The sequence below is a fragment of the Ochotona princeps genome, chromosome 29 (assembly GCF_030435755.1).
Source record: "Ochotona princeps isolate mOchPri1 chromosome 29, mOchPri1.hap1, whole genome shotgun sequence".
Taxonomy (NCBI): domain Eukaryota; kingdom Metazoa; phylum Chordata; class Mammalia; order Lagomorpha; family Ochotonidae; genus Ochotona; species Ochotona princeps.
In genome coordinates, this window is record NC_080860.1 from 7,235,498 (window position 1) to 7,523,855 (window position 288,358).

General features: G+C 46.1%; 1 long non-coding RNA gene across 1 annotated transcript; it reads right to left on the reverse strand.

The window, feature by feature from the left end:
- Positions 1–11,179: 11,179 nt before the first annotated feature.
- LOC131478281 (uncharacterized) lies at positions 11,180–233,128 on the reverse strand. Its single transcript, XR_009244397.1, has 3 exons — positions 232,155–233,128; positions 87,019–87,197; positions 11,180–11,298 (listed from the first exon to the last, which is right to left on the reverse strand). It is a non-coding gene; the product is annotated as an uncharacterized LOC131478281 (long non-coding RNA).
- Positions 233,129–288,358: the final 55,230 nt, after the last annotated feature.

A 288,358-nucleotide genomic window follows, 5' to 3' on the forward strand; every position in this document is an offset into this window, starting at 1 on the left:
CACTTAGCCTCAAGGTGGCCACCCCTTTGGGATACTACCATTCAAGTCTGGACAGTCACATCACCTTTGAGTGCCTTTGGCTGTGATCCTGACCTTCTATGGAGCCAGGCGGTGTTCTCATCTGGAAAACATGGTTGCTCATGAAGCCTCACTCTAGAATATGACAGTGCATCTGGAACCCTCTGCATACAGGATGAGTAGCGACCACAGTATCAGTGCTGTCTCTCAGCCAGGGGTTCTGACATATGCAGGATGGGACATCACAGCCTTAAACATCTGGAAAGCCAGACCAGGGTGCTTTCCAAATGCATTGCTTGGCAAGCCAGCAACCCCAGGCACAGATAGCAGAAGATCAGAATGACTGAAAACCTACCATCTTTCCTTTCCTCTAGACGCTACGCCACAGAGTGGCTGAGCCTCAGTGTCATGGTATTCACCACTGAAGACGCCCAGACAAACTCATTATAACGCTCACTATTTTAATCTATATTTCTTTCATTTCCTCTGCTTTTATGCTACTTTCACTTTCTCATATTTTCTTTTTATAACACTTTGATAGATGTCTTTTAATCTGAGCTCATTTTATGGTTCCACAAATTATCTTGGTAATTAAAAGATTTCACACGTAGAGAGGGAGTCAGAAAAGTTTCTCCTCTGCCACATGGAAGGATGTTAGTTCTACGCTTCAGTTTTATTGATCAGAATAGAGGTAAAACTTCAAAATGTTTTACTTATTCAAACAAGACAGACAGACAGACAGAGGAGTCTTATCCACTAGTTCTCTCTCTAAATGCTTGTGACTCAACCCAGGTCTCCCCCATGGGTGGTGGGAACCCAACCACTTAAGCCAACATCGCTGCTTCCCAGTGTCTGCATTAGCAGAAAACAAAACCAGAGCCAGAGCTGGGAGTTAAACCCAGCAGGCAATTTGACTCTGAAGTTAACATGGCTGAGTGTCTCCTTCGGGATGCAAAAATAAACAAGATTCTCTCACCATAGGCAAGACCAGTCAGGTGTCAACTGTGAACTTGAGGCAATAACTGATCTCTGGCCTAGGCATGCATGGTCTGTGGCCACACCATCTGCTAACTTGGTGAGGGGTTTCTCTGGGACGAGTGTCTCTCCTGGCCTAGAGATTAAATCTCAGCCGCAATGCAGGAGATGTGTGGGAGTGAGAAGGCTCCAACAACAGACTAAGACATCCACACTGACTGTAGACAGCCTCACTGAAGAGAAAGGCAGTTTCTGCAACCCAGTGGGGCTGCAGGCCTAAGAAGGACCTGGATTCCATCATAGCCCAATAAAGAAAGAAGTACTGAGTGTGAGATTCACACCTGCCCCAAAGATGATCTCCATATGTGAATAGAACGCAGGAAGGTGATATGTTTTGTCTCAATTTCATTTCCTACTCGGTGCCACTCATCTCCTTCAGAAACTGAGCACCGCATTCTAGCCTCCATTTCAGTTGCAAGGAAAATAAATGCCAGTGAAACTTGGAGAGGCAGAGATCTCCGCAGTAGTGGCTTTCTGCCAGGGCATAATTGGCAAAGTCTGGAGACTCTTTTCATTGGCTAAATTGGAGGCTGCTACTGGCATCTTGTAGGTACAGGCAAGCCAGCTGTCCCCAGACCTCAGCAACACCACTGTTAAGCAGTCCTGGTGTTTGGAGATGTAGGAATCTCACTTTCAGCCTGGCTGAAACTAGTGTCTCATGTTGTACAATGCCACTTGACTGGGAGATGGCAGGGTGGAGTGTCCCAGACTGGCTGAAAGTCAGGTCAAACACCAAAAGAGGCTTCTTCTTCCACAATGCAAGACGGGCTCTGTGAGAACTGCTCCGTCCTACCTGCCTCTCATAGGTGACCATCAAGGCTGTAAGCTGTGAAATCCCAAAACTCATCTTTATGACAGCTACCAGCAAGAAGGAGCTGAGCTATTGGCATAACTGCAGGAAATTTTCCAAATTCTTGCAAGTACTCTAACAGCAGTCCAACCCCTCCAGGCTCCACTGACTTGGAATTGTTTGTGTTATTCATGGTTAGGTTGGTTGCTACAAGAAACAGCACTGAATGTCAGCTGTTCAACACAGTAACACATTAGAGTTCGTTGAGACCACCATCCGACTTGCTAGGACTCAATGACCAGCAACTCAGAGACCCAGGTCCCTTGTTTCCCTCCCTTTCTGGCTTGGTCGTTGAATCAGTTTGCAGAAGTACAGCTTCACATAGAGAAAAATTCAACTCACTGTGTTGAGTTGTTCATGCTACACTGTTGAGTCTTGGGGCTATTACTTGGCACAGTCGTTAAGATGTCACTTTGGATACCCTTATCCCAAATCATGGTTTAAATACCAGTTTCTCCTCTTCTGCATCCTGGGGGCAGCAGGTAATGGCATCACTACTTGAAACCCTGCCACCCATATGGAAAACCTGTCTTGAAGCCCCAGGTTCCTAGTGTCAGCATGAGTCAGTCTCAGCAATTGTTGACATCTAGAGAGTAAAGCAGTGGATGGAAAATTCTCTTTCTTCTCTCTCCCTACCCCCTATCTTTTAAATATTCAAACAAATGAAAATAAATAAATACAAATTTTAAAAAGTCAGTGAACCCCGACTGGCCTACGTTTGAGCTCAATGGGCATTCTTACTTGTATGTGAGGTTACCAAGCTGGATACAGAGCTGCAGATCTCAAATAGACAAGACATGTACTGGTATATTCAGCTTCTACAGTAATAGAGTAAAATCAACATATATTAATGTATTTTTCAATTTTCACCTAGCAGATTATCCATTTTGGGGTCTTTGTTTTACCTGAATTGAAATATCCATATTGTAAGTTATGATAGAATATTGCTCAAATTTTGTCTACCAAAAAAAATCAACTATTTTTAAAAGTCTCAATGCAGTGAATTCTCTGTACGGACTTTGCTTAGGGAAATCACAGAAGAACCCAACATTTTAACTACAAAAGCGTTTGCTGCAGTTACGTCTGGAGTAACAGACACAGAGAAAACCAGGAACGGACCTGCAACATAGCCAGTGAAGCTCTTGCTTGCAGCACTCACATCATTAACAACACTAACTAGTTCCCACTGCTCTGCTTCTGATCCCACCTCCTGCTAACGCGTCTGGGAAGGCAGTAGAAGATCGACCAAGTCCTTGGGTCCATACCACCCATGTGGCAGACGGGATGGAATTCCAGGCTCCTCGCTTCATCCTAGCTCAGCCTTGGCTGTTGAGGACATGCAGGGAGTGACCCAGAGGATGGAAGGTCTCTTTCTCTGTTACTGTGCCTTTCAAATAAAATAAATAAATCCTATTTTAAAAAATGATAAGGGCCATATGTCCAATAGTCAGGAATTATTGGATAAATTATGATGTCTCCAGGAAACGGACTGTTCAACTTTATAAACTGATGCCATTAAAGAGTGTTTAATGGCATGCAGATGTTCATGAAGTATTTCTGAGAGAGAAAATGAAACTGTACACGCTTCGAAAAAAATCATGGGAAATCGCAAAGATAATGGGCATTAAAGTCGGAAGTGCTGTCTTCAAATCATGGACATAAGACTGGTTTGAGCTGTTTTTCTTAAATTAGGTCACACATGATTCTTAACATTCCACTAAACAAAGGAAAATAGATGATCCCTCGTGATATTATTCACTCCTTCAGATGAATAGAGTAAAATACCAACGTTTTATGGGCATTGTTTGAAATAAACAGGATCCTAAAGCACCGGGTAGGCAGTGGTTTTCCACCAGATAAAGCCTCGGTTCTTTGCTTCTTTTGCTGGGTGGAAGTTTGTATACTGTAGAGGTTAAGCAAATGGACTGTTCAGGGATAGAGGTACAGTCAGATCCTGCTACACAGCCATGTGTAAGCTGATCAGAAACCCTTTTACAGGGTCCCTTTTGATTTCAGCTTGATGGGGAAACTGGAGGGTTACAAGAGAACTCCTGTGCCCTGCTTCCATGTGTCAGAGACATCCAAGGATGTTCCTGTTTCCAGGCAGCTTCTGCCTGCTCCCTCTCACATCTGGGGAGGCGCTGCAAGCCGATTCAAGGCAGTGGAATTTTGACCCAGACAAGCCCAGGAGAGCTGCCAGGAGAGGACAGACGTCCCCAAAGGAGGGCATTTATTATTTAAACATTGATTGCTCTGTTTAAATCATGCAGTTGGAAAAGACTTTCCATTTGTAAAAGTCATGTTTTAAAGGCAGATCAAGGCAGGCCAACATTTTGCTGGACCACGCGTCCTTGTGAATGCCAACGAGAGCTGAACCCAGGTCTGCCACAGCAGGACAGGGGAGACAGAATGCAGGATGCTGCTGAGCTCTGCCCAGCCCCTCTGGAAAACGGATCCAATGAGCTTTACCAGTTCCCTGTGCTAGCTAGCATCTTCTCTGGAGAAGGGGGAACCAGTCTTCGTCTTTCCATAAAGACTGGCCTACTCTGGTGGAACGGAAGAGCATGGAAGACAAACAATGGAGAGACAGGAGGTCCTATGCACAGAGCAGGGGGGCCCCAGAGTGGAGCAGGCGGACAGTAACAGGCTTGTATCCCAACCCTGAAGACTCCCAGATCCTCACCAAGGACTATCAGTACGAGCACCGAGGACCACATCCCAACTGCCAAGGAGACCATGGGGAATCGGCGTGCCTTCGGAGGCCGAGAACTCTAAGGTCACCCACTCCCATTGGGATCTACCACATGGGATGGAAGAAGCCCAAATCCTGCCTTGCAGGATCTAAGGCCATCGGAACGACAACCAAGAGCACTGAGCGGTCCGCAGAAACAGAAGAACAGCAAACTTCCTTCGGGACTAGGGAGAGGAGCTTTCTCTGGTCCTTGCCTGCTTCCGACTTTGGGTCCCCACCCTCTCTCGTAATGACCATGAGGATCGCTCCAGAAACCCCTCAAAACAAACAAACAAATAAACAAAAAACTAGAATAGATAGAAAACAACAAGAAAAGCTTAGAATCAGACAGGAAACGGCCAGCGGGGATACACTTATAACTCACTAGGTGGGACACAAAGATTAGTTACTCCTCACTGGGGTATTGAAGATTTCTCTGCACACCCCTCCCAAAACTGTTCACCTAAACTGTTGACATATATCTTGTTAGAGTTATAGAGTTAGACTACCCGAAAAACAGCCAGGTTCAGCAAAATCATGCTTCAACGCTATAAACTGCTAAATACTAAAATTAAAATAGACATGAGACAGCTGAATAGTAATCTATAGCCATTTTAAGGTGTATAGACCCCAGCTGTATATAAACTAATAACTGAAATGTCAATGTAGAAGTCACAGGATGTGGTTCAGAACTTGCATTCTTTTTTCTTTTTTTCTCTTTTAACATATCGGTTACTCAATACCATGTCAACTAATTCCATAACGTTATAAATTGTTACTGATGTAATGTTGGGGCTTTTAATTGATCGGGATGATACTCTGCCGGCTCTACCTTCAGACCAGAGATAGTCTCCCCCAAGAAACCGTTGAACTTATCTGGACAATAAGATGCTGGACTTTATGCTTGGTAGATGCTTGCAGTGAAAGAATCTCAACTGAATTTGAACTGTGGTAATGCAACAAGGTGGAGTAATCCACCCTGGGGGGGGGTTTGAGGAGGGGTGGGGAGAATCCCAGCGCCTATAAAACTGTGTCACATAATGCAATGTAATCAATAAAAAAAAAAGACACTGGAGAGGCAATCCAGAAACCAGCTTCTGCAGTGAGATGCTTAGCATCCTTAGGTGGAAGGACCTGCAAAAGAACATGGACCTAACTGGCAGGAATTAAAACGAATGGCAAAAGTTGTTTGGTAAGAAGACAGACACGTGGTGAGGATAAGTCACAGAAGAGCTCTGGTTTAAAACAAGAATGGAACCCCACCCCTTGGCCTGTGGAGTGCCCTGCGCATGCAAGTAGTCTTTGAAACGTTCATGGAAAATGTACTGTGAAAAAATGACACACAGATTTCTATTTCTAAAGTCAAATCATTTTACCTTGGAAACTGTATTGCCTTGCACATTTCAGATTACTGCATCATCTGCAATGAATTCATGATTTTGACCCCCTATATCATCATGTCACACACCCATTCATCTTGAAAAACACTCCCTGTTTTCAGTTCTGCCTCATCTGATATTTTCTACCACCTGAATGATGTCTTTTCCATCTTTTCATCTATTTTTGATTTTACATATATGGTGCAGCTTTTTCACAAGTAATCCCAATCTGATAATTGACTGTTTTGTTCCCTTACATTCATATTAAGTCTAGGGTTAAATTTGAGTCTCTTATCCTAGTTTCTTTTTTTCAAATAATTTTCCACTTTTCTGTCTTCCTTTGCAGCTTTAATTTTCCCTATTGCCATTCTAGTGCTTTCCTGGATGGTTATAATAAGCATACTTCTCAGAGTGTATGCTGAATGCTTGACTCACTGCCATATAATCTCAGGATTAATTATATTATTCTGGTTTCTCCTCTAGCGTAAGATCCTTATGGCAGCACACCTGTATTTACCTCTTTTCCTGCTCTGTGCTGTCATCTTGCTTTTATAAATATTGTAAATCCTGTAATACACTGTTACTGTGTCTTCTGTCAATAAGAGCCTTTTTAAGGAAATTAAGAAAATGTTGGAGAAGCCATTTACGTTGGTCCGTGTATTTGTATTTCTGGCATGCTTCATCCTTTTGTGAGGACTGGTTTCTGTCTACAGAACTTCCTTTTGCACTGCCTGTGATGAGACTGCTGGCAATGAACTTCCCTGCTTTGTTTACTGTTTGTTTGACTTGTTTTGTCTCTGATATTTTCAACGGATACAGCATTTTAACTTAACTCTTATTTCCTGGATGTAACTTGCTTTTTTTCTAGTTGTTAAATGATAAGATTTTTTTTTCTTTCATTGTATCTGATGTTTATCTATCATGCAACTAGCCATGTTCTCTTTTTGAAAACTAAGCTTTATGTATTTATTTCAAGAGAGGCAGAAAGAGGCAGGCAGGCAGTTTGCAATGACCGGCTCAGTCTCCACGGAGGCCAGGCCAGACTGGGAGCAGGGAGAATAGGTCTGGGTCTTGCACAGGGGGCGGCAGGAAACCAACCATCGAAACCATTGGCTGCTAACTGTCAGGGTCCACTAAAGGAGGAAGCTTGAGTCAGGAGTCAAGCAGGAATTCAAACCCAGCACTTGAGTTCAGGATGTAAGTGTCTGAACCGTCCTCTGCTGCTTTCCCAGGACACAAGCAAGGAACCAGATCAGAAGTGGAGCAGCTGGGAAATGAATCAGCGCCCATATGGCTATGGGGTGGAAGATTAGCGTGCTGTGCCACCACACTGGCCTCGGATGTAGGTGTCTGAATCAGCATTTTAACCAGTAGTGCCAACACTTGCCCTATAGCTAAGTTCCTTCTGTGTTCATCCTTTCTTGGTCTTGATTGAGATGAGAGCATTATTATCTTCAATCAAATTTGTAATATTTTCAGTTGCTATTTTTCCACCATTGCTTCTACCTCAATATCTATGTCTTCTTCTGAGATGCCTATCAGATATACTGGACTGAATTTACCCTTAGGGCTCCAGGATGTGTTAATTTGGTTCAGTTTTTTATGTTTCAGTTTGGATCATTCCTGTCTCCAAAGTTGAAGGATCTTCTGCAGTCTCCAGTTTGACATGAAATCCATTGAGTGAATGCCTAACCCAATGTTGAAACAGCATTTTTCAGTTCTTATTTTCTTTTGATTCTTTTTTTTCCATTTCTCCATTGAGATTTCCCCCAGCTCTTTCTTCACTATTGTATCTATTTCTCCATTTCCTTGAACATATTTATAATAGATGGTTTAAGGTCATGTTACTGATTTCAGCATCTATGTCACCCTCAAATATGTTTCTATCATCTTAATTGTTTGTTTAAATCTTGGTTTGGGATACCCTATCCTGTCTTTCAGGGTTCTACTCATTCTTTTCCATTGTAGTTTAAGAACTACAGGATAGACAACTTGGACATCTGAAGTATTAGTAATGTGTGGTCGTCACCTAGTTCCTGGTGCTTAGGCCCTTGCTAGGAACCTGCCTGGTTTGGTTCCAGCAGGTGAGAAAGAGCCAATTCTTAAGGCTGGAGCAGTTCTACAGTGTTCACTTCCTAGATGTGCCAAATGCCATCTGACCAGAACTCTGACTTCTCCTGACCCTGTGTAACCTATAGAACCACAGCTTAACCCACAGAACTACCTCCCTGGCTCAGTGATTCCTCTCTGCTACATTTCATCTTTTGTTTTACACAAATGTGTTCTCCTCCCACAAATTCTAGCACCAGACTTGGATCTCTGTTTTCTCTACTCAGTGGGACCACTGCTCTCCACTTGGGCTCAAAGGCTCTGTGCTGTGGGTAGAAAACTGGTGTGAATGTGGCCCAAGCCTCCTATGTTCCCTTCTCTCCTGGACCACAGCTCTGCACTGTCCAGTGTCCAGTGACTGAAATCAGTTAATACCTGTTCATGAGGGACAGTGAATCTGGTATCACCACTCTATCATGGTTGGAACCCAAATGATCCAAGCTTTTGAGAAAGAAATGATATGATGTTTATGAAATCTTGGGCATACAGTAAGTATTAACAGATAGTTGCTATTATATTAAGACTTTATTGCACATAATTCTGTTACTAAGCTTCAAATCATGTCTCGTGGGAAATCAAGTCTCATTTTTACGTCTCCTCTGCTAACCACAAAACCTGGCACACACTGATTTGTCGACTAAGTTTTTTGGAACTCAGGTAACCTGAACTGAGAAATGGATGTATAAAATGCACCTCTGAAATTTGAAGATAGAATTCCCAAAGCATAACTCTCAGCAAGCTCTCAGGATCCACTTTGTACCCATCTTGTTATCAAACCCAAACCGACAGATCAGAAATTTTCCATTTACTTATTGCCCCATTTTGGGTGTCTTCAATAGTGTATATGCTCCTCCTCAATCCCATGCCTTTGCCAGGAGTGACGCCAAGAGAAGAAATTAGAGGTTAATTACAATGTTCCTAATGACCTTAACATGTACAAAATAAAATTTAAAAAAAGTCTAGATCAGTCTTTTCAGCAATAAAAGCAAAAAGATCTCACGAGTTTAGTCAATGGGATATAAAGCATACAGACTGAAGTGGGAAGGGAGGGATGCAGGATTATGACTCACTAACTGGGTCAGAAAGTGTTGGGTTCTGATTCACACAAAGGAATTCAGCCACTGTAGAAAATGCAAATAGTGTTTTTGATTTTGATGTTCTCACTCTGTATGTGGTTTTTTTTTTTTTTTTTTTTTTTTTAGCCTGGAAGTACCACCCTAGAAAAATAAGGAAGAGAGTAAGAAAGCTACGGAAGAAGAATCCAGAGTAGAAAAACATGAAGCTCATGTCACCCAAATGCCTACCAATAAATCGATGTGACTCTTGCGTTGGCATCCATTTGTGGTTTCCTATTTTGTCAGTTGTGGACTGCGGGCATCTCTTTCTTTTTTGGGTACCTATCTTGAGTATCACAGAATTCAATAAGGCAAATCTGGTATCTGGAATAATCAGAAACCACCACCTGCCTTTTTTTGTTCCCTTTATCTAGTCAGATTTGCCCTCCTAACGTATACAAGCAAAACAGAGTCCCTTTAATTCCCTGGGGTCTTGACCTTGAACACTTTTCCCTGACCCTCCCTGAATCCCACACCTTGATTTTCTGCTAACTTATAGGACGTCTCTTCTGGTTTTACTTGTTACTGTGGCCTCGCCTGAAAGAGTCCTTCTCAGCTCTGTCTTCCTGCCTCTCTGCAGGTGTCTCCACAGAACTCTTCCTTTTGGTCCTTGACTCTGCTGTCTTGTAGCACAGACCCTCAGAGAGTAGCACTCCCATCCTCCCCATCCCACCTCCACGTTATGTGTAAGTGCCATTAGACCGATTGCCTCCAGGAGAGCAAAGGAAGACTTTGGTTAAACCCATGGATTTCAGAATCAAGCCTGGATTCACAAGCTTGGGATGAGAGCTCTTGTCCAGGCTGCTTCAGTAACGTCAGCGCCTGCATCCCAAAAGTGGAAGGAGCTCCTGAGGGGATTACATAGATAGAGAATGTAAAGCACCTCATACAGAGTTAAACTTTGGTTTTGAAAGTTATTTTGTTTGCCTTTTGGGTATGAAAGTAACATCTTTAGTCGCTTCTCTTTCTTTGGCAGGTTTTGGGCGAGATTAATCAGTGTTTATAAAATCCCAACAGGATGTGCATGTGGGTCCATCTATTGCCTATTCATTTTTCTCCTTTAAGATTGGTGAGACCTCACCCCCTCTCTGTAGGCCTCTATCCCCAGCTGTTTGAAGTCAAAATGAACCACAAAAACAATGAAATCTTTTCCAGGATTGCTCAATGCCATCTGATCACGTCCCGGGGCCCCAGGCAGTGTTGGTGCTGCAGCAGCAAATACACAAAGCGCCTCGACCCTTGGATGATGACTTGTAGGGGCTCTGCAAGATTCTTCTGGATGCCTCGAAAAAAACTGTTTCTTCAACTTACTCTCCTCTGGACCAAGTGCCAATATTTGCAGAACTATCCCCCATCATGAATTTTTCTTTTTAATGCTAGGAAGTTAATTAACTCACTGGGGATCTATTTGGGTTCTGACATTAAAACTAAGCTCCCACTCTGGGAGATGATCTCTTGGAATCTTTCACACTGGTTCCAGGAGGGTTTCCTTAGTTCTATTTTGCAGGCCAGGAAATCGAGGTCCAGGAAATGTAGGATGTGAAGGCAAAGTCAGTAATTGGTAGGTGGAAGAGCCTAGAGTCAACCCAGTTCTGGCTGATTGAAGCAGCCAGCATTATCTCCGTGCAAAGACCTTGAACTTTCAAAGTCTCCATTGTGTTGGGAATTCACCTACCGTGTGATCATATTTTCAGTTTGTAAGCAGCTGGTTTCCATAGCCTCCTCCCCGCTCCCACCTCCCTGCCACATTCATTCTTTTACAGAACATTCGGCGCATGCAGCTTTGAAAGGAAAAACGAACCTGAAAGATCCAGCGAGATGAAAATGCTAAGGCTTCTTGGAAACTGAAGTAGCATTAGGAGCAATTACATTTGTGCAAATGCTGAAATACTTGTTGCTATTTCTGACTCCCCCACACCCCAAGGCAGTGAAGTAGACAGAGGGCTGTTAACTGTTTCACTGCAAGAAGCTGGAGGCAGCAAGGTCCAAGCCTTGTTCTTACCTTCTATTGTCAGTATCAGATGACGGCACCTCTCTGGTCAAAATGGATCCCAAGTTGATCTATGAAAAGAAATTATTTTTAGTTTAAAAGATACAGTGGAGGCAGGGTTAGCTGTTACAAACCTTTGCGATTGAGCCATTCAACATACACACAATGTAGTTTTTAAAGCTAACATGCATAACAGTTTTTATTTCTTGATTTTTCCTGTATTTTTGTTGTTGTTGTTATTTCATGATGGCCTTTGTTGACAGAAATCCAGTGCTGCTATTACAGAAACATAAAAAATTCATGGCCAAAAGATGAGGATGGTCCAAAGCCTTGGAACCCTGCACTCACAGGGCAGACGTGTGAGAACCTCCTGCTTTTGGATTGGCTCAGTTCCTACCCTTGTGGCCATTTGAACCAGCAAATGGAAGAGCTTTCTCTCTGTAAATTTGCCTTTCAAATAAAAAGAAATAATTTTCTTTTTAAAAATGGTAAGAATCGGGCCCAGTGCAGTGGCCTAGCGACTGAAGTGCTCGCCTTGAACATGCTAGGATCCTATATGGGCACTGGTTCTAATCCCGTCAACCCTGCTTCCCATCCAGCTCCCTGCTTGTGGCCTGGGAAAGCAGTCAAGGACGGCCCAAAGCCTTGGGATTCTGCACCCACGTGAGAGACCTAGAAGAGGCTCCCAGCTCCTGGCTTCGGATGGGCTCAGCTCCAGCCATTGCGGCTGCTTGGGGAGTGAATCAATGGATGGAAGATCTTCCTTTCTCTTCTCCTCTCTGTATATCTGACTTTGCAATAAAAATAAGTAAATCTTAAAAAAAAAAGGTAAGAATCAAAGGATACCATCACATATTACGCAGTGTTTTTTCCTCTTCTTTAGAGAAAAATAGCATGCTTGTATTACATATATATATAATATGTTATATATAATATGTACATACCAACTAGATATGGGAAAAAGGGCATCCCCCTATTTAAGATCTTGAATTATTCTCCCCAATAGTTCTTTGATTGGAGCTGGGCTCAGCTCTGCAGTCCTGCTACTCCTCACGGTGTGGCCTGGCTCTGGGCTGTCCAAGGTGAATGGGAAAGCTCTTGTTTTCAGGGTGTGGGCTGGAATGGTTGGATCCATGTGAACTCAGCAGAGCTCTGTCTCTTCTTCCCACATGAATTCCCTGGGCTTTCTCACAGAATGGTTGGCTGTGGGCCATTGGACTTCTTAAATGCGGTGCTGGCCTCAAATAGGCAGGAACTACTAGACCTATTACGTTCTGGGCTCAGCAGTTTCAGGAGGTCTTTTCTACATGCTCTCTCCCTCTTGGCAAGCCCCAGGTTCAAGGCAAGGAAAGCCGAGTCTACTACTTGGACAGCGAGCACAGGGCAAACAGAAATGGGGAGGAATTTCTGGTGGACATCTTTGGAATATTCTAGAGCGATGAAAAGGAGCACCCTGCAGCTGCATTACAAAAGCACAGGCAAATATCTCAAGCATCACAACGACAGGAAGAAGAGACCTAAACTAATGTACGATCCAGGGCCCAGCGTGGTAGCCTGGTGGTTAAAAACCTTGCCTTGCACATGCTGGGATCCTTTATGAATGCCGATTCTGGTCCTGGCGACTCACTTCCCATCCAGCTCCCTGCCTGTGGTCTGGAAAGGCAGTTGAAGACTTGAAAGCCTTGGGACCCTGCACCCACATGGGAAACCCGGAAGAAGCTCCTGTCTCCTGGATTCAGATTGGCTCAGCTCTAGCCACTGCGGCCATTTGGGGAGTGAATCATCAGACGGAAGATCTTTCCTTTCTGTCTCTCCTCCTCTCTGTATATCTGACTTTCCAATTAAAAAGAAAATATTTAAAAAGAAAAGAATGCAGGACCCAATGTACTGATGAAACAATGTTTCAATGAAGCACTAACACATTTTGTGAAGTTGAAAAGCAAGTTGATTATGTTCCTTGCCAATGGGCAGATGGCAAAATTTTTAAAAATTAAGTAAAAACGATTCATATAAACGGCAGTGTAGCAATTGGTTCTGGATAGGGTGCTGGCACATAATAAAGTGACACAGAATCTTCAGAAAGCTGATGATTTTTCTGGAGGGGGGCAGGAAGATGGTTACATATAGGTTTGATTTAATTGACAAGTGTCTCATGCATTTATACATAGATTGTATTTTGTAGTTTTATAGTTTACATTTTTGTATTTTTATTTGTATGCATTTTTAATGTAAAAGGTGTTACTTCTTGGCTAAATGAATACCCCATACTTGTCGTGAGCAGCTCAGAACACACACTGCTATGGTAAGCATAATCCCCTTTTATCTCTGGTTTTGCTTTGTTTTCTGTGGTTTGTTATCCAGGGTCAACCAGATTTCAAATATTTATAGTTGTGTGCAATCAGAGATCCTGAAGGGAGTGGGAGATAAAGAAAGAGAAGAGGGAAAGGGAAGACAGAAGAGCATGTTCACTTTATTTTTACTACAGTGTATTCCTGTAATTGTTTTATTATTAGTTATTGTTGCTAATCTACTTCTGTGACTAATTCATGAACTAAAATTTATTCCAGGTCCACATGTATTTAAAAATATATTATATAAGCAGGGCTCAATACTATGTGTGGTTTCAGGCATTCCGCTCCCATCCCCGGGGGGTGTCTTAGACTGTCACCCAGTACTACTCTAGTGTGTTGAAACAGAAAATGGGGGGTGCCCCTGCTGCTTGCCTAAATCCCAGTTCATCCATGAAAAGAGTAGGTATTGGTTTTTGAGCTGGTGATCACATTCCAGGCGCTCACCAGATGCCTAACACATCACCCTACATAATTCAGAGAAGATGTTAAGAAAGTAGTTATCACTTCTCTCGTCCAGACAGGCGTCAGTACAGCTCCAAGATCACACAACACTGCAAGCCTAACAGTCTGACTCTGAACTACCTCCTGAATAAAAAACTTGGCCTGGAGCTCTTAAACACCCTCAGATTTCACCCATCCTCTGTGTTCTGGCTGGTCAACGCCTGATCAGGTAGCACCCAGGTCACCACCAACACAAAAGCACGATTGTTGGAGCCCTGTTGTCATCAGGGAGGCCGCACGTTGCAAACACCGGCCTTGGCTGAGAGTCAGGCCCTGATGGAAACCTCACCTCTTGGCGGCTGACTGTTGACAGGCTGTGAGTGGCTGCCTCGGCCATGCCAGGATGTAATGAAGCCACCCGGCACCCAGGATCTGCCGACGGAAAGAGTGCAAGGGCAGTGGAAAGAGATGGCCTCCAAATTCCAGGCATCACATGGTGTTTATTCTGAGGCTCGCCTCCCATCACCCACTCCACTGGAAGCTGCTGCTGCTGGAAGCTGCAGAGGCTCCGGCTGGAGAGGCTCCAGATTAAATAATAGCGCAATAAGGAGCACTTTTCTGTTTTGGTTCTTACTGAGTATGCCATTTCAAAGGGACTAGAGCAAAGTCTTGGAGGGCATTTATTAGGGTCTACTGAACCATGGCCTAATTAAATCTCCTGGGGAAAATTGTCTTTTTTTTTTAAAAGGAGGTTTGTATTGTTTCTTTTGAGAAATTACACAGCCTTACCATGGCGTTTATTTTTATGGGTCCTAGAAAACCAGAATGAGCACTATGCTGTCATTAGTGACTTTAAGGGAACCAAGGGGCACCAAAGAGGATGTCCTCAGACACGACAATGTGCTCATTGTCTCACAAGTCTTTCAAGCTCCGTGCTGCGGCTTGGTCTCCCAGCTGCTCCATGAGGCAAGTGGGTCAGGTAGCCTCAGTTTAATTCACAACACATGTCAGTTAGGATGTCCGTCTCCCACACTGGAGTACCTGGGCTCTCTTCCTGGGCTCTGGTCCTGACTCCAGCCTGCTGCTAACACAGACCCTGGGAAGCAGCAGTAATGGCTCAGCTACTTGTGTCCTGTGAGACCTTAACTGATTTCCCACATGCTAGCTTCAGCTCCTCCCTTAGCTGTTGTGGGCACCTGGAGACGTGAATTCAGCAGATAGGAGAACACACACACGCCCTTCTCTTTCCCTGTCTCAAATTAAAATTCTAAATGAAGTCAAGAAATTAAAAAGGCCTTCTTCCCAAATTTGTGCTTTTACTCTTTTCTTTGCATTCCGTCATAAAGAATACAGTTTGGGGGGGATGACAACTGTGTTGGTACTGATACTAATACCACTGATATTGCAATGGAAAAGGAGAAGAAAGAGAGAAGAGGAGGGGAAAAGATGAGCAAAAAGAGGACGAGGTGGAAGAATAAGAGATTGGAGGGAGAGGAGACATCAAGGAGGGAGAAGGAAAGGAGGAAGAAAAAGAAAGAATAGTAGGAAGAGAAGGACGTGAAGAAAGAAGGAAAAGAATGTGGGAGAGAAGTTGCCAGAAAGAAGAGAAAGGAAAAGAGATGGAAGGAAACACACAGGGCAAAAGGCAAAGAAAGGAGGAGCCCTGTGAACAGCACAGGGCTTCCTGAGCTCCCACTCTGTCGAGTGAAAGGTGTGAGGTTCTTCGCAACTGCTCTTCTCTCAGACAACTTGTCCCTCTGCAGTCTCCAAAGGGGTTGACGTATCTTTCAAGTGTGACTGCATGGCGGGCACAGTTGGGCTGATCTGGTGTCTCTGTCCTGGGAATTTGGAATTGGGGTGGGGGGGGCTCTGAAATCCCGACCGGGATCTGATGAGACTTGTGCCCTAATAGGGTGAAACCAAATCCACCATCTGGAGGGAGCATTAATGAAGAGGAGAAGGCCCTTATCAACATGCCAGGTTCTACTACTCAGCAGAATAAGCAACGACAGCAGGTAACACCTCGTTCAGAGTCACGCTCTTAGCACCCCAGAGCATTTGAGATCCCAGGTCTCCTATAGCCTATAGACTGAAAATGATTTGCTACCAAAGGTGGTGGCTGGGGAAATGCAGGCTTGTTTGCACTTATTTTCCTATTGTTTGACCACTTAGCTCATGACTTATTGGTGCAAGCAAACAAAAAAAAAATCCTATTGAAAGTCATGCAAATCTTTTATATAAACTGAAAACATTAATTTGAAGGATATAATTAGCATTGGTCATAAATACATTCATGCTCCTCAGTAACGCCCAGAATCTGCAGCTCTCTCTCCTTCAGCTCGGCAGGAGAAGACAGAGCAGGCAGGCAGTTAGTCTCCTAGTGAGGAGACTGGTTTAAATGCCTATATCCCAAGGCAGAGCACGGGGCTCAGTGTCCGGCTCTGGCTTCTGACTCCAACTTCCTGCTAAAGTAGATCTCTGGAGACAACTCCGATGGCTTCAACGGTTGAGTTTCTGCCATGAAAGTGGGAGACATGGATTGAGTTTCCAGCTCCGGGCCTCAGCTCTGCCTAGTCTGGCATTTGGAGAATGAACCAGCAGATGAAAGTCACTTTCTTATCTCCCGTCTTTCCTCCTCTTCATATATATATTTTAAGTTCACAAGATAATGGAATAAAAAGATAAATTCATTTTGGTGCAGAGAAATTGTGACACCTATGCATATGCAGCTTCTTCTAAAAGTTCTTCGAAAACACATATTGTGGAAAACCAGGATCTGGATTTCAAAACCTTTCTGCATCAAAATGAATGAATGTATCATTTATTACATTTTCCCCACTAACTTTTGAAATCTCCTTGTATTTCCTGTTAGACGGCTCCATTCTGCAACATCCTTGACTCTGTTACATGTATGAGCTTCTGGTTTATCAATTTTGGACACTGAAGGCACTTGGCTCTTTTAATCTCCAAGACATGATTCTCATTGGATTATTGCGAGTCATGTCCATTCCTGAGTCAATCAGTATTCAGAGGAACGCAAGGTTCTAAGGGTCAGATTAGGTCATGCGATTATTTTCAGATCTAGTAGCCAGCCCACATACAACGTGAGACTAGAAGAGAGGGGATAAGCCAATGGGAGCAACAGGTGAGTTTCCCCAGTGATAGCAGAATGGCTAGGAGTACCAAAAGCTTTAGGTATCAAATACACACTTGCTCAATCAGATCCTGTCACTGTCAAATATTTCCCAGAGTCCTCATTTGGGTCAGTGGGCTTGGTGGGGGATTTTAGAAATTAGGTAACTGCAGATGTTTTGAAATCACTGAGCTCATATCCCTCCTCTGATGGCTGAGAAGTGAAGTGACTTGCCTCAGGCACACATCTGTTGAGAAACAAAGGCAGGCTGGCTCGTGGTACTCAGGCCAGGACAGCAGGCTGGTTGTGCCCACTGGAGATTTCCTTCCCAAGGACTGTTTGACTAATCCAGCAACTGAGCATCTGGTGAGTTCACTATTTCTCACCATTTCCCAACAAGACTTCCGGCATTGCCTTAACCAAGAGGTTTATTCCAGACACGGTACCCAGATGATATCAGAGATCCAAATGCAAAACAGGCTTTCCCACAATCCCATTAGCCAAGCATGAGTATATAGTACAAATCTCTTTTTCACATTTATAGACGTGTCAATGTCACAACTGGTCCTCCAGAAAAAAAAAAAAAGCCCACATACTAATAAGACAAAGAACAGACGTGGCATTGACGCAATTGCAGTTTAGGACGCACAAGAAAGAGAAGCAGCCCAGAAGTGTTATCAAGTGAGATCTTGAACTGCTTTCTAAAGGACTTCAAAAAAATCATTACTCACTACTTACTCTGGATGATTGTTTGTAAGCTGTTGTAGAAACTGGTGGACTACTTAGAAGTAACTGGTCAGCAAGGTAAGGCTGAAGGGGACACATCTGGCTCACCACCTCTTGTTTTTCTTTTGTAAATGAAGTCTTGTTGGAACATAGCAGGCACACTTTAAGTGTTGTCTGCAGCTGCTTCAGCACTACAACAGGGCTGAGAAGGTACAACCAAGACCTTATGAGCTCCTGGATCTGAAGTACAGACAATCCAGCCCTGTGTAGAAAGAAAAAAAAATTTGCTGACCTCTGGCTTGGAATAGGAGACTGGAATCATTTAGCATTCATTTCCTCTGGAGGTGTCTCACTAGGACCTATACATAGATTCTAACACATAGATGTTGGGCTTTTATAGGCTAATTTATTCTTTAATTCTAATTGAAGTGACCCAGTGTTTCAACATGGGGGAATGTTGCATCAAACTTCAGATTTCCCGTTCCTCTGAGATTACTCAAAGGTCTAGAGACATGAAACCATGCATGTTTGGCAACAATTGGCACATGTTGGAGAAGTAAGCTTTCTTTTCTGAGAGAGAGGGGAGTTGATGCACTTTTCCAAAGTCTATTTCTCTTACCTTGGCCTCTCCATCAGTGACTCTGGGTCTCAATTGTCAAGTGTCATTGCGTGTATACTCTAAAGGACTGAAGAAATCCACCTATAGGGATATTGCTTCAAATTGTTGAATGGTCTGTGAAAAATGGTAGGCAGCAGGTACCCCCATGGGAAAAAAGTGCCTGTTCTTTTGCATGTAATAGGCAGGTGAATGGCACTTTTGACCCACTACATTTGAAAATTTCAAATCTGTAAAATGGTGACCAACTCCAACTTCGTCACAGTTGAAACAGGAAACCTGAGGCTTAGATAGGCCATGAGACTACACCCAGGTTTCACAGTGAAGCAGAGGACACAAACCCAAACCCTGACTTTCCTAACTCAGTTCTGGGCCACTTCATTATTTGACACTGTTGGCAATCCTCCATGGGTTCTCTATCGTATTAGAATTAATGCCACCTTGTTGCAGCAAATGTTTTGTAATCTTCCTTGAATATGCTGAAATTAACTTCATAAAGAATAAAACCCATACCCAATTTATGCCCACACATTCCTAATTTCAGTATAAATGAGAAATGGAGCAAAAGAGAAGCTGTAGCAAATCACCCCAGTTTGCACTTTCATATGAAGTTGTTATGAATACAGCAGCTCTTGATGCCATATTTGCAACACAGATCTCATTAATGCTACTGTCCTGAGTGACATACTTTTCCCATCATTTCTTGAGCATAATCAAGTCTAATTTTCTCTTGGATTACATGATAGTGGGAAAACCAAGACACAGTAAATGTGAGAAAGATACTGATTCACAGAACAGGGTTAGGTTCAAGGCTTGGATCATAATTAACACGCTTTTTATATTCAGGAAAGTCTTACAGGACCCAGGGCAGTTTTTCACAGCATAGGATTGTCTTGCTTACTACAGGACATGTCACATCACTGGTCCCACGAAATGCCAGGAGAGCCTTCTCTAATCATTGGGACAACAGACAAATATCCCACAAATCTCCAACACGTCCCATAGAAGTTGAAAATCACTGGCTTGTACGGCTCCATTCATGCTGCTTACTGCAGCTGGAGAGATGATCCAAAGAACCACGGAATATTTAGAACCACCGGAAGCAATGCCTTGGGGTTTGCGTGGCCTGCTTACAGGGAGCGTTCTGCAGTGATGACTTGGGAATGGACTGGGGAGCAAATTTTGCAAAGACCTGGGAATAACATTCCCAACGCCCACAAATGTACTCTAAAGCCTAAGAAAGTTTCCAAAGAGAAACAGTATGAATAGAGAACCATCCCCAAACAGCATATAGCACAGAGAGAAAAGATAGCCCTGGAGGGCATATCAGGGCTCCCAAGTTAGGAAAAGTTCATCAGACCTGACCCTTCCTTGGACAACCAGCTGAGAGGGAGAAAGTAAGGCTGGTTGGTTATTGTTATGCAAATGAGATGTAAAAAAAATCCCCAAACTCGGGGCTCTCCCTTGAACAGTGGCTTAAGCATCCTCCAAGATGTTTTTACCACATGTGCAAGAAATTAAAATTAGGCTTAAGCTCATCTGAAGAGTCACACGGACATTGCCATATGGAGGGAGCAAAGCTGCTTTTCGGATTTAGCAAACATCTTAAACTATTTTTCAAATGATTTAGGTTCAGCAAGACCCAAAATGTGTTCTTTTCCCCCCTCTGAGTACCTTTCTCCCCCATCTAAACCCCAGAGTATTCTGAAGGGAATTCAAGCCACATGTTTTTGATTCATTTACACTTAACTCATCAACATTTTGTTTTGCAAGAGCCATTTGATGTCCAAGAAGACTTTCGGAAATATATATTAACTAAATGTCAGTATACACACATTTAGATCTACATGTGCATACCTATACATAAAACGTATGTGTGTGTCTGTGTGTGTGTGTGTGTGTGTGTGTGAAAGAGAGAGAGAGAGAGGAGAGAAGCATGAGCTTTGCAAATATGTGAAAACAAAAGGTTTAGAAGCATGTCTCACGGACATCTATCTTGTTCAGAGAGGGCAGGTTGCTTAGGAAGCTCTGTTTTTGAGGAACATCTATTAGGTTCTTTTGCCTATTTTTAAAACGAGCTGTATGGAGTTCTGTGGTTGAGTTACAGGGAATTTCTTATAGAATTGTGGTATTAACCCTTTCCCAGCCACAAGTTTGCAAATGCTTTCTCCTATCACACAGACTGCCTCTTTCCCCTCGTGGATTGCTGTTTGCAAATCTGCTTTAGTTGCATGCAGAAAACAAACAAATGATATCAGTGATCATTAAGGATCTGCAAAATAAAACAGGTAAAATTTCATTTCACGTGTTAGGTTTGCTACTACCAAAAAAAAAAAAAAAAACAGGATCAGTAGTGTTACATTTTTTCTTTATTATTATTGGAAAGTCAGATATACATAGAGGAGGAGAGACAGAAAGGAAGAACTTCCATCCATTTATTCACTCCCCAAGTGGCTGCAACAACCAGAGCTTAGCCAATCCGAAGCCAGGAGCCAGGAGCCTCTTCCAGGTCTCCCACGTGGGTGCAGGGTCCCAAGGCTTTGGGCCATCTTCAACTGCTTTCCCAGGCCACAAGCAGGGAGGTGGATGGGAAGTGGAGCTACTGGGATTAGAACCGGTGCCCATATGGGATCCCAGTGCATGCAAGGTGAGGACTTTAGCCACTAGGCTACTCCGCTGGGCCCGAGTAGTGTTATCAAGACTACAGAGAAAAAGAAGGCCTTTGTATACTGTCAATGGGCAGGCAGTACACAACAATATAGACACTAAGAAATGCAACATGGAGAATCACCAAAAGTTTAAAAACAGCATTGCACTATGAACTAGCAGTCCTACCGTTAGGGATGCACCTAAGAGAGATAGCTGTAGTGTCCTGGTCATTGTAGCACATTCATGTAACTCACGATAGTGAAGGCAACCAAAACACCCCATGAAGGGGAAAGAATAAAGACAGTGGGGGCCCAGCATGGTAGCCTAGCAGCTGAAGTCCTAGCTTTGCAAGCACTGGGATTCCATACGGGCGCCAGTTCTAATCCTGGTGGCCCCACTTCCCATCCAGCTCCCTACTAGTGGCCTGGAAAAGCAGTGGAGGATGGCCCAAGACCTTGGAACCCTGCACCCACATGGAAGACCTGGAAGAGTCTCCTGGCTTCAGATCGGCTCAGCTCTGGCCATTACAGCTGCTTGGGGATTGAATCAGCAGACAGAAGATCTTCCTCTCTGTATATCTAAATTCCAAAAATTACATCTTCCAAAAACAAGAAGAAGAATTGCAGTGTGGGCATAGCAGGACAGCTCTTAAGTCACTCCGTGGGGCACTCGCATTCTGTATTGGGTGCCTGAGTCAAACCCCAGGTCCGCCACTTCTGATCAAGTTTCACACTGCTGTGCCTAAGAGACAACAGGGGTTGGCCTGAATATTTGGGTTCAGGCCACCCACATGAGAGACCCAGATTGAAGTTCTTTGTTTCTGGCTTTGGTCTGGCACGGCCCGGTCTATTGCAAACATTTGGGGGCATGAACTACTGGGTGGAGGATTCTCTCTTTCTCTCTCTCTCTCTCTCTCTCTTTCTCTCTCTGTTGCTCTGCCTTTCAAATAAATCCTTTTCAAGAAAGAAAACATGGCAAATGTATATAACAGTTTTTAAAGCAGATGGAATTCCTTCCATCAATCGCAGTGTGTGACCCTGGAGGATGTAATGCCAAGTGGGACACAGAGAGGCAAATATTGCATCACCTTGCTTGTGAGGAAGTGGTCGTAGTCAGACTCAAACACACGGAGAGCAGTGATGCTCTCCAGTGACTTTAGGGCTGGAATGGTCAAAAGCAACAAAGTCTTGGGTCTTCAGGTGGCCTCTGCTGATGAGATAGAATTGCTCAAAAGATGTGATCTTTTTGGGATCCTGCTAAGCAACACTGATAAGTAATCGTAAGAGTTCTTTTTTCTATCTTCAAGTCTAGAACACTAAGACTCAAAGTGGTGAGTCACCTACTCAATGTCGGTCAGACAGTGGGCGAATTACAGACGCAAGATTTGAGCGTGTGCCTCAAGATCTCTCAGGATTCACTGAGAGATCCTTAGCATCATCACCATCTCTGTCATCATCTAGCAGACAAACTACTTCTTCAAAAACATGTAAGGAACACCGAGAACGAAAACAGCTAAAATTAATATACAGGATAGAATACAAACTCAAGGCATACATGTGTATACACACTGACACAACCTCAATCAGTGTGAAAACAGGTTGTTGTGATGGACAAAAAAACATGAAATCTGGTGTCATGTGTGACTTCGAGAGACTTGTGCAACTTGCTCAGCCTCTTACTGTCTAGCCCTTAGCTGTCACAACATCAATACACTATGGATTAAAAAACATTTAGTCACTGCAAATGCTGTTGCTTTTAAGATTTTTTATTTTGTTATTTTTTTTATTGGAAAGTCAGATTTATAGAGAGGGGAGGCAGAGAGGAAAGAGCTTCCGTCCACCAATTCGCTCCCCAAGTGGCCAGGAGCCAGGAGCTTCTTCCAGGTCTCCTACATGGGTGCAGGGTCCCAAGGCCCTGGGTCGTCCTGTATTGTTTTCCCAGGCTACAAGCAGGGAGCTGGATAGGAAGTGGAGCAGGCTGGGATTAGAACCGGTGCTCATATGGGATGCTGGCACATGCAAGGCAAGGACTTTAGCCACTAGGCTAAAACGCCAGGCCCAGGCTATTGCTTTTAAAAAAGGACACCTTAGAATCTCAAGATAGTTTTAAATCAACCTGGTCTACATGGTAGCAAGAACAGAAGGAGACATTTATGCTTAGATTAGCATCCCTAAAATATCTATTAATGATCAGGGCAAAACAACGTGTAATAAAACATTATGTCAACATATTAGGGCCAAAGTGCTAGCCACAGAGTACTCTCTACTCCTAAGACAAAAAAAAAAAAAAAAAAATACCCAAAAGAATCTAACAGAATTCAGATAAATTCATGCAAATAATCTATTAGTTAGGAGAAGTTAAAAAACGTTGACTAAAGGAAGCTAAAACAATGCAAGCATTTTGTTTCTCACCTCTTCTTAAGGACAAATGATAAACTTAACCTAACTCTCGCCCTTTACAAAGCCTTGTATCTACTTTTGGCAGAGTGAATAGCTTTTCTAAAACATTCAAAGTGTGGACAGGTTAGATTTCACAAGAGGATGTCCAAGTTGTGAAGATAAAAAAAAATAGAAAGCAAGAAAAATATGATCCTAACTGCCGTCCACCCTCCGCCCCAAAGATCTGTGGAATCTGGCATTTCCAGTATGAATTGCCATTGCCTCCTCTGCTTGACTCAGAGCCTAATGCATGAACCAAACTCAACAGACTCCCTCCGCCTGCACCAACTTCATGCTGAGCCCCTGTTGGTGCTGTGCTGTCCATGGACTATCCTCTCACACTGCCTGAAGTGCTATCCCCATATACATGTCTTAAGAGCCTACTCAACCCTTCACCTTATAGCTAATTCCTACCAGGGTTTCTTCCTAGTAAGCCCCATTGCTGTGGCTGAATGTCTCTGTGTGCTGAAGTCCTAATCCACAGTGCAGTAGTATCAGGACACGTGGCCTTTGGGAGGCCAGGGCGGGGAGCCCCTTCTGAATGGACTGAGTGTTTTTGCAAAGAGACCCGATCTCCCACATTTCCCCACCTCCTTGCTCTGAGAGGTCAAGCGAGAAGACAGGCATGCATGAGGAAGCAGAACTTCACCAGACACAGAATTTCCCAGCACCCTGATCTTGCGCTTCTGACCTCTCAGAACGGTGACAAACAGGTCTCTATTCTTTGTGAGTGTCTGGGTCCATGGCATCTTCTTGTGGCAGTCCAAAACAAATGTAGCAACTATCATAACTATACATCTTAATCTTATCAGTCATGGCCTTCAATGACGTGATGATCTCATGTTTAATCATGCACTGAGCATTTTTTCAAACAGTACATTTACTGTCTGCAACGATCCATTGAGACCACGGCCATGATCACCACCATCACAGTCATGGTCTCCTTCTTCATCTCTTCATCCTTCCTTGCCCATCCCCTTCCCTATTAGTATGCTCGGTTTGTAAGCAAACAGTTTGAGTCTGTCTGCAAGGGCTCCCCTCTGACTTTACCTCAGGGAACTTTAACACCAGGGAAGGAAGTGGGGAAACCGGTTCCCCAGTTCCACTCTGTCCATTTCTCTTTCAGTCATTTTGCCCTGCCAGCCTAAGGCATGACTCCCCATTGCTGTGTTTCACAGCTACTGGTGCGTCTGCCACCTGTCTTGCCAGCTTCTTTGTGTCAGCAGTGTTTTGAGTGGTTATTTGTTTCTTAATCTCCACACTGTTCTAGCACACAGCAGGCCCTTGGCAAATCTCCACACTTACTGTAAGAAGCATCACTATTCTGCCTTTAAAAAGAAGACGCTCCTGTTACTTGGCAAGCGCATGGATGTACCTCATGGACCCCAAAGCTAAGAGAAATAAGCCAGTACAGAAAGACAAATACTGTATGATCTCATTTACATGTGACTGCCCAACAAGGTTAAACCTACAGAAACAGAGTATGGCCATGCCCAGGAATGGGTAGGGGACTGGGGGGATGTTGGGCAAAGGAGACAAGTCAGACAGGAAGCATGAATTCAAAGTATCTGCTATATGGCTGATGACTATACTTGATCACAAAGCATTATATCCTTGAAACTGATTTTGAAAGTTGCTCCTGAATGGACAAACATTCCCACAATGGAAAAATTGCAGTGCAAAAGGAAGACACGGGGAAAACCGCTCCACCCCAACCAGGCACCCAGTCCTATTTTTTTCTGATACAATTGTAAATATTACTTTCTTACTTAACCTTCTGGAACTGTTTTGTGCACATAGAGGGAAATATGCAAATGTATTTTAAAAATCTATACATGGAGGTACAATACAAATAGTGCTTCATCCTTTTGTATAAGCGATCTCTGTTGCTCTCATTTGTTACCCAGCTCAGCCAAAAGAGTGACGGCAAAAGACAAACTAGTTTCCCTTACTTCCATGCTTGGCACAAAAGTTTATTGAAACCTGATTCAAAGTGGAAGAAGTTCATAACCCTCTCCTCTCAGCATCTTCCTATCACTCACCCCTTCCCAAGCAGACAATGGTCTTTACCAGTCCAACCTGTCGTTTGCTTTGTAGTATCCTTCATCCCACCCAGGGTCCACCAGATCTGGCTTAAATTACACAAGGATGGGCTAAGGACCTCACTCTGCTGCTCTGAGCACAGGCTGGCAGGTGGCATTAACCCTGGCCACCTGTGCATTTCAGCCAGTAGGGAAAGGGTCTGGGGAGGGGCAGTGGATGAGGATCTGGAAACCACAGAGGCTCTTGGTCAGTCTTCCCTGCGGCTTTCGGTCTTCATGTGGAATTCGTGCATTCACTTTCTTCGACTTTTCTATAAGCGTTTTCAGGTTCTATTTTGGATAAGAAAGGGCAATTCTGCTTTCTGTTTTAGTTGTTTGGAAGCCTGAAAGAGGGTCTCTGAGCACATGAGTAGCTTGCTGTCCCCAGATGGCTCCATCCAGAACCAACCCAGCAGGTGAGCTGCCAACAGGGGTCCCCAAGATGCTACCACCATTTTCTGCTTCTCTGTTGCTGCTGGTGGCTCGTTAGAGTCCTTTGGAACCAAAGAGGCTTAAAGGAAGCCTAAGTCTCTCGCAAACAGGTCGCTCTTCTTCCACAAAGGGAAGCGTTGCCTTTGGTGGGCTTTCCAACTGGGCTTCCCTCTGTTCTCAAACCTTTTTTTTTCTTTTCTCCTCCAAGTTTTAGACCGCATGCCCCTGATCTACCACCCAGGAAGCCTGGCAATCTACCTGCAGTCTCCGACTCAGGCTTCATTTTTTTCACACTCCTTCTGCCTCTTGAGTCTAGCTGCTTGCCCACACTCCAAACTGATTTTGCCATCAACCGCCTACTCAAGGTTACATTTTCCGGTGCAATTTCCTTTGAATAATCCCTCTCTCCCCTAAGCAATCCTCATGACTGGGGTTTACACCTCTTCTTTTCCCACCCGTGCCCCCAGCGGCCTCCGTCTCCCCGTAACTCCCTATTTCCCTTCCCCGTGGTGATCCTACTTTTCCAATGAGAATTTCCAAAGTACGGTTGCCCGGGAGAGCTAATGACTAAGCTGGTAGCTTCTGTGGAGTAGCTTTCAGGGGCCATTTTTATATGAATCCAGATTGCTGGAACACCCAGCCATGCAGGATTTTATGTACTGTTGGCATGGGCTCATTTGCCAGCCAAGTTTCAAGAAGTTTATAGGTTTGGTAGAGTTACATAGTCAGTCTTGGAAGGCTTGCTCAGAGTTATGTAATTACTGGAAGAAAAAAAAAGAAAACAAAAGGTTGGTGTGGGGTCTCTGTGTATGCGTGTGTTTCCTGCCCTTTTGCTTTTCTTCTTTAAGAAAAAAAAAAGAGTCTTAATACAAAGGAATGTGTGAACGGCACAAATGTAGAAGCTCCAGGGCCTTTGGATGACTACTAAGGAGTAAAAGGCCAAAATATGTTCAGCACAATTGTCTCCGTTCAAGCGCTAACAAGATGGAACAAGTCTTCCACGCTCCCTGGAGATCCTGGCAGAGCAGTGCCCTGGATCATTCCTTTTCCTGAACTTCTTTCTAACATGCATCCCCATCAGTATTAATGAATTAATTGGTCAGTGTGCATTTAATGGTTTCCTTGCCTGCAAAAATAAAAGCCCCATGAAGGTCAGGTGCTCAGAACTGATGCTTCGTCATAACATGCCCAGTCTAGCAGAGCATCCAGGCTGCAGCAGGAGCTTGACAAATACCTCTTAATGAGTGAACAGAACTGAGTTCCTAATTGCAAACCCAGCTTCTAGCATGCCTGGCACACAGAAATAGCCCAATAGGTATTTCTGACTCAGTCTCATTTATGTGCAGTGGAGAGGGTGCATGGGTACATGCATGCATGTTTGTATGGATGGATATATCTATGCATGCACATGCATCTTTTGGACAATTTATATGATTGGATTCAGATGGCCTCAGCTCTTCTTTTGCAGTTAGTCGCCCAACTGACAGCTCCTTCTTTTGTAGCCATCACGAGACTTCTTGGAGTCTACTCTGTGTACGTGTTGATTGGGGATCGGCCAGAGAGGTGGACTGGATTTACACATACAAGCTGGGAAACTCCCTCTCTCTCTCTCTCTCTTTCCTGGCTTAGAGTGGGACAAGTCAGTGTCTGCTCTCAGGCTAGATGCTCTGAGGACAGGATGCACACCTTCGTGGGTCTTTTCTTCTCAGTCTCAGCTGTCTGCTAGAATCTGCTCAGTCACTCCCACAGCTTTCACATACATTTTTTTTTTTACCATTTTAAATGTTTATTTGTATAATTTTATGCTTTGATGCAATAATTCTTAACTAATAATCTTTTCTAAATCTTTAGAATAATAGGCACTGGGATCTCCCTTTTCCCTGTCCATCTTTCTCCCTCCCCTCCCCCCTCCCCTCCAGTCTTACAATGGGTGTCTTCAATGAATTTTCACAAGTCCATCATGTTGCCACTGAGGTGTCTCCCAACAATGTAGATTAATTGCCCTATTGCTGTGAGCCCATCCTTGTACTGCATGCATGAGGACATACTTCTCTGTTTCCACCTATGAACATATTAATTTCTGCTACACTTCCATTATGCAGCCCCTTGAATACAGCCCACTATGGGGAGAAAAAAATAGAAGATAAAAGAAAAAAAAAGAAAAAAATAGTGAACCTTCATCCACATGAAGTTGACAAACATATAACAAAGGTATCAATGTGACACTAGGGTGGTGCGAAAGAGGAATAAATGCCAGCGTGCGTCCCGTGTGGCACTGATGAGAATACGATAAGGACTAGATCATCGTTACTTATGGGCAGCAGCAATAACAGTGACAAAAGGGACATTGACAATCTCAGCTGATTGCAAGCAATCAGTCTTTTAGGGCAAACATATGATATCTGACTTTTTGGGAATGGCTTATTTCCCCTAGCATAATGGTCTCCAGTTTGGTCCATTTGGCTATAAAGAATGGTAGTTCATTTTTTACAATAGCTGAGTAGTATTCCATAGTGTAGACGAACCACAGTTTCTTTATCCAGTCCTCTGTTCATGAGCATTTAGGTTGTTCCTATGCTTTTGCAATTGTTGATTGTGCTGCAGTGAACACAGGGGTGCATGCTGCATGCTCTTGTAACAAGTCTTTTGGATACATTCCTAGGAGTGGTATTGCTGGGTTGTATGGTAGGTAGATTTTCAGTTGCCTAAGTATTCTCCATAATGACTTCCATAGTGGTTGCACCAGCCTGCAATCCCACCAGCAGCGGAGTAGGGTTCCATTTTCCCTGCAACCTCGCCAGCAGGTGTTGCTGGTAATTTTCTGCACGTGGGCCATTCTCACTGGAGTTAAGTGGAACTTCAATGTTGTCTTTATTCGAATTTCCCTTACTGCTAGAAAGCTTGAACATCTTTTCATATGATTGTTACCCATTTGGATTTGTTGCTTTGAAAAGTGCCTACCCATTTTCCTTGCCCATTTCTTGACTGGTTTATTTGTTTTGTTGTTACGGCTATTGTGGAGTTCTTTGTATTTTCTGGAAATCGATCCCTATCTCCTACGTAGTGTGCAAAGATCTTCTCCCATTCTGTTGGTTGCTTTTTTGCCTTGTTGATCATTTCCTGGCTGTTCAGAAGCTTCTTACCTTAAAGCAGTCCCATTTGTTTATTTTGATCTTGACTTCCTTTGCTTTGGATGATTTTTCTAGACAGTCCATGCCTACACTTATATCTTTCAGAGTATTTCCAACTTTTGCTTCCAAAATTTTGAAGGTTTCTGGGTGTAGGTTTAGATCTTTTATTCGTTTAGATTTGATCTTTGTGTGTGGTGAAAGATGAGGGTCTTGCTTCTTACTTCTGCAGGCTGTTCACCAGTTGTCCCGACAGCATTTATTGAAGAGAACTTCCTTTTTCCCTGGATTGTTTTCTTTTTTGTTGTTGAAGATTAGTTGGCTGTGCATATGTGGGTTCCCTTCTGGTGTTTCTATTCTACTTAACTGGTCTTCTTTTCTGTTTCTGTGCCAGTACCAGGCTGTCTGATAACTGCCGCCCTATGATATGTCTGAAGGTCTGTGATCCCTCCCACTAGATTCTTATTCTTCAGGATAGTTCTGGCTATTCATGCCTTTTTGTGTTTCCAGATGAACCTTTGTACCATTTTTTTCCGGCTCTGTGAAGAATTGTTCTTTTTTGATTGGAATCACATTGAATGTGTATATTGTTTTTGGGAATATGGAAATTTTGATGATGTTAACTCTACCCATTCAGGAACATGGTATGTTTCTCCACTTTTTGAACCTTCTATTTCTTAATGTTTCACAGATTTCCTCATAGAGATCTTCCACATCTTTTGTTAGGTTTATTCCCAGGTATTTCATTTTCTTCTCTGTTATTTTGAAGGGTACCATGCTGGTTAGTTCTTTTTCTACCTTGGAGTTGCTTATGTACACTATGGCTGTTGATTCCTGTTCACTTATTTTGTGCCCTGCCACTTTACTGAACTCTCATGTAAGTTCTAGCAGTCTCTTTATTGAATCTTTTGGTTCTCCTATGTATAAAAGCATGTAATCTGCAAACAGAGATAGCTTTACTTCCTCGTTTCCAATTTGAACTCCTCTGATTTCTTTTTCTTGTCTAATAGCATTCACAAGTACTTCCAGTACTATGTTAAATAGCAGTGACAATAGTGGATATCTTTGTCTTGTTCCAGATCTTAGCAGAATGGCTTCTAATCTTCCCCATTCAGTATGATGCTGGCATTGTTTTTTTAAATATATATTGCTTTGATTTTGTTGTGGGTTGTTCCTTCTATGCCAACCTTATCTAGAATTTCTAGCATGAAGTGGTTTTGCATTTTCTCAAAACATTTTTTCTGCCTCTGTTGAAACTATCATGATTCTGGTTCTTCAGTTTTTTTATGTTATATATCATGTTTATAGATTTACGAATGTGGAACCATTCTGGCATGCCCGAAATGAATCCCACCTGGGTCCGGATGAATAATCTGTCTGATGTATGTTTGTATTCTGTTAGCTAGCATCTATATTTATTAGGGATATTGGTCTGTAGTTTTCTTTCTCTGTTGAGTCTCTATCTGGTTTTGGTATTAAGATGAGGTTGGCCTTACAGAATGAGTTCAGAAGACTTGCCTCCCCTTCTACTGTTTTGAAAAGTTTATAGAGGATTGGAGTCAGCTCTGCTTGGAATGCTTTGTAGAATTCAGCAGTGAAACCATCTGAGCCTGGGCTTTTCTTTGGTAGGAGGGTTTTAATTACTGATTCAATCTCTGCCTCCGTTATAAGTTTGTGTAGGTTTTCCGTTGCTTCGTGACTAATTTTGGTAGATGGTGGGAGTCCAGGAACCTATCCATTTCACGGAGATCTTCTGATTTGTTGGCATATAGTTATTTGTAGTAATTTCAAATTATTCTCTGTATGGCTGCGGTGTCTGTTGTCATGTTCCCTTTTTCATCTTTGATACTACTTTTTCTCCTACTTTTTCTTTTTCAGTTGGGCCAGTGAGGTGTCTATTTTGTTTACTTTCACAGAAGTTTTTTAAATTACATTTTGTGCAGGGGTAATATTTTTATCTTTCAGAGAGCATATCAATACACTAATCTATCTATCCATCCAATTAGCATTCTTGGTTGTAAACCACATGCTTTATTTAACCGGTTTAATTATAACATATTCTTGTTAAAATACATGACGTGATTCACAGAACCTCCTGAGGGCCAAATAGTCCAACTCGTGGCCAAGACAACCAAGATTAACATCCAACCCCATCATGGCTACCCCAGCGGGAGCTGCCGTTCCACTTTGGGCACCAACATTGCAGCTTTTGTTGAACATTCTGTGGTTCTCAACAGTGACTGGGGAGCCACAAATACAGCTGCTCCCCTTAAAATCTGCACCGTTTCTGCCTCTATCATCATCCCCAACTTTGCTTCTTTTCTTCTTCTTTTTTTTTAAGTTGGGAGAATCTGATTGGTGGAGTGAAAGCAAAATATTTCAAGAGAGGTTGGAGAAATTTAGCTTACATCATGTCAAGGAAGAGGGAATAACATGAGATTTTTCTCTAAAGAGGTTAAATGGGCAAAATCAAGGGAAAGCATTAGCCACTTGTCTGTTTTTACCCTGCCATTTTCTATTGTTCTATCCACAGATTATCGCATTGCTGAGAAGCAGAAACTCTGCTGCTTTCATGAGTTCATCCTCAGCCTTCGGGCCAGACCCACACAGTTGGTAGCCACTGAGCTGAAATTCAGGAAATGTTTGACTCTTCCCGGCATCAACCACTTCCTTCCTTTCAAGCCTTATCCTGAGTCACAAAACCCTCATCCAAGAAACTTCTCCAGCTCTGGGTTTTACTAACGATCCATCAGAATGTACCTCTCTTTGCCGCCAAATTAATTTGTATCACACTCTAGTCCATCCATCTTTTAGATGAGCTGCATGCAAATCGGACACCTTAACTACATTCTGGTTTTGTGTCTCAATGATTAGAAACTTGTATTTGGGTAAAAATATATGGCTATTAAGGATTTTCACAAAATTCTAACACTGACACTGTGGAATAGGTTTGACTCTCATATCTTTTGTAGGGATCACAGAACTGCTGCCAAAGTTCGCAAGGACAAAAAGAGTGCCAGTTCAGCACTGAGCTGCAAAGCCAGCTTTTCAGTTCTAAAATTTTCCCGGGATGATTTGACAAGTGTCGGTTCTGCTTCTGTATTGAGGCATCCAAAAACATTATACAAATTTCATATCTGGCTCATTTCAGTGGTCAGTTTCTCCCAATGTTCCTGAGGACCCCTTTTGATTTTAGTGATGAAAAGTCCAAAGACTAAGGAACTCTCTGAGTTCCTTGCAAGCCAGGATGGGTTGTCTCTCTGTTCATTCATTAATGATGCAAGTTGATCCACCTTGCACTCTTTGGAAGTTACACATTCTGGAACACATGGCCTCTGAGACAGCAGCAGAAAAAGAGAGGAGAAAAGAGTCCCAGGCAATTCATTGTAGAGGCTAAGTATAGCAGCAGTTTGCATCACGTCTGCTCACCTTCCACTGGCTCAGACCTAACTGAGGAGGAGGCGGGAGGGTTGAGAAACACAGATGTCCTGTGTGTCTAGAAAGAGGAGCCCATCTCTGCTCTCTCAGGCTGGTGCTTCCTTGTCTTAGTCTGTTTAGGCTGCTATCCCAAGACACCTTCAATGGGTGGCTTCTCAACATCAGACATTTACTTCCTACGGTCCAAGATCAAGATAGTAGCAGAAAAAAGTGTCTGCTGAAAGCCTACTTTCTGGGTCATAGGTCACATCTTCTTGCCCTGTCCTCAAATATGGGACAAGGGAGTATTCTGGAATCTCTTCATAAGGCTGGTATGATGGCCCAATTGGCTATTCCTCCTCCTTTCAGTGCTGGCATCCCATACGGATGCTGGTTGTAGTCCTGGCTGCTTCACTTCCAATCCAGCTCCCTGTTTGTGGTCTGGCCAGAGAGGCTCCTGGCTCCCAGCTTCAGATTGGCTCACCTCTGACTAGTGTAGCCATTGGGGAATGAGCCAGTGAATGGAAGATCTTTCTGTTTCCTTCTCTCTGTATATTTTCCTTTCTGATAAAAATAATTTTTTTAAAGAACCTAGTCTTTGTGACTTAATCATGCCACAAAGTCCATATCTCCTAATACCACCACCTTGGGCATCAAGATTTCAACACATGAATTTGGTAGCGGACATAAGCGTTTAGTGTGTAGTATTCCTAAGGGCTCAAGCATGACTTCTTGAATAATCTAGAGGGTAAGACCTGTGCCTATTTAGTAACTTCCACTGTGTTTTGCTCTAATAATGAAGCAATTTAGATTATCCTGGAAAATAGAAGACTAAGATAAGGAAAGAGAATCAAAATCAAAATCAGCCCAAGTGTCAACATTGTTGTGATATATTAATGCCTTATGCATTCTTTTGTCTTTTCTGTAGATGTCGTTATCATTTTTCCCCCAAAGGCATCATAGTATGCTATTTTATGTCTAGCTTCTCCACCATGTATAAGGTTTTATGAATGTTTATATAAACATCTTTTAATAATCTAATAGTGTCCTATGTTATAAATATATCTCAGTTCATTAACAGAGTCATATGTTAAGGGGTAAGTCTTAAGCTGTGGTAAAAAGAATCCCTACTTTGAGCCCATAATCCAATGTCTTATTTTAATTTACTTGCTGGAGAGCAAGAGAGAGAGAGAGAGAGCGAGCGAGCGCCCCCATCTATTTATTTACTTTCCAGATGTCTGTAATGGCCAGGGTTGCATAAGTCGAGTCATTTGAGTTGTCACTGATGCCTCCAAGAGGCTGGAGTATCAAATCCGAAAACTGTGATAGTACCATCTTACCACTACCACACACCCACCCCAGACTGGCAATCGTAAAGCTCACATATGAGCTGTGTGACTTTGGTGAAGCTGCTGAAGTTTTCTGTGCCTCAATTTGAGTGAATCTAAAGTGAAGTAAAGAACAGTATCAACTTCCTAAGTTCATTGTGGGGATGAAATAAGCGAATCCAGGCAAAGCACCTACATGAGCACCATGGATCTTCCTTAAGCTCACGGTAAATGCACTTTAGGAAAAAAAAAAACATGCATGAATTTTAAAAAAAAAGTTTGTGCCATGATTAACTTTTAACTCATTTCACCACAAAACTTTAGAAGTTTCCTTGTCAACAGACAACACAAAATATTTAATATAACTATTATTTCTACTACTGCTGACCACCATTATTATTATTTCCTTCAATAATGGATTGTTTCCAGTCTTTAAAGACCCACACAATCATCCAGTAAGCACCTTTTTAACTGGGGCTCTGTACACATCCATAATTATTTCTTTAGGGAAAAAGCATTTGTTAGACAGGAAACTTTAGGGTCAAAGAGGGTGCACATTTTAAAGTCTTTTGATATGTTAATGAACTACCTCTAGAATTAAATTGGTTGAACATATTATTCATTAGTTCTAATTCCCCGACCATTGAGGGTTTGCACACTAAATGATTGAGATTGTTAGTGACATTGCAAACTTCAACTCTTAGTGGGAGAAAGTAAGCCTGTGAACGAAAAGCTGGATTAACCTGAACAAAAACTAATTAATAGCAGTCTGCTAGCCCAGGAAATTAGAAAAGCACGTAATGAAATCAAATGCAAAGCCTAGAAGTTCTTCAGTCGACTGTTGACTGTGTTCCGTATAGAGGACGTTCTTAAGATCTTTTCCTTTCCTTGGAAAACACTCTGGCTGCAAGGTTTTGTCCCGGCCTTCCCTACCCCCTTCCAGCTCACTTCATTTGCTCTCCTGCACCAGAGTTTTCATCCTCTGACAGAGCTCTGCCTGAATTTCACTCCTCTCTCCCTTGAGAGAACAGCCCCCTTTTCTGACTTACCGTCAGCCCTCGGCAGCTGGGGAGTCAGAGAGGTGGCTGCAGCAGGTGGAGTTTTGTTCAGGTGTTACTTCCTTTTGGAAATGAGCTCTGGGAAGGTGACAGAAGCCCATGAAGTGAGGTTTGGGGTTGAATTACTCCAGAAATCCCAAGGGGACAATATATCTCATGTATTTTCATCTGACTTTTGGGATGTCTAATTTCCACCTGCACCAAATATGGGAAATAGAGAAAACTTAAATAAGGCTAGGCTGTTTGCTCATGTTGTGTCCTTCTCCCATCTGCTCTGTGTGCAAGGAGCTTGCCTGCACGAGATGCTTCAGTGGGTCCCTCTGTCCTCTGGCTTCCATTTGGAGCTAGTCCATGGGAGGCACCTGCTGGACACTGGAGGAAGGGAGAAAATAAATTCGCAATGGTTCCTCATCTTACTTCCTCCGTTAGACGTGGCAGGTTTGTTGTGGCTGCTTTTCTCAAAGGAAGGCCACACCTTTTACCATGGCTGTCCTAGCGGCTCGACTCTCACCAGGTTCTGCTAACCTCACAGGCTTTGGCAGGAGGAGGGTGTGGTGGCAATATGTTGCTAATTTTCCAGAGGGTTATGCACTATTACCAGTCGCTCCTACCTTTGCTCACAAGGCTATAAACAATCTGTCCCTCTTGGAGTGTGCTGGTTTCTTCCATGGAACTGTATGAGAAAGTTCTCCAAATTTGGCCAGATCCCAAAAAAGGGGTCAGCTCGCTGCTTTTGAAGGCATAGACAAAGGGAAACCAAATGCAATGGTTCAGGGTCTGGAGGCAGGAATCCATGCAGCATGGTGAAGTCCTGGTTCCAACACTTCCCAGCTTGTCTTTGTACACATCAGTCTACCTGTGTTACCTGCAGCTTCTTCTGCTCTACAGTGGCACCCATAATAGTAAGGCTGTCCTTGGATTGCTTTGATGAATCAAGTACCCGGCACACAGGAACTTCTGCAAAACAGGTGCACTGCCATTGTTCTCTTCCCCTTGCCTGCTGTGTAACGAATGACCTTACATCTTGGGCAGGTGAGCCTATCTGTGAGCCTTGTTACAGGGAATGAGCCGCTTCTGCTTCCTACATGCTCTGGAGACTCTGCTGGGACGATTCAACAGAACGAGGGTAAGAACAGGCAGAGACACCTGGGTATGTCTTCTGCAGGCTGTAGTGTGTGGTCTCCTTGGCATGCCATGACAGGGTTGCCAGTGAAGGTTCCCAGAAGTCTGAGAGGAAGCCCTAGGCCTCTTCCAATCGAATCCCAATAAATTCCTTTTCTCACAGCCTATTGATATTGGACTATTTTTTTAAAACTGACTTTCTCCTTTGATGCCCGAACATTGAAATAAACAAAACATGCCAGTACCATGGTCCAGGCATACAGAGAGGAGGGCCCGTCCAACCTATGGGAACAAACAAACTGAGGCCACACCAGAAGTTAGGTGAGCCCTTTGAGAAGTGAGGGGTCCTTCAAATACAGAAATCCAGCATTAAAAGTCTGTCTCACCCTGCTGGCCTCTCTACTCAAGATGTATTCTGCCAGGGATTGCTGCATACCAACTTTCTCCTACCTAAGGTATAAAACTTCCCCCACTCCTCCAGCAGACATGTGTGTTAGAGACTCATTTTTCCTGCTGTCTTGCTTGTAATAAAGATTAATAGTAACAATCATAAAGCCTTTCTCTCCTCAAAAGACAGGCCCTATGAGATGTGATCACAAGTTGCGAGCGGCAGCCCAGCGACGCCAGAACAAACTACTCAGTGAGGCCAGCACGGAGTTCTAGTGTAGACCCACCAATTCCACGAACAGCCTCTGACATCCCATCACCATGAGTCACTGAAGGAACCAGTCTGGGTGGTTGGGAAGCCAATGCAAATGACTGTAGCCACAACAGCAGTCACAGTAGATAGCTGGGGGGGGGGGGATTTATTAGGGCCTGTAACTCCAGACTCCTTCAAAGTACAGTTTGATTCAGGACTCAGGACCAGGTCTTCCTTCTTCTCTCCAGTTCTCAACAGACTCCGTGCCCAGCATCATGGCCAACAGAAGCCTACAGTTCACATTCTCTCACCGGAAGTCTCTATGTATCTTAGAGGAAAGTTCTAGGGGAGTTTAGAGAATTTAGCTATCTGTAAGTGGTCAATAGTACAGCGGTAGGAAAAGGGGCAGTTTAAAAACAAAACAGCAAGAGATTTGTTTGTTTATTTGAAATAATTTAGCAGGAGACAGACATCTTTCATTTGCTGGCCCACTCCTCAAATGGCACCAGTGGCTAGGGCTAGATCAGGCTGAAGCCAGGATCCCGGAACTCTATGAAAGCCTCCCAAGTGGGTAGGTGCCAGGGACCCAAGCCCTTAGGTCATCTCTTGGCTGCTTTACCAGCAGCAGGAATGGAAGTGGGGCAGCCAAGACTTGAATCAGTGCTCGTATGGGATAATGGTGTTACAGGTGGCAGCTTAAACCCTCTGTGCCACAACAGAAGCTCCAGATATGGGCCTGTGGCGTCATCCAAATCACACAAAATCGGCTGCTAGCAGAGAAGGAAAGTTCTGAGATCATCAGAAGGGGACTACAGAGCAATGTTGTAAAGAAACAAACATGAGTTTGCCCCATATATTATGGGAGCCTCACAAGCTGATATCATGCAACACAATTCTGAGATGAATCAGAATTTTGTGCAGACCCCACAAGTTAGGGTAAATCCCCCAAATCGAATGTTAGATAAGAATCACCAACTTGGGGGTCCCCAAAGGTATCTGCACTTCTGATCAATTATCTGACATACTCAAATTAAATAGTTTTGCTGGAATAACAGAGAATAGAAGTACTATACTTAGCTGTGGGCACAAGTCAGGAGACCTGCAGGAGGGGCCCTCAGCCCGGGGTCACCATGCCTCTTGCATGCCACTCCTTGCCTGACTCATTAGACGCACCCCCTCCAACACACACACACACTAGGAAGCGGCACTGAGTTTTGCTGTCCACCACACATTGATGAACCCATCAGCCATGTGGCTGACGTGGGTCCTCAGCCTCAGATCACTGCCGACACCTTTGGTCTTCCAGGCTGACCAGCCCCGTTCTAAGTCAGCTCTGTTCTCAGCACAAGCTCAGGTCAGGTCTGAGGGCCCCATCACCACAGAGAGGCTCCACTCACTCTGGGAATTACTAAGATGGGATGTCGCTTGCCCTGGCCAGCCCAATTCTTTACGATGCGGCATCTGTGTTTATGTAAACAAAAATGCGAAATTCCTCTGAGACACACCACTGCATCCAAACATTGTGGATATCCCGAGACCTACTGGATGTCTTTCTGACCCCATGTTTTCAGTTTTTCTTATTATGTTGCAATGTCTACTTCTAATGAGAAAACCCTTTTTCCTCTGTTAGCTGCCTCAGTGGATTCTGTCTTCACCGGCCAGGCTCTCCTGTTCCTACGCTAACAAATCTTCAACTTGAGTGAGGGAATGCAAGTTTTTTTTTTCTCCTTGTAAGAAATTCTGAGAATTAAAAAATATGGGCCAGCGATCTCAGCTTTGTCCATGAGTGCAGTTGGAGAAGTCACCTTGATCCTCTAAACTCAGTTTCTTCAGTTGAACAGCAGAGGCATCTAGCGGAACCACCTTGAAGGGCTGACCAACTCTACGTCTCTGAATGTGCTATTGCTTTACATTCACCGTCCAATGACATAGGATGATGAATATTTTCCATTCGGGAAAATAAGAAGTTCTCTCACGTCATCATCTATTCACAGATAGTCTCTGGGTACCTGTACAAGGCACTCCAAAAAGTTTATGGAGGGCCCGGTGTGATAGCGTAGTGGTTAAAGTCCTTGCCTTGCACAAGCCAGGATCCCATATGGTCGCAGGTTCTAATCCCGGCATCCCCGCTTCCCATCCAGCTCTCTGCTTGTGGCCTGGGAAAGCAGTCAAGGACGGCCCAAAGCCTTGGGACCCTGTACCCACGTGGGAAACCCGGAAGAAGTTCCCGGTCCAGGGCTTCAGATTGGCTCAGCACCGGCCATTGCAGTCACTTGAGGGGTGAACCATCGGACGGAAGATCTTCCTCTCTGTCTCTCCTCCTCTCTGTAGATCTGATTTTCCAATAAAAATAAATAAATCTTTTATAAAAAATCTCATGGAAAATGAAATTAAAAGATCCATTTGGCCCAGGGTTTCAGACACTCCCTGAATTGCCCACATTCCATGCCAGAGTATCTGATTCTAACTTCTTGCTAGTGTTTACTCTGAGAGGTGCTGGATAGGGGTGCCAATGGTCGAGTTTATGAAATAGATGTGAGAGAACTGGACTGCTTTGATGCCAAACCAGCTTTGATGCCTGGTTTGGAGCTCTTCTGGGCATCTGGGGAGTGGAGCAGTTGATGGGGAAAATGTCTCTCTCTTTTTAATCTCTCTCTCTCTCTCTCTTTCTTCCTCTCTTACTACCTCTAAAATAATGTACTAAAATAAATAAAATATAAACTTATTTTGGTTTCAAAATGTTTGAAATCCATGCAGATCAGAGTCTTCCCAAGGTTCAAGTAAAACACCTATTATGAAAAAAAAAAGCTACGTGTGGATTTCAAAATTTGTGCACTTGTCTTTTAATTCCACTTTTTTTTTTGACAAACGTTAAAGATATATTTCATTTGAAAGTGAGACAGAGAGGCAGAGAATACTGCTTTGTCAGTTGGTTTAACTCCCCAAATTGCCACTTTGTCAGGCTGGGCATTGCCACACTACATCTTAGCAGCAGACTGGAATCAGAAGTGCAGCTGGGTCCCAGACTCAGACACCTGCAGTTCGGGGGTGCATGCTAACCATTGTGATGAATGCCCACACCTGCACAAACTCCTGGAAACGCTCTTGCAAAGAAAAAAAGATTGCGTTTTTAAAAATGCTCTTATGTAACAAATATTATGGAAAGGAAACAGATTTGCATCATCCCATTCAGTTTTCAAGCAAACCTTGGATGCTATTGCTATTAATATCATTTTCTTTGAATGAAAGTCCAGAAAGGCTGAGGAACTTGCCCAAGCTTGTCCAGCCAGAAGGGGCAAGGTGTCTAACCTGAGGCCGGCCCTGTTTACTCAATCCTCAAACCAGAGTATTCTCAATCCAACACAGCACATCACTGGAAAAGTGATCATTTGGCTCACGACTAAAGATTTTGAGGATTGATGTCCACTGGCGGTGACCTCTGGCTGGGTCCAGACACAGCCTGGAGCCATGAAGGTGTTTGCCTTGGGTCCTTCCCGGCAGCTCCACCTCCTACAGACAGCCAATTGTCTCACACCCTGCCCTGGCTCCTGGTGGAATGACTTTCACACTACAGGGAGGTGGAGACGGTTCTTATCTTGACACTTCAAAGAACGCTTTCCCCCTTGACATCTTCCTGCCCTAAATGGTGCTGATGTAGAGGCCTGGTGATGAAGGGTTTGCCTGTTCCCTTTGATCCTGGGACAAGCGGGGCAATGCCTGCTATTCCAGGCTTCAGGAGTGCAAGGCCTCCCCTTGCTTCCTGGTTGCTATAGTATTTCCAGCTTCACATGGCTCCTTCATGTATTCAGTGTTATTCAAAGTAAGCTGCCAAGGGAGTATGATCACATGTCAAAAATCCAAAAGAACTCTGTATTGGGCGTGAATGGTTCAGCCAGCTGGGTGGCTCTGATGTTGCTGAATGTTTTGTACTACCTTAGCTATGATCTGGGCACCCAGTATCCTTCTGTGACTCACTGGTGTCAAGGGCCTTTGTTTCACAGATGTGGTTATAGAGTCTGTAGGAAACAGGATGAGCAATGTTCTACAGTGGTTGTAAGAAACTCCCAGAATAGCAAGAGTAGTGGGCATGGTGTCCTACTCTTGACATGCCTCAATTCAGTCAACAAATCTGCAGGATCCCTACTGCTGAAGCCAAGTCAGCACCTCCTCTTTCCTTGGCTTCCTGGATCCATGTGGAGCCCATTTACTTGTGCCATGATTGCAGAAGGGAAGATAAGATGAAAGGAGGAGCCATCCAGGTGAGGAGGAGACAACATTTAGAGGGCCCTGGTCCATCCAGTTCCGCAAAGGTACCGTTTCACAATTCATGTCGCTACCAGACATTTGCTCTGGGCTGCATTTAATTTATGACTTGGAGATGACTGCCTGTGGTATAATTCACACAGGGAAGTAAGGCCTAGGTCAATATAAGTTTAAAAGATTCTGGAAAGTTCCACAGGTACAAGTTGGGAAAGTTGCCTTCTGCTTTCAAGAGAGGAAAGGCTTGAACAAACAGGAATGGGCAGGAAGGGAAGAAAAGAGGTGAGAGTAAGCTGTGCTCAGTCCATACAGCTGTGTCAACCCCAACCTGAGCTCTGTAGCAGGGTGAAAAAGCCAGAGAGAGGCCAATGGCATCAACTCCCAGTTCATCTCCTTGCTTGCTTTCACTTCACTCTTAATTCACTTAGTCTTTTTAATGTGTTTAAACATATATGAGCATAAGTTCACATGCTTAATAATTTTATTCCGTGTTAAGAGAGCAAATCATGATTTTCATATTTAACTGTATATATGAAAGCACATTAAAGGGTTTGTGGAAAAATGGAATTAAAACGTGAGCTTATTCTGGTACAAAATTTTCTGAAACCCAGGTATAGCTTTTCATATCATGTGTCATTCATGAACTGTTTGAATATTCCTTTTATGCATGAATTGACAAGGTCCAAAGTAAGTTCACCTTTTAATTCCAGATTTTTTATTTGCATTATTTTGTTTGGCAGATTCTTAATAGTAAGCTTTTAGAAGAATCTTAGCTAAAAACCTACAGTGTTGACCTGATCACACACACAGCTGCACTTTTGCTAATTTACCAGTTAAGTGTTATGCTGAGAGCTTTATGCACAGCATCTTATCTGATTACTAACAGTCATGTAGAGGGCATAGCGTTAGCCCCCATTTTACAGATGGAGAAAGTACGACTCAGAAAGATCTGTTTTTCTCATTCGATCGTCTGCCTCCTCATTTGTCCGTTCTCATGATAGGTCTCCTCCAGGCATGTGGAAATTCCTCTCTGATTCTTAGCTTTACAGTCTCTGAATGAGAGATTTCAGGGTAGTAGAATGTGATGGATAAATACAGCTCAGCTCTAGATGGAAGTCATCAGTGTGTCATCCTCCCAAGAATGTATGGCACCTGTTCAAGGAACCACACAATGCAACCAAGCATTTGGCTTTGGGGCACTCCCAGAAAGTCGTCCGAGTTTTTAACTTCCCTATAATAGAAGTTAAAAAGTTATCATGTACCTGTTATGTTCCAGGACCATACCAGCCATTTCAACTCCAGTCTAGAGATCCATTTTAAAAAGGTTAATTAGAGAAGTGGTGAGGTAAGGTACTATTACCCCATTTGAGGAAACAATACATTGCCAGAGAAAGACGCCATTATCCTTAAATTAGAAACCAGGACATCTTCCAAGCTGAGCTGTTTAACTTCATTCTGCAGAATCTAGATGTCTTTAATATTTCCAGGTAATTCTAGCATCTTCGATGCTCTTTATCTAGATTCTCTTTCCAGAATTTTCTGAAAAATATCATCTCTCAAATATCATCTTTATCAAATCAAAGTAGTGATTTACATTACAAAGATTTCCTCTCCTAAAAAAAGATTTATGATTGGCAGAGTGATATATGGCAGGGAGAAAAGGGAAAAGGGGGAGGGGAAAGAGAGACAGAGAGAGAAAGAGTGTTTTCCACCTGCTGGGTTACTAACTAAATAGCAAGGCTGGGTCAGGCCAAAGCCAGAGCCAGAGGTTCCATTAGGGTTTCTGTTATGAGTGACAGGGATTCAAGTACCTGAGCCACCATCTGCTGTTCCAAGTGCATAAGCAGGGAGATGGATTGGAAGTAGACTAGCCGGAACTTGAGCAGTAACTTGGATCTGGCATGTGGGCATCCCAATTGGTGAATTAAACCACTATGCCACAATGCCTACCCCTTTTCCTTTCTCAATTCCAATCCATTGTGCTGAACAAATATGGAAAACTGAACCACAGGGTGACTGAGCCATAAGGAAATACTGTTGGTTCTACTTCCACAACAGGAAACAACAAATCAGTGCCAGAGATTAAATTCTGGACGCATTAACTCTTCAAATGGAAGAGGAAAAATAAAGCAGACATTTTTCTGCAATCAAAATTTGAAACCCAGTGTGGCTCATTGCTAGGGTTTTCACATTTAGTAAATGTACATATAAGATGCCAGGAATGTTTAAATAGATAAATGTGACCAGATTTTGGTGTTGGCTGTAACCAATGTAATATTTGGGACTTAATTGTGATAAACATTCATTTGTTATTTAGTTGAAATTCACTTTTGGTTCATTCACAATTTTATCTGGTGGCCCTCAATGTGGATCAACAGCTTGAGAACACTGATATGGATTTAGAATAATAATAAAGAATGGTAGCTTATAAATGATTGGGTAGTATGGCCCTATGCCTATAAAAGCAGCTAAATGCTCGGGTAGGTGTTTAGCCTAGTCATGAAGACACTGGCTAAGGTTTCCCACCCCTAGTCCCTCATTGGAGTATCTGAGTTTGAATCCTATCTCTTTGGTCCCTGATGCCAGTTCTCTGCCAGTGCAGACTCTGGGAAGCAATGATGTTAGCTCAAGTAGTTGGGCCTCTGCTACCCCCATGGAAGAGCTGGCCTGAGTTCCTGGCTTCTGACACTGGCCCAGTTCTAGTTGAACAGTCATCATTTGCAGGGATTTGGGGAGTAAAAGAGCCAATGGGAGTGCTTTGTCCTTCACAAAATCAAATAAATAAAGTATCCAACAGTCACCAGGCATCCTAGACACGAGCGTAGGTGTAGGTGCTCTGTGGCCTCCTTGAGGGAGACACCATGCATACCCCCATTTCATAGAAAGGAAAACAAGAGGTCTGGTTGTCTTGCAGGCAAATTAAGCAGAAGCTGCTGTAGCTGGAGTATTTCTGGGATCCACAAGTTCAGACTCCTTGGCGTGTCTCACAGAGGCTCAGAGGCAGGAGGTGGCTTGCCCTGACTGCCACGTTTGTCCTTGTGCAGAGCTGGGGTTCCAACTGTGAGTCTGCGCATTTTCTCTCTCCTCTCGAATTCCTTCCAAACCATTACCAGTGCTCTGGATACCAGCTTTGATCCAACTCAAGTTCCACTGAGCCAGCTTTAGGGAAATTGAATTTCCTTAATAGGTTTCCCCAGACAAATCACATAAGAACCAAGATAACTCAAAGAGAAAATGAGGTAGGCTTTGGGAGCCCTTGATTCCACTGCTGCCTCTGCTACAAACATGCTATGATGTGAACTGGGTGAACCCACAGGGGGCGGGGTGACACATACAGCCATCCCCAAGTCCCTTCTGTGGTGGTATCCTGAAGTCTAAGACGCCCTGTCTCCTGCGAGCTCCTGTGCCTTGCCCCCACACACCCTGATCCTCGGCTGATACAATAGAGAGCAGACAAATCCCATTACAGACCACTGACTGTTATGTGACCTTAAATATGCAGTCTCTGTTAATCTCCCTGGTCCTGGCCTCCCCTATTAGCAGCTGAAGACAAGGATACTTACCTGTAATAAAGCTCCTTGAGCTCCTCAGATAAAGAGCTTTGCATTAACAAAGCTCAAAGTAGATTTTTTTTTTTAAATAGACCAGCCAGCCAGCTTTGTTTTGAGTTTTTGTATGTCGCTTCCCCTCTTGTCCCCTTTCCTCCCAGTACTCCAAGAAGTGCAGAGTTTTGCTTGCCCTTCCAGTTCTTTCTGGGCTAATTTATTCCTGGATTCAAACAGATTTTTATTTCTTCTAATTTTTTCAGTTTATGGTGATGCTAGTTATCTTAGTAACTTTCTCCTTTTCCACGGGTGAAATCACTAACTCCAAAAAAATACACTCTTTATGCCCTAACAAACAGGAACTATTTTTAAAAAATACACAGAAATGGAAAGAAATATTATTCATACTCACATAAGTGGAATTACATATTAATGGGATGTATGGGCATTGCACAACTTCTCAAAACTTGTAATTCTTGACACCACCTAATTTCCCATTCCACCTTGGTTTTAGTGAGACACATGTATTTTAATAGAGTTACCTCCAAATACTCAACTTTCGGCCTGGCGCAGTAGTCTAGTGGCTAAAATCCTTGCTTTCCATGCACCAGGATCCCATAAAGAAATACATATGGGTGCCAGTTTGTGTTTCGGCGGCCCTGCTTCCCATCCTGCTCCCTGCTGGTGGCCTGGGAAAGCAGTCGAGGATGGCCCAAGGCCTTGGGACCCTGCACCCATGTGGAGACATGGAAAAGGTTCAAGGTTCCTGGCTTCAGATAGGTGCAGCTCTGGCTGTTGTGGTCGCTTGGGGAGTGGATCAGTGGACAGAAGATCTTCCTCCCTGTCTCTCTTCCTCTCTGCATATCTGACTTTCTAATAAAAATAAATAAACTTTCAAAAAAAATCAACTTCTCATCTAAGTGAACGTAGTAGTACAAGGTTCTTCTGTCGCATTCAAGTGAAATCCTATACAATATACATAAAGCAACAATCAGAAGACTTGGAAAGCAAGAGATAAGAAAGTGGACTGCGGGCCTGGCACAGTGGCCTATTGGCTAAAGGATTCCATATGGTCGCTGGTTCTAACCCCGACAGACCTGCTTCCCATCCAGGTCTCTGCCTGTGGCCTGGGAAAGCAGTCGAGAATGGGCCAAAGCCTTGGGACCCTGCACCCACGTGGGAGACCTGGAAGAAGCTCCTGGCTGCTGGCCTCGGATTGGCGCAGCTGCGGCTGTTGCGGTCACTTGGGGAGTGAATCAGTGGACGCAGGGAGCTCTTTCCTCTCTGTATATATCTGACTTTGCAATAAAAATAAATAAATCTTAAAAAAAAAGAAAATGGACTGGTTAGAAACCTCAGCCTTCTGTACAAGAGAGCTTCAGAAACATAATGCATTTTATGAAAAAAAAATAAAAACAATTGTGGATATATTTTCTTTCTTTTGGCATCTAAAAAAACTTCTCTTTTCATTCTATTTTTCCATGAGTCTCTTGGATACTTCCATCCATTTGAGCTTAGATATGAGAATAGCCAATACTAGAAATATTAGAAACATCAATGGGTGCAGATCAAAAACATTCTCCAAGAAAAACCTACTTTCTCCCGTCAAAGGATTCAGGAAAGGTCAGGGCCCTTTGGCCAACCCTGCTCTTCTCTGTGTTAACCCCTTGAAAGAAAACACTCCCCCACCCCTTCCCAGCAGAGGCAACCAAGAGGACAGGGCTGAGCCTGGCTGACCATATCCACCCAACACAGATGGTGAAGTGCTCCTCCTTCTTCCCACCTAGCTGTGATGGTGAAGGTGTGAGCCTTGCTAACTTTCATGCTCTGTGCTAATGCTGGAGGGGACAGCAACTCTCCTACTCTCACTGCAGACTGTGGGATGGAGCCCTGATGTCTATCGCTAATGGATAGTAAGGATGTTGCTCACCCGGCTGTAGCAAAGGGAGAGTGACGAGAGAGGAGAGCAGGGAGAAGTTAAAGAAATGGTCTTAAGTTACTCACTAAATAATTATTAACATAACTAAGTAAATGTCTGAAGTCTTTGGCATGATACCAAAGAATTCACATAAGAACTTAACTATGATCAATAGCAGAAAAAAAAATAATGCCATGAGACCTAAGCAAGATGGGAGAACACCACCCAAGGTTTACATAGGGCTTTAGGTAGCCACTCTGTGGCCCATAATACTACTGCAGAGGATTTGAAGACTAGATTTCTACTTAAAACAAGCCAAGGTGAGCTGCACTATGCATTCTGAACCTCCATAGACTGACTGCTTCTTATATCTTAGGACAAAAGACTTTAGTAGAAACCAGAGTTGGACGATGTAATACACAAATGGTGCAGAGTACAATGCACAGCCAGTTATCATGCCAAGCATCAAAATTAAAAATCTTAAAAAAACAAAGAGAAAAAAACCCAATCAATTGATTCTACAGCAAGATAGCAAAGAGACAGGAATGATACAAGAATGTATGCAGTCACAAAAAAAGTTGTTAGCCACAAGCAATGACAAGGAATTGTGAAGCAAAAACATGGGAAAATCACTGGAATTGTGAACAAAGGGGATAAATCAACAAAAGACTACTAAATTTGAATAAAGAAAAAAAAATACAAACAGGAAAACAAAGGAGAAGAATTACAAGGACCCATGAGTAAATAGCAATGGATCATTTGTCGTTGGTTTTATCAAAATTCAAGAAGAAAGTATAAAGCTAAAAAAATTCTCAATCAGTAAGAAATAAAAAAGTTTCCAATTCTGGTAAAAAGACATAAAGCCACAAATAAAGAAAGTTAAAAAGCAACACAAATTATTCACTGCCTCTCAGAGAACAATGGTTCAAATGGCTTTAGATTTCCTATCAGAAATCTTCAAGCAAAGAAGGAAGAGATTTATAAAGTTTTTTTTTATGTATAAAAAAAGATCCAAAGACATGGTATGTATTTATCCATAGAGCATCCAGTAAGAATTTTACACAGATAAATAGTCACAGACATTACAAATATGCTAAAATGGAATCCAAAGAGTGTTCAGACAATCTACAAGAAGATGAGAAAGGGAAAATGTAGAGGTGAAAAGTAAAATGAACAGAATGTGAGTAATAAGGCAATAGTTTTACATTTTATCATATTAGCACTTGCATTAAATGTAAATGGTCTAAATACACCAAGTAGAAGACAGAGGTTCACTCTAAATACATTGATAGGTTAAAATCACAAGGATGGGGCAAGATATATGAAAAGCACCAATTACAAGAAGGAATGATTATCTTAGTATCAGAGAATGTAGATTTTAGAACAGAATGAATGCAAATACAATTTAATATTGAAAGGGTATACTTTTTTTTGGTAAATGTAGTTCATTTAGTACCTAATAAATTTGAAGTCTTCCTATTTCCCTCAAAACATTAAAGTGTCTAGCACATTTTTATGAATTCTGGGAGTTATTTCAGAGCACCTTGACATTAAATTTGAAAACCACAATTCTAGATTTGAATAAGCTGTAACTGTCTCTCTTTTTATTTTTAAGATTTATTTCTATTTTCTTTGCAAGGCAGTCAGACACACACAAAAGAGACGGATAAAGATCTTCCTTCTTTAGATCACCACCACCCTCCCCCTCCCCCAAATACTAGTTTCAGTTGAGGCTGGGCAAGTTCCTGAAACCAGGTATTGGGAACTGAGTCTGGGTCTCCCATGTGGTTGGTAGGAAGCACTAGATCAGAGCTGGATCAATAAGCTGGATCAGAAGCAGATCTGGGACTTGATCCCAGGCAAAATGATATAGGATGCAGGCACCCCAAGCATGGTTTCTAACCACTGCTAAATGGGTTCCCCAACAGGTTCCTTTCCCCCTCATTCCTGGGAGAAACAGGAGGAAGGGTGCAGAGGGTCGGCCATTGGAGTGTGGCATCTGAGACCCACCAACAGGACATCACAGGTGGCCATTTTCCAGGGCATCTTCTGAACTCATCTCCTTCCCTTCCCATCTCTAACTGATGCTACCCAACCATTCCCCTGGCTAGTTTCACACGTGCCAGCTGTGCTCCCATCTGTTGTTCCTCTGTCTGAAACAATCTTTCCTCAAATATCTGCATGACTTGGGGGCTAGTGCAATAACCTAGTGGCTAAATCCTCACCTTGCAACCACCGGGATCCCATATGGGCACGGTTTGTTTCCTGGCTGCTCTACTTCCCATCAAGCTCCCTGCCTGTGGCCTGGGAAAGTAGTGGAGGATAGCCCAAAGCGTCAGGACATTGCACCTATGTAGGAGAGCCAGACCCTGGATCCTGGCTTACGATAAACTTAGCTCTGGCCATTGTGACCATTTGGAGAGTAAACCAGCAGATGGAAGATCTTCCTCTCTGTCTCTCCGTCTCTGTAAATCTGACTTTCCAATAAAAAGAAATAAATATTTTGAAAATCCTCATGTTTTATTCTTCAACCTCCTTCAGTTTTTTTTTTTACTTAAAATTCACAGTTAATGTGGCCTTATCTGATCACCGTATTTAAAATTGCCACATCTTTTCTCACTCCTTTACTCCATATTGGCTTTCCATGATTTATTTTCCTCTGCAGCACTTAATGCCCTGTGACAAATAATACATTTGCTTGGTTAATGGATTGTTTTGTGTCTCTCCCTCCCAGTAATATCTACAAAAATAGGGACTTCAATTTTTATCTAGTTCACCATTGTATCCCAGCAGGTAAAATAATGCCTGCTACATAATAGGAAGTCAAGAAACACTGGTTTTATAAATGTTAGAAGTGGGGATTGGGCCTCATAAGAAGGTCTACTACTGAAACTGTAATTTCATACTTGGACAGAATACTCAAAAGTGGAGGCTTGTGGGTAAGGAAAAATGAAGCAAAAGTTATTTTCTGTCATAGGATATTTGCTTTGATTATGATGGCTAGTCATCATAACAAGCATGCTTTATGGAGTGCAGCATGAACGCTCAGCATCACCCATACATGATGAGCAATGTGCCTTTTCCCCTGTTCTTTCTACTGTGTGCTCCGACATGATGCCTGACATGTCAAGTAGCAGGTGAATGAATGAATGAAGACTGGTCCCAGTTAACCAGGAAACTGCTCTTACAGAAGCAAAGCATTTTATATAATATAAGTTGTGTTCTTCTAGCATCATTATGTTTAGGAGACACTTTTTTCTATCATCTGCATTTACGTATGGTACTGCTTCAACCTGGGACGTATTTGCTATTGTCAACACATTTCACGGATGAAGACACTGAGACTAAAGAGCATAACTGACTTACTTAAGCTTACATTGCTTCTAAACCATAGAGTCTAGAATTTCTCCAGCAAAATGACTCTTTTTCACAGAAGGTAGGGCACATTTTAAATGTTTACACCCACAAAATTAAAATATTTACACAAAAATGCAACACAGAACAATCATGTTATATACAAGATAATCAATCCTCATGTATGGCAAATGTTTAGAGAAGGTACACCTGTTTAAGGTTATATGAAGTCAGTGCATCCATGTGAGTCTGTGTTGAAACTCATTTGACAATAATATCAAAAGTCTAAATTGGAGCCCTTTTTATTGAAGCTTACTTACGTATATTGCATGTACAGATGCACAGATCTCAAGTTTATAGGCTGATGACTTTTGACAAATGTATACCGCAATATAACCAACATCCTGATCAAGATTTAAATCATCGCCATTACCCTACACAATTCCATCCCCTGTCTCACTCTGGCCACACAACCCTGCCTCCCCAAAGCAATCACTTTTTAGACTCTCTGTCCTGACTGACTAATTTGCTCAGTCTCAAACTTCACAGAGAGATCTCTTACAGCCAACACACACAAAGGGAACAGCACTTTCTGAGTGACTAAACTGTGTCCATGTCTAGGGCTTTCTGGATATTCACTATTTTTCATAGTGAGTCATAGGCTGCTTAATTGAAGATGAATTTGATTCTGGCTGAGAGATCGTGCGATAAACCAGTCACAATTTTCTCATCTGTAAAATGAATTTTATCTCATTAAATCCTTATGGTATGGCTGTGAAAAAAAATACCTTTAAAGATTGGACTCGATGCTTGGCACAGATTAACTGCTTAACACACAGCAGTTCCCATTAGGTTCGGAAGCAGCAGTGGTTAGATTATTGGGATTTAGTTTTTAACCTTAGACCTGGAACCGCCGCAACCACAGAAGGCTCCTTTCTTAGATCCCGCCTCCACTTTTTTTTGGGATGAACTCATAGTGCCCTCCACTGGAAAGTCATGGGGGCACCAAAGAGGAGTGAGTACTCTGATGTCCCCTCAAAGTGTAGACTTCAATACCTTAAACTGGTTACCACCTTAACGTTTAGTATTGACTCTGTAAGCCAAATTTCCCACTCTGCCTACAAGCTGGAAATTCAGCCTCCTTCCTCTCCCTGACTCTCTACTGCATATCTTTGAAGTTAAGTCTTGCTATCTGGAATAATGGACAAGAGTGTGTCTCTAATTTTAGTTCATACACACAATTTCCCCAGAGCACAAGTGTGGACTTTGGAAACACAGAACTATTTTGGAGTCTTCCTCCTTGGAGACCTATGTTAGGACAGAGTGCATATCTACATGTGGTATATACAAAGACTTTGAAGAACTTTCCATTGGGCCACTATTCCCACTACTGGAGCTCCAAATTTCACCCCAGGCTTCCCCACCTTTAAACTATTGGAAGTCCATTCATTTCTTCTCAAAGCTCTACTCCTGTATCTACACTGCTCCCAAGACATATAACCCAGAAACCTGTCCCTCTTATCTGTTGATTGAATCTTCTTCATCCTTCACAACCCTACCTGTCTATAGTTCAGATCATGCTTCTCCCACGACCGCTCTCTTCCACCCCTCACTGCTTCTCTAACTCTTCTGTTGCTTCAGTTACTGAGGGATTTTGTGGTGATGGATCTGTCCTGTCTCTTCACTAATATCAGTAAAATCTAACATTGTGGGTGTAAAATCAGAATTCTTGGCGTCTACACATTGGTAGTGCAGTCAGCTGTACCAAATTATAAAGAAATAAAACAGAATACCCAAATATATTTAAATATTAGGCAGACAAGATTTTTCAGTGTAATTATACCTCTTAAAATCACTGGATATACTAAAAGATAAAAATGTATTTATTGCTTATTGGCTACACAAATTTAACTGGATGTCCTATATTTTGTCTTACAACCCAACACTTGGTATAAGTCTGCTTCCCTGGCTGGAATGTTATTTTCATTGCACACCTGCATTCTGTCAAGTGTCCAGTAACCTTAAATGGTGAGTGTGAATTCATTGCTGTCCTTTTACAGATATTCCTCTAAGTAAAATCTGCCATTTACTGACTTCTTACAATGCACAAATGAGACAGATTTAAAATGGTTGTACATTCTTAGGGGTTTCTTTTATTGAGAGGTGGGGATTGTGTTCCCTCCTGACAAGTGGAGAGAGAGATACGTGATTTTTCTTTGATCAATAAATTATGGGTGAAGGGATTCCTCTTTCTGTCTCCTTGAATGCTCATTTTGCTGAAAGCCAGCCAGCACATAAGTCCAATGACCCTCCACCGCCATGCCTCAAGCCACAAAGGAGGATCTGGACAATGGACTATTGCATAGAGGAAGAGCAGCACATGCCGGAAGGGGATCCTGAAACCTACCTCCCAACTTGCTCACCTGAATCCACAAGAATCACAGCAGAACTACTCAGCTGAGCCTTCCCCAAACTCCTGATCTAGGAACTCACATGCCATGGGAAATGGCTGGCTGGATCCCGCCATGTGCTGAGGTGGTGCACAAAGCACAGTCATCAGTATTCGGACTGAATTCAAGACCTTAGAGTGAGTTCTGACCCCACCACTTTTGATGGTGTTGGTTGGTATTGGCTCTGTACCCTTGTACCTCAATCTCCTTACCTGTAAAATGGGAGATAATCCCCAGATTCATCAAAGAAGAATGCTCAGAAAGGCTTAGCGACTCTCTCAAGCCACACAGGTAGAAAGGAACAGACCCAGGTACATCCTCAGCTGCCTGATTCTGAAGGTCAACTAATATGTTTCTCCATCCCATTGTCACAGTCTTTGAAATCCATGGAACAGGCACAGCACACAGAAAGTGCTTAGCAATAGTGCCTGGCACGTGGCTGCAGCCAGCAAACACTCTTGATTATGTTTATTTTATTATAGGCTGACAGTGAACATCTATCCTCGAGCCTGCTTGCTTTCTCTAACTTGCGGGAAACCTCACTGGGAGGACGTCGTTAACTGAGCAACCCAGAGCACTACCTTTCAATATTTAATGAATTCCGAAGCTCCTGGAGAACAGCGTGAGAACTATCCTGTAAAAATCTATCTGCGTTAATAAAATACTGCCCAACAGGTTGGCCATTAGAAGCAATTAAGACTTTTCAAGCAGCATAAGTAACTGTTTGCAGCGACCTGTACAGCTCCTTTTCCTGCCCACCTTTTCTTGTTTCTCTGAAAGCATCAAATATTTTTCTGTCTAAGGTCTTGGACCCTGGCCCTTCCCCCATCTCACCCCACCCCACTACCCTCCCAAACACTAATGAGGTGTTTGGATTCTCGGCTCATCCATCACAGGTGTGTGGACTCCAAGCTCCAAATGATAGCTGAGAAACTCAAAGGTGGCTACCAATGATGGAGATCCTTTTACAAGGAGCTCCGCCACCCACAGTTTCCAGTATTCTTACAGTCAAGGGGGAGTTGTGAAAATCAAATACAATGATATAAATTTGTAAGTTTTTTGAATACTTCCACTGCATACTGAGTGACTAAAACAGAACAGCTACATGTTTTAGTCCCGTTGACCTGTACAAGGGACTGCACTTTTTAGCTCCTTCGTAATTAAGAAAACCCGAGAAACGTTGTGATCAAAGAAATATTCACAAAAGTGTTGTCTCCCTGGCTGAAATAGTGAACGTTTCCTGCACAAAACCCCACAGCTTATCTTCTACTGCAGAAACCAATGACACACCCTCCCACCCTTCCCGACATGGGAGTGGGCCGGATCTGCCCCAGCTCTGTCTGCTAAGCCTAGTTGGATTTGGTGTATTTTAGGAGAGCCTTGAATGTACTAAAATATGTATCCAGGACTAGCTGTCCTGGGGACTCATACTCCAGCTGGGTACCTTGGGGTTGTCAGTAGACTCACCCTCTGGTCCAGCAACATCCCAAGCAAAACCTTGATGGACCATTCAATGCAAACTGGTCTGTTTCTTAAGTGATAGATATTAGAAAGATGTATTCTTTCTTCCTGAGAAAGACGGAAGACCTGGAGGAAATGAAGGTAGAAAGCCGGGGCTGGAACCTCAGCTCTCAGATGGATCACCAGTGTCACAGGTAGAGGCTTAGCATGCTGAGCCACATGCTGTCTCCTCTTACACTTCTATTGAACAAACATTGATTGAACACCCTGACTGACAATGTCAGCTGAATGTCCTTTCAATCCGCTTCCCTGCTAGTGCACCTGAAAAATCAGTGGAAAATGGTCTGGTGTACTTATGTGCTTATAGGCATTGCTACTTATATGGGAGACCTGGATGAAGCTCCTGCCTCCTGCCTATGGCTTGACCCAGATCTGGCTGTCATGCTCATTTAAGAAATAAGCCAATGAACAAAAGACCTCGCTTTCTTTTTTTCCTCCACTCTACCTTCCAAACAAATAAATATTTTTAAGAGGCTCATCAGAGATGATTTCGAGCCCTTTCCATGTTCCAGGTTTTGTGCTAATAAGTTACCAATTATCTCCCTTAAGACTCAAGAAACGCACCAGAGATGGGCATAATTATGGTTCCTATTTTATAGATGAGCAATTAGAGGAGCAGAGAAACTCCAGTTCAGATAGTATGAAGTGGAGGAAACCAGATGCTAAAACCAAGCCATTAGATCCCAGAGCTTGTCTTCCCAATCAATGGTGAGTAACCACTTCTAACTACTGGCTAGGAACCTCCGCTGGTTAGGATGTGCCAGCCTCGACTATTGCAAGCACAGAAAACAGGAGACCCTTGGCGTCAGTGTCGCCAAAGTAGATCAGTCACAGAAGGATTCAGGGAATGACCATGGTCTTTGAGTTCTGCTTATTCCGAAGGATAAGGAAAAGATCATCCAGCAGATAGGAGAGGCAGTGTATCTCGCCTGAGGACACCTGCTTTGTAAGTATGGGGGTGTTTGCCTTGGCCTTCGCTGCATCTCTGGTGCTTAGAACAGCACCTACCTCGTAGTAGATGCCCATTAACTGCTTGCTCACTGAGAGCACAAATCAAATGAGCTGGGATACAGCATAAGCGCCTCAGTGACCCAGGCTACTACTGTCTGCAAGAGAAAGGAGGAGATGAAATCATCTCTAAGAGGGTGAGCAAGAGGAGATGCTTTCTCCAAGAAGGGGCTTGCAAGAAGTCCTGGCTTGGATTCCGGGTGGGCATACGGAGGCAACCGCATTTCTGGACCGACAGAGTTCGAAGAAACTCCGTGAGCTGGAAGAAGAAAGACAAAGAGTCCCGTGATGGCATCTGGTTCTGAGGACACCCCAGACCAGTGAAGCCCCCAGCTGTCTCTCACCGTGACTGAGTTGTGGGCCTGGCCCGTCAGTGTCCTGTTTTTGGAACACAGGAACAGATGAACAGAGTCTAGAGGATGGACATGAGCACACGCCACGCATGCGAGGTCACTGAGACGGGAGACCCGGATTTTATCTCAGTTAAATCCCACTGAGTTTTCCCGGATTAGAAAAAAAGGCTGCATGCCCCGCCTCTCCCTTGCTCCCGCCAGAGGATTTTTTTTTTCCAAGTTTGCTTTCTCTGTCTGTGAAACTCTATAATAATAGCAATAAAAGGACAAGGGAGGATGGTGACTATCTCCTCTCTCTCTTTTTAAATAAGGTGATTTTATAGCATCTTTAAAAATATGATCAGGTAATTGGGTCACTGGCCTTTGACAGTCTTCCCAGGAAAATCAGTTGTTTTCACGTTGGCAGCTTGGTGCACAATCCTCTCTTGTCAGGTCCTTCATAGATGGTGTAAGAGACAAGAAATGTAGCCAGAACCCACACATGCATTCCTTGGGCTCATGAGTCTTTCACCTCTTCAGCCTTGGAGGATCTAGTCCCAACTGGTTCTTGCCCAATGGCCCACTACCCAAACACTAACCTTTGCTTAAATTGTTCTGTGTATGAATATTCATGTCAGTAGCTATAGGTACCAGCTGACTGTACCATTATCAACCTCTGTGTCACACTCAGCTGCTACCTCCTCTGTGAGGCAGCCTAGGGTCCAGGATGCACTGTCAATAAGATGGCAACAGAACATCGACTTCAAGACCCCAACTTTTCCAACCACTCCACATTTGGGAGGACTAAAAGAGAGTGACACAGAAGCTTAGCAGAAGCTTGAAGCTGGTTATGATTCCATGAGACCAGCTCTCGTCAAGATGTCACTTTGTATGACGTCAGCTGACATGTTGTGACATCATGAGCCCCGAATCTTATGCACTGTTCATGTGATTGACCAAAATAAAGACATTTGGCATCGTATGACCATATCCTAGGTACTGAACCAATTTCAGAATTTTCGTGCTGTTCCAGAGACATGACTATGTCTTTTCATTCTCCAAATCTTCCTAGTTTACAAGATAAATGGCAGATTCGACAGTTCCCTGTTAAGTAGAGCAGCTCCTTCTTATGAGGAGACTGGGGTTCAGAGACGTGCCATGATTTGCCTCACCGGGAGGAAGTAGAGTTATGTGAATCCAGACAAATTTTTACCTAAGTCATAGAAAGCAGAACAAGAGGAAGTACTCTCTACCTCCAAGAATTAAAGACGAGGCAGTGATATGTCATTAAAAGCTGGAAACATTTGAGCAAGCTGATACGGTATTATAGGTTAGTGTGGGGTTGGCTCCATCCTTCCATCCATGTAATAGGTACTTAGTGCGTGTGAGTGTGTGCCAGGCATGCAGGTGCTGGGTGTGCACAGAGTCACAAATCTCTCGCTCTCTCTCACACACACACATGTTTGTTTCCTACCTTCAGGAAATGCGAAGCCTGATGGGAAAACAGATGGGGGATATGACATCAAGCACCATCACCAGAACTTCTTCCTACTCTCAGTTCACTGTATACTATGAAGATTTATTTAGTCGAAAGAGAAGAGAAGAGAGAGAGAGGGGTGTTTTCCTCTTCTGATTCGCTCCTCATATGATGGCAGGCCAGGGATCAAGTGAGATGTGTCACATGGGTGGCAGGGGCCCAGCTTTCCCCATTGTCACGAACAAGGCTCTGGGGACTGCAGCAGGGCTAGGTGTTGAACCCACACACTGTGAGAAGAGGGTGCTTCTCCCGCTAGGCCAAGCACCCACCCTGTGCCCTCTTTAAGTGTGCAATGCACTCTCAAGTTCAAAAGAGGCCCCAGCTGGGCAGCATTAACGACCCACATCACCATCTTGGCTCTCCAGGCATTTGAGTTTATGATTTCCACTTTATATGTTGCATCTTCCTTAACTTTCCCCACAGATGTTTTTTTTTTCCTCTGAGATTTTCAGCATGCTTATTTCCTGAGTTCCCTATTTATTTGTGATGCTTTGAACTGTAGATAATAAACAACAAGAACAACGAGGAAAAGATTTCATGGATGCTGCGACCATCCTAGGTGACATTCAAGGTGGGTTCTGTTATTCAGGAGCTTCCTGCCCACGGATCCTGAAGGTGGCTTTCATTGCTTCCCCACACAGCCACACTCATAACTGGCATATACAACACAACCCAGTTGGTTTCCTTAATTTTTATCTACTTAAACTCCTTAAAGACAAAAGGGAGTATTTTATTCTGATTTACTACGCAGACCTAGTGCTGAGACCTTCCAAATGCAGTAGGGGGTTGGGGATTGGGTTCTCCAGGGTAGACCGTATCTGAGCCCAGCTGTCTTCCCATGGGGGATTCCTGAACTTCTGGAAACGGGACCAAGCCTTGGGAATGGACGTGAAAGGGAAAGCAAAGCTCCAGGAAACAGCACCCCTCTCTCCTGTTTTCTCCTCCAGCTTGCAAAAGGAAAAAAAAATCCAAATCAGTCCAAACTCAGGAATGCACTTGACCTTCCCCAGGAAAATGAATTCCAACTTCACACCTACTGGCTGTGTTGCTCAGCTTTGTGAAAATGCTGGCATCATTAGAGAGGAGATGACATGGCTCCGGGGGACAGAGTCTGCCACCTCCCCACACTGGGCTGAGCCAGCAGGGAGCAGGCAGGACGCCCGCACTGTCAACCTTTCACAGGGGATTAGGCTCCTTCTGCAGGCTCTGGAAATCCTAATCAGTGCCCTGCTGATTCTTACCAGGCTCCCCGACAACACAGGCCTGTAGACAGACGGCCTTGTTGGGGCCTGGCGCTGGAGGGCTGGCAGCCCACGTGCCTGTAAGATGAGGTGCTTGTGGGAATCTCTGTGTCTTCATGCGTTCATGTGGGCCTCTGCTGGAATACGGGCATGTGAGAATCTGGGCATTTGTGAAACGTATGCTGTGTGAAACCGGCCCAGTGCACACACAGGTGTGAAAGAATGTATTAGATGTGTGTGTGTGTATGTGTGTGTGTGTGAATTTGTGAGTAAACATCTCCTAAACATATGTACAAATCATACATGGGGGGCCTAGGAGGATTTGCCTGTATTGCTATTCTGTGCCACCCTGTTCATTTGTAGATGTGTATAGTTAGCCATATGCACATACGTGTGCAGATCACTGTAAGATAATGGAGGTGCCTGTATGTATATTAGCACCTGTGTACCATTGTGCACATGTAATCATGAACATGTGGATGTGTATACATGTGAGGGTGAGTGTATGTTTACATACATTAATGTACACATTAGCATATACACGAATTTGTCCTCAGAGCTCCTTTTATCTGCAAACAAAATCCTCAGTTCTTGCTAGGACACCAGTGAATCAAACACTAATTAAACCCTCTTACCTCCTTCTTTAAAAGAATCTTTTTAAATAGCAAATTAGTTGCCATGACAAAACACAGCACTTTGTGGAATGCTGGACTCATGTTGGTTTTAGATGAGTATTTCAGAGTTTATCAGAATTGGAAGTATCATTGTCATTTCCAAATAACTGAGGCTGGTCTCTGTTTACATGTGGGTAGTAATACCCTATAGAATGGAGTGTGTGTGTGTGTGTGTGTGTGTGTGTGTGTGTGTGTGTGAAAAAGAGAAAGAGAAAGAAAGAGAGGGAAAGGAGAGGGAAAGAGGAGGAAGAAAGGGATGAGGGGGAACAGAGACACACACAATATTTGTGTATTCATACAGAGAGTAACAGCCTTATCTAAAAATAAACATAGGTAGTTCTCAACACATATTCTTGGATTTGTTTTAGTTTGATCTGAAAACTAAAAGTTTCACCTGGACACACACCATTTTAGGTGCTGAGAGAGCGTGTGAGAGATGAGTAAAAGAGATCGTGTTCTTGGAATGGTTTCATCTGATTCACCAACTCTACATAGTAGGAGATAGATCTTCAGGGTTCTGAGGCCACATCCTGGCTCTGCTAGAAGAGGCCATGATGGATTACTGAGTCTGCCGCAGGCACAGGATCCAAGGGGCAAAGGTGTTATTTATTTGCCAGAGTCAAAATATCACTGCCCAAATGTCTCCCTGTGGTCCTGGATTCAGTTTTCTCATTCTACAGCTGAAGAAGGCCAAGAGTGTTCTTTAAAGGCAGGCTGAAAGAGGGGGCAGCTAGGAGTCAGGGGTGCAACATTGAAAGGGGGACCTCATCCTCAGGTTCGTGCAAATGCCAATTCCCATTTTCACCACACTGAGAATTAGTGCCTCCTTAAACCCATCTTAGTCTTGGCTCAAAGTTACTTTTTGAAAACTCTCCCAACACTCTGCTAGGAGGAGGTCGCCCTTTCTCTATGGCAAGTTCAGTGACTGTTCGTGAACACGCTTCTGATTAAAAGCTGTGCCACTCACATGAAGCTTAGGCAGGTGAGCACCAGTGACTCACGGAATCCCAGCAAAGGGATTCCAGGGGGATGAAGAATGGTCTCGGACTGGGCCCCTGCCAGGCATTTTCCGCCACTTCTCACACCTGCCACAGGCTCCGCTCTGGGCTGCATCTCTCTCTCTCTGCTGCACCATTTGTGAATGTTGAGTGGACTATTCCCTCACCTACAAAACAAGACTAGTTCTCACTGTCTTAATGCCTGAACTCATGAAGGTTGTAAGCACCAACGTTCATAAATCGCTCAAGTTGCTGACAGAGTCAGTATTCAATACACCTTGGCCATGTTCCCCACTACTGTTATCATCATCTTCCTCATCACCATCCCCAGCAATACCATCAGCATCATCCTCTCCATCATCACCATAACAGCTACTGCTCTCATCATCGTCAGCATCATTACCATCATTTCACACTTCCAAGTCAGATGGTACCTGAATGCTGTTCCCTAGTGTTCCCAAGCCCTTAAGCTACAGTCCCAAGTTCACAGCCATACTGACTTTCTCCAGCAGAGCCCATCCCCAGATCCTTGGATTGGCACTCTGGCCTGGATTAGGCTAATTTGAATTCAATCCAAGTATGACACTGTTGCCTGGGGGCCTCCTGGGAGCCTATCCCTGTGTACTGGGGACAATTGGTGATTAAGGGAATGAGCAAGGCAGGCATCCCCTACCCAGGAGGTCTCTGATTGCATGCTGTTTCCAGTTCACACATTCACGTATCTGACTCATCCATGACTGGAGTCTAAGACAGGCTCTGAGACCAACTCTCCTCCAGAAGCCGGTCCGCTTCCCAGCATGCAGTAGGTGCTCTGGCACTGATAGCAGAAAAAGTTGCCCTGAGATGGCACGCAAAATGAGGCACAGCTGGGGGCTGGGGGCTGGGGGCTCAGGGGCTGGGAAGACAAGCTCTGACTTCAATAACACTGCCAGTGGACGACCAAGCACATCACAGGTGCCCAGAAGTTTCTGTCTGTCCAACAGACAGAAGAAATGGGGTACAAGGAGGCAAGTGTGGAAGCGGTCAGGTTTGTATGTTTTCTCAGATCTGGTATGGGTTTCGGGGGAGCAGAGGCAGAGCCTGCTTTTATTGGCTGTCGGTTTGGTTTGATTTTCACCATATCGACTTCCCTGGAAAGGAAGGGGGCCCCTCAGGTGAACGGCGAGGAACCCCAGATCAGGCCTGGCTTATATTCTCATAACTTTCTCATATTACCAGCTCTGGATACCACTACACAGGCTGCCTCATTGTGTACAAGTCCCCCAAGGATCCTGCTGGACCCTCTGACCATCCTAACTCCCCCCGTTACAGGACCCCTCCCCAAGCATAACAGCCAGCAACTCCCCAAAGTGAGTGACCCCAAGCACACAAAAGGTGCACAAGGCCCGAAAATAATAGCTTCCCTTCATTTCACCTCACGCCGGCGATGCAACGCCATAAAGCATTTGATTTAGGATATTAAATGCCGCTGGTGATGAGAACGTCATGTAAGATTTGCTTTGCGACTTCTTTCTTCTCACACTGTCATTAAAAATTATTTATAGGTGTGCCCAACTCAGAGAAACAACATGGTTAGAACGGAGGGCTTGGGAAGGGGCTGGAAGAGATCGGGTTTCCAGGGCAGGCTGGGCCGCGGTCCAGTCTGAGGTAGAAGGGGTGCGTGCGAGCTGCGGCGGCTCAGCGTTTCACAGGTGAATGCGCACAGGGAAGAAACACGAGTTCCTCGCTGCTGATGCAAACAATGAGGCCTTGTCAGACATGGAAACCACTGCCTCCGGAGGTGGATTCTGGCGGGCCAGGCCCAGCCAGGCTAGGAAATGCTCTTTTGGCATTGGTTGACCAAAGGGGAAGTTTGTCCAGCATCAGACTTGCCAGATTCAAGGCATACTTGAAACGAAGTCGTGATAGCAGACTTTAAAATCATGGCATAGAAACTGCACCCATATTCTATCTTTATCACATGCTCGGTACTCAGCACAGCAAGCAGTGTCGTGATCATTCATATTTTAGACACCAGGAAACGGGTCTCCAGGAAGCCAGTGTCTTGCTCATGGGATGAAAAGTGTGGGAGCTGTGGCTTTTGGACCCAGGCAATTGGGTTCTTCAGCTCACGGGCGCCTCTTGCAGCCCTACAAGGAATCCTGGCTTCTGACTGGGACTGACTGCACTCACCCCTCCTCGCCACATCGCTCGCATCTGCCTGCACAAAGAAGCTGCCTGAATCAAGTACCTACAACAGGCTACGTCCCTTCAGGGTGCCTGCTCTGGGTCATGCACCCTCCTCATCCATCTCACCGCGAAACTGGGATTATGTTGCCTCCTCATTCAACGGAAATTCAAGCCCAGAGGCCACCCCAGCTGACCAGTGGCTAGGCAAGGGAGTGCAGCCTGGCTTGCCCCGACTCCAAATCAAAACCACTTACAAGGAGGCTGAGTTACGCGAAATGATATGGAAGGTACTCTGAGGGGAGCAAGGGTGGGTAATTCTGACAGTAATCATGATGCTAGGGAGAGTCTTTTGGGTACTATGCAAGGATTTAGGCACGCAGGAGCATAACAAGGGGTATAATTGGGATGTGACAGCTTTGGGGTCTGGAAGGCCAGAGGATAAGCTAGCCGAGGGTGACATCCACTGTTGCTGCTATGCTATGGGGACTTGGTGTGCTTAGTAGCCTCTTTCTCTGATGAAAAAGTGTGTCCAGCCTTTTGCTCAGGTGGGCTGGTAAAAGTTATGATGGAACATTGGGTTTGTATACCTAGGCTTGAAAGGATCAGCAGTATCCAAGAGCCATGGCCTGTTTCGCCGTTGGCTTCCTCACTGGTAAGATACACGGTACTGTGTGTTGGGCTCTGATGAGGTCACATGAAAACATATCTACAGAGCACACAGGCCCCCCTACACATTCCCAACGGCCCATTGAACTTCATTTTGATCCCTCTTACTATCTCAGCCATATTCTATCATCTTCCATAACGAAAAATGATGGCCATGCACCCCACACGCTCATGACCTTCCATTAATAAAAGATAATATTTTCTATCACGCTCGCAATTAGTCAGGTGCTGTTCTACGTTCCGATCTTAATCCGTTCGACGTTGTGTTCTCACAAGGCAGGCAGTAGCTTCAGGCATAGCCTCCACCACAAGGGTGAGCATCATAGCAAATTTATTTCAATTTATCCAAGGAAGGAAATAAAGCAAGATATACGGGGGGGAGGGGAAACGAAAAAGAAAAGGAGAAGTGGGAGGAGGGAAGGAAGATCTGGATCCTTTACCCTAGGTTATGAAATCTTGGCAAAAGTATTTGCAGTCAATTGGTCCAATCTGGTTACCCAGGCCCGATTGGCACAGATTTTAGCCACATAGATATGTGGTGTAGTCCTGTTTGTCTCGCCTGTAAGTTGTATAGGAACAGATATGTCATGCTCCGCGCTGTAGCTCCAGTACCGAGCAAGTAGAAGTCTTGACAAATGTTTGCTGAATGAGTCAAATCAATAAGGAAGATGAAAGAGGGAAATGTTACCGAAAAAGGAAAGGCAAAGAGATGACTCATGTGGGAGATGGTAACTGCAGAATCTGCCTGCTGGCTTCTTTTGCGTCATCTGCATGGTGTTTGTATCAGTCACAAGCTCCCCCTCACGCGGGGGTAACAAACAGCCCCCACCTTTCAGAGACTCTATAGTAAACAAGTGCTTCCTGCTCTGCGGTCCTGGGGCTCCTACTGCTGGAGTCAGGGAGGTGATTTTGGTCGTTGTTATTGTAATGACTCAGCTACCTGGCTGGTGCTTCCAACAGAATGAATGAGAGCCAATGAGGCAATAATAAAAGAGTCTGAGTTTTATAGTTTCCACTTGGAAATCATGGGCACCACCTCTGATGATTTCTTTTTTCTTGGCTAAGGCAAGTTACAGTCATGCCTAACTTCAGGGGGACAATGGTTGTACGATTCTATTGGGCTCCTTGGCAAAGGCAGTTCTGGAAATATCTGGTAAATAGCACCAGTGAAAACCACAGTGTCTAAATATTCTTTTGTGAGTTGGAAATACATTATAAGCAAGTCCTTTACGTAAACATAGACCTCTGGCTGTTATGCACAGACCTGGAATACCTGGCAGCACTGGAGTTTTGGCATCTAAGCAGCAGCTGCCATTCAGAAGTGCACCACTGGTCCCCACCTGGTCCACTTCGTTCAAGTTGGTTTAGTGCCTGGCGCCTGGGACCACTTGAGATGCAGTTTCCTAGTTGAAGCGGATGAACGCAGCCACACTCTGCGCTGCTGGTGCCTTTCATTCCCAACAGCAGATAAACTGACATTCTCTTCCCACCCCGGAAATGAAGCCCATAAGAGTCCCAGATGCACTTTCTTACAGACCAGGCATCGATTTGTTGGCCACCAAGGGACTGCAGAAGCCCAGTGAAGGAAGCATTTATGGGATTCATGAAGTGGAAGAAGGGAGCATGAACATTTTGGAGAAATTGCAGAACCCAGGAGGCCTTCAAGGGACTCCCAGACTACCAGGGGCCCAGTCATGCAGTTACTTCTCCTGAGGAGCCTCCAGTGTCATCTGAGCTGCTGCCCCTGTCTGCTCAACCCTGGAGTCTCAGCATCTCTGCCTAGAAGACATGGGCTGGTGCCTGTGCCACTAGCAGCTTGGGCCGTGAGGAGGTTTTGTTCACAGTAGTTGGCTGAGGCAGTATAGCTGTGGGAGATTGTACAAGGTTAAGAGAGTGTATCAGTCAGCGGTACTTGATTGTGCCATGATAAGGAGCAACCCCAGAATGCCAATCATTTCAAATAGCTAGAGATTGTTCTGGCAGCTCTCACCTGCCTAACATGTCAAGCATGGGTCAATACTACTCCTTGAAGTCCCTTACAACCTGGGATAAAGAATGAGCCCATCTTCAAAATCATCAGGAAGCATCCCAGAACAAGAGAGTGCTGGAAGGCTTCATGCTGCCGATATAATGAACGCTTTTATGCAAGAAATGACACAGCCCTCCCACACTCAAACCATTATCTGAAACCGGTCATATGCCCCACTCAAGCACCAGGTGACCAGGAAGTACAGACAATCCAGAATATCTGCTGGAAAAAAAAAAGAAAAGAAATAAGATAATGAATCATATCACAGTAGTGGGAGAGGAGCCTACTATTTTCGTAAAACTATCCTATAGAGTCAGCCAGGAGCCCCAGGGCTGTACTTCATCAAATGCATCCATCTTCAAGGCCATAGGGCTTTGGGTCTACAGTTCACCTGGGACGCGATTCCCTCTGCTCTTGGGACTTCTTCTGGTAAAAATTATTAATTTTTTTTTATTTGAAAGGGAGAGTTACAGAGGTGGGTAGGTGGAGTGATATCTTCCATCTGCTGGCTCATCGCTCAAATGGTCACAACAGCCGGAGCTGGGTCAGCCAGAAGTCACAAGCCAGGAACTCCATCTATGGCTCCCGTGTAAGTAGCAGAGGCCCAAGCACTTGGGTCATCTTCTGTTGCTTTCTCAGGCATATGAGCAGGAAGCTGGATTACAAGTGGAGCAACTTAGAACTCAAACCAGCACTCATTTTGGGCTGTTGGCATCACAGGCAATGGCTTAACCCTGGCCTCCTTCTTCCTTTTTAAACACTTATTGAGCCAAAACCGCAGAAAGGGAGATATCTTCCAAGTTTTGGCCTATTCCCCAAAGACCTGCCACAGTGAGGGCTGGGCCATGCAGAAGGCAGGAGTCCAAAGGCCAATCCAGGTCACCCACATGGGTGGCTAAGAACCTATTAGTTGCTGTCTCCCAGGATGTGCATTAGATAAGTTGGACAAGAAGTGGAGCCGGGATTCAAAGGCAGAGACTCTAATATGGCTTTCTGACCACCCAAGCAGTACGCCAACCCTTGTGCCTAATGCCTGACCCCTGTAGTTGCCGCCTCTCAGCTTGGCTGTCATCAACACACCAGCATTCCCTGATCGTCTCTAACATGACTCTCACCTCCCCCAGTCAACGTAGAGTGAATAATTTTTGAAAAAATAAGTTTGCTTTTTTATCACTGTGTAGAATGATATATTTTAAAAAATGTACATTTGACTCAGTGACAAAAATGCTAATTGGGTTGACCTGGTTCCATAGCAGAGTACCTGGGTTCAAGCTCCGGCTCTGCTCTCAATTCCAGGATCCTGCTGACACACACCTGGAAGACAGCAGATGACGACTCAGAGCTGTGTCCCTGCCTCCCTTGGGGAAGACCTGCTTGAATGGCCAGCTCCCAGCCCAGTTGTTGCAGACATTCAGAGAGGGAATCAGCAGAAAGGAACTCTCTATCCTTACCTGTTTTCTTACTGCTTGCCTTTCAAATAATGCAACATTTTTTTTTTGCTGTTTACAAATTGTGTATGTCTGTATCATTGTTTTGTAGTCCCCTACACTAGAATGCAGTCAGTATCAGAGCAGGTGCCTTTGATCACCTCCATAGCTATGTCCTCCCCATCATGGATGATTCATCTATGTGAAGCACATATTCCTGCCTTAGCAGAAAGCTGGATTGGAAGTGGAAGAGCCGGGACTAGAATCTGGCATTCCAGTGTAGACAGCAAGTATCCAAGCAGGGACTAAACACTTCTGCCAAACACTTACCCCAATGCATACTTTTCCTATGGGGCTGGAGAGGGAGCTCGGTGATATTTCCTTGGTGTAAGGTTTGGGGCCAAGTGCTCAAGGCATGGAAACAAGTGCTAATCGGGGATTCTAGATGCCTGCTCAAAGAGTCCTATTTCACTTGCCCAGGGTTTCAGTGACTCAGTTTAACATTTGATGGATAGGTAGCAGGTGAGTAGTATTTGCCTCTGCAGTAAATCCATGCCATCTCTTTGGGCACGAGGTCTTTACAGAGAAGAATGCTCTGGGTAACATGAAATGGGTCCTAAACCCAATGGCAGCGTCTTCCAAAAGGGACAGAGGAGAAACAGGGCAAGAGGCTGGAGAGAGCCACATGAGGATGAAGCTAGAGACCAGACTCTAAAACTGGAAGCCAGCGCATGTCTGGAAGAGTCCAGGGGAACTTCTCCCCGGAGCAGTGGAAGGGAGTGGAGCTCTGTGGAGGACTTTGGACTTTTGGACTCCAGACAAAGGATGAAATGGCACACACGGTTGCAGTTCTAAGCCACAAGTTCCCTGCAGAAAACAGCCATGAGAAATTAATACACAGGCCATTTTTACAGTTGCTTATTTTGGATGCTGGATGATATTGATTAGAAACATCACAGTCTGTGTGCCTCGCCTGCCTTCTTAACTGTCCCCCATCACGCTCAGGCATGCCTGATCTCCAGTGTCTCCATACCAGGCTGGAACCTACCAGAAAAACATTTTTCTGACCATGCTTAATGATCTGGACATGTTTCCTCACAGGGTTCATTTTGAGGTTTAGTCCCTTGAATGGCAGTACTGGATAAAAGCAAGTGCAAAGACGTTCTAATTGCCAACTTGCTGCAAATCCCAGCTCTTCCACTCATGGAGCCTTGGTTTCTTGTTCTGTACAATGGGCACTTAGCAAGTTCCGAGGATTGAGGTGAGGCTTACCTGGAAAAGTATAACTCACACACTCGGCAGAGTGCGTGCAATATCTGCTATGAAGGATGGGGTACTATAGAGATTCTTAGAGAAATCTAATTCTTGAAAAGCTACATCAACTTACTCAGTTGAGTTTAGTGAACCATGGATGATGCCACGGGGATGCATAGCTAGGCAGGAAAGTATGTAAGGCTGCAAAAGAAACAGCTAAGACGTTCACCATAAAATGATAGTGATGCCAGGACAGCTATTACTGGTCCATAAACAGTACGAGCTTTGCCAAAATGCCCATATGGTCTGTTTTGTTTGGGGGAGAAGGATCAAGGTTAAAGTCAAGTTCAGTAAAAAAAGAGCCACTTCTTAGACGAAGTCCCATAAGAAGCATAGAGAGGGTGAAAGTGCTTCCATATTTCTCTTCAACAAACCAGATGGGAAGAAATGTAAAATCAAACCTATTACGAGAAGACAGAAGAAACACATTTAAGTGGCTGTTTTCATCTATGTGCAGCATGACATTGATGAAAATGCGAATTATAGTCGCTAAAAGGAGGATCTTTCACCAAGAGACGTCTTTGGTTATACGGTTCAGCATTCTCGTTCGGGTCCAACACCAGAAGGAAGTCCATGAAACACGTTAGTGTCTTGGTCGCTCTTTCAGAGTTTATGCTTGAACTAAAGGCTATCAAAAAGCCTTCTTCTCTGTGTGCCCTTTCATGAAAGTGTATTAACTTGCATATCATGTCCATGTTTGGCATTCTGGCTGCCATCTACCATTCTCCCTTGAAACGAAGATGATCCAGAATGCCCACAATTGTGAGCATCACTGTCCCTTCTCGCTAACATATATGTATATACTTGTCCCTGGTGGGATGTGTCCTGGATGTGTTATAAGGATTGAATGACTTCTCATTAATAAAACCAGCTCTCGCCATGTGGCAGCCTCCACCCCAGCCATCCCACAGCACTCTTCAAAGATGCCTTCCGCTGCAGCCCTCCCCTCCTCCCAACTGGCTCGCAAGTGACCCCCAAACCTAATTAACCTGGATTCCATCTCTTCTCTCCCCAGGGGGAGGAGCGGCACGCCAGCCCCTCATCTTCCCCATCCCTCTTCCTCTCCACAGTCTGGGACAAACTCTCTGGAGAAATCCTCTCCTTGTCTGAGGCTCAGCAATCACCGGTCTCCTCCAGCAGAATTCAGCCTGAAATGATGGGGTGTGTTTTTCATTTGAAACGAGCCCACATCTGGGACTCACTTAACTTGATTTGGGAAGTCCTGTGTTTCTGATCCAAAAAAACAAAACAAAACAAAAAAAAATGGTGAAAATAAGCCTGACTTTTTTTTTTCTTTTGGTGTGGATTGATTTTACTTCCGTTCAACTTAGCTTGCAAAGGAAAAAGAGAGAGAGAAAGACAGCAAGAAAAGACAGGAAACAATGAATACCAAATTGACTTGGCTTCGTGGCCCCTTCCCTTGTTGGATGACTGGGCCGTCCATATGAGAGCTGATTGAATTATTCCACTTCCAGCAAGAGGGAGAAGGCGAGGACGGAATCTCCCTGCTGATTGCTGTCCCCTTGGGTTTCCTGCCCGGGAAAAATGGTGCAGAATGAAGGGGAGGCTGGTAGAAACCACAAAGATGCAAAACCAACCCGTGCATTTGCCGTTGATGTCGGCTGGCTTGAATTACTAGACTAAATAGCTGGAACTTTATTCTGCAATGCTAGAGAGTCCTTGAAGATGTGTAGGGATAGAAGGCATGCCGTGAGTCCTTGTCCCTAAACTCCACTGTTGAGCTGGGATCCATAGGCAGCAGACTTATAATTAGGACACTGAAACACCAAGATCAGATGTGTGAGGGGTGTGGCTGAGGGTGAGATGATTATTGGCATGACTCAAAGCTCCTTTTTTTATTAACAGGAATATTGTAATTTTTTTTCCAAACAGCTAATACCTCTGCTCAAATGACTACTCAACTTACAAAATAAAAGGGGACACATGCTCTTTTCAGATAGTTTTTATAGCTATTTCAAAAGTGTATCTAATTTACCAAAAATGAGTGGTATGTATTTTGCCATAATATTTTACAACTGACGCCGTAACTTGCAATGACACCCAATGTTCCAACAATGGGTGATGCAGATTCTTTTAGCATAGTTTTTTTCTAAACAGCTATACATTCTACTTCATTTTTATTGCTTTTTAAAAATCCTACATTTACCATTGTTTAAGAAATTTACATACAGATGGCTGCACTATTGCGTCAGAAAATTTCAGTCTAACTTGGAAAATTTTTTAAAAAGTCAAAAGAACTAGAGGAACACTCCAAGTCTGAGACTCCCCTGGCCCTCGTTCACACATGCACGCTGTCTCAGATATCACCTGCCTGAACTGTGCAAACCAACCCTTCCCAGAAAATCGCAACACTTTGGTTATGAAGTTTGGGTGTATTACTACCACACATAGTCATTATTTGAATTTTTTTTATTGTTACAGAAAAGGGGAAATGAGAGTTGTAGAGATGATGGTCTTAGCTTGCTCTAAGTTTAAAACACATTATCACCCGTTACTAGCTCTGTGATCTTGGGGGAAAGTTACTTAATCTCATAGCTAATGATAGAGTCTACTTTATAGGGCCCTTTCAAGGATTTAGTGAGCCACGATATACCTGGCACTTGATATGTTTCTGCAAATTACTGCTTCAGAATCAGGATTGCAATTAAACATGATCGAGTAAAATAATGCATTTAAGCATTTAGTAGAATTCCTGGAACTCGATAAACATTCAGTAACTTCTTCAGGGCCCAGCCAAAGACATACTCAACCCAGACCTTGTTAAGTATGTTTAATGGAAAACAAGGGTCATATACCCAGCAACAAGCCTCTAATTAGGACAGGAAATAGCCGAGGTAAAGCCTCTTCACCAAGGGCACTGCCTTTGACTTTTGTGGCAGAACCAAAATTTCAGACTGGGTTAGATCAGCTTTGGGAAGAAAACCAACCAGGCGCTGTGCCACGAGGACTCTTGAAATGCCTTAAATAGTGCTTTTAGCTAATGCCTGCTAGGTCCTTAATGCATGTCAGGCATTGTTCTAAACCCACGAGCTGCATTCACCCAGTTGATGCTCTGGAGAGCTCCAGGAATGAGGGGGGCCTGTGTTGACCCCCCATTTCACAGGCGAAGACAATGAGGCTCAAGGCGGCTCAGCGACTCACCCAGCTGGCAACAGAGCTAGACAAAACCCAGGGGTCTGCACTTAACCATTTCCTTGTCCTTGCTCTCACATAAATGCTGGCCAAAGAAAGCCCTTTACCTGCGGAAACCCTAAAACTGGCATTTGAGGTAATAGGAGGGTGGGAGCAGCCAAGAGAACCCAGACTTGGAGGCCAATGAGGAAGAATAAACAGGAGTGCATCACACCGAATGATGGCAATTGAAAGTGTCCAGTAAGAGGGCTTTGTACTGACTGATGCCAAATGAGTCCAATAGGAGAGATTTCTACTGGATGGGAGGGCTGCATACTGAAGGTGGAACACCCTTTTAGCCCAGTTATCTAAAATGTCTCCAAAAGAAGGCTGCTCACTGGACCATGAGTCACCGTTGGGCATGATGTTGAGTGACTGTCTCCCAGTAAAGCTCCACTAGGACCTACTCTCTGGCAGGTACCAGCTAGGCCTTGGGTGTGAGCAGTGAGCAAGCCCCACAGGGAACTTCCCATCTAGTGAGACAGACATTGGGAAGCATCGTGGGGTTGAATCACGACATGTGCATCTGAGGGAAAAGCCTCAGCTTGACAGAAAATGTATACACTGTCTAGAGGAGACAATATTCAACACACAGAGAGTCCTTGGCTTAGCATGAGGCAAGCTCGTGTTTTTTTGACCCGTGGATGGTGATGTCAACATGCCCTCGATATAAACCATTCTTCGAGGTTTGACTGTAGGTCTTTCTCTAGGCCCATGCTCTAGAGAAAGACGGCTCTCTGACTACTCTTTTGGGACTGTGAGCTACAGATCCAGCAGAAGCCCAGGATCCCTAGGACAACAGCCCACAGTGAGCTGTGTTGTTATGTGAGGGTGTGTGTGCCCGTGTCGCTGTGTGTGTTGGTGGGTTAAAGGCTCTGTACCTTATCATAGATGGACCATGAGGCAGCCCCATCCTAACACCTAGGATGGCTACCAACTCCGTGAATGTGGGGCTACACCCATTCGGGCGGCTGTCTGCATGGGATAGAGGTGGGTGGCAGCGCCCAGAGATGGCTGACTTGAAAGGCAGTGAGTTTTCTTTCTCCTCTAACTCACTGTAGATTCACATACAGTTGTGAAAAGCAATACAGAGGAATCTTGTGTATCTTTCCTCCAGGGTGACATTGCATCAAATTTTCAATACAGATCACATCACGGGACTTGAGTATTTTTAAAAACAAAATTGAAGCAGCTTCCAGAGGGCTATGTTTGTGGCCCAACAGTTAAAATTTTGGGTTCTCATTGTCCCCATTTTTCTTGTCTATGCTTTCTTGAGTACTTTACAGATGTACAAACATTATTATCTGTGTGTTTCCTCCTAATGTAAGTGGCTCTATCTCCGCTATTATGAATTCTGCTTGTTTTAGTTAATATCCTGGGAAGAAATTTTGACTAAGGAGTGAATCTTCCAGAAGAGTTTGCAAAGGCAGAGTAGAAGGGTATTACTGGTAGAAAGAACAGCAGGGATCAGAAGGATTCTGGTCTTCAGGGTCGAAGAAGGAATCCACTGTGCCTAGGAGGGCAGAGCAGGAAGCCTGGTGGCACTGCTTCTCACACCAGTGCCTGAGGACAGGGACCTGGCTCACCTGCTCCTCCTGGGCCCCAGGCCCAGGGCCATCCTGCGTTCTTTCTCCAGCCCCTGGCTGCCTGCAGCCAGCAAAGGCCCTGGAAGCAGAGGGCAGTGGGCGGCAGCGACTCCTGAAAGCGTTTGCTCCAGTTTGCAGTAAGACAGCGAGATGGGGAAAGCAGGCCTCTGATCATGACCCCTGTGTGCTTCCTAAAAGCTTCTTTCTGAACTTTTAAGTCTCCTCAAGTTTCAAACCCTCTTTTTCTACCCCTTGTTCTTTTTCCCCCCCACCTCTATTTAAACTCATCTAAAAAAGCTATAAAAAGCCTCTGACACTATAAACTGCCCTGTAAACCCGGGTTTTATGGGTTTAATTGCCCCTTTTTACAATGCTGCGTGCCTGGGTCTCAAAATGCTTCAGTTTTGCAGGACAAGTTCAAATTCATAGCAAGCTCCGGGCCACCCTCGGATGGGGTTTTGAATTCTAGGAGCCCGGGAGGCACTTGCTTGCAGCCTGGGCTATACTAGTTTTTTTTGTCCCCCTCCTCATGAGGCAGGTCCAGGATTATCCAGGACTGAAATGAACCTTGATCCTAAGTGAGGAAATTGTCACATCTTTGGAGAATCTGAAGTCCCAAATCAGTTTTGGTCGGAGAGAATATATGTAGGAGGCAACATCAACCACTTAGCATTTATGGTAGTTATTCTAGAAGCCATCAAGTAGGAACCAGGCAGAATGAAGTTTGCCCACCGGATCTTCACTAGCCCTGTGGCCTGGGAGCATCACCATCACGTCCAAGACAATGCAAGAAGCTACTGGCCTGAGCCCATACAGCTCGACCAGGACTTTGGAAGTGAGAGCAAGGCCCTCACCTTGAACATGAAATTTAAGGACTTGCCCAATAAGCAAGAGAGATGTCAGATTAAAAGATTATATATCTGTTGTATGTTTTTCATTGGCACTTAGTAATTGGACATGTTTATATGGCAATGCTGTGCTATTCCAATGCACATGCACAATTATCAGGGCAACTGGCTATCACAAGATAAATCACAATTTATGGCCAGAATTTTAACAAAAATCAAACCCACAAAGTATAGCCTGCAGGCTCCTGACTCTACTTCTTAAACAAAGTTTTATTGGAACCAGGGCCAAAAGAGGGTCCGAGGTAATACAGACATGGGGCTGGATCTGATCTTTATTGGAACACTCAGTTTCTTCTTCATCATGAGTTCTCTTGATGATTGGAGATCAACAGACTATTTCAATTATGAAACTTTTTTTTTTGCTTATTTGTTCTTCCACAAATTTTACTTGCAAGGGAAGTACCACTCTAGTCATGCTGAGGAACAATGACTTGAGCATAGCAACCTGCCCATCCTAGCTGACTTCCAAGGTTATTGGATCAAGGACCAAGAAGGCTACATCCGTCCCAAACTCTCAAACCCTACGAGGAGTCAGTGAGCAAAGCAAGTCTCTTCTGTGCATATATCCGGGGACCCAAAAGGGACACTTCCCTGTGTAAAACTGACCTAGGAGTGCTCAGAGGCTTCCCATGGAATTGTCCTGACAGTTCCTGACAACACTGCTTGTCCACACCTGCACTGCCCTGCCCCTCATCTCTGGGGCTTCTGCAGACACTTGGAATCCATTTATTCATTCACCTAACAGACACTTCTGGAAGACCGATGTTTTTCCCCCAAACATTTCTTTAGGTGCTGGAGATAACACTAATGGGGGAGAAAAGCGGATACAAATTGCTGTCCTTGTGCAGCTTAAGTTTAATGATGCTATAAAAAAATACTATGTAGAATGTTACAACTGTAATACATGATACTGAAAAGTAGAATAATGTCTGAGAAGCTGAAAGCTAAAGTGTGGAAGAGGCAACAATTTAAAATAAATGCTCACTGCAGACCTCACATAAAAGGCCAAGATGGAGGACAAAGACCTTCAAGTATGGAGCCCATGGACACCTGGAAGTCAGTTCCAATTGGCATATCCAACCTGCATGAAGGCCCTGGGGAGAGGGCATGCCTGGTGGAGTGCCCGTGTTAGTGCAGGTGAAGCAGGACGAGGAGGGAATGGTGAGCAGGCAGCTCGCATTGCCCACATTCTTCACAAGCAAGGATTGGACTGTTTGAGGACGGGATGGCAGGCGCAAAGTTGCCTTTCAACAGATTCACCTTGAGAATCTCATGGAGAACAGACTCCAGGAGGATGAAGGTGGCAGGAGGGAGATGAGTCAGGAGATTCCCACTGCAGTCCTTCAGATGAGCAATACTAGGATCCAAGCGAGGTGGCTTGGATGCCAAGCAGTTTGTCTAGCGCTTCAGACACCGGCCAAGAGGCCACACTCCCATGAGGACCGGCTGCAGCTGCAGGGTCCAGCTCCTTACTAGCGTGAGCCCTTGGAAGGAGCAGTGATAACATAAGTATTTAACTTCCTGCCATCCATGTGGGATACCTGAATTGGCTCCTGGCTTTGGACTGGCTCTGTAGGAATTTGAGGCGTGAACCAGCCTATTCTCTCTCTCTCTCTCTCTTACTTTCTCTCTCTCTCTCACAAATAAATAATTAAAAAAAAACATGGTGGTGGTTCAAATTTACCCCCAACCTCCTGCTTGTGCAAAATCTCCCCCAGGTTCCCTGGGGTGGGCTAGCTGGTTGGACCACACAGATTGCCACCAATTGAACACCTGCTGAGCAGTGAGGTTTCCAGGCAACAGTGACTTCAGAAGCAGAGTCCCTGACTTCACGTTCTGCCCCTGGTCTGAGGAGCAATGGGACATTCAGGATGGGGCAGGTCACCCCTCAAAGTCTCTCCCTGGACTCAGTCTGGGAAATGGATGAAATATCCACCCTTCAAGGGTTGCTATGATAATCAGGTGAGAACAGGTGCACAGAAGGCACTCAATATGTAATTATCAACAGTGAGAGTAGATTGCTAACTCCTTCTTCCTACCTTTCAAGTTCTGTGCCTGAAAAGCTGGCAGTGAAGGAAGGCCAATTTCCTGGTTACAACACGGATGGTGGAATGCATACATTGACAGTCACTGGAAAAAAAGTTACCATCATTCATTCCACCTTTCCATGAATTACCTTCTTTCTCCCAGCCCTTCCCTCTTCCCAGAATCTAAAGCCAGCTTTCAAACAGGCAGATTGGGGGCCGACAGTATGACCACAATGGGATGACAGTAGGAGACTGTAGGAAGTGAGGCCTCTGGAGGAAAAGGTTCCATGTGGCATGAAGCACCTTCCCACCTGTGCACTGGCAGACGCCACAGTGAGGCAGCACTGGCACTGTTTTCCTGGCACATGGTACAGTCCAGGTGGGAGCCAGGAGCCTTCGAGCCCATCCCGCAACAGCTGCTGGGCCACCACTCGTTGTCAGCTTCTCCCTTCCACCCACACAGAACTGTTTCGGTTCTTCACATGCTGTGCTTCCTCCTGCCTGGAATCGCACAGGGGCATCCTGAGGACCTGGGATGTCCTCCACGCAGCTCACCACCAGCCCTGCAGATGTGTCTCCTCCACCTCAAAAAGCCTGGACTTGACCCTACCTGGACTTCCTCCCCTACTGCCCCATTTGCCTTTAATGTGGATTTGCTTCATTGTATACAATGGTTATATAATGTATATTATATACAATCATTGTATATAATGGTTTGGTTCATGTCTATTTCCTATCACTCATCAGTTTCTTTCTTTTTTTTTTTTAACTTAGTCCATTCATTCATTTTCATTTTAAAGGCAGGGAAACAGAGACGGGAAAAAACTCTTCCAACCACTGATTCCCCTCATTCTATCCCTATGACCCGTCCAATGCCCGTAATAGCTGGGGTTGTACCAGGCTGAAGCCAGGAGCAAAATCTCCATGTTTGTGCCCCGTATGGGTGGCAGTGACCTAATACTTGGACCATCACCACCACCTCCCAGGGCATGCATTAGCAGGGAATTAGAATTAGAAGCAGAGTGGGGGCACAAAACTAGGCATGCCGCTGGAGAGAGCGGGCATCCCAAATGGTGTCTTGACCACTGCACAGAACACCAACGGTCACAAAGTTCTAAGGGGTCACAGGTCATCTTCCCCAGTCATCCACCTGCATAAACATTTGTCAGGTGAACAAGTGACTCTTGGTTTCCAAGAATTGCAGGGGTCCCACATGTAGAATCAATGTAATCTGATTTCAAAGAGCCTCTGTCGTTCTGCTATGATGTTGTGATACAATCTGGGGCCTGGTTCAGGAGGACGCAGTCAATTGGAGCTTGGCCAAGGCCCGGGGGCTCCCATAGCTCCTGCGAGATGAGATGCATTCTTACTGACCACTGAGCCAGAGAAATGGAGACTGGTCTTTTCATCTCAGTTAGGAGATCAGAATCTCCCATGGCACCAGCAATTATCCTCCATTCCTAGTGAGTAGCTGGCCGCAGACGAGGGGGCCGAGAGAACAGCTTGAATATTACACAGATCAGCTAGGCTTCCATGGGAGCCACATTTTGACTCTGGGCCTGGTTCTTCTTTGAGAAAGAGGATGATACCATTGTTAGGAATTAGAGGCATCAAAAGACATTCCCTGACATCCGCTAATGGCCAGAAAAAGAAACACTAAGACTTGTGTGTTTGACATTTCAATATACAGTCCTTGTAGACTGAAATCTCACAATGGCTTACCTACAGACCTTATTTATGAGGACTAGAACATTCTCTTCCATGATAAGCCTGGGTGAGAGGTCTATAGGCTCAGACTGGGTCCCCCACCACTGTCAATTTAGCCCTGTCTGAATGCTGCCAATGTGCTTCTTGGTGTGGGCAGGGAAAGGAGCATGTCATTACCCCAGTGGGAGCCCACATCTTTTTGGAAAGCATTGGCAAAGCCGGCATTGGTTTGTCTTGTTTTGCTTTTTCTGTGTGGCACCATTTATAAAGTGCTCGGGAAGGTGTATAAGGAGAAATTCCGTATCTGTTTTTTAAGCTCAAGGGTGATCGTTCTATTAGGACCCGCTGAGTGGAAGTGTCGTTCTAACTACCCTTTCAGACTCTTTCTCAAGCCAGAACTGACTGGAGTCATTTCTGTTCTTTTTAACATCATCTGAGATCTCTCCATTTGCCCCCAAATGGAACAAAACCAACATGGCAGCCTGGCTTTCCTCTTGCTGAAGTTCGAGGTATGGGCAGCCTTGGGGTTGAGTTCTGATTGGGCTGTGGGTTGACTGAGCAGTGTTAATTTCTGATGTCCCTGAGCTGGCTTCTCTACCTCTCCCACAGGCACCGTGGTGATGACTGCACCTACGTTTTCATATCTGCTGTCAGCACTCAAGGCCAAGTTGTGTGTCATGTTGATCACAGAGCCTGGCCCCAACTCTTAGGATTTTCCACATATATCAGCCTTGGTAATTGCTATTTTCCACTGTCTGGTTCTTATTTTCATGCTTTGCTACTCTTTTCTCCCCTTCCTTTCCTTACTGACCCAGCTGCCCACCCTGTAAACCTTTCTCCCTCGTGCCTGTACTCCCATGCCTGCACACAGTCCTTCCCCAGCAGTGCCGTCCCCTACCCTATAAACCCTTCCTTCCTTCTGAAGGCCCACTTCTGAGGTTGCTGTGAGGAATGGCATTTTTTCAAGCACCTGGCATGTATTAGGAGCTTAATAAATGGTTTGCTGAAACCGTTGACTCTGAAACAAATGCCTTACAAGAAATCTGTAGCTATAAAAGCTTGCATTTCCTGTGTCTTCCCACAGCAGAAACCTCTATTCTGGAAATTCTGCAATTAAGGATTCGTTTCCATAGGGGAAAGAAGTTCAGGGAGAAATGCAAATGTCAGTGAATACTTGGTTACTGATTTTGCAAAATGCATTAGACTGTATTCGCTCCCTTGGACCCTTGTGTGAATGAGCCTCTCAAGTCCTACTTAAGGTTGGCAAGTAACGGAGACTCAACTTTTAAGTTGTGGGATATGTGGTGGGGGAAAATAGGGCAAGAGAGAGCTGAGAAGTTGGTGAGGTGGCAAGGAGGGAAATGGGGAGAAGGCAATGAAAAGCATCAAACGAGGGAGTAGAGAATGCACAGGACACTTTCCTCGTTTTACAACGCGGCTGGGACTTAACCCTGAGTTTGCTGAGTGGATAACTAACTGCTCTCAAACACATCACTGGACTGCTCGCTAGCTTTGAACTTGGTGGTCGGAGTCTCTCATGGACAATGTCAACCTCTGTTTTCCTGCATTTTCTAGACTACAGGTTTCCCAGCAGTGACCAAGTGTCCTCCTTTCCTCACTAGACTCAGAGTGTCACATGGGACCTGACACATTCAAGGGTGTCATCCTCTCAGCATATTTGTTGACTTGAATAATCTGTTTTGCCACCAACTTACGTTGGCATTTTCCGTGCTGAAATGCTGGTTTTCTGCTGAATGCTGTCATACCATCAGATGCTGACAAATCGACTCTCCTGTCTCTGGCATCTCAGGTCTAGATTTTTTGGCTTAAAATGAACAATGCTTTTTACATAGTCTTCTGCCATGTCTTCAAATGCTTCTGCTTACTCTCACGACTATCTCTGAGTTTTACAAAGATTTTCATGAGTCTGGACTCCTTGTGTTAACTCAGATCTTGATCCAACTCGTTCCATGAGCTTATTGTTTATATGGGGTTTGCACCTCATTGCTTTTCTTTCAAGAGTACAGGGAACAGAGAGCTTGAGAGGATGCTGTGTTTAAGCAATTTATTGGGGAATCTTTGCTTTCACTGCCTAGATCTCACCAACCCCTCCCTTTTCTTGTACTTTATAGGAATTCTTTTTCCTGCACAGCTGCAAAGATACCTGATCAGGTAAGGGACAGGACGGGATGGGGTAAAGTTTGACAGAGTTGCTGGCAGGAAACTGGTTTAATGCCAGTTTGGAACTCATTCAGTTCTCCATTCAACCAACATGTAAGAAACATGCCACTCTGGGCTGGGACCTATACAATGAATAGTGGACAAATGACCCTGCCCCAGCCCTGCCACACCCATCTGTCCACATGCCCAATCCAACAGTTCAATGAGCAATGACCGCACAGCATGCATGGGGTGGCAGAGGATCTGAGAAATCATCAGCTATACAGACTGCTTCACAGTTTTGTCTAATTTTAGTTATCTTGTCTGCGAAATGGAGAATCAACATGATGCTTATCTCACAGGGCTGTCAAGAAGATTTGTGCTGTTTATGTAGTTTTCATTTTATTTAAAAGACAAAGACAGAGGGAGGAAGAAAGAGAGAGACAGAGATCTTCTATCCTCTAATTCTATCTCAAATACTTATCTGGGACTCAAACCAGGCCTCCTGTATGGACAGCAGGGGGCCAAGGACTTGAGTCATATTAGTATATGGATCCGTATCAGCAGGCTGCTGGATTGGAAGCAGAGGAGCCGGGACTCAAACCAGGCATTGCAATACTGATTGCAGGCATCCCAAGCAACTAAGTGACCATTGTATTGAGGACCAGACCGTGAAAGAGTTGGAACTGCAAAGCACATCAGTCTACCAGTTCCCCTCATTGATGTGGGACCACTTCTTTTTGATCTCTCCCCCATTGGATAGATAAAAATCCAGAGACTCAGAACATTTAAGTTTCTGGCCTCAAGTCCCAAAGTCCTCGATGAACCTGGAGAAATCTGGGAGACTTCCATGACCTACATTCAGACGACACAAGCCTTCAAACGTCATTAAGCCCACATCTATGCCTTAGGATTGAATCTCCTCAGACCAACTGGGGAAGATTTCTAGAGAACACACTCTTGAGGGCCTGTGTGAGGAAAGTCTAGCGTGGTACATGGGAGAAAGCAACTTAACAGAATTCAAATTCAAGACCTGCTGTGATTTTTGTTTTTGTTTCTGCTTTGTATCCTCCCAAGATCTCTCAACTCCCACAACCTCCAACCCCACCCCCCCAAAAAATCACACCAACTTTCTAATAAAAGACTTTCTTTTGTGATTTCTGGGTTTCAGGTAGGCAAGAAATAGGAGATAAATGAATGATTTAGAATCCTCACCTACAATCCATGTGATCTGTGGTTTGGGGAGAGGATTAAGAATCGTGAGTGACACCTCAGACCCCAGCCAACTCCAAATCCTGCTTGCAATTTGGTGAGCCCACAAAGGAAATTTATCCAAAAATACAGAAGAATCCTCCACTTCCTGCTGCCAGTTGGGACCCCGGTAATGGAAATACTGAGAACTGCTTGGAGCTGCCTGCTCCCCGAATCCCGATGACTGAAGTCCAGTTATTCCTGGTTTTCTTTGACATTTGCTGCCCTCAGAACCACACCAAACCAAAAGGCAAGCTCAAGCAGTCTAAGGATGCAGAAGTTCTGATTTCGAGTTCTGAAATCAAAGAGCTATCTTAGAATTTAGGCTGCTACTGGGAGAAATCTTACAGCCAAGCAATAGAATTTTCAGCAAGTCCTAAACTAACTGCTGTCGTTGGAATATGGCAGGATGGGTACCCCCAAGAGTTCTTGGGTGGGAACCTTGGTCCACAGTGAGGTGATGGGAGAAATCAGGATGGGGATGTGTCATCAGGAACATTGACGTCATCAGGAACTAGTGTTATTCTCAGGGGACCCAGTGAGCAGCCCTGGCTCCTCCTTGTCCTCTAACTTCCCGTCTTATGTGGGATTTCTTCCATCCACACTTCTGCCATGGTATCATCTTCTGTCATAAGGCCCACCCCAGATGTCAAACACATGGGGGCTGCCCAACCGTGGACCTTCAGCCTCCCCGTCAGTGGCCTCCATAGAGGGTTTTCTTGACTAATGACCCAGCTTCAGGTATTTTTGTGACACAGGAAATGACCTCACACAGTAACAGGCAGAATCTTGGATGAATGCAACCCAATAAAGAAAACATATAACCAATGGAGAAGTGCCTGGAAGGAAACATTCAAGGAAAGGGCTGTGGAATGTGTCTTTGGGTGGAACATCCTATTTGGGAATCTGGAAATGACCCGAACGGTGTGCTGTTTCACACCATGTACCTCGGGGGACTGAAGGCTCTGAGAAATCCTGCCCTAAACCTTTGCAGGGTCTTTCTCCTTCTCCTCCTTCTCCTCCTTCTTCCTTTCCTTATATGCTCCTTTGTTTCCTGCCAAATCTCTTATCTTTTGATGGATCTAGAGCTTGAGAGGATAGTGATGAGAAAGAAGCTATCCTTGATTACAAAAATGATCACAGCTCTTCCTTTTTCTTCCCAGGGGGCCTTCTTATAGTGTGAATTACAACTTTTCCTGTCCATTGAATGTAGGCTCGTCTTGTGGTTTGACCCAGCCAACAGGATGGAGTAAAAGCGATGAGTGGCAGTTGTGAGCTTGGCTTCCAGAGGTCTTGAACACTGGCATTTTCTGCTGGAACTATATTGCTGGCAGGGTAAAGACCATGCCATCTGAGGCGCCTCATCTCATTCAGCCCCCAGCCAACCTCACAGCTGGCAGCAGACACACTGGCAAGTCCAGCTAAGACCAAAAGAACCACCCACATGAATATAGCTGAATTTGTTCACTCAGAGAATCACGAATTAAATGAATGCTGACCTTGTTTGCTTCTCAGTTTGGGAGTAGTTAGCCCTACTCTACACACTCTATCCTAGGAATTCGACACATTGTATTTCCATGAAGCATATCCTTTTCAACCTCAGGGTTTCTACCACACATCCAGGTAACTAGCAATCAATGTCTCCAACAATTCTGAGACAAGTACCTGTGTCAGAACAGAGTAGGACCTGTGCAGACCCACTTCTGAGGCAGAGGCCCCAGCACCTGGATCATCTTTCACTGTTCTTCCAGGAGCCTTAGCAGGGACTTGTATTGGAAGTGGAACAGCCAGGACTCGAACCAGCACCCAGAGGGATGGGGTTCATATAGGTAAGGGCTTAACCCAGTACCATAACAGGGTCACCTATATGTCACACACACACACACACATTTTTCAAGAATACAATGAGGTCCTTGGTTCTGTCTTCAGGGTTAGTTTCCCAATACTCATCTAATTCTACATGTCTTTTTACTTCCAGCTTCATGAATTCTTGCTGTCCCTCCCTAGGAGGTAAATCGACATTGCTTCACCCCTCCACCCCTCCCCACCCCCAGCTTCATGAGATGAGGGAAGGGAGCCAGAGCAGATGAAGGTAAGGGTTTGGCAGGGGTAGCAGCTGCTGGTCCTTGGGGTGAGGGCGGTGGGAAGCGAGACTTTCCAGAGCTGTGGGAACCAGCAGTGAGCCAGAAGGAGCCTGCCAAGGCGCAAGTGAGAGATCTGCAAGGAAACCGTGAGAAGGCGGGAGAACTCGTGCACAGCACTGCCTGGCCATGAAGTCAATCTTGCATGCAGCCCTGCCATCTTGTAAAAGGGGTTTTATTTGTCCTTATTTCGTGAGAGTCCTGCTAGGGAACCATTAAAGGCACAGACCCCGGGCACTCAGTGTGGATCTGGGCTGTGCACGCCTGTGTGTGCCTTGGCCTGGCCTCCCTCGGGTCCCCACCCCCACTTTTTACAAGGGCCAACTGGGTTGCAAGGTTAAAGCCAGAGGGGACCAATTGGTGCTGTGGGGCTCTTTTACAAAGTGCAAAGGATCAAAGTAATTAGCACAGGGCGAGAGACCAGGCCTGTTAGAGAAAGAAGCCAGTCCCTGACGCCTTATACACACACACACACTCAGTGCGGCTGGCCTCTGCCAAGTCCAGCATGAATGGCTACATGGGTCGCTGCAGGTTCTGGGGCCTCCAGAGGCTGTGGCTGTGGGGAGCAGGCTGCAGGGTGGGGCTCCTTTGCTCTCATGCAGGGATTCTGGGGAGCTTTGGAGCACATCCCAGCAGTGCAACAAGGAAGCCTAGTGTGCCAGATGGAAACTCTATGGGGAGTCTCTCTGGACTTCTCTTGGTTTCCTTCCTGCTGTGGCTGGAGGTTGGCTGCTGCCTGGCCAGACTCCTATCTCCTCACTCTGGGATGCTTATCAGCTACGATAAGTAGGGCAGGCCTTCTGACCCAGCAAAGCACACTTGCCTGGCCCATAGCCAGGAATTTAAATTAATAAAGAATCACCCAGTGAGCAAATTGGCAGAATTGTTTCATTTCTTCTTCCCTTCCTGGCTTCCTTCCTTCTCCTCTTTCCTTCCCCCCCCCCCTTTTTTTTCTTTCTGGGTCTACCAGAAGGAGGTCTCAAATAATGTACTGCAGTAGGCAGAACACTGGTTCTGTGATGGCCATGTGACACCTCTGAATACCAGGTGGACCTGTTAGCTTTTCCGGCCAAAAGGACCTTGCAGGTTTGCAACTAAGTTCCTTAAATGGGGAGACCAGCCTAACTAATGCAAGTAGGGTTGATCTAGTCACATGAATCCTTGTGCTGGGAGAAGCTATCGAGAATGGGAGAAATGACCCTCTGACTAGTATCCAATAAGAGCAGTTGATTCTAAGAGGAGCAGGCTTTGTGTATGGCACAGAGGGAGGCCTCCTGGGTGGCCCCAGCTGACCACCGGCAAGTCCTACAGCCACGAGGGCCTTCCGAGGCTATGGCAAGTGGATGTTCCTCTTCCGGGGGCCCTTGGTATTAGATCAGTTGCACAAAAATTGGAAGAAAAAGGGTGACCTGGCAGCCGCCGGTCAGGGTGGGCCCTTCAGCATGGGGGGACAACAGCCAGACTTGGAAGTCAAACAGAACCGGTTTTGAAGCTTCCCTCTGCCTCTAAAATGGTGTGACCTTGACCTTGCTGAGGCTCAGTTTGTCTATCCGCAAAAAGGAATCAGTAAGAGCACCAACACAAGGAGGAGCTGGGATGTAGCAAGATTCTGCATGTAAGTGCAGCCTGGTTATTAAGTGTGCTCAGTGGTGGCCAGCCCGCTGGCTGACTGTTGACGGTCTCCGCCTCCAGCCTTGGAGGGCTGCCCTGCAGGGTGTTTTGGGCATGGCTGGGGCAGACAGTCTCCAGGCCTGCCAGGCCTGGGCTGGTCTCTGTCACCCTGACGTGCTGAGCTGAGGGAAGCAAAGAGAAAGGAATCCCACGGAGCCGAAGGAGGCTGGGTGAGGGGGCATAGGGGAAAGAGCCTCACCGCCTGCAGACCCTTGTTCCCCAGCACGTGGAGGGTCTGGACCTTTTCAAGGACAGGAGCTGCTGAGGGGAACGCATCCGTGGCTGGCTGGGAACAGAGAGAGGCGAGGCTTCCCAGCCCTGGCCAGAGAGGGGGGCATGGCTGGAAGCCCGGACTGGCAAGGGGTGGCGGGGGGTAAAGAGGGAGAGGTGGCGGGGCAAAGGCCTGGCCTCTTTCTAACCTTGCCGTGTTGATGCTGCTGAAAAAATGGGGCTCTGTGGATCAGACGGACTCAGGCTGCCCCATCCGTTTCCAGCTGGGGAGCTTTCGACAAGTCACTTCCCCTCTCTGACAATAGCCAGAACTCGCTGCGACTAACCCCGGTCGCTATGCCAGCCACTCTTGCAAACACTTTGTGAGTCTAAATGATTTCATCCTCACTGCAAGCCAGTGAGGGAAAGAGCTTGTTATCTCCACAGGTGAAAAGACAGGCGCATATGGGCTGAATCTGTGGCAGACCCAGGACTTCACCCTGAAGCAGCAGCCCAGCTTTGCTAGCAGGGACTAATTTAATGCATCCACAGCTTTTGTATGTAGGGCCGGTGTGGTGGCACAGCGGGTCAAGTCGCCACTTGGGACATCCACATCCCATTTGCAGTACCTGTGATGGAATCCTGCCTCTGCCTCTGACCCAATCTCCCGCTAACGCACACTCCAGGAGGCGGCAGGTAAAGCTGCTCGCTCCTGGCTTTGGCTTGGCACAGCCACAAGTGTTGCAGGAATTTGGGGAGTGTGTCGAAAGACAAGACCAGTCTCTCTCTCTCTGCATGTGCTTCTCTATTAGTCATCCCTTTGGTTTTTTCCCCTACCTTCCTGGTCCCTGCCTCCAGTTCTCTTCTGTCCCCTCCCTCTCCTCTGCTGTTCATTCAACCAGCGAGCATTTGTTCCCTGCCACCTGTGTATCAGACACTGTGCGGACAGCACGTTCCCTCCCGTTGCACCTTCTTTCCTCTGCTCCATACTTGGACCATTTGCATGTGCTTTGCATCCCTGCCAGCTTTTTTTCAGGTGGCCTTCCAGGCCCTTAAACCTCAGACAAAACCTGCTGCTGGTACAACTGCCCCGCATCACTAGTGACCGTTCTGAGAAAGCCGCAGCCCCTGTCTGAGCCATAGTCCCAGCTTCAGCAGTGGCAGGACCAGCCACTTCAAGATACTTGTAAGACTTGTGGGGTCTTCAGAGTAGAGGTAGCAATAACCAATCCCACGGGGTCATTATCAGGGCTGCTGGGCTTGGATGCTGTCTTAAAACAAATCCAGTATACACAGATGCCAATGAGGAGGTTATAGGGCAGGAGCCAAAAAACCCAGACAGAGGAGAGGCAGCACTCATCACCAAGGAAGCTTTGGCTAATAAACTTCTGATAAGGAAAACAGCCCAGAATTGGGAGCTTCCTAGGCTTAAGACAGTGGCCGCAAGCCCAAGGTAGTCAACAGAGCAGAGTGGTGAAGTGAGCGGCCCATGCTCCTTGGGACGTGCCTCCCTTATGGCCTCTCTGCCGGAGACTTTGACGTGGTGCCCACAGGCCTGCCCTCTGAAGGCGCAGGGTGAGGGACAGCAGCTCAGTGTCTCCATGGCACGGGACACCTGCACCTGCTCCTGTCTGATGCTTCTGGCCTTCACCTCCCACTCTCACCACTTTCCTGCCTCGCACCCGGTTTCCCCAGACCACGTGATCTTCGCATTTCGTTCTCCTTTCTTTCCTCCTTCATTTTTTGATACTTTGCTTCTCCCGCGGTTAGGTCCCTGACTTTTCTGCTTCCTGGTGCCACCAGCATGGAGACATCTCACGACACTTCCTCTCTTTTCTTGTCTGTGCTTAAGCTACCCTTTACACCTGCAATTTGCCTGGTGGCTAACTGCTGCCCATTTCAGTGCCAGCCTCCACTCAGCCTCCAAGGCCTTGATGAAATGATTTTTTTTTTCTTTGGTTCCGACCTCGCTGTGCTTCCAGCACCTTCTCCAGTCCCTAGGAAGAAGTATTCTAAGAAGGCCACCTGCAGTCGGATCCGCCGTTTGACAGCTGCACCTTTCGGGGTTCGTGATCACACATAGGGGCCTGGCTGGGCGACTTCTCTGTTTCCACACCCTCCTATCCTTATCCCTCTCCCTGGCTCTGGATTCAGCCCTGGGAGCAGCTTTGATCGACGAGACAGTAAGTAACTGAATGTGATTTTTGCAACTGGAGAAGACACTTGGGAAACTTATACTTTTTGTTAGCCCCCGTGCCAGCCAGGAGCGCATGCCCAGGTCGGCCCGCTGCAGCAGAAGGTTGGTTTTGCACTCCCCCCTCAGTTATTGCAGCCCAGGCCATTGCAATCCTCCCACAGCAGGCCAGCTAATGGCATGGCCAGCATGAGGGTGAACCGTGGCTGAAATTGCAATAAACATGGCACACACACAGTACAGACCACCACAAACACCCAGGTCACTCCAGGGCTCATGAGCGGAAATGCAAAAGGCTCAGTGCCAGGACTGCTGAGTATAGCAACCCCCGCCTCTTGGGTTATTACTAACTGCTTCCCGTATGTCAGGAAAACCCACTGTAAACACTTCCCAAACCATCCAGGTGTTGGAGTCAGTTTCTCACCATGGTGATGAAACTCCTCACCTGAGATACCTGGGAAGAAGCGGGGGTGGGGGCAATCATTGAGCTTACAGTCCCAAAGGTTCGAGGGCATGAGGGCAGCATTAATCCAGTGCAGGTGAAGACCTCCTGCTGACTGGCACACAGTGTCCATGGCAGGATGGTGGCTGTGGCTTTAACCAGCAGAGTGACAGGAGTGTCTTACTTCCCTTCCATTGTCGCATTTTCTAAGGGCCACCCACGGGACCCCACATTGGAGACCAAGCCTTGCACACATCGTGGACTTGGCAGGACAGCTGCCAGGCTCCTGCCGCCCTTACCTGAGCCATGGTGCTACTCCCATCATGAAGATGCAGCAGCTGAGGCTCCTAGAGCTCGTCCGTTCTCCAAACAACCATGGCCAGGGGGTGGCTCAGGATGCTCCCCGATGGCTCTCCTGCTTGCCAGATGTGTGGCCTCGGACAAGCTTCTTCCAATTCTCACGCCTCGGTTTCCCAATCTGTAAAAACTGATAATGGCTTTTAGGAGTGTGGATTTGTTGTATCGGATGGAGACGAGCTGTGTAAAGTAACAGTGGTGCCTGGCTGTTACAGAGTAAGTGCTCAATAAAATGTCACTTGTTCTGTCTTTCGCTCTCTTCCTTCTTGTTTCCTGCTAACCTGATGCTTCCCTGGTTGTCGTAGTCTCTATGAGCAGGGGCTCCTTAAAGAGTGGGCTCCTGGGCCTGGCACGGTTGTCTAGTAGCTAAAGTCCTCACCTTGCACACTGTGGGATCCCATACGGTGCTGGTTCTAATTCCGGCAGCCTGCTTCCCATCCAGTTCCCTGCTTGTGGTCTGCGGAAACAGTCGAAGATGACCCAAAGCCTTGGGACCCTGCACCCACATGAGAGAACCAGAAGAAGCATGGCTCCTGGCTTCAGACTGGCACAGCTCCAGCTATTGCAGCTTCCTGGGGAGTGAATCACCAGATGGAAGATTTTCCTCTCTGTCTCTCCTTTTCTGTATATCTGATTTTTCCAATTAAAAAAAAAAGAGTGGGTTCCAAGGGAAGCTATTCTGTGCTCCCCCAACCCCAACACACAGCCGTGCCAAGCACAGCTGCTGAGCAAATCTACAAAAGGACCTGTAAAAGTGCATGCAAAATGGCATCAACTTTGCTGTAAAAAGTTTTGAAATTTGTGCACACAAAGGGCATTCCAATACTTCATAGAAGGTGTACACTCAGAAAGAGACTATATATGCATTTTGATATTTGTTTCCACCAAAATAAACAGCTTGAATTCTATTCCCCCCTAGCCCACCCCAGCTTTTGGAAGTCCTGTGTATATGGAAAAGCTGTTTGGATTTGCTCAGTTGGGAAACAAAAGTGAACTCAACGTTCTCAGAAGAGTGAATGTCCTGATAGACACTGGGGAGAATGGCGAGTGGTGGCTGCAGTGAGAAGACAGTAGGTCAGACTTAGGAAAGAACTTACGAGGTTAGAGAAATGGCAGGCGCGGCCTCCCTCAGGCCCCTGTGCGCATGTATCCTGCCCTTCCCTAGGCGTCTCTGGGCAAGTTTCCTCCCTCTCATCTAGGCACAGTTCTAAGGGACTGTGGAGCAGATAGCTGGTGCTGGGAGTGGTGACCCCCGAATGCCCTCTGCCACCTCTTTGAGGCGAGAACAGGCAGCTCCCGCTTGCCTCCTTCCCGTTTCTCTTTGCAGCTGTCTCTGCATTTCAGAGTTCCCATCTCTGCCAGCGACTCTATTTTGGGATTTGTGGGAACAGACTGGTTTTAGCAAATAGGACGTGCTGGAAATCTCAACAAGCCTGTGTCCCCGAGGACATCCAATCCACTCTGCAGGGCCCAGGGTCCAGGGTCCAGGGTCCAGGGGGCAGGTGCAGGCTAGAGGGTGGGGTTCCATTTGCCAGTGGATCCCACACAGCTGGGGGTCACTCAGGTCTTGGATTTGCCCAGGCTCCGCTGACCAGCGCAACTGGGCTGCGGCCACATGACACCTGCAAGTCCACAGATGTGGAGCTGGGCACATGTGAGTGTGACACCCAACTGCCACCATTCGCCAGCCTCTCTCCACTGGGAGAAGCAGAAGATGGAAGTCGAGCTCCGCCATTAACAGGAACATGCAGCAGAGGTCATGTGTGACCATGCACACACATGTAGACAGGCACGATTAGCATCAGACACGTGTTCATGTGAATACCTGAGGATCTGTGTTTGCAGCATGCACTGCCACATATCCTGGTGGCTGTACCTATGTCTTTTTGTGGAGCCAAGGGAGAATCAATCAAGTGATTTGCAAAAGCTTTGTTCGTTGTTTATAAACACTTGAAGCCCAAGAAGTAACATATATACATTACATATGCATAAAAGAACTAGAGAGTAGAGGTGCAACATGCATGAATATTTGCTTACATATAGCACACTAAGTAAAATAATTATTATACTGTAACCATATAAAGCATATTACTTATGCATTGAGGTGTGATTCCAGAGAAGAGCCCTGTTAATATACTGTGCATGATTTTTCTACTCTTGTCTCATTCAAGTAGATAAACCAAAACGCAAGCCCCATGATAGCAAGAATGTCATTATTGGTCACCACTGCATACTCCATTCCAGGTAAACAGAAGTGGTCAGAAATAGCCACTTATGAAAGGCATGTGTGTACTGAATAGATGTCAGGAACACATATTTCAAATGGATAAGTATTTGAATATATTTCAAAATTAACAAAAAGTAAATTTACCAGAGTGGGATTATAAATTGACATGGGGCCAGTGTGTTGGTACTTGGGTTAAAGCTGTAACCTGCAATGGCAAAAGCCCATAATACAGGTGGAGCCCCAGCCACCCCACTTTCAATCCAATTCCCTGCTAATGCACTTGCAAAAACTGCGTAGGATGGCCTGAATGCTTGGGCTCCTGCAGCCACATGGGAAGACTGGGAAGAAGTTCCTGATTCCCAGCTTCAGATCAGTCTAGCTCTGGCCATTGCAGTCATTTAGGGAGTGAACCAGAAGATGGAAGGTCTCACTCTCTTCTCTCTCCCTCATCTCTCTCTCTCTCTCTGTCTCTACTTTTCAAATAAAAAATACATCTTAAAATATTAGAATTGACCAAAATACAAAATTGACCAAGGTAGAGCCACAAAATACACATGGATTTATGGTCTTCTTATTTTTCCTGTCTATTGCAGACCATGATCCTATCTCCAGGTAACCTCTCTGGCATCTCAGGCCACTTAGAAGTGGCCATATCACATCTCAGCTCAAGGTGAGCCCTGATCTAATCCATCATCCATCACGGAAGGTGTTGATTACTTAGGGCCATTCCCAACACACTGCATAGAACTTCTACTTAATCAAAGTTCTGTGCATGCTGCTTGTCATGCAGGAAGAGGAGGAATCCCAAGGGTGTGCACATGGAGTTGGCGTCTGGCTGACAGAAGTGTTTGACACACAGCAGGCACAGGATAAGTTACAGCTGAATGAACAAACAATCCAGCTCTGGAAAGACAGACACCTCAGAGGCAAACTCTCAAACTTCAAAGGCAGCCATGGACTGTAGAAAAGCAGAAAGAGTCCAGAACAATCTGACTCCAGGGACCAGTTCCTACTCATGCTGAGGGTAGAGTCAGTCTCTGAGAAGGGTGCTCCACCCTCTCTGGGTGCCTGCACCTTGGCTATGTCCACGCAGGAGGGACAGCAGGTGGGACAGCAGGTGTGGCATCTTGGCTGCACCACCATCCATCAAAGACTTCTTCATGAGCTAATAGCCCTAATGTGTGAACATTGATTTCTGGGGTGATGGAAAAGCCAAAATGATTTACATTCAATTTCCCATCGACTGTCATTGATCTCCTTGGGTATTAAAATATTTACTAGGGACAGCAGGGCTGCAAGGGCCCTAGCCATGAGAATTGAGCAAGAAACTCTTGGGTGAAGAGTTCAGGTAATGACTCTTGTTTGAGGGCACAAATTACAGGAAGCAGAGCCAGTGCTGTGCTGTAGTGGGTTAAGCAGCTGCCTGTCTGTACTGCTGGCATCCCTTTTGGTAACCAGCTAAGTCCTGATTGCTCTATTTTCAATCCAGCACATTGCTCATGGCCTAGGAAAACCGGAGGAGGATGGCCCAAGTGTTTGAGCCCCTATCCCCTGTGTGGGAGACCCAGATGAAGTTCCTGGCTTTGGACTGGCCCCACCCTAGATGTTGGGAGTGAACCAATAGTGAATGGAAAATCTTTCTGTGTCTCTTTTTCTCTTTCTTCCTATAGTTTTGACTTTCAACCAGGTCTTTATAAAGAAGAAAAAACTGCAGGCAAAACTTAGGGTGACCCTGGTTCATGACAGAGCCTGAAAGCTACACTGGGCTATAGACTAAGAGAGGCCATATGCCAGCAAATGGCTGAGCCTTTCTTCCCACTCTTAAAGGGTGGCATCAAATGGCACCTCTTCAAAGAGGTCTTCCAGGGTCATCCTATCCAAAACAACCCCCAATACCCTGTGTCACATCATGTTTGCTGTGACCTCCCTTTTGAGTCTGTCAAGGTATGGTTTACACCGAGCCACTTCACCAATCTCAAGTTTATCACTGGGAGGATGCTGGTACTGACTATCATGTTATCACAACTAGAAGAGAGGTAGAATAATGCGCTAATCATAAATGCTTGCCTTCCATCTCCCAGCTCCCGGACCCAACAACTGCCTACCGATCTGCTTGTTATGGATGTGGTTTCTCTTTTTTCTAGAATTTTTTTACCAGTGGAATGATACACTGCATTGTCTTTTTTATTACACTGTTTTTTTTTTTCATTTGGCATGGTCTTTTGGATATGTATCCACATGAATATGATTTAGGGTTAGGGTTGAGGTTGGGTTACTGGGTTACTGATCCTTGGTATTCTTTGGTAAGGGCAGTTTGATGGCATGGAGTGGACAGTTCACACACAGAAGAGGGAGCTGGATTTAGTGTTGAGCTCTGTCTAAATCCAAAGTCTGACTCTGATGTCTTTAGGAAACTCCTTGGTTTATGCCAAACAATAGTTCTAAGGAAGAAGAAATGAAAGCAAATGCAGGAGAAAATTCTATTTATTCTAGGCTCTCTTCCATGAGCCCAACAGACACTTCCTGAATGTTCTAGGCATATCCTTTCCCCTGTACATAGTCCCTGCTGAGAGCCTTGTTGCCCTCCCCACAGAGGTGCTTGTCATTTCACAGTGCACTGGCAGTGGGCGCAGTCATTTCCATCCAAAGTATTTGTATGTTTTCCCCGTTGTACACTGTGCTGCCATGGATGTCTTTGGGTACAACTTCAGCAGCATGTGAATGAGAACCAGGTGCCTGTACATCCACATGTATGAGTGCTCATTCATCAGATATGCACGCTTTAGCTTCGCATAACAGTTCTAAATTGCTCTTCCAATTGGGTTGAAATCAACTGATTCTGCTAGAAAGGCTCTGAGATGGACTACCTACTGCTCAATTTATGCGAAGCATGAACTACAGGGGTAAAAAAGATCTCCTTTTGGTTGTAATTTGAGTGTTCCTGATTATTAGTGAGGATGAATAGCTTGCATTTATGAGCCATTGGATTTCCTTTTATTGTGAAATGCCTGTTCTTACCTGTGTTCCATATTTTAAAATTGGATTTATTTATCACTAGAGCTGAGCTCTTGACCGCAGTGTGGGAAAGAAGTACATTTGGAAGGAGAGGCAGAGGACCGGGGCTCCTTCAGCCAAGGGCTGAGAAAGTAGCCCTAATTGACCAGCTTCTATTGCTCATCTGATTAAAGGTCCCACTTACTTCCAAATACTTAGAGCTGGGGCTGGGAGCCATTCATAAAACTCGCATTGAACGATCGGCTTTCACAAAGTTTGCCTTAATGTTTTTGCACGGTATTGATCTATGTGGGCTGGGGGGTGGAAATATAAAAATTGACACCAGAATAAACTTTGAAAGATGCCTCTCACTCAGCTGAACTGGGATCAATGCAAATCGACCAGGGCCTGGAGAGAAGGGAAGCAGCAGACCCTTCTCCATTATCCCATCCCTGCTTGCCCAGCAAGGCTCATCAGAACTGCTGCTGGCCTGCTGCGCCTGGAGCCAGGCGGAAGGGGGAAGTGCTGATGCAGAAGACAGACTGCTTGTCCAGGGAGGAGGGAATTGTAAGTTCTCAGTGATCGGTGCCTGAAACACTTGATTTTCCCTTGGAAGTCTCTCTTGTTGTTGATGTATTGGGGATTTTGTTACTACAATGATCTACCTGAGGCAGGCTAATCCTTGCCAGAGAGAGAGAGAGAGAGAGAGAGAGAGAGAGAGAAAGAGAGAGATTTAGATGCTGAAAGGCCAATGTCAGGTGGTACCATGGACTTGGCAGCAGGTGGGAGCCTTGTAGCAGAGTGTATGTGCCAGTGAGAGATGGCAGCTCACAACAGAAACTGAGAGAACTATCCTGGAGCCTGACTCCCTGTCCTCACAGCCCATGTTGATGAGAAGCAAACCAGGGTCCCTCCTGAGGGCGGAAGCCTTGTGTTCTACGGCTTTAAAGGACCTACCACTTGCCAGTTTCACTCTACTAAGGACCGAGTCGCTAACACACAAAGCCGTGGGAGAAGCCTTTGGAGCATGCTCATCCCATGGCACCCCCATGTGGAAGTGGTTATGAGTGAGAGACCCATGGGAAGAAGAAAGGAATGAAGTACTTGTTGGGCATTTACTATGTCCCAAGTGCTTGCAGGGTACCTCACGAATATTCTCAGAGGGGTGCATAGGGTTGATTCTACTCATGACTAGCTGACACCCCCTGAAAAATGATTCAACCCCCCTGGACTTCTGCTTCCTTCTGGAACATGTGCAACATCACAACCCAAATTGAGCAGAACCGTCTTCCAGTTTCAAGGGCTTAACATCTGCACCTCAAGCAGAGTATGAACCTGGGAGGTGTTTGCATGACCATGGTCAACCCTAACAGCCAGGTTGCGATTCTAAAATGGTCATCTTGCCTTGAGGAAGTAGAGGCTGAAGCTTAGTGAGATTGTGCTGTTTGTTCAGATCACACAGCTCATTAGTCAGACACAGGATTTGAACTCAGTTCTCTGCAAGCTACGTCCCTGCGAGTCTACCACTCATTGTAATTTCTCACTTGTGAGTAAAAAGAAAAAGCAGGGCAGCTTCAGAGCAAAGAAGGAGGAGTCTCTAAGACATGTATGAACTGTGGGTGCCTGAGGTTCCCCTATGCCACAGTAAGATGCTCCTTCCTTCCTGCACCTGTCCCTGTGAGTTGATTCTTGCTGGGCACCCTTAGGTGCATCACCTCTGGGTGACTGCAGGCAAAGCACACTGCCTTGGCAGGTGCCTTCTGACCGATCTAAAGGAGCTGGACCTCACTTGGCTGCAAAGCCAGAGGGGCGCTGCAGGATGAATGGCGCCTGACTCACTGATCCCTTCCAAACGTGTCCACCTAGCTGAGGAAATAATGCTAAACTTTTCTGATGAGATGTGCTGTCTAGACTGAAAGAGAAGGGTAATAATGTAAGGTGAGTGGTGATTGAGGACTGGTGGCCATTCCAAGACACAGGAGAGGATTTCTCAGCCTGGACTTGGAGCACCAGGAGATGGGATGTCTTAGGAGAACTTAGGGTAGCAGAGTCATGCCATCTCCTCTAGCGATATTGGTTTGCTACACAGTGGAGGCCATCCCCAGGTGATACCAGCAGTCAGATCGAATGCCTTCCTGGCCAGGCGACCTCCTTAGCATTGTGCTTCTCAATCCTGGACTGCATCCGAATCACCGGGGACGCTTTAGAGAAAGCCCAATGGCCACTCTCTTCTCCAGACCGCTTGAGCCAGCATCAGTGAGGGGTGGAAGAGTCTTGGTATTAGTATTTTGTGCATATTTCATACAGCACTTGGGGATCACTGCTTTAAGAAGAACATGCACTATTTGGACAAATAACAGTTTGGGAGAATTTCGGCTGCCCTGAACTTTCGGGGTCTGAGTGAGAAGCGTGGCAGCATGCATGAGACCCTTACTGTATACCACCCCTTCTCTACCCAGCAGCTGTCTCCTCTCACTTGTTATTTATAAGTGTCTCCATTCCTGTTTTCCATGTGGGGTTCTTGAGATTCAGAGTCGTTGAGGTAGTGACCCTGGGCCACTCCGCTGGCCAGCAACAGATGCAGATTCCCCACCAATAAAATCCTCCAAATGAGCCTGGACAGGTGTGGTGCCGGAGGCTGGGACAATATCACGACATCAAGGAGCAAGTGGGACAAGGCAATGGCTTCACTGAACCTACTTAAGGGCCACTGGCCAAGCACTGTGATGAATATTTTGTTCCTGAAATACTGGGCGGCTTGGAGGGGGGTGGAGTGGGAGCAGGCTGGGATTCAGCAAGCAGTTTCCTGGGTGCTAATGGAGACCACATGAATCAGAGAAAAAAAAAACCATGATAAAGAGGCATTTATTATCTCCTCATGTCTAATACCAGGAAGTGGAGGAGCCCCTCTGCTTGCAGGACTTCAAAGCCCAGCACAAAAATCCACAGCAGTAACTTCTACATGCTGTTTTCTTGACGCATTGGTTTGTTATTCCTTTCTTTCCCTTTCCTCGTGTGCCTGTGAGATTTGTTGCCTTTCAAACCCCCTCATGTGAGTTACGCTGTTCGAGAGTGAGAGGGAAACCCCCCGTCTTGGGCTGGTTCCGACCGTAAATAACCTCTTTCTGCACCGACCACAAATCACGCCAGGTGTTGTTGGGAGTTAATTCTCCCCTATGGGCACGGGGGTAGGGGTGGATGTGTGTACGTATTCTTAGGCTGTAAAAAGCACCTTCAGCCCCACCCTCTGCTTCTAAACACTCTTTTGAAGGGATTACAGAACCCTTAGTGTGCACCTGAGGCTTTGGAAAGGCCCCGTGGCTCTCAGATTTACTACAAGGTTCCAGGCACCTGAGTGATGCACCCACCTGCTTCTCGTGGCAGAGGAAGGTGGTTTTGCTTGGAGGACAGGAACCTTGACACCCACTTACTCCTCCACACTGCCCACAACCACCTTCCTGTGTTATCCATCTCCAAGGTGTTCCCAGCAGCCTTCTAGTGGCAACTATCAGCCCTTCTGATCAGTGTGGTGGTTTCTCTGTCTCAGATCCAAATCCTTGCTTTTGGTCCTTTACATCTCACAGGGACTCCGTGGTGTGTGTTAGGAGGACCAGAGATGGGGAGTGGGGTGTAAAGGGCTCGCTGGAGAGATGTGCACAGTGAGTAGGAAAGCAAGCAAGGGAAGGGCCGAGAGCGGGCGGCAGGTGCGTTAAGGAATGTGTGCAGATTTCTGGTTGCTGAGGTTCAGGTTCATCTGAGAGCTCAAGAGAGTGAAGAGTACGCCTCATGTCTCCTCCGACTTCTCCCACGGGGGATACAGATAAGAGAGCAAGTATTCCTTGGCCATGGTGGCCCATCCTTACTTGTTCTGTTGTCCCCAGGGTGTAAAAGTCTTTTCTTCTGTATGTGTTGAACAAGCCTTTCACAGCTTTGAGACATGCAAAGCAGAGGGACGAGGCAGCACACGTGGGTGTCGACAGCCATCAGGAGGCAGGACTGTGAGTTCCTCGGCCAACCTACGGCACCTCTAGGAATGGCCATCTTTTCCTCTGCCCTGCTTGCCCACACCGCTCCTGCCATGCCAGCTGTACTGCACTGTCAGATACCCTCAAATGGACCTGGATATGTAGCACTGTCACACCTTCATCCATGTTGTTCCTTCTTTCTGGAATTCCTGTCCCTATAATTTCCACTTTGAAGACAGTTCCACTTGTGCCTAGAAGCCCTTTTTGAAACCCTGTTCTTCTCAGGGACTTAACCCACTATGCACTACTGCTATGTGCATTCTAGCAATGACTCACTTTCAAACACCGATTTTTTTTATTTGCCTCCACCTTGTCCTGTGCTTATTGGCACCAATGGGCCTCATGCCCTGTGGGTTCCAATTAGGTTTAGTAAATAGCACCAGCAGGAAGTTGGACAGAGGAAGCAAGATCAGCTGTGTCTACTGATCAAGGACCATGGCTCTAGCAACCCATTTCCCAGAGCCACACTCCCTGTGTTGGATAGCCTGTTCCTCTTTCTCTCTGGTCCAAGAATGGCAACAGTTCCCACTCTTCTAACCCCAACACATGTAGGCTTTAAGACATTTCTCACCCCTCTGTATGAATTCCTTTCTTCACCTGTGACTAAATTACCTGATGCTCAGGAGCCCGGTGGGTACTCTATGCAGCACCTATGTATTACAGATAATTGGCCTACAAAGATGAATGACAATCACTGCTGGCACCAGGATCGCCACATACATGCAAGCTAACATACTCTAGGGAATGATAATGTCTCCCAGGGAGGAAAGAAAGTACGGGGACAGATCAAGCAAGCGGTAGCTTAGCATTCTATTCAAGAGGGCTTGGGGAGCAGGTGTTGGGTGCAGCGATTAAAATGCATTTGGGGTGCCTGCATCCCACCTCAGAGTGCTTGGCTGGAATTTGAGCTCCTATGCCTCTGCTCCAACTTCTTGTTAATGCACACTTGGGTGCGCAACAGGTGACAGCTCAAGTAGTTGGGTTGTTGCCACCCACCTAGAAGACACGGGTGGAGTGCCCAGCTCCTGGCTTGGATCTAATCCAGTCCTGGCTGTTGTGGGCATCTTAAGAGTGAATGAGCATATGCATGATAGTCTCTCTTTCTCTCCCTTCCTCCCTCCCTCCCTTTCAAATAAAGTTAAAATACATACATAAATTCAAAACACTATGGTTTTGGAATCAGGCACTTCAATTCCCAACTCCATGTCCCGGAGCTGCAGTTCCGCATCCAGGTGGTATAGGTAATGCTTCTCTCCCTTAAAGGATTATGGTGAAGATAAAGGTGTTCAATAGTCATTCAACATGGAACCAGACCATGAAAGGCGTGCACAATGGGATGGATCTTAGGGCAGCACTGTACATGCAATGATCACTTGCTACTCTGTATTTGTTGATCTCTTTGTGGGGCTCAGTCCCCACTCCTTAATTCTACACTCTGTGAGGGTGGGGCTTATGCCTTAGCTGTTTCTATACCCCACCCCAGTGCTAAGCCCAGAGCTGGGCAAATGCAAGACCTTTATGATGGCTGGAAGGGAAAAAGAAGGTACTAAAAACAAACAAACAAACAAACAAACAAACAAAACGGATGTTATTCTCATTGTGAAGATGAAGGGAACAGACGTGTGAGTGGTTAGTTAACTAGACCAGGATCACACAGATTCAGGGCCCGTTTTGAGTTAACTGATCCATGCTTTGAATATACTGAACTATTTGCTTGGTGATGTGATCAGAAGAGAAGATACCAACCCCTGTCAGAACTTGCCTTTAACCAAGTGTTAGGGGTAAAGGTGGTAAGAAGCTGACAAGTGATACAGGTGAGGGTGAAATGAGGAAGAGAAACATACTCTGATAATGAAGACAAGGGCATCAAGAATCAATAAGTGTTTTGATTATAAGCATTGGACACCTGCTCTGGATCTAACAAAAGTCAAAAATGCTTGTAAGGAAAGAATACGAAGTAACGTACAAGATAGAAAAAGCAGATAGGTTTTAGGAGGAACAAGAAGTAGGTAGGATTGGATTGTATGTAGCAGGAAGCACCGGGCACTCCCTTCCATAAACTTTTTTTGTAAAATTAATTGATTTGAAAGGCAGAGTTGGTGGGGGGATAACTTTCATCCACTGGCTCACTCCCCAAATGCCTCCAATAGCTAGAGCCAGTCCAAAGCAAGATCAACAGTCAAAAACTACAACTGGGTCTCTCTCCCACGTGAGTGAAAGGAAGCCAGGTACTTGGGCCATCAACCTGCTGGCCAACCCTCACCCCAAACGCAGTAGATTCTGAGAGATAGCTTGGGTGGCAGGGGTTGATGCGCTGTACCACTGAGGCTGAAGGGACTGACAATGGATATATGTGTTTTAGTTTGGCCAGAACCGCAGAGGGCAGATGCATAGCCGGGGTCAGCTCTTTCGAACACTGGAGACCACTTCCTGAGTTTCCCACATGCTAATCGGCGATGCTATGTACAGTTGTACAGGCTGTGTCCTGCCCAAAGCCACCTAGGAAAGGAGGCAAGGGGGCCCTAAATCCCAGCCCAATCTCTGCCTGCCAAATAGCTGTATCCACCCAGAGGAAGAGATGTCTTCCCTGGTGTGTGAAATGCCATTAGGCACTTGCTATAAATCATTACATGTAATCCTCTCAACAACGCTGAGAGGTAGGTGTGGTAGATTAAAGATGGTCACAGATCCTTTGATTCTCCTCCCATTAAGGAGACAGGCCAATCCCTGGGGGATGGGGCTCAGGGTTTTTATGCTGTTGAGAAGAGCAGTCTAATTTCCCTGCTCCTTGACTCTGGGCTGGCTCAAATGGCTGTGAAAGGTCCCAGAAGTTCCCAGACGGTTCAAGGCCAGGTTCTGAGAAGCGCGGTCACTTTGTTTTGGGTTTCTTGGCACTCTGGGATCCCCAAACCTACTGATGATTCAGAGTTCAGATTCTGGGGAGAGAGCAGAGAAATCAACTCCTCAGGGAAGAGGACCCAACCATTTGTGACAATCTTTGTCTAGCAAGTGGTTGGTCAAATTCTTTCAACCAACATCTGTTTGTTGATCACGTTCTGTGCATCAGACATTGGTTTAGGCCCTGGCAATATTGTTGCAAACAAAATATAAATGTTTTCCACACAACAAGGATTCTGGTGGGAGGAGAGCCATTCTTAGCTTGAATAACTGAATCAATAATTTGGAAAGGAAAATAGAGATTATCTAACATGTAAATTCCAACCTGGCCTGTATGTCTGGTAGCATAATCTCATTGCTTTTTTCCCATTTGTTGGTCTCCAAATTCATTCTCAGGGTAACAGACAAGAAATTCTGAGATAGCAAGAAGATTTTCTTTTACTTTCCATGCTATATCTGGAGTAAAAGTATGGGATTAGCTGTCACCTGACTCTCTTGTAAACGAGCCATTTTCTCTATCGACTCTGACTTCCAGAACTTGACCAGGGCTGACCAAGAAAGAAGAAAGAAGTAGTGTGACAGAGCTGGAGTTGCATCATTATGACTTAGGTCAGCCAGTGTCCATGTTGGCACTGAGTTACCAGCTTCAGGACTGGGATGAGATGGTTACATCGCCTGGGCCACCTGACCAGCAGCAGCCCGAGGACTGGGTTTGGGCAATGCTATGGAATTTCACACATGTCAGTGCCAACCTGGGTCCTGCTCTGGAATAACACATGTGAGCGGCAGGCTAAACTCCTGAGTCATAGAGCTAACCTGGGCACTTAGCAAACGCCTGACTTCAGCATCATCAAAGAGGTTAGACGGCAGAGTCAACAGTTTCACCAGGGAGCAAAGGGCTGAATCACCCAGACCAGTGCCTTCCCTGAGTCAGGAGCAAAGGATTAAGTGTGCTATTTTAGGGAGTTCCTAAGTGCTCCTGGGGAGAGCTTTCAGCAGAGGTGAGTAGGTTTCTATTAACTCTGCCACACACCTTTCGAGCTAGAATCCATTTATTTCTCATTTAGACAATTGGGCAAGCAGCCACTTGCTATGTGTCAGCTCCGCTACCGAGCACCCCCACATATCTTTTACACCAATGTATGTGCTCTACAGAAGAATGATTTTCTAGCATATCTGGTTAGTAACCTGGGCTGGAGAGAAAGGTATACACAAAAATAGATCTTTTTTTTTTTTTCATCATCAAATACAGGACACATTTGGAAAACAGCTAAACTTTCTTCAACAGACTTCTCAATCGAAACTCTTTTCAGAGCCTTAATATGCTAATGCTCACTGTACATCTCTAAAATGAGCTTAGGTTACTGATTTTTCTCAACTTGCCTTGCCCAAGGGATTTCAACCTCCCACTAAAACAAACAAACAAACAAAAAACTATCTGTAGAGAAAACAAATTATTTTTAGGCAAAGATATTTTGAAGAAGCCGTCCTTGCATTATCAATTTAGAACAAGTCTTTTGAGTTGGTGGCACAATTAACCAGGAAATTGCTAAAAACGACAACTTCTAAACCCAAACATGAACATGGAGTTGTGCCTGGGTGAGGCCCAGAAATATTCATGAAGTAAATATTTTAGGGGATTTTGATGTGAGTGGTCCATGGCACCAAGGGCAGGGAATACTTGTTAAGAGATGACTGGGGTTGGAAAGTATAAAAATTTAACTCTTTACCTTACCATCAGGAAACTGAGACACTTAGGTGTGATCTGTTTTTCGGTGAGGAGCTTTTATGATTTTGAAAATAATATTTATGTGCCTACTTATTGGAAAAGCTGAGGGGTGAGGGAGAAAGAATGAGACAGCAAGATAGAAAGAGACACAGAGAGATGTTTCATTCATTGGCTCATTTCCCCAGTGGCTACAGTGGCTGGTGGTTGGTCCAGGCTAAAGCAGGAGCCAGGAACTTAGTCTCACTTATGGGTAGCAGTGACCCAAACACTGAATCATCTTCTGTTTTCCCACGTGCCTTAGCAGGGAACTAAATCGGAAGTGGAGCAGCCAGGACTGAAATTGGTGGTACAATATGGGGTACTGGTATCACGGGAGACGGCTTAGTTTATGATACTACAGTGCCATCCCACCCAGTGAGTTTTTACCAAGCCAAATGTTCGCCTGGATTCCCATTCAAAAAAAAAAGTCTTCTTCAATTATCTAGCAATAGACAGTGTCTCATATAAATCAGGGATTTCTACCAATAATAACAAATTAAGCACTCAAGAGATATTACTGAATTTATGCATGGTGGAACCGAATGAAGAAATAAATAACCATGTCAAGGCAGAGTTCCTAGTCTAATCACTTACACTCAAGTCACTTACACAACCCAGGAGCACATTTGCTTGATAAATTTCATGAATAACAGAATTTAAATCCACAGAAATGAAGTCGTTTGCTCAAGGTCACACAGCAGGTTGACAGTTGTGCTCTAAGTCAATCTTTCCCAATTCAAGATTCAACCCCAATTCCACAGCTAACCTCAGAGTGCAGTGTCCGAGTGTGATGGTCTCTAATCTCGACTACCTACCTGCTCGCTGTGTGACATGAATCAGCTCAAATCATCTCTCTGAGCCTCCTGCGTGTAGTGCAGATGACAACCCACTTCTTTATTTCCCCAAGACGATGAAATTAAAGGAAGAGCACCCTTGGCGAGCAGCCCAACATACAGTGAGCACTTTATGAACTACACTAATAACCATGCCGAGTATCTAAAACAAAACAACAATGCATTCCTTTACTTAAGCACAAATGCAACACACATGCTCGTGGAACTAGGCTTTCTTGGTATGTCCTGGTAGGTCTGACGGCCAGGTTCCAGAGTGGCACAGGTGGCATGGGCTCTAAAGTCCACCTCATCCCATATCCATAACTCCCCCTTGTCACCCCTTGAGAAAGAGCCCAGCGACCCCATCGGCCCTAATGTGCCACACAGCTACGCTGCAGTTCTCAAGAGAGCCTAATCACCTTCTAGATGAGCGGGTCCAACCTTTGATACCACAGCCACCAAAGTGTCACCCAACCGTCACTACTTCCAGAAAGGTTCCTCAAAAATGATAATATTTGCCTTCAGATAAACTTGGGGCAGTGCCACTTCTTCCAGCTTCCCCCGCCTTTGGAGATACATAACATCCGTCACCATGCCAAAGGCTCTGATGGGTCCTGCACGGAGTTAGGGGGAAATGGGAAGAGGAAGAGAGAATGCTGTGCTGAACTCACGGCTCTGTAAACTCACAGGGAAGATCCTTAGAACTGCCAGTCAAAGTTTTATTTCTGTACAGCCACCTTGCAGATTCCTGTTTTTTTTCTTGTGGTAGTTCTTCAGTTTTTGTTTTTTGCTTTTCACCATCATACTGCTATAATCTTTTGTATGCAAAACACCACTGCAGGCCCTTTGGGAAATACAAGTTGCCACCAGTGTTCTTGCGAACAGTGGGCCTGATTTTTTAACAGCTGATGTCCATATTCGTCATGCTGTGCCTGTGCCATATTGGTTGCTACAGACTGTGCCCATGGCTTCTGCCAAGACCCCTGGAGTCCTCAGCCAGCCCGCTCTCGAGGGCCGTTGCGCCACTCTGACTTGCGGATCCATTTCCTGGGGTATATCTCCTCTCTACTAGTCTCCCCTCTACTGATGCCCCTGCCACTCCACTGCCTATCTCCAACCCTGGCTCATTCCTTAATTTACATTTACCACTCACCAAAGATTTTGCCTTTTTCTCTCCAACACCCAAGGACCCTGTCCCCAGAGAATACGCATGAGAAGACAGGTCAGGTTAGGAGTCCCAGCATGGTTGTAAGTGTTTAAAAGTTGCTGTGACCTTGACATTCAAGCTTGTACGCATGCGCGTGTGCACACACACACACACACACACACACACACACACCCTTCCTAGAGTGCTCCATTACAGAAGGCTCTGACTTCCCAGGAGGCAAATGCGGCCAGAGAACTTCCAGAACTCCTTTAGTGAGAAGGGAGGAAGGTTCAAAGCTCATGTGTGGCATTCCTTCTGGCTCTGCTCAGAAGCCAGCCAGGACAGAGGGAGGGAGGTTTCTGATTTCAAAGGGAACCCAGTAAAGCTGCTTTTCTCAGTTCCAGCTCCATTTAGTAGGGAAAGGGAGAGCAGGGTGTCTTTTCCCCCGTCTATTCTGCACGCAAGCAAAGCCATAAATCATGAGCACTTCTCAGGCCCTCTGAGTGGGGGTGGGATTTGTTGGTGTGTCTTTTGGTCTTCATTGCCCTCCCCCCTTCATAAGCATAGTCTTGGAAGTTCTGAGCCCACAGAGGGCACACCCACAGCACGACAATGAAGACAGAGAATGGGAAGCCGCTTGTTCTTCTGGATGGGGAAAGTCATCAGGAACACCAAGCTCAGGTGGGGCTCCAGTCACTCCCTTCCCTTCCCTTCCACAAGGAGAAGGCCCCCCTCTTTGTACACACAGATGTTACCTCCAATCCACCCTCTACCCCCGAGGCAGAAGGTGGCCTTGGCACCCCATCAGGGGAGAGCTTGGCACAAATGCCATTTCTCCTTGATGCAGGTTTTATAGGCCAAGGATAATCAATGAAATGCATTTTTAATAGCCCTTTTCTTGTGAGCAAAATGCCATGTGGCTCAGGGAAGGCAGAAAAGCAGGCTAGGAAAGATTCTGCCCAGTCAACTGCTGGAATCCCAATCCCACATACCCTCCCATGCAAACCTGCAGTGACTCCAGACTGCTCAGGGTGGACTAGACCTTTCAGAACTTGGCTGCAGTTCTAACCCGTCTCTGGCTCTCTCTGAACTCCTCACAACACTCTTGTGATCATGCTGTCCTGTACTTTATCTAACAGGTGCTGCAGATGTGCTATCCTCCGGGTCCCCATCTCCCCAGCACGGCTCAGAGAGGATCCAGCCTGCCTGCTTTCAGTTTAAAGTATCATTTAACATTTACTTGTTTATCTATTTGAAAGCCAGGACTTGAGATAGAGGGAGAAGTGAAAGAGAGGGGGGGGGGGTGGGAAGAGAGAGCTTCCATCTGCTGGTTCACTCCCTAAATGACTGCAACAGCCAGAAACTCCATCCAGTTTTCCCACATTGGCAGAAGGGCCCCAAGAATGTGGGCCATCTTTTGCTGTCCTCCCAGGAACTGTGGCAGGAAGCTGGATGAGAAGCAGAACAGTCAGGACTCAACAGCCAGGATTCTGAAGTCATAAGAAATGGTTTAACCTTCTGAGCTGTAACACCAGACCCTAGAATGTTTTAACAGTAAACAACAGTAACCGGGAGGAAGCATGCACTGGCTCATGTAACTGAGAAGTCCAGATTCCTACTGGCTTCAGGTGAGACTTGACTCAGTAGCTCATACAATGCCGTGGAGGGTTCAGTTTCCTCTGGCTCTCCTGTGCTCTGTTGTGTCAGATACCTCATGGCAACCCCTTCGGAACCGTCCCATCTCCTGGGAGGGCAGCACAGGAGTTCTAGCCTTGTTGGACCTCACATAGTCACTTCACAGCCTCCAGTACAAGAGAGACCCCCTTACAGGACAGACCCCCTTACAGGACAGATCCCCTTACTTAAGAGGTGCTCTGCTTGTACTTGGAGGCTGCTGTACAAGCCACAGACTTCAGTCTTTCAAAGAGACAAGTGAGATACGTGTGCACATCAGAATTTGGGCTGGGGATCCTATCTTTGTTCATGTTATTCCCTCTGCCTGGAATGTTCTTTCTCGAAAAAACCTCCTCTTCCACCCTCCAGATGAGGAGGAAATGCCTTGTAATGCTGGAGGCATCTCATTCTGCTATGACCTCTGCCTAGCAAGTGGAGATTCTTGCTGTGTTCCTGAGGTACTCTGTTCTTCTCCTCTGCGTACACAACAGAATGCCTTGTGGTTGTTGTTATTACTTTTTCGATCTGCAACTTCCTTGCTAGGCTGTGAGTTCTTCTAGGACCACTGACCACGTTGGATTCATCCCAAATGTTGACTCACATACAACCAGACACAGAAAAGGTCTTGAAATATCTGCTGAATGAACACCTGTGCAACGTGTATGGACCGATGCTGTCATCACAACTGGGTTCTGAATCATCAAGAAAGACACAGGCCCATGAACCAAGCATGGAATGGCACTTCCTTGTTGGGCATCACCCCAGTATTACAAAGAAGACTCACAGCTCCCCAGCATCATTTCTAACACACAGTCCCAAAAGAGTAACCCCAGGCTTATTCTAGAAACAGATGGAGGTTTCTAGACTCTCAGCAGCATGCATGTGGTCCATTAAGTTTGGGAAATTTCCCAGGAATACAGGGGACAGGCATTGGGTGTAGTGGTTAAAATACTGCTTTGGACATCTGCATTCCCCATCAGAGTCCCCAGGGTTGAGTTTGGTTTTTCACTTTCAGTTCTAGCTTCCTGCTGAAGCATACTGTGGGAAACAGCAGGTACTACCCCAAGCACCTGCGTCCCTATACCACATATGTAGCAGAGTAGGACAGCAAATCGTCCTGCTATTGCTCAGAAGCAGGGACTTAGTACAAGAGACAAGACACAGGCCAGTGCCCTATCAGGGAGAAAACCTCCTTGCATTGTCCAGGCACCAGTGAACATCAGGAAACAAGAAAGCTGCTGACACAGTCCCCATGGGCCAGCCCCAGGGACACTGCACAAGGATGGAGAGGAACATGAAGGTTGCCCTTCTGGTGAGGGGAGTATGGTCTTGGAATAAGAAGCTATGTTGATCATGCATCACATGGGCTGTTGGTAATCTGCTAACTTGGCCTGATTTCTTCTCTCTGGAAGGGAGATGAGGCTGGACCGGTATAGGTCTTCATGACCCATTTTAGGGACTGATGGGTAGAATTGTTCAAGATCTCTGAACCAACCTGTGGGTTTCCTTGATGGATGAATTAGTCTCACCCAGTTGTGATGCCTAGGGAATTGGAGACAGACATGGAGGTGGGCAGACACCAGAAGCACACAGCTTTACAAGAGGCTTTGGCTTGTGAGTAACGAATTGGGGCAGATTATGGCTGGGCAGTGAAGTGCCGTTTGAAACACCTGCATCGCATGTTAACGTCCTGGGTTTCAGTCCCAGCTCTAATCTCAAGTCCAACTTCCTGCCAAGGCCCATGCTTAGAGGCAGCAGTGATGGCTGAAGCAGCTGGGTAATTACTCCCCACATGGGAATTTTGAGCTCCCAGCTTCAGCTTGTTCATTGTCGCAGTCATTAATTGTCAGACAAATCAGCAAATGGGAGTTGTCTTCCACATTATCTCAAGTCAATAAATACAATTAATAAATAAGAATATTTTTAAAAGTCAGAACATTCCTGTTTTTTTTAAAGATTTATTTATTTTTATTGGAAAGGCAGATATACAGATAGGAAGAGAGACAGAGAGGAAGATCTTCCATCTGATGATTCACTCCCCAAGTGGCCACAACAGCCAGAGCTGAGCTGATCCAAAGCCAGGAACCCGGAGCCTCTTCCAGGTCTCCCAAATGGGTGCAGGGACTCACGTGCTTTGGGCCATCCTCAACTGCTATTCCAGGCTACAATCAGGGAGCTGGATGGGAAGTAGGGCCGCCAGGATTAGAACCGGTGCCCATATGGTATCCTGGCACGTTCAAGGTGAGGACTTTACCCACCAGGCCATGGCACCTGGTTTTTTGAAATCAGAAGAATTGGCTGGCAGTCTCAGTGATACATTAGATTGACAGATGGATGGAAATAATGAACTGAGCTGAGAAGAACATCCTGAGTTAACTGTTGATGCAAAGGCCAAAAGTTAGGGTTGGCTTTTAAGAGAGAAATACAAGTTGGCCAAGGAAAGGAGGCGAGAGATGAGGATAGAACATCGCAGGTGGAGGGTATATCAGGACAGAGAATGCAGGTGCAAAGCAAGAAAGGTTTTAGGAGAGTGGTAGGCACGTTGGGGCTGCTGACAGATACATCAAGAAAGAAGCAGGATATAAAAGGTGAAGCTGAAGAGGTAGTTAGAACTCTGCCCAGACAAAACTCAGTAAACAACATGGAATCCATCTCATATCCAACTGGGATTTACGCAGGGGGATTTAGTAAGAGAGCACATAGAAAGTAATTATTTATTCATTCCTTCATGCACATGTGTATGCATTTTTAATTAAACTGGGAGTAGATTCAGATCGTTTCCTCAATTTTTTATGATGAGAATTTTCAAGCAAACACGGAAGTGATAGAATTGTGCAGTGAAGGTTGGTATGCCCATCATCTAGGGTTGCTATAGTTGACATCCTGCTGTATTTGTTTGATTATCCATCCTTCTCTACTTCTAACCATCCTGCAGTTTAACTCTTTGTGGATACAACTTAATACACATCGAATATGTTGGCATGCTTTGCCCAGAGCTCTTTCACGTATGCTTCAGTTTGAGTCTATAATTTGCTGACCCAGATTCGAAATCACTGCCTATCCCAGCTACTAGAGAACCACAGAGTCTGGTTCCAGAGCCAGAGATCCATCCACCACAACACAGATCCGGGATGGAGCCACTAAAGTACCCTTTGCTTAAGCAAAAGGCTGAGCTAAGAGGTGATAGTTGAATAAAGGGATAGAGACTTCATACAGCAATAAGCAGCTGGGGCAACACCAAGCTGGGGGGAATGAAGACCACGGGCAGAAAACACTCAAGCACGTTTTGGTCACGCGTCAGTCATAATCTGAGCTGAATCATGACATGGGTCTCTGAGTGGCACTGAAGCATATTGAGTTTTGGATGGCGGCAATCTCTTTTACTGTCCTCGGGCCCTTGATTCAGACCAGGGAACTTGCCTTAAGAAAGACTGAAGAGGGGACTGAAGAGGGCTCTGTTCAGTGCTAACTTCCTAAACGTGTTAAAAAAAATCCACTGTGGAGATGTTCCTCTCCGAAATACCGGAAAAACACAGGGGAACCATATGAGCTGTGTTCTTACACTTAGGGTTGCAATTCTGATGCTGTGTGGCTCTGGGGTTCATAGTCCAAAACAACCAGTGTCCTGAGTTTACTTGTCTGTGTACGTTGGGAAAACACTGAGACAATCATTTCCTTCTATGTTGGCTGAGATCTCTTAAGCTATAAGGGACTTTTCTTGGGACATCCAGGAACTTACACTTCACATTAAGATCTCTGAGCAATGAATTTGGCCATCTAGTACATCATCTACCATCAATATATGATTAAGTGGAGACTTAGAGGGATTCCAGTCGATGAATGAAGATCAGCTAATTGGAAAAAAAAGCAATTAGTTAATTCTTGAATTAGTATTCCCTCTACCTATTAACTATCAACTCTGATGTGTTGGGGGTGGTAATGGGAGTTGGCTTTTCTGAGCTAAAATGAAGGCATCATTTCCACAGATAAGTACAGTTGTATATGCATGTTGAAGCATTGCTGTATTTCATAGTAAGGGGCCAGATGCAGGCTCAGTGGAATAATTATAAACCTTTGCCATCAACATGTAAATTCTCACTTAAATGTGGGCAAGATCAGAGAGAAGAATGCTGAGGAAAAATTTCATTAGCGTTCGTCTTAGCTTGGCCCTCTGAGTAGAATGTAATTTGGCTAATGGAGTTTGTGTTTTTCATTAAATTATACAGACATTAAAAAGATCTCTGAAACAATAGAAATGTTCCAGGGGATTAATTACTCTTCAAGTTATTCAGTCACCCTCACTCTATTAAGCTGCATGCCATAGATTCTGTCTGATAGGGATGAGTAAGGTGAAGGGAGCCATTTTTTATCATTGAGTGAGCTACAACTTGAGCCTTGAAACATCCCTGGGGTCTTAGGTTTGGAAGATTCTTCTTTCACGTTTTTTTTTTTTTTTGTCTTAGGGATTTGTCTTAACATAGATATAACAATGTAATTAGATCCCATCTTCCCCATGAACAAGCCCAGATGATCCAGGAAGAAAGAAAACACATCAAAGAAGGCCGACACCAAGCTCCATGATCTGAGTTCTCAAGTGTTTTCTCATTTCTGTACCTTGACAATACTGCTAGTATTTCTGTTTATAGGTAATAACACTACAGTTTGGAGGTTTATTCTCTGTTCAAAGTGGTATGGCTAGGAGGATGGTAAATCCAAAATTCTTACTCAAGCCTTGAAAATCAATGGTGTTGGGCCCGGCGGCGTGGCCTAGCGGCTAAAGTCCTCGCCTTGAAAGCCCCGGGATCCCATATGGGCACCAGTTCTAATCCCGGCAGCTCCACTTCCCATCCAGCTCCCTGCTTGTGGCCTGGGAAAGCAGTCGAGGACGGCCCAAAGCTTTGGGACCCTGCACCCGCGTGGGAGACCCGGAAGAGGTTCCAGGTTCCCGGCTTTGGATTGGCGCGCACCGGCCCGTTGCGGCTCACTTGGGAAGTGAATCATTGGACGGAAGATCTTCCTATCTGTCTCTCCTCCTCTCTGTATATCTGACTTTGTAATAAAATAAATAAATCTTTAAAAAAAAAAAAGAAAATCAATGGTGTTTGCATGCTGGGTTAATCTACAAAAATTATACAACATGGTATGCATCTTCAAGAAGGTACATTGTGTCTGAGTCATCCTGAGGAAGACCTTTCCAACTGTTGAGATCATTTCCCATGAGTGACCTCTGGACCTAGTGTTTATAACATGTCCATCCAAGTTTGCGGTGGTGCCTGGGCTTAGTTCCTGGCTCTGCTTCCTGACTCCAGCTTGCCGTTCACGCAGGCCCTGGGAGACAGCAGTGACAGTTCAAGCCATTGGCTTCTTGCCACCCACATGGGAGACTTGGATTGAGTTGCTGCCTTCTGGCTTTGACCCAGTCAACCACTGAGACATTGTGGGCATTTGAAGAATGAATGGAGTGCTCTCTCCCCTCCACCACAAGCAAATCAATAAAATCTGAAAAAAGGCATATTGACTGCTTTGAGAAGAAAAGTTAAAATTGTGTGGATTATGCTTTGTGTGGGTTTTCACTCCTCTTTTTTTATTTTTAAGATTTATTTATTTTCATTGGAAAGTCAAATATACAGAGAAGAGAAGAGACAGAGAGGGAGATCTCCCATACGATGATTCAATCTCCAAGTGGTCACAACGGCCGGTGCTGAGCAGATCTGAAGCCAGGAGCCTCTTTCAGGTCTCCCATGTGGGTGCGGGGTCCCAAAGCTTTGGCCCATCCTCCAGTACTTTCCTAGGCCACAAGCAGGGAGCTGGAAGGGAAGTGGGGTGCCAAGAGTAGAACCAGCGTCCATATGGGATCCTGGCATATGCAAGGTGAGGACTTAAGCCACTAGGCTATCACATCGGGCCCATCTCCTCCTCTTTGAAAGCAAACTGAAACAGTATTTCCTTTTTGTTTTTTGTTTTTTAAATCGTAGGTTATCTGCTTTCAGCTAACCAACATTGTAACTAAACTGCTATGAATGTGAGCATTTGAGAACTTAACACACACACACACATACACATTACAGTTACTTACTTGAATTTAAAAAACTGGTAATTAGGTATTAAATTGAATGAAAGTTAAAAATAAAACATGCTTCACAATCGACTGCCTGCATGGCATGGTGAGAACTGCCTCTTTCATCCCAAGATCCTAAAACTATGGAAGCACCATTTGGTAGGATGTGGACATTTAAATCATTAGAAATTGGAATCAATAGGAGAGGACACATTTTTTTGGAATCATAGGTTTTAGCTACCTTATTCATTGATTAGCTCATCAAAAATTTTTTTTAAAGGTATATTTATTTATTTGAAAGGCAGAGTGGTAAGAGAGAGAGGGAGACACAGAGAGAAAAGTTTCCATTCTCTAGTTTAGTTCTCTAAAGGTCACAATGGTCAGTGCTGGTTCAGGATGAAGTCAGGGGCCAAGGGTCAGGGGCCGGGAGCTTCTTCTGGGCCTCCTAGCTGGCTGGCACAGGCCCAAGCACTTGGGTCATCTGCTACCCTTCCCAAGCCATTGGCAAGTAGCTGGTACGTAAGTGGAGCAGCCAAGACTCAAGCTGGCACTCACAGAGGATATGGGAGTTGTAGATGATGGCTTAAATTGCTGCTGCACAACACTAGTATTTCTTGAATATCTACTTGCGTCAAGTCTCAGATTATGGGTCTCCATTTTAAAACAAGACAAGTAAGCAAATAAGCAAATCACTGGCAAGTAACAGCAGATCTACAAAGAAAACAAATCATGGAGAGAGCCCAGTGTGGGAAGGCAACCTTCTGATGACAGGATGGTTAAAAAAGGGATTCATGGAAGCAAAGACATTGAACACTGAGCCTTTAATTGAGGGCCAGCCTTGAGAAGACCTAGTGTTGGGGCACCCCTAAAAAAGCGAAGAGATGGATGCAAGGACTGTGATGCAGGACCGACTTGCTGAAGCAACACACCACACATTAGCGAGGTTGGAACTGTGAGAGAGGAACCCTCTCACGTGGCATGAAAAAAAGCCATTTGTACAACAGCAAGAGCATAGGACCATCACATGGAAAGCCAGGTGAGTGCTTTAGAGGTGAAGGGTAGCATTACTCGGGGTAAGTTTTGAGACACTTTCTCTTGTTGGGGTCTCAGCGAAGAATGAATTACACGAGGCCAAGAGCAGAAATGAGGAGACAGTGAGGAGGCTGTTCCAGCCACCCAAGGGGGACTTGACAGTGCAGCTTAGAAGCAATGGTGCCAGAAGGATAGAGCTACGTGAAATATTCAACGTGTGACACATGTAACATATGAGAGGCATAACATGTGAAAGACATAGCACATGAAACACGAAGCACGTGAAATATGACATCTGAAATGTACTATGTGTACAATACTTCCAAATCACAGGTGGATTTGCAATTGACAAGAGAATGCTGAACTCTTTGCCATTGTCCATACCTGCACTTAAGTAGTAGAATGGTGGGCTTACGACTGCTTATGAAGGACTATATTATTGTAATAATATAGGGGAAATCAGCTGGGGGGGCGGGGAGGGAGCTTGGACAGGGGTTCAGGGAAATCCCAGAGCCTATGGAATAGTATCATAAAATAATAAGTAAATAAATAAATAAATAAAATACATACATACATAAATAAAAAGAGTTTGTGTGTTGTGTGAAATATATAGCATGAGAAAGGTGTAAATGTAAACTGTATAAACATTGCAGTTAGAATCAAGAGGATTGGTTGATGAGTTGGCAGAGTTTTGAATAGGCCATTTGGGAAGAAGGAAGTAGGAGAGGATATAAATCCCAAGTTTCTAGATGGATGGGAGTGCTCATTCATTAAGAGACAGGCATGAGCTCTGATGACTATTCGGGTCTATAATTGCTAACCCTCTTGATCTCAGTGCCAAATTATTGCTCCAGAGAGTTGTAAAAATAATTCGGAATAGTCTAATCCAGTGGCATATGAGCCAAAGAGAGTGTACCAAGCTCTTGTGAAGACCATAACTCTAAAAACTGTTGGGAATCCGGAGTCATCGCATCAGTGAGGGAACTTAACACACACATATACACACATATACACACACAATCCTAAAACATCAAGGCTCTGTCAATTACCGATGGTAAACCGCACTCTGGATCTTGACCAATCCCAGGCTCCCACAAAAGCCAACAATTAAAAGGTGTATCCTCAGTGGATGACCAGCCACTCTGGAGACCCTATTGCCCCTGGAGATCCTCTAACAGCTTTCAAGAGTACGTCCCTGCTCTAGCTCCCGAAAACCTGGCCCCAGCCCTAGGAAGTGCTTCAATAATGGATGATCACCAATAAACAGCCAGCAATTTGCTGGAAATTATGAGCAATAAATAATTGAGAGGTAGGGAGCCGGACCAGGAGTACCCCCTTGCCTCCTGCTGATTCCCCTTAATGCATTTCCTTGATGCAACTCCCACGGGGGTAGGGTGCAGACAGCTAAGGTTCTTTGGAAGATGCTGACCAGCAAGCTCCAAGAGCTATAAATATATGAGCCTCTCCACCTCTGACTACACAGGAGCAGCAGGCAGCAACTCAGCAAGGACATGACTTGGCTGCCTCTGTTTAACTCATGTGGACTCAGTTGCCGTTGACCACAATGGTCCCCAGTGGACAACCAACCGATAAGACCTTGAAATAGGTTGCAGGTAGAACACCCAGATGCTTGAGCACTGGCAAGGGTTGAGTCACCCATGAAGATAAATTGAGGGAAGTTTAGAGATCAGATCAGAACTACCTTTTCTTATTAAATGTCAACTGCCTTTCCCTTCTCAATACCCTCAATACCCACACATCCGTCAGCCCAATGTCTTTTTTTTTTTTTTTCGGATCCTCTGCTGCTCTGAGTTGGCAAACACCAATCTCTACCACCTGTGTAATCACAATGATCTCAAACTGCACTTCCCCTCCTTGTCTGTTTTCAAAGAGGCTCTGCAGATGGATAAGTGATGCCTGTTTCCCCTAGCAGCACGGTGCCTTCCAATGGCTTCCATCAGAACCAGAGTGAAACTCAATGTCTCTGGTCAGACTGTACTGCTAGCATCCTGGCATCATCTCTTGCCACTTTCCTTGTCACCACCTCTGTTCTGAACACGCCAGGTTCCCTGCAGTCCTCACACATACCATGCATGCTCTCATTTCAGGGCTGTTTTCCCTTCTGCCCCTTCCTCCTGAAAGTCCCTTCTCCCAGCCGTCTGCAAGATTTTCTACATCACTTTGTTTAGACACCACCTTCTATGGAAGTCTTCCTTGATTACCATCAGTAATACTGTGTCCCCTGCTTGCCTACAGTCTTTATCAGCATCTGCTGCCATAAGGATTGATCCCAACTTTAGCAACTTAACACTGCTTACAGTGTCCTAGATCAGAAGTCCAGTGTCGCGCTCAGTGGCGATGAGATTAAGGCATTGCCAGGGCTGTAAGCTCTACTTGACCCTTTCCAATGATGAAAGAGTCACTCACACTCTCCCTCTTCCCAGCCAACAATGTTGAATGTCTGCGTCTGGAGTCTCCGCTCCTGCCCCTTTCTTCCACTTCCGAGGACCTTCGTGATTAATTAGCTTCACCCAGAAAATCCAGAATAATCTCCCCCACCAGAGCTCAGCTGCTTAGCAAACAACTCCAGCTACAACCTCAATATGTCTTTGCCATATAAGCTAACACTGTCTCAGGTCCCAGGGCCTGGGGCACACACAGCTTTGGAGGTCCTTACTCTGTTTTCTGAACCACCCAATGGTAAACTTTGCCTATTGACTACTTATGCTAGTTCCAGTGCAAGGTGCAAGAGGCCAGGGTGATTTTGTCAAAACAGCGCATTGCTTTCTCTCTCATATCTGCATCAATGCCTGACCCTAGCAGGTGTTCATAACTCACTTGGTTTTGGGGTGAATGCACAGAAACAAGTTGTTCTCAGATCATGCTCCATGCCCCCAGGATCTGCAAGTCAGGTGTCCATCGGCTCCTTTGCCTCCATACATGCTGTTTCCCTTTCTGGAAATTTCTCTCATCTGTCCTGTGCATTTTGAACTTGACCGTTCTGTGAGCCTGACACCTTGACATCTGCTCTGTGAGGCTTCTCTGGTTGTCCCAGGAAGAATGAACAATGTTCACTCCCTTGTGTGCTTCTCATGGCAAGTTTTGCATCCTGAACCATTTCTCTCTGCCTCTGGAATGCTGTGAGAAGATGGTAGCTACACCTTTTGTTATTTCATCCCCGTTTTTGTATATCTAGCATATACCAACAGTTCAAAGATCCTTTCATTGCTTTCATTTTTTTTTGAATGAAGCTAGCCAATGCTTGGGAACACGAGGTTTGGGAATTTAGTAGCAACACAGCATAAAGCTCTAGAGACAGTGTGTATATTATCATTTGGAAAGCAATAATAATAAAATTGCTTTAAGTGCTTACTGCCTGCCAGGAACTGTGTCTAGTATTTTACATGCATTAGCTTATTTGGTTCTTACAAGGAAGCTACTTTGGCACCCCAAGTCCATGCTCTTAACCATGAGTCTGCAATACCTGGAACTGTTAGAATCAGATGTGCTAGGGGTGTGTGTCAGAGAGAGAGGGAGAGAGAGAGAGAGGGAGAGAGAGAGAGAGAAGGAGAATGAACATAATTTAAAAGCCAAAGGGAAACAGAGGAAAGAAAGGTTGAAACGGAAGTGTGGGAAGGTAAGAAGCCACATCTGTGCCAGCTCAGCATGACATCTCAGATGTTCCTTTACTGGGGAGTCTGCCACACATCTTGTACCCCGGTCATTGATTTCTTTGTCTAACCTTCACTGAAGTTAATGAGATTAGAAAAATCTGAGAATTGGGTCTTACAAACTTGACTTCCAAGTCAGGACATGAGGTGAGAATGTCAGATCCACTGGTACATTTAACGGTGGAACTCTCTGCAAGCAAAGGACCCCAATGAATCCTGAGATGACTTCAGGAGGGTTGGCTCACTCTGCTGTGAACTGCTGGACTCTGGAAAGTCTAGCTCCAAGAAACAAGGGAGATGCTCTGGAAGTGGGGATACTGGCTGGCCATTACCATCGAAGCGGAGTGGACCGCTGTATGGGTTCTCTCCATTGATGTTTTGCACGGTATCCTTTGTGAAAGTAAGGTTTGCAGCTGGGACAAAATGATTTGCACGAGCTGTTCATTGACCAGAGCCGGGCACTGTGGTCAGAGAAAACCTGTTAGTGTAAGCCCAGAGGAGCCCCTTGCTGGGTGACCCTCTTGGCATAACGACCTACATCAGGCTTAGTACCAACTCCCTCCTGTGGCCCTTCAAGCCTAAACATGGTCTAGTTGCTTTCTTCCTAAATCCCTGGTGGGGCTCTGCTCTGCCCTTCGGAATCTTCTTTGCCCAAACTTTACAATTTGTCTCTTCATGAAATTGTCCTCAAAGTGCCCTTGACTTCAACACACACCCTGTTTCTTGCCAGAACCCTGGCAGACACTCTGTCACATGGGAGACCTAGGCCTGAAACTGCCCTTGTGGACAGGGGGTCTTCTGGTTCAGCAGGTCTGAGTGGGCACTGCCTCTGTTTCCTAGGGAAGTTATCGGTCCCCTGACATCCGTCAGTCAGCAAGAGAGGCGGTGGAGTCCCATGGGCCATGTTGTAGAGACACACTGTGAGGGGGCATGCTGGAAGAGGAGAATGTGAAGTTCAATTCTCAGGCCTCTCTGCCATCCCCAGCAGGGTTTCATGGAAGGGAGGGAGTCTGAGCTGAAGGTCTTTGGTTTGCCGAGACTGGCTTTAGCATTGCTAGTTGAGCTTTCTGAATCCAGGCGCTTCATCTGTCCAGGCAGAATGATCTCAGGACCTACTGCACATCACTGTGACATAAGCCAAATGCCTGCATCTATTCCATGGCCTTGGGCAGGTGGCTGAATCGTGTTATCCCCTGTTCTCTCCACTGCTGGTGAAGACAGTGGTGGGACTGCACAGGCAGGAAGGAGGAACCAGTCCGTCTCTGGAGCAGGGTCCCCCGGGACGCCCTGCTCCGGGGTCACGGCCTGGGAGCCACATGAACATAGCCCCAGGTGGCGGTGGTTGAGAAAGGGGGGCATGGGCTGAAGTTGAAGGAGATTCATGACCTTGGCTGCCCTCCACAGCCTGATTTATGGGGCAGTGCCGTCTGCTGGAAGAGATGGAGAGATGCGAAAGAAAGAGCTGTAGAAAACCTTAATCCCCAAATGGCAGAAAGAGATACTCTCAGGTCTAGTGTGTGTGTTTGATCAAATCCATCAGGTGGGGCATGACTTTCTTGTCTGGAATCCCATTGGCCGATAAGCCTAAGCTGGCGTTTCTGAACTGGGAATGAAATATTTTCCCCACTTAGCTCACAAAATCCTTAGCGGATATGGCCCTGAAAAAGCATCTGGCCTCGGAGTATCACAGCCATGTCCCAGAGCCAATATATGTGTCTGAGGGCTGAGGGATGCGGGGATAAAGGCAATAAGGAAGGATCCACCACAGAAGAAAACACTCAGTCCCTTGGGCTGGGGCTGTGGCAGAGCCTGGGTGAGACTTGTCTCTTGGGGATCTGGACTCTGTGGTCAAACTGGAGGAGAAGGTCTCTGTTGGTCTCCTTTCCCCAGGAAGGTGACCTGATGTTCTCACGGGTCCTGGTTGCTGTGGGAAGCAGCTTTCCTGGCAGAATCGATTCTGTTCTGTTACTTCCCTGGCTGTGCGCTCCAGGCTGTGTGGGCTGCCAGAAGTGTTCAGCATCCAGGGAAGATAATGGGAATCCCATAAGCAAGCGGTGGCTGGAATTCAAGGCTCTGCTTGACAGAACCACAGCTGGGGGAGAGATTCCAACTTGCTAATTCTCAGACCTGCCCCTGCTCCTCCCAGACTCATACCGAGGTTTCCCTAAAGGCACTGACTGATTCCCCAAGAAATAATTTCTTTTCTCCCAAGGGTCTTCAGGCAATACTCCCTGGGGGTGGGTGGAGAGGGATGGAGAGGACTGTGGACTTGCAGGCTCTGTAAAAAAATGATGTTTTCTCAGCATTTAGCTTCAGGGTCTCTTACTGAACTGAATCTCTGGACTCTAGTACATAGACCCAGCTGCAGTTAGTTTTCCACATGCCACTAGTGTCCCAAATGTGGCTCTGGCTGCTGCAGGTTGCCTGCTCCTGTTTCCTATTTGATGGATACAGGTTCAATCTGAGAGCCAGCTACAACGTTCGCTCCTGCCCGGGAGCTGGAACCTCTTGGAGCCTCCCTTTACTTTAGCTCTAGTGTGTCCTGGGGAACACTAAGCCAGAGGCATGATGGGACTGCTCCAGAAGGAGCCACCCTGCCCTCTTGATCCCAGAATTCCAGCCTTCAGAACCATGTTAGGCCTTCCATCCATGGGATTTTATGATGCTGACCCCAGGCACAGATACTTGCTAGGCACACAAATGAGCTGCTACAGAAGCAGGGAGTGAATGACTGCAGGGTCCTGGACTCCAGGATCCCTGTCCCAAATTCTCTGTTCTGCCTTGGGAACACGAAGGCAGCCATAGAGAACACTCGCTGTGTCCCAAGAAAAGTTTATCTACAAAACAGGCAGTGGGCAGCAGAGGGTAGGGTGGGTGGACTCTTGGGGCTATACTTCAGCAATCCCTGAAGTCCCTTGAGAGCAGAAATTAGGACCACTTGATTGACATTGCATTTCAAAGCCGGACTTGGCATACAGCAGGTGTTTAGTTGATACCCTCTTTTAATCACCTGCTACACTTTTATTTTGAAATAATCACAGAAGTCTCAACATTACAGTAAAGAGTTGCACACACACCTGGCCCAGTTTTCCCTGTGACACCTCCTATGCCCAGGCAGTCCTTGTCCATTGATAGGGAGCTATTAAAGCCAGGGACCTCTGCCATGACATTTTCGCTCTGTGTCCCAGAATCACTTAACACCTTGGGGTCTCAGTTTGCTCACCTGCCAAATGTGTTGATAAAAGTACCTGTCCACTAGGGAGCAAGAGTTTAGATGAGGAAATCCCATGCCAGAAAAAAATCACACTGCCTTTGGTCCTAGTAAGTGCTCAGTAAAGTCCAAGGAAGATATATGTTGGGTAGCTGCACTGTCTTTGTTTGCTTGGTGTTTGTAGACTTCAGTCTTCCTGGGGGCCATGCAGTGATCATGCTAAGATCTCCATTGTCATGGGGAACAGAAGCAAACAGACGAGCACAGATGGACAGAGCTTCCATCCCCTGGTTCACTCTCCAGATGCCTGCAAAGGCAGACTGAACCAGGAGCTTTCAAGAGTTTTCAATTCAGGTCTCCCAAGGGGGTGGCAGGAACTTGTTCCCTCCCAGCACCTGCATTAGCAGGAGGCTGAATTCTGGACCTGGAGCTGGGAATTGAACCTCAGCACTCCGATAAGGGATGTGGGTGTCTTAACTGGCATACTGACCGCCAAGACAAATGCCCCTTCTAACTAGCAGGGATACTGCCCCCACCTGCACCAGGGGTGCCTCAGCTGGAGAGAGCTTCAGTTGTTGCAAACTGAAGTGGGGATGCTCTTGGTATCAACTGGTTATGGGTAAGAAACCTAGAATCTGCTCAGAGTCCTGCAATTTACAGGACGGCCCTCCACCACCATGAATTATCCAGCCCCAATACCAGTAGCGTCAAGTTTAAGAAACCCCATTCTAAAAGCATCTGCTCCCTCATCTACAAATGGAGCTGGAGTCAGTATTCCCCAGAAAGCACGTAATGAGCTATCATGAGGGCAGAGACACAGGGCAGCGGGGGCCATCTTGCAAAACACTGGGGGGGAAAATATCAATATGCGTTTGATTTCTGTTCGGAAAAAAAGCATCATGAGCCTGCAGGCGATACCTGAACAAGGAGCGGGCCTAGTTTGGCAGCCCCTGTCCTGCCTTAGAGGTTGGAGCAAGAGGCCTCAGAGGAAGGGGCAGTGTGTGACTGTCTCTCTTCCAGCTCATCCTCCCCAACGGCCTCCCCCTTTCCTCTCCCTCCCACCCGCAGCCACGCTAGCAGACTGGATGCAAAAGCCATTATTAAAGAACGAACATGAGTTGTTTTTTCCCCCTTTTTGATCAAATAATCCAGTTTGCTGCCTCAGACAAATCATTATTCATGTGGAACCTGCCTGTGCCGCCCCTGGGGAGGAAGGGCAAATTGATTTAGCATCTAATCCAGTTTGGACCTCCTGCTAACCCCAGTGGTGTGCTAACTTCACCCTTGCAGGATGGGAAGGGAGGGGTGGCAGGAAGGAGCAGGGCAGAGAGAGACATAAGGAAATTAACCCAAGGCATAGGTCTAAGCCTGGCTCTCCACAAAAGCAAGATGGAGAACGAGTGTGTGGTTTTGGCACCCAGTCTTCCTTACCCTCATTATCCTAATAACAACGCCATCTACCATCACAGCTGCTAACTCTGCCCTCCTGGAATGTCTTGGCTACACAGGCTTTCTGGTGCCTTCTTATTTGGGGGCCCTGAAGCTCACAGAGGGTGGAGAATGTGGTGCATGGAAGATTTTAGAACCAGGACTCAAAGTCAGTTTTGTCTAGCTCCAAAGCTGTAACCACTACACAAGAAGTCTTGTGGACATTGGGAGGTTTGGGAGAGTTGCCCAGCACTGTCTCTGGGATCCACAGTAGTCCAGATGTGCAGATGGATAGTGTGTCAAGAGACATCACCAGGTAATCATCTCATCTCTCTTCCTTCTCTCCACTACTGAGCCAGTCTGTCCATCCTCTCTCTTTACTGAGGTTTGAATCTGGCTCCTTCTACTGAATAGAAAGGTGGTACCCCAAGGAGCTGGCATAAGCAGGACTAGAGGTCCTAAATCCACCTGCAGGCAGGGTGTGTGTATGTGTGTGTATGTGTATGGTTAGGGTGTGGACAGCACCAGACCGCTTTCTCCTCGACCTTCCATTCTAACAGCTCCAATGTGTGCCTCATCAACACCACAGCTAGCTTCCATCTCAAAAGTAGATGTAGGTACACTGCCTCCCCCCACCCCACACACACTCCTCCTCTGCTTCTCACCCAGATCAGCAAGGGGCTGCAGGGTACAGCCCCAGAGAGGATCCTCTCCTCACAGCCTATGAGCTGGTATCTCCTGGACTGGGAGTAATATCTGCCCAAGTTGCACACGTTTAAGCCTCCTGACTATGCCCAGATCCAGGCCTGCATCCCCTTGTGATATGCTCAGTAATTCATACTGGAACTCACACTCTAACCACAAAAGGGGCAAGGATGAGGGCAAGATGCCCAATGTGAACTGTGTCACTGGGGGCATTGATGAAAGAGCCCCCATCAACCACCCAAGTCTTGCCTAGGATGTCACCAGGCACCTGGGGCAGTGGATGGGCCCTCTGACCCCTGATGCACCCTGAAGCAGAGGACTCAAGGAAGAGCTGAGGAAGCCATCTTGGAACTGGGGCATTTTGAAGGAAACGTGAGAACCTCTTGTATCAAGTCCTTTTTTTCCCTCCATCTGCCTGCTTGGCTTGGGAACAATAAAGACCTATCTCTCCATATTAATTACAGCCACTGTTAACCCTTGCTAGGAAATAGGCTCAAAGTCTCAATTTTCACATGGATTTTATGTGATTGAGATAATTCATTTCAATCTTGTTGGGAAGTCAAACTTTATAAATCATTAGAAATTCCCTCAAGGGAACGAATGAGTGAATGAATGAATTAATGAGATACCTCAATGGTAGATAGGCTGACCTGCTGCATAACTTAGCGGGGATCTGCAAAACTTTTGTGAAAAGGAAATGAACATCTCTAAGAGTCTGAAATACTCAGAAATCTAATTCAAGTAAAGTCTATATAAATATTTCATTAAAAAAAAGCTTTGGAAATCAGCAATAATTTTGGTGCCAAGCTTTTTGGATAAAAGATGTTCAATCTGTAAAGATTTTAGTTTGATTTTAAGTTGCAGAATCAAGATTATGATATATGGATTGATGTCACCAACTTAAGATAAAACTGTATAAAAAAATCAATCTTAGTTTTCTGGCTGTGCAAGCAGAGTCTGGCTCCTGGGCCCCTAATTGACCCACCTTTAACTCCACCTGGAGGCATCTGCAGATGTGCTTGCTGACAGGAAGAAACTCACATGGCATTGGGAAGACAGGTGGATCTTGGATGTCCAGGAAAAGAGAATACACATAAGAATTCATATGCATAATGGATCTTGTCCTCTCACCTCTACCTGGAACTCCCAGTGTAGGTGGAAGGAGCATCCAAGGGTGAGGGGACATGATCAAGGCAGGTTTGAAATCAACACTTTGCACGGCTGCGTGTTGTGGGAGTCACGTTGGGGAGCCTGGGGGGTCCTGGGATCTCCTGTCAAGCTTCTACAAGTGTACCTCCTCCACCCAACCTGGGGAATCTAGTTTCGAATTCAACCCATCAGCAACTGTCTTTGCTGTTGTATTTTTTCTCTCCGTTTTCCCTCTGTGAGAGTTGATGCTCTGGCATTCAGTCAAACTGGGTGGGAGGCATGTACAGATAAAGGAAACAGAAGCCCCAGCTGTGCATGTTCTGTGAATTGCCAGATGATGTGATCCACACTCCTCAGAAAGCCATTTGAACCCCGGAGGCTCCTGAGAACACCCAGTGGGTCAAGTCAGTGAATGACACTCAGCCCTCAGCGGTGCCAAAGGCAGGTGGATGCCCAGTGCAGCTTCTCTGATCTGCCACCTTTAGGAAACCCAGAGCTGGGAACTACATTTCCCGGGTTATTTTGACTCTAAGTGGAGTTTCTGGGTAGATAGACCAATCTTAAACCCAGCAGGACCTGAGTGGGGTGGCCATCTAGAAGAGCAGTATTTTTTCCTCTTTCTTTTGGGAATCACAATAAGTAACTGGGTCAAGCATCTGTAAATCTGGCTCCTGGCCTGATCCCCAACATCAGGTTCCCTTGGGCAAGAACAGACCTCTCGTCCCTCATTCTTCTCATTTGTAAAGTTGGAACAAGCACCACCCCAATTTGGGTGCCATTTTTCAGTTTATAAATCTCATTTTGATTGGCATCATTTATCCACTGAATTTGGGATAGAGATGAGATGACATCCAAAGCTGGTATGATTTAAAACCTGCTAGAATCCTGGCATGGATGGCACGAGACATCTGAATTTTATGGTTCCAGTTCCAATGCCCTTTCCATTGCAAGAACACTTGCCTGCCAAGACTATATGGTGAGTTTAAAAATTGCGTGCCAACAGGTTGGGCAGGGCAGAGCTTGTGGCAAGGCTAACATTTCTGCACTAGACAGAACTGATCAGAGTCAGGAAAGGGATTAAGAGTAGACTGTTACTATACATCCCCTTAAATGAAGAGCCACAAAACAAAATCAGCATCAGGGAGAAAAAAGAAATTAAAACACCAAGAAGTTAAATAACATGCTATCAAATGACTAATGTGTAGCTGAAGAAATGAAAATCAAGTATGTATAGTAGCTGTGTATGGAGACTGCCATATCTAGCAACATGTCATTTAACTTCATGGCAGTGTAAATTTCTATTTTTCTTTCTATTGTTGATTTTGTGTCATGGCTTTTCATTTAAGGGGATGTACAGTAGTAGTGTAATGGAGACTGTCATATCTAGTAGCATGTCATTTAACGTCATGGCTTTATAAATTTCTATTTTTCTTTCTATTGTTGATTTTGTATCATGACTTTTCATTTAAGGGGGTGTACAGTATCTGTGAAATGGAGACTAACATCCAGATGTGAGGATGCAATGTGGTATGCAGTTCTGCTTCTAGACAAGGATGGACTTACAATGAAACTGTTTACTATATCTTGACAATAGGATTCTGGACTCTCTGCAATTGTCCAAGCCCGCAATGATGGACATATGACTGAGTATGAAGAACTATATGTTAGTAATGATATAGAGGAACTTGGTTGGGGGGGAGGGAATTGGGGAGAGGATAAGGGAATATGGAGCTGTATCATAAAATGATAGCAATAATAAAATATTAAAAAAAAAGAGTAGACTGTTGATCCAAATTCAGGATCTCCTAATGACCCTTTCTTTGCATGAAAAGTCTACACTCATAGAAGGGGATGAGTGTAACAGCCCACTCCCTAGGGCTGTGGTAAGGACTGAAAGAATTCACATGTGTGACGCTCACGTCACTCTGAGTATGGTGACTGTTGCCCTTGCTGTTACACTTTATTATTTGACATCCAGCGCAAGTGGTAGCGAGACTCCTGTTTTCCCCTAACTTCCCCCAATCCCCAGAAGACTTATAGCACTTTTATAAGCACAACCATCTCAGCACAAGAAGCCAACAAACTGAAGTCTCTAGACATCACAGAGATACTAACCTGCAATCGACCAAGAGAAGATACACAATGCACTCCCAGCAAACACTGAGCACTATCAAAGAAAGAGATTTTTAAAGAGATTCCCCGCCTGCCCTCCCCCCTCCAACAAGATTGCTCAGCCCAGCTAAGGCTGGTCTTCTTCCATTTGACTCATATTGCAAAAAAACTTGATGACTTAGAGTCTCCAGGTTTCCTGAAAGGAAGAAGGTGGCGGTGGAGAGTATGAGAGAAGAGGTTTCACGCTATATGCACTGGGCTGCCATCACCCAGCCCACACAGGCCAAATACCACACCTTTGGGGAAGAAGGCAATGAATGGGACTTTCTAGCCTAAAAAAGGACAGCAATGCAGTCCCTGCACCTCAGTACCTGCCCATTAGAGCTAATGTAGTCTGCACCATCTGAGCTTAGGCTACAATTTCTGAGCCTGGCTTTTCATCTACTGCCAGTCATTTAATGTACCACATGCTCAATGCCAGGTTGATGATCTTCTGGTGACATCAGGGATGAAGCTGCTTCACAAGGGCTGAGAGAGACGTGTCGTAAAGAGGATGGGCAAGCCAGCCTGGAAATAATCATACTCGACCCAAAGGAACAAAGTAGAAGCAATCTAATGGTCCAAGCACAGGGGATGAGTACACGGGCTCATTTCACGCAGGGTGTTCCGATATGTGCTCTGTGATGACAACATCACATGTTGGTAAATGAGTGAATCACCAATTGGTTGTCCAAATGTGTGTGGGAAATACTTAGACAGATGTCTTGGTTTGGCATTTATCACAAAAGGCATTCATTAGTTGTTTGATCTGCTTCTTTCCAAATCCTTAACTCCTCCTTCCTCTCCCCTTCCTCCTTTCCCCTCCCTTCCTTCACCCAGTTAGTATTGCAAGGAGCTAATCCCTACAAGTCATGTTTCCAAGTCTCTCTTGCTGCCTGGTTCCTAGTTGGTTTCAGCTAGCTAGAGGCACTGCTGAAATGCTAGCGGTTGGGAAGAAGGAAGGATCCCTCTGTGCTTAAGGAGTTGCCTTTGGCAGCAGTTCTGTCTGTCTTACCCATGATTCCAGCTTCTGCAGGATAACTTCCCCCGCTGTGGTTCCAGTTCCCTCCAAACAATCCCTGCTCTGCTTCGGAATTCTGACCCTGGATCACTAAGGCATGATTTGATGCTGGCAATTAAAGCAGAGGTAGGAGAACACAAAACCGTGCGTGGCTTCTGGTGTTAGTGGTTTGCAAGTTGAAGGCAGAAATACAAGGAGTACGTTGACACAGATAGAATATTTACAGTAGCAACTGGACAGTGAAGAGGAGTTTCTGGAACTGTTGCAAAATTCCCTGTGAAATAGGGCCCAAGATTCTAGCACAAGGAGAGAATCTCTTTAGAATCAACATCCGCAGAAAGGAGGGAATGTGGGCAGCACTGGGCAGAGGTCCCAGCTGAGCCCACATGTAGCTCCAGAGCTGGGAATGCTCTTCAGAGTTACCTCGAATAGAAGCAGTGATTCTGTGTTTTTGTACCCCAAATGAATCCGTCACTGGAGGCAGGTTATTCTGGAAGGAAGTTTGACCTTTCTCTTCCTGCCTTTCAAACAAATAAAATCTTTCTTTTTTTTTTAAAATCAACCCTGGACGTTGCTACAGGGTAGTTCTTCTACATCTTCAAAGCCAGAATTTATTTCCAAGCCTACATTAAGGTGCAGAAGTGGCTGGGAAAACACAACACTTATTCTGGGAAGCTCCATGTCTAAATAAAGCTGGGGGAGAAGCTGGAGATGTTGTTGACATCTGGAGACAGCTGCAGATTCTGCTGTCATGCCTGGAGAGCCCCCTGCACGCTGCTCTTCAATCTCCCTTTTGCTCTACGGAGTGTGGTACCCCATCGTAGAGATGCGCACGCTGGATACAGAAGCACCCTGATCCTCCTATTGGTTATCAACAGTGCCAGCTCATTTCCGGCCTCCTTTCTCCAGGTCTCTGTGTGCTGTAGACACCACTTCAGCTCACTGGGGGTTAATTTTCCCTTTCTGTGGGTTAGGCTGGAGAGGCAGCTCCAGCCCCCAGCTGGCCTTCCTCTTTCTCCAGAGCAGCGCTGGCTTTGTCAGGATCCCCATCTCTGTTTGTTTTGCAATTACCATGGGTGAAGGGGCCCTCTGACATGCTCACAGGGGTGGGGGCTGTGCACATATCTGTCCCCCTCGCCTTGATTCTTTGATTGTCATTTCCTCCACCTTTAAAAGAAAATTGCATAATAGCCATTACTTAGGCACCTTTCCAAAGTACTTAAACTACATTAACGCAAAAAGGGCCATGTGAGGAAATAGCCCCAGATGTCATATGCCAAGTTACAAAGAGAAAGAGAGGCGCTGGAGCTCCCTTTATGGAGATCTCCAGGCTGAACGGTGCCACATGGCATGGGAAATGTGCTTACAACCCACTCTCCAGAACCCAGGGCCAACTCAAACACTATCAAAGTCATTACTGCGTCTTAGCCCCATTAGTTCATGTAAACATTTGTAAAAGTCTTCAAAGCCTCTGTGAAAAGCGTGTGTGTGTGTGTGTGTGTGTGTGTGCGTGCGCACTGTGAAAACGTGAGCAACCGGAAGTGAGTAGCCACCCGCACTTACCTATCTGTGGAACTGCTGCTCTGGGGACAGAAACGGCCCCGCCCTTCCTTCCAGATGGAAGCCTATTCATATACATGAGGAGGTAGGGGGTGGCAAAGTCGTGTAACTATTTTTCATTTAAAATTAATTTATTTGACAAAGAGTAGTCCTATCCACAGAATCACCCCCTTCGATGCCCATGAAGGACAGAGTTGGTCCGGGCTGAAATCAGAAGCAATGGACTCCAGCCAGGTCTTCCACATGCATGGCTGGAACCCAGTGTCTGCCGCACAGAGACTGCACCAACGAAAGATGGCATCCTGAACCAAAGGGTGTGGTAGCCCGAGCTGTTACCCTAACAGAATGGCACCTCATTCTTCACTAGGGCCTCCCCCCATCACACCCCACTCCCCTTCTGGGTGGCAGGAGCAAGAGTAATTGTTCACTCTTATGTGGGCTAATTGACATCCTCCACCCCACTGATTCTAGAGCTTGATTCAAGGTAGGGCAGATGGTCCAAGTTAACTCAGTAAGATTCAGTTCAAGGACTGTTGCTGCAAACTGCAGAGGAATGTGAAGCAGATGGCCAGGTGTCTCCCTGGCCTCTCAGTGCTGGCTCCGTGCTTTAGGTGCTGAGAAATCTCCACCTGATGGTTTTCTCTGCTGCTCTGAGCTCTTGCATGGGGCTGCCTGAAGTGTTTTGTAGTGAGTGTGCCTGGAAGCAGCCCATAGTCAGTTATGGATGGGAGATGGAGAAGTAGCTCAGGTCCCCTGTCTCTGGAATGAGGGATGGGTGAGTGGATGGGTATGTGTCTACACAGAAGACTCCAGGAGTGTGGTCTGTGTTGGCCCATATAGGTCCCGGGGGCTTGAACCTTAGTTGTCTACAGCATAAAACAGCTCATTAATGTACCTTCCTTCCTAGCTTACCCATTCCCCTGGAGTCACCTGCATTTGTATCCTTGTTTCAGAACCTGAGACTGAAGAAACACAGATTAAGGGACAGAGCCAGCCCAGGTGGGATGGCTCAATGGCTAAATCCTCACCTGGCCACTGCCAGGATCCCATGTGGGTGCTGGTTAGTGTCCCAGCTCCTCCACTTCCCATTCAGCTTCCTGCTTATGACCTGAGAAAGCAGAGGATGAAGGCCCAAAAGATATATTATATATATAATATATATACTATATATAATATATATATATATAGTATATATATTATATATATGACATCGCCATAGGGACACCACAGGGCAAGAAGCTGCCTAAAGATGCAACAACACAAAGGTGATCCTGCTGCAAAACAGGGACAGTGAGACATCCATTTTCGATGGTGTCAGGTTAGATGGTTGGAACCAGCCGTGTCTGAAGGTGGTATGGTACTTGGACTTGCCCTGAGACAAAGCATGTAACAGCATTGCAGCTCGTTTCCATCCTGCACTTTATGTTCCTTGGTGATCCATATCCACTAGTCTTGCATTAGCTCACACAACCCAATGACAGCAAATTTATTCCAGAGAATACTGGACCTTGCTTTTGCCATGAGAGAGTTAATGCCACCAGGGTGGCACAGTTCACATCCTTCATGGTAATTTCATGTAAATAACCTTCTGGCAGTTTCCTTTTCACTGTTGTGCTCTTGTCTGCCAACGAATCTCAGCCTGGGCATCCCCCAGGAGATGTTAACTCACAGGCCTTATCTGCTTGACTGACTGTCATCTTGACACATCATTGAGCTGGTGATGAAGCCCTTAATTAGTGCATGTCTCCAGGCCCCTCCTCTTGCCACCTCTTCCTCTAGCTGCCCACCCCAGGCTTTCTATCTTCTCTCACCAACTCCAAAAAGAAACAGCCCCCACCCTGTGACTCCATGCTGAACACTCAAATACAGTCCCCTCCTTCCTTCTCTCATGAGCCATCTGAGACGATGATTTCTACTTAGAGGAAAGGAGGATAGAGAAATCAAGTCCTCACTTGCTATTTGCCAGCTGTGTGACCTTGTAGGGATTACTTCACCTTTTTAACTTTCATATTCCTTTGATAGAAAAGTAGAATACTAACTGTATGGGCTTGTGTGGATGACTAAGTGTAATAATTCTTGTATAGCTCTATACTAGCACATAATAGTACACATACTAGTACATTCTCTAAAATACAGGACCTATCTTCAGCACTGCTCATCATCAAATCTGAAAATATTATCGTATGCAGAATATAAATGGTTACCCAAGCACACATTTATTTATTTGGGAAGTAAGAACACTGATTTTTAAAATGACAATAACAGCACATTGCTTTCCCTGCTTTAGAACTCAGAATTTAACATTCTTGACAATATATTGAGAGGGTTCTGTCATTATCTCCATTTTACAGCTAAGGGAATTGGGGCTCAGAGTGATACAGGAATACTGGTGATGGAGTCAGAAATTTAAGTTAGCGTTCTTAACCCTTTTGCTGTCTGGTCAAGAAATGCATCTCCCAGGGACTCAAAAGCAAAACAGTGGCAGAGGTGGTTACAGAACCTAGATTTGCTTAAATGTCGATGTGATGTGTTTTCTACTTCAAATCACAGCCTGTTGTGTTCCTGTGTGTGTGTGTGTGTGTGTGTGTGTGTGTGTGTGTGTTATGTTTACAGATCCACTTTGGAGCATATTACAAAGTTACACTGCAATAGGGACCATTTTTCGTGTCAGCAAAAATTTCTCAAATATTCATCATCAGTAAACAAAACAAGTCTTAGATGAAACAATGTGGCCCTTTCTCTAGGGAAAGGGCCACGAGGACCATGACGTGTGCAGCATCCCTAAGAATTATGGAGTCTATGTGGGAGACACCAGGGTCCACAGTGGCCATGGGGGGAAGAGAAGGTGGAGTTACACACCCTGCCCCTTCTTCTGTCTGTATTGGAGACAGGAAGAAGACAATGTCAGTGGGGAAGCCATTTCCCAGGGCAGCTGGGGTGACCAGCTTAGGGGAAAACAAACAGCCACGAAGCAAGATTCTTGGGGGCCTGGACTCTTTCCATAACTCCTTCCTATGGTAGGAAGTCCATTCTTTCCTGTGCGGGGTCAGTGGTGGAAGTATGGACAGTGAGAAGTGATACAGTCGTGGTCTCATTCAGTTAAAAAACAATCAGTGAGGTCGCCCGTAGAATGACACCAACACAATGTTCACTTACTTTTGCTGTCATAAGTTTTGTTGAATGACTCACACTTCATAAACCGTAAACTAACATTTTAAGCATATTAACAAGTGTCCACTGAGTACCCAGTAAGAACTAAGCATTGAGAATCCCATGCTAAATAAGTTGTACCAGGTGATGTTTACGCTCTAGAGCAGAACTAATCCAATAGACATTGGCGTGGTGATGGAAATGCTGTGTATCTGTACTACACGTACAGTAGCCACAAGCCTACTGTTGTTCAGATTTTTGGGTGATGCAACTTAGGCACTGGATTTAAAAGTTATGTTACATTTTAATGAACATTAGTGACTTACAACTATGCACGCTGGGCCCATGAATACTGTATAGGATAGCGCCGGTCTAGTCAACGGGAAAAGATGCTGATCTGCAAGTTAGAAAGCAACATCTAATGTAGTGACTAATTGATTAATAAAAATCTATTGCATATCAGCAAAGTGTCAAGCAGTGAGGATTCAGTGGGTAAGCTAGCTGAGCAGGGCCCTCTCTGAAGATGAACTATGCGAGTGAAAAGCCAAATGGGATGCTGATGTCTTACAAAGAGCGGGAGGAGATGTATTCCAGGCAGAGGGGTCAGCAACACAATGACAGTGAGGTGTGAAGATGAGTGGGAAGGAAGAGATAGAAATGGCAAGAGACAGGGACCATAGAAAAAAAGAGAGACCAGGAGTATGGCATGCCGCCAGGACGGTCGAGGGAGATCACATGATGATTTCAAATTCTGCTTTGGCTTCATGAGAAACCAGGACAGTGTTCTGTAGAGGGGAGTAATGTGATGAGAATTACAGTTTTTAAAATGACCTGGCTACTTGCAAATGAAGAAACTCTTTCTCAAAGTTACAGTAGATAGAGATCAATGGTTGAGATGAGAGACGATGTATTCTGAGACTGGCATGTTTTTTAAAATAAGCAACATGATGTCTGGTGCACACATAACTGTTCCAAACAACTGCCATTCTTTCAAAGACAGGACACACACACACACACACACACACACATACACACACACACACACAAAAGAGAGAGAGAGAGAGTTACTGCTATATAAACAATGTAAGAAGGTCTCAAGCTAGGTCATGGCCCATGGCTGGATGTCCAGTCCCCTCTGAACTCCCTTGCTCTTGGGAATGAAGCAACTATGGGGCTGTGATGCCACCCATTCGCATGAAGAATGTGCCTCCTGGAAACGCCTGCTGAGCTTTTACCATTTGGAAAGTGTTGATGCAGCTTCCAGGGGAAGCTGAGTCTGAACACACACAGATGGAAACCTAAACCCTGGCCCCACCGTGTCTTCACAGGAAAGAGAGGAGCATGGATGTGTCCCAAATGTGAGGAAAGGAGACTATTTGTGTATGGGAAGTGGGCAGGACTGCTCTGGGAATCAGTGGCTGGGGATCGTTAAACCGTCTTGGAGTCAAGGAGCCATCTGGAGTGTGAATGTCACGTTCTTTCTTGGGAAGGCTAAATGGTTGGGAGTTGCACCCGGCAGCTTACCTCCCACCCTGCTCCTGCCTCTTGGCCACGGCCATCTTAGACCCCACAGCTTCCAGAAGCTAGAAGCCTTCTTCCTTGACACTGGCATTGCAGCCATTTCTACAGTTACGCCATAAACCAGATGCCAAATTCCTAAGGATAAAGAGGAAGCAGAAAGGAAAGAGCCCTCGGATGTTGCCCAAGGAGTTGGAAACATAGACTTCATTACAAACAACCTGCAATGATTATCCTTTTTCCACTCCTTAAAAGAAAAATCACCCCATCTGGCCAGCACCGAGGCATAGTAAGCTAAGCCTCCAACTGATGCATTGGTATCCTATATGGGCAATGGTTTGTGGCCCAGATACTCCATTTCCTATCCAGCTCCCTGCATATGGCCTGGAAAACAGCAGGAAGATAGTTCAAGCCCTTGGGCCCTTGTGCTGACATGGGAGGCCTGGAAGAAGCTTCTGGTTCCTGGCCTCCAACTGGTTCAGCTCCAGCAACTGTGGTCATTGAGGGAGTGAACCAGCAGAGGGGAGGAATCTCTTTCCCCTTTTCTCCATAACTCTGTCTTTCAAATAAAAGTAAGCTTTTTAAAAAATCATCCTGATCATAATGGGAAATGTCCCTTTCACTGAGACAATGGAATTTTAAATCCCAAGTATACCATGTGCCTCCAGGCAACCAAAGTTTAGGATGTCCTGAAGTCTGGTCAGCCTCTCTGGAAAGTAGGGAAAACAACAGCTACATACAGTTGGACAGATCCATGGGAAAATGTAGGTAAGTGCATTGATTGCACTGAGCTGGCATTCAGCGGGAGTCTAGCAACAGTTGGACACTATTTTATTCATGCACATTAAAATATCAAAGGATTGGGCCCAGCTCAGTAACTTAGTGGCTAAATTCCTCTCCTTGCACACACTGGGATCCCATATGGACGCCAATTCTAATCCCAGCGCTCCACTTCCCATCCAGCTCCCTGTCTGTGGCCTGGGAAAGCAGTCGAGGACAGCCCAAAGCCTTGGGACCCTGCACTTACATAGGAGACCTGGAAGAAACTCCTGGCTCCTGGCTTTGGATTGGCTCAGCTCCAGCCATTGCAGCCACTTGGGGAGTGAACCAGCGGATGAAAGATCTTCCTCTCTGTCTCTCCTTTTCTCTGTATATCTGCCTTTCCAATAAAAAAATGAATTTAATTTAGAAAAAGAATATCAAAGGAACAACTACTTGGTCAGTAGCCAGGACAAAGTCCATCATATGCAAGCATGTGGTGCACAGGGCCCTGGAACTGAATGTTTACAGTTGCTCAAAGAACAGCCTTTCAAGAGCAATAGTTCTTCAGATGAGACTTTAAAGGGGGCAATCTCACTTTTTGCAATGCTTTCTGGCTTTTGAGTCACAGATCTAAGGTCCAAACAAACCGCAGCCTGGCAGTTTAGGATATGAAGAACTTAGGGTCCCAGGTTTTACATCACTCTTGTGGCGATGACAATACATCCGATTTCGTAGTATTATCTTACTGTACTACAGTGTACTGTAGTATAACCTTACTCCAGTGCTTTCTAACGTCAACTAGAACAATGGTGGTGGTGAGTGCTGTGACACACCTGCTAAGTCATGACTTTTAACTTAAGATGCCAGCATCCCATACTGGACTGCTGGTTTGAGTCTTAGCTATATTACTTTCATGTCAGCTCTTTCTTAATTAGTGTTTCTTGGAAGGCAGCATTTGACGGTCCAAGTGTTTGAGCCCCTACCACCTACAAGGAGAGATCAGGATGGAACTCTAGGCTCCTGGCTTCTCTGGCTTCTTCCTGCCTATTGACGCCAGTTGGGAAGTAAACCAGTGTCTGGAGACATTCTCTCTCCTCTTTCTCTTTTTCATACACACACACACACACACACACACACACACACACACACACACTATTTGTCACTCTTCCAAATAAATAAAATAAATCTTACATAAAAAGAGCAATGACTGTCATAGTCATTACTGCTAACAGAAATCTATTTTCCAGTAATATGATTTTTAGTGTCAGGAATAATAGCAATGCTAACTTATATATTCAGGGAGCATTTATATAACTTGGTGTAAAGACCTAAATACAAGGAACATTTGCATGAAAGATTACTACCAGTTCTTTGCATTGATCTAGCCCCCACCTATTCCCCTCAGGCATTTGTCTGGAACCTGAGAAGACATAAGTAAATATGATAAGCAAGGTATCTGGCCCTCTGGCCCCGTGGAACCTCATGAGGGGAGAGTTTGGGAAAGCAAGATCAAAAATAGAAAACTAATGAAGGGTATAAACAAACACTGAGTATGTCAGGCAGTCTAAGGAGAACTGCAGAAGGAACGAGAGAGTGATGGGCAAACACGGAAGGTCTTTCAAATAAGATAATTCAGGAGCAACCTGGAGCAATTCAGGAGTGACCATGCATGCACCTAAAGGCGAGGACAGTTCCTGCCAAAGGAAATAAAAAATGCAAGGCCCTCCAGCTACAGAGAAGTAGTGATGCCCACCAGAAGCCTGAGTGTTGTCCAGTGGAAATGAGGACTTCTAGTGCCAGGCCCTCCTGGAGCACAGTGCATACTGAGTTGTACACACATAACTTGTGGTCTTGGAGGTCATTGACACTGTCCATTTGGGTGATGGTGCTGAGAGGACTTGGTTCCCACTTTTAATGATACCAATCAGTGGGTCTTCTAAGTTTCTCTGGCAGCCAAGCCTTCAATGTCTGCTGGAAATGATAACACCAGCCCAGCAGGTACCCAGGGCCTGGCACCAACCCTTACCACACAGCCTGGTGGGGAATCATGTTAGACAGACCCTTGGGAGGGTTCTGCTCCTCAGCATCCCCGGAAGTGGGTAAGTGGAACCTGGGCTAAATTCTTGGGTTGCATCAACAGTGACATACAGGGCCAGAGTACCAGTTAGTAGCCCTCTGCTGCCCAGATGGCTGAGAAGACACAGGAAGATAGAGGGGACGGCATCTTGGGTGGCAGGCATAATAAAGCCATGTCAATCCTTAGAGTGTTTCCATCCTCAGAGCTCCTGGAAGCTTGGAATTCTCTGAGAAGACCACAGATCTGAGATGTGCAGAATGCTAGCGCTAATTTGCATTTACTGACACCCTAAGGGGCCGGGGGCCCAGAAATCAGCTGGAATTATACAAATGAGCTCAACTATATATAGTGTGTGACTCGGTGCCTCCATGCCTGAGTTATGTCCAACCTAGGACTCTCAAGGATACCTTAGTGCCTCACTCACAAAGTACCAGCTGTGGGGTTCACTTCTTCCTGCACAGTTTCCCAACATACTCCTGAGAGCCCCCAAGAAGAGGGGACTAGTATTACAATGCTTCCTTTCCGCAGAGAAAGACACTGAGGTCCGCAGAGGTTAAACCACTGCTGGGATGTCACAAGCTTATTGTGGTAGGATTTGAACTTGAACTCAGGTGGTCTGAATCAAGCACCATAACTATTACACACCTCAATACCCTGCTCCTCACATCCCTCTGCCACTACCAAGGAAACAGGATCTGGCAACCTTTTTGAAAAGGACTCGGTAGTATTTCTGGCTTTGGCAGCTTTGCAGTCTTTATGAAAAAGCAGTGTTTTGTTATTGTGAAAAAACAGCCATACGCAATGATGAGAGTGTGTGGCTGAATTTCAATAAAACTTAATAAAACCAAGAAGTAGCCTGGGCTCTGCCCATTGGTCATAGCTTATCAACTTCTGGTGTCAATCACTACTGCTATGTCTTTCACTGGGCTTCTTCAGATAAACCCTTTCTTCTACTCCATTCAGTTTCCTATGGGTGGGGATTTAGAAGGACTTCTCTTTTCAGTCCTCAAGAAAGACATTTCTGTAAATGAATGAATGGGGGGGGGCAGGGAGGGAGAAAAGCTAAGAGGGAAGCAGAGAAGCAGGGAATAATAGGAGGACCAAATTGAGCCCACAGATTGGTGAGACCAAGTGCTGTGGTTTAGACTTTGTCTTCCAAGAATCAGAGACTGATACAAAGAAGTCAAGGTGAGTTATGTATTTGGAAGGTGGTGCTGGAAGCACTGACTGGGGAGAGAGGTGGTGAGGCAGGGAAGGGAGGATGGCCAGTCCAAGGTGTGCTGTTGGGCAGGTTCCATCTGTGGGAGAGGGAGCTGCATCTCCAAGGGAACTCTGAGAAGTGGCACACAGCCTGCCTCAGAGTTGTGCCAACAGAGGGGCGAGGAGCTGCAGTATCAACCCGCCAACTCCCATCCATAGTCGCCTGAATGCTGCTTGCCTGGGTCTTAACTCCCTAATCCTTCCAATCTCCCCAAGCATGGACAGGCCTGATCCCTAAGCCAGAAACACAAGCTTCACAATACGAAGCTATTGGAGTGCCTAAGAAGGGATCATCCTATTGACTAAAACAAGCCTATCCTTGTAAACCAAGTTTTATTGGAACTCACTGGGCCTGTTGTCTGTGTCTATCTTTGCAATCCAATGGCAGAATTGAGAAGCTGTGTCAGAGAAAATACAAACTGTCAGAAGTATTTACTACCTGTCCCATTACAGAAAGAGGATACTGACCTTTGGTGCAAAATCTATTGGTAAGACACTAACAGCCTCTTGCACATAGTCACTTTGAAAAATTTGATTTAGCTGCCAATATTTGAAAATGGTGAGCTCGTTCTTGGAAATCTCAAATTATGGCCTTCATTGAAGAGATAAAAATGCTTGCCCTTCATTTTCTTTCTTACTTTTTATTACACTGAAAATATGTAACTGGAAATCTACTCTCTTAATTGTGCAGTTTTAACTATGGTATTGTAGAAGAGGTCTCAAGGACCTGCATGATTCCAACTCGGCCCACGTAGCAGCCCATTTCTCCCTCCTCCGTGACCCCACAGTCACTACGCTGATCTCTGCATCGATCATCTTACTTCTTCGATATCTCACATGTGTGGACTTATGCAGCTTTTGTCCTTTGGTGCCTGGCTTGTTTTATTTAGCATAATGTCCTCAAGGCTTATCAGGGGTAGAATGTGTAAGAGTTTCTTTCTCTTTAAGACTGAATAATATTCCATTGTGTGCATGTCTTAATTCATCCATGCCTCCATGGACATTTACATGTTTCTTGTTTAATGACTACTGTTGTAAAATTCCCACATAGCAGTGTCTTCAATAATGCTGGCACAAGCACTCTCGCTTGACAACATGACCAACTGTAGGTAGTTCCTGAACTTACACAGTAGCCCCACAGTGTCACTGGGGACCTAGACTCCTTCTGCCCAGCCACAGAATGTTGTTTCTTTTCACTCTCATACTTGCTGCCTCATGCTCATAATAGGGTTGCAGCCAGCAGCAAGCATAATATCCCTAAACTACATGAAGCAAGGAAGGAAATCCCAACCATCTCACAAGGCCATGCTTTCAATTCTTCAGCTGAATTTAGACTTCTTTAGCGAAGCCTCCCACCTCTTCTTTGATTTTATCTGCTAGTCCTGGATTCTGGGGTTCACATTCCAAATCTATCACAGGTAAATGGAAGGAGGATTGTGTGAGTTGCAGTCTGATAGAAACCTGTTATGCTCATCCCTCAGCCAGCACGGAGTTGGGGTGGGGGGGACCCATGTCCTCTCCAAATGAGAAGTCACCAACCAGTGCAAGACTGGGTTATGCGAGCACAGAGGAACGAGATGGAAGGCTTGCAGACAAATGACAACAATTGGCTGCACTCACTATCGCTTTTAGGAGAGATTCAGAGTGTGAACTGCCAGGGTTCCCCAAACACCTTGGAACTTGTGCTAAGCCTCTGTGGTATGAGGCATGGTGGGAGCCAGGAGCTGAGATCACCACTGGGAACCTGTCACTCAGTCTTCATGCCCAATCTCGGAAAGGGAGGCTCGGCCCCAGCACTGAGGCTGCAAGAGGCCTTACCAAGGAGGAGGTGAGGGGACAGGTGTGAAAGAGAAGAAGCATTTAGCAGACAGGTCTGGCCCCCCTCCCAGGCTCAAGCAGTGGGATTCCTGTGGTTTGAAAAATACTGGAATCTCTCACGCTAAAACCACAGAGGATGGCTGAGGCTTTTCAGGGCTTGCCCTCAAAGCCTTCCTTGGGCACAATTTGCTGGAATCTAAATTGTACCACCACCACTATCACCACCCACATACACACCCCCACACTGGATCTTCTGTTTCCGTAAGTTGAATGTGGAGAAATTCAAAGCTTCTTTAAAAACAAAACACATAATGATGATGATGATGATGATGATGATAAAACCTTTTATTTGAAAGGGAGAGAGAAAGAGAGAAGTCCCCATGTGCTAATTAGCTCCCCAAATGCCCACAAAAACTGGGTCAGGGCCATGCCAAAAGCAGGAATGAAAAACTACATTCAGGTTTCTCACATGGATGGCAGGGATGCAAGCTGAGACACATGTACTGCTGCTAAGAGTCAGCATTAGCAGGAAGCCAGAGACAGGAGCCAGAGCTGGCAATCCACCAAATAGATACATGGACAGATGGATAGATGGATGGATGGGTAGATAGAGAGATAGATAGATAGATAGAGGATGCTGTGTTCTCACACAGTGACTGAACCACTGTCCCAAACGCCCATCCCTCAAAGCATCTCTGAATCAAACTGCATGTAAGGATTGAGCTGAACAGACATCCCTGGACCAAAGCTGCTGAGACAGACTAGGGAGAAAAAGCAATTTGGTGGGCATGCCTTACATGATCTTGTGGTGAAAACTGAAGCCTGCTTCTCTCATGCAGGCTTGTGATCCCCGCCAACCTTTTGAACCACTTTGAGCCCAAATACCAGGACACACGGAGCTCTTAGCACTGATAAAAGTCAGATGTTGAATAAACCATGGTTTCTTGAGGTGGGAGAGGGGAGGTTGGAAGGACAGACCCATGTCTTAGGGTGTGGGAAGCTTACATAGCACATGGGGTGCATTGTGGGTGAATGCTATTTAGGGAGAAAACCAAAACGATGCTGAATAGTCTGGGATGCTGGAACAAGTGAACAGCCCCAGGGCTCAGGGCCTGTGATGCCAGCGCCCCTTCTCTGCAGTCGCAATATTTCTTCTCCATGTCTCCAGGCCACCATCGGCATGGATGTCTGATCATGGGGCTCCCTGTCATCTCCCAGCCTCTCTGGGTGATTTTCCTGACAGTGGGAGATCTACGGGGATTAGGTCACACATCTCACAGCAAGTTGAGATGCTTGGAGAGAGATTGCTGCGAGCCCCGTGTCTGATCTTGGCGTCCGGGCCTCCTCTCTCTGGGCCCTGGAGGACAGCACCTGTGAGCTCCTTGCCACAGCCCTGAGGGTTCTGCCACCCGAGAAAAGACAGGCTTAAAAGAATCAATCCTGAAGGGACAGGACAGGTTAGGGGCTGCCGGGGATGGTAGAGGCTGGATTATTTTTAAAGAGCTTGTTTCAATTGTTGTCGCTATAGCATTTACATTTTTTATCTGTTTAATTTATTTGAAAGAGAAAGAAAGAGTATGAGACAGAGACAAAGAGAGAGTTCCTATCCATTGTTTTAGACCCCACATGCCCACAACAGGCAGTACTGGGCCAGACCAACACCAAAGAGCCAGTGACTCCACCCAAGGCTCCCATAAGTGTTCGTGCCATAGGCTGTTGCCTCCCATGTTGTGTATCTGCAGAAAGCTGGAGCTTGGAGGGGAGATGGGACTAGCATTCAGGTGCTCTGAAATGCTCAGATTCCATCAGCATCAAAGCTACCACACTGTTGCTTTTAGGGACAAGAAAGGTATGTTCCTTTTCAGTTAAATCCTGGGCAATAAGTAAGGTATAGAAAAAAGAAATAGAAGAAAATGTAATAAGCTTTCCACTTTTACTGCAAATAACGAGTAATCATTATATGCACGAATGTTCACTTCTTGGTGTTTTCCTCTTCCTTCCTTCTGTCCTCCCTTCCCATGTCATCCTCACCAATGTCCTGTGGCATCCATTAGGCAGGAGTTGCTGGTTCCATGCCTGAGATGGGATAGTTGTGCTCTACAGGGTTCATGGATCTTTGGGTTGTACACACACAGGGGCAGAGAAGAATTCACATCTGTTAAAGCTTCATGCTATGCATTTTTCTACCAGTGTACAAACAACATGACCGAGTCCCACCTGAAGACAGCAAGTGGCTTATCCGAGATCATCCAACAACAATGATTAGTCTCAATAACAATAGCAACAACATATGAATTTCTGGAGGAGTATAATTGATCCATAACATGTTCCAAAGAAATGTCATAAAATAATCATGTCACAGCATAATGCCAAATGCCAGCATAAACAGAGAAACATCCTCACTTGCCAACGTAGGTGCCTAGGATTGCTTCTGGCACATAGCTTGTGCTAAGCATGTGTTGAATTAATGACTGCACGATAGTAAATGGAGCATAACTGAGACAGAATTCTTTTGTCATATTCTAATTCCATATTGGGCATGCCTAACCCACATAGTTGAGGTGTTCCAAAGTCCAAACCTTTAAAGCACTGACATGACATCACAGGTAGGGAATTCCATACCAGAGGCCACGTGATGAGCAGTGGTCAATACGGAAGTACACTGAAAACAGGATATAAAATTGTCTCCAGGCTGATGTGTGTGGCAAATAGGAAACACAAACATAAAATGGGTTTCATGTTTAGATTTGGCTCCTATCCTCCACAAAACCTCATTATATAAATGTAAATATCACACACACACACACACACACACACACACACACTTCTGGTCTCAAGCATTTTGGATAAGGGATGCACTGCCCACAGCTGCTTACAAAAACTTCTGAGCCTGAGGTTTCTCTTTCCTGAAATAGGGAGATTGCAGGAGCTAGAGAGCTGTTACAGATGTTACACAAACCAAGACTTCTTCCCCCATTCAGTTGGAGGGTCTAAGACAGATAATAAAGAGAATGACTATCTCTTTATGTGCTTCTTCTCACATCCCACTGGTAGTCTGTATTCCATGCTTGAGGAAATACTGGCCTGGCCATAGGACAAAGCTGCACCATCGCTGGAGCACACGAGATCCTACAGAACTCTCCCCAGACCCCCTCCATCCTCACACTCCTCTACTCAGGCAGGTTCGTCCAAAGCCACGCAAGTGTGACACATTGTCCCTGCCTCTCAGTGTTCTTACACAGCTCCTTCACTTCTCTTGGAACATTTGGAACATCTGCCTCGCCACCCTCCCACCTCCCGCCAGCACCAGGTACTCCTCTCCCAACCCTCAGAACTCATTCAAGAATGCCCCTAGGAGACGGTTGCGTGGAAAAAAAAAAGTAGAAGACAGGCTAGGATTTGTGGTACAATTCCATTTTAGTGGAAAAAATACAAAAATTGTCTGGAAACTACATAAAAGAACAGTCTAAAACATAATGGGAATAATGGCAATTTATTTTCTTATTGCTTATCTGTGGTTTCTGGTTTCTTGACAGCCAACATGTATTCTTCTGTAATGGTAATAAAAAGTCACGCTTGATGTTTTTGGAGAGCAAGTGTCTGCGTGTTTTCTTGGGGGAACTCTTTGAATAATACCCTGCTTCCTGAGACCCGCGCACACTCACAGGCACACGCCCCAGGCAAGCAAAGACAATAATGCTGCTTGTGCTAACTTTGCATCTTGCACGTAACTCCACCTTTTTCATTAATCACGCAGCTTCAAGATTATCTATTCATTGATCTTCCCACTCCAGTTTATGAGGTCATATCATTTAGATATGAGAAGCATGGGTATCCAATCCACTCTGTCAGAGGCTGGATCCCAGTGTCCTTCATCCATCAATCATGGTTAAGTTTTTTATTATTATCATTTATTCACCAATCATGCCAGACACTGCACTTGAGCAGCTCAGGGAGCCCTATGTTCTCATCAGGAAACAGAGTCACCCTTCCAATTGGCTGGACCATCAGCTGGTCACCCATAAGTGCACTAATTTAGCAAATTCAGTAGTGCATGAGCTGTGCGGGGGAAAAAAAAGGGACGAAGAAAGAAGAGGACGAGGAGGAAATGGAAGGAGACTAGGAGGAGGAAAGAGAAGGGGAAAAAGAAAAGAAAAAACGAAGAAATGTAGAGCACAGGAAGAGAGAGTGAGCCTGCAAAGGGATGAGAGTGAGAGGAGGAGGAAATGTTACTAGGGTGCAGGTGCTAGAGAGACGAGTCTCTTGAGAAGCTCCATGGAGCTACTAGCAGCGGGACAGTCCATGGTAGGACTGGCTAGCGCAGGTGCATCTATGGTGCAGCTTGGACCAATCTGCAGAAGTGACAGAATCTAGAGCTAAGAGTTTTTATCAGGGTTAATTAAGGGAAAACAAGCTCATGAAAGTTCATTTCCACAGGACCTATGTATGCCTAAGAAGAGGAAGCAGGACTAGGAGTGTGTGAACAGCGGAGAAAGGCCGCATGAGGACACAGCACAACGGCAGTGTCTGCCAGCCGGCAGCACAGTCCTCATCACACATCAGCCCCAGCGGTACCTGGGCATCAGATACCCGGCATCCAGAACCAGAGAGAAGTCTCTGTTGTTTAGGCTTCTGTGGTTTGTTAGGGCTGCCTGAGCTAAACGATACACAGGAAAGGAGCAGAGGGATTGACAGGCTGGGTAGGAAAGGATGAGTTAAAGGAAGCGCCCCTCCAAGGGTGAGGTCAGTGTGGGGGCCGATCCCGTGGGCTGCTACGGGGATTTTGCTTTTACCAAGGGTGTTGGGAGTCACAGCAGAGCTTCGAGCTGAAGAGTGATGCCTTCCCAATTATGCCTCAGCCACATGTCTTGGGTCGCTAAGCTGAGAACAGGCTGGAGGTGAAAAGCAGAGAAGCTGGACATCTCACGGGAGGCTGATGAAATATTTTGTGGGAAGAGGATGGGGGTCTGCAGTGGGGTGGAGAGGAGAGCAGTTGTCAGATTCCGAGGAGAGGCTGAAGGTCAAGGGAACAGAATTTCCTAATGGCTTACGTGTGGGGGTGTGAGAGAAAGAGAGCAGTCACGGATGACTCCCAAGTTTACGAGAAGGACAACTGGAAAGGGGCCCAGGGGACATTAGGCAATGCCTGGAGACGTTTTGGTTGTCACGAATTCAGAGGTGTTAGTGGCATCTCGTGAGCAGAGGCCAGAGATGACAAAAAAAAAAAAAAAATCCCTCAGTGTACAGGACCGGGGTCACAGCGAAGCAGACCCACCCACATGTCAAGAGTGTGGGGTTCAGAAACCCTCCCACAGAGGGCCGAGAGTAAGACGTGTGTCAGTCCTTAGTCAGGACTCCCTCGTGGGCGTGTTCGCGTACTCACTGGCTGCCTGTGCGACCTCCGGGACCTCAATAATAGCGGAGAACACCTGGAGCCATGCCTAGCGGAGTAAACACTCCAGAACCTCGAGCGGGATGACTGAGCACAGGGGTGTGACTTCCTCCTTCCAGCACTAAGAAGGAGGCATGCCCGCTGGTGCTCAGTGACCGGCGGTACCAAGTTGTTCACCGCATTTCAGCCTGACCCTGCGTGGGCTTTCTCTAAACTTCCCCTCAAGCTGGAAGTCCAAGGGGAATGTTCAAAGTCATGTTTCTCGGCCTGTTTTCCTGAAGCATGGGTCAAGAGGGCAAAACAAAACTCAGATTGAAACGCTACAGCAGCAAAGAGGGAGGATGAGGACCAACCTATAATGAGCCCCAAGAGTTGTTCTCCCGAGAGTCTCCCTTGAGCTCTGCCTCAAGTCTGGAATTTTTCTTTCAGTGTAATTTCATTTTTCGACTGTTTTACAGCTTATAATTCATACAGGTTTACATGTCAAATTTTGTCAACGTGTTTGTTAATAGACGAAAATTTTATTAGGTCCAACTAAGAAAGAGATCACACATTCTTTCAGTCGATTTGAAATTTCCATGCAATTTGAAGCTTGGAACTCCTCCGTTGTGTCTTTCCAGAGGCCTGAGGGAGACCCTTGGCCTCCAGTCCCTCTCATTTGGCCAACTTCTAGAGCTGCTGCAAGTAGTTTCACAGGCATCCCGTCTCTCCACTTTGTAAATCACCAGGAGGCTCTTAGAAAAGAAGTCTTCAGAAAAATTAATACAAAATGTGTATATGAAAAAGTATGTCTAGATTTAAAAAAATTATTTTGCCCCCAAAACAAATGTGTAGGGTCTATGTGTTTGGCATAGTGTTTGAGATACTGTTTGCAATGCTTAAAACTCTTACCAGAGTACCTGGCTTTGAATCCTAGCCCCACATTCAATTTCAGCTTCCTGTTAATGCACACACCTAAAGGGAAGAAGATGACAGCAAGAAGCTGGGTCCCTACCACCACAAAGGACACCCGGTCTCCTTGTGTCACCCTAACCCAGCCCTGACTGTTGTGAGCATTTTGATAGAGAGACAGCTGAAGGAAGATCTCTCTTTGTCTCTCTCTCTTTTCCAAATTGTAGCTTCTTTTTCCAACTGCCACACCACAATTACATACGAGTAATTTTAAAATGTGTACGAAATGGAATTAAAGTGTTTATTTGGTGTGCAAAGTCTTAGTAATCTGATGGCAAGGCGGGCGTATGTGGTTCTAGAATCACTGAGCATCTCTGATGAGCTCACAGAGGCACGGACTCCATTTTTGATAACCTTTTTGATGTACTGTTATATATATCCACTCCCCATACACACACACGTGTGTGTACACAGAGAAGTCTGGGATTGTATAGTTCGGAGACATAGCCAGGCCACCTAGGTTTTGCCATAATCCCCTTGAAGATTTTTGGAAGGAAGAACAACTACAACAACAACAAAAACAGGATTCAGGTTGTAGCAGAAGCCACTGTGTACAATGCCAACATCCCATATGGGCACTGGTTCCAGTCCCAGCTGCTCCAGTTCCAATCTAGCTCCCTGAGAAAAGCTGAAGATGATCCAAGTCCTTGGGCCCTTGCACCCCTGTGGGAGATCCAAACGAAGCCCCTGGTTCCTGGCTTCAGCCTGGCCCAACTCCAACCCTTGCAGTCATTTAGTAAGTAAACCAGCAGATGGGGAATCTCTCTCTCTCCGTAATGCTACCTTAAGTAAGCCTTAAAAATATTTTGAGAGACAAAGAGAGGCAGATAGACACACACACACACACACACACACACACACACACACACACACACACAGAGAGAGCTTACATCTGCTGATTCACTCCCCCAAATGCATGCAAAAGGACCAAAGCTGTGAGACAGGAAGGAACCCAGTCCAAGTCTGCTCTGTGGGTCACAAGAGCCCCAATGCTTGAGTCATCACTCTTGCCTCCCAGGGTGTGCATCAGAAGGAAGCTGCAGGCCAAAGCCAGAGCTGGAACTCACAGCCTATCACTCTGATGGTGACAGATCACCCAGGATGTCACCTGTGGGTGATTTTCACACAGCTCCTGTGTGCCAGGCACTGGAAGAAGAAGCCCAGAATGGAACAATAAAGAAAAACCAAACAAACAGAACATGCACAGAAACACAAAATCTCCATTCTGATGAACTCCATGGGGCTCATGTGAGTTCTGTATTGTAAGGGCACATGATTGGGGCTCCATCGGGACTTCCCCAGGAAGCGACAAGGCTGAAGTCTGGAAGAAGGCGAGACATCAGTTTGGCTGTCGTGGGCTGGGTTGGAGCCTGCCTGGATGCCTCATGAGAAACGCTGGCTCAGTTCTCTGGAATTCTGTTAAGTGGTTATTAAGTCCAGTCATTATTCAACATTAAATTACACAAACAGAAAATTCCAAATGGTATGTTAAAAAACAAAGTGATACATGTTCAAAAATCATCACTTCCTAATTATCTTACCGCATTTCACTATTTCTTTTCACACAAGATTATTTATAACTACCATAACTCACAGCACATAGCTATGGTGCTTCTCTTCCCAACTTTGCGCTCATCGATACGATGTTAGTAGCTTGAAATCTGACTGCAGTGGGAGGATTCACATCACAGAAGGCAAGAAGCACAGCAGATCAGGGTTTTGTTTTTAATGTCACATCAGAACGCCAACTGTTAAACATTTACCAACACCCCAGGTATCCTGCACAGAAGGGGCACTTGTGCAAGGGCCCCCTTGGTCCAGAACATATGGAAAATTTGTGACATTTGAATAAAGTCCTACAGAATCATAGAATCTCTACTCTCCATGATTTCATGGACTAGATAGAATGAGTGGGGCTGTGAGACAGCAGCTGGAAGGTATGGGTAAGGAACCCATGGGGCCCACACCACCTGAAATTTTGTTAGAAATGCGACGTCTGAAGTCCAACCCCAGGCCTCCTGGTAGCATTTACATGTTAACAAGTTCTTCAGATATTTATCCCACGAGAACGAAACCTGAGACATTCTTTTAGGGAATTCCGATGAAACATTTAGACTTCCCAAACCTTTGATTCCAGGACTCCTCCCCGAAAATGTGATAACGATGTAAAACCAGAACCTACACAGGCGAACAAACTTTCTGATTCTGGACTGGTCCCCCTTTGGGGCCTCAGAAGGCAACCAGAGCTTGTTTAGAAATCTCCACAGTGGTTACAAGATTACCCAACACCCAGAAACGAAGCCTAAACATCCATCCCTTGATAAACACACTCAGTCCCTTCAAAGTTCAAACGCTGTGTTGGGTCCTGACCTCTGAAATATTTATACACAGTGATGCACCTTCCAGATAACATCGCCTGGAATGTACTCAGCAGCTCGGCTGCCACTGGAAGGCAGTTAATAAACGCTCTCACTGTCTATAATTCAGCAAGAAAGCTATCGTCGATCCCCCAGACACGGCTAAGAATAGACAAGTTCTTTCTCATTGCTGAGAGCTCCAAGATCAAAAATATGTTTCCCACTCCTCTCCTTCCTCTGCGAGAGTACATTCTAGAAGCTCTCAGAGTTGGCGCCATTCTGGCCCATACCCAAGAAATACCCTTGTTCATTGGCATAGATTCAGTGCTTGGCTGATTCCTTCCTTGTACCACTCCTTGCCAGACTAGTTCAATCTTGGGTCAACCCTGTTTGGGTTTCTTGATTAACTCCAAAGTGTCCAGAGAAAGGAAGAGGATAAAGCTTGATTACAACTAACAGGGACCTGGGGTCAGGACAGCCTGGGCTTGTCTCTTTCTTCCAGGTAGACCCTCTCGAAAAATCACCTGCAGCCCTCTCCTGGGAGTTCTCTCCTCTCTGATGTCCAGAACTGGGTTTTCCCATCTGGGCTGCTCCTGAAAAGCAGGAACCCGTGGCTCTACTAGACCGGAGTCAAATCCCTACCTGGCCTCTCAAGAGTGGTGGGACCAGCCACTGGAGACGGGGCCTTCCTGAGCCACCCCATCTCTGTTTGTGATGTGGGGACAGGGCAGTCCACTAATGGCTGACCATACGTGCCAAGAACTCTGCACATCCCAGAATAAACGTCCTGCCAAAGCCACATTTGTGTTTGTGCTGTCTGCCCCTGCACCTCTGGTGCCTGGATCCATGCCTAACTAATGATGTTTCGGTATATCCCTCCAAAAGTGCATGTGCTAGAACCGGAAGCCTCGGGGCATTACTGAAAGGGGGTGGAAGTTGATGTCTGGGTCATGGGGGCAGAGTCCTCAAGAACAGATTCATGCTTTTTTCATGGAGACAGATTTGCTATTACAGGGCATCAGCCTCACTCCTCTCTTTCATGCAAGCAGTCCATGAACTATAGTTATACAAGATACCCCAGAAGCTGAGCAGATCTTAACACCAGACTCTTGGCCTTTCAAGCTTCCAGAACCACAGGGAAGAACAAATCTGTGCTCTTTAGAAACCACTGACTCCAGGTATGCTGTTATAGGAGCTACCGAAAGTAGACCCAGATACTGGCCCACTGAAAAGCTCAGTGTTTCATGGATGACTAACCCTCATAGCAGCCCTGTAGAGCACATCCTTTAACCCTCCCCGTCTTGTAGAAGTTGAAACTGAGGTTCAGAATGGCTAAATCCCATGTCCAGGATCACATAGTCTGTGGAAGACAGAGTCAAGGTTAGGACACAGACCCGTCTGGCTCCGAGACTAGGGTAGCCATCCCAGGAGTTGCAGACATCAATCTGCACGGCATACCCTGAGACCTCTCATACTGTCTCCCCATCCCTCCCTTCTTCCCAGCCTCACCTTTCCCCAGACCCTACTTCCAATTGGAAAGCAACATCATGAATTAAAAAGCTCTGGGTGAGGCCTCTTCGGTGTCCATGGACTGATAGAAAGCAGACCCTCAGATTGACATGAGGGTGAAAAGAGGCATATTCATCTCCACTGACACGGGTATTTCTGCTTGAGACCTCAGCCTCCTTTATTTAACATCTGCTTTTCCATCACAGGTGACTTACGGTCATACGTCATCATGTTATATTGTTTTTAAATTGTGGGCTGTGTGCACTAGCTGCTTGCTAAAATGCAGATTCCTGGGATGACCCCAACCTGACCTGCTGAAACCAAACTTCTAAAGAATAGAACCCTAGAGGGAGAGAGAAAGAAAATCTCCATTCACTGGCTCATTCCCCAAATGCCACAATGGCTTAGACTGGGCTGGGATGAAGCCAGGAGCTGAGAAACCCATCCAGGTCTCCCTCACAGGTGGTTGGATCCCAATGACTTGAGTCATCTCTCAGGGTTTGCCATGAGCAGAAAGCTGGAGTCAGGAGCTGGAGAAGGAACTGAACTTGGACATTCCGATAGGGCATGCGGGCATTCTAACTGACATCTTAGCCACTAGCCCAAACATCCAGCCCTACAATATGTGTTTTTAGTGATCTCTCTGTGTGGTTCTCAGGCACACAGAAGTCTGGGAATTGCTTCACAAGTGGGCAAAGGGAAGACAAGGTCTGCCCCAGCCTGAGCACACATTAGGTTGATCTGGGGAAACAGGCTCTGGGCTAGATGAGGTTACGTGCCAATGATCAGCATGGTCACTGGGATTTTCCTCTCATTTTCCCCTACCGTCAGCATCGAAATTCTCCCTGGCTCCGTCATTGCTGCACTTTTGCCTGTCCCACATCATGTTCAACTCTGTCCCAGTTTTCCCTGAGTATAAATTTGTCTCAGAGAATACAGGACTGCCTCCAGCTTTCCATGAGGAAATAAAATTTCCACTGAGTAGAAGAAATAGGAAGGGGGAAGGCAACATATTAGTCACCAAGATAAATAAACAAATAATGTGTAAAGGAAAGGAAGGGAGGGAGGAGGCAAGAAAAGAGCAAGTCATTCATGGCCCTGAGCATGTCAGGAGGCCCCCGGAGAAGGAAACACACACACACACACGTGTGCACACACATGTGTGCACATGTTCCTGATGCCATTCTGCTGCCTTTCCAAATCCACTTCATCCTAGTTTTCCTTTGTGACTCTGGGCATATGTTCCTGAACCTTCCTGTGCCTCTGGAGTTATAAAATCAGGATAATAACCCTCTTTTATCTGTCCCAAGAGACCATGAGGTCATTAAGGGGCGGTTACTTTCATGGGTTGTTATGATCATTACCAGTTTCCGGGGCCCCCTGATGTACCCACTCCAAAGTGTTCCCAGTCACCCTCATGCATATGCATGAGCTCCTTCTACATAGTGGAGCCAGCTGTCATGGCCTGAGCTCTGGCAAAATGACAGCGTGAACAGCAAAACCTGTTAAGACATCGAAACAGATCCCCGGGACCTGTCGGTGGACTTGGCTCAGTTTTGCGTGTAAGTCAACACATTTCTGAAGAGGCCACCAAGGCAAGTGGGCAGTGCGAGGTCTGGATTTTTGCTTGTGATGGCGCTAAGCACAACTTCCTTTGGGAAGATCCACGGCGGCCTTGAGCAGTAAAAGGACCAAGGGACCAACGACCTGGTCACTGACTCAGAATTCAAGACTGGAAGGTCCCACTGAGTTCTCTACAACTTCCAGCCGAGGTTGCCCGCTTCGTCAGGATTGAGATGATGTCTCTTGCTTTAAATGCTGTATCCCCAGAGCTCTGCCTGGGGACCTGACCTATAGGAGGTACTCCATCTTCAACAGCTGACTGATCAAACCACAGAGTGAATGGGTGCTCTGCAGCGTACCAGATATGCCACAAGTGCTTCACCCACTGGCTCCCTCCCCAAATGCTCCCAGCAGCCAGGGCTTGGCCAGGTCAAAGCCAGGAGCCAGGAACTTCATTCAGGTCTCCTGCATGGGTGATAAGGGCCCAAGCACTTGGGTGATCTTGTGTTGCCTTCTAGATGTGTTAGCAGGAAAGCAAACTAGAAATGGGGGATCTGGGACCAGAACCAAGCCCTCTGACAATGACTCAACCAGCTACTCCACAATGCCTGCTCCTCCTGGTGCGTTCTTAACCCCTCTGTCTCAGTCTCCTCACGTGCAACATGGAGACAAAAGTTGTACTTCCTCTATAGGTTGTTTGTATATTTTATACACTTTAACAGAAAAACAGGGTTTGGAGAAGCACAAGACATTTAGGAAGTACTATATAAGGGTTACCCATGATTGATTTAAATAAAAAGCAAAAACCTGGTTAAATGTGTGAAGGTGATTAAATAAGATGAAGTACATCCAGTGTGAAACATGGAACTCTGGTTTCTGAACAAACACAGTCACTATCTGCCCTGGTCAGGTCATTTCTCATTTTCCAATGAGAACAATCTGAGGACTCCTAGGCATAGTGCTGAAATGGCACGAGGATGTGGCTCCCCACATGTGTCCCCTCACCCCCATCCTGCACCCGACACACCCCATCAGAACTCTCTTGCGCTCTCCCTCCCATCACAGGAAGAATACGATGGCTTTGTGCACACACACCCCATGCCAGCCAAACAGCCTGGCCCCTGCTCTCTGGTTTTCAGATGGTTCTCCTGGTAATGGAAGAACTCTCCTTGGCTCCTGATTTCCTCACCAGAAACCACCTGATTTCTGGTCCCCTCTGCTGCCTCCCACAGTCCTTTTTCCCTTCCCCGAGTCCCAAGTTCTCTGTCAATGTCTGTTAGATTTTCATTGAAGAAAAAAAAATTACTTCCTAAAATGTTCAAAAGTCTTTCCTCAGTTTGTTATTAAAGCAATTATCTAGCATAACACACAGAATTCGCAAAAGGTATTCTAATGGGAAACAAATGCTACAGACAAGTGACCGACCGGACTCAGGACCTTTATTGAAAAATGAGGGGAAAGTGATTAGTGGGGGGAAGGCAGGGGAGGAAAGATTTTCCACCTGGCCTTGGACAGTACATCAAAAGACCCTCAGAAGGATGCTATTTATAATCATTATTGCTCTGTCTGTGGAGCCCTGTGGGTCTGCCTCTGCTGTCCACTCCCCCCGCCACCACTCCTGCCTGCAGCGTGGTTCATGTGGCTGCCACCTTTTAGTGTGGGGCCACAAGGGGCTGTGTCTTGGGGGGAAAGCTTGCATGGGGGAAAACCAGCAAGACTGGTTTGTGTGCATCCTCATGCAGTCCCTAGTAGCCTTACAGCCTCATTCTGTCTTCCCGGTAGGTAACTGTCAACAAGCAAACTCCATGTCTAAAACACACATGCTGAGTTGCAATGGAAACCATGGATTTCTGGGGGCTGTGGCCTTGGGTAAAATGAATCCCACAGGAACAAAGGCCATGCGGCTTCCCTGCATTCCACAAACACTGCCCAGAAGCCTATGCTGCGCATCATTGCTAAGCAGTACCATAAGGAGATAGCAGTGAGTACAAAAGGAGTTTCACCCAGTGTTCTCACAAGTGTGGAAGATGGGTGCGATCTTGTGGCAACTCCCATTGATGGATCAGGGCTGCCCAGAGCTATGACTTTGCAGGGGCCAGGTGAAGCTGCCACCTGTAATTCAGGCACACCATACTGGAGTATAATTCAAGTGACTCTTCTTTGAATTAATATTCCTAATATTCCTAGTATTGTGCCTGGGAAAGCAGTGGATGATGACCAAATCCTTGGGTCCCTGCCAGGCAGAGTTCCTGGCGCCTCGCTTCAGCCTGTCCCAGCTCTGGCTGTTGGGGGCATTTGGGACAGTGAATCAGCAGTGAGAAGATATTTTCTCTCTTTCTGTCTCCTTTTATTTTTTTCTCTCTCCCTCCATTGCTTTATTTTCAAAAATAAATGCATCTTTTTTTTAAAAAAGTTTCTGAGCTCAGAAGAGAACAACTTTATCATTGACTCTCAATGCCTGCCATCAGCACAGTAGGCAAAAATGATAGCCCCTGAAGAGTTAGCAAATTCTAGTCTACCACTGCTTTTCATAAAATCGAATGTGCTTGTTAATTACCTAAGGTGCTGCAATATTACAGATTATGTCACAACAACTTTGAGGTGTGGCCTGAGATTTTGTACTTCTAGGAAGCTTCCAGGTAGGGCCAATGCTATTGTTACACATTTTGAGTAGCAAGTGTTCCATGGAGCCCAGCAGCATTTCCAGATCCATCTCTCCATGGCCAAATCAATGTACCTGAATCACATAGTGGGGGACAGGGATTTCAAGCATACATTTTGAAAGAGCAACTCCAGATCCTGCCTCTGAATTTACCAAAATGGAAGGTCAGGGTCCATTCCACTCAGACCTTGAACAAGTGGCTTTTATGGATTATCTAAGAGCAAGCGAAGGCTCCCAGAGGAAGGCAACCACCTTGACTCCAAGCTCTATCTAGAAGCTCAGCTGTTTTCCAAATCAACCCCAGGACTTCCTCCCCTGTGTTTTGAGGGGCTTCCTGAGCACTCTGTCCAAGGCTCCAGAAAATGACATTTCTGAGGGAGACCTGGGCAACAGCACCCCGTCCTTCACTGAGAAGACCACATCAAAGCCCTCCTTTCTTGTGGTATTTTGGTACCTCTAGCCGTTTCCAGTCACCATCAGAGCAGAAACGCATGAAAGGAAAACATCACTCCCTGACTCCCCCACTCGCACTCAGACAAGCTGGATGAAAGCCTGGTGCCTGGCCCAAGGTTGTTGAATGCAGCTCTAATGAGACCCTCAGAGTCAGCTAACTCTGGGTTTATCTCTCCTTTAGAGTCCTATGAGTCTAGAAGGAGTAGACACCTACCAAATAGCTGCTGTGACATTTTAAAGTACTCAAAGGAAATCCACTAGCCAGGTAGTAGGAAGAGTTGAGACAGTGCCCAGGGGATATGTTCTCCGAGACGAGAGACGTGCCTGTTCTGAGTAAGACCGTGTAGATAAAAGGATTTGAAAATCAAACTTTTGGCTCTGAGATGCTGGTTGTCTCCCTTATTGGTACATCTCTCACTGTCTCCTGTCCATGTGCTATAGTTTAGCTGTATTGTCCATCTTTCTGCTCCCCTAAGCTCATTCCTATGCCAGAACCTTTGTGTTTGCTCTTCCTTCCACTTAGAGAGATCCACCACAAATCTCCATATGGCTTCTCCCTTATCACGTGTGTTGCATGCCATCTACCATCTTATCATACAAGTCCTAACTGATCATACGTGTTAAAGGAGACTTCACAGCCTCAGGCCTTTTTTTTTTTTATAGCACATTGGCTGAATTGCCCTGCTTCGTAGTACACATCTCTATCTGAATTCATAGTTTCAGGTTTATTTGTTTGCATGTTAATTGCCCGGGCTTCTGCTTTAACACAGAAGCTCCAGGAAGGTAGAAAACTGTCTTTGGTTCACTCAGTATACCTTATGCCTTGAAGAATGTCTGACACACAGAGGGAGCTTCATATCTATTTATTATTTATACTGAATGAATGGATTCTTTGATTACACGGTTCATAGATGGTCACTATTCAAACAGAGCCAATCAGAACATTTTTAGGGCTTTTTCTTCTAGTGGAAAGGGCAGTCAGTTCCTACCGACTAACAGGTAAGTGTGTTTGGCTGTTGGAAGGCTTTTGTCCTGTTGGGTGCAAACAGGCGTCCAAGAAGCAGCTTCAGCCCCAATCCTGACAGGTGGGTTGTGCCTGAAACCAGGAAAATCTACCTTTGGTCCTTTCCAGTTGCAGGGACAATCATCAGCCAGTTCCTTCTTCCACCTGTCAACCATCTAGAAGCTGGGTCTCTATCATGAACAATCAATACAGTTCCAGCATTACATGTGTGATTGTGACTAGATATATGTAAAGGAAGTCTTGCATGTACCACTTCCTCACTAGGGTACCCTGTGATGAGTCCAACACTGGGCTCCCTAAAACACACTCACTGAGAATCTATAAATGTGGTCTTTGGAAACAGGATATTTGCAGATAAAGTGAACTGTAGTTAGACCATCCTGACAAGCATTTTTCATAAGAAATAGGCAAAGGCAAAATCTCAGAGGCATCTGCAGACACGGATGTTGGAATGTGGCAGCCACAAACCTAAACACACTCGGGGCCCCCCAAAAGCTGGAACAGCCAAGGAACAAATTCTCCCCTAGAGTCTTTGGAAGACACACAACCCTCTAATGCTGATTTCAGAGTTCAAGTTTAAGAACTGCCAGTTGTGTTAAACCAAGTTCATAGTAAATTGTTACAAAAACCACAGGAAACTTAAACAGACCCTGAAACCCATCTTGGTTTGTTTCTGTTTTTAGTGAAATATGAATTCCTATCTTATTTCCACCAAAGAAGGGATCAAATGAAACCTAACCTGGACCCAAATTCACTCTGTTGCCCACTAGCTGTGTCATTGTGTGACCTCAGCTAGCTCTCACTTGCTCTGGGTTGTAATTTTTTAATTTGTGAAAGTGATGCACCCATAACCCTCTCCCCACTCAAACAGTTGCAAGGATTAAACACATCGGCACTTGTAAAATTCTTTGGACAGTGCTTGGCACACAGTAGGCACTCAGTGAATAAACAGATTGCTTTAGAAGAAAGCACACTTGCACTGGCTTACAGCGGCCCTTAGACGGATTGCCACCAAAGAAAACCTTGAGCAATTGTTTCAGGAGACCTCGCAAAGCACCAGTGAACAGTGTTTTGACATTTTTAGATGGATGATCTTCGAGTGATTGTTGTGGGGGTGTCTGTGTAAGAGCTGTTTGGAAAGATGGGTCAACACTGAGGTAGCTGTATTCCAGTAGATGATCCCTGACACAGAATGAAGGAAGGAGAGCGAAGGAGCTTGATTTTTTTTAAAAAAAGTTTTATTTATTTATTTATTTAAGTGGTTTGTGTGTGTGTGAGAGAGAGAGAGAGAGAGAGAGAGAATTTCCCGTGAGCCAGGAATGAAACCCAGATCTGTCACCACTGCCTCCAAGGGCCTGCATTAACAGGAAGCTACAGCCAGGTTCTGAGTCCAGGGACTCCCATGTGGCATGTGAGCACCTTAACTGCTAAACCAAATGCCCATCCCTGATCCTGCAAGTTCAATCACCAAAGCTACTACTTGTGGGAACCACTCCTGTAGATTGTGAGTTCTGGGATGACTACTTAGAAATCAACCAGCCACGTGAAAGACACAAACCAACCTGCTGAGCATTCCCAGAGACACCCTGCCTGTCTCCTCTCTCATTCCCATCAGCTATGGCCAAGGGCACTGGAAGGATTAGCCAGAGACAGCCTCTCCCTGCGGAGGGTCCCACTGGGGCCATTTTCAGGGAGCCAGTGAGAGTTTCCTCACTCTCACAAACCCTGTGATGTGGTGTTCCCTGTTGGGTGAGGCAGAGGGAACATGTGCGAGGAACAAACACCATAAAGAGCAGTAGGACTCATAAATCTTGGGTGTGTTTTCTTTTTCCTTAATTCCAATTGTGATCAGCACTCAGGATCCGGATCCCAGCCAGATCCCCTGGGACTGCTCCCTTCCCCGCCATCTGCTGTCTGAAGGCCACTTGCTAGTCAGAGGAGCCCCCTGTTTGCAATAACTTCTTGTTTCTAATTTACTATCTTATTTTTAAAAGTGGATGAGGCAGAAACTTAATAAGAGAACTTAGATAAGAGGGTAGCTAACATTCTCCCTATAATCCCAGGAAATACAAGACTTGGGTGATGATGAGCCAGGAGGAGACCCCAACCCAGAGGCAAACTGTTTCACATGGAGGGTGCTTCCTGACTTCAAATTCTGACTCTGCATTGTAGAAGAGCTTTCTCAATGCTAAATTAGGGAGCAGGAAGGACATCTCTTGTACCCATCCCTTTACCTAAAAAAGGCATACCAAAGAAATGAGGGGAATTGAATGTAATGGGTTAAGCCACCATCTGCAAAGTAACATCACATATGTGCACTGGCTCAGTTCCAACTATCCTACTTCTTATCTAGCTCTCAGCTAATGCACCCGGGACAAGGAGTAAAGATGGCCCTTTTCCCATGTTGGAGATCTGGAGGAAGGTCCCAGTTTCAGCCTGGCCCAGTCCCAGCTATTGTGGCCATTTGGGGAGCAAACCAACAGATGGAAGATCTCTTTCTCTCTCTTTTTCTCTGTCTTCCAAATCAACAAATCTTTTTTCTTTTAACAAACACTGAGAATTCCCTCTGTTTCAAGGACAACAGAGAGTTTCCGTACTCTTAGCCTGTGTCATTCATTTGCAAGCCAGATCTTTGGAAGGTTTTAAGTTTATTAAACCTGTTTGACAATGCTCTAGGCAGGGGAGCCTACAGGGACAAAAAGGGCTGGGTTCCAACCCCAACCCCAGGACTAGATTCACTTTGTGGACTCTGGTGTGTGGTTTCATCATCTCTGAGGTATCCATACCCCAGTCTTGTGGTCCATAAAATGGATGTATTTGATACTGCCTCTGACTTTGGATAATTGTGGGTGGTGAAAAGGGCCAGGCTAGGAGTGACTTCCTAGTGTGCGAATTCCAACAGCTCTTTTTTCAGATGTTTTCCAAATTTCTATGGGGCTGATTCTCAGCTGTAGGGTTAACTTTCTGATAACCGAAGTGCACTAAGGCACAGCTGAGGCAGTGCATTTTCTGTGAGTAGCATAGAACGTACGACAACTAACAGCTGCAGCCAAGTCAGGCGCATGCATTCCTGTAAACAGGTAGAAGTTGTACTTGCCAATGCTTCCTGCAAGGAGCAGTAGTTATCACCAAGTAGCCAATGAGTTAAAGAAAAAGGAATGTCCATTATCAAGTAAGACAATTTCATAGGCAATAATGGATGAGCCAGGGCACAAGCATGAGGTGACAGTTAGGGGACATCCACGGAGAACCCTGCATTCCAGAATCTCGACCTCTGTTCTCCAAGCCAGGATGCCATCCTGACAGGCTGCAAGGACACAAGACCATGCTGCTCTCATGGTGCCAGACTGCGATTCATGTTGGGAGGGTCAGTTAGCACCATGTACTCATTCTCTCATAACAGGCTGTCCTCAAGCTTTCTCCGGGTATGATTTAATGCTTCAAGCCTCTGAAATGAGAGCCAAAAATAGATGGAAGGGAACTCAGACACAGAACTAGACACCAGTGATGTGTCTGGAGAACGGGAGCATGTGTTCTTCTCATCTTAAGAGTTCCCGTGGTTTCTACAGGGACCTGGTGTCAACAAGTGGTAGGAAAAAAAATGAAAGCTGCCCCAAGTCTCTGCATTGGAAGGTGCCTGAGTGAGTGCTACTACAAATGGTTCATTTTGCTGTTCAGCATCCTTTTTGAATCAACAGGGAGCCAGCAGTGCATAGAGCAAGCAAAAATGCCCCTGGCTCTTCGTTACTGGCGTTCCAGCGGGGTGGAGGAATTGGGCAAAATAGCCTACGCTATAGCTCCACTGCTTTTTTTCTAGTTGAAGGCTCTAGGTGGAAGTTTTGCTGTTGATTGTGTAAATTATGCATTGCACAACCACAGGGGTGTAAATCTCATTGTTGACTCTGTCAACAGCGCTCCTTGGTATCATTCAGCACCTAACCTGTTTGACCATAAGGTACAGCCCAGAGGCAGGAGGGAGATAGTTAAGGGTTATTCCTAAACAAACACCAAATGTGCCAAGTCGAAACAAAAGATCATGGGCACAACCAAAGATGTGACCTGTGGGCCCCGCTCTTCTGTTTTGGTTGGTCTGGATTTATAACGAATGCAGGAAGAACACTGACTGGGAAATGTTAGGTTTTCAACATGCATCACAGCACTTAGGGTAATACATCCGTTAGGGACATGTCACACTACCTAAAGAAGGAATCCCAACATTTCAGTGGCTCCAAATCACACGAATGAATTTCCTTACAAGAGCCTAATCAAGTAACCCAGGCAGATTTGATCAATTCAGTCTCAATTCAATAATGTGGCTTTACTGGGGCCTCATCACCCCTGATTCCGTCCATCAGACAGAGAAAGAGTAAAGAGACAGAGGCAGATGTTAACAAGAGTGTTGGTCGGCCTGCACCCCACTGGCTAGGACTCAGTCACACGCCCAGTTTCTACTGGAAGGGACGTTGGGAATAGTTGTCTGGCCGTGCCCCAGGAAGAAAAGGAGTCAGATAACTATACCTGCCCTAGCCAACTTTGTTGGTGTTGTTTTACACACCAGAAATTGAGGTTCAGAGATGTCAAGTGTTTTAAGAAGGTTCATACAGATAACAGAAAGTGCACATCATCAAGCTACCCAGAAGACTTTCTTATTAAAACAGAAATCGGGAAAAGCGTTTCTGCTCTTAACTGTACAATGAACTATTTCCTTCCTTCCTTCATCTCCTTCACTCCTCCTTCTCCCAGGTTCAAGAATACCTCAAAGTGCCTCCAAGACTCAGAAGGCTTCTGAACTCATTCAGCTAGGTATCTTTTCTACCTCAGGTGATGCCCTCTGTCTATATCTTAGCTTAAGCTCCCAACAGGATGAAATTGTGGAAAAGGAATAATCTGAAATTGGATTTGCCCATGGGATCCCGAAATCAGAATCTGTTTCCATGTACTTTCTCGCTGCTCCAAGCAGTGCAGCTGTGCTGGGGATTCAACCACGAGGATAGATCTGACTTCTGGAGAAGACAGACTTTCGTGCGTTTGTCTGCTGATATGTCAGGTTCCCCATTGATGATGTGGGTTGATTTCCAGATTCCCACTCACTCTGGGCTCCTCCCGCCCAAAAACCAGGGATCATATTAACCATCAGCTCATGGACTTGAGGAGACAGAAATACATTAACGTCAAGGTCTCCAGGGCACCTCGGAAATAAACATGATTCCCCCCTCCTCACTCCCTACATCATACACTGAGGATGTCCAGTGTCCATTTTTCAGCTGTGCCAGCAGGTTTGATACAGGATACTATGGAAGAAAAGAGATCAGGGCGGCGTGCTGTTTAATGAGATGGGTTTAGGACCCGTCATTCAACAAATAACACATCAACAACTCCTGTATCTTGGGTATTCCCTATGAAAGCCCCATCAGCCTGTTTTAACAGTAAACTTAATTCAACTGTATAAATTCAAGAAGCTCCCATGGCTTAAAAAGGCCTGGGATAGAGCCTCCCATGATTCAGACATTTGGGTGATTTGCAAAGAAAAAAAAACAATTGGTTGTCACCTTGAAAATGAAGTTATCATGTAAGTCAATAGCATATCAGATGTGGGTAGAACTCATAGAATTGAAACCATATTGTGAATGTGTACAGAAGCCTTTCCTTTAATGTGCCGGCTCTTCTCTCATGGGTGATCTAAGCTATAACCCAAGGGAAAGGGCATTGGATTGGCGTTAACCTGTAGGATGTTATTTAATTTGGGAGCCAGTAACTTGTCTTTGGGATTCAGTCTGTCTATCTGGAAGGAGAAATTGCACTATAGCTAAGGGAATACATACGTATTTGACTTACAAGTCATAACTCTCCACTGTCTCACCAGCAGGCGACATTGTTAATAGATCCTTTTATTCCCTGTTGAGTCCTGATGAGATCTCTGAATCCATCTCAGGGTTTAGGATGGGACCACCATTTGATCAATAATCATTAAAAGATAGTAATTCATAAGAACCTTCTCTGTCACTCTGAGAGCAAATGATTCTTGAACATATTTTTTTAAGTATCTGAAGCTTATCTTTTGTTAAATTTATGTGTGTGTTTGTGTGTGAGAGAGAGAGATAGAGACTCCAGCTCACTTGTTTACTTCCCAAATGCCTACAACAGCCAGAGCTGAGGAGCCAGGCTGAAGTCAGGAGGTGAGAATTCAACGTAGACCTTGCACATGGATTACGGTGATTTTACTACTCTGAGCCAACACCTGCTGCCCCTGAAAGGGTGCACTAGCATAAAGCTGGATCAGAAGCAGAGAAGCCAGAACTCAAACCTATATACTCTCACAGAGGACTCAGGCATCCCAAGCGGCATCTTAAGTGCTGTGCCAAACACTCTTGGTATTACCCCAGCACTGTCCTGCAGACAATTGTTCTCATTACCACCACCTTAAATAAGTGTGCAGAGGAGCTTTTTACTTTATACCTTCAGCCAAATCCTGTGAACTACCTTCAGAAGAGTGTAGAGGGGTTGCAATATCCCAATACTAATCTGCACTTAAGAAGCTATTTTATAAACGATTGAATTGCTCATTCCGTAAAAGGGTCAGAAATAGATGCAACTGATATCCCAAGGAGAACTGAGTAGGGTTCACTTCAAACTGATCCAGAGGGCAATTATGAACTGTTGGAAAGACTTGTCCCGCACCCTGAGGCCACAGAGTTGGGATTTCAGAGCAAGGACCCTGGTCATGACAACCATGTTTGAGGTTGGGTGGGGGGAAGTAATTTCAAATTCTGCTTGCTTTTTCTTTTGTATAATGTACACATAAGTCTCAAAGTGATGTTACCTGAGATATTGCACATCAAGCACTTAGCACAGTGTCTGGCAGGTGGAAAGAGCTCAGTAATGGGAGGCCCTGAGTGGGAAATTACAACAGCATCTTAAGCAGGCTCATTGCCTCTAACTTTATCTTCTCTGGTCCTCTCTCTGCTCTAGGCATGACTGATGGTGATGACAATGATGATGATGATGACGACGATGATGATGATGACAAGGTTAGTAATGCTTTTCCTATTATCTATTATCAAGTGCCCGTTGCATGCCAGGAAATGGTTTGACCATCACTTCTTTCAATGCCTTCATTGACCATAAATGTTATTATGCTAACTTTAAAGTTACAGAAAATGAAGCTCAGAGAGGTTTGCTTTATAAAGTCTTATCGCTAATAACTATGGGAGCCAGGATTTGAATTCCATCTTAATCACTTTGTTATTTGTTGTCTCATTCACTGATACTACTTATGGATAGTTTATTATGTTGTGCAGGCACAGGATTCCCAATTTTAATTACACAAAAGGGAGGAAGACAAAAATCCCTGCTTTCACAAAACTGACCTTTGAGCCGAGAATACTCTCAGGCAGCAGTAAGGGCTCTGGTGGAAACAGAAATAGTGTGATACGATAAAGAAAAACAGAGGGAGAACAGAATGAGAGTAATTAAACGGAGTGTAAGGGAGGACCACTCCCTGGAGGATACATTCAGATGTAAGCACAAGAAGTTAAGTTGTTCTCATGCAAGGACCTCTGAGTAAATCAAACGGGATTCATGCAAAGTTCCTGAAGCAGAGGTGGGCATGGTGATGGCGAGGCAAGCTCAAAGCAACTAGGAGACACCTACTGGAGACAACATTCCCTCTTAACTCACAGAGTAGTTTGGACCTGGTATCTGCTTGAGCAGCAGAAAGAACTGTAGCTCACATTCTCAGTGGAGCTCAGCTGAACCCATTCACACACCCAACATGGGCTGAATGCCTATTTGGGAAACTTATTCTTCTCCAAGCCACCAAAACACCTTGTTGCTGTCTCGAAAGTTTGGTTATCCTGTCATTCCCCTCAGGTGAAACCTTCTCCCCAGGTCTCCCAGGCTCAGATGTTGTAAACATGCATGAGCCAGAAGTCTCCAGTAACTAATGCAGTCATTGAGGTCAGTTGGAGAGTTTCCCAGGGTGGCTTTGAATCTTGACTCTGGCCTTTTAGATCTAAATGTTCCTGGCTGAGCTACTTCCCCTCCCTAAGCCTCAATTCCCTCATCTGTATTATGGGAATGATAATCATATCTCATTCCTGTAATGATGCAAGGTCGTCACCTCAAGGCACCCTGCGTTGGCCTCCCATTAATAAGACAGTAGATGGTGTTTATTATCTTCGTCATTCAGATCCGTTTTCCACATTAGGCAGCCTGAAATAACTGTATGTCCTGCAAAGCATAGCCATAGAGTGTTACAATATAGGAAGAACACAGCAATAGGACTCTTGTTCCAACGCTCAAACACTTGTTGGTGATCTTGGGAGATTACCACCCCAGACTGGGCTCTGTGTACCATAGTTTGCCTATCAACTCAGAAATTATCCTACAGCTGCAAGATAATGTCAAATATTGACGCTAAAACCTACATAGTGAACCTGACACCTGGATGTAACATATGTTGTCACACATATTGCTTGCACGTGGTCATGGCAGTGTCAAAACAAGCTGCTGCTGCTTCTCCTCGCAGTCAGCTCCACTTCTGAACATCCAGCAGCTGCTGCCTGAGTCCAGGCCTGAGGAGCAGTGGGAGTGGGAACACAGAGCAGAGCATCCATGCACATTCCATGATGATTACGCCCAGTGATGAATGAAACAGCTCCCTGACAGAGAGGAAGTTCCTCCAGGTTGGGGTGACCTTCCTAGCAATGTGTTTATTCGACAGTCCAAGGCAACATTCACAGACGAGAAGGAAGGGAACAGGAAGGAAAGTGAAAACAAAGGTTATTTAAGATCAAGAGCATCCCTTCTGGCCGCCCCAAAGCCCATAAAACTTCAACAGCAGAGGATCATCTAAACCTAACAAGAAAACGAGAAGGTAATCAGAGACTGGAAAGGTCCTAGAGAGGTATTACAGCCAGGAAACATGTATTTTCTGTATCTTCATACTGGAGTCTATTCATTGTTATTGAATGTATCTGGCACATGATAAATACTGAATATTTGTGAAATGAAGTCATTTTTAATTTGGGCTCACAGCAAAGGTGCCACAGGCTAAAAGGAATGCTGGTAAATGGGTGGGATTCAGATTGCTAGGGAAGGGATTTGGATAGCTCAGGAAGGACACTGACGTTCACAAAGATCGCCATGAGAAAATGAACTTGGCTTGCTGTGTTGGGAGACATGTTAGATGACTCTAGGCTCCACTGCAATCAATCTTCTGGGAATTTTAGTGACTTGGTACAAACATTTGTTGTACATTTGAGAAGCAGGGTGTAGAGATCAGTTCACCTTCCAAATGCCTGTAACAGCTCAGGTGGACCAGGCCAAAGGCAGGAGATGGGGACAGAATCCAGGTCTCCCACACAGATGACAGGGAATTTTTTCCTTGAGTCATCACTACCAGGTTCTATATTAATAGGAAGCTAGAATCAGGAGCTTCAGCCAGAGTTTGTACAAGATTTGAAATCAGGATCTTAAAGAGATTGATGCATTTCCATATTTGTTACAGCAATTTCTCACAGTACACAAGACATGGAAATAGCCCAAATGCCTCTCAACAGATGAGATTCTGAAGAAAGTGTGATGTATATCAACAGTGAAATATGATTAAGCTTTTAAATACATGGTAGAAGTGGTACGTAGTTTAGCAGTTATGCTGCTTAGTTCCTGTCAGAATATCTGGATTAGACACCCAGCTCTGACTCAAACTCCTGACTCCAGCTTAATGTCAGTGCAGATACTGGGAGGCAACAATGATGGCAAGAGAAATTGTCACCCACATAGAAAACCTACATTGAGTTCCTGGCTTCTGACTTTGGCTCAACACAAGTCTGGCTACTGTGAAAATTTAGAAAAGGAACTCATGGATGAAAGTTCTCCAGCTCTGGATGGATGGATGGATGGATGGGAGGAAAGAAGGAAGGAAGAAAGGAAGAAAAGGGTGGAGGGAGAAAGTCAGTCATTTGTGACAACATGTATAACCTTGTAAGACATTATGCTAATTTAAATAGCCAGTCCCAGAAGGCCCAAATATAGAGGTACCCATTTATGCGAGAACTGTAATATAGTCCAATGTAAGCAGAATAGAGTTGGTGGTTGCCAGGGATCATGTGGGAGGCACAAACAGAAAGCTGTTGATCAAATGGCAGTTGCCCAAAGTGAATAAGTACTGGCCATTCAATATACAACAGAGTGTCTACAGCTAACAATATTGTATTGCATACCAAAAAAAGAGGCTAAACTGTAGAGACTATCATCATCATCATCATCATCATCATCAAAGATGATACTTTTGGAGGTTATGGGTACACCTATGGCATATTATGTGGTGACAACTTGACAGTATAGACTTGCTTCCAAACTTGTCATTTAACTACAAATGGCTTTGTATATGTCAATCGCACCTCAACAAATTGTCTGGAACAAACAAGAGTGGTGGGTATTTAGCTAGTCGTCAAGATGCCCATGTCCCTATGGGGACAGTGTTGTGACACAACAGGTGAAGCTGCAACTGGCAATGCTAGCATCCCACATGGGCATCCACTTGAGTTCCAGCTGCTTCACATCTGACCCAGTTCTATACTAACACGCCTGGGAAAGCAGCAGAACATGTTCCAAGTGCTTAGGCTTCTGTCACCCATGAGAGAGATCTGAATGGAGTTCCAGGCTCCTGGATTCAGCCTGGAACAACCCTGGCCTTTGTGGACATTTAAGGAGCAAATCAGCAAATGGAAGCTCTCTCCCCCCTCCTCTCTCTTTCTCTCTCTCTCTCTCTCTGATAATCACGTTCCATTACTATTCAAATCATTCGCTATCCTTGACTTCAGGTCCTAGCCTGTGAGGGAATTACAAATTCCTGTTCCAGTGATGCCAAACTTGGTCATGTCACCTGCTTTGGCCAATGACACCCTGACAGAAGTATCACATGGCATTACTGAACAGCAATTCTAAAGTCTTACAAGAACCATTAAGTGGCTTCATCATATTCTTTTCCCTTCCAAACTGGAAGCCCTTGCTCCCCATATATAAAAGATACCCAACAAATGGAAAATGGACAGTGCCCCATATCAGGGAAAAGTCTCACCAGCCTAAACTGACTGACAAAATGAATCCCACCAAGCACAACAGAAACAACACTAATGTGAATCAGAAGACTCCCTGGAGTTCCTGACTAGGCTGCCTCAATAGTATTGGACTGAGTCTTTGGTTCCTTGTTACCACTCCCAAGTCAGATCCAAACTGAGTTCTAGGAAAAATAGGAAGAATTCCCCTCACACTATACAGTACAATATATCACCACCTGGGACAGATATCAGAATCATCTTGCTTAGTAGATACAAAATCCTACATAATATCAGCTCTGATGGATTTTACCGTCATTGCCTCAGCCCCAAGGAGTTGTTCTAAGAGTCAGCTTTCTGCCATCTTGGCCTTTCTTTTAGTTTTTCATTCTTCTCTGAGATATCAATACTGTTTCCAAAGTTCTTTTTCTCCTATGCACATCAAAATGGGTAAACTCATGGCTATGGGCTGTGGGCCCTATCGCTTTCTAGGGCACACTAAGACAAGATACCTTCTCCTACAAGGACAGTCCATGGTTCTTTTCCCAGATATTGCTGACGAGTAGATCCCTGGATTCTTCTCCCCAGGTTTAGTCAAGGAGGTGGAGATTCCTCCTCCTGCTCCTCGTTAGTAATAACCCTTCTCCCCGCTTCAATCGCTCTCTGCTCTTTCAACTTTCCTCTTAGTTTGTACCATCAGCTGGCACACTATTCATTCCTTTGCACCTTGTATTGCCCAATAGGGTTGGTTTATGTTCGTTTATTGCTCAGTTACTCGCACCTGGCATAAGACTTGGTTCAAGGCATGCATTTAATAAATGTTTATTGCATGAAAGTTACACAAATGTAAAATAATCCTGTTGTATGGAGTTTTGAGCTCTCAAAGTGGATCTCAAGCTAAGACTTTTGGAGAACTAAGGTTTCATGTGGAAACAAAGTTAGTGCTTTCATTTACACATTCAGCAGACCAGCTCTGACTTTATCACCAATTTCAGATAAAATCTGGAGATAATATTTCATTCAGAACACAGATTCAACTTTTAAAAGTTTGGAAATCACTGATTGAGACCAGATTAATTGCTGAATCGAGGCATAAACTGCAGTCAAGCAAAGTGATCACAACTCTAGGCCAGATCATTCAGGCCTAGAACATAGCATGTTCATTGACTCCTTAGCACGACTGGGATCTAAAGATTGATCATGGTGATTTCATCAGATGATGTTTCTTTCATCAACTGTTGTGAAGTTGAGCTTGTTATCAAGAGTAGTTCCTCTGAATAAGTTCTTCCTGATAAAGTGGAAATGCTTTGGATCTGACTTCTGACCACAGCAAAATACCACTGAGCATTGCTTTTGCATCTGTTGTGTGTATTTGTTATTTCTCAGCATCATAGATGGCATAGTCCATTTGACGGTGATCAATTCTTATTAGATAGTCATATGTGACTTGGCTCCGTGAATTAGTGGATGTTCCCTTTGCTACAAGTAACAGTCCTCTAAGGGGTACTGATTGCTGTAAAGAAGAGGGCTATAGAAAGTATAGCCCAGAATTGGAAGGCTCAACTAACAGCACAAAGCTCCAAGATGCATCCCCCTTTCTCTGTAGTCACTTCCCAGCATGTTGCTTGTCTTGGTCTGATTTCCTCTTAGCTTTGTGATGAGCCCCCAGCTCATGAACATGTCAGTCAGCTGGGGTAGAAAGAGAAACATCTCCTCCCCCATGTCATCTATTATAAGCAAGGAGAAGCTACCTAGAGGCTCTCTGTAAGCCTCTCCCCACATGCCCAGACTGGGACCAGTACACATGACTCACCCACCAAAGGGTATGGCGAAGGGGGAGAGTCAACAAAATTGGAATTCTGTTGGTGCAGTGACTGCTAGGCTAGGTGCCAGAACCCAGGTATTCATTTAAGCAGTGACCTGGATGTTGTTGAGAAGGTATTTTTTTAGGTATAGTTAATATTATTGTCATGAGCCTTACGTGAAACAGACTAACCTCGAAAATCTGGGCTGACCTCATCCAAGCCCTCGAGAGTCTTTACGAACAGAAAGCAAAGTCGCCTAGTGAAGAAAAAGTCTACCTCAAGGCAGTAACATCTGCTCTTGTCTTCAATTTTCCAGTCAGCCAGCCTGCCTGAGAGATTCTGATTTTGCCAGCCCATGAATGTATAAGCCAATTCCTTAAAACACACACACACTACACACACACTCTACAATACACACACGTATATACCTGTACTTATATATATGCACATAAATACTTGTATACACATGTGCAAGTGCATTTCAAAAAGTTCGTGGAAAATAGAATAAAAAGGCAAGTTAATTCCATTGCAAAAAATTAAAATCTATATGCAAAATTTCTTAATTTTTTTAAATTACTTTTTAAATTACTTTTTATTTTATGATTTCCATTATCCTCTTCCCAAACTCTCCCACCACACACACACTGATTTTCCCCATTTTTTAACAATAGTCTAGTCATTCATAATCAGCCATAAGTCCATCACTCTGCTATCTGAGTGTATCCTGACATTGTGGGTATGGACAATGGCAGACAGTCTAGCATCCTATTGTCAAGATATATTTAACAGTTTCCTTGGGAATCCATCTTTGGTTTGGAAGTAGAGATACCTGTGTTGTATCTTTATATCTGGATATGATAGTCTCTATTATAGTTACTATACATCCCCTTAAATGAATAGCCATAAAATCTATATGTATAATTTTATAAGGCACATTTTCTTTGAACTCATATATTTATGTATATTGCACATATGTGCAAATGTGTGTGTGTGTAGATAAATGGTGAAAAAATACACACAACAGATTCTGTTTCTCTGGCAGAACCCTGACTAATACAGTGAGCAAGAAATAAATCAGGGACTGGCTATTGGATAGACAATCAACATTCTTTTTTGTTAATCATGAAAGAATTTCCAACATATCACTCATTAATCTATTTATTTGTTTACTCAGTCAATGCTTCTGAGCATTCAATACATTTATTTACCAAATTTCCAGGGTCTTGAGATGCATAACTAAACCAAGTAAATGACTTTTAAAAATCTTGCCCTTTTCTGAATTAGTACTCACTGGCATATGCTTTTATATCATCCTACAATTTCCCTTCATAACACCTGTCACAAGACAGCTATTTTGTGATTTCAAGTGTATAGTTCCACATCTAAATCTCAAACTTTAGTTTGGGAAACAAACATTAAGAGACACTGGGAGAAGGTAACACTGGGTTCATATGATAGTGAAATCTTTTTGAAGTAAGTCATTTATTTTATTTAAAAGGAGAACAAGAAATAGATCACCCATCTGCCAGTTCAGTCCCCAGATGGTCACAACAGCTAGGGTGAGGTTGGGGCAAAGCCAACAGCCGAGAACTCCCATGTAGGTGGCAGGAACCCAGCTATTTGAGCCAGCACCTGATACCTCCCAGGGTGAGCCTCAGCAGGAAGTGTCAATTGAAGTGGAACTAGGACACAAACACAGGTGCTCCAACCTTGGATGTGGCACATGAAGCAGTATCTTCATCACTGTACCCAATGCCCATCCCATGACAGGCATTTCTGGTGCTTACATGTACCTGATATCATTATCTTTCCCGACACCTAGGAGAATCACATTTCCACCCACTGTGACATGAGGGGAGACCTTCATTCTGATCTGGTCCAATGGTCTATTAACGGAAATGATGAGAAACACATTCAGGCTGAGACTTCTAAGAGCTATTTTGAGTTTTCTGTGAATGCCTCTACTGTGTCCATCTAGACAGCTCTGCATCAAATGGTGGGGTAATGGGATGGAAGGAACCTGGATCCCAGAGAATTACAGAGATCAGCTGGCCTGCCAAATGGTCTGCATGGTGTAGGACTTGCATCAGCGAGTGAGGGCTTATTTGTCACTGCAGCAGAGCACAACCTATCCTCATTAATCCATTAGACTTACATGCTCCATACTAGAAATCAATAGGATCATATTGTTTTTATTTGCTAGGTATCCACAGGGCTAGCTCTGGAAGAAAGCAATTTTCTGAGCCTCATCCACTAAAAGTAACTACATGAGAACTTGCCCCTGTATGGGTGAATAATCGGATTTCAAAACAACCTGAAGAAATCGCTGTGTATGAAGACAACAGAGTCCACACAAACATGATTCATCAAACAGAGGCCGTCTTCCTCATTCAAATCCAAATGAATTAAATCCGAACTCAGTACTGCATGGAGACTCCTGAGTCATTTAATTTTTTTTTCTAGTAAGCATAGCTTATTAAAATCAAGTGGCAGAGCTAAGAAAAGAATGCTAAGACTCATCAGAAGAGTTCCATTGTATTTTTATGAAACCCTCCTAATGCCACCCAATGGTATGGAGCAATGAATATTGAGATCCGATGAAGAAGAAGGTGGAGACTCAGGCTGGGCCTCCAGAGCCAGATGGAATTCAAATCAGGAAAGTTGAGATAGAACAGTAGTACAGACAAAGGAACTGGAGGAGAGAGACCTTAGTGTGACAGCCAAAAAAGAGAGAATCGAATCATGACAGTTTGGCTAGATTGAACCAAACTTTTTTTTTAAATAGAGCACTATGTTTTAAAATGTGTACTTATTATTTACCTATTTATCTGAGAACACGGAGAGAAAATTCTTATTCACTGGTATGCCCCACATGCCTGAAACAGCCAAAGCTGGGCCAGGTGGAAGCAAGGAGCTAGAAACGATAACCAAGGTCTTCTAAATGGGTGAAAGGAACATAAGCCATTGAGATATCATCCTTACCTCTCAGGGTGTGACTCAGCAGGGAACTAAAGCCAGGGGTTAGAGTCAGGACCTGAATCCAGCCCTTTGATGGGGATGTGGGCATGTTCACTAACGATCAACCATCTTGATCAACCCCATGAACCAAATTCCACTTCCCTGGTGGACAGGACTTAAAGGTACACTTCAAAAGGAGTGTTGCAAGTTAGGCTCCTTGGGATGCAGATTCTGAAATAGATATTTGTGTCTAGAAACTTTACTGAGAGAGTGTTTTTCCCTTTTCTGTGGCTGATAACACAGTAGCACAACCAGGTAACAACAGAGGCTTATTTCAGCTCATGGTTCTGCCAAGGCTGAGGGATCACACCTGGTGGTGCCTTGTCCCATGATGAGAGACAGGGAGGATTGCATCTTTCACCACTGGAATTCAGTTGTGGAGGCCGCACCCTGATGATGCTAACTAACCCTGCTTCCCTTGCCCAGGGTGGGACTCACAACAGCTCCTGCATAACTGACGCTCTTGCTGCCAGCAGCAATGCCATCATGTCTCCCACCATGTGTCAAGGGTCCCTGGACCTCTGCAAATGCTCTCAGTAAACAATGGCTGATTAAATAAGTGACTGGTACAATGAAACCAGCCCAGGCCCTAGAAAGACGTAGGGAAGGTGTGACCAAAGCATTTGCTCTCCAAACCAGCCAAAGGCTTCACCTGGGAAATTACTAGGAATCAATAACCTCAAGTCTTCCATTCAGACCTGCCAAAGCAGAAATCCTGAGAACAAGATCCAGGAGTGTGTGTTTTTCTAGCCTTTTCTGTAATTCCAATGGCATAACAAGGTTTGAAAGTCACGGCCAAAGTCTTTGCTTCTCGAAGTGTGGTCCCCAGATTAGCAGCACAGTCACTATTCTGGAGCCAACGAGAAATGCATCATCTCAGATCCCCCTAGGATCTATTCCATCAGAATCTTCATTTGACAACATCCCCACCCAGAGGATTCATGTGCAAGTCAAAGTTTGGAAAGTGTTGTTCCAGGCCATTGGGTTTCAAACTTGGCTCCTGGGAATTGCATGAAGGGAACTATGCATAGGGCCCTCCCTCTAAGGAGTCTAGCTTGGTTGGTCTGGGGTGTGGTCAAGATACCAGGACTTCGAGAGCAAAGGCTGAGATTCGTTGGTGTCCAGGTCACTGAGAAGGGTTCCCACAGGAGGTAGCATGGAAGCCCAGCCCTGGCCCCCAAGGTTGGGTGTTTCCTGGGGAGGGACAGAGAGAGTCAGGTTGTTTCTGGTACTGCTGGCTGCCACTGTCTCTACCTGTCTTCAGTCAAAGAGGGAGGCCTCCCAAATCAAGGGCTGTCAATCCACCCCTTGTCAACAGCCTCAAATTCATGAAAATGCTTGGGGCGCGGGTTCAGAGTGAGGGCAGAGCGAGGGAGAGGTTTTATTACATAAAGCCTGCATTCTCCGAGCTGCGGTACTCACTCATTTCAAAGTAGGTTGAGTGACAGGGGAGGGCTGCAGGGTAATAAAAGGGCTTTCAAAAGCCCCTCTTGCTCCTTGGAATGCCTTCTGCTCCAACCCACCTGATGGCAATCAGAGAAAAGCCAGGCTCCAAGAGTCACACCTTTGCTGACGCCAGCCAGCCATACGCCTGGAAGAAGATAAACTCTGCTCTCTTTTGTTCGGAGAAAAAGCAAGCAAGCTCATCAAAGCACACAACTAGGGAGGAGAGGAAACCACGAGGGCCAGAGACGGAGGGGCAGGGCGTTCAGAAGAGAAGGGGCAGAGGTGTTGTGAGAGCGAGGGTGAGAGAGAAGCAACTTCCAGAAATAATGACCCAGGTTCTTGGGAGCTGGCCTCCTCTCCAACACAGGAATCATAACTAGCACATCCCTCTGCCACCTCCTCCTCCCTGGACCATCTCCTGTGACAAGTGATGCTGACCCGCCCCCAACCTGATGCGCAAAAATCTCAGGCAGCTTCAGGGCACGCCTTGCCATGCCCAATGGCAGCAGAGCGTGGCCCCCAACCAATATGTGCTTGATTTTCCTTTTTCCCCTCGAAGGACTCTCTTCTTGATTGCTGATTCTTTGCTGCTTCTTCTCTCACCACCAGCCAAGAGGGAAACAAGGGAATGGTTACAAGATGGGGCAGCTGGAGCCTTTCAGCCACCTTACCTGGAGTAGTTCATCCCATCACGACTTTTCAAGAAAGACCCTTTCAAAGAGTGCTTGCTTAAACAAGTGCCACACCAGCATCCCCAAGTGTCCTTGGAATTGCTTTTCGAACATAGCCTTCAGACAATGTTTATACAAAAATGGAGAAGTGACACACAAAAGGCATCATTTGGTTATTCGTTCTCTTGTTTAAAAAAATACTTGGAGTTCTCTCTAAATTGTTGGACCCCCAAAGAAGCAGAAACAGATGACTCACCTGTTTATTTCCTAAAGCATTGCCCTTTGTGAGACTGCACTCCTCCAAGTTAATTATAAGCTCAAGGTTTGCATATCTGGTGCCCTGCACTGTGGCATAGCAAGTTAAGCTGCCACCTGCACTGCTGGCATCCCATAAGGGCATCAACCGAATCCCAGCTGCTGTTCTTCTGATCAAGCTCTTCTCTTACGCAACTGGGAAAGTAACAAAAAGATGGCTCAGATGTTTGGGGCCCTGAACTCACATGGGAGACCAGCAAGAAGCTCCTGCTTCTTGGCTTTGGGCTTCCCCAGCTCCAGCCATTACAGCTATCTAGGGAGTGAACCAGTAGGTACAAGAAATCTCTCTTTCTCTCTCTCTCTCCCCCTCCCCTCTTCCTTCTTCTTCCCCTCACTTCCTGCATTCATCCCTCCCTCTGTAATTCTGCCTCTCAAATAAATATTTTTTTAAATTAATCAGCTACGTTTGCCAATCCAGCCACCAAAGGAGAGCTTGTTCGAAGCAATCAAGGATCAGAAATGCTCAGAATCGTGACAGGCTCTTAGGCAGCCAGTCTGCAGCCTCTCGGGGAAGCAGTGCCAGACCGGGGAGATCATCGCTAAATCACCAACCGAAACAAGTGTTCAGGGATTCTTAGTCATTGTTAATAAACTCAAATGTACTCCCTCTTTTATCTTTATAATAGTACTTGGGACAATCCCAGCTCTTAGTAACTCAGATTTTCCAGGCGTCTGTCCTGCTCAGGATAAGCAACAAAAGAAACAAGCACACACTTGACTCCATACGATAGGATGTGTTTTTCTTCTGTTTTCATTTTCCTCGCTGACTCCTCTCCTCCCCACCTTGAAAGGAAAGACTACTTTAACACCGAGTTAAATCCATTTAACAAGTAATTTCAGCATGCAAAGTCCTGTTTCACATGGCATGTGGGAATCCCCGGCCACCTACAATACACTTTCTCACTTGTTTTCCAAGGCAGTGTCAGTATGGAGACATGGCTTGGAGCTCCCAGGATGCCGTGCTGAGAAGGACTAATGCCAAGGCTCAGTGGGAAAGCACACATGTGGCTCCTTGACACCTATGTACTAGACACGTATCTGCTGAATGGGTACATGCAAAGGAAAAAGGCAGAAAAAAAGGAAGATGTGGTGAATGAATGAATCCACTAGCAATGAAAACCACCGCTTGGGCAAGAGGAAATGAACCACACCATGAAAATAGGTTTCAAGTGAACTTTGAGAATAATGTTAATCCCAGATGGTTGCCAGAACACAAGGTCTTCCTATTTTCATCCTATTTTAACAGGGAGGAGGGGTCCCCACTGATCTTGCTAATTTTTAACAATAGCAAGGTACTTTAAGTAATTCATGGAAAATAGACAGCACAGGGCAGGCACTGGGCACAGTGGTTAAGTCACTGCTTGAGACATTTGCCTGCCATGTCTGAGTGTCTGATTCAAGCCCCGGGTCCTCATTTCTCATCCAGCTTCTGCCTAATGCACACCTGAGCAGCAGCGGGTGAGGGCTCAGGTGCTTGGGTCCCTAACACCCATGTGGGACACCCAGATTGAGTTCTGGGCTCCTGACTTTGGCTGGCCCAGCCCTGGAGAGTGTAGGCATTTGAGAAGTGAATCAGCAGATGGAAGATGTTCTCTTTCTTTGGCTAGTTGTTTTTTTTCTCTCTCTTTTCTGCCTCCTCCTCCTCTTCAAATAAAATGGAAACAAATGCATAAATTAATTTTAAAAGATCATTCATAAAATACAGTTAATTCCACTTTCCATCAACTTATTAAAGTATCCATGTATGGTGCTCCACTCAGTTGAAACACATTCTCCCCACACAAGTCAGAGACTGAGAACTTGCCAGGCTAAGGGAACCTGAAAGGGCCCCTGAATGAAAATGCAGCACAGGATTCCAAACTGGACCCCTCAGCTAAAGCACCAATGGGTAGGTGGGACTTGAATGGGAGCTGAGAACTATGGTGGCAATGTGTCAGTGCCAGCTTCTTGGTTTGCTGCTTCAAGAGGGGAACTGCCTTCTATTTAGGAAATAAACATTAAGTAAGCAGTCAAGGCTAAAAGAAAAGCCCACCTCGACCACAAGTACAAAAGCACTTCTTCCCTATTAACCTCAGAATGAAGACAGGCCTGAACCTTCACCAGATTCACTCAGACTTTCCCAGCAGGCACTTGCTGCTCTGGAAACATGGCAACCAGAAACATGCAGAAGAGCTCCATTCACACCCAGTGCTGGGTGACATAAGGGAAGCCCAGTTCTCAGGGGTGTGGCCTAAGATGAGACTGTTCTGGGCGCTGCCAGACGGTGGGGGCACGGGACTGGACTTCAGCCTGGGATGAGGTCTCGGGTATCCAGGATATGACGGGTTACCACCTCCTGCAGCACTCCTAGAGATGTCATGATTTTCACCCCAGAAGTGCAAGAATTTCAAGCACATTTCTAAAATAAGATCTTCCCATGGAATATACCTGTAGTGTTCCCGATTCTTCGGGGGGGAAAAAGTGCTTAAAAAAAAAAAAAAAACCACCACTCTGCAGGAAGAAGGGTCTTCAACTTAAGAGTTCTCAGGGTCAGGTTTGGGGAAGGAAGTTTTGGTGAACAAATCACTGAACAGATGCCGGAAAACCCGAGACTTTTGTTTGAGTCAAGGAGAGGGATTTATTAGAACGCTGGATTAAAATTCCTGTATTTAAGACATATTTCACAAACACTTAATGGGGTTTTCCCACCCGTTAACAGCCAACCAAGGGCACGGCGTTCCATTTTAATAGGGGCAGTAACTCAATTTCATTTATAGACTACCCGACAGGAAAACAGAGGAGCACTCAGGCAGTGCTCGTCAGCCAATGTGTGCCTCCGCCTGAGCACTCAGGCCAGGCACTGGCACTGAAGGCCAGTCGGCAGTCGGCCGCCAGGGCAATCTCATTCCACCCTTGTCCCCCCTCTTTGCTTCTATTTTCAGAGCAGTGGCAATTGGGAAGGGAAAAGTCCTGTGGTTGGCATCCAGTGACGTTCAGGGGAAGGCCCTCCGTGTAACCCGGGTGCTCCTTGAGTTATAATTAGAGTACAGCCTATTTGCACCAAGCCGACCAGCAGTTCCCGCCAAGAATCTCAGCTTGTGACAGAGCAGTACTGGCGACTGGCATGAGGCAAACTGTCTTGGGATGGGGCAAAGCTAGCATTAGGAATGAGATCTAGTTTCCAATCCAAGTGACGCTCAGCAAATATATGTAAGTGGGGAGCCAAGGAGACTCTCACCATGCCAAGAATCCCTGAAGAGGAGAGGTACAGCACTTCTTCAGGGAAATGTAGAAAGATTTATACAAACACCTTCAAGAATAACACGATTATCGATACTTTTCCAGTATTTCAAAAGAATACAGATATAATTATAAGGACAGTAGAGCTGCCTGTCTAAAACTTTGAGCATTGTCTAGATAGACATAGAAAAGCATTGAAATATTTCAGAGTAAATCCATACATGGTAAAACACATAGCCTTTGTGAAGAAGGAAGTGTATTTACATGTGTTACTATAATGAGACGTTTCCAATATACCCAGTTTAAAGTGGCAAGATATAAAAATGTAAAATTTCCTTTTATTTTCTATTATGAAAAAAAATGAATGTTTGCAAACATATTCTTCAAGGGTCCAGCTACCACACCGCACTATCAGAAGAGTCATTCTCGGGGCTAGAGCTAATCCAAAATGTCTCCTTGCTGTGAATTCCTCATCTCTACATGGATTGAACATGCAAACAAACATAGCTTATATTACAACTACAAAAGGTTACGGATGTGTTTCCAATAAAGGGGAAGATAGCCTTCTTAGCCTGCCTCTTCTTCCCGAGGGGAGATGTCAGGACACACCTGCCTCCTCCTGGCTCTGTCGCTTCCCAGCTGTCCACACTGGAGGAGCTCCCAGCGCCTCCGAGTCTATCCTCTGCTCCGTCAGAACATTCCTTTCTTCCTCTGCGGAGGAGGTGGCTTACATGAGGTCATGTTTGTACAAGGCCTGGCCTGGTGCCTACATGCATGAGGTATTCAGCTGGAGAGAAAGAAGCCTTGCCTTTTCAGCAGGTGCAATGAACGTGATTGAAACTTGAGCCACGGAAGGCAAATCATGACCAAGGGGGCTGCAGTAGGATGCTTACTGAAGGTCTAACGGACTGCTTGGCACTGTGTAGAACGGAACAAAAGTAGAGAGGGGCCCGGTGCAGTGGCCTAGTGGCTAAAGTCCTCCTCACCTTGAACATGCCAGGATCCCGTATGGGCACCGGTGCTAATCTCTGGCTCTGTTTCCCATCCAGCTCCCTGCTTATGACCTGGGAGAGCAGTCGAAGATGGGCCAAAGTCTTGGGACCCTGCACCTATGAGGGAGACTGGGAAGAGGCTTCTGGCTCCTGACTTTGGATCAGCTCAACTCTGGCTATTGTGACCACTTGGGGAGTGAATTATCAGTCAGAAGATCTTCTCTCTCTCTCTCTCTCTCTCTCTCTCTCTCTCTCTCTCTCTCTCTCTCTCTCTATATATATATATATATATATATATATATATATAGCAATTAAAAAAAGTAGAGAGGACATATTATCTCTACCTAAAGTACTTACTCTCTAAGAGAGAGACTTATAACTGTAATTAGTAGCGTATCTGGAACACCTGCTATGTCATAGAATGCTACTGTGACAACTAATTTAATCATTGCAACTTTCACAGTATATGGGCACTATTATAATTATTCCCCATTGCATAGATAAAGTAACCAAGGTTGAAATAAGTTAAAGGGTTGGAGAACAATGCTGTGGCATAGCAAGCTAGGCCTCTCCCTACAGTGACAGCATCCCGTACGGGTACCAGCACCCCATACGGGTACCAGTTTGAGTACCAGCTGCTCCAGTTCTGATTCAGCTCCTTGCCAATGCATGTGGGAAAACAGAGGAGTGAACCACCATATGGAAGATACTTCTCTCCCTGTCTCTCCTCCTCTCTGTGTAACCCTGTCTTTCAAATAATTAATAAATATTATGCAGCTTGGCCATGGTTACTCAGGTAATTAGGGGTGGATCTGAAACTAAAACCCAGAACTCTGGCTTCTGAGCCTGAGTTGTTAATCACCCAGGCATACCCTGGCCAAATGATTAAGGATGAGACCAAGGTGAGAGGGTGGAATTCTGAGGAGTTTCTTTAAAAGAAAGTGGACCACAAAACAGTGTGACAGGCCTAGAGAGCCCACCTGGAGGGACCGTCAGAAAGCTGTCATTTACTATAACACGGATGGCTGTGCCCTGCCCCCTTAGGTCCAGGGTAATGCCCAGTGAGCTGATTTCCTAATAAGGTCCCTGGAGAAGCTGATGCTTCTGGTCTAGGGACTTTACTGTGGAAACCACAACTCCAGGTCCTCTGGGCAACACACGATTCAGAATGACAAGGAACAAGGGTTGGGTAAGCGGGCACCCAAGCACTACGCTCCCTGCCTATTTCCTGATCACACCATGGCCAGTCTGGTAAGCAAAATGTCAGCTCCTAAGAGTCTTTTTTAAGGGCGTGTAGTGAAAACACCTGCTTATGAACACGATCCCGTTGCCCTTTGATTCCACCTCTGAATGATGTGGCATTCAAGAAGTGTCTTTCAACAGCCAATCAATGAAACAAAAAGAATTTCATTCTTTATCCTAGTTTCTCAAAGGATGACACTAAGGGTCCAACTCATCATTTACCCAGTGTCACTTCCTGTTAACTCTTTACTGCTCTCCATTTTCTTCTACTCACACTCTCAGGGACTTTTCCAGTCGCCTCCTTACCCTGGGAATGGTATGAAACTTGTCACCTTCATAGTACCCCCTCTCAAAATCTGTTCCAGCAGGGGTCCAAGAAGCATCCTCCCTAGAGTTTCTCAGAAAAGCTTGATCATTTTAGGTCTCACCTTTAAGTCTTTAATCCATTTTGAGTTGATTTTCACAGATCATACAGGCATCTGATTTCATTCTTTTACATATGACCATCCTGTTTTCCCAACACCATTTAATGAAGAAGACATGCAATCAGTTGAATGTGTATGTGTGAGCTCATGCTTGGGTTTTCTATTCTACTCCACGGTCTTTAAGCCAATACTACAATTTTTTTGAGACTTATTTATTTATTTTATTGAAAAGTTAGACTTACAGAGAGAAGAAAACACAGAGAGAAAGATATTCCATCCACAGGTTCACTCCCCAAGTGCTCACAATGGCCGGAGTTGAGCTGCTCTGAAGCCAGGAGCCAGGAGCCTCTTTTAGTTTTCCCACATGGGCACAGCGTCCCAAGGCTTTGGCCCATCTTCAACTGCTTTCCCAGGCCACAAGCAGGGAGCTGGATGGGAAGTGCGGCAGCTGGGACATAAATCCATGCCTATATGAGATCCTGGCACATACAAGGTGAGGATTTAACCATTAGGTTATTGCAGCAGCCCAGTACTATAATGTTTTAATCGCTCTAGTCAGTAACAGGTTTTCAAATCAGGAAACGTGATACTTCCCACTTTGTTATTTTCCAAGACTGCTTTGGCTATTGTGGGTCTTTTTGTGGATACACTGAGTTTCAGGAATATTTTTCTATTTCCATAAAAAGATGACTTTTTGTTTTCTTTTTCGTTTCTTCATTGATGCATTTGTCATTCAATAGCATGGCATTTAGCTTCAGAGTGTTGTAAATGTTTTAACTTTATTCCTGCTGTTGATTTTGTTTTATGGCTTTTTATTTAAGGCAATGTGCCGTAACTATGTAATAGAGACTATTATATTTAGATGTGAAGATACAATGCAGTATGTATCTCCACTTCCAAACCAAAGAAGGACTCCCAAGGAAACTGTTAAACATATCTTGACAATAGGATGCTGGGCTGTCTGCTACTGTTCATTCCTGCTGTGTTAGGATATAATTAAACATGACATTAAGATGTTGATATGGACAGCATTGAATCTGTACATCACTTAGAGTAGCATGGACCTTCCAGTTACATTCAGACTTCCAGACCACGAATATAAGCATGTATGGCCACTTATTCACGTCTCCTTTCACTACTTTTATCAGGGTTTTTCAATTTTCAGTGTACCAACTCTTAACCCCCATGATTGCACTTATCCCTAAATATTTGTCTTGATGCTATTCTATGTGTGACAGTTTCCTGGAATTTTTTTTAATAGATTAGTGCTTGTGTATAAAAATGCAATTGATTTTTGAGTGCTGATTTTCTTTTCTGCAACTTTCCTGGGCTTGCTTGTTAGTTGTAACCATTTTGGGTGGAGTCTTCAGCGTTTATTATATAGACTCACACCTGATTATGCCATCTGCAGACACAGTTTTACTCTTCCTATCTGACTTTAATGTCTTGGATACATTTTTCTTGTCGAATTGCTGTGGCTAGGAGTTCCAGTAGCATAGTGAACAGACGGAGCTAGAGTAAGCATCCTTGTTTTGCTTCTAATTTTAGAGGGAAAAGATGCCAGTTTTAAACTGCTAAGTACAATGTTAAGTGCAGGTTTCCCACATACGGGCTTAATTGCTTTGAGGTAGCTTCCTTCTAAAGTTTTTTGAAATTATTATTTTTAAAAATATAATAGTGTGTTGAATTTGTTAAATGCCCCTATGCATCCACTAAGATGCCATTTTACTCTTCATTCTGCTCATATTATTGATTTGCATATGGTGAGTCATCCTTGCATGTCAAGGATAAATTCCACTTGATTATGGTATATTATCCTTTCTATTTGTTAGTGGGCTTTTTAAAAGTTTATTTCTTTTGTTTGAAAGGCATGGTTACAGAAAGACACACACACACACACACACACACACACACAGGAGAGAGATATCTATCTATCTTTCATTCTCTGGTTCATTTCCTAAATGCCACAATGGTCAGGGTTGGGCCAGATTAACTCCTGGAGCCTGAAGCTTAGTCTGGATCTCCCATGTGGGTGACAGGAGCTCCAGCACTTGGATCATCTTCTGTTACTTTCCCAGGCTCAATAGCAGGAAGCTGGATCAGAAACGGAACAATCAGGTCTTAAACCAGTACATACGTGAAATGTTGATGTCAAGGTGACCACTTGACCCACTATACCACAAGGCCAACCCCTATTTTCTGGTGCTTTGGTGAGTATTTTTGCATTTGTATTTATCCAAGAATTTAGTCTGTAATTTTCTTTGGTTTTGGTAGCAGGGTAATTCCACACTCGTTGACTGTTTGGAAGTGTAGAGAGGCCTTACCATTAATTTCGCAGATATCTAGTAGACTGCATGAATGCCATAATCCTGTGCTGAGATTTTCTTTGTTGGGAGGACTTGTTACGTACAATGATTTCTTGAATCGGACACCAAAAGCATAAAGAATGAAAACAAAACTCTAAAGGTAAATGTGCACCGAACTAGAAGATATTAGGCAGCAGAAACTATCAGATGCACGTGGAATGGGAGAAAATATTTGCAAATTGCTTGTCTAATAAGAGGCTAATATCTAAAATATGTAAGAAACGCCCACAGCTCAAAAGCAAAATGACAAATAACTCAATTAGAAAATGAGTAAGGGATGTGAACAGGAATTTCTCCAAATATTTATCAATGGTCAACAGATGTAAGAATAGGGCTTCCAACAGCACAAACCAAAAGGAAAGTAGAAATAAAAATCACAATGGCATATCAGAGCATACCTATTAGGAATGGTTATTTGGGTTTTTAAAATTTATTTATTTAAAGAAAGAAAGTGGGCAAGTGGTTAGCCTAGCAGTTCAGACGCCTGTGCCCCACACTGTAAAGCCTTGGTTTCATTTCCCATCTCTGGTTCCCAGCTACAGCTTCTGGTAACGAGCAGTGATGGCTCAAGTCACTGGGTTCCTGACACCCACACAGGAGGCCTAGACTGGGCTCCTTGACCCTCAACATCAGCCCCAGCCCAGACTGGGCTGTTGTGGGCATTTGGTGGGGAGCTGGGGGTGGGAGTGGAGTGCGGTATGAACCAATGGATGGACCATGTAACCTAGCCATTCCATTTCTGGGTGTATCTCCAAAGAATGGAAAGAATCGCAAAGCGATATTCACACTCGCGCGTTTATGGCAGCTCATTATTCACGGTAGTCAAGACAGGGAAGAACCCCAATGTTCATCCACAGATGAATGCACAAAGAAACTGTGGCACACACACAGAGAAATATTTAGCCTTTAAAAGAAAGAGGAAATTCTGCTGCAATAACATGGAAGAACCTGGAGGCTATTAAGCTAAGTGAAATAAGCCAGAGACACAGAAGGATAAATCCTGCATGGCTCTACTTAATATGGGATATCTAAGAATGTCAATCTCAGAGAACACAGAAGAGAATGGGTACTGGCACGGATCATTGGAAATGAGCAGTAGTTGTTTAGTTTCCATGATTGCAACATGAATTTCAGTTATGCAACCTGAATCAATTTTAGAATCTGCTGTACAAACAGTGCTTATGGCTAATAATACAGCCATACACATCTAAAATGTATTAGAAAGGTAGTTCTCATGCGAAAGTTTTTACTACACACCAAATAAAGAACCCACCAAGGAAGACAAGATGGTATCTGTAGGTGATGGATAAAATTATCACCTTTGTTGTGGGAATGGTTACACAGGCATGTGCACAAGTCCAAACTTGTTAGATTGTATACATTGGCCATGCACACTTTTTTCTTAGTATATACACTATACCTCAATGAATGCTCTTAGTCAATTGTGAACATGTAAGTAAAACTCAAAGACCAAGTTAGTAAGAAAAAAAGATCAAGCAGGAAGTCCCAAATTATGCTATTACTATCACTAAAAATATCACCAATAAGGAAGCCCAGCCAGACCTTTATTCCCTTTTTGACAGTCAGTTCTGCCTGATTATTTTTCCTTAGTTATTTGTTCCTGCAAGAACAAAAATAGTGTACACTGAGTGAATTCTACCAAACCTCTAAATACGTAATTTAATACATATATACACACATTTATACATATCATATGTATCTATACATGAAATGTCCATAGAAATTTAAATGATATAAAAAGATTCTATTAAGGAGGGAAAGGCATTTGGCATAGCAGTTAAGCTGTAAGTTAGGACAGCCACATATCACGCCAAAGTACCTGGATCAACTCCCAGCTATGGGTCCTGATTCCAATTCCTGTTAATGCAGACCATGGGAGGCAGGAGTGATGGTTCAGGTGACTGAGACCCTGCCCACCTACAAGGGAGACCTGGATAGAGTTCCAGGCTCTTGGCTTCAGGCTGGCACAGCTCTGAATGTTGTGAGCATCTGGGGAGAGAACCAGCTGACAGAGCTCTCTCTCTCCCCGCCCCCCTTCTCTCTCATACATACACACATGCAAGTAAAATTTTTTTAAAGAAATAAAAATGCATGTTGAAATGCCAATGCTTAGTCATCTCAATTCATTCCAATTATTACAGTCTGAGGTTTGTTATCATGTTGGAAAAATCTGAAAACTGCTGTCATGTTGTGATATTCTTGGATAATAATATTTTGGAAGGAGGTAGAACAATATTGATTTTACTCATCAAGCTATTTTGGAGGATAAAGGAGCAATCCAGAAAGTAGGTTATGAATTCCCTACTCTTGTTCCCAAATGGTACCTCCACTGCCTCCCAGATCAGTGAGACCACAGCCTCGGCTCGCCCCTGTGCTATCCTTCCTTTCATTCACCCCACATTGGAGGCTGACCATAGGGCTTTCCCTGAGAACAAACTTCTATTGCTAAAAGTAGGTTGAAGTTCACTGAGACCCATCTCAACTGCGAAAACACACATTCCTCTTTATGGGACTCCATGAAAGTATTTTTAAGTTTAGTGGAAATAAAAAACAGACCATGTTGTTATTTTTCCCGAATTATCCCATCTGAAGCAAGAGGGTACTTGTCACCAAGCTAAATAAATCATGATTTGTATCTTCCAGGTTTATAAGGAAATAAGAATTCTCTGTGCTCCTGCCTCCCTGTTGCAACTCCAGGCCGAAAAAAACCTATATATATACATACACACAACAAAAACAGCACATCTGCAGGGATGAAGCTATCAGAAGGATCTGCGTGTCTTCCTTTACGGCAGCTCGGAAGGTCGTAGATGAAGTGCTGGTGTCTGTTGCTCTGCATAGCTCATGACATCAGCATGACGTGGGGATTCACGTCTGCTGCTGGCTCTCGGCCCTCAGTGTGCATTTTGGGAGATTTTCAAAACAACCATGCTTCCTGGTCTGATGACAGAATAACTACATCAGTCTCCCGGGGTAAATGCTGGGGCATATTTAAAGACACAGCACCATGAAGAACATTTTCCCATACTTTATCCTCAAATCTCACCATGGTCAATGTCAAAGGAATGAAAGATTGTGCATCAACCACTTACACAGCAACAAGGCAGGGTACATGAAGGAAGGGGGCGTCAGGGTGGGCACCAGCACGGACCCTGTCTGGGTCAGCACACACCACTAGACACCATGCTGGCATTTACTCTCCAAGTCAAAGCAAGGCCTTGGTTTCCTGAATCAACAGCTCCCAAATGTGCTCATACCCTGCAACGTCCAGTGTAAAACAGAGTTCCACGGTCAGGGTCAGGACACACTGCAGACTCTGACCACCCACTTCAAGAGCCGCCATGGACAGGAGCGCTGAAAAAAAAATCTTGCAGCGTGGACATCCATCCCTTCCACATTCCTCACCTGCCTTTGCCTCTGGTGTCCTCTGCCTACTGATATGCCCCTATCAATACCTAAGGACTACATTCAACACACGCGGAGCCAGCCTGGGGCCGAGCCTGGACCCCCTGGTGTGCACTGCTTAAAGCAGCTGGAGAAGGAGAGGAAGTGAGGCAGAACACAGGCACAGGGAAGACACAGGTTGTCCAAAGGGATTTAGCAGCACGATTGTAATCAGAGAACTTGAGTGCAATTGCCTGTGTTGTTTCTGAAAGCATCTCGGCCAGGCTGGTGGCCCGAGATCCTAATTAGCTAATGGGTACAGGAAGGTTTTACGTGTTTAGACATGAAGGCTTATTGGATCAGCATGCGGAGATACTGACATTTTTTGTAAATTGGCATTTCCCTCCGAGATCCTGATTCGCAATCTTGAGTGTGCGTCAAATCCTCTGGAGAGTTTACCTAAACACAGATTGAAGGTGGGTGTTTAGCCTGATTGTTAAGATGCCAAGGTTGCACACCAGAGTAGCTCAGCTTTGAGTCAGGGCTCTATTTCCTGACGCCAGCTTCCTGTTAAAACACACCCTGGGAGGTGGCAGGTGATGGCTCAAATACTCAGGTTCCTGTTGCCAACATGGGAGACCCTGATGGAGCCTCTGTTTCCTAGCTACAGCCTAGTCCAGACATTTGAAAAATCACTCAGCCACTGAGAGATCTCTCCATCACTGTCACTCTCTCAAGTCACTTGATTACTTTTTGCAATGTCCCACTAACTGTCAGGCTCAGCCTCGAAGGATTAGAAGCAACAGGTCTGGTGTGAGACCCACCTAATGCCCATCTAACACGTTCCCAAGTGTTGCTGCCACCACTCGTCTGGGGACCCCACAGGACAATGACTGGGTGAAGGAACAGTCTGGTGGAGAAAGACAAAGAGAGCAGGAGATAGAGAGAGAATGTAAAAGAGTAGGAAAGTGAGGGAAGATGGTAAGAATGAGAGGTGAGTGAGGGAAAGAGCAGAGCGAGACTGAAGCAGAGAGGAGAGCCAGGAGAAGAGATGACAGCAAAACAAGAATGATGCGTGAATGTGAAGAAGAGAAGGAGTATGGAGACCGAAACAGACTGAGCTGCCGGAGCACTGCACACGGCTGCTGAACACCAGCACTGGCATATAGCACAGAGCCCACCCAAGGTGCACCTCCAGGACCTGAGGCACCACCACATAGACAGGGCAAGGTTTCCCATCCATAGGGCCAGTGACAAGTTTCTCATCCACATTTTTGGATGTGCCTGGGTCTCCAGTTAATCATACCAGTACTCTGGAAATAAATCTGGCTCCTGTTAAAGGACAAGCTCCAGGGAAGGAGGACAGAGTTCTCCAGATGCCTGGTTTACCCACCCTGTCCCTGACCCTGACCTATCCCAGGTCTCATTGGGTCCATGTGATCCAGAAGGAGCCAGATCACCATGCAGACACCGGCTCTCCCACCCCCTCTCTCTCCTCTCTTCTGCCTGCCAGGAGTAGTTCTCCAGCTGTTCTCATACCCCTGCGAGCTCTACCTTGCAGTGCATGCTGGCACTCACACTACAGCAAACAGACAAACAAGATCTTGGGGTTCCGAAGAGGATCCTGGAAGTTCTGTCCCTGGTGCTGCTCACCCATCTAGAACACCACATGAAGCATCAAAACCCAGGGTTACCTCCTCCAGAGGGGATCCTGGTGGGAGGCACGGGGACTTGGCTGTGTCACTTCACTCAGAAGACAGACACACCATGGGCCCGGGTGATGGGCTCTGTTGTAGAAACAGGGAGGGGATAGACAGGCCGGGAGTTGTGGGCTCAGCCTGGAAAGCTAACTGGGATGCCAGGGCCTCTCTCCCCTGGAGGTGTGAGAAATCCTTGCTATAAATCAAGGAAATTAAATAGAGTGCAGGGCTTAGGGATGTGGCTCAAACTCTTAATCCGGATCCCAGGGCTGCTGAAAGGGCTGCCACGCCCAGCCACACAGGAAGGAGTCGCTCTGCCTGGAGCCAGGCCAGGAGGTGGGGCCAAGGGGCTATGACCATGGTTTAACAGGCTTTGTAATCCCAGGACCCAGGAATGTGAGAGCTCAGAGAGGGGCTTAGGGCTTGGCTCCTCCTTCTGCCTCCTGTTTGAGGACAGAGACACAGACCCCACAAGAGGAACTCACACCAAAGTATGGTGGCATCCCTGGTCAATGGAATCCATGGACAAATAAAATGGCAGCTGGCAGCCAGCAATGCGCAGCCAATGACTTGCAGGCAACAAGACAGGAGAGTCATGAGCCTCTGCAGAAGAATGAATGGGGAGACAGGGGCAGCTCCCTCTGAAACACGCTTTTTAAGCAAAGAAGCAAGAACAAATGTGTTTCTTTTCCTATGAGACCACTCAGGCAAGCACATGTATACTTTTGTCATCCAGTGTAGCCAGGCCTTCACAGTTAAAGCAGACAAGGAGCCTGGAGAAGACTCTGAGGTGCAGATAAGGTAAAGTGGCTGTGGCTTGAGCATTTACGATGGGTGGGACATGGGACCAAGCCCTTGACTTGGCCTCCTTGCTTTACCCTCACAAATGCCAGAAGGAACCTTGGTGCAGCCAGCACAGTGAGACACAGAGATGTTAAAACAGATGGCTGCCCAGGACCCCGGTTGTGCTTCTCAACCTTCCCCACCTAAAGTGTCTGGGAGTCACTATGAATGGCTGACTACCTAGTGGCTCAGTGCACACAGCATTGCTGAGGGCAACGACTGTGATCCATCCCCATGGCACAGGTGGGCAAACTTTTCTCCTAAAACCCCAGAGAGTGAGCCAATGGCTCTTTGTTGCCTACAGCTCTGCTGTATCATTGGAACCTCTACAAGCAGCCAGACACAAAACACAGATCAATATGACATCACCCACAAAACAGAGGGTGAGCCTTACCTGACTGTGGACTGTACCAAACGGACCCCTGCCCTATGGTGTTGCGAGCACCTAAGCCCTCTCACATGTTCAACACTCACAGTGGCGGTTACTGACACTATGTTGTGAAGACAGCTTTCATGTTACATGATGATGAACCAACTTAGCTACAGGCCAAAAGACAAAAACAAAACAAACAAACAAAAAAAACCTGCCACTCTCCTGTACATAACAATGCACAGGATAAAGGATTCCATCTCCAGGGAAATGACACTGATGATTGGACTTAGAGCTGAACAATTGGCAGGTGTTTCTTAGCATCTGCAATTTGAACAAGCACCCTTATATAGTCCCCATGTGGGGGGAGAGTGATCACACTCAACAACACTTCACAAATGTGTAGATGACAGGCTGCACAGAAAGGGGAGGTGTCACAGAGTGGGGGATCAGTAGGTATTCGACAGGTGTCCCAACAGGATGACCTTGGGACCCTGTTAGAGTGCCGTGAGAAGGGACAGTGACTGGATAAGCATGAATAAGCGCTGACAACAGCAGGCGTCATTAGGAAGGCAGCCACTATGTGCCTGCTGATGCCGCTGGCGAATTCAACTTTCCCAGGAACTCTTCAATCACTCTCTCCCACGTTAGAATGGGAGAGGAGTAGAGCTGGCCCACTGATGGGCAGGATGCTGACGTGAGGGTGTGTAAGGACGCCACTTAATCCCAGGACACAAAGAGCTGGGAGACTGAAGGACTGGAAAACTGGGACACTTGGGCTACACCAGATTCAGAATAGAAGAAGTTGTGGGTGTTCAAGACTCAAACAGGTCTATACGAAAAAAAGCCAGGGTGCTCAGCAAACTCTGTGTCATGTTGACAACTGGCTGATATCCCAAGAGCCTCAAGGGCAAGTTCTAGGATTTCCCAATCCAGGCCAAGGAGCAATGATTCTTAGAATCAAGGTCATATGACTCACTCTACCCACAATGTGCCTACACTAGGGGCTGGGCTCCTGATGGCTGGTTTTTTACTGTGGCTTTGTAGAGACCCCTGCTACTTCATGCCCCACTGAAGGGCCACCCTGGAGCAGGCAGCTGGCACTTGATATATGCCCACACATTTTGTGTGGTGCCCAAATCATTTTTCTCAGTTGCTTCTGGTAGTTTAGCGCTGAGAGTAATAAAAGCAAAGACTACACATGTGTAGACACTTTCTCCAGGGAAAGAATCTAACCTTCACAGCATCCCCATAAGAACTGTGAGGTAGGGGATGGCATGATAGCTCCACAGGCTACTTCTCCACCTTGCAGCACCAGCATCCCATATGCTGTTGCTTTGTTTCCCAGCTGCTCCGCTTCTGATCCAGCTCCCTGCTTATGGCCTGGGAAAGCAGCAGAGGGTGGCTCACAGCCCTCCAGGCTATGCAGATGCACAGTCGGGGACAAAAACAAGTGTGCAAGGGGTTCTTTGTTTTTCCTGGATGAAGGAAGCAAGGGTCAGAGAAGTAGAGTAGCTGGCCTAAGGATGCACTGACAGAAGGTTAGAGGGCTTGGCTTTGACCTCATTGCTCGTAACGTCCCGACTTCAGAATTACCTGGCAGACACGTTGAAGTGCTGGTTCCCTGACCCTGCCAAGCCCTCCTGACCAAGAGGTCTGTGATCTGTGCTTCAATAGACTTATTCATTTATTTGGAAAGGGATAGAGAGATGAAGAGGACGAGGAGGGGGAGGGATCTTCCATTGCCTGGTTCACTCCCCAAATGTCTGAAACAATGAGGATGGTGCTACATTGGGCCAAGGCCAGGAGCTTGCAACTTGACCCAGCTCTTGCATGTGAGTGGCAGGAAGCCAAGTTCTTGAGCCATGACCAGCTGTCCTCCAGGCACATTAGCAGGAACTGGTTGGAAGGCTGCAGCAGCTGTGACTTGGAACCAGGTTCTCCGATGTGTGATGTGGATTCCCCCTCCCCCATCCCCGCCACCACCTAGCAGCTGTTTAACCTACTGTGCCACAGCACCCACCTTGCAGTTCCCCTTTTTAGCAAACTCCCAGGTGAATCTAGGATCAGAACTCTCACATCCCATCTGGACTTGAACCTCATAGTTCTTTTTTTCTTTCCTTTGCTGTGTCCCTTCCTTCCTCTTTCTACCCCTCCTTTCTTCATTTCCCCCATGCCATTGCCTCTCTCCACAACCACTCAATTGTGTAAACCTAGCTGTGACAGAGAAGCCAGAAAACCTCAGGGTGATCTGCCTGATAACTTACAGTTCTTTAACTATTGAATGAAAAAAAATCACAAGTCATCTACACAAAGGTTTATCGCTTAGTGTTTTAAACACTAATAAAACTTTATAGATTTTTAAAAAGTAAAATCTGTGTTTATTCTGCTTTTCCCTAAAGCCAGGTCACCCCCAACTACTGTTAATAGTTTAGTGTGTAACTTTCCCAACATCTAAAATTCTTATTTAGATACATATAGGCACGTATACACGCTCATGATAATTCAAAACAGAAACATGACTACATTATTCTTATTGCACTGTGACATGGTTCAGATTAAAGGATATTGGGTACATCTCTGCATGTGGTACATATTTTTTCACTGAGTGTAAAAAATACAGCCTATTCTTGAGGCCAGTGTATATGGCACAGCAGATTAAGCCGCTACCATCCAAGTCTTGTCTGCTCCACTTCTCCCAGCTGAGATGCCGGGAAAAGCATGAGAAACTGGCCCCTGGGCTTGGACTTCTGCTACCCCCATGTTAGACTCAGATGGAGTTCCTGGCTCCTTGATCAGAAGTCCTGCTGTCGCAGCTCAGCCCTGGCTCTCTGGGGAGTAAACCAGTGGATGGAAGATCTCCCTCCATCTCTATTTTCTCTTTCTGTACTGTTACCTTTCAAATAAATGAATAAACTTAAAATCTACATGTAGCCTATTTTGCTAATGGTGATCCAGCAACCCAGCTAATGGTCGAAATGCATCTGAACTGGCCGAATGTGGCACCAAGTTGATGGAAACTTGTAGCCTCTGTTCCTCGCTGTTGCAAGCGGCGTGATTCTCAACACGCCAGCTCCTATTCTTTGTCGAACGTGTGGGTTTCTTGAGTGGTGCACTGCCTCCAAGCTATAACCCTGGACACTTCTTTCTATTCATTTGACAACTCTATTCTGTCCTCTTCCAGCTGAATTTTGCTATGCCCAGGAGGAAAACTGACCCAGGGTGACAGCTACTTGTTGTCATGTCTGTTGGTCTTTTGTCACATCTATCTCCGCAGGGTAATGGCAAGTGGAAAAACTGTAAGACTTTGCTCTTTTGCAGTTCTACAGTGGGAATGTGGCTGTGGGTAGCAATGTGAGCCTCAGGCTGGACACAAAGTGAGGAGAGGCACTCCATTCCAAGACAGAGGGGGGGCTGTGTCTGGGTGGAAATCTGACCATTGTCAGTGTCTGGGAAAGCCGGCAAGTTTTCCCTGGCTAAGTGTGAGTTGTGCAGAGGTGGTGTTTGCAGCTCTTTGTCTCTCTGCTCCTTCATGCTGCTCTCTGCGAAGCCCCCAATCCATGTGACTTTTCTCCAGGCACCACTCTGCCACCCACACCCCAACCAGCTCCCCGTGACTCAGTCACACACTCATCCCTGAGTTATTAGAGAATGGAAATCATGAGTAAAGCCTGGCTCGTGCCCAGGGAGGGACAGAGCACGTCCAGAAAATTAGGGATTCCCTATTCTGCCAGGGAGGTACAAGTGGAGACAGCTGATTCTCCATGGTCGGGAGGGAGGGGGTCAAAGCTGTAGGCTGGGGAGCGGTCAGCAGAGTTGTTGGCTGCTTGGGGACATGTGTGTGGCTGCAGTTGTGAGAGAACAGAACTGCCTTTGAGGTAAAAGCTGATAAAAAAGAGCCAGAATGCCCTGTGCAATCATGCAGCACTTTAAGTATTAATTTTGGTTTACTTGTTTATTTAAGGGACAGAGGGAGAAAGAATGGATATCTTTCATTTACTGGCACACTCCTACAAATGCCTGCCACAGCCAAGGGATGGATCAGACTGACCCTGAGGATTGAGAACCTAGAGCAGTTCTCCCGCATGTGTGGCAGAGGTATCACCCACTGCCTACCAAGGGGCACGTCAGAAGGGAGCTGGAACTGGAGACAGAGCTGAGACTTGAACCCATAAACTCCAGCACTGAAAATGGGCACCCTGAAGCAGTGTCTCAACCACTGGGCCACGTGCCTGCTCCCCGCCCCCAGACATTTCAGATTTCATCAAGAATATCATGTTAGTTTAAGTGTTTGAAATCTAATTCTTCCCTTTATGGATGATAATAGCTATATCCGTGCTGTAGCATTTCCTCTTCGGGCACTGCCCTAGTACCCAAGGATGCTTCATCCCATCAGCCCTCAGGGAAACCCTAGAGGGAGACATCATTGCAACCTGCATTGCATATGGAAGAAGCTGAGTCCTGGAGAGCCAGTACTTGGTTACACAGTGAAGGCAGGTGTCTGTGAGACACTGGATGAGCACAGAATCGACAGTCCCAGTGCACACTTGCAACCAATACCGGAAAGCACTAGATGTTGGCACAGTTAACTGCTGCTGTGCTACAAATGTTAGCAAATTAAAGCTACGCATATCTACTTAGCTCACAGCTTCTGAAGGTCAAACGTCAGACCCAGGAGCAGCTTCTCTACAGGGTTTCTAGGCCAGCATCTCCACAAATGGGTCATTGTCAAGTGGTCTGCAAGGGCTGCAACCTCCTCTGTAAGGCTTGACTGGGGGTGTTCGGGGAACCCATTTTTTTATTATGCTCTTTTTTTATTAATTATTTTGCATTATGTGACAGTTTCATAGGCTCTGGGAATCTCCCCACCCCTCCCCCTCCCCTCCCCCCTGGTGGATTCCTCCACCTTGGTGCAGTATTACAGTTCAAATTCAATCAAGATTCTTTCCTTGCAAACGTATACCAAGCATAGAGTCCAGCTACTTATTGTCCAGATGGGTTGAACAGTTTCTTCGGGAGACCATTTCTGGTCCGAAGTTAGAGCTGGTAGAATATCATCCCAGTCAATTAAGAGACCCAATATAACATCAACAGCAATTTGCTACATTATGGAATTGACATGGTTTTGAGTAACCAGTATGTTAAAACAAGAAAGCAAGTTCTTTTTTTTTTTTAAGATTTATTCATTTTATTACAGCCAGATATACACAGAGGAGGAGAGACAGAGAGGAAGATCTTCCATCCGATGATTCACTCCCCAAGTGAGCCGCAACGGGCCGATGCGCGCCAATCCAAAGCCGGGAACCTGGAACCTCTTCCGGGTCTCCCACGCGGGTGCAGTGTCCCAAAGCTTAGGGCCGTCCTCAACTGCTTTCCCAGGCCACAAGCAGGGAGCTGGATGGGAAGTGGAGCTGCCGGGATTAGAACCGGCGCCCATATGGGATCCTGGGGCTTTCAAGGCGAGGACTTTAGCCACTAGGCCACGCCGCCGGGCCCAAGAAAGCAAGTTCTTAACCACAACCTCTGATTAGCTCATTGACATTTCGATTTTAGTTTATATACAGGACCGGCTGCTATATACCTTAAAATGGCTATAAGGTACCATTCAGCTGTCTCGTGTCTATTTCATTTTAGTATTTAGCCACTTGTTGTGTTGAAGTATAATTTTGCTGATCTTGGCAGATTTTAGGATAATTAGACTGGCTTGTAACTCTAACAAGACAGTTGTCGACAATTAAGGTGCAGAACATTTTTTTTGGGGGGGTGGTGTGCAGGAAAATCCTCAACACCATGGTGAGGAGTGACTAATCTTTGTGTCCCACCCAGCGAGGCATGAGCCAATCCACGCCAGCTCTTTCCTGTCAGATTTCAAGCTCTACTTTTTGTTGTTTGTCTATTTATTTTAGGTTTTTTTAGTTTGTATGATTGTTTGTTTGCTATGAAGGGTTTTCGGAGTGATCCCGATGGTCATTGTGAGGGAGAGTGGGGGTCCAGAGGTGGAGCCAGGCTCGGACCAGAGAAAGCTCTCCTCCCTGGTCCCGAAGGACGTTTATTGTTCTTCTGTTTCTGCGGACCGCTCAGGGCTTCTGGTTGTCTTTCCGATGACGTTGGTTTCTGCATAGTAGTGTTGGACTTCTTCCATCCCCTGCGGAAGCTCCGGTTGGGGGTGGATGACCTCAGAGTACTCGGCCTCCGAGGGCATCCAATTCCCTGTGGCCTCCTTGGCCATTGGGATATAGTCCTTGTTGCTCGTATTAATGCTTTGTGATGAAGGTCTGGGAATCTTCATGGTTGGGATCCAAGCTTCCTCCTTACCACCTGCTCCACTCTGGAGTGCCCCCCTGCTCCACGCACATGACCTCCTGTTAAGAGGTTGTCAGGATCGCACCCAATGGGGAACCCATTTTTAAGCTCACTCACATGGCTGTTGGAAGCCTGATTCCCTCACTCTGGGATGCCCTCTGTTGGGTTGCTCAAAAAGTATGCAAATCCTTCAAAAAGTCTGTGGGAAGTAGAATTGAAAGAGCAAACTTATTTTGGTGCAAAAGAAATTATAAAAGTACACAAAATGTTTTCTCATATGTAGAGAATTGAGTTGTCATAGAAGTGATTGTGTATGTCAAATGCACCATCTTGCTGTATGGTTTCCCCTAGAGGAAGAAGAAGGAAGGGGAATGAGAATCAGTTTGTGGTGTTACCCTAATACTCAAAGGCCTATTCCATTATTTTTTACTGTGTACCATTGGTCACACAGCCCACCCCTGGCATAATGTGGGAGGGGACTGTTTAGGGTGGGTTATTTTGGAAAAGGGATGCCCTAAGAATGCATCTTTTAGTAGGAAAACCTTTGAGAGCTTTGTATGATTGAATGCAACAGGGGACAGTATCTCATTTTCTGTGTCCATCCATCACTAAAGGCGAGGGCGGTTCTCACCAAAGCTTGGGGAGCTCTGATCTTGGTATTGCCAAAGACTACCATGCAATAAATTTTACTCTTATCATGAGATTCCTGAACCAACAAGCAGGTGGCATCATCCTGTCCCTCAGCATCTCAAATGCAGAATTCTGGTTATTCTAACTTATCTCGTCCCCGATACTGAAATCAACCCTCCACCCTGCTTTACTAACACTGTGACTCATGCAGAATGTAAGACTTGGGTTTTCCTGCCACTGGCTTTCAGTTGGGTTTGGTCAAAGAGAAGCACCTGCAGGAGACTGGATGATGGCGAGACTCTGGGACTGGGACGGTCATGCCTCCACTGCCTCTCTACTTCAGCATCATTTACTCTCCACATATTTGTGGCCCACAGAGCTCACAGTCTGCTTTCTCCTATGTTCTAGACTTAGCAGCAAAGACCTACTGTTGGAAGCTGCTGGGCTCTTCACTATCCATTTCTGGTTCCCCTGACCCAGCTAACACCTTCAGACATGTCTGTAGGTTGAATCACTTTTACACAACTCTTGTGGTGGGGACCAACTCCACAGAGAATCAAACACGGGCTTATCCCTACACATCTTACTTATTTTCATATTCCTTGAAGTATGTGTAAGTGTGAAGAAAGGCTTAAGGTTTACTTTAGGAAACAAAGAATTTGAGAAAACCCTCAAGATATGTTAAGGGGACAAGTCCTTTGTATTCACATCGCCACGATTGTCACTCAGCCCCCTATAATGTGGTATGTCTGTAATGTGAAATGCACGGTCTTTAGAAGAGCACCCAGGAGTGATGACCTAGAACACCACCACACAATGAGCTCAGGAGAATCTTTTTTCACACTCCAAACCCTATCCCCTTCCAAAATCATGGTTTTCTGCTTGGGTTACATAATGCTAATGTATGCTCTCCTCTTTGTTGCAATTTGCTTATAAGAACCTTCATTGGCTTTTCTTTCCATGGGAAGATGGGAGAGTAGATTTAGATTTTAAAATTTAAGAGTACAATCTTAGGTAATTTAAAAAGCATCCATGCTCAATTGAATGAGGTGTAGTCATCAGGTACTATGAAAGGCATAAGAGGGAGAAGAGTGGGGAACAATCCATTCCTCCACTCACTCGTTCACCCCAAGATCCTGGTTCTGGGGTGCAGACATCAGTTACACGAGGTCTCTTCCCTCCAGAAGCCCTTATGTACAAACCAGAGACAAGCAGCCTAAAGCAAAGTGAGGTATTTTGTGTTCAAGATCTAGACTGCCTTTCTTTCCCTCTGCCTCTCGGGGGCCAGACTGAGGGGACATCCTCCCGAGGGCTGTGTTCCGCACAGGACAGATGAAACAATTAGGATGATCTCATTTTTTGATATTTAAGAAGCCATTTGTCAAGCAGGCTCTTTGAAGGGGGGCAGGGAATAAGGAGAAAAAAGGCCGGAGCAGGGGGTGGGAACCTCCTAATTAAACTCTACCTCCAAGCTAGAGGAAATCTCTGCTCATTTTTTCAATGAAAAGCAGAGTAATCCACTCACTTCTCCAGTTTGACAAATGCTTGCTGAGAAGCACTTTCTGAAGGTGCGACAGCACATGGGACCATTAGTCTGATCAGCAGCTTCCGGCTCAAGCTGGGAACAGAGGAAGGAAGAGTTCTGCCCCCTCCTGGCCCTCACACCTTCAACACAGCCATCCTTACGGATGCATGCAGCATGCTAGAAAGGACTCTCTCAGATGCTTCTAGCTCAAAGCCCACGGAGAGGAGACTCCTTCAGAGTCCATCTCGATTGTGACTTCCTTGCCTGTTGACTCCATTCATTCACTCATACGCTCATTCACTTATTCATCCAACAATTTTCTACCGAGTGCTGACTCACTCTGCAGTAGCTCCAACTACTGCAGAATAGGCAGCAGACAAAATGGACTGTGGTACACTACACCACACAAAATTGCACCATAGCACGTGTAAAAGGGTCAGACACCAACTACAACATGGAAGTAAGCGATGTACTGATGCTTGCTATCAGGGTGCAAGGCAGGATGGGGGTAGACGAGGTGATGGAGTAGCCAAAGTAGGCCTTGCTGAGTGACAGCTGAGCAAACAGCTGGGAGGGACAGAGCATCCCATGCTGCTACCCCAGGAAAAGAGTGTTCTGAGCAGAAGAATGCGCAATGCAAAGGCCCTGGGGTAGGAAATCAAGACTGGTATGTGGGAGGGACAGGAACAAAGGGCAGGGACGGGAAACAGGAGATGAAACCAGACCCACAATGTGGTTAGAGACCGGGGAGGGATGCAGAGACTGGATCATCATAAGCAACATGGGGCTTATACCCCTTAGACCCACAGAAAAGAACATTTCAGCACACCGCTCTAGAAACTCTTCGTGTGCAAAGCAGAAAGGGACAGTCGCAACTTGGTCTTTGAAGAAGCAAGCCTAAAACAATGATGCCGGAGACTGGCGCTGCGGTCTAGCATGTTCAGTCCACTTCCCACCCTGGCGTGCCTGCTTGAGTCCGGCCTTCAGATGCAGCTGGGAATGCAGCAAAAGATGGTCCGAGTGTGTGAGCCCCCGTCATTCACATGGGAGGCCCAGGTTAAGTCCCAGGCTTCCGGCTCTGGGCTGCCCACCTCACTCTGCCTTACAAGCTCCTTTTGTAAAACTACAGGAATCATGATGTAGATAAAGCCAGTAGCCCATTCCAGTCTGATGTGTGTGCACACACAGACACACACTTGAAGTCCTCTCTGAGCAGCAGGAGCGGTATAAACAGAGAAACGGTGGTGAGGGCAGCCCGAAGCCTTGGGCGGATGTTGCATGATGCCACGGCTCTAATGCTAATGAATTCTGATGACTCGGAGCGGTCATTAAACTAATAAGACCATCTCCAAATTAGCACAGCGGTTGCAGCCACTGCACATCCAATCAAGCCTCCTTCATTATTTTAGACACAACGCACTTGACAAAAATGACTGTGGGAGACGGGACTGGGAACCCTCATCTGATAATTTTATCGCCTGCCTGCCGGAGCATGAAGGCATTGGTGTGATACAGTTGCTCTGTTGGTTTTTTCCCTTCCAGAAGGAAATGCCGGCAAAAAGCAAGCTTGTTTTTTTTTTTTTTTTGACTCTAATTACACAGGGCCCGTCTCTAAAAGAAACATAACTTGTGATTCATTCCCTAATTTTTTCTTTGGAATGTAGACCTTCCTTTGCCCATGCCCGTGTGTCCTGAGACAACTATTTCTTCCCTTCCAGAAGTTGGTCCATCCCCTTTCTCAGCAACCCAGCCCTTGTAAACTTCCATCCGGGGAATTCCTTGCAGGAACGGGGACATTCAGGCGCTCCAGGAGCTTCCTGATTCCCTTGTGGGCATGTGCAGCCAGTTTTGTTTTGGTCACCATCTCTCATTCCCACTCCTGAGGCCAGGCTTTTCTATTTATCTGGCACAATCACAGAGGAGTGTGATTGATTCTTCCTGGGATTCCTGGGACATTCCCAGTTTTTCCACTGAAGAGTCCCTTCTCCAGGGATATGGGAATGATTAGTCCCATATCAGGGACTCACCACCATCGCTGCATTATCATGGGCTTCTACATCCCATGTGTATGTTGTTCTTTTTGTTATTCAAGGGAAAGGATGAAATGTTAACCATCCCCCCATACGACACACTCACTGTCTTATCTTGTTCCCCCTCTTTCTTCCTTTTTCTCTCTCCACCCTCCTTTCCTCTGTATTTCTCACCCTCATCTAGAGGATTAAATGGGCTAATACATGATGCCTTGGCAAGGTCCCTAGGACGATTGCATCCAACCCCTTGATTTAAACAAACTCTAGAAATCTTGCCACAATGCATGAGAGGGATCCCAGCTGCGAGCAACTAAATGTGGAAACTGAGGCTTAGGGAAGTTAAATATCACCTGCACGAGGCCCCAGGGCTCATCCTCGGTGGTCCCGAGCCTTGGGCCCAAGCCTGCCCTATTCCAAAGGCTGCCTTCTTAGGCACTATCCTGTAGGGCTTCCTGGGGAGCTGTTTAACTTTGGTTTTCCCTTGTTATAAAAAGTAATAATCCCTGCATTTTCTTTCTCACAAGCAGATTTAGGGTGGAATGAACAAACATACTAGAACATTCTCTGGAGTGGAAGAAAGTGGTGAAGACTCTAATTATCGCTGTGTTTACTCAGGTACTATGCCCCTCAGGTATTTCCTTTTTCCCTGTCTTAGATAAAAATGGAAAGAGAGAGAGAGAGAGACAGAGTGTGTGTGTGTGTGTGTGCATGTGCTCAACAATGTCCCCATAGTTCTCAGAGGAAGTGGCCTTCTATAGACATGAAGAGACGGACCACTGTTCTTACAAAAAGAGAGAGAGAGAGCAAACTAGCAGTTATGCATACCCTTTGCAAACACTTCAGCCAAGCCTGAGGAGTCCTGCTGGTTGGGGGAATCAGAGATTTAGGCCATAAAGTTGCAGAAACAGAGGCAGAAATAAAGTAAATAAACATGTCATTTGGAAGCGATTAAATGGTCGACAGGATCCTCACTGTGGGTGGGTTAACGGATCAATATTTACTATATCCATTTGATGCCATCCTGGGTCTTCAGGAGGTGTCATTCTTGCTGCAGAGGCCATGGAAAAGATCTGTAGACAGCTGGGGCTACAGCACAGGCCCGCGCCAGGGTCTCCTCCCCCTTTGGCAATGCCAGCACCAGCTCAGCCTTTCCGGAAGCACTGTATTAGGACCCAAGCATGGAATGTGCATTATTTCACCTACTTTTGACAAGAACATTAGTGAGGACATGGAGACTCGGAGCAGTGATTCACTTGCTGGTATTTAAGCTTCTGTGCACAAGGCCTTGACCTCTATGTGAAATTGCCTTGCTTCCTTAGAATCACAGTTATGATGCTCTTGGGCAAAAACTCTGTGACCATTGATGTGCCTACTGAAAGGCCTTGTGAAGATACAGAGTGGGTCTGAGAGTGGGATCCGTGATATGGAGTTGGGGCCAGGCAATGCTGCCCTGACAAACACTACCGCCTCATCTTGTTGCTTCTCTGTGTGATGTGCCTCTCACGGGATGACTGCAGGCAGGCTAGATATTCTTTAAGAATAAGGACACAGGCAGATGTTTGACCTTGCAGTCACAATGCCCACATCCCATGCTGAAGCATCTGGATCCCCAGGTCTACTCCTAATTCCACCTTGCTGCCAATATACATCCTGATAGGCACCAAGTAGCTGGATTGTTGACATTCACAGGGAAACCTGGCTCCTGATTTCAGCCTGGCAGAGGACAAGCCATTGCAGATATCTGGCAAGGGAAGTAGCAGGTGAGTACAGTTAGTCCCATGGCCTCTGGTTCTACATTTGCACAGTCAACCAAGACCAAAACTGTTTGGGAAAAATACTGCCTCTGTCCCAAACACATCTTTTTCCATGGTATTATTCTCCAAACAATTCATACAACAGAATTCACACAGGACTTCCACTGCATCGGGCGTCTTCAGTCACAGGGAAGACATGCATGGGTTATATTCAAACGCTGCACCACTTTAAACAAAAGACTTGAGCATCCTTCAAACTTGGGACCTGGAGAAGGTCCTGGAATCAATCTCCCCTAAATATGAGGAAAACCACACCGCCTTGTAGGGACCCACAGAATGTCCCACTCAGGAAGTATGTGATTCACTGGATACAAGAATTGCATGACCCCCACTGATCACCAGGGGGTAACAGATTTCACACCCTTTTTGGGGAAACGAAGAGTCAGAGATCTTTGGTAAGCCTCCTAAGAGCTCTCCCAACCTCCCCACAGATTAATCCACCAAGTGATTCACAAACACTTCTTAAGCAACCAGCTTTGAGCGAGGCCCTGCAGCAGATGTTCACAAAGTCTTTGCTCCGCATGAACTCTGGCCTCTCCACCAATAAAAGGGAAAATGCTCCAATAGCAGCTTGCGCACGCACACAAAGGCACATCAAACGTTTTGCAACTTTAAAACATTCCGTGATTACAAACGAGCTTCTCCGTGGGCAAAATTTGAATTGCACAAGACTTCCTGAAGTAGAAACAATTGCAGACGCTTGGCAGCGTTTTCAAGAAAATCATTTTGGATGCACGGTCTTACAGGCTGGCTGTACCTCTTCCCTTTCTCATTTCAGGCCGACCATCTTCTCCTCGGGTTTCACAGACTGCACCATTTCCTCAGGTTGTACTTTTCCATAATGTATTTAACCAATGACTTTTTTTGTGGAACATTTAGCTTGGTTCTGAGTGTTTCAGTTGTATGTGGTTGTTGACTACGACCATCATGTTGTACAACAGAGCTCCGGGAAGTATCACCCCAACTATCTGAAGCTGTGTACCCTTAGCTCAGCAACCCAAAGAGTCCCCTATTTCCCGGTCCCTGTAATCACCGTTCTCTTGCATTCAATATAGGACTTGAATCACTCAGCCACTGTCTTTCTGTGATTGCTGCATTTTGGTCAATCTAATGTCTTCCAGATTCATCCGTGATGTTGCAAATGGCAATGTCCCTCCTCTCTAAAGGCTGACTAGTATTCCATTGGATGTATCCAACACATTTGGAAAAAAAAAAAAAACTTCTGTTCCTGTATCAGCAGACATTGCTATTACGCATACCATGAACTTGCAAGTACAACAGCTCTTCACCATACTGATGTCACTTCCTTTGGACGTATACCCAGTAATGGGATTTTTTTAATTACACAATAATTAATTTATTTATTTATTTTACTTTGGGAGGAACTGCTATGAAGTTTTCCATAATGACTTAAATAATTTTTTTTCTATTTTTTCACACAGTATAGAGAAAAATCTGGTGATGGAATATTTCTTCATATTATTTCCTTAGAGAAAGTACCGACAGGCATAATTACCCAGTTAAGGGATATAAACTCTTGTGTTTTGATGCATAGATGTCAACAGGCTCCCACAAAGCTTAGAGCAGTTCAGACTCCCACTAACATCCGAGGAGTGCAAGTCTGGTCAGAATCTCCTAAGAGTGCACAAAGATTTGGAGCGTCCATTCGGGAACTGGATGTGTCACTACAGTGGTGGCTTGCATTTTTCAAGTGACTAGAGCATGGTGCAAACATATTTTAAAATACTCATTAGAGAATGTTGAACTTCCTTTTGTTTAGAAGCTCTGTCTTGGGTCCATTTTATTTTCATTTTGAATTTTAGAATTTTGTTTCTCCTACAACCACTTTACCTAAAAGAACATCTTAATCTTTGTGCAGCATAGTTATGTATGCAGCTAAATTTTGGGGGGATGTTTCTCTTACCATCAGCAGAGGCTTGAATTGGTGTAAATTTGATGAGAACAACATAACAAGCATAAGAACTTTTAAAATTTAATATTGCCTGACAAAGCACATCTACTGCTATGAATTTTTTCCTAAGGATATCCACATGAATATGCAAAAAGATTTAGAACCCTTTGCTGTTCATGGCCAGTGTGCAGTGTGGCCAATGACCTATTCTTCCTTCCTCTGTGTTTGTTTCAGTATGTTTGCAGGAACTCCTGACTGCTCCACTATGAGAGAGAAAGAAGTTGTCTTAATATTCTTACCTGTTTTTCCTGTCTTGCTTGATTTAAACTGGATAAGTAAATAGATTGGAAATAGATGATACACGCCATTGGTAGATAGATTACAGATGATAATGGTGACCCATGATAGATAGCTATTATAGGTAGATAGTACGATGGATGGATAATAGCAACGCACAACACACACACACACACACACACACACACACACACACACACTCATGTATCATCGCACCTAGAGCTCTGAGAACTAACACAAGCCTGGGCTCCACCCCCAGAGTGATTCAGTAGGGTTGCATATGGCACAGTGTGGATGAAAGCACTTGAACAAAGGTACTGGGAACAAAAGTTAAGAATCGCAGAAAATAACAAGGGGTACCTGAGTCATCATCAAGGCTGAGCACTGGAGAACAGCATTAGCAAGTTACTGACCAACTAAGAATAAAACCCACACCAAACTGCACGGCCCCAGGAAGGACGCTGTCCAATGCAGCCCTGGGGCACAGCTCACAGCCCCTCCATTGCAAATCCTCGACCTCAGCCCTGGGAGCTCTGCTGGCCTTGTTTTATGCCCCACCATAGCCCTCCATCTCCCCAGTCTGCCAAGCAAGTACCTACCCCAGGACTTTTGTTCTTGGAGCCTGCTCTGCCTGGGCATAAGGCATGGCTCTCTCTCATTTGTGGGTTTCCAGTTCCTCCTAGCCCACCCATGCATTCTCCTATGTTAATAGGGTAGCTGCTTCTTTTTGTTTTTCCTTTTAAAACCAAATGTCCCCCTTTATCACCACCCTATTGGCATATGCCTTGCCAGGCCAGGGTGGGAATACACCATACTTCAAGTGCGAATGCTGCCCTGATTCCTCGGGCACTCAGAGTGAGATCATGCTCCTTGAGATAAAAAAGGACATGCCATATGCCAGGTATTGTAGTGGGTGATGGAGGCAAAGACCCTTTCTCTCCAGTGTGGAGTCTCTCACGTAACTCTCCCTTCAGCCACAGTCCTCACCACTCTACCAATATTATCCTCAGCCTATCCTGTTCACTTCTCATCTCTTTGATGTCATTAAGCCCTGGAGAATCTGGTATTTGTTGAAATTTTTTAGGAGTTTGGAGCAAGTTTATTTTCCGTTGGTTCGTTTCCCAAATGCCACGGCTGGGACAGGGTCACAACCAGGGGCTGACAACATGCTCCAGATATTCAACATGGGAAGCAGGGACTTTTCACTCACACAAAACTAGAATAAGGAGTCCAAGTCAGGAATCAAATTCGGAAGCTCTGAAGCAAGATGCAAGAGTCCCAAACACCTGCCTGTGGAGCAGGTTTTCGGCAGAGCAGTAATAAGATCCAGTTACTATTTATAGAAGAGAGAGTCACGCAAACACAGTTCTAGTTACATAAGCGCTATTGTCTCATTCACCAGTTGATAAGCAGCTGCTCAATGCTGGCCCCATTTAAGTGTTCAGATCTGGGGCTAGAGCCCTGGTATTGCAGGTTAGGCTACCATCCCATATTTCAGCCCTGGCTTGAAACCTGGCTGCTCAGCTTCTGACGCAGCTCCCCACTGACAAACCTGAGAAAGAAAGCAATAGAGAATGGCCCAAGTCCATGTGTTCTTACATCAATGTGGGAGACCCAGCTGGAGTTACTGGCTCCTGGTTTCAACCTAACCTAGCGCTGGTCATTGCAATCATTTGGGCAATGACCAGCAGATGGAAGAGCACTCCATCTCCCTCCTTTTCAAATAAACAAACTAAATAGGAGATAGAATGCTTCTGGAAGGAGAAGCAGAGAACAGAGACCCAAAGGTCACAACATAGAGGAGTGCAGGGCGCTGGCATCATTGAGCACTCAGTGCAGGGGATTACAAGAGTGAGGGACCAGCAAGGTTAAATAAGGGCCCATGGTTCCAAGCAGCAGGTTCTGAGGCCGAGTGTGGCCCTGACACATGTAAGGGCTTTGGGCTCACATAATTTTGAAAATGGCTAACTTTAAAAAAAATTAGAAGGCAGAGTGACAGAGATCATCCTGTGTTAGCTTATCTGCCCAAACCATCCAGCTCTGGGCAAGATCAAAGACAGGGCCCAGAAACTCCATCCGGCTTTGTATGTGGGTAACAAGGGATCCAAGTATGGATGCTGCCATTTGCTGATTTCCTGGGGCATTCTTAGCAGAGACCTGGGGTAAAGCTGGCTCTCACATGGGCTGTGGGGGTGCTGAGCCACAGGCTCATCCTTAGTGTCTGACAACTTGTCGAGCTGGACACCTGCACCTCTTCCCAGCTTGATTCTCTAAGTTGAAGAATCTTTAAAACTCAACCATCATTTTAGAGGTAATGACTGGCTCAGGTCAGTGGCTACTGAAATTATCAGAGTGGAAACAAGCCTTTGCCCAATGTGGAAGGCACGCCTCTGGGCACCTGCACCCTACATTGGAGAACCAGGTTCCAGTGCCAGCTCCACTCCTGACTCTAACTTCCTGTTCCTGGACCCTCAGGGAGGCAGAGAGAGACGCTAAAGAGCCTGCATCCCTGCCACCCATGTGGGAGACCCAGCTTGAGTACTGGGCTCCTGGCTTCAATCTGGTGCAGCACCAGATGTTGCAAGCATTTGAGGAAGGAACAACTGGATGGAAGATCGTCTCTGCCTCTCTCCTCCCCTTCTAAGTAAACAAGAAAAGCATAAACTAATAGTTCACTTTTTTCAACCATGAGTGCAGTTAGGAGATACACCTGCAAGGCTCAGACCTGTGAAGATGTATGGGGATGAGAAGAGTTCTGCAGACACAGAATCCAAGAGAACAAACCACAGGCCTTGAGGGTGCTAGGCACACTCGGAGGAAGGACAGGATTTCAAACGTGACAGATGAGCGGTAAGAACAGCAGCAAACCCCATGGATGCAGCCTGTTTGGAGTGAAGGTTTCCAAGGAATGAGAAGGAACAGGCCAGGCGAGATGCGTACATGAAACATTTACTTTCCAAAGGAAAACTTCCGTGACTCAGAGACACATGTAGTAGGAACGCAGTGCGCAGTGAAAAGCCACCCCCATCCATTTCTTCCCAAGGTGCACCCAGCAGCCCTCTTTCTCCAGGTATCATCTGCTGTGGAGGGCTCCCTGCTTCCTCCTCTTGCCCCCAGCCTCCACGATATCTTTATCAAACTCTTGTTGAAACACGGAAAGGAAAAATATTTCCAGCAGTGAAAGCTTTAACTTGTCGCCGCGTGTTCTTCTCGGATTTCTAAAGCGCAGAAGCCTGGCGAATATGTTTCCAATATCCCCTCGTCTCTCTCTGTTAGCGTTTTCCTCCTAGCTCCACCAAGGAGGTCCTGACCCCTGGCATCTCTTGGGGATAAGCGGTTTGGAGCGGGGGTCAGGCTTGTCAGGGAGGGAGAAGCCACGACTGCCTTGAGCAGCCCACGTCCCCTGGCTCCGTTAATACATTTAACCTGGAAGAGGCATTGCTGCAGCTGAGATTAGATTACGGGGTTGGTGAAGGTGGCCCTAACAAATGGCAAAGTGGGGCTGAGCTAATCTCTGTTGACACGCATCTCATGCAAGGTCCGTGTTGAAGGCAGTGGGGCCCGTCTGCAGCTCATGTTTGCCTTGATGACCGAAGCGGGAGGTGAGGCTCAGGGAGAGCCACTGGGGAGCCTGTCTCTTTCAATCCAGGAGTGTAAGGTGTGTGTGCGACATTCTTTAAAGGTCTCCTGGTACCAGCCAAATGTCCCTGCTCCCTGTGGGCAACGAGGTCGATTTCATCTTATTCCGAGTGTGCTTTTTGCGACGGATTCTCGGAAACGGTCACCTCCCTGGAGGTCTGAACGGCATCATTCTTTCACTTCACAACCTTGAGTGAATGGCTCCCTGTGCAAGATCTCTTTGTGGCAGTCACACAGAAAGGGTATACATCTGACTTGTCCACCCCCTGACTATGGGATGTTACACAGATTCCAACTCCTTCAGCCCCAGTTTTCTACCACTGTGAGTGGTTGTAATGATCCCCTATATCCACTGCAGGGCCCACTCCTAACCGTAAATACTGTAGAGTAAGAACATCTAGAGACAGACATCACTGGGTAGGAATGAAGCAGCGGAGCAGAACTGAGTGCACTGTTCTTATTTTCTTAAAGGAGAGGGACAGAAAGAGTGTATGTAAGAGAGACGGAGAGCCTTCCATCAACTGATTCAATCCACAAACGGCCATAATAGGTAGGGCTGGGTCAGGCTGAAGCCAGGATCCAGGAGCGTGTGTGTATTTCCATGTAGTACAGGGGTCCAAGGACTTGGGCCATCTTCTGCTGCATTCCTGGGCACATTAGCAGGGAGCTGGTTTGAAAGTGGATCAGATGGAACATGAACAGGCACCCGTATGGGATGCTATCACTGCAGCTGGCAAATTTACCCTGTGTGCCACAATGCCAGCCTCTGATGTTGCTAATTTTTAAACAAACAAGCAAACTAAAATCTAGTTGAGAGATGGATAACTGTAAAGAATATTATAAAGGATAAACAGGAGGACTGTGTTTTTAACCAGCTTATGGAGGTAGGACTGACCTATTTAAAAAATAACTAGACATATTGAATGTGTACACAAGGCTTGATGCATTTGGAGAGATAATCGCCAATGTATCGCCCACCAGTTCCTGGCTACATGGCCCTTTACCTCCTAATATTTTCTCCCACCCTCTGACACTACTCTCTCAACCAATCTTTAAGTATATGACACAGCGCTGTACTACTATACAATCATCTCTAGAACTTAGTCACCTTGCATACCTGGAACTCTGTATCCTTCCACCAATACCTTCCTGTTCTCCCTTCCTCCCAGCCCTTGGCAGCTAGCATTCTATGCTACAGTGACAGTCTAAGATTGCTCATGTAAGAGGGGCTTTATACCCCCCAGTGCACTCGTGTTGTCAAGAGGGGTAGGATTTCTGTTTCTTCTGGTTTAGAGCTTTCCCGTTATCTGAACACGTATTTTCTTTTTCCACTCATCCATCAAGGACACTGTGGCTCCCGCTGCAATGAACATAGGAGTGCACATCTCTGATTATAAATGTTGCCAGAAGAGGCATTGCCGGATCACTTTGTCTCTCCTTAATTTTCTAGAGATACTCTATTCTGCTTTCCATACCAATTGCACCAATTTCCAATTTATACCTCAGCCCCCCTCTCCACTTTTATAAAAGGGTTCTCTTTTCTGCCCATCCTCATCAGCATTTGTCACTATTTCAAAAAAATACTGTCCCCAGCAGGTGTGAGAGGACAACTCACTATGTTTTGATTTGCAATTTCCTAATGATTAGTGATACCAAACCCCTTCTCATCTATCTGGGGGTCTTTTGAATATCTTCTTTAGGAAATTTCTATTCAGGTCCTTGGCTCATTCTAAAAATCATTTATTTGTTGTTTTCGCTATTGCCTTCTAGGATTTCCTAGTATGCTGGTTATTAGGCCTTTGCCAGATAGAGTTGATTCAGAAACTTCATGGAAAGTTGGAATTAAAAGATAAGCTTAATTGGAGAGGGAAAAAATGCAAACTATTACAGAGGCCTTCATAAAGTCCATGGAAATGTACCTCATGAAAAAGTTACAAGTAGATTTCCACTTTCATAGTAAAATGACCTTCTATCTTAATTCTATTTTTTACAAATTTTTGTGGAAAAAATATTACTACTAATCTTACGTAAAACAATACATTCAAACGTTGTCACTAATTAAAGTAGTATTTAAAAGAATTCTCTATGCTTAAGGAGAGTTCATGCCAGGCATGCAATATTAAAGTATTTCATTTTTTTTTAAGTTTTGATTATTTTTATTGCAAAGTCAGATAGAGAGGAAGATCTTCTACCTGTTGATTCACTCCCCAAGTAGCTGCAACAGCCAGACCTGTGCCAATCCGAAGCCAGGAGCCAGGAGCTAGTTCTGGCTTTCCCATGCATGAATGCAGGGTCCCAAGGTTCTGGGTCGTCCTCAACTGTTTTCCCAGGCCACAAGCAGGGAGCCAGATGAGAAGCAGGACCACCAAGATATGAACCAGTGCCCATATAGAATCCCAGCATGTGCAAGGTGAGGACTTTAGCCACTAGGCTACCATGCTAGGCCTCAAATAGTTCATTTCTCTACCTCAAAGTGGAAATGTGTATTACAATTATAAAGGCATGTGAAAAAAAATAACCAACATCTACTCATCAAAAATCCTTTCAGAAAACTTTCAATGTAGGAATATGTTTTTAAAGAAGAAAACTCCAGATGTATCAACCTCAAGACAGAGTGACATTTAATGATGTCCTCCTACAAGTATTTTTACTGAAATCAAACAAGACAATGATTTTCACTGTCATCTTTCACATTTAACATTTTTCCTGGAAAGCCTAGTCAATGTAAGAATTCATAAAACAGAAATAAGTAAATAGATAAATGGACGTGAAAGAGAACAAAAAAAATCTCATTTGTGGATGATATAATGTTCTTTCTAGAAAACACAAAGGAAATCATTGCAAAACATCAAAACCCAATAAAGAGTTCAGTAATGTTGCCAGATGCCAAAGAAGACATTCACAAATCAATAGCTTTCTCAAACAGTAAAAATCCAGTGGTTAGAAAATAAAAAGGACCTAGTTTCAATAGCAACAATCTTCATAAAATGCCTAGGAAAACACTTAATACTAAGTATATAATGACCACATGCATGAAATCTAAACATTCCTGAAAGGCATAGAAATGAGATTTGATTAAATGGAGAGAATCAGCATGTCCTCTGCTCCCAATGGTTTGGATGCATTGCAGTTCTAAAATGAAATGCCAGGGATTATTTTTGTGAACTGTGAGTTAAGAGAGGGAGTGTGCCAAAGCAGCTTTCGTTTGGGTAACTAAATGCGTGAGATTAGCCAAAAGTTTCTTCCCAGAGGTGAAAGTATTTGTGTTTCCATATAATAATGGTATTCATCCATAATAATCAAATTGTGCCACATGTGCAGAAGAGCTGACAGGCTTAACATACTTGAAGGGCTGGAAGAATCAACTCAGAAATACGTGTAATGCTTCACTAGGGGGGAAAACCTGGCAGCACTGGTTGCAAGAATGAGCATTGTTCAAAAGCAGACATCTGGAAGTGAACACCTGGTCAAGTGTTAACGCACCACGTGGGACCCCTGCAACCCATATCAGAGTGCCTGGTTCAAGTCCCGGCTCCACTTCTGATTCCAGCTTTCTGTGGACATGCATGCTGGGAAGCAGGATGTGATGGCTCAGGTAGTTGAGTTCCTGCCATCCACATGTGAGACCTAGACTGAGTTCCTGAATCCCATACATTTGGGGAGTAAACCACCAAGTGGGAGAGTGTGTCAGCATCTCCCGCTTCCCACCCCTCAGGGAAATACCACCTGCTCTCCCTGGTTGAAGTCAGAGCACTCGAAGTGGCATATTGGAGCAACGTATGACCTGAGTCCCCGATCATGTGTGTTCCCCTTCATCCACCACCGGCCAGCCAATCCTTCCTACTGGGATGCTTCCTGGTATGAGAGGATCGGCAAGGAAAGAGAAGCAAGGTAGACTGTTTTCTCAAGCTGAGTAAACTAAAGCCCAGATCACCAAGGTGATTCCTTTACTGTCACGGAAAAAGTTTCTAAATCCAGTTAATCTAGCACTTTTCACCCCCATGGCAGCCTGCTCCCAGCCAATCTCTGGAATTCAAGCAGTGATTAGGATTCTAGAGAAGAAAATAGAAAATGAGGGATATCACTGAAAACTCATAAGCAATCAAGAAGACACCAAGGGCAAGGGGGAGGTTAAGCCACTACTTTCAATACCAGCATCCAAGACCTGAGTGCTGGAATGAGTCTCAGCTGCCCCACTTCTCATCCCGCTTCCTGTTAATGTGCCTGAGAAGGCAGAGGAAAGGTTCCTACTGCTTGGGTCTCTGCTGCCCACCCATACGAGAGACCTGGATGGAGGTCCTGGCTCCTGGCTTCAGCCCTGTCCAGCCCTTGTTATAATCAATCGAGGAATGAGCCAACAAATAGAAATCAATTCAATTTCCTCGCCTCTCCTGTTCCTTCCACTACTTTCTTTTCCTTTCCCCTCTCTTCTTTCCTTCCGCTTGTCTTCTTTCAAAGAAATGAACAGTTGAAAAAAAGAAAGAAAAGACTACCTCAAGATTGCAGGGCCAGGAGGCTAGCTTAATGAATAGGATCTTTATATTCCATTCCAGGTTTCCTGAATTCAATGCCCAGGTCTGCCTAGTGACACCCACTTCCCACTAATGCAGACCCTGGAAGGCAGCAGTGATGACTCAAGTGGCTTACTTGGAACACTGGGATTATGCTCCAGGCTCCCAGCTTCAACCCCTGTGTGTGTGTGTGTGTGTGTGTGTGTGTAGCCCTTGGCTTGCTACCCTGACCAATGGAAGTGGAACACAATAGACCCTCTTGGTTTGAGATTTGGGTGGAATCTGGGAGAGCTGGGCAGTCCCTACTGGCTGGTGATGCCAAGCAGATGGAGATATGTTTGCTATGCATTTACCATGTTTAGCCACGTACAGAAGGAGCAACCTTAGGAGTGGAAGGAAGATGTGATGAGAGGATTACAGACAGGAGGAGCGAGGAAAAGAGAGGCTCCATGTACACATTTGTGTGTATAGAAGCAGGTTCAGGAAGGATACACCAAAAATAGCAAGTGTGACGTCTGACGAGTTTGACTACCTTTCATTCTCTTCTTCTTTCTCTGCATTGTCTGCACTTTTTTTTTTTTTTACAGAGGGCACTTATGAATTTTACAATCAGTAGAAATGATGAATCTATCTCCATTTGGAGAAAATTTTCTTTAAAAGGAATGCATCTGGGGACACTAGCATTCCTCCCCCTTGCAAAGCCCGAGGGAGAGACGGAGCCAGTGCCGAGGCCTTTGTAGTAAATATCTCCAGACCACACTAAATCCAATCTTCTCATTTGGGGTTATTTGCTTTCCGGACGGCAAGGCTGTGATGGATCCCAGATTCGGACCTCGTGGCATCTCAATCAGCTGTGTTTAGATGCTGCTGTGACACAAGATTATGACGTTTTGATGGGATTAGGAGATAACTTTGCTTTAATCTATAAAGCCCTGCCTGGCTTGGGATCTGATTACCCTGGCAGTTCCCTTTCTCAGCCCCAGCAATTAAGATTTAGCCAGAATACTCTTGTTAACGATCCCCATATTGAAAGCTCAGGAAATCAGAAATGGGTGGTTTTGTTTGGAGTTGTTTTTTCTGGTTTTGTTCTTCCTTTTCTGCCAAAAGCTCTGGACTCTCTCGAAGGCTCCTGTCTCCATATCTTAGTGGGCCACCGGCTTTGCTTCTGTGTCTGCTCTCTGAAGAAACCATCTTTGGGATGAAGTCTCCCTCTTGTTGCTGTGGAGTGGGTGGAGGGTTTGCTCTCTTTAATCGAATCAGTTGTACTTTGTGCTGGGCACTGCCAGTCCCAGCTACGAGATGAATTTTTCAATCTGGCCAAGAAATGGTCGCGCTTCGATCTGCAAAGACTTTAATGAGACGCCCTCTGCCGAAGGAAGTTTGGTCCACCAGAACCACACTGGTTCTGCGTCATATTTTCCAGAGGACTCTGCTCCCAGAATCCTTAAGCTGCAGGAATTTATGGTCTGTGGTCAAAACGTTGTTAAGTTTGCACATGCTGTTATTTCCACTAAAAAGCAGTTCCATGAATATAATGAAGAAAAAAACAGCAAAGATTACAGAGGGTACAGATTTAATCTGCCGTCATTTGAGTTGGGTGTTTGAGAGGCAACTGGTTGTGGTGCTGCCTATCGAGTTTGTCCTGTCAGGCTGCCTCTGCAACTCAGCTCCTGCCCTGGGAAGCTGACTGGCATGGCCTCTTTCCACAGGATTCATTTGGATCTGACCAAGGAGAGGCAGTCACAGGATGGGGGCAAGAATGAGCACAGGCTCATCATATATTTGTTCTTTCCACTCTCTTCAGGCTGAGCCTGGGTTGGCCGTGACCGAGTTCCTCGCCCATGACCCTGTGCCCTAGCTGAAGGTCCCTTCCTATAGCTGTAGCTTTCCAGTGTCTGGGGAATTGCTTCCCAACCCCTGCCCTTTCCCCATACTAACTTCTTGAGGCCCAGAGTAGGTAACATCAGGTAACTATCAGACCCCGGGCTTCCTTTAATCCTGCTCACGCATTTGCAAATGTTCCCTCAGCTAAATTTTTGTCCATTGCTCCTGCAGAGTGAGCAGTCTGTCTCTCCTTCCAGGACACTGTCCAATACCAGTATTGTGACTACTGACAGTTTGTCTCTGGAATTCAGAAATCTTCAAACTCAGAATTCCATTTCTTCCTGGACATACGGACTTGGTAAATGATGTCATATTCCTGAACCTCAGTTACCTATCTATACAATGGGTATAAAAATAATATCCAAATTATAGGATTGTCATAATGATTAAGCAGAAGGAAAGGAAAAAAGGCTGGCAGCATATGGCAACTATTAGTCACTCAACATATATCAGTTTCCTTCCACTGCCTCCCACATCGAGCACCAATGTCTCATTAAGTCTGTCCCACATTTTTTAAAACTTTCTTTTTTTAGTAACAGTTCTGTCTGCAAAATCTGAAATAATTATTGCTCTATTGAGTATCATATAATGAAAAATAAGGTTTAAAAAAGATGCAAAGCAAGATGGGCCAATTCAAGGATCACTGTTAGTTCTTAGCTTTGACAAGCCAATCAGAATAACCTCAGGATCTGGCCCCCCCCCAAAAAAAAACCCGCTACTCTCAATCAACTGCTTCTTTCCCCACTGGGTTTGTCATTCCTTTGCACTGTACCCACAGCCTTCCACACCGCCACCCTTAGAAACACTTACAGTACTCACTGCGACGTTTGTCTTCTGTTTCAACTACGATCTTTACTAAACTCAGTTAACGTGGCCAAGATTCGTTCTTTCCTGAATATTCACATTTCGTAAAGTTTGTGGACATTCAGAAGCTGTTTATAAAGACTGATAAGGGAAGGAGTGGATGAATGAATGAATGATGGTGAGAAATGCTAGTGGTTGCATGATAATAAGTGTTCCCCAAAGCAACAGCATTCAACATGGGCCTTAAGGAAACTCCAGGCAGAAAACATACAAGCAAGGGTATTAGCAAGTACTGCCTGAACTCTATTGAGCGCCACAGCAATTGTATGTATCAGAATGTAGAGATAAATGATGGGCAACGCTAGCTGCTATAATAAACCCTCAAATTCCACGGGCTCAAAGCAACAAAATCATTGCCAACTCACACAAAGTTCATAGCGACTATTGCCATATTGCCAATCAGCTCTCCCCTGGCTAAGAGATGGTTGTGGAGTCAGAGTTCTTTCATCATGTCAGCTTATGCAGAAATAAAAACAGCATGGCAAATGCTCAGTGACAGTGACAAAAGTCACTTCCACCTATACGGTCAACTCCCAGTAGATCTGGGAGCTAGACCCCAGTCACCCCCAAAGATACCAAAATCCACGGGGAAGACCATCCATGGATTCCCAAGTCCTGCATAAGGTGATATGCTAACTGCATGTGCTGCAAACACACCCTCCTGAATACTGCCATCACTTACAATCCCTGGTACAGTATAAATGCTGTGAAATAGCTGCTATGCTGCACTGCCTAAGGAACAAGAGAAATATGTTTGCATTTAGTACAGATGTAATTTTTGTAATTTAGAAAATATATATATTCAATCCAGGATCCGTTGATTCTGTGAATGTAAGAAACCTTCCCCAACCCTGTAAGGAAGGCCAACCGCATGCCTTCTGTTGTTCAAAACTCAGTCTCCCAACCTCACCTCGTCTAAGGCATGCTGTGAAATGTAGCTTAGTTGGATGACCAGGTGGATTCAGAGGAGAGGTGGCCAAACTCTGCCACAGGCTGGGACGGTTGGCAGAGCCAGAGAGCCTCGAGTGCCAGACTTGACTGTGCATGCTGCCCGAGTGGAGCTCACACACAAACGAGCTCAAGACTGGCACTTACAAGGGATGTTTCAGGAAACAGAGGTGACCCATGAAGACCATCACCAGTGAGTGAGTGTATGGCCAGGAAGGGCTGGAGGTTCTGGAGGTTCTGGAGGTTCCATGCCTGCACAGGAATGAGGCTGCTTCTGCGCAGAGCCATCCAGCTTTCTCCAGAGCCAGGCAGCCTCAGTTTTCAGTCACTCTTGAGCCTCCAACAAAGAGCACTGCTGATCTAACCCTTTTTCTGCAGTAGATCAGCCAAGAAAGGCGACAGGAGCACTGGTTCTGAATGGTGCCCATGATTGAGTGCCAGGGTTGGTCTCACTTCTTCCACCTCTCTAGTCTGTAAATCACCTCTGTTTATCAGAGCCTGAAGGATTTCGGTGGCCTTGGACTTGGTGCGATAGAACTGAGTATGTTCCAGACAAACCAGGACTCCTTGGTTACCATCCCTCTGGCTTTCATCATGGGTTTGATCACAGGTTCAAAGACCAGCTTTGGGGCAAGATGGTTCATCTCTGATAGCTTTGGTTTCATCACCTTGAATGTGGGGACAAGCAAACCACAACCACCTAGGACTGGGGTAAAGACTGAATTAAAACATGCCTGAAAACCACTTGGCAATGCACTTGTTTGATGGCAACAGGTTCACTCAACGTTGCGTGGGGCTCTCTTCCTTGATTTGGGTGAGGCTTGTTGAAAACTGAGCCCTTGAGAGAGGAGGCGCTTCCCAGGTTGACAGGGAGCCAGGACTCATGCTGAGAATGCAAGGTTCACCCTACACCCGGGTGCTGCGGGAAGGCCTGGCAGGTGGTTCTCAGATGCACAGGGCGGTGAAGCTGCACGTGGCTCTCAGCTGCTGGCCAGCAGGAAGTACAGGGCTCAGAGGATGTGCGGGGCAGGCAGCCCGCCCAGGAGCATCTGATCCTCAACTCTCGCCACCAAGGGAGGAAAGGCAGGGGCTGCGAGTGACGTGATAAGAAGACCCCAAGGAGCATTTATTCCGGAGCTTTCAAAGTTCACCCCTTCCTCCTACAGGAACCAAACTTTAATAACCAGAGCCAGGGAGTGAAAGAGAAAGAAACCAGACTAGCAAACCAAAGGCCTTTAAACAGGTCACGTTGTATTCAGAGGGAGGCTTTGAAATTGTGCATGTGTAACCACAGCAGACGTTTTCAGCCCCTCTGATCCTGCCTGAGGCTGAGCCAGACAAACCAAAAGGAGAAATGAAAGGGAAGAAGAAAAGGGAGACACGAAAAGGAAAAGGCTGGGATCAGGAAAAACATGAGAGGGAGAAAAGCCTGACCTTCGCAGGCACAGGGCATAGAGATGAACTGGCCATGGACTCCCTTCTTCAAGGTCAGGGTCTTCCTGGGGGTGTGGACAATGGCGAAGAACACAGTCATGGTCAGCTTCCAGCGTTGGAGAGGAGGACCCTGAGGCTTAGGAGAGGCCAAATCCTTTATCCAAGGACACACCGCCAGCAGGGAATAAAGCCAGAATTTGGGCCCAGTCTGAATGCTGCTCTTTTTCAAATTATTATTATTTTAATGATTTATTTAAAAGGCAGAATGACAGAGGAGAAGGAGAGACAGACAGAACTTTCCCATGAGCTAACTTACTCTCCAAATGGCTACAATGATGGATACTGGGCCAGGCTGAAGCCAGAAGCCTGGAATTCCCTTTGGGTCTCCCACATGGGTAGCAGAGGCCCAAGTGGCTAGGCCATCAGCCACTATCTCAGATGCATAACCATGAAGCTAAAGGGGCTCTAACCAGTGTTTAAATGGGATGTTGGCACCACAGGAGTTAGTTTAATATGCTGTGCCACAATGACAGACTCCCTCCCCGCCTCCCCCACCCCAGTTTGGATTCTAGTCATACTCTAATAACACACCAAAGAAGGACAAGACAGACTGTACCACCTGCAGCAAAGTTGCTCCACCTTGGCACTGCGAACATTTCATCAGATCATTCTTTGTTGTGGGGGTGGGGGAGTGCTTTTTAGGTATCATAGGATGTTTGGCCCGCATCCTCAGGCTCCTCCAGCAGATGCCAGTACTGACTTCCTCCCAACTTGTGACAACCAGGAACGTCTTTAGACAGTGCCAGATGCCTCTCAGAGGCAAAATCACCCCCTGTGGAGAACCACTGATGTAGGAGAGAGCCTAAAACAATAGTAATTACTCTAAGTTGAAAGTGAACTAAAAGCCCTATAGAAGGCCTTTAATCCCATTCAATATCTCATTTCATCCCCCACAAGAGCTCTGTGAGATAGGCATTTCATAGATGAGGCCTTTAAGGATCAGACAGTTGAAATCACAGCTCCACGAAACACAGCCAGGAAGCGACAAAGCTGGGATGTGAACCCAAGCCCATAGACTCATTTGCCAGAGCTCAGAGCAGGAAGCAGACAACAGGAAGGAGAGGAAGCTGAGGAGAGAGACAGAGCAACGCAGTGCACGGGGGTACGCTGCGGGAGCATGGCCATCCTGTGGCCTGGAACTGTTCCACTGAGGCTGGGGCTCTCGCCTCCACCCCTGACCGATCGCGTCCTGTGCAAGCCTCCTGAACGTGACTCCACCCCAGCTCGCCCTGTCTCGTATCTCATAAGGAGAGACGACATATTCCAAACGCTTCATGATTTATGGGGGAAAACCACTTGCCCCGAACATCCATCTCTCTTCACAGGAACACATATGTTTGGGGAGCATCTATCCCAGAAATGACCCGCATTTATTTTCTGCCAGGAGCCAATGGCCTGGGGAATTCAAGAAATGCCCCTAAATTACAAACGAGTCCGGGGGACCTTCCTCTAGAAACCTTTTCCCAGGCCTGAGCCTCGCTATAAATCACCCTGCAAGCATCACACACCGCCGTAAACCACACATGTGCGGGGAAGCGAGGGGAGCGTCCGCCCGCGAGAGGAAGCAACAGTGACTGCAGAACTCGTGGGGAGGGGTCGGGGCTTGGGGAGTGTGCCCCGACCTCCTCCGCTGGCGATTTTAATCATCCTACCCCTACCTTTCCTATGCCCGCAAATTAGACTTTCGAGGGGTGAAGGGTTCCCTTTGAAAATCGGATGAAAGCGATGGGCTCCTCCCTTCATTAAATAAATAAATGATTGTTTACTCGGGTTAGTGCCTTCAGAGGCAGTGAAGACTGCTTTATGACGCCTTAGAAAGATAAAAGACTTTCTCTTCCCCATCATATTTTTTTAAAAGCATTTTTAGTGTATTGACTTTTTAAAATATTTATTGACACGCAACATGCATACAGAAAGGTGTGCTAATCATAAGTATCCAACTTAATGAATTTCTACAAACTGAACAAACCGGTGTAACCTGCACCCGGATCAGGAAAGAACAATTTTGCATCTAGAAACGTGTGCACTTTCTCCTCCAGGCTCCTTCATCTACCCGGGTCAGCCAGGAGCCCAATGCAGTTCTGTAGGAACAGAACTGCTCACTTGGTTCCTTTATGGGCAGCTCCTGTCTGAAACAGTCCAGGGTGAGGTGCACCTATGCTGGGAAGTACAGGCAACACGTGCTCATTCTCGTTGGCGTGCGTTTCTCTGTTGTGTGAGCATCCCATAATTTTGCTCTGTGCTACTGCTGTAACAGGATGCGAAAACTTAAATAATTTTAATTTTTTAAGATTTTAATTTATTCTTATTGGAGAGGTAGATTTACAGAGAGGAAAAAAGACAGAGAGGAAGATCTTCCATCCATTAATTCACACCCCAAGTGGCCACAATGGCTAGAGCTGAGCTGATCCGAAGCCAGGAGCCGGAGCTTCTTGTGGGTCTCCCACAAGGGTGCAGGGTCACAAGTTTTTGGGCTATCCTCAACTGTTTTCCCAGGTCACAATCAGGGAGCTGGATGGGAAGCAGGGCCACCAGGATTAGAATCAGTGCCCATACGGGATCCTGGTGCATGCAAAGTGAGGACTTTAGCTGCTAGGCTACCACACTGGGCCCAAAAATAATTTTTCAGATTTTAATTTATTTTTATTGGAGAGGCAGGTTTACAGAGAGAAGGAGAAACAGAGAGAAAGATCTTCCATCTGAAGATTCACTCCCCAAATGGCCACAACAGCTGGAGCTGCGTCTATACAAAACCACAAACCAGGAGCCAGAAACTTCTTCTCTGGGTCTCCCATGTGGGTGCAAGATCTCAAGATTTTGGGCCATCCTCTATTGCTTTTTCAGGCCACAATCAGGGAGCCACATGGGAAATGAAACAGTCGAGACATGAAGCAGCGTGCCCATATGGGATCTTAGTACTTGCAGAGTGAGAATTTAGTCACTGAGCCAACGCACTGTGCCCAATTCTTAGCGTAAAACACCTACATTAAGGGGAAAAACTGATAATAGAAGTTGTCTTGCTGTTGTTTCTATCTCCCACCCGGATGGGCTCTGTTGTGATCTGTGCGTCTCTCTCCACTGACACAGGCAGTGCCGAAGGATAAGCTTTGGTCTGCTACAGGAATGCAATTGTTATGCAAGTGTTTCCCACTTATCATTATGTCCTGCAAGTCATTTCTTTCAATCGCTGGACATTCTTTCATTCCAGGAGAGCACTGTGATTTATCCAACTGGTCTACCAATGAGGCTCTTCCCAACTGCTGCAAATGAGTCGGCAGCGAGCATCCTTTGATGTATATCCCTCTCGGAGGGAAATGGACAGATGGAATGGGTGGGTGTCTACGCTTGCCTGTAAGCATTTTTTTTATGAACTCAAACAGTTCATTCAAGCTGCTATGAATTCTGGAAAGAGCTTGACATGTGTGAAGGTGTTTGACAGAATGATAGAGGTTCATTTGGGTGTTCAAAGGCTAGACAGACGCCTAGGACTGGGAAGAACACCAGAGGAAGCTCCTGGAGGCTTCACTTGGTGTTGGTTTGCCAGCACCTGGGTCTCCTGGGATGCCAACACCCTCCAGGTATTCCACAAAGGGCAGAAGGCACTGTCGAGCCATGCTAAGGCTGATTGAAAATGTGACATAGGGACAAAAGGAATAATCACAATGATAGCAGAGTGAACACCTGTTGAGTGTTTACCAAGCTTCGACTTTTACCCTACTCTCACGGGGCAAGTGTCACTGGGAGTCCAGTGTTCCTGCTGGACAAAGTGAGGCCCAGCTATGTCACCTGTCCAAAGTCACACCTACCCACCAGGTTCATTACTTCTGGGAGATGATACAATTGAGCATGCCTGACATGGTTCCCACCCATTCCACTCTATCGATGAAATCAGACATAACACCAGCTGCACGAAGACACAGTGTTTTCAAAGAGTTCATGGAAACAGTACAGTAAGGGGGTAGGGGATAATTGTGTATTGATTCTTCTGCATCAAAATAGACTTGGCTATGATTCTCATTTTTCCATGACGTTGTCAAAGTGGTCACAACCACAGCAGTCAGCGCTGCACAGGGGTCTTATTCCAAAGGCAATGATGGAAAGACCACCTGGAGAAAGAGCAGACCCCAAGTGAAGGTGCACTCCCCTGGCTCTCTTGTCCTGCTGTCTGGTATTGGGGGGCAGTGCCTGCAGCCAGGACAAGGTGAATCACCAAGCTTGCCTCCGGCAGCTGCTTGCAGCAGGAGCCGCACTAACCAGCTGACTGCTCCCTTCATCCTTCCAAAGAGTCTTTGGGGAAACTGAGGCACAGAGAGAAATTACTTGAGGGCCTCAGGGAACTCTGTCCTTCTACTCCTCAGACAGTCTCAGGCGAACATTCTTCCAGAAGGACGGGATAGATCTGTGTTGGCTTTGGCGGAGGAGCTGACCAGAACAGGTGTTGTGGTTTAAGCCTCAGGCTCCAGTCCCTCACTGAGCAATCGGCAACAGCAGGCCACACTGATATCGAGTTAAACCAATGCCTTATGGCTGTTTCCTTTCAACGAGTTTCCCCTGGCTTTTGAGGGCAAGAACAATTTATTCTAACTGCCTCGAACGTTTCTCCATGCCAGCTAACCAGGCAATCAGGGATGCTGCCCCAGCGTTATGTGCCTAATTCTGTAGAAACTTGGGCCCAAAGATGAAGCTCCTCCAAAAAATCTGGCCCAGCTTGGGTACCCAGAGGCGGGAGTCAGAGCGGAAGCGAGGATGGGGAGACACCCTTTCATTTTTACCCTTTGGAGACCTCCAAGACTAAACAGTTTAGGCCCCATTTTGAAGCAAATTGCTTTCTCCTTTCACCTTTAAGTGGATTCAGGCACGGTCGGTTGACTGGGGAACGTGTGGAGGTCAGTGCACACACGCCAGGGCGGGGGTGGGGGCGGTCGTGGACAGTGCGGCAGGAGGAGAGCGGCCAAGACAGAAGGGGGAAGATGTGAAAGCTGGGGCCGTCGTGTGTAACCCCTCACATCTGGTACCTGGGGGAGTGCAGCCGAGAAGGAGGCTAGGGCAGAGGAGACCTGTCAAGATTTTAAGTGTGACAAGCAGGCCAGCCAGCCCTTTTACATGTCACGACAGGAAGCAGAGGGGCGGCAGGAAGAGGAAGACTGAGGGAGGCAGAGGTCAGGTCTCTAAGCTCCACAGCTAAAGACACGAATGCTTGTGATGGGAGGGGAAACACAGTGGAAGGCAAACCCACTGGGGCCAGCTGCTGGGAGCTCAGCAGAGAGGGAACTAGGTCTGTGAACACACTGGCCAGCCCACAGCACCACAGGATGCTAAACTCAGAGGAGCTCCCCTATCCATGTTCCAATCTGAAATGTATAATCCCTGGCTAGGTACAATTTTATGAACCCTCTTCCTGCCCTGTGACCAAACCCAGCACCTTCAACTTAGTTCTTGCAAGAAAACATCCAAGAGCCAATGTTCAGGGCCAGGCATCACTTGACCTCATTCTTCGCCAAGATCCCAGGAAAAACTGTTCCTTTCTACCCTGGCCAGGACGAGAACCAGACTTAGTGGCTCTAAAAAGCAACCTCTAAGTTGCTATTATTTAGGAAATTTTAGATTTGGATGTGGTCTGAGCTCTTTGGCTTTCAGTTCCTGTAACCAACATCCAAACTCCCTCTCACTGTGCCCCTGATCTAGTGAAGAGAGTTTGCCTCTGTTCTCCAACTGGCTACCCTACATCTTTCCTTTCTGCATTCCCCTTTCCCCAGGAAGCTTTTGAAGGGTTAAGAATGCACGAACTCCCATCAGCATTGGTCAGAAGGCCTTCGGAGACAGATAAAAGAAAAACCAGCTCGTTGTGGATAAAAATATGAAGATGTTTCATGCGGACAGGTGTGGGTGTCTGTGGTAGTGGGTTTCCAGGCCTGAGGGGCAGCCACCCAGCTCTGAGCCAAAGCAAACTCGGCCCTGCATGTACTGTCCCTACCTCCCACTCAGGCAATGGGGCTCTCCAGACAACAGCCACAGCTCCAGACATCAGGGTCTCAGACAAAGGCAGAACACACAGAAGAGAGGCGAGCACCTGTTCTGGAATTACCTTTCCTCGAAACATCTCCAGAGTCAGCACAGCTTCCATGCAAGTCCCGTTGATTAGAATTGGGCCTCATTCACACTTAAACTCTAGACCACATATCAACACAAGAACGAAATCCATGTGAATGGAGTAAAGGGAATGGCTGTTGGGCAGGGAATCACCGTATCTGCTTCACCTTCTCACCCCTGAACCTTTTCCCTCGGACTTCTCATCTGGCGAACAGTTCAGCCATCCACCTCATCTCCCAAGCCAGATGCAGGGCTCAGTATCATGTAACAATTCAGTCATTCACGCCTTCCCTAGCTCCTGTCATGCACACTCCTCCTCGCCCTTCCAAAACCTCTCGGGCGAGACTGGACACACAGCAGCAACTGGACAAAGACCAAGCTGTATTTTGGTATCTCTGTATCTCTATGCCTTCACACTGCAGCTCCAGGAACACATCGGTAAGGCGGAAAGCTTCCATTGAGCTTTCTGGGCTCTGGTCATGGGGTGGACGCGGCATTGTAGCATCATGGGTAAAACCGAAGCCTGTGACGCTGCTATCCAACATGGGCACCAGTCCCTAACCTGGCTGCTCTACTTCAGATCCAACTCCCTGCTGATGGCACAGGGAAAGCAGCAGAGAAGTGCTTGGGGCCCCGCAGCCAATGTGAAAGACCCAGAAGAAACTCCTGGGTCCTGGCTTTGGTCTGGCTTTAGTCTGACTCTGCCCTGGCCATTGCAGTCAGTAAGGAATGAATGATCAAAAGATGATTTCTGTCTCTTTCTTGTCTTTTTCTATAATGCTTTCAACTAAATCAATAAATATTTAAGGGAAAACAATGGGTTGAATGGTTAAATGACCAGCTATCAGAATCATAGCAACTGGATTCACGTCCAGTGAATTAGCTGTGGTGGGCCTGGGCAACTGGTTAAAACACTTGAAACCTCAGCGTTCTCATCTGTAAAATGGACATACCTGGACTCCTTATTTCCTAGGGACTCTTCGAAGGTTAAGGGTGTTAATGTGCCTGAGCTGTGGGACGCAATGAGCAAACATCTGCTACAGTCACTGTTATTTCCCAAATGCGTGTTCATTGGGGTGCAGCTCTACCTCCTGCCACCCCCAGGGTCACCTGAAGTTCAGGAAGATCTGGGCCATCCTGACTTCCAAGGGTCTTGCCCCCTCAGCCACACCCTGAGGAGACAGGCTGGTCGGGGCTCAGGGATGGAGGCTGACTTCTAGCAAGAGGCCTTGATGGAAACTAGGTCAGAGGGCCCTCGGTGGCTTCTCTCTCATTTATCCATGGCCAAATCAAAGGTGCTGTTGGCAATCCAACCCCATGTCTCAATTTCTTGTTTTTCTTAGGTTAACGTGCTTTCTGGATGCCGTTCATTCCAAATAAGGTATTTAGAGTCTCTTTGGAGGAGGGAGGGAGGAAGCATAGAGAGCACAGCCTGCTTGGGCAGTTTAGTTAGAAACCACCTTCAAGAAGTGTGCGGACAGGCACGGGTCTCTAATGGCCTGCGGTTGCTACCGCTTTTCATAGTGGGCAACAGAGAAACCCTGTCATCATTTCCAAATTCCAGATTCCCAGTGGGCTTCCGGCAACTCCCAGGATGGGCGGGGAGCCCTGGGTTCATGAAATACCACGGTGACCACCTGCGAGAGAACAGTGCCTGGTAAGTGAGTGCATAAGAACCACAGTCAGGGCCACGGGCATCTTGGCTCCCATACTCACTCACTGTGTCACCTCGGGGCCATGTTGCTATCCCTCTCAGTTGCCTCATTTGCAAAAAAAAAAAAAAAAAAAAAAAAGGCAGATGGTAGGGACACCTACCACGTAAAGTGGTTGGCAAGGTGCAGTAAGTGGGAGATCACAAAGTGCTTACTAGGCACAAGGCACAGGATCAGCAAGGGTCAAACAGGTCTAGGAACTATTCTACTGAGTTCAGTCCTTATGATAGTTCTAGACCAAGCTATGCTTGCCATGTCACTCTCACAACAGAGTAGATGGGGAAGCATGGAGACTTGAGCCACATGGCCACTGCAGTTGTGACGGAGCCAGGGGTCCTACCCTGCCTTCTTGGACTCAGGGGCCAAGTTCACCACACCCTGCATCAGCAGCTAGGCAGGATCAGCTGGGCACCCAGAGCAAGACTCCCCTTGCTTGCCTACCTCTTAAGGAGGCTATCCTAACCATGCAAGTGAGCTGGTTTAGGCACATTGTGGCAAAGGCAGGTGACTCATCCATCTCCTTCACCGTGGGACCAGCTCTGGGCCTGTGTCAACGCGAAGTAGGTCAGGCGACAAGCCAAGCCTGCAGGAAGCCCAAGGACTGCCTTGCTGTGCAGTCCAGGAAAACAGAGGGCAACCTATGAGCCCAGGAAAATGTCACCCCGTTGGAACAAACAACCTTTGGGCACACTGCTCATGAAGTTCGAGATTCGACGTCTAAGAAAATGTCAAGGCACCAGGACACTCTACTCCTGTGTACATATCCTTGATGAAAACACAGCCACAGAATGTATTCACCGCTCAACTTCTAGATCATTCCAAAAGCACCACTTCCATTCCCTGCTTTAGTTCAAATCAGACCTTTGGAAATTTCTTTGAGAGTTTGAAATCTTGAAGTGCCTAGAGTCTGCCCCCCAAAACCTGTCCACCGCCACCAACAAGAACATCAGAGACAGTTGTCAAAAGTGGACAGGGCATTGGTGGGGCAGCTTGCAGTACCATCCTATGTCCCCAGGCAGAAGGGCTTTGTTCTGTTCTTTCCCTAATTTCCAATAGGATCACATTCTCTCTGAGTCATTTTTTCCCCTTATGAAGCCTTGCACTAGTTCCTGGTGTTCCCAGAAAGACAGCTGCAATGACCCTGAGCCATTTCCCTGAGTTGAGGACTATGCAATGCCATCTTCATCTCATGATGTACTTGTGCCTGTGCCCATTTGACAGATCACAACATCAAGGAAATGAAAGCCAAGAGCTCAATGTCAGCCCAGTGTCTAAAGGAAGGTGCTAACGTTGGGAACCAAGCTCCCTTCCAAGAACCCATGCTCCTTGCTACACCTGTCTCCCACCACTTCACTCAGATTTGCCTTTAAAACCACGTACATGGGGCCAGTTGTAGTGGTGTGGCATGCTAATTTTCTGCCTGTGATGCCAGCATCACATATAGCTGCTGGTTCCTGTCCTGGTTGTTCCACTTCTGTTCCAGCTCTGTGCCAATGGGCTGGGAAAGCAGCAGAGGATGGCCTAAAACCCTGGGAACCCTGCACCCACATGGAGGACCCAGAAAAACCTCATGGCTCCCTGCTTTGGACCAGCCCCGTTCTGGTCACAGTGATCAGCTGGGGAAGTAAGATAGCTGATGGAAGATGTTTCTCTTGGTAATTCTGACTTTCAAATAAAAATAAATCCTTTCAAAACATAAAGCACCTAGCCAATTTACAGGGTGTTTTGGAATGTTCAGGGGAAAATGGAAACAAAAGAGAAGGTACATATTTGACCTAGCAGTTCAAATGTCACTTGAAATGTTCACATCTCTTAGAGGAATGCCTAGGTCCAATCCCTGGCTCTGCTCCCAACTCCAGCTTCCTCCTAATGCCAAGCCTAACGATTTCAGCAGTGCCTGCCATTGGATTGAGTTCTGGGCTCCTGACTTCAGGCTAGCCCAGCTCTAGCCAGTGTGCAGCCAGGGCATGAACCAGCAGCCGGGAGCCCCGGTTCTCTCCTCTCTCTCTCTCTCTCCATCACTTTGAGTTCGTCACTCCGTGTGTCTTTCGACATCTCAAATAAATGAATGAAATTTAGACGTTTAAAGAGATGAAGTTTATGCTTCTGTGAAAGTTTTTATATCCATTTACAGACTTTTCACCATAGGCACATTTTCCCAAGAACTGGTTGAAAACACATCCTAGGAGATTCTTTCCGAGTCCATGTCTGTTTCGTTGGCGAACAGTGAAGTTAATCCTAACAACCATTTATTAGATAAGCACTTCTATGTGTCAAGCACTGCGCAAGTGGATTTATCCGCATTTTCCCTAATCCTACTGACAGCCTGTGAGTTGGGTGCCCCATCACACGGATGAGCCAACAAGTTCAGAGAGGCTAGGTGTACGGCCCCAGGCCAAGGAGCCGGAGCGGAGGAGCCAGTTTCTGGAATCAGGTTGGATGGGCCCGAACTGTGTGTGCTTCATTCTGTGCTTTCCTTGGGCATTTATTACACAGTTCTTAGTGTCCCTGCAACCCCACACAGCATCTGACTGTGGGAGAGTGGAAATAAAAACGTAGAATCCAGGGGCAGCGGCAGTCCAGTGCACCGCGCAGGACAGATGTAAAAAAGGTAGAGCAAGAACAAAGGAAGTAAGCTGGTTCTTTTTGTTTGTTTGTTTGCTTCTTTGTTTCGTTTTGGTTTATTTGTTTGTTTGTTTGTTTTTTGAGTAAGTCAAGTTGAGAAATCAGAATGAACCTGCTGTGCCACCCTCTTACATTCCTGGTGACCGGGCCCTGGGCGTTGACTGGAGGCAAAACATCTCTCTCAAGTGCAAGGCCAGCACGTGGATGCATAATTGGGCATCTCAAACTTCCTGTTTCCACAGTGAACCTGAGTGCCGCTAGTTCCTGACTGCACAGGTCGCCAGTATCCACACCTTCCCCGTCGCCCTCCGTCCGAACGTTCCTCTGCATCACCTTCAATCCCTCTGCTCCGCTGCTCTCCCACACAGGTCAGCAGCAAATCCTCTCGGCTCTAGGTTCGCAGCATCTCCTGAAACATGGTGGCAGCCTCCTGCTTCTCCCACTGCTACTGCACTGGTCCAAGCCCCCATGCCCTCTCCCTGGCACACGGCAACACTGTCCTCCAACGGCTCTGCAATGCCTCACTCCTCCATGCTCTAGTTTGCTTTCCACTGAGCAGCCAGGGTCAGGACATGTGAAAGCATAACATGTCTCCCCTCTGCTCGGAACTGCCGCACACCCCGCCCACCCTGCTGCGCTTGCAATTCTCCATTTCGGGAAAACGCACAAGGCCCAGTCCCGCATGCTCTTCTTCCAGGCCACTGTTCTGCCGTGTCCTTCTTGGTGCCCCTCTTCTGTTCCTTTTCGCAGAACAGAACCCTCGGTACCCCCCAGCACCAGCCTTCTCCATCTCCTTTAGCTCGCTTTCTTTTCTCCATTGTCTTATTCTATCGTACCCGTGTTCATCTGTTTCCTGAGGCTGTTTTGTCAAGAAAAGAACCTTGTTTAGCTCACAGCTCTGAGGCTCAAGAGCATGGTCCCACCACCACCCTGGGGAACCAAGCACCCACCGCAGGAAACTGGAGGTGATACGCCAAGCCAGTAGTATTGAACTCCCACTGTGTGCTAGAATACAAGCTTCACAAGGGCAGGTTGTGTGGCTGCCTCACCTCAATCTTCAGCACCTGGGACAATGCCCAAAAAGGAGCAAATTCTCAATGCATAAATGATGAGCAAATGAACGGCTGTCAGGCAACAGCCTCTCTTCCCTCTATGGAATGTGTAAGAAATAGTCCAGATGAAGACATATTCCTAGACCAAAAGCATCCCACAAAACTTTCTACAACAAGGAGAGTGTTCTACATCTGAGCAACTCCATCCAATACAGCAATCCCTAACCACATGCGGCTACCCAACACCCTAAACATGGTGAGTGCAACAGAAGAACCGGTTTTTAGCAACGTATAATCTGTTTGTTACAGCAGTTTTAGTACAAAAGAGAAAGCAAAAAGTGAGATTCTATTTCTAATGTATTCTGCTCTAATGCACGAAAACGACAGACTCACAAAGCTGCATCCTCACTGCAAAGTTGGCCACCAGCGCAGGAATAAGCCTGCCGGTGAGGCGCCTCTACGGATCCCTGCGTGACTCACCTCTTCTCCACCTCCTCGCCCCACTTCCACTCCTGTTGCTTTTCCTTTGTCTCTCCCAGCCCACTGTCCTTGGGGCCCAGCTCTGGTGCTTGTGCTTCGAACTGGGCCACGAGGGGAATCTCCTTCTTCCCTTCCCAAAACCAGCCTCACAATGTAAGGTCTGGAAGCCAGCTTTTGGGTCTCCATGACAACCAGTGAAGCAAACACCCCTAAGTACAACAAACATTTTAACACACACACACACACACACACACACACACACACACGGGTACTTCTAAAAGTTCAAAGAGAAATGGAATTAAAAGTTCTGCTACAAAAGAAATTTTAAATCCATGCATTCTCACAATATGCATCTTCCATGAACTTCCTAAAGACTTTCTGTGTGTGTGTTTGTGTGTGTGTGTGTGTGTGTGTGTGTGTGTGAGAGAGAGAGAGAGACAGAGAGAGAGAGACAGAGAGAGACAAAGAGAGAGAGGTGTGGACTTACATGTAAACTTAAATTAAGTTTGGACTTCAATGGGAAAGGGCAAAGAATAGCAACATAGCCTAGTACAGCCCAAAAACTATCTAATAGAGCTTTCTGGCCAATCAACACGGAGCACTGTCAGGAGGGACTCAGGGACACAGGGCTGCCGATTGGTGGCCACCACATTCCAACCAGAATCCAACTTCCAGGCCTGGCAGTTCTGTTGCCATAGAAATGGGGCTGAGATCCATCAGATCATTTTCCTAAACCAATTCCTTCCTGGCTGTGCCCACATCAAAGGGAGCCTCCCCAGTCCCTTTGCGGTGTAGATGGGGCCCAGACCCTCCCCCTGCCTGTGCCTCCAGCGGGGGAAGTCCCAGGCAGGAATACAGACCTGGCCACAAGTTCAGAAGCAGTGCTCTCTAGACACACTGGAATCTCCCAACCCACAGCCAGATGGAACAAGACTCAGGCAACTGGAATCTTCTGTCCCACAGATGTGAGTCCTGGTCACTAGACCCTGTCACTGGTCACTTGTTTTTCAATTGCACATTTGTTTTCATTCTCTTTTTCCATTACACAGGGAAGGCAAATTTTCAGTCCTACTGTTCTTAGAGTATAACCCTCTTGTTTCTGTCCATTTCATGTTAGCAAAGAAACATCATCACATGTTCTTTCTATGTTTTTGACAAAACTGTCTCCATCATTCAGCATCTGGGGTGGAGAGAGAAAACCCATCGGTTGCAACTGCAACAAGAGGATGCAACATGGAGATTCACTTGCCAGATGGGCAAGAAGACTTGTATGGCTCCTGTTAGGCTACTGGTATTAGCTCCCAGAGGTCATTGGCTCAGTGCCTGGCATCATCTGCAGCATGGAAGCAAAGCTTCCTCTCTGATCATCGTTATCAACTACTAAGAGTAGAATGAAAAGATGAGAAGCACATCATGAGGTATCACCAAAGCAGCAAAATGAGCGGCGGTATACACACCCACTGGGGCTATCACTAAACACGGTTCAGAAGCCAGAAAATTCAACAGGTAAGTTGCATCAAATACTGAAAAAGGATTTCATATCAACCCTTAAAATCTTCTCTTCAAGGGAGAAAGCAACCCTTCTAGGCCAGTGTTGGGCCAGCATCACCCAATTACCAAAGTTAGACACAGACATCACAAGAAAAGAAAGTTGCAAGTCAATGTCCCAGAAGAGCATGGATGCAAAAACTCTCAAGAAAATCTCCACCAACACCAATCACATATCATATATAACATGACTTGGTAGGCGTGGTTCTTGGATGCAAAAACATTTCAACACATTAAAAAATTAGTCCATGTGATAATATACCACACTAACATGTTGGAAATTGCATGAATAAATGGACATTAAAAATGTGACGAATTCAACACACCTTCATAGTAAGAGTTTTTAACGGGCCCGGCAGCATGGCCTAGCAGCTAAAGTCCTCGCCTTGAATGCCCTGGGATCCCATATGGGCGCCGGTTCTAATCCCAGCAGCTCCACTTCCCATCCAGCTCCCTGCTTGTGGCCTGGGAAAGCAGTCGAGGACAGCCCAATGCATTGGGACACTGCACCCGCATGGGAGACCCAGAAGAGGTTCCAGGTTCCCGGCTTTGGATTGGCGCGCACCGGCCCGTTGAGGCTCACTTGGGGAGTGAATCATCGGACGGAAGATCTTCCTCTCTGTCTCTCCTCCTCTCTATATATCTGACTTTGTAATAAAATAAATAAAAATCTTTTTAAAAAAAGAGTTTTTAACAAAATTAAGTATATAAGAAAGATGCCTTAACATAACAAGACATAAGGGTCTGGTGCTGTTATCTATTACCTGCCTGGTAAAGCCACTGCTAGCATTGCTAGCTCCATATGGGCAACAGTTCATGTCCCACTTGCTTCACTTCCAATTCAGCTCCCTGTGAATGTGGTCAGGGAAAGCAGTGGAGGATGGCTCCAGTGCTTTGGCCCTTTCCACCCATATGAGAGAACCAGATGAAGTTCCTGGTTCCTGGTATTAGCATGGTCCAGGCTGGCCATTCCGGCTACGTGAGAAGTGAATTAACATATGGAAGAGACCTCTCTCTTTATCTCTCTATCTCTCAATTACTCTTTAACATAAATCTTTAAAATAAATTTAAAATAGCACTGCCATATGGTCTAGTAATTCCAACTTCTGGATATGTGCCCAAAGTAACTAACTGAAGTATATAAGAGACATTGCTCTTCTTCCCATGTGATTCCCAGTAGACACATTGTTTAAGTCACTCATGCCATGGAGTATTATGTAGCCTTACAAAAAAACATCACTCTGCTCTTTGAGACAGCACTGATGGACCTGAAGGACTTGTGCTAAGAGGATGGAGCCAGACACATAAGGACAAATACGGCATGATCTCACTAACACGCAGAATCTAAAGCAGCCAAGGTCACAGGAGCAGTGAGAGGAAAGGTGTTCTGTCAGAAGCTGGAGCTGTGGGTTGGGAGGAGGAGGAGGAGTAGGGGGAGAGGTCAGAGGACATGAAGGCTGATCCAAGGACAGCAGGGTTAACACTGGTGCACTCTATGCTTACAAATCTGCAAAGAGAGTGGATCTTAGGTTAACCATTCTTATCACCAAAAAGCTGGAATCGATCAAGAGGCCAGGAGGAAACTCTTGGACATGATAACAACCTCAGAGTCTAGAGTGCCATTCATCCTCCCACAGTTGTGTGTGGCCTCCAAATTCATCAGGTTGGTAACAGCAAATATACAGAGCCTCTTCATGTCAATTATGCTTCAGTGAAGCCATTTTTTAAGAAGGCTGGAGCAGAGGCATGGGCCACACAGGTCCCTCAATGCTCCCTGCTGCTTTCCCCAAGTCTTCCCATGGTCAGCACAGGACTTTATGCATGGCAGACCCAACACTCTTCATTGATCCATGATCAGAGAACGATTGAGACAATGGTCTTCAAAAGCTCAGCACTACCTCCAAGTCTCCCCAGATGCAGGGAAGCCTCTTCAAGTAGAGAAGAATCCTAAAGAACCTGACTCAGGCAGGAAACCCTGGGGAAGCCCTGCACTTGTCCACGGCTTGGTCATGGCATTAGCACCAGTTTCTCAGCACAGGGTTATGCACACAGCTGGTTAAAAGAGCCTGCTGAGGCTAGTACACCCACTGTGGAAGTCAGTATGGAGAACGCTTAGGCAATTAAAAATTCACCTGCCTTATGACCCAGCAATACCACTTCTAGGAATAGATCCCAAGGACTTGTTATACGGCAAAGCAACATGCTCCCCAATGCTCACTGCAGCACAATCAACAATCACAAGAACATGGAAGCAACCTAAATGCCCATCAACAGAGGACTGTGGTTCATCTACACTACGGAATACTATTCAGTGATTAAAAAAATGAAATACATTACTTTGTGACCAAATGGGCCAAACTAGAGACCATTATGCTAAGAAGAAATGAGCCAATCCCAACAGGTCAGATACCATATGTTTGCTCTAATATAAGATAATATGATGTCAAATCTAGGGATATTACATGTGAATCCTACTCTATGTCACTTCATACTTACCTGTACCTTCTGAATAAGATCTTGTGATGTAATTCATTAATCAACCATCCATAAGGGACTGATTGTTTATAATCACCTGAAATGGTTAATGTCTGTAGCAACCACTGTCAGAGACCAGGATGGATGGAGTTCCTGGCTCCTGTCTTGGACCCTGGCTGTTGTAGACAGTTTGAAAGTCAGCCAGGAGAAAAACAGATTTCTCTCTCTCTCTCTCTGTGCCCTTTTCTTTCCCTCTGTCACTCTGCCATTCAAATAAATATTTTTAAAAGAAATACTGCCAATGCATAAATGAAAAGAGTATGAATTAATGTCCCATCACCCTAAGCAGAACCATATACACACACACTTCCCCCAGCTCCCCAGTGTGATGCTGGGGGACCTCATATATTCCAAACGCATTCGTATCATCTTGGCTCTGACTTGACTTCCTGCGAAAATTCACAGAGCAAACCTCATTCTGGTGAAGGTATGGTCAGGAAACTACGAGCCTCTGTAAAATGGCACGGAGACGCATTCTGCACATGGGAACAACATTGTCACACATGTGTTAATTGTGCTCAGTAGCTAGGCAAATCCTGCCCTGTCCTTCCTTAGCAAGATGTAAAACCCCAGAACAGAAGCTGGGATCAAAGGACCAATATGTTCTTTAGCCTTTAAGCTCTCCAGGCTGATTCTGAATGTTCTAATTCCCTCAAAGAACTCAAGCCACAAATATCTTCTTTCATGTCAATCGATGCTCCCGTGTTTCCTCCCCACCCCCCGCCCGGCTGTGGCCATTCTACCATCAAATCCTACTGAGTCTATCTCAAGTGTTAAATTCTATCTGAATCCACTGTCCTAGCCCAGTCTGAACCACCGCAGCACCTTTGTTGGCCATCATATATGACTTAGCTATGGTCTCTGACTTCAGGTCTCCCTGAATCTTGGCTGTGTCCATTCCAGCCCCGTTCTCCACTTTGCAGCCAGACTACTTTCCTGAAAAGCACATTCCATTAGAACCTCAGCTTCTAAGTTTTCACTGATTGCCCAGAAAGAACCCAAGATAAGAGCCAGGCTCTGCTCCATGGCCCCTGGAGGCCCACAGGACACGCTCTGGGGGTTGCCTTCCTGCCTTACTTCCTGCCCCTTCTTCATCTCACTCCCCCTACACTGGCCTCCAAGTCCTTCCTCCAAGACTCAGAATCCACTTGCTAATCTTTCTATACTGGTATGTTTCTCTGTATCTGTGACACCTTCTTATTCTCTGTGTATCAGTCAGCCATGCTGTGTGACAAATTACCACCAACTTAGCTTACACAAAAGCCAAAATGCATTTATTATCTTGCCATTTCTACAGGTTGGGAATCTTGGCATGATATCTGAGTCCTTTGCTCTGCTGATGTCATAAAGCTGCAACGAGATTATCATGTGGGGTGGAGAGGGGGGTTTCCTATCTGAAAGCTTAACTAGTGAAGAATCCACTTTCAAGATCCCTAGGGTATTGGCAGACGCAGTCTATAGGCCAGAGAACTAGGGTGGGGGCGTCTCACCTCCTTGCTGGAGGTTGCTCCCAACGGCTGTCCCCGTTGGCCTCTCCAACACGGTCCTTTCTTCTAAGCATGCAACCCAAGCAATCAATAGACAGAGCCTACCTGCAAGACAGAAGCTGCCATCTGCTGGAATGTGAGTTCACAGGTGATGTCACACCACGTCCAGGTCTCGCCTGTCCATGTCTAAGGGGAGGAGGCTTCCCAGGACATGAACACTGCAAGGCAGCATCGCAGGCGTCACCCCAGGGTGGCTCATCTGCCACACTCTCCTGCACCTGCCCTGCCCCGCACACTCAGCATGATAAATGGCTACCCGCCCCTTCAGACTTTTGCTTCCATGTCACCGCCTCAGGGGAGCTTTCCATGATTCATTTCCATAGATTCACTTCCAACCCATCTCATCACCACAACCTGCATTTCCTTTTTATGATACTCATGTATTCTGGACTTGCATCTGGATTGTCTCCACCACAACCTACCAAGTTCTGTGGTACCAGGAACACCAGTGTGCACAGCTATATGTCTGGCATGGCACTTAGAAGCTACCTGGTTGCTATGGCGCTTGATAATGTATTCATCTGTTAGAGGATGAATGACATACCAGAAGCATTCTGAGTGGCGCAATCCACACACCTGGCAAAGTACAAAACCCCAGGCATATGTCCTCCGAAATCTATTGCTGACCCCACCCTCCCTGCTCCCCTAACAGAACCAGAATGGAAGGAAATTCTGGAAAACATCTGGAACATTCCAGAAGTAGCATGGCTCACCTCAGGAAACAGACATATGCTCCGTCTTTGTTCATCCTCCCACGAACTCAAAGGAAATCCGAACTTGTTGTTAACTTTTAGTATTAGTTCTGGAAGAAAAAGAGCGTGCTGCGGAGTGATTTAGTGATTTTGGATCAGCCGCTGGGTGTGAGGCTGCTTGATGTGTCCACACTTGTGGGAGCTCTGGAGACAGGACATGTACATCCGCTCTTCAGGCAGGGAACTCAGATGGAGAGGGGTGAGGAATCTCCCAGTGCTGTACTGCTCAACTCGCTGGTGCAAGCGAGCTGGACTCTTGTGTCCTTGTGTTTTCTTGGTGGATATATTCCCACGATTTGCAAGCCCATGAAGGTGGCTTCAGCCCACCCCTGGTCCTCTTCAGGAGCTGGGGCCAGGGCCCTTCCATGTGCTACCTTCATCCCTCAGCTTACACCAGATGGAAATGCCATGGAGATACAAGGTTCCCTCAGGCTGAGGCCTTGCCAAGTCCGGAGTCCTACTGGAGGGTAACAGTCAGCAAATATTTGTGATGTCACTGTAATTGCCATTTTCAAAGGCAGCCGGAGAGGAGCCAGATCACCCCCCACGCAGGGGACTCTGCAGGAACAAACACTCAGAGGCTGCCCTGGTGGTGCCCTGGACGGCAGGAACCATGGAAGCAACCCTCCCCATGTCTGCAGCAACTGAGCAGGAAAGTCAGCGACACAGGCGCCACCAGCCTCGTGGGGGACTGGCAGGCAGGACTGTCAACTTCCTGTCCTCCCTGCTCCAGCTGGCTCTGAACTGTTGCCTGGCACACGCGCTTGAGGACCAAGTAGCTTGAGGGTCGCAGAGAGAAGGCTGGTGGTTGACAGGAGCTGGGGCACACCTGTCCCAGAGCTCCTTGTGAAGGAGTGCAGAAGGCTGGGTTGGAGCTGGGTTTCATTTACGCTTAGGCAGGAGAGGTCGTGTGCTGGGCAGAGTTAGAGCGGTGACAGGCAAAAGCAGTCCTTCCCTGGTGCAGTCCACTGCCTGGGAGAACAGAGAAAACAAGAAAAAAAAAGCATCACTTAAAGATATTTCTGATGTCTGCTATAAGTGGGGTATAAAAGACGAGTGTGAGAGAGACATCTAATTCAGCATCAGGGAAGGCTGCCTGGAGGAAGGGATGTTCAACTTGAAGCCAGCCATACTGAGGCCAAAGAGGAGAAAGAATATGGCTGCTAGGTGACATCACGAATTCCACATGCCAAGTTCCACTCCTCCAGCCATGCTTTTTTAAACCTGTTACTGAATGGCATGTTTTGCTCATCTGTTTTGAGCGACTCATAACACACACTCTTTGAACAAGAAGCATCGTGATGTGTCTGACAGCTTTGTGTGTCAAGCATCTGGGCAGGTTTAGCTGGGCAGTCTGCACTGTGAGGTACCAGTGCAGCTTCCCCCAGATGGAACAGCCAGAGATGGGCTGGGCAGCAGGGTCCATGGCCTCATCACTGCGTGGGCCATCTCACACTGACAGATTTCAACCAGAAATGGGCTTCTAAGGCTTTCTGAACTTGGGAGTGATGCAAGACCCACGCCATGAGGCTTCCCAGGGCTTCAGATGTGAAACCCACCACACCCACAGGATTCACCGAGCCGGACAGATGGGGAAACTTCTAAACCGAAGAGGAAGATGAGGATCCCAGACCTCCCTTTGCCTCCTACCAGAGGATCATCAAAGAATCCGCAGATCTGGTTGTGTCTTTGCTTTGGTCAAAGACTTACAAGGAGCTACAGAGGAGCGTGGGTGGAGCGTCCTTATCCGAGACGCTAAGGACCAGCAGATGTTTGCAATAGTGCTTGCAGAACCTTTGCCCACTGTGCATCCTCATCCGAAACCATGAAGCCCAAACTACTCCCAAATCTGAAGCTTTTCAGATGTCATGCTGGTGCATCAGACATTTCAGAATTCGGAGCCTTTTGGATTCAGATGTGGGAATTAAATTTGTTCAACCTATAGAAAGAACCCCTCTAACTTCTCATCCACCTTCTCCCTGCAATGCATTTCATAATGGATGCCATCTTTTTATACATTTACTTATGCAAAAAGTAGAGTGACAGAGAGAAGGAAAGAGAGATCTTCCATCTGATGGTTCACTCCCAAAAAACAGAAGTCAAAAATGCATTGATCCAAAGCCAGGATCCAAGAGCTTCTTCCAGATCTCCCACACGGGTACCGAGGCCCAAGGCTTTGAGCCATCCTCCATTGCCTTCTGAGACTATTAGCAGGGCATTGGATCAAAAGTGGCACTGCTGGGACTCAAACTGGTACCCACATGGAATGCTGGCACTGCATGCAGGGCTTAGCTTGCTGCGCCACAGTGGCAGCCCTCTTCTCTTATTTGTAATTCCACCATCTGGGAGTTGTTTACATAACTGGATACACAAAATCCTGCATGGACTTCTAGCAGGGTGTTATTTAACAGCATTAACATCATCCATTTTAATTTTCTTTCTTTTTTTTTTTTTCAGGGCATGTGTTTACCAGAGCAGTTGAGAAAACATGGATCAGCATGCCCATGTCCTACCTCTGAGGACTGGATTCTGTCTCCCGTTCTAACACTCCACTCCAGGCAGCAGGGATGGCTCAGGCCACTGGGTCCCCAGTTCCCATGGGGGAGAGCTGGAGTGAGCTCCCCATAGCTCTGGCTGGGCCCAGCCCAGGCTGGCGTGGCGTCTGGGGAGTGAACCAGTACACAGAATATCTGTCTTTCTCCCCGCTCCCTCCTCTCTTGGTTCCCTTCGTCATACTCTCTCCTTCTCTACTCCCCTCATCCCTCTCAAATAAATAAAATCTATTTTTAACTAATTCTATGTCAAATAGGCCTTCTTGATTTCTTTAAATAATTACAGATCATGCCAAAAAGGTCTTCACATGTTGGCAGAAAAAAATACCTATTAAAAAATTCAACTGCGTGATATTCACATATATTTAAGTGAGGTTTCCAGATGAGGGTACCTCGTAAGACTCATGGGAAATGCGTATCACACAACAACTGGTGCATGGTTTCAAACTTTGTTTTGCACCCAAATACTCTTATCTTTGAATTCCATTTCCCCCACGAGCCTTTTGAAGTCCCCTCAAATTTGATTCAGGGCCCAGGGGTCAAAATCTCCTACTTCCCTACAATGTCAACAGAGGAAATAAGAAAATGGAACACACCAGCAGTTGCTCTCCCAGAACAACGAATGCCTTCTTTCTCTTGAGGCCAGCAGTGCCTCGCGCTCCTACTCAGCCCCCGGACGCTTCCCTTCCCCACTCACGGCCTCGGTTCGTTTCTGCACAGGTGAATCGTCGGGCCCAGAATTAAGGGAAGCATCAGCACCACTTCCCCCCCATCCCACCCAGGGCCACTGCTCTCTCCTGTCCAGCCACACATCCAGTGTACCCCAGGATGTGGACCCGGGCTGTGCGGACTTGGCAAGGTAGCATCTGTCGTGGCTTTACTTAGAGGGATTTTAGCTGAAATAGCCCTGGCCTCTGGGAGTCGGCAGTGGCGCCTAGGCAAGAAGGGACCAAAATTAAATTAAATTATGACCGTGGAAGCAAACATGAGCTTTGCTTTGCTTGTCTATCCTTGCAGGTCTCCTGGCTCCTCAGCTGGGTCAAAGCTCTGGCCCTTTTCCTAGAACATGGTGAACCTGCTCTGTTCACGCCTGCTGGAGAAAATACACAAGTGTTTGTGACCTGCACGCTCTGCAGGCAGCCTCGGCGAGTGAAGAACCTCTCTTGTGTCCCACAGCAGTTGCCTGCTCTCATTTAAGGCCATCTCTATTTTTTTAAGGAGGAGACAACCATCCTCACGCTCACTCTGAGGACTTATGGAAAGAAGGGACAAGACGGTCTGATGTTTAAAATGGCACATCCCCAACTTACAGGTGGGCACCAGCCTCCCAGGGTCCCATTAAGATGAGGAGTCTCAATTAGTTGGTCTGAAGTTTTGCACTGAGCTGTAAGTTACCAGCTTAGGACCACAGTTTCCTTCCTTTAATTTTTTCTTTTTTTAATTAGCAATTCATCATTATGCAGCTTTATAGGGTACGTGTGATATTGCAACACTATATACAATGTGTATTGTGCAAATCAGGAGAGCCAACATTTCCAGCCCGTTTTCATTTCTCTATGAATGGAGTCTCTCCTAGTTCTTCATAAAACAGAGTAGATTACTCTGAACCGTAGACACCTGCTGTGCCATGTAACGCCAGACAGATTCCTCCTCCTTAAATGTGATTTGACACCTGCTACTCAAGCTCCCTGTCTTCCCCCTAACACACTTTAGCTTCTACAGTGAGGCCAGTTTTATTTCTTTTTGAGGACTTCACATGGAGGAACAAAGCTAGAGCTCCTCAAAGATGGAGCACTGGGGACCAATACCAGGGACCCTCAGAAATCTTCCATCCTTGGAAATATCCCCTGGAGGCCCAGACTTTGGGAGTATAGCATTCAAGGCCATTAGAGAGCGTTTCCTGGTTCAGACCACCCCAAAGTGAGCCACCCATGTGTAACCAGCCAGCCAGCCAGCCACCAGACTCCATTCATTCTGGAGGTGCTGTTTGCCTTAGGATTGGCAGGATGTGGGCTCTGGGACACCATCATCAGACTCCCCTCCTGGGCCCAGCAATGCTGATACTCCCATTGGCCCAGAGCCAGCTTCCTCCACTCCTGGGGTCTTTTGTACTCCTCAGGTGGAAGTGTTTTCCCAGCGTGCTCCAAAGCCCTCCGTTGGAGGCCTGAGAGGCCTGGGGTTTTTGTTTCTTCTGCATCACCCCTCCCTGTGGACTGCTTCAAATGCATACTGTGGAAGACATGGAAAATGAGAGTATTAAAAGTGTCACAGGCAGATCCTGAGATACACAGCTGGGTAAATAGAGCCGGTGGAGATGTTTTTATTAGTGGCTTTATGGTTATGCTCACTTAAGTTATGGATTTAAGGCAGGGAGTAGGAGGTGGAGAGGAACAGGGGAAGAGGCCCAACAGTCCTCTGCCCCTTTCAGGACCTGCTCAGACCAAATCATCTGGCTTCTTGGGTTTGGGTTTGCAGGGGAAGTCACCCTCCATTGAGGGGGTCTCTCACCACTTTAGGAAACTGCAACCCTCCTTTCCCAGGCAAAGACACTTTAAAGTCACCTTGCTCTTTGGTTTCTCTAAGAAGCCTCACCTCCACCTCAGATGGGGGAGGAATGTACACCATGACAATGTTTTGTTTCTGACACAATTCGGCTCATTTTCACACAGGGAGCAGGACAAAGGAGACAGCATTCTTGAGGTGCAGATGATGGAAACTTCCCTGGGGAGATGCCATGGTCAAGTTCCTCACCAGACACCAGACATGAATACCATCTGCATGGTTGTAATGCCCAGGGAAATCTGTTCACAAGCATCGCCATATGGCTCAGAAGGCCCTGGGCTAGTACTCAGGTCTGGCAAGCTGTTAGTTCTCTAACCTTGGGAACATCACTGATGTTTCTGCCTCCTTCATCTCTAACATACACACAACACAGCACCTGTCTCAGAGTGCTGTTGTGAGGGAGAACATGAGTACACACGTACAAAAGATGTTAGCACAGCACCAGGCACATAGTATCCTCTTAACGAAGGCTGGATCTCATCAATGGAAGACTGTGTCTCCCCAAATATTTTTTAAAAACTTGTTAGCAGTATCTCAAAGGGTGAAGAGTCACAGTTTAGAGTGTTCTTGTGTTTATGACTGTATAACGTCCTACCTTCTAACTTACTACATAAAATAATAACCCCACTGTATCCATACATTCTGTAAGTCAAACATGTGGGCAAGTTAGTTTTATAATACTGAATTCCCCTCATACATAGATATAAAATAGATATACGTATACACACATAATAAGTGGTACTAGATAGATGGAAAAGTATAAGTGAATAGATAGATGGTATACATATATATGTGGAGAGATTGATAGATAAGATACATAGGTAGGAAGGAAGGAAGGAAACAAGGAAAGAAAGAAAAAACAGACATGTATAGATGATATACATATATATGATAGGCAATGAAAGATGAAAAATGATAGGTACTTAGATAAATGCAACTATGACACAGGTATGTCAAAACAGATAGAGAGATAGATAGATAGATAGATAGATGATAGATAGATACATGCCAGCCCTAAGATTAATTAAATTGAGGCCCAAATTCTTTTTATTTATTTATTTATTTATTTATTTATTTATTTATTTATTTATTATTGCAAAGTCAGATATACAGAGCGGAAGAGAGACAGAGAGGAAGATCTTCTGTCCAATGATTCACTCCCCAAGTGGCCTTAACAGCCAGAGCTGAGCCCATCCAAAGCCAGGAGCCTGGAGCCTATTCTGGGATTCCAACGTGGGTGCAGGGTCCAAATGCTTTGGGCCATCCTCAACTGCTTTCCCAGGCCACAGGCAGAGAGCTAGATGGGAAGCGGGGCTGTTGGGATTAGAACCAGCGCCCATGTGGGATCCCAGCACATATAAGGCAAGGACTTTAGTCACTAGGCCACTGCGCCGGAGAGGCCCAAATTCTTAAGGGTCCATTTAAAATCTCACAAGCCTGACTCTACAGTAACCCTCTGAGAGGAAGAGGAGCATTCTTAGGAATTCTGAGAAGGCCACCTGAGAATCCTGACTGAGGCCTCCTAGGTGGTGTCCGCAAGACGCTCAACATCTGGCAGCTTCCAAATATTTGGATGGGGGACTGCCATGTTTCATTCAACTTTCTTTCTATTTGTTTGATAAACACAGCTGGCTTGAAAATTAGTAGTGGGATCTCAATGTGGACAAGTCCTTAAATATTTTTTTTTCTCATCCAAACCCCTCTTTATGCAAACGCAGATGAATGTATGCTTGTAGGAAGCAAAGGGTTTGGAAAAACTCATTCAGTGAGTGGTTTCAACATCTTTATTTCAACATGACTTGAATAGAAACGATATGGATTTGGGTAAGCTGTATCATGGGATGTCGCATCCACCCCCAGGAAATGTCTTCATAGACCTTTATAATTCCGATTGTGGTAAAAGGGCAGTGGAAACAAACAACCCAGGTATCCACCCCTAGGGAAATGATACAGAAATTGGGGGCAGTATGTGACCTTAAGCATTAGTTGAAAAGAAATATCTATAAATAAACACACACAACATAAAGACATGTGTTTTAATACATTCAGGCAATCATAGAAGAGATATTAAAAATACAGTGTTGGGGGAAGTGCAGTGATAAAATCAAATCTAGAACTCAATGACTTCTGTATGACTTGAATGTGTGCACAACATCACCTTGCATGTATGGTATTTAAGGCTATATTCCAGTCAGCTAGAAGTGGGTGGCTTTAGAGGCCGTTAGACGGGGATGAAAGCAAAGAGGGAGGCTAATGATGATGGGTGAAAATACAATAGATACAACACAGCTCAGCACCACACAATGGGAGGCCATCCAGCATAGCACAGCACCGCACCGTATCAGACAACGAACGGACATGTTATCTCTGAGGGTCATCACCATCACAACTCCAAAGAAGAGGTGCAATACTTCGTTTCAGGGAAATTATATCATGGGAAATATCAGGAATTTTTCAGCTGCACACAACACTCCAGCTCCTGGCCCAAGGTTCACCAAAGGCAGTTAAAGGGAGGAAAGAAGCATGTTCCTTAAAAAATCCTGTTTTCATCAGTGATAATGAGCTGAAACCACATGTGAAATATGGTTCCAGTTTCACCTTTCAGGCCTCTAGGAACCCAGCTTCCCTTGGCTTGTCTCGGGGATTGACAGCCCAGCAGGTGACTGCATTGTGGTCAGCGTGGGAGATCACTTTTCAGAAATGACTTGGAAGTGACGGATGGGTTTCCGTCTTCCCAAAGGAGAGGTCTTTTACCAGCCATCAGACATTCTTGGATGGCACCCTCCTCCTGAATATCAGGAAGTCCCTTTCAGTCCTAGACATTTTTATGCTTTGTCAACTGCTCGCCCTTGGTACGATAGAAGTTGTGAATGATTAGGAATTGTCATCCTTCTAAAAACAAAGCTTAAAAAAACAACAGGTGCATTTGGTGACATGTCCAAAGTCTCTGAATACTCTCCTATGGTTTTCTGATGCTTGCATATTCTTTCTCATGTAATATGAATTCCTCTACTCTTATTATGAGTAATCATTTTATTGATCCATTTAAGACTATGCATCACATATTTTACATAAAGAATGTTGCTGAATCATCTGATATTTGACATACTTTATCAATTTTACAGGAAAGGAAAATGATCTGTGGAGGCCAGTAACTCGCCAAATCTAACGGTGCTAACAACTAGCACAACTTTTATTTGAACACTTTTGCTCAGTTCCCAAGTCCTTCCTAACATCATCATATATTGCTTCCTGGACGGTCATGTTGTTATTTAGATATAAGCTTCTCATCCATCTCTCCATGCCTGCACTAACTATTCACTGAACGGTTGCCTTGTGACAGACAGTGAGGAAAGCCAGAGTTAGCGATTGGGGTAGCAATCCGCTTCAAACTCTAGATTCAATGCTGCCAAAGCCGGGGTGCCCCAACCCATAGGCGGAAACAATAGATATATGTTACTAACCGTATTGGCCAGTGTGATCCCAGGGAGGAAATGAGAAGTGGAGAGAGGAGGACACAGAGCTTGCTATCACTGAGGGGCCACCAGGAGGGAGCAGAACTGTCTGAAAGACCATTTGAAATGTGCCTTGGGTGGGGGAGCATGCAAATGTCACCCATGCATTCTCCCACTGATCAAATATGCGTGCAAACAGACATGACATTCCCACCACTTTCAGGTTACACTCCTGTGGACAGGCGATGCAGTTCCCATACTGTCACAAGAACAGGGAAAAACAAGCAAGAAGCAACCTGGAGCCACATGTGAGAGGCATACAGAGTGTACCCTATATGAAAGCCGGTCAGAGAGCCTGCAGAAAACCGAACACCAAGCAACCGCTGGATTCCCAGACAAGTGAAGTCAGGGATTGAGACGTTTGCCTCAAAGGGCTCTGAGTTCACCACTGACAGGCTAAATTCAGGAGTCAGGTACGAAATGTCAGCTGTTATTAGAGAAATAACTAGGTTACTACAAATATCGGACTTGCCAAGAAAAGACATCCTGCAGGCTCTAACTATATACACATTACACGAAATACTGCCCTGCACTTAGAAAACCAGAGTAGCCTTCAGCAGGGCTCTATAAAACTTCACAGGAAGGTATAGACGAGGGGCTGAGGAGGAGGTGTGAAGCTGGTCGCTAGGGTTACACGGACAGAGCATGATGGATGAGCTGGGATTCAAACTCAGATCTCCAGCTCCAGGGTTCTTTCCCTGATATCTGAAAATGTTGAATTCTTGCCCTATCCTGTTTCAGGAAAAGACAGCTGGGTGGGGGGAGCAACAGCTGTCCTCAGCCTCATAAAAGATGAGTTTCTTGCCCCCCACTGCTACGGAAGGGAGGGAACGAATCCTTTGGTTCTAACTGGAGATAAGGAAAATGCAGCTAAAATAATGGAGAGCAGGGAGAGGAATGTTTTCCAACATTTGTTCAGAAAGGAATTTAACCCATTCAGGTATTCACTTCCAGTTACTGATGTATATGCCTCCTGGTGAGTTCTTTTTCTCCAAGCCTCAATTTCCCTATCTGTGAAACAAAAATAATAACAGTTCCAAACACAAAGGATAAGCTATAAGGAGTTTTTAAAAATTAGGGGGCTGCTGTGGGCATTTGAGAAGTGGAGCAAGATAAAGAAGAGCTCTCTACCTTTCAGATGAATAAAAATCAGCTATTTCTATTATGAGCTTTAGATGACTTTGAATGCCTGCCACTGGAGTGAGGACTCGCATCCAAGGTGCTCGGCAACTAACTACTTTATTTTCCTTCTCAAAAGTCAGGGCTTGCAACTTAGGCTCTTTTTCCCCTCTTCATTCTTTTCCCAGCCTCCATGCTCTTCCCCCAGACACACACACAGCAACTCTCTGCTCCCATGTCATTCTCCCCACATGGAACACTCTCTTCTCCCCATCCATCCATCCATCTATCCATCCATCCATTCTCTAACACTTAACAAGATTGGCACCTGTCCTAAAGCACTCATCTTCTCGGTTAACTCTGGTTCATTGTAATAGTTCTGGAAACTTGCTGTGTGTGTAGGTGGATGCTAGGGCCACCTTCAGGCTCAACAGCAGAGCCTGCAATGGCAGATTAGGGATATCTGCTGTAAGCAGAAAATACAGAGTAGGAACAGCCTGGTTTCCATTCCTTGTCAAGAGGCAATCAGACTCGCCCTCCAGGGACCTTCTAAAACACCACCTCTTAGAGCAGAAGGGAACACATTCATCCATCCCCACCTACAGCCAGACAGGCACTGACTCTCCATTTGGACACAACTGGTACTTTGTCCTTATTGGAATTTTAGACACTTGATAAGAGACCCTTGAGGGTGCAATCACTGGTGACTCAGTTCCATGCCGCCTAGCACTAGGCCTCACGTACGATGAAGTATTTCAGAGACAGAGGATGGGGCTTTCTGGTTTTCTTTCCATTCACTGTGACTATTGGTGCTATTTGGGGAGGTAGCTGCATGGTGGGATGGTGGTGCTGGTGTCGTGGAGGGCGACTGCAGAGGAGCTGATGCTAATGGTAGTTGGCATGCTGTCATTGCGGACAGTGATGGCAGAGATGGTGGTGGTCATTGTGTTGGTGGTGGTGGTGACAGCGCTGATACCAGAGGTGGTGCTGCGGGGGTGGTAACGGTGTTGTCACGGGTGATGAGGATGCTCATATTATGGTTGGTGATGAGTATAGTGATGGTTAAGTTCATGGTAGAGGGAGCTATGATGGTGGTGTTTTGGTAGCAATGACTTTTTCCCTCCGCTTCCCCACAAATCTATTGAAATGTGCTGCAACTTACATAAGAGGAAATGGCCATGTGAGTCTGAGCTGATCTTGTCCGGTTCCATTCGTCAACCACATCTCAACACTTTTAACAAGTAGTAGCAGTCCACTTTCTGGTCAATTTATACAACTCAAGAGGAAGAAGTACAGAATGTGGCTAAACAAACAGATAACTTGCTATACTTAAAGTAGGCTGTCCCATTATGCTTCCTAAAGTAGTATATGTTGTGGACTAAGAATTAATTATGAAACATACTATAATAACCGCTTTATCCATAGTATCCCCTTTAATCCTTGAAAACACTCTGATCGTTAGGTCTTGTTTTACCCATTTCACAAATAATGACTACACTGTGGCTCAGAAAAACTGGGAGACCATGGCAGAGAGTGAAAGCTGGCAGACATGTGTGTTCCCAATGCCCCCAATTTAGTTTCCTTGGCGAGCAGGGCCTCAGAGTAACATAGACCCAGGGTGTGGATTTTTAGATCCCCACCTAATTGTCTCCTGGCAGTCCCAATGTTCATGGGGCAGTCATTCCATTCACATGGTGGCACAGGCTGAGTCCCCCTCCAGCCCCACCATGATAACCTGAGACACACAGTTGCAGCCCTGTCTCTGTCCCACACAATAGGTCGGCCTCTATTCCCTGCCTTGAAGAAGCTGCTAAGGGAAAGGCGTCTGGCCCGGTCTGCCAATGCACTGCATTTTCCCCTTCCCATATCTCAGCCAATTCCTTCTTTCACAAGTCATCTGGCATTTTACTGCACAACCAAGCATCCATGCCCACCTATTGGGGGAAGTGGGCGGATTGTCTGGGATCCATCCCAATCAAACCAGTTTCTTGCAAAGGTGCCTAACAGACCACAGATTTCCCAACACCTCCGTTAAAGAGTCAGATTTCAGTTTTATGGGATGGGCAGTGGTTGTGAAATACTATTTAAGTTCATCCTTCAGATGAACACTATAGAATTTATATATATACATACCAGGTGAAAAGAAACACTTGGGGGATGGAGGATGAGAACAAGCCAATATCCAGATTTTTCTGACCTCACACATTTTACTAAAAGCCATTAGGAAAAGTAATTTTTGATGACTCCTTCCCTCTCTGAAACTCATTTGCTGCTGAGCATGTGAGATGTGCAACATATAGAAATAATACAGTTACCTTTACTATGATATTAATATTTCCTCTGTTAAAATTTAAATTCTAAAAATAATGGCTTCTTGTTATAAAATACCAAATACTGGAAAGAAAAACAGTACCTATAATGCTTTCACCAGAATTTCTGCTTTAATTTTGTCTATTTATTTGAAAAGATGACAGAGAAATAAAGCTTAAATGACTTGGAAAACTGACATCACGTTATTTTCCTCCTCAGAAGTTCTGTGGCTGCAGTCAGGGCCTGCGACGTGGGCTCTTTTTCTCCCCTCTTCATTATTTTTCTCAACCTTTGTGCTCTTCCCTAGACACACTCACAAGCGAGAAAAAGAGATCTTCCATCCAGGATCTACTCGCCAAGCGGCCACAAATCTAGTCTGCGGCAGGCTGTAACTTAGACGCCTTGAAACCCATTCAGGGCCCCCCATGAGTGTGGCCCTTGGGTCACCCTCTGCTGCTTTCCCCACCAACTCCACCAACAAGTTCCCCAACACTGTAGACTGGCTTTGGCTGACGTCACACTTGATGTTTTTTCTTTGCTTTATTTGCTCAGAAAAATGAAGCTCACCCATGCCGCCACGTGGACCTGCAGGCTGTTCAGAATCATTGGCATATTATATCAAAGACTGTGCATTCTCCAGTTTATCTGTTCTGTTATAAATGAGCATGTAATGCAGTTGTAAGTGTTGGTCTTTAAGGATGGCACTGCTTTGAACATTGTCATGTGTACTTCTTATATGTATTTATTCATTTGAGAGTTCAAGACAGAGTTTCTCTCTGCTGGTTCACTCTGCAATGGCTGAGGCTTTGTTGGGGCCAAAGCCAGCAGGCAGGATCACAATCCAGGTCTCCCAAGAGGGAGGCAGAGACCCAGTCACTCGAGCTATCACCACTGCCCCCTAGTGTCTAAATTATCAGGAAGCTGGAGTCAGCAGCTGCAGCCGGGTATCAAGGCCAGGTACTCCAACACAAGATGCAGGTGCCCTAACCGGTAATGCTCCTCCGTGGTATGTTTTTTTTGAAGACCACATATATGAACAAACTTCCATTATATTTCCCACTGTGGAGTATAATTTCTGCATCACAAGGAGACATTTAATAGATTCATCCAACTTTCCTTAATGGTTGTACCAATCACCGCTCCTACAAGCCAAATAGGCATAGCACTTGGCAAACTTACTGACACAGTGGTAACCATACAATCAATACAAGTCACCTCATCTAATCTCCATGAGCCTGAGAGTAGAATGCTGTCATTGTCCCCACTTGACAGACAAGCAACCTGAGGTGATCTGGCTACACTCATACAGTGAAAGGAGCTCACACTCATGAAAGGAGTTAAGCTGTAGCCTGAGGCCTCACTGACCCCCAAAGCCCTCACTATCATGCCACACTCTAGTTCCTGGTTGGAACATGACATGGTGTAGGTTAGGGCTTGAGTCTTTGTGTATTACAGTATTCAAAAGAATAAACTTCAGTGACCCATACCCATAGATTGTCACACTGGTTACCCCATGCACCAAGCTCACTATCTGTCCTCTTCAAATCTCGGAGTTTGCGCCACTGCCCCTAGGAAGCCTTCCCTGATCTCCCATGAGCAGGTGCTTCCTTTAGCTTCCTATTTCTCTTTGACACGGCCCTTTGTGCAATTTATTTCACCCCCTGGGTAAATGTCTTTCTGCTCTTGGCCGAGAGCATGCTCCCCTGGTTGGATCCATGATCATGGGTCAAGTACCTCAAAAAGAGCTGGTCCATAATGAGTATTTCTTGGAAGAATGAATAACACTTTCCAGAACGCCGCCACTCATAGTTGAGCAGAAATGAGAGGAAAAGGAACAGACAGCTCTACTTGAAAGAGGAACAAGGTGCATAAGGTAGTGAAAGGCCAAGTATCCATGAGTCATCCCGACAGAGGGTTCCCACTCTGCCGGGTGTAAAGGCTTTGGGCAGCCTCGTGTGGGTTCTTGGAGGCGGACAGAGCCATGGGACTGGGCCTGAAACATGGCCTCACTGTTCCAAGCTATCCGCATGGGAGCAACTTTTTCTCCAGTGCCATGTGGCCCCTGCGCTGACTTCAGACATGTAGTGGCAATGCTGAGTGAGAAGACCAGAAGGAACTGAGTGTGACTCCTGCACCTTGTTTTAAATAAGTTCTACACGTGAAACCAGTCTCGAGTCAACAGTCACCTTTTGAACCTCAGTGTCTTCTCCCATGTATTCTCTATTGGTGTCCAGCTCTTGGCTTCACCCTGCCCTGGAGAGGTTTAGACAGTAAGGTCCCTATCTTGTGTATCTTCATGTCCAGCCCCTGACTTCAGGTCCTTCATTCCATCCCCACCCTTTAGACGACTTCAGCTCATTGCTTTCCCAGCTCTCTTGAACATTCTATTCTTTTCTCCCCATGACTCACACCTTCTCATTTTTCTGGGTTTAGATTAAATCTCTCCCAGAAAAAGAGTCCTTTCCCGGACACTACATTCTTCTCTATTCTTCCCTATTATCTTACATTTTTTCTCATACTTATCACAAACAGCAATTATTTTACTGATTTGTCACACATTTGATATCTTGCTACCCATCCCAACGGTGAGTCCCACAAGGACTGAATCGTGTCTGTCTTAATTGCTAATTAAAGGGGCAGGTGGAAGGAAGGCAGGCAGGAAGGGAAGGAAGGATGGGATGAAGGGGAGGAGGATGGGATGGATGAATCAACGAACGAGCCAACACGACCCCTACCACTCAGGAATGGGTTTCTCGCTGGGACCTGTGGAGGTTCCGCTTCCTGACCCACTCAACCTCCGGGGGGCGCTGTACTCCTGGAGAGAGCTCCCTCAGTAGTGTCCCTTCTTCCTCCTGGTTTCTCTCTTTATCACACCACGAGGCAACAGACTTAAAAAAAAAACCCACAGCCAAGCTGGCATTTACTGACTGTCAAACACCTTTGTGCATTTCCTCAGAACAAACAGACTCAGCCTTTTCTTGTTTGTTTTCTTCCTTTTCCTAAGCTGCTGAGCTGTCCCTGGCAACAACTCCCATCAGTTGGGACTGCCAACAACTCCCATCAGGTGGCTTGGGCCCTCAGACAGGGGGCACTGGGCAGGAAAACACACACACACACACACACACACACACACGCTGCTATTTGTTTTCTGGGTCAGGTCTAGCACTACCCCCTCCCCAGGAAAGGGGAAGCCTGAAACACAGAGGCCCCCTTTCCCTCACTGGACATGAAAAAGTGTTTGGATAAACAAAGACCTGTCACCCAGGACTGCATAATCCCTTCCTGGGGGGTAAGGGAGGGGCGCTGAGGGCTTTGAGGGACTTTCTTTCTCCTTTCTACTTTGTTGTTACATTGTAAAAGGTTTACAGTAAAACCTTCATGCGTTTGATACCACAAAGTGAAAGCCAAAAGTCCCTAATAAAACCTCTCATTCCACACCCCAAAGAAAGCCCTGAGTGCTTCTTGTTCTAGCCTGCGTCCAACTATTCATTCAACAAACACTGACTGCCTCCCACGCGCCTGGCATTGTTCTCAGAAGCAAGCTGAGTAAATCAAGCAGATCCTCACTCTAGAAATCTGTGCTTCTCAGCACAGCTACAGGAACGGGCCTTCACACAACCTTCGTGCAGTGATGACCCACGGTATGCTGCTCAAAGGCTTAGTTTTCTTCATTGAAAAATACATTCTAGGCCCAACGCAGTGGCCTAGTAGCTAAAGTCCTCACCTTGAACTCACCAGGATCCCATATAGGCACCAGTTCTAATCCTGGCTGCTCCACTCCCCATCCAGCTCCCTGCTTGTGGCCTGGGAAAGCAGTCCAGAATGGCCCAAAGCCTTGGGACCCTGCACCCACAAGGGAGACCTGGATGAAGTTCCAGGCTCCTGGCTTCGGATTGGCACAGCACCGGCCATTGCAGTCACTTAGGGAGTGAGTCATTGGATGGAAGATCTTCCTCTCTGTCTCTCCTCCTCTCTGTATATCTGACTTTGAGATAAAAATAAATAAGTCTTAAGGGAAAAAAAAGGAAAATACATTCTAGGGGCGGGCATTGAACCTGGCAGTGATGACACCATCTCCCATACTGATTAGCCTGGTTTCAATGCTTGGCTCTGGCTCCTGACTCCAGCTTTCTGCTAATGCAGGCCCTGGGAGGCAGCAGGTGAGAAGACAAGTATTTGATGGCTAACACGCCATAGAACGAAACTCCCGACTCCCAGTCTTTGCCCAAAGGAGCCCCAGCCATGCAGGAATTCAGCCCAATGAACCAGCACACAGAGGTGTTCATACCCCTGGATGCCTTAATCACTGTCATTCAATCTGCACACTGTTTTTGTGACTCACTCCGGTTCTTATGCTTAAGGTACTATGGGCAGCCCGCAGACAGTTAACTAGTGAAAGTGAATAAGAAAAGAAGTCATGTGGATTTCAGGGTCTAATTGGCTGCCCCAGTGCCAACATCTGCCATTCCATATCTAGGACAGAAGAAATGTCACAACAGAAATCCTCTAGACCTTGGAAATTATCAACCAACATTGCTGCCTTCAGATACACTTCCTGTGCACTGTGGCACAGAATATAAAGCCACCACTTGCGAAGCCACCTACCCAAAGGGGCAGGGGTTTAAGTCCTAGCTACCCCAGCTCAGGTTCAGCTCTCTGCTAATACACCTGACAATACAGCAGAGGCTAGTCCACATCCTTAGGCCCCTGCATCCACATGAAAGACCCGGAACACGTTCCCGGCTTCAGATCAGTCCAGCCCCAGCTGTTGTGGCCATTTGGGGAGTGAGTCAGCAAATGTAAGATCTATTTCTCTCTTTTTCCCCTCACACTGCTTTCAAATAAATAAATTTTAACCAAAATCTAAGTGTATTTCCTCCTATCTGGAGCGTTTGAGTGGTCAGCACATTGCTGCAGCCCCACTTGCCTCCAAAGTGGCGTCCAGAACTATCTTTCCAAAAGCCACAGAGCTTAACAAGTGACTCCACTGCGGATGAGTGAGGCTTCTGTCTAAGCTTGTCCGTCCAACCCCTCTGACCTGACCAGCAGCCTCTGGCTCTCCTGATCCCTCACCCCAGCCCCCAAAGGCCATCAGTTAAACAAACCACCTTGGCAGCCATCAGCACATCTTCCAAGGCAAACAAGCCCTGGCCCAAGGGAGGTGAGGGCCAGGGAAAACCAGGAGGAAATTAAGCCACCATGTTTGTGTGCTTGTCTGCAGGTTTGTCTTCTGCTGTGGTGCCTGACAGACAGCAACGGGGGGTGCTGAGAACCCAAGGAGTGGGCAGCCTTTCGCCAGAGCCGGGGATTGTGGAGAAGGTGGGGAGAGGTAGGGAGCTCCATTCTGATGAGAAACCGGAGGCTCAGCGAGGTGCACTGGATCACCCGGAGTCACACAGCCAGCAAAAGCAGGGCTTCAGGGCAGCTCTGCCCTTTAGCAAAGTCATTTCCAAAATGTACGTTTTAACTCCTGGCTCCAAGGGCAAACAAGGAGACCTGTGCTCCTTTTGATGCGTATCCCATGTTGGAAAACCCCAAATGTCAGGATCCAGCACTGCATTTTTTTTTCATTCAAGACAAGAAATGCATTATAGAAGCAAAACTTTCATAAGATCAGTGGAAAAAGGGAACGGGAAACTGGTCATTTAAAAAAAAAAAAAACAAATGTTATTTGTCTTCATTTTTTCCCCCAAATGACTCCAACAGCAGGGGCAGCGCCGGGCACTGGGAATTCAATCCAAGTTTCCCACACAGGTGAGACAGGGATACAAGGACTGAGCATCTCGGGCACTGCCCCCACTGCCTCCCAGACTGTGCACCGACGAGACCAAACACTAGAAGCAGAGCCCAGTCTTCAACCAGACCCCTTGACAGGGAATGCAGTCACCAAATGCTGATTCACCCGCTGTACCAAACACCCATGGGCCAGGAGGTCATAAGGGGAAGCCCCAGGCCACCCAGGCCCTACTTTCCTGGAGTTTGCAGCCAAGTAAGGACAAACGCTGTAGGACAAAGATTCCGGCAAATCAAGCTGTGATTAAAAATAACGAGCGCTCTGGTGCAATGGCTCAGGGGCTAAAATCCTTGCCCTGCAGATGCCAGGTTCCCATGGGGGTGCCGGTTTGCATCCTAGCTGCTCCACTGCCCTTCCACCTCACTGCTTGTGGCCTGGGAAAATGGTGGAGGCTGGCCCAAGTCCTTGGAACCCTGTGCCCATGTGGGAGACCTGCAGGGAGTTCCTGGCTCCTGGCTTCGGATCAGCTCAGCTCCAGCCACTGTGGCTACTTGGGGAGTGAACCAGCACACAGAGGATCTTTGTCTCTTCTTCTCTCTCTTAAATCTGCCTTTCCAATAAAAATAAATAAATTAAGAACAAAACACACAGCGAAAGGAAATTGGGGCAGTGGGAGGGAGATAACGGGGCTGCCAGTACAACACAGGGGGGCCTGAATGTATCTGGGATTCAAGCAGGGCCTTCAGGAGGAAGCAACATTTTAATTGAGATTAGAAACACCAGCAGGTATCAGTCAGCTGGAAAAGAGTGAGATGCAAGCTATTGGCTTAATGACAAACACGTGGGTTAACATACCTGCATCCCCTATCAGCGTGCCTGGCTTCAAGTTCTGACTCCAGCCCGCATTTCAGCTTTGTGCTAACGCAGCAGGGACGGCTTAAGTACCTGCGTTCTCCTACCTCTCCTATGGGACACCTGAGTTGAGTTCTTGCCTCCTGGTTTTGACCCAACCCAGCCTAGCCCGGGTGGTTGTGGGTACTAGAGGGAGTGAACCATCCTATGGTACCTCTCCATCCATCCCTCTCCTTCCCTTCTCCCCTTCCCTCCCCCACCCTGTAATGTGCTGCAGTCTTCCAAATACATAAGACTTGAAAAATAAATAAAGGACCACAAGGAGACTCCTCCCACCCGTGAGGAATGCCTCTTTGGCCTTTTGTTTGCAATGAATAAACATATATCAGGAGAAGCCACAGTAGTTTCAGGATCTTTTTTTTTTTTTATCAAATTATCCTGCCTTCTGCTACTTAGATACCACCCGCTCTTCACCAACTTTCAGGCCCAAAGGTGCACACAAAATACTCTCATGTAAGTCATAAATGAGCACGCCTCCCAGCCTGCTGTCCCTGGACTCCAGGTCTCCAATGTTTACACAGATGCTCCCCCAAATGCTAGTCATGCTTTGCAACACCTCCATAATTTTTGCAACATCCAGACACTTCCTACACTATTACCATTAATGATTTCCTTTAGGCCAAGTCATTTTTTTTTTTTTTTGCAAAAAGGATACAGAATATATTTCTATGTAACTGGAAATCTTTTATCCTATATGGAAAGTTACTGTAAACATAAAAAACTCAAAGAATATAAAGCCTGGTACCAGATTCTTATAGGAACCTTGGCAAGGACCCAGTGTCCTAAAGGCCGCTCTTTCTCTTTGGGGTAGACTAAGCAAGAGGCAGGGAAGATGGGGGAAAGAAGGGATGTATTCGTACCAAACTAAAAATCACTGCTTGAAAAAAAAAATCAAACAGAAGGAGGATGAATCAGGAGCCGTGCAGACTCCATACACAAAGAAGATCAGGAAATGAAAAGGCTGGATGCCTGGTGTGATTGTTGTAAGTCAGGCAGATGTGTTGCAAGGTTGTATCGCGTCCCTTTGAAACATGCGAGTATCACACGTCAATGCAAAACATCAAATGTGTTTTTGAAAACCAGAAGGAATCAAAGGACATGTGTGCATGTCGCACTTTGTGGTTTCATGTCACACGGTGTCCTAATCTTGCACCTCCACAGAAAGCACTCGTACACTCAGAAGCCTTGCCCTTCACAATCACGAAGGTGGATATGGGCCAGTGGTGTCTGGGGCCCAAATGTGGACTCATCTGGAGGGTTCTGGCATCTGGTGTCTCACCCTAGCTAGTCCTGCCCTGCCTCTACCAGCCCTGACATGTGCTACGGCAGAGCCTGGAGCTTTTCCATTCTTGCCTAGAAAACTAGGAAACAATTGCTCCCAGTTTCTCCAGGCTGGATGATCTCCACCCACCTCTCATTTATCTGCTCCGAAATTGTTTCATCCACTCTTTCCCAGTGATTTTCCCACATCATTCTTTATCCCCAGAAACTGGAACTTTAGGGGAAGGAGGACACCTAGCGAAGGTGTTCTGCTCCAGGGCCTCCTCCCTGTGCACTAACAGAAGAAAGAAACAGACACATCCAAACCTCACATGGATGCATGAAGCCATTGCTTCAATCACAAGATATCCCATATCAGAGAACCTGCAGGAGCCATGGCTCTTCCACTACTGATCCAGCTCTTTGCTAATCACTTAGGAAGTCATCAAATGATGGCCCAAGGACATGGCCCCTGTCACCATTTAGGAGACCAGGATGGAGTTCCTGACTCCTGTCTTTGGCCTGGTTCAAACATGGCTGTCGCAGACATTTGGGGAGTGAATCATCGGACGGAAGTTCTTCCTCTCTGTCTCTCCTCCTCTCTGTATATCTGACTTTGTAATAAAAATAAATAAATCTTAAAAAAAAAAAAAGATTCAAGTGTCTTGGTCCCTGCCACCCACATGGAAAAACAGGGTTTCTGGCTCCAGTACGGTCCAGCCTCATCCATCACAGGTATTTAGGGAAGTGAACCAGTAGATCAAAAATAAGTATTACATATACATCATCATCATCACACATCATCAGCTCTGCCAAGAAACTCCAATAACCAGTTCACCTTGGATGAGTCACTTCAGTTCTCTGGGTTATTTGTTGTCCTATAAAATTCAACTAGAGGCCCTTCACAGTGCCATGAAGTGTTAAATACTTACGACTTTATAATTCCACAAGGTATTTACAGAAGTCACTGCCTCCTGGGCTTGCCACTGGTCTACCCTGTCTGCCAGCATCCTCTTCTCTATGACCAGGGATGACGATGATGTCTTCCTGGCCAGGCTATGGAGAGGTGTAGGTGAATTAATCCATTCGGAGCATCTGACCAGCTCTGTGACTCAGTTTCTCCATTTGTCAAATTGGCTACTCACAGCGCATTCCTCCCAGCACTCCCGTGAGGACTGTGTCCACAGTATGATGGCCCACAGTCAGCTCTCAAGGTCAAACAGCTGTTGTCGCCATCCCAGGCAGCTCTCTGAGGCCAGAGGGAGCCTCCTGGATCTATCCAAGATGGGAAAAGCAAGGAATCCAGAGACACAGGGGCGCTGATCTGCGAAATACTGTGCAATCATCCGGTAGCTGGGGAGGCTCTGAAGGAAGGCGGGGAGGGCCGAGGCTGGGCAATGGAGGAGAAAGCTGGGAAGTGGAAAGGGCCTCAGGTGAGTTCCTTGGGGCCACTGTGGAGATTACAGGGAGAGTTACAGGGCCCCAAGGCCTCTGCAGTGAACAAACGGCATCTTTGTGCTGTCTGTTGAGTGTCCAGGGAGATCTTTTTCTATGTGTCTGTCTTGCTCCCTTTTTAGTCCAGTAATGAAAGAGAAGATTTCCCCCTTCAGAAAGCCAGGAGTCAAGAAGGAAACATTAAACACTGAACCCGAGAGGGCATTTTCGGCATGGACCCACACAGGAAAAATTCCTCAGCTCTAAAGCCTGTCAACAGCTCAGTGGGACAGATGAGTGAATGTCACACTGGAGTTGGACGAGTGCAGGTTGGCTCTCGTGTCCTGGAGGTGACAGAGCCAAGGACAGAAGGACAGGATCTTCATTGGGTGATGTTCCAAGGGGCCTCTGAAGACAGGGAGGACTAGTGGTGCCAGCAGTGGCCAGAGGTCACTTTGGAGAGGAAGCCCTGATCTAGGGGTGCAAGTTCTTCTCTCTGGTTTGCTGTCCGCCTATCCTGTGACCTTGGACAAGTCTCTAACCTTCTCTGGCTTCTGTATCTGAAAAATGGTAAGGAAGAAGCAGCTGGGATCTCTGCTCCCTACCAGGCTTACGGTTTGCTGCTGAGAAAGTCGGGACAAGTCTAGAAGCCGCCTGGGAGGTGACTGCAAGGGACCTTTCCGTGCTGATGTTGATCCACATCCAGTTACCAAGACGCCTTGTTTCAACAGGCCTCCTTTCAGGGCACACAGGGCAGATTGTTCTAGGATATTCTTTTCCCATGCTTGAGTGCAAAGCAGAGATCGGAATCCTCAGTAATAAAGATTTAGAATGGAGACATTGTTCTTGGTACCAGATACAACTGCTTAAATGCTCACTCATCCATCCACCCACTCTGAAACCTATTCAAGTGCCTATCCATCTATACATGCATTCAGATGCGTGACTATCATTCATCCTGCCATCCGTCTATTCATCAATGTACCCTTGTATCCTTGCAGGCATACATATACCCATTCATAAGTGTTTGTGTGAGGGTACTTCAGAATGTTCTGGGAAAATGCAATTAAAAAAAAAGTTCATTTTGGTGCCAAAAAAAAATATATAGCAAAATTCATCCTTGCATATCACAGAGTTTCAAAAAGTGTGTGAATATACCTGGATTTCATCTTCTGCACCCCAATAAACTTGTCTTTTAATTCCATTTCCACTAATATTTTAAGTATCCCGGTATACACACATATTCAAATGCATGTGTCTGTCTAGCCAGCCAGTCATCCACATGTCACCAGTACACCGACTTGTTCATACACATGCATCCATTATACAAGCACCCATCCTCCCATTTACACAGTCACATAAACACTTCTGCACGTATGCAGCCACCCAGGCATGTATCCACCCTCTCTCTCCGTGCACTCATCCTTCACCCACAACCCCACAGATTCATACCAACCTACATGCACAGAGACAACATCTCCAGCCTTCCGTCCCTCACTTGCTCATCTCTGTGTCCATCTATGCCTCCATCTGCTCAGGGACGCGTCACCATCCATTTATCCACCTGCTCTTGGCAAGGTCTTAGAAATGCAGAGAGAGAACACTCTCACCCACCCTGCACAGACAGGCACTGAGAACCACAAACACTTCTAATACAGTGGGCCATGTCCTGGAAGAATACAAGGAAGCAGAAACAAGAATGGGAACCAACAAATTCATAGTCACAGTGACTAAGTCACAAACCATCTTATGCCTCTGTCTGTCCTTTGCATGGAGAGTAAACAAGTCTTAAAGAGGTGATGTAGGTCTCCTCTTTAAATTACACGTAGTGAAGGCTCAAACCCCCTTGTCTCTACACAAAACTTTCACCCAGAGTCATTCATCATAAGAGAAGAAATAGGCATGAAAAAGTCAGGACCCGAGTGGGTCTCTAGAAACTCCTTGTCCTGCCAAAAAAGGGGTAAGGTGGGGAATATATAATTTGACCGTTTCCGTTTTCAACACTCTATGAGAGATGTCATGATGGTCCTCTCACAGAGGCCCCAAGCCCGGGAACCTACAAATGTACTGCTTTCCACAACACAAATGCAACAGAACAAAAACCTTTGCAGATGTGATTAAGGATCTTGAGATCACCCAGAAAGGCCCAGTGCAATCACAAGAAGAAGGCTAGAGGGTCAGAGCCAGAAAGTATCTAAAACAGCAGAAGCATGCAGGGGCCATGAGTCAAGCAAACCAGGCAGCCTCTCCACCTACACGAAGATGTGCGATCGGGTTTCCCCCCAGTGCCTCCAGAAGGAATCAAGTCCTGCTGATGCTATGATGTTAACCTATGAGAGCTGGTTTCAGATCTCTAAGCTGCAGAACCTGACAACCAAAAATGTACACCCTGTTATGTCGTGAAGTTCGTTAGAGAGGGGGTCGGGGGGAGGGAAGAAAAGAGGGAGGGAGGGAGGGAGGATGGGACGGAGGGAAGAAAGAAGGAAGGATGGATGGAAGGAAGGAAGGAAGGAAGGAAGGAAGGAAGGAAGGAAGGAAGGAAAGAAGGAAGGAAGGAAGGAAGGAAGGAAGGAAGGAAAGAAAAAGAAAAAGGAGAGAGAAGGGAGGAAAGGAGGGAGGGAGGGAGGACGAGCACAATTCAATGGTATGTAACCTGTTTACAGGAACACTCGGTCATTGCCATGGTCAGTGTTACATTTTCATCCCAGCAAACAGAAACTCCATATTCTTTAGGTAGAATTTCCCTATCCTTGGCTTCCTCTTAGAACCAACCAACCACTAACCAACTAATCCAGCACTCATCTGCTTTCTGTCTGTCAGGATTTTCCCACTCTGGGGATTCCATGGAATGTGGTTATCTGATACCTGGTCCTGTGTGACCAGCCTCATTCACTTGGCACAGTGTATGTGAAGGTCACCCAATGCTATAGTTCCAATCAGTCCTTCATTCATTTTGATAGCTATAGTAATAAAATAGGTTTTGTCTATCCATTCAAATGTGGATGGACATTTGAGGTCTTTAGACTCTGACCACTGTGAATAATGCTGTTGTAAACCCTTGTGTATGGATCTGGGTTTGGATCCAAATAGTTCATTCTTTTGGCTAGGAGAATGATTGCTGTGTTCTATGGTAACTGCAGATTTCATCACACAAGGATGCGTTATGTTGCTTGTCAAAGTGGCCACACCGTTCAACCCTTCCCTGTGGCATTCCTGGCCTTCTTGTCTCTGCCTATCCTACCAATGCTTGCTATTTTCTGCCATGCTGATTCTAGCAGCCCCGCGGTTGTGACGTGCTATCTCATGGTGGTTTTGATTTGCATTTCTCTGACAACAAATGATGCTGAAAATCTTTTTACATGTTTACTGGCCACTTGCACAGTATTTTCCTCGAAGAAATGTCTGTTTAGATCCTTTAATCATTTTTTAAGGATTTATTTGCTTTGAAAGAGTGAAAGAGAGAGGGAGAGACAGAGAGAGCTCTTTCATTCACTGGTTCAACCCCAGAGGGCTGCAGCAACCAGGGCTGCGCCAGGCTGAAGTCAAGAACCAAGAGCTTCATTTGCGTTTCCCACAAGAGCAGCATGGGCCCAGACTCTTGGGTCATCTTCCACTGCTTTTCCCAGTTCACTAGCAGGGAGCGGAGATCCTTTCTAACTGAGTTATTTATAGTTCTTCAAGTTATATGAATTCTGGTTTTAATATTATTTTTTTAAGATTTATTTTTATTACAAAGTCAGATATACTGAGAGGAGGAGAGATAGAGAGGAAGTGGAGCTGCCGGAATTAGAACCAGCAGCCATATGGGATCAAGGCGAGGACCTTAGCCACTAGGCCATGCTGCCGAGCCCCAATATTATTTTTTTATTGGAAAGGCAGATTTTATAGAGAGAAGGAGAGGCACAAAAAAGCTCTTCCATCTGCTGGTTTACTTCCCAAATGGCTGTAACAACTGGGACTAAGCCAATCCAAAGCCAGGGGCCAGGAGCTTCCTCCCGGTTTCCCACACAGGTGCAGAGTCTCAAGATTTTGGGCCATTCTCAGCTTCCCAGGCCACAAGCAGGGAGCAGGGTGGGAAGTGGAGTAGCTGGGACACAATCACTACCCATATGGGATCCCGGAACTTGCAAGGTGGAGGATTAGGCAACTGAGCTATTGCACCCAGCCTGACATGGATTTTTTTTAATATGTTCTAGCTACCAATTCCATATCAGATCGACAACTTAGGAAAATATCTTTCTATTCCAAAGTTATCATTTTATTTACTTGTTAGTATCCTTTTGCTTTGCAAGGATTTTAATTTTTAAAAAGATTTATATGTTTATTTATTTGAAAGGCAAAGTGACAAAGACAAAAAAGAAAAATGGAGCAGGGACAAGGATGCGGGGAGACAGGACTGGGATATTCCATCCTATAGTTCATTCCCCAAATAGCCACAAAACAAAACAGCCGGGGTTAGGCCGGGCTGAAGCCAGAAGGCAGGGTCTCCATCCGGGTCTCCCAAGTACTTGAGCCTTTCCAGGCTCACTGGCAAGAGCTGAACAGGAAATGGTGTGATCGAGAGCCAAGCTGACACACTGGTCTGAAATGCCAACAGTGCCTTCACCCACTGTACCACACACGACACAGGTTTCAAATTTCAGTGACGTATAATCGGTCTATATCTTCTTTTATTTTTTGCACTTTGGATCTCCCTTGGGATAATCACTTAGATCATAAGAAAATCTGAGGACAAACATTCGGTTCATCAGTCAAGATGTGGCTTGAGATCCCCATCTTCCGTATCAGGCAGTTTGGGTGTGAGTCCCAGCTCTGTTGGTTCCTGCTGAGACACCCCCTGGTCACCCACAGATGACAGCTCAAGGACCTAAGTCCCTGTGACCCCAGGGGAGATTCAGAGAAAAGTTCTGAGCTTCTAGCTTTGTCCTGACCCAGCCCCGACTGTGGCAGGGGCTGCTGTCTCTCCTTGCTGTATCTCCCTGCCTTGCCAGTAAAATTAAACAAATAAATAGATAGAAAAGAATAGATGTAACCTATTCAACACAAGTTCCGGCATGTAGGAAATGCCTGATCACTGTGGCACGCTGCTGTTAGTGACAGCAAGAGGTTCTAACACAGCATCTATCACAAGTGCTGGCATGAGCTTCATCCCTTTCATTAACTTTCTGCAAAGACTTCACCCCTCCATCACGCGTTGACAGGGAACCCAAGACCTGAGAGGATTATAGCTGCATCCTGGCCAACCTCAAGGCTGCTGCTCTCCCCAGGGTCTCACAGCCCTCTAGGCCAGCAGCGAGGCTGTGGCTGAAAGGACCAGGGCATAGCGACAGAAACACCCAGGGCCTCCTAGAAGGGATAGTGATGCTGGGGACAACACACACCTGTCATGGCTAAGGGATCTGTGCTGCGGTGGCTGCAGTAAGGTGACAAGGGGAGAGCAGGGGCTTAGTGGGGTGCCTCAATGGGCTAATCCTCCACCTCCAAGTGCCAGGATCACATATGGGCACCAGTTCATGTCCCAGCTATTCCACTTCCCATTCACTTCCCTGCTTGTGGCCTGGGATAGTAGCAGAGGATGGGCCAAAGCCTTGGGACCCTGCACTCACATGGGAGACCTAGAAGAGATTCCTGGCTCTTGGTTTCATATCGGCTCAGCTCCAGCCATTGCAGACATTTGGGGAGTAAACCAGTGAATCAAAGATCTTTCTGCAGATCTCCCTTTCCAATAAAAATAAATAAATCTTAAAAAGAAAGAAAGAAAGGACAGGAAAGCAGGAAGAAGTCCTTGAGTTCCAGAGACATCAGGGAAGGCTTCGTGAAGGTGCTGGCCCTTGGAAGACGGTAGGATTAAGGTGTTTGGAAAGTGAGTAGGGAGAAATGACTTCCTCTTCATAGGCAGAGGATGGGAGCAGGGCCTCCCAGCAAAGACCAATGAACTGTGCAGAGTGCTGCAACAGAGCCCAGCATGGTACGACTTCATCAGGACGGTTCAGCACCTTTCCTGTGAGGAGTCAGGCCAAGGACCGCCAGAGCCTCAGAGCCCAACGTGGCACCCTCAATGGGAAGAACACGTGTGTCTGGTACTACGTTGCCATCAATAGCCATAAGGATTTCCTGGCCTTGGAGCCTCCTGCTTTGTACGTTAGGATCACTCCACATGCCATTGGTTACCAAGGAAGACAAGCCTTGTATAGCTGAGAAGTCTCCACAACTCCCCAGCACCAGCAATGCACACACAGAAACTCACATACACACACATGCATGTATGTACATACACGCACAGTGCAAACACATGTACATATATGCATGCATTAGCACATGCACACGTGTGCATGTATGTAGCATATACATGTGTGAATGTGTGCAAGGACATGTGAGCATGCATACTTGCATATACACTCTCATCCATGCATACACACAAACACATGCATACAAACACACATACACATATGCAGATGCAAACCCAGTCATACATGCATCCGTGTGCACACACGCACATGCATGACTATGCACACAGATGCATGTGCACATGTCTATGTGTGTACATACAGTACACACATACTCAAACATATGCATGCATACATACAGGAATGCACACATAGAAAATATAGACACACAGACACATGCGCACATGCAAACACATATATAGACTCTCCCGTCAGGAACCTGCCATTGTGTGATGCAGCCTGCACTTTCTACTGTTCCTATTGGGGTCAGCACAAGAGAGTGCTTGCGTCGCCAGTCCTATTTCTGGCCGTTCTGTTTTGGAGGAGTTGGGGAGGGTGCAGGTGGCAGACGGATATTGTTGTTTTGCAGAGAGTCTATTTAAAAAGCAGAGTGCCGTGATTGGCTGGGCTTGAAACAATGGAGATAAACAGATGCTGTCCGGGATGGTTTTCCCTACACTGGTTTGGGTTTTTCTGTTTTGTTTTTTAAACCCAAATCTGAAGGGCCCAGGGACACAGATATCTGATATAAAGATAGACTTTTCTTTTTTTAACCTCTTTACTTGTTGAAAAGAATCTACAGATAAGAAGCAGATCCGCAGGCATGTGCGCTGCACACCTGCATTTGTCGTCCCTGGCTGTCCTCAATCATATTTGGTCCTGTCTTCCTACAGTCAGGAGAAAGTTGTCAATACTGGAGTGTCCTCAGCAAGTAGCCAAGGAATCAAGCAGGGATTCTGCCTTTTCCTTGCCCTGACAAATGATTCAATCTTCCCTCGCCTCTGTTGATATAACCCAAAAGATATCAAGAGTAGTCCTCATTCATTCATTCATTCAGTTCAAGTGCCTACTTTGGGCCATTGGGGTTCTAGGCATCAGAGATTGAAGCCATGAACAATGGAAGCCCACCTTCACTCTTGCATAGGGCAAAAGAGCATACAGAAGTTGAGCAAGGAAGCTACGTCGTAAGTTAGAGCATGAACACATAGGAAAGGGATGGGACAGGAAACAAAGCAGGAATTGGAGCAGGTACATAGAAGGAGAGGCCCAGAAAGGCCTCACTGATGAGGGGGCACTGGCGACCAGAGCAAGCCATGCAGACGCTTCAGGAAGAATGCTTCAGGCAGAAAGAATGGTGCATGAAAAGGTGGGGTTTCCTACCTATAAGCAGGTAGAAAGGTGAGGTAGAAGCTGAGATCAGAAGGGAACTGTGAAGAATGGTCCTGAGGCTTTACTCATTGTGTGAGCCACAACGTGCAGTAAGTGATCAGATTTTAAACAGCAAATGCATGAAAGTGAGTGTGTGAACGAACAGGTGAGAGTGAGTAGGTGGTAGGGTAGGTGAGTGGATGAGTGAATGCATGAGGAGTGAGTGGGTAACTGAGGGAGTGGGTGGGGGAGTGGGTAACTGGGGAAGTGGGCGGGGGAGTAAGGAATACTTGGATATTTGGTGTAGCTATTGGGACATTAGGATTCAGGTCCATAGACTTGCTCTGGGCAAGCCAGGGAGTTGGTTCGTGAGTGAGTTGAGGTCAAACTTCAGAACCTGCTATATTACCTCAAGGGTTAACCATCCTGAGGTTACTGACACAGACACAGCTCCAAACACCAACAGTGGCCTCTGTCTGATGAAGGAATCCTGTAATGCACAGGACAGCCCCCAGATAAACAATTACTAGGTCCCCAATGTCCATCATGCCAAGATTGAGAAACCTTGGTGTAGGGGAAGAGCCCCAAATCTATTGTGTGTATGTTTTTTTCCTCTTCAAACTCCCATTGTTTTAAACTCTACATGGTGATTCCCAAGGGTATGTAGAGTGCTGATAGCACAACCCTGAATGAGGGGTGGGACCAGCTTGCCCTCCACCTACTTGGGGAAGGGAGTGGGGGAGGAATTCCTGGCTAGGATGAACTACTCAACCCTATTTCCCCTTCCAGGGATCTTTGTTGAAGGTATTAACACGAACTGGGGGAAAGGGTGGGACAAAGAGCACAATTTTCCAAAATAAAGTCAGAGATAAGAGATTAAGATGCATGAAACAGGTCGCTCTTCTACTGAGAGTCCAAAGCCTTTATCCAAGGTTTCCGAACAGATGTCATCAGAGCCACAGAAGAATCACAATGTCTCACGTCAAGATATAAAGCAGACTTCCATTCCAATCAGTCCCTGCCTGTTCCTGGGTCGCACTATAAGGATGTGCCGAGGAAGCCGTTGTGGAAGGAGGGATTGGAACTCAGGGAAACTTCTATGAGATCGTGAAAATAAATTAAAATGATGTCATTAAGCAATGAGTTTTCTTGATTGTCAACCTACTATTCCATCCATCCACTCATTTGACAAGCATGTACTGGGTGCCAATGGTGTGTCACGTTGGATGTTAGATTCAAGAGATATCGCTGTGGGCAGATGTTGTCTCTCACCTCTGGCTAGAGGCAGGGTGGGGCTGGATCTTGTTCTGAAGGCCTATGACATCCAGGACGACGTGGTTGCTGAAGGATTAATTTGTTCAATGCAAGAACTTCAGGGCAGACTTCCCAGAGAAGGTGTCCAAACTTTCACTACTAACGCTCTGGACTGGGTTATTCTTTTTTCAAGGGACATGGCCTGTTTAACAGCATCCCTGACCTCTACATATTAGCACCTCCTGCTTTTAACCAAGCTATGACAATCACATGCAAAATCAGCTTCCTCCACAAGGGACATCATTGGTCTGGCGAGGGGTAGTCTGGACAGCAGTGAGGTAGTGGAAGTCTTTGGAACACCGTAGTCCCTGCTTCATGCTGCATGAGCCATGTAGGTGTGTTAGCCTTTCTCTGGGATCCAGGGAAGCCCTGGGAAGGTTGGAAGTAAGCCAGCAGCATGATCTGGCTTTACTTTTCCAAAACCTCTCAGTGAATGGAGAGGAGGGACTAGGAAGTACAGGGAGGTCTTTGCCACAAGCCAGCCTGTGGCCTATGAGCGACCACAGTGGGCTTTGCTTGGCACTGGTGCTACCGACCGGAGTCCCTGGTCAGGCCAGGGTCCCTGATTGGCCACATCCTCCTGGGCAGCAGTCCAAGCCCTGAACAAGGAAGGAGATTTGCAGGAGATAATGCTGATGTGTCCCTGCCATCCAGTGACTCAGACCAAAAGGCCTTTCCCTTTCTGGAAAGTGCAACCATAGCCCAGTTTTCAAGGAGGATTCAGGGTCAAAGAGTGAATGCCACACCTTCTCATCCAAGCCTACAGCAGCTGAAGGCAAGGAGCCACCAAGCCAGTAGCCTGTTGTGGGGCAGACACTCAGCCCCCGGTACCTCCAGAGTAAGCAGAGAGATCACTGCCTTGCCATATCATCTACTAGGCACGAATGACAAGTCTTCAAGGAATTAGAATAAACTGCACTCAAGAATAAGCTCTGAAACGCAAGTTCCAGGATGTTTCTATGAAAGTTCATCACAGCTGGTCTAAAGCAGGGATTACGAGTTATAGATGGGCAAGCAGCCTCAGAAAAAGAGGTGCTCCAAGTCACAGAGTCAAAAGACACCCATTGAGGACCACAAGTCTGTGGCTGATAAAAAGAAAGGCAACTGCATTCAAGTTACTGAATGGCCATGACGTGCCCATAGGCTACATGCAATACCTCTGTGAATGCTCCAACTCATGCTCCCAAGCCGGCACCGACACGGCTCCCAGCTTACGGACAGCAAAGAGAGGCTTCCCACTAAAAAGTGGTAGAGCCACACCTTGGAGTCAGCTGAGCCTGACCCCACACATGGAGCTTTTGGAAGGCACCCTGCCAGGATTTGGGGTTCCCAGCCTGGCCTTGGGAAACTTCAGGAAGAACAGGTGCTTTCCCTCAACCCTCTCCCACCCGAGATGCCTCTGCCTTGGGCCCCAGGGAAGACCATGGCAACACTGACATTCACAAAACCCATTGCCAGAGGCCGTGCCAGCCTTCTCCTTGCAACAGATCAAACTGCTGCTCTGCTTAAAGCCCTCATTGGTGTCTGTGTGTGTGTCCCCTTAGGCAACATTACTGACATGACCAAGCCAGGATTTCTACTCCTCTCTGCCTCACTGGCCAGCCTCACCACAAGCCCCCCACCCTTTACAAGCCTTTGTCCTTCTCATCTTCTTTACCTGAAACACTATTCTCTCTATTCTTTCCTGGTCCTATTGTCTCCTTCGGACGGATGAGGTTGGCAGGAGGGAGCCACAGCAGGTTTCAGAGCAAACAAGATCCAAGAGAACGGACATACCTACAATGGAGCTGGGAGCACAGGGCATTCCATCGCCTTCTCTCAACTATCAGATGGCTCTATAGAGGAGAATATCACTCTAAAGAGGCACTGCTCTTTGCCCAATAATGGACAAGAGATTCACCTGCCAGGGTCTCCCCAGTTCTCTTCCTTTCTCTTGTTGGACACCTGCAAGAAACTCAGCATGCAGGGAGGGCGTGGATGGAAATCCGTGGAAGCTGGGATCTTTAGCCACACAGAATGTGGAGCACCCCAAGGACTCAGACTTCTTGTGCAGCAAGCCAACTTATTGGATCATCAAAGAGTAAAAGAAACTTGGAGCATAAGTCTGTCCAGTGAATGTGAGGCTTCGGTGCCTCTTAGCATCCCTGCTACCTGTAAATACAGCTTCTCAACAAAGAGAAACTCCAGCAGAGAGTTAGGGAGACTCCGAGCAGTGACTGACACAGCTGGTCATGTGTCACGATGGCTCCCGGCCCTCCCTGAGGCCTCCCCACATGCACAAGCTTCTGCCTGATCCCTATCGACCCTGCTTCCAGAGCAGCAGTGGCAGCCAGGGCTATCTCTAGATCTGCAGCACACAGAGCTGAAGAACCAAACAAGGGTTCAATTCCCACCCACAGCTTGCCGGTGCATTAAGGCGCGACTCCCAGACACCGCCCGGGGCCCTGAAGGGAAGTCCCCTGAGCAGGCCTGGTGACCTTTGATAGAGCTGTCAGCTGACTTCAACAAGCCCAAAGAACACCGTCACTGGCCACCTGGCAGGCAGTTGCAAGCAAGAGAGCACTGACACCAACGGGTCTTCTGGATTCCAGAGCAACAGTGTGACCCAGTGATGGGTGCTGTCATCCAGGGCAAGGCCCCCTTAAGGAGATGACGTGGCTAGGGAGCAGGGCCCTCTCCAAGGCAGCACATGCCACCTGATGCTGGCAGGGACCCCACAACCAACCTTCTTGACCACAGAGCCTTTGTCCGTAGGTCCACGGTGAGTGTGCAAAAGCAGCCATAACTTATGAATAAGTGGAGGAAAGAATCAGGGGATCCACACCCATGCAGCTTTGGGATCCTCGTGTGTTTAACAAAGCACCTGAGAGGCTCGGAACTCTGCCCCAACACTTCACACAAGTGTCTTCCCTTCTTCAAGGCAGAAAATCCTCCTGAAGGGGAAGGTTTCCCTGAAGAGGCTAGGGGAAGAACCATGTGGGCACCTTGCCCAACAGAATCCAGCCTCAGATGGAGCCCCAAGCTGCTCACTCCAGAAAACATACAGAACAGAGTAAGTGCTCATGAGGAATGGCTAAAGGCACAAGTAGTCCACTGGGATTTTGCTTGGGGACGGCTTGGTGTCTCCCATTGGAGTAGAGCTTGGTTGACCCAGCCAGGAAAGTCTGAGAAACTTCCAGAAGGGTCAGATTGGAGTGCTGCTGTTTGGCAGGAGCCCTGTGCTCGGGCCACTGTGGGACCAGCAAGAATTATCCCTTAGCAAATCTCACTGTTGCTCATCACTGTGTAGAGATGGAAACTGGTGGGGCCATGAACATTTCCACATGATTTACTCCGGGAATGTTCCATCTTTAATTACTTATTCAAAGCAGACCAGACTTCCCTAATTGGTTACAGTGAACATGTGTACTATGGAAATTTTTTAATCCAAAAAAAAAAAAGAACTCTTTAATGTGCAAACTAGGAGAGAACTGACTTTCCAAATACATGACCAGGTGTCTCAAATGTCAAAGTCAGCATTGGGGTGCTCATTAAAAATGATGTGCCACGAAAGGGCAATCCGTAACACTGTCCCTGCATCCCGTGGGACACCAGGACTCCACATTTGAGGACCTGGTTTGAACCCAGGCTACTCCGTTTCCGATTCAGCCTCCTGCGAATGGGCATCCTTGAAGGCAGCAGGTGGCAGTTCAAGTTACCCGTGCTCCTGTCACCCACGTGAGAAACCTGGATGGAGGTTGGACTCCCGGCTTCCACCAGGCCCAGCCCTGGCAATGGCGGGTTATCTGTGGAGTAAGCCAATGAGTGGGAGAGCTCTCTGTTTCTGCCTTTCAAATCAAATCAAATCCATACTTTAAAAAAAAAAGATTTATTTTATTTTTAATTGAAAAGTCAGATATACAGCGAGGAGAGACAGAGAGGAAGATCCTCCATCAGCTGATTCATTCCCCAAGTGGCCACAACAGCCCGAGCTGAGCCCATCCAGAGCCAGGAGCCTCTTCCAGGTCTCCCACGCAGGTGCAGGGTCTCAAAGCTTTGGGCCATTCTCAACTGCTTTCCCAGGCCACAACCAGGGAGCTGGATGGGAAGTGGGACAGCCGGGATTAGAACCAGTGGCCACTTGGGATTGCAGTGCGTAAAAGGCAAGGACTTTAACCACTAGGCTACCGCACCAGGTTGAAATCCGTACAGTTTTTAAAGCCTATCATGCCTACCTTCCAATCAAGTTTTAGAACAACAGTCCTGGGATAGTCTGGGAGAGAGGGATAATGCAGGTGAACAATGTTGTCCCCAACGTGTTATCCAGGCTGCTGTTGACTGGCCAAGCTTTGGAGAGCAGAGTCTTAAGATCTGACATGTTTGCCAAGGGCCATGGCTCTCCAGTGGCTGCTTCTCTGGAATCCAGCCTGTGAGTCATCCCAGCCTGACCCAGTGTCCTCCTCCACCTAGCTGCTGTGTTACCTCTACACAGAGACGCCTCCAGCTCCCAGGCAACTCGGGCTGTTTATTGACGCTCGCTGCCACCGCAGGCTGTACATTTCACATTAATGCTCCACCAGGTGATTCACAGGGTAAATTACACTTGAGATTTCGGTAAGATCCACCTTCTAATCCCAAACTCACTTAAGATATGCCCACACCCCCGGGCTGACAGCACAGTGAAGCTGAGGGACCTCACACAGCGTGTGTTGTCCCTGTCTCCACCTCGCTCTTCTCCCTGGCATCTGTCCTTGGGCAACTCTGACCCTCCCTTCCCTGCTGCAGGCATGGCCCTGCTTGCAGACAAATGCCCTGACTACGCCATAAATCCCATGAATAGATTACAGATGCCAGGGCAGTCAGGAGAAAGAGAATAGCCCTAGATCAGAACCACCACATTAGCAGGTGTCATTCTCAGACACCTCACCTTAACGTCTTGTTGGGTAGCATCTTCCTAAAGCACCACTTTCATCACATTGCTCACAGCTAGACACCTTCCCTGGCTCCCACTGCCTCAACACCCTCTCAGCTGGTTTTCAAAGTCCAACCCGGCTTGGGTTATCTCTTATTGCATAACAAAATGCTTCAGTGAACGAAAACAACTCCCATATATTATGCTTATCTTCTGATGACAATATGGTCTCAGCTGGGGAGATCACACTGTTTCATTTCGAATGCAAGTCACAAAGGCCATCCTCCTTATAGGGAAGGGACCTGGTCTCCAGTTCTTATAGGATGAGTGTCTGAGAAGTCTGGGTTGTGTTTCAAGCTACGAACAGCCCAGCACTCGTTTTTGAGTGCACAAGCCATTTTGCCCTTCTCGACTGGATGGATCCTCTCTTCCTACCCAAACTACCTGGATTGTTTAAAAAGACACACCTAGGCTGGGTATTTGCCCTAGTGGTTAAAATAAGGTCTCCTACACTGGGGAACCATGTTCAGTTCGCAGCCACAGCTTCTTAATTCTGCTAATGCCCACCCTGGAGGCAGCAGATGATGGTTCAAGTAGTTGGATCCCTGTCATCCACGTGCAAGACCCAGATGAGTTTTAGGCCCCTGGCTTCACCCCAGTCCAAGTTATTGTGGGTATTCAAGGGGATTAAAGCAGTAAGTGAAAGTGTTTCACTCTCTCTTACTCTTACTTTTTATTCTCTCTCAAACTAATTTATTTATCTGAAAGAAAAAGAGCCCAAGCTTCCCATGGTCATACCTTCACAGATTCCTTCCCTTCTATGAGGAATGCCCTCACCTTGTCCTCTAGTAACCAAATCCTGTTGACTGTGCAAGTCCATCTCATGTACACACCTTTGAAGATTTTACTTCTCAGGTGCAAGGACCATATCTCCTTTGTCCCCTCTTCAAGTATCACCTTCCACTGGGTACCTGGGATGTGTCAGCCACAGAATCAGTAACTCAACTCTTCTGGACCACAAGCTGGGAGCATAAGGTTGCTGATGAGAAACAAATTCCTGACAGGTTATCTCACATGGCCAAGTTCACCTAGGCTCAGACGCAATAGATATATAAAATTATCAAACCCATTTCTTTACAGTCCAAGGCCTGATTTCCAACTCCCTCCATTGGCCCACCTCCTTTTCATCTATGTCCTTCCCACCATTCCACTCAGAACACTCAAAGAACACTGTAAGTTTGATTTTAATTTCTCTAGCTTGATTCGGTGGCTTTTAAAAAATTATTTTATTCATTGAAAAGGAAGAGAGACAAGGACAAAGAAAGCTCTCCCACTCACAGGCTCACTCCCCAAATGCCTCCAACAGCCAGGGTTGGGACAGGCCACAGCCAAGAGCAGCAACTCCATCCAGGTCTCCCATGGGAGTGGCAGAGACCCAGGAACCTGAGTGTCACCTGCTGCCTGCTAGGGTGTGCTTTAGCAGGAAGCTGGAATTGGAAGCAGAGCCAGGACTCAAACCCAGGCTCTCTGCATAGCCTGGGCATGTTAACTCCTCTGCGGCATGTTAACTGATGCACCAAACGCTCAATCCTTGATTTGACAAATTTTAACATGTTTGCCTGGGACATGGATACAAGGTCAGACATAAGTCTAGCATCAAAGAGTTTCTTACCAATTCTTTGATACCAATTCTTACCAATTCTTTCTTACCAATCCAGTTAACATTTTTTTTTTTGTTTGGCAAATAAAGAAAGATGAATTTTAACAGCAAAAATATCAACAACATTTGTGAATGCTTTGGAAGGAAGCACTGGAGTTGTCTCTACTTGAGTTGCCTTTGTTGCCTGCTCCAAATCACTTCCAATCCCTCTGCTTCTGACCTTCCCCAATATAAGCATCACCTTCTCAGGGAAGCCTTACAAGTCCCTGGAGCTACAACCGCCCTCCTCTTCAAGACTAAATCATGCCCCACCTCCAACCTTTAGCCATTATGTATTGATCCTACCCCCCAAAAAGATAGTTGGGTCTGCCGCAATGGCTCAGCTAGCTAATCCTCTGCCCCCCTCAAAGTGCTGGGATCCCATATGGGTGCCAAAATTTGTGTTCCAGTTGCTCTATCTCCCATCCACCTCCTTGCTTATGACCTCAGAAAGTAGTGGGCCCAAAGTCTTGGGACACGGTAACCACATGAGGGAGCCAGAAGAAACTCCCGCCTCCAGGTTTCTGATTGGCTCAGCTCTGGTTGTGCCAGCCACTTAGGGAGTAAACCAGTGGACAGAATATCTTTCCCTCTGTCTTGCCTTCTGTCTCTAAATCTGCCTTTCCAACAAAAATAAATACATCTTAAAAAAAAAAGCTGGAGTCCTAACCCCTTGTACCTGTGAATGTGACTTTCTGGGGACTTGACTTTTTGCAAGTAGAATCAAGTTAAGATTGGGTCACAGTAGGACCCTTAAGCAGTGTGACCAGTGTCCTTTATTAGAAGAGGTGCACAGGGACAAGGTCTTGTGACCATGGAGGCAGACCTCGCAGGGATGAAGCCAGGGAACCAAGACGCAAGGGATGATTCCATTCACGTGTACCGGTTGGCAGTATGGCCCCAGCGACACCTTGACTTTGGGCCTTTGGCCTCCAGAACCATTTCTGTTGTTCGAAGCCTCCCGGCTCTTGATGTTTTGTCAGGGCAGCCACAGGAGATGAAGACATGCCCTGTCCTATTGCAAGGTGCCTGTCACAGCTGCACCTTTGTCAGGCAAGCACCCGTACCATGACTGCGCCAACTTGATGTTACCTGCTACACATCCTTGGGGAGCACATGGCTCTTATCTGGCAACAACACTCACATGCATACCTGGTTGGCAGGCTGTCCCCCTTGGGAGGCCCCAGAAGCACACAGCCACCCAAGGCCAGAGTCCCTGTGGCAGAATTCTCCTCTCCCTGGGACACCTAATATAAGCCATGGATTTAAACAGGTCTGGAAGAATGTGATGACTCCATCTCACTAACTTAACCCCACTGTTACCGGGGTAGGCCTGCCCCGTCAGCCCCTCACCCCTCAGCAATGAACTAATGGGTGGTTGGAAGCAATCAAAGGCTGGCATCAGAGTCCCACAGCCATCCCTGCTTTGGAAGTCTTGAAACAAAGATTTTCTGTAATGCAACAGCTTCCAAATCAGGGAAGGAAACTTGAAAGCTCCACGTGCTGACACCATCCCCCAGCCTCCCATTGAAGAACAGCCAGGCTCCCACTGCAGCCTCCCACCATCCTTGGAAGGAGAACTGTATTCAGCCACTAACCTTTCTCCTAAATTGCACACCAAAATAGACCATTATTATAATGAAATACCTCAGCCGGGAACATTCTCTCGGTTGCAGCTAAAAGGTTTTCTTTCCGACCGTTGCGCTCACAGGCGCTGCTTTCATTTGGGGGCGTTTCCCCTCAGCTGTCTCGAAAGGCTTTTGACAGTCTCTTTTCATTTTATTTGATTTGCTTCATTTCAGTGTGTGGGTCAGCGTGCCCTGGTTCTAATGATGATGAAAACTGGAAAAGATGGGGCAGCCCCAAGAAAGGATTAGGGAAAGCGCCATCATCTCGGAGACACAGAAAAGCGGAGGCAAGCCTGCGGCTCTGGAAAGCTCAGGCGCTGTCCTGCCCTGCGGGCGGCAGCAGGAGCTGCAGGCAACGGGGCCAGGCCAGGGGGGTCTGTAGCCCTGGGACCCTCCCAGTCTCCCTGTTTGAACCATAAACTACGATGTCCATTGCACAACGTCGCCTAAGAAGGGAGGGATTGGAAGCGAAGCGTTCAAGTTCAATGCTAAATTCTGAAATGCTGACAGCACAAACGCAAGGCAGGCCCTGTTAATTCTTTAAGAATCAAGTGTGTGTTTGCCAATCAGCCAGTCAGGGGCCTGTTTCCATAGGACATCTGTGTCTGTTCTCCCAGGATTCAGATTCATGGCCATAGGTTTCGAACTGGCCGTTCTAGGGCCACCTATGGCCCTCTGGATGTGTTGCTAAATTATTTTTTTTTCCCTGAGTAGTCATGGTAACAATAGTAAGAAATTGTCAAATGGAAATTTTCATTACTTGGGCTTGGGCGTTTAGCATGGCTGGGGCACATGTAGCCCACATGACAGCCTGGGTTTGATTCCTTGCTCTGTCTCCCGACTTTCCTCGAATACAGACCCTGGGAGATCCAGGTGGCTGAGTTCTTGCCGTCCGCACATGGGAGAGCTGGGTTGAATTCTTGGCTCCTGGTCTCTGGCGCTTACCAGTGGCAGGCATGTGGGAGAGTGGGTCAGCAGAGGGAAAGCTCCTGTGTCTCACCCTCTGGAACAAATTGTTTCAATGTCCAGTTCTTGGACATTCAGAAAGCCTAGCCCATTGCACCTGCGTTCCCACACAGTGACCACTGGCTGTACACCAGGAGCTCCATCTTCCCTCCCTCCCTCCCTCCCTCCCTCCCTCCCTCCTCTAGCTCTCTTAGGCTCTGGTGTACAATTTACTTTGGGGCATATTCTATATTCCCCTCCCATCCCAATCATCCAGCCATTCAGCAACGCAGTCCTCCCATCTGCCACCTTTTCCACACATACTACCAACCTCTACGTTTGTGTTGCATTTGCTTAACTCATGCGGGGACAGATCCCCATGTCTGTCTGGATTAACGGAATCACACCAGTCATCTCTCCCTTGAATGCTGCAGGGCTGCCTCCTTCTCAGGCAAGCCTTCCCAGGTTACCTCCCCTCCTCCTGCTGGCTGTCATTGGCAGTCGGCTTGTCCCCCTGGCTCTCACTGCCCTGGATGGAAAAGTCTGGTTCCTCTCTTGTCTCCTGAGTCGGGCCAAGGCCTGTGTGAAGACAGGGGCTGCGGGCAGCTTTTGTAAGCACAGCAGAAAGCAGGCAGGCTGGGCACCAGGCAGGGTCACCTGGAAAGCAGCTCCTTGAGAACATACAGAAAAAGGGACAAGGGGACGAAACATTCATCCAGTGGCTCGGCGAAACAGTGACACAGACCTGCCAGGGGGTCCCTGCACATCTTTTAAACGAGGGTGCACACTTCACAAAGTCCTAGGATCCTGCAGTTCAGGTCGGTCTCTTGGGGATGAAGACCCTTTTGCAGACCCACACCCAGCTTTTCACAAACACCCATCTCCAATGAACGTTCTATACAGCACTCCTCCAGTAGAAATTCCTATGGCTGGTTCAGGTCTTTCTAGAGGCGGATGCACAAACGCGATGGGAATGATGAGAGATGGCGGGGCGGGAGGAAGGGGGAGCCTATGAGGTGGGCAGAAGCAGGGAGGACTTCCCATGAGGATGCAAAGAGAACAAGGGAAGAAAGAACTGAGCTACAGGTCTGGAAACACCCTCTGTTAGGGCAGTAGGAAGTCTAATTGTCCTCCTCCTGTGCCTGGTGCGACGCTGGGCTCCAGTGCCTCTGTCCAGCTCCGTAACCGGCTGGGGCAACTGCGGGGAGAGCTCATCCCCTGTGTGAACCCTGCCTGAGACCCCAGGGCTCGGCCGGAAGCAGTCAGCCTGCTCCTCCCAGCAAGGAGCCCGGGATGGCTGAACTGCAGAGCCCATGGCTGTGGCGTTTAGTGTTAATAGGGAGGATAAGGCCCAGATGCAAAACCACAGGCTCTGCTTACTCCAGCAAAGCCTTTGAAAAGGGCCGCTGTTTTTACGGTTCTAACCCCCGCCCCCGATGAACTGCTAGCAAGGCAGGGCGGCACGTGCCAGCTCCGTCGGCCTCTCTCGATGCATGTGGCCCTGGGCACGGGGCTGCTAGCGGTGCGAAGAGGCCGAGCGGCCCTCACGGCCGCCCTGCGTGCGAAGCCGGGCCGCGCCCTTGCAGCTCTGCTCGCGCCGTGCCTGCCGCCGCCACCCGCCCAGGGCCGCCGGGCCGGCCACCGAGCGGCCGCTGCAGACTCGGCGGCGCCAGCGCACCTGCAATAAGGCCCCGCCGCCGCCGCCTCGCGCCCAAGGCCGCCCGCGCGCCGAGCTTGCTGATAAGAGCTGGGGGAGGAGGATGCGGGGGGGGGGCGGTGGCGGGAGATGCTGGGTGGACGGGCGTCAGCCAGGTCAGTCGCTAAAGTGTCCGGCTTCCCGACTGCCTCTTGTCTTTGCGTCGCTTCTCTGGTGGCTGTCCCCGCAGCGTGCACGTGCGCCCCCGCCAGGCCTCTACTCACCCCCTGTCCTTCAGGCCTCCACCCCCACCTCCGTCCTCCCTTCTCCCTTGTCTTCTGCCTTTCACCACTGAGTCATCTGAGCTCCTCTCACTGCTCCTTCTCTGCTGGTACCCGCTCCATGCCTCACCCCCTCCACTGTCCCCTTGTCCCCAGCCTCAGAGTGCCCCCTGTCCCTTGCAAGCCTGAGCTTAGCTTCCGGAACCAGCTGGAGCAGGAACAGCTGGACCCCCTGGCAGGAGGGGCTCAGCAGGTGTCCTGACATCAGTGGGCGGGACTCTGCTCACCTGGGCACCTTTCATCTGAGGCTCTGCCTGCTGCGCACTTCACAAACAGTCATTAAGGCTGGCCAGGGGGCAGGTCAGGGAATATCACTGCCCGGCTGTTTGGTTATCTTCATTATTAATACACACCCCCTCCCTTAAATGACTTTAGTGCAGGGGACAGAATCCCGACTGACGCCCCAGAGATTAAAGTCTCTCTGGGTAGCACAGGCCACAGATGACAAACTGATAGGGGAGGACACGGGGTTCTGTTGCTTCCTTCCAGCCCTCAGACCTCGGGGCGGGTAGTGGGGGCGGCTCCGAGACTGCCCCAAGCGTCAAGCAAGAGCTGAGTTCTGGAAAGGGGCAGGCGGCCATCCAATGGGCCTACATTCCCTTCGCTCCTGGATCATTTCAGAAGGAGCTTCAGGAAAGACTGGGCAGGGTCCAATGGCTGGATACTCCTGGTCAGGGGTCTCAGAAGCTGCCCGGCTTGGGCAGTTCTGGAGCTGGAATCCGGGCAATGCTGACAGGCATAGAGGGGCCATCCAGCCTGCAGAAGGCATTGCAGGGTTACCCCCAAGCCTTGTCCCCACAAACCACCCCCAAGGGAACCTCTGGTCCAGGGTCTGGCAGCAGCAGGATAGAGTGCTGATCTCCTAGTACACAAAGACAGAGCCTGTGTGTTGGGAATGCAAGCCTCCTTGATAGTCACATTGGGCCGAAGGTGACACGGAAAACATAGGCCCATGACTGTCTTGAGTACTTTTCCATCCACTCCGCCTCCAGTGTGAGAAGCCGTTGGTCTGATACTGTCACAGTCACGCCTCTGCCATCTGTGACCGCAGGCTGGCCGCTTGCCTTCTCTAGGCCTTCTGTGTGGATCTAAAGATCCCACGGTCCCTCCAAGCCTGCCACCTTGGAAATCTGTCTCCTGACACCCCGTGGGTTTTTCTGCGCTAGGGACCCAAAGCAGGTCTCACGTGCTGTTCTTCAGAACCCTGATTTTTAAAATATTAATTTCTATTTTCATTGAAAAATTAGATATACAGAGAGGAAGAGAGACAGAAGATCTTTCATCTGATGATTCACTCCCCAAGTGGCCCCACGTGGGTGCAGGGGCCCGAGGCTTTAGGCCGTCCTCGACTGCTTTCCCAGGCCACAAGCAGGGAGCTGGATGGGAAGCAGGGCCGCCAAGAATAGAACCAGCACCCATATAGGATCCCAGTGCATGAAAGGCAAGGACTTTAACCACTAGGCTACCATGCTGGCCCCAGAACCCTGGTTTTTGCTGCTTTGTTGGAGGAAGGGAGGTAGAGAAGTCGATGAGTCTGATGGAATATATTTTAAATATTCGTGCTCACTACATAAGTATTCTTGAGATCTGCTGTAGTCTCATTCTGCAAGCAAACCCTGCTGATGCCGAGATTAAGGATTTGCTTTTCATTCTTCAGATATTTTTACAAGACTTTTCTGAAGAGCCTCATTTATTCTGTCATTGAAAAGCTGTTCACCCCGGCCTAGCAACTGAGGAAATACAGTGAAAGAAACCCCAGGGTCTGTTGCAAAATGTAGCTGCTGAGTACACAAGCATTCACTAAGATTTTTGCAACTTCTCTGTTCCTTTGAACATTTTACAGATGCAGGGAATCAGAGTCTTGACTGTCCGCCAGCACCAAAGAGAATATCTAGTCTGTAAAGCAAACTTGTGGCTTCCAAGATCAGGATCCAGTGAATGACTGAATTACATGAAGGATCTGAATACTTCATGACTCTGGGAGGAAAAAGAAATGCTGACTGCACACCGACCCAGCACAAAGCTGCCTGGCTGGGCTGCAGAAGTGGCCAGCGGCGTAGAAATCTAGAATGTGATTACAGGCGGGCCACTGCCTCCCGCTGTGATCTCGTCTGAGCAGGTTTACCACCCCATGTCCTGTTTTTCCATCTGGGAGATGGGAGTGATAACGCAGAGCTAAGGGGTCAAGCAGGCAGATAACTTCCAGAAAGCCCTTTGAGCTTTTTGGAAATGGTGCTGCAGATAGCAGTAGGCGCCAGTGTGCTGCAGAGATGTGTGCCCGGTGGCGATGGAAGGATCCGGGTTCTGTCTGGCAGAAGTGGTCAGCAGCCTGGGAAGGGAGCTTAGCAACCACTCCACCTGCCGCCTGCCTGTCACTCATCTCTTCTGGCTTCCCCTGTCCCTGCAGCCTGACTCACTTCTGAATCCCCTCACCCAGCAGCCAAGTCCCTTCCCCATACTATCCCTGGAAGCTCTCTCCCCATGCTGCACTTCTCTTGCTAAAGTCATCAACCCACCCCCAGCCTGAAATGCCTTCTCCTAAAACCGACGACTCTCTACCCAGTCATTGCTCACACTGAAGTCAATAAGAACCAGTAATTACCAACGCAGCAGCCTCTGTCTTAGTTGACAGCCCTTGTGCTAAGTGCTTTAAAAGCATTGTCTCATTTAATCCTTGTAAAATGTACTCTCCAAGGTGGATGCTATCACCATTTCCCTTTGCAAAACTAAAGAGCTACCAACTGCAAAAACCTTTTCCTATCTTATCCCATTAACACACAGCTTGGGAAGGTGCTTTGGATCCGTCCTGAAGCCCTCACCTTAACCGAGTGAGACAGGACCCCCTTGTCCTTGCCTGGCACGCAACGCCTCTTGGAGGCTTCGCCAAGGGTGCTGCCACCCTCCCTCTGTGTCAGTTTGCCTAGTATTTCAAGGGCTCGTGACACCTGGCATGGGTGATTAAGGGTAGCCAAGCCACTGTAACAAATGGCATTTGCAAGTGTCCATGATGGATCACAGTGAGAGTTCATTTCTCTCCAACACTAAGGACAGGACAGTTAGCAGAGAGCTGTGTTCCAGGCTGTCGCAAAAGGATCCAGGCTCCTCCTACTTGGTAACTGTGTCTTTGATGTCTTCTTCCTTTCGCAATTGGGTGGGAGGCTTTTAGGGACCAGGTTTGGCAGTTGGTAATGTCACCAATGCTGGCCGCCGATTGGCCAATTCTTTAGTAACGTGGTCTTATCCAACTCCTGAGTCCCTAGGGAAGCTTGTGCCCAGAACACACAGATGGAGCAAAGAGAGATTCTTCTACTAAAACTCCAACTTCAAGCATTTTTAGAGTTGTGCACTTGACTCCTAAACCCCAAGGAACCTGCCCCAAATAGAAATATTCATCCTGAAGGTCTTCACTCCTTGCTGATTGAAATTCCTTAGGTAGCAAGTGAAAGTCTGGCTAGGTTTAAGTTTAAAGCCCATCAGCACTTTCCTAAAAACAGACACCCCCTTACTGGCAACTTTCTTTTTTTAAAAAAGGATTTTTTTTTATTGGAAAGTCAGATTTATAGGGAGAAGGAGAAACAGAAAGATCTTCTGTCTGCTGGTTCACTCCCCAAATGGCTGCAACAGCCAGACCTGAGCTGATCCAAAGCCAGAAGCCAGGAACTTCCTCTGGGTCTCCCACGCAGGTGCAGGGTCTCAAGGATTTGGGACATCTTCTACTGCTTTCCTAAGCCATAAGCAGGAAGCTGGCAGGAAAGTGGAACAGCTGGGACATGAACCAGCGTCTATATGATATCCTAGCACTTGCAAGGCAAAGATTTAGACATTAAGTCATCACACAGCGCTTCTTCTGGGCAAGTTTCATGCCCTTTAGGAAGTGCTGCTGCTCACTTCCCAGCCTCACCTTCCATCACTGCTGTGCTATTGGCAGGATCCAGGCGCCTCTAGGCTCTTTCTCATGTCTGAATATGTTTAGTTACAAGAACTAGAATGTTCTTCACGGGGCCTTGCCAGTAACTGCAGGGGGAATTCCTCTTCACTGTTTAACACTCGGCTCAAGAGCAGCTTTCTTTCCTTTGTTAACTTTTTAATAGTGTAGGAGATAAAAGAGTTCTTGTCTGCTGGTTCACCTTCCAGTTGCCTACATTTGTCCTGGGATGGATCAGGGCCCCAACCAGAAGCTCAGCTAGGTCTCCCATGAGGGTGGCAGGGCTATAGTTACATCATCCATCACCATTGTCTTGCAGGGTCTGTCCTAGCAGTAAGCTGGACTCAGGGGCTTGGAACAAAACCCAAGCACTCCGATGGGGTGGCGTGGATTCTCAGTCAGTGTCTTCACTCCTGTGTCAAACGTCTAGGCTTACAAAGGCCACTGTTTCCTCAAAGCTTTCTGAAATGCCTTCAGGGCATTCATTCAATCCTTTAGGCCTTATTATTTTGCTATAGCCACAGGGGTACTTCAAAATATTGACAAAAACAGTGGATGAAAATATAATTTTATGGTGGAGCAAAACAAAATTGGAACCAAAACCCACCCTCCATCTTTTGTCTTTGTTAAGTTTTTTGATAATTTTTATTTTAAAATTATGTCTCTTAGAACAACCTCTTAAGATCCCCCTGAAATACTGGTCCTTTTCCTGTCCTAATTTTATATTATTCACTTGCTCTTCTGCTCCAACCAACCATTCTGTTTCGATGTTCTTTCTTTTGTGAAAAGTTCTTAGAGGTGAATCGCCAAGCCCTATTCCTGCCTGGCACTGAGTGACACACACTGGGGTTGAAGATCAATTCAGTCATTGACATCACACCAAAGAGCAGGCACAAGTGACTGAAAACACACCATCACATGTGGCCAGCATAGGTCCTGCCTACTGACAGTCAGATTCACTCAACTCTGCATGTTTTACTAAACCCAGTAAAATCTACGGGTACAAGATGAATGTTTATCTTGGGAAAATACGAAGAATTCGAGCAGCTTTTAGGAAAAAAAAAAAAAAGAAAGAAAAGAAAAAAGAAAAAAGGATTCACAAGGAGACCCTAGATATGTAGGAAATAGGGCAAGTAGGTAAAAGAAAGATGTGAGGGTAAAATGTTGGAACAGGTGAGAGCATTTAGCTTAGTGATCAGGAAGCCTTGTGCTACACTGGACCATGTGGGTTACATTCCCAGCTCTGGCTCCTGGCTCCTGGCTCCTGGCTCCTGGTTCCTGGCTCCTGGTTATTGGCTCCTGGCTCCTGGCTCCTGGTTCCTGGCTCCTGGTTCCTGGCTCCTGGTTCCTGGCTCCTGGCTCCTGGCTCCTGGTTCCTGGCTCCTGGTTCCTGCTGATGCAGATGCTAGGAGGCAGCAATGAAGATTTGTACCCACCCACAAGGAGACATAGGTGAAGTCCCTGGCTCCCAGCTTCACCCTCAGCCTAGCCCCACTGTGGCCACTTGAGGAATAAAATATAGAACTTGTTTGTCTCTAATGAGATAAATTTTAAACAGGTTTTAAGTTGCAGCAGGTGGAAAAACGAATGCAACCACAAAACAAACGCACACCAGGAGTTTATGGAAAGGTGAGGTGGTGGCGAGGGAGACTGGGGCAGGGACAGGCATCGAACGAGAGGCCATGAGTGACAGCAATGGCATCCGCCTTCTCAGCTCCCTTCCAGATGACGTCATTACCCCTCGTCTGTTGATAAGGCTGCCAAGGTGACTGGCTGAACGCATGAGCATCTACCCCAAGTCAGCCTGCGGGAGGCAAGCCCTTGATTCCAGAAATCAGCGACTTGCCTGCTCTACCCCCACTTCCTTGCACATCACCCCTTGCAGGTAAGAGCTGGTCTGAAAATCTTAACTACACCGCAATTTCTCCAACACCCTCTGCAGCTCACTCTTCCAACGCAAGGAAAACACCCACAGCCCAGACCTGGCTCAGCTGGGGAAAATCCACACGAGGAACATAAATCTCCAGTTTACAAGAGCAAGGAAAAGTTCCCCTTGGGAAGATTCTGAAGATAGTTCAAACAGGTCATGCCTTGGAATTTAAAAAGTTTTTTTTTAATGAATTCAATAATGATTCTCATGAGTGTTCACATCCTGGGGCTACCTACATCCGTGGAGATGGATGGAATCTCATTATTGCTACATGCCCAGGGAGGAGAGCAGAGAGAAGGAGCCACTTCATTTCTACGGAGGATTGGCCTCCACCACAGTTTGCTGGGAACTAAATCCAGCATAGCAAACTTTAACGGGTCCAGGAGTTGGAGATGTGGAGCGACAGAGAAACTCTCTCACAGAGGACCTATAGTCAGTGCAGGAAGGGTTCCAAGAATAAACTACATGCACCATGGGCCCCGTAGACCCGATGTTGTTGCCTAAGAGAAGCTGGAATTGGGTGGGAGCAGCAATGTTCCACAACCAAATGCGAAATCTGGTTTCCCAGCTGCAGGGTTTCTCAGAGAATGCATTCTGTGAATGGTCTCTTTATAAATGTATTCTCATTTGCTTATCACGTGAGAGGCAGAAAGCCAGAGATATAGACAAGAATACAGAGTTCCCCCAAATGGCTGCAGGGGTTGGAGCCAGGAGCCAGGAACTCAACCCAGCTATCTCTAGTGAGTGGAAGGGACTCAACCATTTGAGCCACCACCTGCTGCCCCCAAAGTGTAAGTTATCAGGAAGCTGCATCAGAGTCAGAGTAGCTAGGACGCAAGTAGCTAGTATGGCATGTGGGCATCACAACTGGGACCAATATCACAAATTTCTCCAATGGGAAAATAACACCATCTCCCAGTTACACTTGATCCTGCAAACTAATTTTGCCCAAGAAACACCTTAGAGAAATAATGTCCCTCTCTTGAGGGATTTAGGATTAAGAGCACTAGAACCAGATGGCATTGAGGTACAAAGAGCATGCTATGAGAGCCACAAAGGCCAAGAGTCAGGGGAAGTTTAGGGAAATATGGCAGAAGCCATATTTCAACTATCTTGAAGATGAAAAAGAAATCGCCAGAGGCAGTTGTGGGAGGTGGGAGCCAGCAGTCACCAACTTGGGGTTGTGCATGATGAGCCAGATTCAGAAGATGATGGAAAACGGAGTCAAGGTCTAGTCCTTCAACACATGAGGTCACCCTCTGCTTTGTTGTTAACCTTCCCTTAGGATCTGTCCAGCCTTTGGGGCAGTAGGAGAAATATAGTCCAGGCTAACACTTTCTGAAATTTCTACCTAGTAAGTCCCAGGTTTCCTTGTTATTTCTGTCTTTGAGCTATTTCATGAGTTTCAGGAAGTCCTGGGTCAAATCCTAGCTCCACATTTTCCATGATTTCTCCTTGAGTAAGCCCTTATCTCTATTCAGACTCAGTTTCCTAATTTATAGGATGGGGGAAAGCTACCTACTTCTCTTTACTAACTCACAAATGTCTATGGGGAATTTCATTGACGAGGGATCTTCAAACAGTTCATCGAGAATGCATATGAAAAACAACTATGCATTGATTTCATAAATGCCTACAACAAAGTTAACTGATTTTTTTCATCCACTTTGCACAAACTTTTTGGAGTACCTTACTCATACCTTATCATGGTCACTATGGATATTGATGATGACTGATATTTTTGTGTCAATTTCAGAAGCAAATCTTCATTCTTCGGGACTATGGATCCCCTACACAGGAAATACCAGTGGTATGGCAGTGACCACCTAACAACTTCCCAGCTTTTGCTTTGAAGCTAATGGGAAGTGTCTAATAGGGTTTAGGATGAGAACCAAGGACTCAAGCCACACTTAAAGATCTGTGATCTTATACAAGTGTGTAAACTCTTATTTCTTTGTTTTCTTATCTGCACATTGGGATTAAGGGGTACTGACCTCACAGAGTTGTGGCAGAATATAACTGGGCTAATCACATGTGGCACTTCCCCAGAGTGACAGGCATGGCAGAAAGTGCCATATATGTGTTTGCTATTATTCTCTGATGACTTAGTTATCTACGTGATATTTCCTGTGGCCTAAACCTAAATCCTCACGAGCTGCCAACTGCCAGATAGATGGTGCTTGCTTTTTCTCTGCTATGAAACAGGTGCTTATAGACAATATCTTCATAGCTCAGGCAGCCCAACCTCTATAGTGAAACTGCTGGATTCAACCAAGGCTTGGAAGTTGTTTAACAAGTGCGTGGAAAAATTTCCATGGAAACAACGGTTTTCTCAGTGTTTTCTTTTTGGATACTTTATAACTTATTCATTCTTACAATGGACAAATATGTGTTGTCCACTTCAGCCATCTTGTGTATCCGGCACTGTGCTAGTAGCTGATATACACCAGTGAATAAGACAGTATGGGCTTGTCCTTATAATTCTATGTATGCCTGCATATATAAGATACATTGTATATGTGTATGTATAATATGTATAACTAATATAATGTATGTGTATGTTTTTACATGTGTGTGTGATAAAGATAAGAGCTTGTATCAATAAGGTGTTAGGCATATTAGAGTTGTTTTTATTCTGGGGCTGTTACCATGCCTCAACCGGCTATCCTCCATATTCAAGCACCGGCATTCCATACGACTATTAGTTTATGTCCCAGCTGCTCCACTTCCATGCTAATGTACCTGAGAAAGTAGCAGAAGATGGCCCAAGTCCTTAGAACCTTGCACCTGCGTGGGAGACCCAGAAAAAGCTCCTGGCTTTGGATCGCTTTGGCTCTGGCCGTTGTGGCCATTTGGGGAGTGAACCAGCAGCTGGAAGGTCTTTCTTTGTCTCTTCTTTCTCTAAATCTGCCTTTTCAATAAAAATAGTCTTTTTTTAAAATTGCTTTTATTCTGGCAGAGGAATAAAAAAGCCCTTGCAGTTTATATACATGAAGACTTCCACAAAATAGGTTTGCTATGTATATGTATGTATATATATATATATATATGCATATATATATGTTGAGTTGTCCACTTCAGCCTAATATAACACACATTAATTTTACATCTATTATGTTTACAGCTCTCTGCTAGGTTCACTGAGGTTGCATTAGTGGATAGAAACCACCTTCAAGAAGCTTATTTTCTGGCATGATTAAAAGCCAAATATGATCATTTTACCAAATATGATCATTTTCCTCCCAGAGGAAGCAGTCAGGGGTACATGAGGCCTGCTCTTGGGACATCTGGGTCCCAGCTACCTGCACCAGGTCCTTCGTAGATGTGACCCGGGAAAATGACCTAATTTTCCTGAGCCTCAGTCTGCTCATCTTTCAAATTGCACAGGGCAGGAGCTCCTACCTTATGGGACTACTTAATGATGTGTTGAATGACAAGGGCTGCGCCAAGAGCTTGGCATGCATGAACATTCACGCAAGTTAGCTTTTGTTGATGCCATTATTTTAGTGAGGCATAAGAGTAAAAGAGTCTTTTTTATTTTTTTAATGCACTTCTATTGCATTGGGACAGGGCTACATTTAATGAAGACCTTGTTGAGATTTTTTAATGTTAATTTTTTTCATGGTCAATATAGACCTTGCTACTATCAACTACATTCGACCATTGTTAAAAATCTGGCTAATTTGACCATTGTTAAAAATCTGGCTATTTCCAAAGGTCCTAAACTCAACCTCCTTTTAAACTTTCGATGACTCCTGTCCATCAGTCTCTACTTGGACACAGGACCTGTTTAGGGTTGACCAGCTATCCTAGATTTTTAGAGACTAAGGAATTTTCCCAGTGCTAAAACCAGGGTAATGTTGGCAAACCAGAATGGTTGGTCCATCTCCTGATTGCTCATGTGTGTACACAGGCAGAAACTCAGAAAATGAAAGCAAGCTGTGCACACTACACAGCTGCCTCTGGCACAGGGGACAAGGTCCAGGTGGCAGTGTCCCAGAGACTGGAGACCTTTTCCCAGCCAGCCCCACAGAGGTGGCTCAGCTAGTGCAGAGTCCGCCAGTGTTGTGACCTTCTAAGCAGCAAGACAGGAAGGATTTGGAGTGTTCTGGCTCTCAGATTCCTGTGACTGAGGGCGGCCCTGGCTACTGAGGCTAGGTGTGACCCTTGAGTCACCTTGACAGGAATCAGCACATGGGTAGGAATGAAGAATTACCAGGTCTCGGTAGGGCGGCAGCGTGAGAACCCTGGCTTTGCTCTAAGGCTTGATACTGAATTCAAGTGCTGGCTCCAATACTTTCTAGTGATAGCACTTTCAGCACAGAGTCTACCCCTCCTGAGCCTCAGTTTGTCTTTAGAAGAGTCAATCTACTATTTCCTGGAAAAAATAAAATAAGTAGAGATTCGAAGATGTAACTGGGCATGTGGAAATACCAAATGAAGCAAGCACAATGGATAAAATGTGGAAGTCTCCAAGAGGAAGGGAGAGTCCGTGAAGCCCCGTAGCTCCCTGTGCCCTGTGTTTGTGACACATGAAGCCATCAGTGGACCAGCGCTGGATGGAATGGAGCTGGAGATTCCAGCTGTGCTTCTGCCAGCGGCCTAGACTGGGCAGCATCTCAGTCTACATTCTGTCACCTGCCTTCCTTGGTTGCTGGTGCTTTATTCCTAGTCTCTGAGTTCTTCCACTGAGATCCCCCCACCCTAGAGTTCTGCTTCATTCCTGAGCTTGGTCAACTGATCTACCAGAGCACATGACAATAGTCTCTGAGTAACCACAGGAGCCTTTCTGAGACCCATCCCTCCATTCTGAATCACTGGGTTCTTTATCAGCATGAGGCATTTCATTTTTCCTAGAAGAATATTGCTCCTCAATGATAATGACGATGGACACAGTGGTGTATGGGGTGATGAGAATAAATAAATAAATAACACACCTTTGTCTAGAATATAGGATGCACGCGGCACTGGATATACCCCTGCAACTTAGGGACTTATACAAATGGGGCAACCAAGGTCACAGGAGCCGGCCACTAGACTGTGGGACCTGTCTCCATGTGAATCATCTCACTAGAAAGTGCACTCACAACAGAATGCATGTACGTGGCAAATGATTCTCTGAAGAAAACAAGTAAAGATCCCAGGCTGCAACCAGCAGCACCTTAAGATGAGCACAGACTAGGATGGTGGAAAACCTCAGTTCCCTTCCAACCCTCGTCCAAGATTCCTCAGGACACAAGTCGAATATCCTGAACTCCATCACATATGGCCGCCAATGAGCTGGACCTTGGATAACCACCTCTGCCTACCTACCACGGTAAACAGGGCCTCTAGCCCCACAGCATATGTGAACGTGACTCACAAACGCCTTGACTTCTCCCCACCTCTGTCACTGACCTTCTTGGGTTCTTACCACCTCTGTTTTGTTTCTCATCTTTATAATGCGCTGATGCAGCACCCAAGGTTCAGAGACCCTGTCCCGTGGTCAGTACATGTTTCCTGGGCTTCTCAGAGGATTGAATCTCTCAACTTATTAATGACAGGCCCTGTATGGCCTCCACCCACTCTCCCATCCCAGCTGGAGGAGATAAGGTGCGGCTTGACTTCCTACATCAAACTGTCTCCTTGTCATGTTGTTGGCGCCACTGAAGTGACTGGCGCCTGCTGCCACCTTCCCCTCCTGCCCCCACCACTATGAGGTGGCAGCTTATCATCTGAGGGTGAAGTGAAGTGATGCGTGTATCCACAGAAGGGCTGATTGCAGAGAGCATTTGCAGGCTTGTAAAAGGTGCTATATAAATCAATTATTAATACTAATCAGAGTGCAATAGCACCCATGAGCAGGAGAAGGGCACCACACCTTCTTTGCCGCAGTCCTCAGGAGCCAGTGATGTCATGAATTATAAGGAGGCTTGAAGAGAGATGACCTGAGAGTGATAATGATGAACCTCTTGTCCACGGATCTCACTTGGCCCTTCAGAAGTCTACAGTGCCTGAGACAAAGAAAGTTCTGGAATTGAGAACAGTAGAATCTTGAGACTCTGTGGAGGAATAAGTGTCCTTTCCTAACTCAATTGCGTTGCAGGGTACTTCCTCGAGAGTAAGCCAAACAGCTGTTAGATCCGGAACTGACCCTCACCCTGTGCAGGTCCATAGGATCCGTTCTGTGAGCCACAGCCAGGACAGTGGCCCTGGATCCGTGTCATTCAAACCACAGGATCCAAGGATGCTCAGCATTAGCATCCATGGGATGGAGATTAAAGATGCAGAGTCCCAGGCATCTCTGCAGACCTTTGGAACAAACATCTCTGTGAGGGAGGCTCCCAATCTTCCTGCCTAGGAAGCATTTCAAGAGTTTTTATGCCAGGCCACAAGCTGGGAGCTGGATGGGAAGTGGAGCAGCCAGGATATGAACCAGCACCCATATGGGATCCCAGCGCATTCAAGGCGAGAATTTTAGTTGCTAGGCTACCATGCTGGGCCCGCAATTCCGTATTTCTAATCAGTTTCCAACTAATGTCAACATTGACAGTCCATGGAATAAACATTTTCAGGGCATAGATAACCGAGTCAGCCAAATTTGCAGTCCAATTATGCTAACAGCCCCCAATGCAGAAGGTTAATAATTCTGCTCCCATAATGCCTAAGTAGTCTCTTGCATGAAGATTACATGTCCAATTATATTCTGACACTTAATGGAAATTCAAGGTGAGTGACTCAATGACTCTGTGCCTCAGTTTCCCCATTAGTGAGTTGGATAATTTAGTATCCTCAAGGCAAGCATTTGGTGTAGTGGTTAAGATGTCGCTTAAAACAGCCACATCCCATAGTGGAGTGTCTGGGTTCCTGATCCCAGCTTCCTGTTGATGTAGACACTGGGAGGCAGGAATGATGACTCAGGTGGTGGCTACCTGCCATCTGTGGGGGACCTGGATCAGGTTCTCGGCCCCTGGCTGTTGCAAGCATTTGAGGACTGAGCCAGTGGGTAAGCATGCTTCTTTTCTCTCTTTCCCTCATGTTCTCTTTCCCTTTCAAATGAATAAGTAAACATTTTACAACAATTACATCTATGAGAGAAAGTTGCTACAAGGATTGAATGATGAAATACAAGAACAACATTGCCTGTAATACATAGTCAATAATGTACGTATCAGTCTTGTTACAACTTCACTCCCTCTTTGGACCATAAATACTAAGGGTAGCTTTGCATCTGTTGTAGGCCTCACTCTTAGCAGGTGCTAAATATACCTGTTGCATGAATCAGTGACCTAATGACTGACTGTGTGCAAACCAAGCCAATCAATTTGCCTGCAGAGGCACGACCAAGGAAAGAAAAGGGAAGAAGGGAAATTTACACATCTTGAACAGGGGCCTGGGCTCAGTGTGACGTTTTCAAAGTTATTGTAGTTCCTCCTCCCAGGCTCTAAACCAGATGAAATAAAAGCTGAGCAGGTGGAAACTCACAGAGTGAAGTGCATTTGCCCAAGATCCTGCAGCTGTCAGGCGATAAAGGCAGGGTTCAAAGCTATTCTTACTCAGGCTGGGTTTTTCCTCACCAGTCCTGTGACACCCTCTCTGACCCTCAATATTTCCCACTCAGAGCATTAGTCACAGTTGGCTTTGATCAGCTGGGCTGGACTGGCCATGCAGGCCCGGTTCAGGGTACTTCTCTTAGGGCCCTTATCTTTATTAACTGTGAATTTATCTCCCTACAGAGATAGAGCCCTGGGTGAAGGGCCTTCTGCCCACACCTGGGCAAGTCTTACCTGCTCCAAACAAGTCATCAGGCAACTGGGAGCCTTATAATTGCCTTCTTCCTACTTAGCCCCCCTCCCTCAAGCTCAAACCTACACTGTAAACACTGACTCTGAGACCAAAGGTAAGGGAGGGGAAGTATGTGGGCATTAACCCATAAAATCCCTTGATAAGGCCAGTGCATTTCATAGCCCCATAAATTAACTCTCCGTCTCCATAGACTGTGAGGGCTGTAGAAGATAAGGAACCAACTTGAAAGTCAAGAGTAGAGCGATGCTCTCTGCACAGCAAGAGTGTTCCCCCTTCCAGCTAGTGAAAGCTGTATCCCACACAGGCCATGGTGATTCACAAATTCATAGCAAGTTGCATAATAAAGCAAAATAGAGGCTCCCTGGGAAGTGGTGTGAGAGCACTTACGCTGTTTGCCTACCCTGCCTGACCTGGCCCAGCTCACCTCACCGTCAGCGACAACATACGCAGGTGACTTCGATTGGCAGAGCTGGCCATCGCGTTACCATGGTTGTCATTCTGACCCCTGGGTGGGACCCACCTCCTTTGGTATTTCCTACAAGTTTCTCGTTTAAGATGCTGGGAAAGAGGGCTCTAAAGACTTCCCGGGACTCCATGATTTTTAACAAGCTGAGTCCTTGCAAGATGGTCTATCATCGATTTGTTTGCTTCCTTCTACTGCCCACCACAGGGCAGACAGGTACTAGGTGGTAATCCCTGGGGATACTGCCTGGTTCCCTGCCATCGCCGACCCAGTGGAATATAAAGCTTAATCTATAGGAAGCTTTAGTGCACTGAGACCAGCTACGTGATGGAAGAGAAGTATGACATTTTCACCACATAGCAAATACCCTTCCAATTCAGTTCTTTACTCGTTTATATGGAGTCAGGAAATATTTGGAGACTGCAAGACCATTTTTAGCATGAGCTGAATCCAATTTGCAAAGGAAAAAAAATACATCTCAAATACATCTCACACATTCCAAGACCCGCCATCACCTACTGTAGGACTTTGTGTACTTGGAGATTATCTGCTTCTCAGTTCTGTGCATGGTATGGTGTGACAGGTGGTATGTTTAGAAAGAGCCCTGGGTTGTTG